Below are 283321 nucleotides of genomic sequence, written 5' to 3'. Positions count from 1 at the left end.
GGGATGGAGAGAGAACCGCAGGCTCCTTCCTGCTCCCCCATGTCCACAGCTGACAAGTCACAGCCGTCTTTCACCCCCGCCTGCCCAGGCCGCCCCTCGGTTTAGCTGCTGGACCGTAGCCGTCTTCCAGCACCAGACACTGGGCACCGTGCCCTTCTCCTCTTGGCTGGACTGTGTACAAACGGGGAATTCAGGGGCAGTCCGGGCTGTCTCTTTGTTCTGGGCGACCACTCCCCTAGGGTGGAGGCTTAGCCGTAGGACCCCAAGGTTCCAGAAACCAGTCCCTGCCAAGGCTGCCTCCTCCAGGCTGGCAGAGGCTCCACCCAGGTTCCCTGGCCGATCAGAATCTACCTGCAAGGAGACTTTGCGTGGCCCAAGAGTCATAACAGGACCCCTATGGGAGCAGGAGGGGTACAGAGGTGAGGGGCTAGGAGGCCTGAAGGTCCTCTAGGCAGTGGGGGGACCTCGTATCCCACAACCACACGTGGCTGCCCTCCCCTGGGGCAACTTGGGGGCTGGGAAGATGTCTACACGGGGGGCCCTCACTGGCTGAGAAAACTTACACAGGTCACTCTGCCTCTGTGTACCTCCATCTCTTCTGTAAACCAGACAGAGGGCCACGTGCCACACAGACACTTAATAACGCTTAGTAAGGGCTCGGCACTTTGCATGCATTGTCTTAGCTCTTCCCTGAAACAAGCCTAAGACCTAAGTATTCTTAGCATCCTCCCCATTTTACAGGTGAGAAAACTGAGGCGGCTGAGCGAGGTTGAGTAGCTTGCCCAGGGTCGCATGGCTGTTGAGTAGGTGGCCAAAGGGCATTTGGACTCAGCCACCCCGACTCCCAGCCCAGGGGCTCAGCCTCCTGGCCGCTGGCCTCCCTTCTCGGGGGAGGTGACATTTGCAAACGCGTGGAGGCCCTGCCAGATTCATCAGCTGCTGGTCAGGCCGTGCTTCCACACTTGCTCCATGATGCCCTGGAGTAAGTGCCAGCCCCAGACTCGCCCAGCAGCCTGGACTCCCCGGCTGTGCTGTCCTCCTCAGAAAGCAGTGCTGTTCCTCCAGGCCCTGGAACCATCTCCCTCTGTTCTCCCGCCTAATTCTGCTCCTCCTTCAAATCAGCTGCCCTCACCACACTCCCTAATGACATCGACATTGCTGGCCTTGCTGTGCCCTCCCATGGCCCCTTCCTTGGGAAGATGAGACGGTACTGCCTCCTGTCTGCCCACACAGGGGCTACAGATTCGAATCCAGACTCTGCCCTCCCAAGATGAGTGGTCATCAGCAGGTGGGTTAACCTTTCAGTTCCTCCCCTCAGAAATGGGCAAGGACTCAGTGCATTAGCACATGTGCAGACCTAGAGCTGCTGCCTGACTCGGAGCAGGCTCTCTATGCCTGATTCTGGCATCGTTTCCCCATCGGAGCACTCCTGACGGTAAGTTGTAATTGCTGGTTAGGGTTTGTGTCTTCTCTGCTCAATTCTAAGTTCCTTGAGAGCAGGGATGGCTCTGGCTTGTTCCTTGCCCTGTCCCCAGCTTGGAGCACCGTGCCTGGCCCATAATGGGCACTTAATACATATTTGTTGAATGAATGAATGAATATAATGGACCCCATTCTCAGTGCCAGAATGAAATCAGGGGATGCAGGAAAGAACTCAGGCAACGGTCCAGACCAGTGCCCTGTACTTGCGTGATTTGACAATCACTTGAGCATCTTCTTAGAAATCTAGATTCCCAGGCCCCAGCCCGGAGATTCTGGTTCCTTGAGTGTGAGGGGCTCTGGGAATCTGCCTTTAGCAAGCACCTCTGTTGATTTGGATACACAAGCAGCTTGGGAAATGCTGGCTTAGAGCGAAGTTTGGAGAGGAGACAGCAGAAGAGGGGAGGAGGTACGCCACTCACAGGTCACAAAGGCTTGGGGCCGGGGTGTCCTCCTGTCTGAGGGGAGACGCAGGGGAGAGGAGCCTGGAGGACTTCCTGAAGGAGGTGGAACCAGGGCCAGCCTTGAGGCCTGGGAATGAAGAGGTGAGGGGGCCGCTATTGCTCACTGGGGGCCCAGAGGGATGGAGCTCCAGCTCCCCCCTCACAAGGGCCATGTCTAGAAGACAGAGGAAGGAGGCTGCAGCCCGTGTGTGCCAAGCCCAGGGTCCCATGAATCGGGCCCCCCAGGGGAAGACCCAGTGTGATGTCCTCTGTTGGCCCTGCTGGGGAGGGACTGGGAGGGGGCAGCACTTTCCACAGGAAGCCCAGTCGGGAAAATGCCTCGGGGCTGTGACTAGCTCAGTGGGCCCTCCCCTGGCTGTGGACAGGCTGGGGTGGTGGGGTTGGTAATGGTCAACATTCCCCGTTTCTGTCATGTCCAGAGAAGTGGCCCGTCTGGGGTTATATGGTCGGCATCAGGACCAGAATTTGGGGAGGGCGTTTGGACCACGTCCTGGAGCAGGAGGAAGGCGAGGAGATCACTGCGTGGGGAAGGGTGGGAAGGCAGTGGGAGGGGCGTTTTATTGTCCAGTATTGGCCAAAATCTTGGGGCTCATGAAGTCCAGGCCCCAGAAAGCCACTATAAACAGAGGTCTTTGTTCAGGCCTGAGTCTGTGTGACTGTGTGTATCCGTGTGTGTGTGTGTGTGCGCGTGTGTGTGTGCATGTCCACAGGTGCACTGTAGGGGTCCCAAATGTATGTAGGGACGTTGTTGACTCTTCAGCACTCGGTCCTGAGTACCTAGCACAGGGCCTGGCACACAGTAGGTGCTCAACAAATGAATGGATGGGTTCCAGTGTGTCCCCACATATGTCACCCCTTCCATCCAGGGTCAGATGAAACACAGGTCTGCAGGACTCACCCACAGCCTCTGAGAGCTCCAGGCAGGACGAGACCTGCTTCCGTCCTTTGAGTTTAGGCTGTTTGGAGAGACAGGAAGGATTCGCATGCAGGAGACAGAGAGCCACCCTCCACAGGCAAGGGTTTCATGGAAATGAGCAGTAGTAGCCAAGCCCTGGAGGGGAGAGAAGGCAGGGGACAGAGCTATGCTCAGGCCTTGAGGCGTGAGACGCTCCTCTGGGAACTGGCTGGGGCTGAGAGTACAGAGCTGGGGAGAGGGGATCAGGAAGAAGGAGAGGTGATGAGGACCAGGTAATTGAAGATTTGGGGAGTGTCAGAGGAGAGGGATATGATCAGATTTGCATTGTGGAAGAATGCCCCTGGTTGCTGTGTGGAGAACGGGTGGGAGGGCCTTGAGTTGGGGCAGGGAGACCAGTTGTCTGAACAAGAGGTGCCTCGACCTGGACCAGGGTCGAGGTCTCCCCTGCAGCAGGGGAGATGAGGTGGGGTGACCAACCATCCCGCTCTGCCTGGGACTGATGAGTTCCCCGGGACGCGGGACTGTCAGTGCTGCAGCCTGGAAAGTCCTGGGCAAACGGGATGTGTTGGTCACCCAAGACGGGTCAGTCCGCAGAGCAAGGGGCCAATTGGGTTTAGAGGGCAGGGGTCAGAGAAGGCTCCCAGGTTCAGCGTCGGCAGTTGAGTTCGATGAAGCCCCATTTACCGGGTTTGGGGACCCTGGAGGAGGGACATGATGGGGACGGATAGGGGTCGTGATGGAAAAAGAGCCATAGCAGAAGGTTCAGTGGAGAACAGGTTAACCACCTGCCTGTGTTGAGGGTGTAAAGGGTCAGGTGGCTAGAGAGGAGCAGAGAGATTGTGTCAAAAGGATTTCTTTAGAGCAAGATCTGAGGGGGCTTAGATTTCCAGCCCTATGAAGGAGAGAGGTGGGCGTACCTGCCCTCCCTCGGGTTTGGTCAGAGACCTCCCAGTGGACCATGAGATGATGGTGACGTGTCTCCAGCGGGTTGGGCACAGAGTGGCCTGGACATAGTTGGCTCCCACCAGGAAAATCTAAAAGGCCAGAAAAGGGCTACTACCAGCTAGGGATGAGCAGAAGGAGACGTGTCTGAGGAGGCATGGGCTGGGACCCCCAGAGCTGGTCAGAGTACAGGACACACCTGTGTCTTCCGTGGTCCAAACATGAGCCTAGTGTGCCAAGGTGTTTCACAAGACTCAGAACATCACCGTCATCATCTTCATCATCATCGTCGCCATCATCAGGGTTACGTGGTCCGGTGAACTTGGGGAGCAATAAACAGAGGGAGTGGGTGTGGACCTGCAAAGCCAGAGGCGGATTGGGTGGCAGCCACGTGGAGGAGGCACATGGTCCCCGTGGGAAGTACAGCCCAATGTTCCCGGGTGGGGAGGGGGCCTGAGGACCTCCAGAATCTGTCCCACCCTCTGCAGGGCCCTGAGAGCAGAAGCCAGCTCACGACAGCACCAGTGGGGTCAAGCCTTTCCTTCCCTTGGCTTCTCCCCTGCCTTTCTAGGCCCTGACGGCCTCCAAAACTGCAAATAACAAGAGGAGGGAAGAGGGAAGGAGGAGGAAGGGCCCGCGCAGGGGGTAAGGAGGGTCAGCCCCCTTCCCCAGCTCGCTGCCCACGGAGGAAAGCAAGGGCAGACTATTAACTCTAAACGAAGTTCAAAGCTGTGGCTATACCTAGGACTTTTAACTGTCAACCTGATGCTTTTAATTGTCAACCTGACTCTGTGTTTGCAACTTAAAGTGACCTAAGAATTTTTGTCACCTAACAGAGGTCAGATAACTTGTGGGGCAGCCGGAATTTTCGTCCAGGAACGAGGGAAGAACTTCCTCCGGCGGATAAATCATAAAGAGACACCGGAAGACAAGAACAAAGTTGCTCTCCACTTACAGCCCGTGAGTCCAGCTCGCCTAAGGCGCTGGTTTCAGTCATCATGGGTGTGAATCTGTCTCCCCTCCTAGAACATGAGCTCCTTGAGGGCAGGCCCTTGTCAGATTCAGCTCCGTCCCTCTGGCACCTGGCCACCTGTAGTTGTTAATTTCCTCTGTTCCTTCCACCTGACCCTGGGTGTTCAGAAGGGTGGCATCAGGCACCTGTGAGAGGGTAGCCCAGGTCTCATGGGAGTGGACGGAGATTTGGCCCATCCCTGCTGGCATCTCCAAGTGTCAGTCACATAAGTCGGACAGTCCATCAACCCGTGAGGGGAATAAACCATCAGGCCATCAGACAGCTGGGCATCCATCAGGAGATGGCTGGCCGCCAGCCTTGCCAGTCAGACAGACCGTCCGAGGCTCACTCCGCACTCAATGTGATGTGGACGCCACCTTCCAGAGTCCCCTCCCAGGGCCCTGAGAATGTCTCCTCTCTCCCGGAGGCCCCCTGCCCAGGAGGCCTGGTCCCGGGTGCTCCTGGCAGAGTGCCCGTTCCTGATCGCCGACTTGGCAGCCTCCTAGCTGCTGGCTCCAGCTCTGTCTCTCCTCCTTCTTCTCCCTCCCAAGGTGGGAGCTTCAGGCTCTGCCAAAGCATTACTAAGAGTGGGGGTGACGTCACCCTCCCTGGTCCCCCTGGGCCCCTGGCCCGGCTTACCCTTCACCCTTGGCTGCCCCTGAGAATATGACACATCCTGGGTGGGGAAGGGGCGGTCCCCTGGGACAGACACTGAAGGTCCTCAGCCCCAGGCTCAGCACGCTCAGGCTGCCCTGTCTTCCCCCTGCCGGAGGCTGCTCTGTCTTGTGCAGCAGTCCTGGTCCCAGAGACCGAGCCAGACAGATTCAAACGCACACTCAGGCTCCTCCACTCACCAGCTGGGTGGCCCTGGACAAGGGCCTTTATCTCCTGGGGCCTCATCTCCAACAGGAGGGTAATCATCAGACCTGCTTCACAGGGTGGGTGTGAGGCTTAATGAGGTCGCGTCCATCAAGGCCCTGGCCCGGGAGGGGAATCTGGGTCCATCTTGATTGCCTGTGGAATGTGCATTCTTTTTTTTTTTTGTGAGGAAGATCAGCCCTGAGCTAACATCTGATGCCAATCCTCCTCTTTTTTCTGAGGAAGACTGGCCCTGAGCTAATGTCCGTTCCCATCTTCCTCCACTTTATATGGGACGCCGCCACAGCATGGCTCGACAAGCAGTGCGTGGGTGCGCGCCCGGGATCCCAACCGGCGAACCCCGGGCCCCGCAGCAGAGCGCGTGTACCCAACCGCTTGCGCCACCAGGCCAGCCCCTGGAATATGCATTCTTAAGAGACACACCTACACAGGCCACCACCACCAAAAATAAAATAACAGGAGTGAGGGTATGTGGTCCAGTAAATTTGGGAAACAATGCAAAAAAACCTCCCCACCTATCCCCATCTACCCAACCCCACCTCAGCTTCTCACATGAATGCCTCAAATTTTTCTTATAAAAATAACACATGATTACTATAAAAAGCCACAATGGAGACAAATTTAAAGCTGAAAATGAAGTTCCTCACCTCACTTAGAAATATGAACACATAACAAGATCCCAAACAAACTAAATAGATTTTGGAATTAATCAAATACAACTTCTAGAAATGAAAAATATAATCCTTGAAATTGCAGAATTCAGGGTATGAGCCAAACAGGAGATTACATAAAGCTGGATAGATAGAAGATAGAGTCAGTAAAATATAACATAGAGCTGCAAAAATTATCCTGAATGTAGCTCAAAGAGATAAAGAGTTAGAGAATATAAAGGAAGAGTGAAAAGACATAGAAGATAGAGGATGGAGACCTAACACGGGGGAGGAGGATGGAGACCTAACACGTTTAATTAGAATACTGGACAGAAAGGAGAGAAAGTAGAGGGAAGAGGCAATATTTGAAGAGATCGTAACTGAAAGTTTTCTAGAGTTGTTGAAAAACAGTAAACCTTACATCCAGAAAACCTAGTAATTCCTGAGCATTAAAAATGAAGAGAAATCCACGCCTCTACACAATGAAGTATACCAACAGAATTGAAAGAGAGCGGGGGAAGGGGTGGGGGAGGTGTCATGACAGCAGCCGCAGAGAGACAAAAATCACCTCTAATGGAACAGCATTTAAGCAGATGGCTGACTTCTCGACAGCAATAATCCAATCCAGGAGACAGGAGAATGATATTTCTATTATATTTAAAATTTATATCGCTGAAATAAAATAGTTGTTAACCTAGAATTCTCTATCTAATGAATCTACTTTTCAAGAACAAAAATGTAATGAAACTGAGAGGGTTTACCACCAACAGACTTTATGAATTTTTTATGAATGTCTTTTAGTGCCCCTAAAGTCAAGGGCAAGACAAGGATGCCTGCTCTCACCACTTCTATTTAACATTGTACTAGAGGCTCTAGCCAGAGCAATTAGGCAAGAAAAAGAAATTAAAAGCATCCAGATTGGAAAGGAAGAAGTAAAACTATCTTTTATTGCAGATAACATGTTCTTGTATATAGAAAATCCTAATGAGTCAACTAAAAAACTGTTAGAACTAATGAAAAATGTGGCAAGGTTTCAGGATACAAGATCAATGTACAAAAATTAATTGTATTTCTATATATTAGCAATGAATAATCCAAAAATGGATTTAAGAAAACAATTCCATTTACAGTAGCATCAAAAAGAATAAAATACTCAGGAATACATTTAACCAAAGAAGGGCAAAAGTTGTACTCTGAAAATTACAAAACACTGTTGAAATAAATTAAGAAAGACCTAAGTAAATAGAAAGATAGCTTCAATACATTAACTAGAAGACTTATATTGTTAAGATGGCAATACAATCCAAATTAATTTATAAATTTAATGCAACCTCTATCAAAATTCCAGCTGGCTGTTTTACAGAAATGGACTTGATCCTAAAATTCATATGGAAGTTTAAGGGACCAAGAATAGCTAAAACAAAATTGAAAAAGAACAAAGATGGCAGACTCACACTTACTGATTTTAAAACTACAAAGCTGTAGTAATCAAGACAGTGTGGTACTGGCATAAGGATACACACAGAGATCAATGGAACAGAATTGAGAATCCAGAAATAAACCAGCACATTTATGCAAATGGGTGCCAAGACAACTCAATGGAGGAAAGAAAAGTCTTTTCAACAAATGGTGCTGGGACAACTGGAAATCCACATGCAAAAGATTGAAGTTGGGGGGCCGGCCCGGTGACGCAAGCCATTAAGTGCGCAGGCTCCGCTGCGGCGACCCGGGGTTCGCCGGTTCAGATCCCAGGCGTGCACCAACGCATGGCTTGTCAAGCCATGCTGTGGCAGCGTCCCATATAAAGTAGAGGAAGATGGGCATGGATGTTAGCCCAGGGCCAGTCTTCCTCAGCAAAAAGAAAAAAGAGGAGGATTGGCAGATGTTAGCTCAGGGCTGATCTTCCTCACACACACAAAAAAATTGAAGTTGGAACCCCGTCCTTACATCACACATGAAAATTAACTTGAAATGGATCATAAACCTAATTGTAAGAGCTAAACTATAAAACTCTTAGAAGAAAACACAGATGTAAATCTTGGTGACCACAGGTTAGGCAGAACCTTCTTAGCTACAAAACCAAAAGCAGAAGCAACAAAACAAAAAAATAGATAAATTAGACTTTACCAAAATTTAAGACTTCTGTGCTTCAAAGGACACTATCAAGAAAATGAGAAGACAAATACAGAATGGGAGAATATATTTGCAAATCATATGTCTGATAAAGAACTAGTATCCAGAATATATAAAGAACTCTTACAACTCAATATTAAAAAGACAACACAATTGAAAAACAGGCAAAGAACTTGCATAGACATTTCTTCAAAGAATATTTTCAACTGGCCAATAAGTTAATGAAAACGTAAGTATATGCTCAACATAATTACCATCAAGGAAATGCAAATCAAAACTACAATGAGATACCACTTCATGCTCACTAGGATGGCTATAATAAAATTTTTTAAAAAAGAAAGAAAATATTAAGTATTGGCAAGGACATGGGGAAATTAGAACCCTCATATACTGCTGATGGGAATGTAAAATGGTATAGCCACTTTGGAAAACAGTTTGGCAGTTCCTCAAAATATTAAACATGGAGTTTCCGTATGACCCAGAAATTCTGCTCCTACGTATATACCCAAGAAAAATGGAAACATGCATCCATACAAAAAATTATAGACAAATGTTCATAGCAGCATTATTCATAAAAAGAAATGAAAACAACTCAAATGTCTTTTGGCTGATGAACGGATGAATAAAATGTGGTATATTCATACAATGGAACATTATTTGGCAATAAAAAAGAACGAAGTACTAATACGTGCCACAATACGAGGTACATTGAAAACATTATGCCAAGTGAAAGAAACCAGTCACAAAAAAACATATATCGTGTGATTCTATTTATGTGAAGTGTCCGGAATAGGCAAACCTATAGAGATAGAAAATAGATTGGTGGTTGCCTAGGGCTGGGGGATTTCAGGTGAGAGCAGGGGATGTGGAATGACTACTAATGATTACGGGGTTTCTTATGGGGATGATGAAAATGCTCGAAAGTTGATTTTGGTGATGGTTGCACAACTCTGTGACTACACCAAAAACCATTGAAGTGTACCACTTAAATGATGAATTATATGGTATGTGAATTATATCTCAGTAAAGTGGTTTTTAAAAATGTACTCTAGGTAGAAGGGAAAATATCTCAGAGTTGGAAGGTCTGAGATTCAAGAAAGAATGGTGAGCAAAGATGAGAGTAAGTGTGTAATTAAATGCAAAACACAGTGAGTATATAATACAATAGTAATAATGTCTAATTTGGGGGAGTCTAGTCTAACAAGGTAGACCTTACTTAGCCTTGTTATGCTAAGTAAGAAAGTGAAAGTATTAAGGGTAGCAACTAAAAGAATAGATAAAGAAAATAAAATTGCTTAACTAGTAGAGGGAGAAATGGAACTCAATACACATAGAAATCTGGACCTCGTCTTATTACTGGTCATTAAAGCAGATCACAGAGCAGCTGTAGTGATGGGCAGAGCCCCATAGAGAAGGCGGAGATCCCCTCAAAACAGACAGACCTTTGAGTGCTGGGTTTGGGGCACTGGTGGGTAACATGATTTTTTGTTCCTACTGTTTGTTTTTCTCCCATTAATACGTTTTTCAGTGAGGATCAAATCCATTTAATTCAAAGTGAGGCACAAAAAAACAACAGAAAATCTGTACGGATAGAAAGCACAAAATAAGATGGTGAGAATAACCCCAGATATATCAGCAAACACAATCAATATAAATGGACTAAATGTTTTGGTTAAAAAACAAAATTTTCAGACTAAATTAAAAATTAAATTCCAGCTCTTAGCTAGTTATTTTTTAATCTTTGAGTCTACGTTTGTTTGTTTCTTTCTTTTTTTAAATAGCAGCTTTATTGCGGTATAATTCACATGCCACACAATTCACCAATTTAACGTTTACAATTCAATGCTTTTTAGTATGTTCACAGAGTTGTGCAACCATCAATTTTAGAGTATTTCCATCACTCTAAAAAGACACCACATGCCTGTTAGCAGTCACTCCTAATTTCTCTCAAAATCCCTCAGCCTTAGGCAACCACTACTGTCTCCTTTCTGTCTGTAGATTTCCCTAGTCTGGACATTTCACTTAAACGGAATCACACAATAAGTGGTGCTTTGTGGCTGGCTCCTTTCACTCAGCATAATCTTTCTAAAGTTCATCCATGTCGTAGCATGACTCAGAACTTCATTCCTTTTTATTGCCAAATAATATTGTATGGGTATACGTTTTATTTATCCTTTCATCAGCCAAAGCACATTTGGGTTGTTTCTACTTTTTGGCTATTATGAATAATGCAGCTATGAACATTCTTGTACAAGTTTTCAGGTATACATATGTTTTATTATTACTTCTCATTTATTTATTTTTTTGGTGAGAAAGATTGGCCCTGCACTAACATATGTGCCAATCTCCTCTATTTTGTATGTGGGACACCACCACAGCATGGCTTGATGAACAGTATGTAGGTCCATGCCAGGGATCCGAACCCACAAACTCTGGGCCGCCAAAGTGGGGTGTGAGAACTTAACCACCAGGCCACTGGGCCAGCCCATATGTTTTATTTTTATATGTTTTGTGTGGGCATATGTTTTCTAGGACTGGAATTGTTGGGTCATATGATAACTCTATGTTTAGCCTTTTTTGTGTGTGTGAGGAAGGTTTGACCTGAGGCTCACATCTGTTGCCAATCTTCCTCTTTTTGCTGAGGAAGATTGGCCTCAGGCTAACATCCATGCCCATCTTCCTCTACTTTATATGGGATGCAGCCACAGCATGGCTTGATGAGTGGTATGTAGGTCTGGCACCAGGGATCTGAACCTGCAAACCCCAGGCCGCTGAAGCAGAGCGTGCCAAACTTTACTGCTGCACCACTGGGCTGGCCCCTCTATGGTTAGCCTTTTGAGGAACTGACAGAGCTTTCCAAAGTAGCTCATTTTACCTTCCCATTAGTGATATGTGAGGGCTCCAATTTCTCCACATCCTCTCCAACATTGGTTATTATCTGACCTTTTTATTACAGCCGTTAAATTAATAACACATCATGACCAAGTGGGGTTTTATTACAGAAACGTAAGTTTGGTTTAACGTTCAAAAATCAATCAATATAATTCACCATATTAACAGACTAAACAAGAAAAGCCATTTGATCATCTGAATGGAAGCAATGAAAGCATGTGTCCAATCCAACATCCATTCCTTATAGAAACTCCCAGCAATAGAAGAGACGGGAATTTCCTCAACGTGATAGAGGGTAAAATCTACAACTAACATCATACTTAATGATGGAAGACTGAATGTTGTTTTTTTCCCTAAGATCAGGAACAAGTCAAGAATGTCCACTGTCACCACTTCAATTCAAGATTATACTGGAGGTTCTAGCCAGTGCATTCAGGCAAGAAAAAGAAATAAAAGACATCGCAATTAGAAACGAAGAAGTAAAACGGTCTTTATTTTTCAGATGGCGTGATGACCTATGCAACAAACCATCTGGAATCTACAAAAACACTGCTATAACTAACTGACTTGAGAAAGGTGGCAGGATATAAGAGCAATATACAAAAATCAAGTGTATTTCTAGATACTAGTCACAATAGGAAATTGAAACAAATAATACCATTTACTATTATATCATAAGAAATACTTAGGGATAAATCTGAGGAAAGATGTGAAAGATCTGTACACTGAAAATACAAAACACCGCTGAGAGAAGTTAAAGACCTAAATAAATGGAGACATGTACTGTGTTCATGGATTGGAGGCTCAATGTTGTTGAGATGTCAGTTCTCCCCAGATCGATCTTCAGATTCAACTCTATCCCAATCAAAATCCTGGGAAGTGGTAGAAATTGACAAGCTGATTCTAAAATTCACTTGGACACACAAAGCATCTAGAATAGCTAAAACAATTTCGAAGAAGAATAACAAAGTTGGAGGATTTATACCATCTCACTTCAAGGCTTAGTATAGAGTACAGTAATCAAAACAGTGTGGTACTAACATCAAGTAGACACATAGATCAGTGGAACAAATAAAACCTCTGTAACTAGACCCATGTATACATAGTTAATTGATTTTGAACAAAGGTACAAAGACAATTCAGTGGAGAGAGGATTGTTGTCAAGAGTTTATCTCAGCTACTCCATAGTATTGCTACCTTGGCATACATTTTGTTTGGCCGAGCAGCCTGCAGGAATCTTAAATTGACACTAGCCCCTCATGCAAGCACATGCCCTGTATAACAGCCCGTAGAATCACAGCAAATGTAAGTTCCTGATATGACTTCCCCAGCAGTCCTTGTGATCAGCAGTCACCCCTACCTCCCAGGGTCTTCCCCATGTGAGCCCCTTAGGTAAGACCCCCATAGAGCTTACCAAAACTCTGCTCTTTTGATTTGAATTGACAATCTGACCTTAACCCAGGAGCACTCAACCCACGGACTCTAATAAAGGCATGTGCCCCACATCTGCACTCTACCTTGATCTCCCCCCTTGGCCCCTCTAGGCTGTGTGCTTCCTCCAGGACCTGTGAGTAATAAACTTCTTTATTTCAGTTTCCCTTGTGGTCCTTTGTTGAACCTTACCTCACTAACTACCACTTAACAAATGCTAATTTAACCAAGTTATAACAACAGTCTTGTCAATACATGGTGCTAGAACAACGGAATATCCACATTAAAAAATTAACTTTGATCCCTACCTCATGCCATATACAAAAACTAGCTCAAAATGGATAATAGACCTAAATATAAAATATAAAATTATAAAACTTCTGGAAGAAAACGTAAGAGAACATATCTGTGACCTCAGGCTATTAAAGAAAAAATTGGAAAACTTGACTTCATCAAAAGTAAGAACTTTTTCTCTTTAAAAGACATTGTTGGGCCGGCTCCGTGGCTTGGCGGTTAAGTGCATGCGCTGTGATGCTGGCGGCCCGGGTTCGGATCCCGGCGCTCCCCGAGGCACCACTTCTCCGTCCAACCCGAGGCCGAGTCCCATGTACAGCAACTAGAAGGATGTGAACCTATGACATACAACTATCTACTGGGGCTTTGCGGGGAAAAAAATGAATAAATAAAAAAATCTTTAAAAGACATTGTTAAGAGAATGATAAAACAAGTCACAAACAGGGAGAAAATATTTGCCAATCATGTATCTGATAAAAGACTGCTATCCAGAATACGTAAAGAACTCTTAAAACTCAACAAATAAAAATTAGAAATGGGCAAAAAAATTTGAACAGATACTTCACCAAGGAAGACAGGCAATACAAATTTCAAATAAGTACATGAAAAGATGTTCTAGATCATTAGCCAAATAGGCAAATGCAAATTAAAACCACAATGAGATACTAACAAACACCTATTAGAATGTTTAAAATGAGAAAGCCTGGCCATACCCAGTGTTGGTGAGGATGTGGAACAATTAGAACTCTCATACACTGCCAGTAGGAATGTGAAGCGGTATAGCCACTTTGGAAAACAGTTGGCAGTTTCTTAAAAAGTTGAACATACACCAACCATACGACCCAGCCATTCCACCTCCATTTATCCAGGAGAAGTAAAGCGTATGTTCATTCAAAGACTTGTACACCAATGTTCGTGGCGGCTTTATTATTTATTTGGGTTATTTCCAGTAGCCCAAACTGGAAACAAGCCAAATGTCCATTGAAAGGTGAAAGGATAGACAAATTGTGGTATATCCATACAACGGAATGTTACTCAGCAATAAAAAAGAATGAACTATTGATACACACAGCAACTTAAAGGAACCTCAAAATAATTATACTGAGTAAAAGAAGCCAGACAAAATAGACTATGCTCTGTATGATTCCATTTTATAATATTCTAGAAAATGCAAACAAATATATAGTGACAAAAAGCAGATCAGTAGTTACCAGGAGGGAAGGTCGGGGAGGGGGCAGGGAGGAACTACCAAAGGGCTTGGTCGATATAGGGGGTGGTCGATATAGTCACCATTATGAAAGCAGTGATGGTTTCACAAGTGTGTACATATGTCAAAGTCATCAGAATGTATGCTTGGATATGTAAAGTTAATTTATGTCAATTATACCTCAATTAACCTGCTAAAATAATCAGAAGATATTATGAACTTTCTCTAAATACATCTTAAAAATTATGTGACATGAATGAATTCTTAGGAAAATAAAACTTAAAAATTGGCACCCGAAGAAGTAGGATGCAAAATGGTGTCCTCTAAAGTTGTGCTACTGGAACCCCAATCTGAAGAGTCCTAGAACCACAAAAGAAATGGAATCCGGGGCCGGCCCTGTGGCTTAGCGGTTGAGTGCACGCACTCCGCTACTGGCAGCCCAGGTTCGGATCCCGGGCATGCACCGATGCACCGCTTGTCTGGCCATGCTGAGGCAGTGTCCCGCATACAGCAACTAGAAGGATGTGCAACTATGACATACAACTATCTACTGGGGCTTTGGGGAAAAAAAGGAGGAGGATTGGCAATAGATGTTAGCTCAGAGCCGGTCTTCCTCAGCAAAAAAGAGGAGGATTAGCATGGATGTTAGCTCAGGGCTGATCTTCCTCACAAAAAAAAAAAAGAAAGAAAGAAAGAAAGAAAGAAAGAAACGGAATCCGAAGTTTCAGATTTTCCACAATTGAAAACACTAGGCTCAGACAACTATACAGGCAAGTTCCACCAAACAGTCAAGTTTCAGATGATTCTGATCTTACACAAAATACTCCAGAGGTCAGAAAAAAGGAGATAATCCCCAGCTCATTTTTATGGGATGAGTAAAACTTGATACCCAAGTCGGGCACAACATTATGGAATAGGAAACTACTTCACACGTGAAGATAGAGACAACACTCTGAACAAAATGTTAGCAAACTGAATCTCCTAATGAATAAAAACGACAACACATCATAACACATTCCATTTATCCCAGGAATGCAAAGTTGGTTTGACTGCGGAAGATAGATTAATGTAATTCACCCCATTAGACAAGTCATAAGACAGATGCTATATACTAATCTTAACAAATGCAGACAAAGAGTGCCATAAATTTCAACGTCCCTTCATGAAAAAACTCTTAGAAAACTAGGAAGGGAAGAAATTTTTTTTAGCCTCATAAGTTATATCTACAGAAACCCAAATGCCAACATTATAATGCATGAGGGATGATTGAAAACATTTCGTTTCCAATCAGGCATAAGACACAGATGCTGCTAATCCACTCTAGTCAGTATCCTATTGGAGGTCCCAGGCAGCACGGTAAGACAGAGAACAAGATAAAGGAAAATTTTTAAAGATTAAAGGGTATAAATATTGGAAAGAAAGAAAAAAACTAGCAACAACTGGCAAATGATATGACTGTTTCAGAGACAACCCAAAAGAAGTCACGGATGTAGTATTAGAATTAACAAGAGAGTTTAGCAAGGTTGCTGGCTACAAAATCAACACAGAAAAAAACCCATGTTTCTATGTCCTAGTACTATCGGAAGATGTAAATAATAAAAGCGGTAGTGTTTATAAGAGCTGGCTGGTCTGTAAAATGTGGACGGCAGTGCCCTCCTCGCCGTGGTTGGGGGAGGATTAAGGAGATAAGACGAAGCGTTAGCAAGTGCAGTTAGTGAGTCAGCGAGGGTCAGTTCCTCTTGCCCCTCCCCGAGGCGCTGGGCTGGGCACCCTCTGGGGACCACATCGTGGCCTCAAGACCTGCAGGAAGATGGTCGTGACCATCACCCGAGTACCTATCCTATAAGGCAGAATATGACCAGCGCCACAGGAGACAAGGCACCACGGGACCAGAGGACGGAGAGAGATGCTTCCGCCTGGAAGCGCTTTATCGGGGCCTTGCAAGGGGGCGGCATCTAGATACTCAAAGAAGAGGCAGACGGAAGAGCCAGTGTGGACAAGGGCTGGAGGTGAGAAGGTGGGAGAGTCGGGGCTGGTGTTGGCTGCGGCAAAGGCTGGCTGGAGAGGAACCGCATGCACTGAAACGGGTGGGTCGCTAAGGACGGGACTTGTGGCGCACGGGCGCAAGGCAGGCTGACCTGGGCGCAGCCAACCCCCGTGGTCTCTCCCCTCCTCCCGTGCCCTTTCCTGCGCTGGCCTCTGAGCTCAGCAGGATCCTCCACTCCGTTCCCTGTGACGGCTGCCCAGTCCTGGCGGCTCCCCCAGAGCTGGCGGCCTTCCCGCCCCTGGGGTTTAGAGGAAAACCGATGTCCCTGTCCGCGGGAGGAAACCTCTGCAAGGTGTTTGCTGCAGGGACCCGGGGTGGCCGTGAAGGAGGATGGAAGGGGGCCCGGATGTTTGAACAGCTGGGGTGGATCAGGGGCTGCCACCCTATTCCTCTCTCCCCTCCCCTCCTTTCGGGCTCCGTGCCCCTTCCTACCTGGGGTCTGGCTGTGGTAGGGTCAGTTAATGGAGCTCTATGGTGGGAGGGCCTTCTCTCCCCTCAAACAGACAAGATTGTAGAAAGTGTGTTGTGTTTTCCCCGAAGTGGGTCTGTGGGTAGAGTGTTCCGGCACACAGGTAAAATTGGGCCATGGGGTCCACAGAGGCCTGAGTTGGAGACTCCACCCAGACCTAACCCACTGTTATATGCACGGCGACAGGAGCTAGGGCTAACTCAGATTAATACAAGGGACACCTTCTGACGAAGGCCCAGGAGACGTCAGGACTCCAGTCCCCAGTTCCTCGTGGAGACAGGCCAGGGATGGTGGAGACGGGGCCTGGAGCTTGTGGGGAGCCCCCAGTGAAGCTCGGCATGTTAGTTCCTTTCTGTGCCCCCCTCCAGTCCCCCAGCCCAGGACGAGGGAGGAGCAGCCCTGGAAATCCCCATGCTGGGCCTTGGCCTGAGAGCTGGGCTTTCCTGCCTCCCAGCGGATGACATCCCTGCCACTATTTTTCCAGGGCTTTCCACCTCGCCAACTGTGTGCACGCAGTCCCTGGGGCGTGGGGAGGGGGTGGCTGCCTGCGGGCTGGGGGCAGGCAGGCAGTGGACTCTGCTGACTTTGCCTTTCTCCTCCCCTTTCTCCTCCGCCTGCCGGGGATCAAAGTGGGAGGAGGCTCCACAGAAAGGAAACAGCCTCCTTTTCCAGCCAGCCTGGCTTCCTCTTTCTTTCACCTGCCAGGGGCTACAAGATCCAGGTGCAGAGAGCTGCCCGGAGGCTGGCAAACAGGAGAGACAGCAGCCTGGGATGGCTCCCCGTTCAGGCCAAGTTTCTGCGTCCCCAAGAAGAAACTTAAAAGCTGGGTGCTCTCAATTCTTTCTCTCTGTGGCTGCTTCCCGCCCCTCTCACCCTGTCCCCCTCGCTGCTTCTCTCCTCTCTCCCTGCCACTCAGCAGACGGGCCTGGGTGGCAATACTCTTGTGCCCACTCTGCGCAGGCCCTGGGCACCCCATGTTGGTTAAGCTGGGGGTTCCTGACTCCATCCTGCCCTCCCGGGGAAGGCGGCCACAGAAGCATGTCCCTCTGGTGAAGGAACTTGGGACGCAGAGCCAGGGAGAGACAGACTCCTGGCTGGGGCTCTGGATGAGGGGTTCCTAGGGCAGGGGCTCCTGATGAAGCCGGGGCCTCTCCTGGGGGCCTTCAAGGCCTGGGAGTCGGCCATGCTCCTCTCTCCTCTGGAAGCCCTCCGTGCTGACCCAGTGCCGCCCTCCTGGCCGGTGCCCCCGTGTCCAGACCTCGCCCCGTGATTGCCGAGCTGTGCCTCCGTGGTGCCGGGCACAGTCATTCATGCATCACCATAGAGAGACAGCGAGGCGTGGCGGAGGGAGCCACACCACTGGAGGTGGGCCTCAGCCTCGCCACTGCCCAGCTGTACAACTGAGGACGAGGGAGTTAGCCTCTGTGAACCTCAACTGTCTCATCTGCCAAATGGCCATGAAAACACTCAGCTCGTGAAATGAGAGCTAAGGGATGCAGTGAGCCCAGCACAGGACAGCAGGCACTGAGGAAGTGGCCCCACTGCCCTTGTCTCAGCTCTCATCCTGGGTGTCCCATCCCCCAGTGCCTGAGGACAGAGGATAGCACTGCAGTCACCAAAGGAGAGCGAGTGTGCTCCAGGGGAGGAGGGGCAGACCGCTGCTTGCTTAGCCCATCTTCCAGCCAACCAGGGACCCCCCCAGTGTGCTTGGCCGAGATGCCCACCCTGCTGGGCCAGCTGGGCTGAAGAGGGGAACTCAGATGTGGCAGGAGGTCCTCCCACCGGCTCCATGCCCAGCCTGGTGGCCCAGGTACAGCACAGGGGACAGAGGGACAGGGGACTAATGTTATTGCACACCTTCTACAGACCAGGCAAATGTCTTTCTCATGTCGTCCTCCCAATAAGCCTGTGATGTAACTATCCTCGCTTACAGATAAAAACTCTGGCTCAGGGAGCTAAGGGATGCCCCCCGGGTCTCGCAGACCACCTCACCAGGCTGGTGGCACAGCTGGGCTCTCAGCAGAGCTGGCACAGGAGGCCCCACGGGTACACAGGGGCTTCTTTTCCAAACAGCTCTGGCAGGCTCAGCTCCCACAAGCGGGACAAGCAGGGACAAGTGGCTCAGGCCTGGCGCCCCAGCTCCAACCTTTCTTCCATCCTAAAAGGGCCCGCCCACCACCTACACCCACCCCAAAGCCAGGGCAGGAGTGTGGGCTGTCTTGACAGCACTGGGTCCTGGGGGTCTCACGGCTTGAATTACAGCCCTGGCCCTATGCTTTCTAGCTGGGAGGTTTTGGGAAATTGTCTCATCTTCTCGAGCCTCATTTTTCTATCCGCAAAATGAGGATAACAATGGCACCCACCCCCGAGGGTGGTTTGGATTAAATGAGATGCTGTGTGTGGAGTCTCAGCCCCTCAAGCACGTGGAGCACGTATTAACATTCCCTCTGATTATTGGATTCCCAGGTTCTCCTCCTCCCTCCCCAGACGCCTCTGTGGCTTGGACAGGGCTGGTCTAGGACAAAGAAGGCAAGGGAAGGAGGTGTCAGGTGCGGTCTGATCAGACCTGGGCTCCCCATGTTCTCAGCCAGTGCCCCCCACCATCCTCCCCAGAGACTAGACACCTCCCAGCCTCTTTCCCGTGCTGAGACAGAGATCAGGTCAGAAAGGGCTGGAAGAAAGGTTGGAGCTCTTTGGAAATCACAGACAGGGATGATGTTCTCTGAGTTCTTACCTTTCTCACTGGTCGGTGTCCACGCTCTGGAAATATTTTTAATACCACCCCTGGTTATAAATCTGCTTCAGTTACATTTATTGCTTGCCCATTGTGCATGTTCTGGTGTTAGGCTGTGTGTGTTGGTGGGGGGGACCGAGGTGACTCAGATAGCAAGTCCCCAACCCACTTAAGGAGCTCAGAAGGGGAAGACAGCTATACAAGCTCCTCACTCAACACATCTTCATACAAGGCAGAGAATGTGATGTGCGTAAAGGGGGGAAGTAAATGAAGTCTTGTGGGAACGAGGGAAATGATTAACTCTTGCTGAAGTTGGCGGAAGTGGAGGCAATCTTGGAAGACCTCCTGAGGGTGGCATCCTTGGAGATGAGTATTGGCGAGTGGGTAGGATTTCTTCTGGTGAAGAAGACTGGGATATTCCAGGCTGAGAGAAGAATGAGGAGCAAACAAACCAGCCCTGAAGTGTGAGCTATATTCAGTGGGATGTAGGATTTGCAGAGGAGGGATTTACAGTGAAACCAAGAAAAGCATCACACGTTTGATCCCCAAAGTGAAGGTGATGGCAGGGCAGAGGTACACTCAGATTTCCCCCCCACGCCAGGGCCTCTGTGCCCAGTTCCTCAGTCATAAAATGGGGATAAATCACATCTTCCTCATAGGATTGCTAGGAGGAAAAAAGAAAGAGGGTATATAAGGCTCTGGGCTCACTGTAAGTGCTCATGAAAGCTAGGTCCTTCCAGTGTTTCTCTGCTGTCCACCTGCTTCCCAAGCATAGACTCAGTCTCTGCTGCAGACTCAGCAGAATTGAAGTTAGTTGTGGACTTGTCTCTCACTGTGGTGTAAGGTCCGGAAAGCAGGAGTGCCATTAGGTCCAGTCAACAAACATTTATTGAGATACCACAACGTGCAACATGCTGGCCCCCCAAAGGGATACAGTGGTTCATGGAGAGCTCTCAATAAGCGGAGACAGGGATAGAGATGGACGGATGGAAAAAGGTAGGGAGAGATGGATGGATGGAAGAAGGGAAGGAGGGGGATGGAGAGGGGTGGAGGGGGTGATGGGGAGAGGGCTGGTTGGTTGGATGAAGGATAAAGGAGTGGAGGCATGGGTGGAGGGGACAGGGAGGGATGGGTAGAGGAAGAGAGAGAGAGATGGATGGGTGAAGGGATGGAAGAGTGGAAAGTGGCTAGAGGAATGGAGAGATGGAGAGACTGAGGGAGGAACAGACAGGTGGGTGGGTGGATGGATGGATGGATGGGGGGCTAGGGAAAGAAGGCTGGTTGACTGGATGCATGGATAGAGGGATGGGTGCTAAGATGGGTGGGTGATAGGATGGAGGGAAGGATGAATGATTGGGTGGATGAAGGGATAAAGGGGTGGAAAGTTGGATGGGGGAATGAGGGAGGGATGGAGAACAGGATGGATGAAGAGATAGACAGGTAGAGAGGGAATGGAAGAATGAAGGGATAGAGAGATTGAGGAAGGGATAGAAGTTTTGTGTGTGTGTTTGTGAGGAAGATTGGCCCTGAGCTAACATCTTTTGCCAATCTTCCTCTTGTTTTGCTTGCGGAAGATGGTCCCTGAGCTAACAGCTGTGCCAATCTTACTCTCAGGGATAGAGGTAAAAAGAGAGAGAGAGATGAATGGAGGGAAGGGGGGAGAGAGGGATGCAGAAATGAAGAAACTGATGGATGGATGGGTGGGTGGGTGGATGGTGGGGTGGGGAAATGGATGGAGTGACAGAGGGGTGGTCATCCTCTAAGGAGCTCACCTTCACCAGTCACTGCAGATCCTGGCACAGAGTATAGGCTTGTTTGATTTCTGTTTGATTTCAGGGTATGTGTATTTGTTTAATTAAAATCAATGCATGTGGACATTCTTTAGGAAGTATGCGGGCCCTCTAAATGCTAAAACATCCCATTTCATCTCCTCCTTGGTCGGGAGTGGGAGGTCCTTTGAGGAAGACAAAGAGAAGAGAGGCAGGGCAGTCTGCTGAGGGAAGAAGGAGGAGGAGAGGCCGGCTCAGCTGTTCGGTGTAAACCTCCCACCCCGGGTGGCATATGGAGAACATGTGGGCCCCTCCCTCCCGGCACCGGAGAATCGTCATGCCAGGAATGCTGGCAGCCAAGGGCACAGAGCGTTCCCAGAGGGAATGCTGGCAGTCGGGCAGGAGGCAAGTGTTAGAAGTTACAGCCTGGAGCCTGGGTCTGGAGTGGGCCCCGAGGGACTGTGGGAAGCTGAGAAGAGGTGGGCTCCAGGCTCCCCGTCACCCCCGGCTCTAGACACAGTCACCCCTCCAGGCCTCCAGCAGGGACCAGGCCCCCACCCATCCAGGCCCTTGGAGCCCACCTAGCTCCGAGAATCAGCACTGTGGAAAGAGCCCTGGGGGTCCACTCTGCCGCTCTCTTACCACGGGACCTCGAGCGCGTCACTTCTTTCTGGGCCTCGTTTTCCAGTTTCCACGTTGTTCCAAACACCATCCCGCCCCCTGTAGCTGGTCAAGAAGGAGACATTTATCATCAAGTAAGAAAAACAAGCACTGTCTATGGGGCTTTCCAAAAAGCCCAGTGTTTTCCATGTAAAGAATTGTCCGTGATCTTGACATCATGCCCACCTTCCACTCACAGTTTGGGCATTAAAGAGTAACATTTCTTTTATGAAATAAGGGCTAGTAATGGCAATCTTGCCAGACAACCTCTATTTTTGTAATTTTTCACTGGATGCACGAAACCCCAAATTGTGAAACACAAGAGCAGAGGATTCCTACAGGGCCTTCCAGAGCTGGGTGGAATCCTCTGTCTTAGATGCGCCAAATCCCACCAGGGCTCTGATTTGGAACCTTGATGCATACAACTTCCCTCTGGAACCTTCCACCTGCGCCTGGAGGCAGCAGTGCCCTTGGGGTTCAGGAGCTGGCAGGGGATGCTTTCTGGGGCCACAACTGGACCTTGCCCTCAACAAGCCATCTCAGCCCCAATGTCTGATGCTGAGTCCCCCCTCCCCACACTCCCCACCCAGCTCAACCAGGAGCTCCTCGCTCCTCCGGTGATCCTGTGACCAGACTCCGGAGAGGCACTCCAGACAGGACCAACGTGGGCTTGATGATGGCTCCCTGTGAACACATCTGGAGAGAGTCAAATTCAAGTTCAGCAGGGGACAGCCCGGTTGGGCTGGGTGGGCCCAACCACAGAAGACATGATAGAAGGGTTGTGAGCCTCAGCCCATGTGCACTGGCCGGTCTGGACCCTGAGTGCTCGCCAGTCCTGCCGGACAGGGGGTGGGGAGCCCATTAGAGATGGTGGGAGCATGGGAATCAGAGACCCTCCCGGACCAGAGCAAGGCTCCCGGAAGCCACTCCTGGGACACAGCCTCCCCTGGGTTTTCTCCTCCTCCCTAGATACACCCACCCAGAGCCAGCTCTCCCAGTCTGGAAACCTGCAGAGGAAACATCACGGCCAGCCCCAGCAGGACCTGCCGGCTCAGCAGTTTCTCCCTGCCCCACGCCCCGGCTCTGCGGGCCTCTCCCTCCCAGCAGACTGCAGGCGGCTTGGGAGGCCTGGGAGCTGCAGACAGCCAGGGCCCAGTCAGCCCTGGTTTCCTGGATCTAAGAGTTTGTGCTCATTTATTATTTAGCAAATATGTCTTTACCGCTGACTGAGGGATGTGTGAAACACTGGAGAGGGTGGGGTGGGAGTATGTGTGTCTGTGTGTGTCTGTATGATTGTGTGTGCGAGCATGTGTGCGTGCACACACGTTTTGGGGGGGGGGGTGTTCTGAAATGAGCCTCCGCTTTCCTAAGCAGGCTCCCAGTTTCTGGAGGAGGAGGAAGTGGAAAGGCTTACGCTTAAATTTTCTTTCTTTTGCTTTTCCTTTTATTGAGATATAATTGACATATAACATTATATTAGTTTCAGGTGTACAACTAAATTTTTTTAAATTTAGTTTTTTATTTGAAGACACATGCCATTTCAAAACTGTAGATAATTTGAAAAGATATCAGTGAAAAGTCAGCCTCCCACCCTCTCCACCCCTCAGTTTCTCCCTCTGGGGTCACGGGATCCCCTTGAATCTGCATTCAGAGGAGAGGCCATCATATCTTGTCCCGGGGTGGGGGGGTCAGTGCTAAAGCGTCATATCCAGAGGGGGAAACAGAGCTGTAGACCCTGCAGGGCCTCAGGGCTCATCTGGACCAGACTCCCTCCCGTAGACCAGGAGAGAGAGATGGAGAGAGGGGAAGGGACCTTGATCTGACAAGGCAGGGGAGGCCGGGGGCCGGGGCCTGGAACTCAGGCTCCTACTCCCACCCAGCGTTCTTTCTGCTGAGTGCACCCTTCCCTGGCTGCGGACCAGGGGCCCGTGGGTCCCCTAAGAGGTCTTGGGACACGGTCAGTGCCAGGGTCCTGCCGGGACAGCAGCCACACACTCAGCAAGACCTCTGATCAGTGAAGGCCTCCTGGGGTCTGAGCCAAAGCAGGACCCCACGGCTGGAGCCCCCAGTTGGTTCCTGACGGTGGGGACTGAGGTATGACCCCACTCCAGCTGGCTTCTCACTGCTGGCAGGTGTAACCATTCTCAGTGGCCTCCGCATTGTCACTCACAAAGCTGAGATAGTCACAGAACTGCTCTCGTGGCCGGTGGCGAGGCTGGAGCGGGATAAGGCCCGCAGGTCCCTCAGCCCCCGGCCCGGCGCAGACGACCTCGCGGCCTTAGGATGAAGATAAACGTCACAGCTGTGGCGATGATCACCCCACCTCCGCCCTGGCCTCGTTCATCTCCACGGCACTTGTCAACATCTGACCTTCTGCATATTTTAGTCGCCTATCATCTCTATCCACAAGATGGTCCACGACGACAGGGATTTTTAATTGATTTTGTTCATTACAAAGCCCCATACCCAGAACAGTGCCTGGCACGGAGGAGATTCTCATGGAGATTTATCGAATGAATGAATGAATGAGTGAGCAAGTGAATGAAGCATTTCAGCTGTGAACTTGGATACCCCAAAGTGTCTCAGTGAAGAGCTGTGGACTGAGTGAGGGTGTGAGTGGGAGGGACAGAAATGAGCCTTGCCCTGAAGAAGGTCAGGGTCCCACGGTCGTCAGGAAGGTCTCCAGCTCCATCAAGGATGACAGAGACCCACCTGGGCAGAGAGGCGGGGGGAGGGGCTCCCAGTGTCCAACTAGGTTTCCAGACACTCAGGACATGGCTGCCCTCCAGGCCATTGCCTGGAGACGAGGACAGGCCCCAGAGTACCCCATCCCCAGGACCCTGGGTCCCCAAAGGTGGGACAGCCCTGGAACGGCTCTCTGTCCTGTGCCCCCTGTGCCCCCTCCTACTCCCATAGCCCCTGGGCTTCTGGCTGTGTGCTTGCCCCACCCTCATTACCACAGACCGCCCAGCTGTGGATCTTCCCCGTTGCCTGAAGGGGGGGACCAGGGCTGATGGGTCATCATTTGCCCAACCCCTAGCATAGAGTCGGGGTGTCATAGGGACCCAGGGGATGTTGGAGGTGTGAGTGAAGGAGCAAAGGAACAAGTGCTCCCCCTCTACTCCCCACTCCTCCACCCTCCATCCCCCAGCCCGAGATGGCAGCCTCGGCACCTGCTGCCCCGGGGCCTTGCCATCCACCTCCTGCATCTCGGCCACTTCCTCACACAGTGGGCAGCCTCCTGGAAGCTCACAAAGGCCCATCAGTGAGCACAGACCCTGCATCTTCTCCCCTCCCTTCCCCCTCCCCACGAGGACTGGTCCCAGCCCCTGTGCCTTCATCTCCCATTAAAATAAACATTCATTTTCCGGGATTTCCTCAGGACGCCTCTCCCTCCCAGGGCAGCAGCCCCAAACCTGGCTTGGAAATCCGCCTTCCCTGCCTCTGCGTTTCCTTTGAATTACCCTTTTCCTTTTACTTGCTGGGGGGTGGGGGAGAGGGGGGAAGTACAGCTGGGCCGGTCCAGCTGTTTCCCCAGCAGCCTGGAGCTGCTTTGGAAACGAGGTGACAGCCAGCTCCCCCCAGCTCCCCCCAGCTGGGCGAGGATTAAGTTAACAGGCTGCCAAATGCTCCGGGGCAGCCACCCCCGGCCCCCCCGGGTGGGCGGCCTGCTCCCTGTAGCTGGGGGGGGGGGGGGGGATGGAGAAGAGGGGAGTCTGCCCCAGTCCAGCGAGGATACTGACGCATGGCAGAGCAGGGTGCTCCAGCGTCCTTCCAGGTCTCCCCTCACCCCCCCGCCTTTGATCTCATTCCTGCGGCAGCTCCATCACCAGGGCTGCCCTGCTGTGTGGCCCTGACAGGACTTCCAACTTCTCCGCCCTCACATTTCACCTCCTGGAGGCGGGCCGACGTAACGAGGCTGAGAGGGTGTCGGGCTTCCACCATCGTCAGAGTCACCTTGGATCCTGAGGTCCAGCCGTCGGTCCTGCGTTCACCCACTGGGCCATTTAGCAGACATTTGATGGGCCCCAGTGTGGACCAGGCCAGGTGCTGGGCACACAGGGGTGAGCAAAGCACAGCGCCAGGCCTCAGGGAGGCGGCCAGGGAAGAGACAAGGACGAGTCCACGTGATCGGGACTCTTGATGGAGGGGACGCACAGGGCTCGGGGGCACAGAGAAGGGCGTCTGTTCCAGGTGTTGGGACCTCAGGGAATGCTGAAATTTAGGAGACAGGCAGGAGTAACTGTAGGAGAAAGGCCCCATCTAGACCTGAACCGCCCTGCTCTATGGCCAGGGTTGCTCATGTGTCTTCTCATTGGAGGCCCCGGCTGCCTGTTTCCATCTTGTCTGATGAACTACCATTAAAACCATCTGTCAGCTTCACTGGGGTCTTGAGCGGCCTGACCCCTTGTATTAGTCAGGGCTCTCTGGAGAAACAGAGCCGATAGGATATAGATATATATATGGGAAGAGATTTATTGTAAGGAATAGGTTCACACAATTAGGGAAGCCAAGAAGTTCCGTGATGTGTCGTCTGCGAGCTGGAGACACAGGAATTTCAGTGGTAACTCAGTCCAAGTCTGAAGGTCTGGGAACCAGGAGCCCCAAGGGCAGGAGAAGATGGATGTCCCAGCCGGAGCCATCAGGCAGGAAGGATGGAGCTAGTCCTTCCCCCACCTTTTTATTCTGTTCAGGCCCTCCATGGATGGGATGAGGCCCACCCACACTGGGGACAGGGGGCATCTGCTTTACTGAGTCCACCCATTCAGATGCTAATTCCATCAGAAGCAGCCTCACAGACACACCCAGAAACAATGTTTAGCCAAATATCTGGGCACTCCGTGATTCAGTCAATTTGACACATAAAATTAACCATCACACCCCTCTACTTATGTCCTTTCTGGTAACCACCTCCCATTTCTTCTGCATCCAACTTAGAATCCATGGTGGCCCAGCATTTCAACGACACTTACCAATCCTTGAATTTCCCTCTTCCATCTATCTTTTGCACCCCCCTGGAAAATTCCAACCCTAGATGAGTTAACTCTCAGCTTTCTCTGTCCTCAGGATGGGAGGAGAAATCACCCCCTGGGGTGGACTGATCCCGTTGGAAATGCAGGAGCCCCAATGGGCCCATAATACTCAAAACGCCCTAGTGTATCTCAGGACCACTCACCATTCCAAACCTCAAAATATCTATTCCAGTCCCTACTGCTGCGTGACAACACCCCAAGACTCATTGGCTTAAAACAACCATATTTATTTAACTCACAAATCTGCAGTTTGGGCGAGGCTCATCTCTGCTCCATTCAGCACCAGCTGGGACGCCTCAGCTGGAGATTGGAGGAGCAGCTTCCAAGGGACTCAGTCACGTGGCTGGTAAGTCCCTGCTGCTCTCAGCTGAGAACTCGGAAGAAGTTGTGTGTGCTCATTGGGGGTGGGGGGGGAGGGAGGGAATGAAAGACAAATGGAGGTAAAATGCTGACGAGAAGTGAGTCTGGGTAAAGGGTATATGAGTGTTCTTTGTACTATTTTTATTTTTGCAACTTTTTTTTGTACATTTGAAATTATTTCCAAATAAAAACTTAAGAAAATAGAAGTATATCACATAAATTCTCAACATTTGAAACTTTTGTAGTCATCATCATTATTGATTTCACAATGGTCGAAGACCAGACCATACTGTGTATGATTTCAATCTTGGGAAATTTGGTGAAACTTATTTTATGGCCCAGTCAGATTGCTTTGGCAAATTCCATGTGCCCTTGAAAATAATTGTCATTATTTGATGTGTTTTTCTGTATACATCAAGCATTGTTTGTTCATCATATTGTTATTCACACCATCTACATACTCAATGACTTTTTTGCCAGTCTGCTCTCTAAGTTGCTGAGAAAGGTGTGTTAAAATCTCCACTAAGGTTATTTGTCTATTTCTTTCTGTAATTTTCTAATTTTTTTCTTTATATATTACTAGGTGCATATAAAAAACAAACAGACATCAACAACAAAATTAATCCGAAGAAAGCAGCTTTCCCTAACCCCACGTTCCAGCCACTGTCCTCTCCTGCCTCCCTCACAGCCAATCGATCCTCTCAAAAGACTGGCCTATGTCAGTGGGGCTCAGTGTGGTCTGAGGACTGGCAGCATCAGCATCATCTGGGAGCTTGACGGAAAAGCAAGTTCTCGGCTCCGCCCAAGACCTGCTGAATGGAACCTCTGGGGGGGTGGGGCCCAAGAATTCCAATAGGAATTTTACCCCTCAGCGGTGTTTCACCCGTTGACCATTTCCTCCCCGATTTTACAGAACAATTCCTTGTTTTCAGTAAAAATAATATATTTGCTTATTATCAAAATTAATTATAGAATATGAAACTGAATAATGTAAAAAAAAAAATCACCCCAAATCCCACCACCCAGAAGCAACTGTTTCTAACGTTTGATTAATACAATTTCAGATGTCTCTTTATGCATACATACAGATAGAAGGATGGACGGACAGATAATAAAAAAAAGTAGAGAGGTGTATTGTAATAATATGGGATGACAAATATCCTATCTTAAACTAAAATGGATTGTACTTAATTTTACTTGAACTTAGCAGTATACAGTCACGTGCCACATAACAACACTTCAGTTAACGACCGACCGCGTGTACGATGGTGGTCGCATAAGATTAGTACCATATAGTCTAGATGTGTAGTAGGCTGTACCATCTACACTCTATGATGTGTAGATGTATAGAGTACACTCTATGATGTTATACCTTTTTCAAAGTTTGCACAATGGAATCGCCTAACGACACATTTCTTGGATCTCGACAGTCCCTGTCATTAAGCGACACGTGACTATAAAAACAAATTCAGTGGAGAAAAAGGAGCGACTTAAGTAACTTTGAAAAACAATATTTTGACTGGATGCTGTAAGGCTAAAGAGGAAATACTGTACACAGACACTGTATTCTCATCAATGTGTTTCTCAGGGGGTCTAGGTTAGCCATCCTAAAACTACTTTACATGTACAGTAGGGCTGAACAAGTACATACATATATTCTAGACTATTAGAGCTAGGTGTTTCTCTGTCAGAGAAATATGTTACAAATAAGTAAGGGGAAGGCTAGAATGAATGCTGTGATGCTGGATTAGAGTCAGGATGTCAGTATGAACTCACGTTTATTATAATATATACATAGAAATATAGTCTATTTCTATATAGTATATAGTATGTACTAAGTATATACATAGTAGATACAGAAATAAATATAGTTATTTGTGTTTACAAAGTTCCTAGCTCTGTCTGCTGAGAGGAACTGGGAGCAGTGACACCCCAGTTACAACAAGCACACCCAACACACAGATCTTGGTTTCTAAATACCATTGTCCAATAAAAGGAACCATGGCTCCCTGGAGAAATGGCTAATTGTAGGGCTGAAACAGAAAATATGAGATGAGCCTGGGGCATCTTATAGTGTCAAAAAGTAAGAAAGTGCTTATACATACGTGCACAAAAAAAGACAGAAGTATGTCAAAAGGACAGAGGATGCTCAACATCATAAGTCATTAGAGAATTGTAAATTAAAACAATAATGAGCTACCACTACACATCTATTAGAATGGCTAAAATCTAAAATACTGAAAACACCAAATGCTAGCAAGAATGTGGAGCAACGGGATCTCTTATTCATTGATCCTCACCAAAAAAAAAACCCCCCAAAACAAAAAACAAAATGTCCTAACCATTTTGGAAGACAGTTTGTTTCTTATAAAGCTAAACAAAGTCTACCCATACGATCCAGCAATCGTGCTTCCAGGCATTTACCCAATTTACTTGAAAACTATGTCCACACAAAAACCTGCACACAAATGTTTATAAAAGGTTTAGTCATAATTGCCAAAACAACCAAGATGTTCCCATAGGTGAATGGATGCATAAACCGTGGTACATCCATACAATGGAATCTTATTCAGCAATAAAAAAGACATGAGCTATCTAACCACAAAGAGACATGGAGGAACTTTAAATGTATATTGCTAAGTGAGAGAAGCCAATCTGAAAAAGCTACATACTATATGATTCCAACTACATGACGTTCTGGAAAAGGAAAAACTATGGTGACGATAAAAAGATCTGTGGTTGCCTAGAGTTGGGGGAGGGAGGGATGAAGAGGCTGAGCACAGAGGATTTTTAGGGCAGTGAAACTGCTCTGTATGATACTACAATGAGGGACACAGTCATTATACATTTGTCAAAGCCCATAGAATGTACACCACCAGGACTGAACCCTCATGGAAACGATGGACTGCAGTGAATGATAATGTGTCAATATTGACTCATCAGTGGTATCAAATGTACCCCACTAATGCAAGATATTGATAAGAGGAAACTATGTGGGGGGGTGGTGAAGGAGTATGTGGGAATTCTCTGTACTTTCTCCTCAATTTTTCTGTAAACCTAAAACTATTCTAAAGTATAAAGTCTATTAAGTTAAAAAAGACAGAGAGAGAGACAATGAAGCCAACCTAATAAAGTTCCCAATGGCCAAGGCTGGAATAATTTCAACAACAAAACAAATGATAGTGTTGGTTATAACCCAAAGAATAAAATAAATAGTCATGACTCCATACTGATATAAACAGTGATTGACCACATAAGTAAATGCAGTAGAAGGGACAAATCTTCCTTTAGAGAATTCCAACTAAATGTAGAAGAAATGAGGGCAATGGAAAATCACCATTAGAACACAAGAGTAATGATTACTGCAGGCAAGATCCACCGATGGATGTCCCCAAAGTATCTTTCCAAAAATATTTATTAATTACTGTGGTGGTTTAATATATGTCCACAAATTCCTTCATACTTCTCCCTCCAGGAGATGGAGATTAATTCCTCTCCCCTTGGGGACGGGCTGGACTTAATTACTCACTTTGACAAATAGAGTGTGGAAGGCGAGAAACAGTAGATTTCAGCAGAGAAACCTGGCAGACCCACCTTAACCAAATGATCGGGTTAACGTCACCAGTAAAAATCACATTCATGTCATATACCTCCTGATACGAAACGAGAAGGGCACTTTTCCTTTTTTGGTGTTCCTCCCCAAAATCTGTTGTCTCAGTCTAGTCATGAGAAAACATCAGACAAACTCAAATTGAGGGACATTCTACAAAACACTTGACCAGGACTCTTCAAAAAAGTGTCAAGATCGTGCAAGACTGCGAAACTGTCACAGTTTGGAGGAGACTAGGGAGATATGACAACTAAATGCAATGTGCTGTCCTGGATTGGATCCCGGAATAGAAAAGAGGGATTAGGGTGAAAACTGGTGAAATCTGAAAAAAGTCTAGGCTTTAGTTAATAGTATTGTACCAACGTCACTGCCTTAGTTGGGACCAGTGTGGCATGGTTATGTAGGATGCTAACCTTAGGGGAAGTTAGAGAAAGAGTATATGGGGAACACTTTGCAACTTTTCTGTAAATCTAAAAATTTTTCAAATAAAAAGCTCAAAAATAAACTAATAAATTGCAATAGAAGCAACTGCTAAATTTTAAATAAAAAGCTTTTTTTTACCACAAATGATATTAGTTCCTATCAGGCCCTTTAAAGTCAAGAAACATTATTACATAAAATATTAATTATGAGAATGGAATAATTATGTTTTTTTATAATGACATTTTCCCAGCTTTATCCCAAGTATCTATTGATTCTTGCTGTGAAAAATGAGGAAATTAACACATTCAGCATTCCTCCCTCCTCCTCTCCTCCGTCTCCCAATTCTTGTTGGTCCTGTTAACATCATTATTTTATTGTTGACGTTTACAACATTTACACCATGTTCTATACTCCAAATTCACAAAGATTTTTATTTCTATGTTTAAATGGATTCAGTAGTTATCACCAATATGTTTACCCAGGCTTCTCCATTCTGAGCTATTTATTTTGACAAATCCCTTTGTTGACTAGATTGTATTGCCCAATCGTTTGTTTCAAGAAGGATTAAGAGACAGTCATTCTCTAAGTTCATGGATGCCTGGGAATGTCTGTCTGTGACCTTTCTATTTGAAGGAAATGTACCTGGGTATAAACTCCTTAGGTCACAATTCTATCCTTCAGGACCTTGTAGATGTTGCCCACTGACCCTGGCACAGAATATGTCTGGAGAAAAGTCTGCAGACAGCCTGCTTTCCTGTATTCATGTGACTCGAGATTTTTACCTGGACGCCCATATAATTCTGTCTTGAGCCTTGAAGTTCAGTAACATCGTTAGGATATCATGCTCGAAACAGAACGTCCTGAATCAGTTTTGTATGTCCACATTCAAACCTTTATTTCAGGAAAGTTTTTCCCCATTATGTCTGAATATTTTTCATCTTTCTTCCATTTGACCTATTTTTCTTTTCAGAAACACTAACTGTGCAAAGGTCATATCTCTTTGGTCTGACCTCCAAAGGTCTTTTAGTCCTTCAGATAACTACTCCTTAAGGGCTCAGTTGTGTCTCTCCAAGAAGAGAGGTGGAAGTCCTAACCCCCAGTACCTGAGCATGTGACCTCATTGGAAAATAGGGGTCGTTGCAGATGTAATTAGTTAAGAAGAGGTCATACCGGATTAGAGCAGGTGCTTCATCCAATATGGTGTCCTCAGAAGAAGAGGAGTGACAGAGACACAGAGACACAGAGAGAAGAATGGCACGTGACGATGAGGGCAGAGATTGGAGTGTTGCACTGCAAGCCAAGGATGGCCGGCCACCACCAGAAGCTAGGAGAGAGCGTGGAGCAGATTCTCCCTTGAGCCCTCAGAAGAAGCCAAGACTGCCAACGCCTGGAACTCGGCCTTTTAGCCTCCAGAACCGTGAGAGAACCAATTTCTGTTGTTTTAACCCACCTAGTCTGTGGTACTTTGTTACAGCTGCCCTAAGCAACTAATATACTGTTTTCACATGTTTGTTCCTTTCCACTTATTTTTGTGTGTTTTTCTCCAGGTGTTCGCTACGTGCCCTTCTCAACTCTGTCTCTGTTTATTTATTTATTTATTTATTAAGATTTATTTATTTATTTTTTAAGATTTATTTATTTGTTTTCCCCCAAAGCCCCAGTAGATAGTTGTATGTCATAGCTGCACATCCTTCCAGCCTCTGCACGTGGGACGCGGCCCCAGCACGGCCAGAGAAGCGGTGCGTCGGTGCGCACCCGGGATCCGAACCCAGGCCGCCAGCAGTGGAGCGCGCACACTCAACCGCCAAGCCACGGGGCCGGCCCTGTCTCTGTTTATTTTGAGTTGTTTTTCTTCTTTCCAACGTGGCTTTTAATTTCTAAATGTCTTTATTTGCTGCTTCCACTTCTCTCCTGAGTGCCACCGACTCACCCTCTTTCTGTCTGCTGTCTTACAGTCTCTTCAAGGAACACTTGTTGTGTCTCAGCTCCTTAGGAGGTCAGACCGCCTGCAATCTCCGGGTCCGTGGCTGTTTTTCAATCATTCCTCTTATGATGTGAGCTCCTTTGCCTTTTGCTTATATTTCTTACCTCCATTTCCTCTCTTATTTTTTTCTCCAGTTCCCTGATGCTTCCCCCATGATGATTATTCATCCTGGAACAGGCTGGCCGTTTGTGGAAGGATGATGTTGAAAGGAGCAGGGTAGGGAATCTGGGGAGCGATTAGGGTTTGCGCTCTCAAACACACTCTTACTAAATCCTTCATTTCCATTCCCTGGAGCACATCACCCCCCACCCCCTCCCGGTTTCAGCCCTAAGTGTTCTGAGGCTCTCAGCAAAGACCTCAGGCTGCGGGCCTCCAGAGTTGCCGTCTGTGACTTCCGCCTGCCTCCCTCCTTCTCCACCTCAACCCAGCAGCTCCTTGTGCTAGGAGGTGCGGGTGCTGGGCAGGGAGAGAGGGTGGGCCAGCAAGCCCCCTCCCACCCCCACGCTGTCCTGTGACTTTGAACTGAGTCTGGACGGGGAGTGTCTGATGCCTGGTGACCTCAGCCCAGACCCTGTCACCCACTGGGCAGGCCTCTCAACCGTGCCATGGGGAGGGACACTCACTTCCTCCTCGGGGCTCTGTCTCCTCTCTTGTTAGAAGTCCTATTTTACAGCATTCAGCAGGTATACTTCCTGGTTTAATAAAAGACGGAGTTCCCCGGTGCCGGCCGCATGGTGTAGTGATTAAAGTCAGAAGCGCTAAGCTTTGGCGGCCCAGGTTCGTGGGTTCAGATCCCGGGCGTGGACCCAAACCACTCGTCCGCCATGCTGAGGTGGTGTCCCACATACAAAACAGAGGAAAATTGGCACAGATGTTAGCTCGGGGCCAATCTTCCTCAGCAAAAAGAAAAGAAAAGAAAAGAAAAAAGATAAGGGTTCTGCTCCTTCTTTTTCTTTTCCAAATTCATTGCTGTTTTCAGGGGGCTTTGGGTGCAAGGAGAAGCATAGGTTGGGCTTCAAGTTTCCATTTTTAATTTCTGCATTCTTGAAACTCCCCTCCCTTGGCTTCAAGGACCAAAATACATGCCTCATTTTCCTCTTTTCTTGTAGGTGACCCCTTCTTGGCATCCCTTGCCCCATCCTCCCGTATCCAGCCACGCAATGTAGGCAGAAAGGAGGCGCCTTGCTGAAGTCCACACAGTTGGTAAGGGAAGGAGCAGGGATTCCAGCCTCAGGCACTGTAGCTCCACCGCTAACAGACTCTCCAGTGTGAGTTGATTTCCACCGGGCATTGCCTCGCCTGCAGCTCCCAGGGAACCATTACATCATCCTCGCTCCCTTCTCAGGTCAGAGTCCCAGAAATAACAACCAGGGGCTCGCACAGTGGAGGGAGGACTTGTCCCACCTCCTTCCATCAGCCGCAGGGCCTGGGGAGAGGGTCTGTTGGCACCCAGGAATCCTGGCTATTGACTCACCTGGAACAATACAGGGTGTACGGTGAAAGGAACACCTGTTTCTGAATACAAACAAGCCCCCGGGAAACTGTCCCCAGCCACGTCCTGCTGAGAGGCCTCAGGGAGTCCTGGAGCTCCCATCTGGTGCCACTCACTCAGCCAAGGAATAGATAGCAGGACCTGGTGGCAGTGAGGATGGGGAGGAAGCTCAGAGCCTGGGACCTGCGTTTAAGCCCTGACTCTGCCATTGGTTGACCTGCGGGCACCTTGGGAACCACTGCCCTCTCACCTCTGTGTTTCCATTTGTCCAATGGATGGGGTGGCCTGGAAGATCCCTGAGTCCCTGCCGGTGCTGGTGTTCCAGGATTCTGGGCTCCGCTCCAAGCCCTCTGGGGACTCAGCCTGCTCCCCATTCCTCCTGTAATCCGGCTTGGGCAACTGGATGGGAATTATTCCCTTTGCTAGGGTGTGTCTGAGAACGCCCCTCAGGGCCTGAGGCTAGGGCCAGCTGGGCAGCACGGGGGCATTTGTTTCTGAGATCCTCACGTCACCGTGATGACTCATTCTTTCTCTCCAGTGGAGGAGGGACTCGGGGCTTCTCTTCCCCAAGGAGCAACTTTCTGGTTGGTGAACTGGAGGTTCTCAAGGCTCTGAGGGAAGCTCTCTGGCCAAGGACAGTTTTCTGTCCAGCATTTGGTCCTTCAGATACTCCAAAGGAGCATCTATTTATTCCAGGGACACAACCTTAAGTGGGCCTAGGGGCAACCAGTGGGAGGTTAAGTTACGGGACCTAGTTGAAACTTGGACTGTGGTCAAAGACTGAGGTGACAAGCAGACTTTGAGTCTTGTCTACAGCCAGTAAGACCTTTCGATCTTCCTTCCATTCTCTTGCTTGTCTTCTTCTATCCTTACTTATGAAAGGAGAGGATAGACCTTTCATCCATCCATCCATCCATCCTTCATCCATCCATCCATTCATCCATCCATCCATCCATCCATTCATCTAACGATCCATCCATCCATCCATCCGTCCATCCATCCATCCTTCCATCCATCCATCCATCCATTCATCCATCCATCCATCCATCCATCCATCTAACCATCCATCTAACCATCCATCCGTCCGTCCATCCATCCATCCTTCCATCCATCCATCCATCCATCCATCCATCCATCCATCCATCCATCCTTCCATCCATCCATCCATCCATCCATCCATCCATCCATCCATCCATCCTTCCATCCATCCATCCATCCATCCATCCATCCATCCATCCATCCTTCCATCCATCCATCCATCCATCCATCCATCCATCCATCCATCCTTCCATCCATCCATCCATCCATCCATCCATCCATCCATCCATCCATCCATCCATCCATCCATCCTTCCATCCATCCATCCATCCATCCATCCATCCATCCATCCTTCCATCCATCCATCCATCCATCCATCCATCCATCTAACCATCCATCTATCCACCCATCCATCCATTCTAAGTCTATCCATCCATCTTCTATACATCATCCATCATCCTCTGTCTTTTGATCTTTTCACTCATTAACCATCCATCCATTGTCTATTCATTCAGTTATCCCTCTCACCCTCTGTATACCCCTAGTTCAAAAAACCACAGGCTTAACAACAAGAAGAACAATACTACTGTGAACAATAATGATCACTATCTATTGAAACCTGACTCTTTGTCAGATGCTGTGTTAGTTGCTTTACTTGCATTATGTCATTTAATCTAACTCTATCCAATGGGTCCCAGGACGCACTTAAGGAAACTGAGATAAACAACCACCTGAGTGTTTCCCTGGGGATACAAATGTGAAGAAGGTACCATTTCTCTAACTTCCGGTGCTCACCATGGAGTGAAGGAGACTGATCTGTGAAAATACAGGGTATCCATAAAGTCTAGAAGCCTGGATAATATTTATCTATTTATTTTACAGATTGATATCCTTGGCAGTATTTCATATATTTACAAGTGCTCTGTACAGTAGAAAGGCAAAGTAGTAGATGCTCCAACAGGACTAAAAAGGAAGTCCTGCAGAGCCCTGCAACGGGGGAAGCGTGTGGGGAGAGGAGAGAGACATCAGGGAAAGCTTCCCGAAAGAGGCAATATTTGAGCTGAGTGTGATTTTGCTAGGCAGAGAACGGCTTAACAAGTAGAGGGCGCAGCAAGTACAACGGCACTGAGGCACGAACTGAGAAGACTTGATCAGAGAAGTGCAAATGGTTTTCAGTGTTTGGAACAGAGGTGTCATGGGAGAACCTGGGCCAGATGAGGCTTTCAAGAAAGGCCACCCTGAGCCTGTGGGGTCGTTAGAATGACATGGTCTCAGAAATAAATGCCCCAGTGCTGCCCAGCTGACATGCTCTATTTAGATGGGGAAAGATACCAGATTACGAAATAGTCTATTTGTTATTATCCCATTTTATGCTATAAAGTGTGCATATGTTTATTAAAAAAAAGACTGGAAGAATGTTCTAGAATGTTACAATAGAGCGTTCTGGGCAGTGCAATTTGGGATGGTGTTTATTTTCTTCTCTGTACTTTCTCTACAATGAGCATGGTTGAAGGAACTGGGGCTGGACACCCGGGAGTAAGACACCTGGGTTCTGATCTCCTTTTGGCCCCTGACTTGCCAGGAGACCGTGGGCAAGTCCTTCTGCCCTCTGGCTCTCTGCTTCCTCATCTGGAGAACCAGAATTGGCCCAGTGAGCTTCCAGGTCCCACCTGGACTGGCTGCTCCGGACTGGGGTTTCTCAGACTGGGGACTGGAACTGTGTGCTTGGAGCCCCTCGCATCCTATGAAAATTTTCAAAAATGTTTGCGTGCTTTAATTTTGACGATACAATCTAAGAAGTGACTTCATACACATAAAATACTAAGAATTATGTCTGGCACATGGTGAACCCTCCTTCCATGTGAGCTATTTTTATTTTTTTTTAAATGCTGTTGCCATTTATCAAGACAATGCCTCTCTTTTGCAGTGATAATTTACAATGGAAGGACATTCTCTAGACTAAGACCTTGGTTCTTGGGCCAATATTTCTCAGATCAGGGCCTGTGGACCTCCGAGGTCCCCGAGAAATGTTTTCTCCCATAAAAGGGGGCTACACACTAGTTAAGTTTGAATAAGGAACCTGGGTCTGGGGCCCCCGAAAAGCAGGGAATGTGGGCTCAGGATACGTCACGTCTCTGCGTTCACGGCTCCCCTTCAGCTGGAGTGACTTGCTTTTTCCTGGGGTTGGCAGAGACCTTGGAAACACACGTACCTTTCCCGGGAAAATGAGTCCTTGGGGAGGCCTCCGGGCCCACAGGCTCTCTCCAGCACCTGTGTTCTGTAACGTAGCCCTAATTGAAATCACATTAACATTATGATTCCATTACGGGGAACAAGAGGCGGGCTGCAGGAACGCGCCCCGTGGGGCCTCATCAGCTGGACTGGATCATTTATAAAGGGCCGTGCAGCGGCTTGGAGCTCAGTGTTAAGTAAGGCAGACGAGGGCCTATTCATTATTAACAAGGCTTTATGCCTTTGGCCAGGCAGGAGCACAAAGCTGGCCTCAAGGGGAGTCCGATGGACAAGAAGCCTTAAGGAACAACTGCAGACCCCCTCTGTCTTGCCCATCGAGGAGCCTGTGATGCCTTCACCCAGGTGGAGGTGACTCGTATCCCCATAGTCTTGCCCGTGGCAACCCCTCCTGCTGTTGGGAGAGGCTAAGTCACTTGTCTGAGGTCCCAGAACTGATGTGTGATAGAGTCAGAATTTGAACCCAGGCAAGCTGTGTCCGGAGCCCACACGCTCAGCCAACCTGCTGTGCCCAGTCCACCCTTGGCAGTTCACACCCATCCTGGGCTCAGTGTTGAAGCACTCAATGTTCCGGCTGCTCCAGATCTGTGAGGCTGTGATGTCAAGGAAAGAGCAGAGCCAACCAGCAAAGGAAATCAGAAGATGTGAGAGGTACAGCTTTTCCATTCATTTATTGTATTCACTGCTCTGACTCTCTAAGTCCCAAGGCTATGACAGACACTGTGCTCAGTCTCACAACCGAAAAGGTGAGCGAGACCCAGTCCTTGCTCCTCCAGAGGAGCTCGGAACTGCCGAGGGATCCCCCGCTCTGGGTGGGACCCATGTGCACTAAGACTGTGTATGCGTGGTCTCGTGAATCCTTAAGTACCACAGATGAAGCCTTAGTTATAATGTAACGTGGGAGAACTGTAACTAGAGACATTAATGAACCATAGGTATTCCACTATTATATGTAAGTAAATACAATTAAATACTAAATGAATTAAATATGATTGGAGGCGATATTACATGCTGGTTAAGAGTGCAGGCTCTGGAATCTGACAAGCCTCCTGGATTTGTTGCTTAACTGTTGTGTTGCCCCTAACCATGGTATTTCCCCCCTTGGTGTCCACTCCTGCCACTTCCTTCTGCCGTGCCTTGTCCTGGGAATGGAGGATGAGGCGGAAGGATGCACAATACTGACATCTTGTAGGATGGGGTGTTGCGTAGTCACCAAAGTCACGGCTTTGGAGTTGGGAAAGAAAATGTCAGTAGAGCGTCGTCGTTGAGAGTATGGCTCCGAAGTTTCTGGAAAGCTCTGAAGAGTGGACCTGGTTCCAAATCAAGGCTCTGTTCCATTGGCTGTGTGACCCTGGGCAAGTCCTACGTTAGGAATCTCAGTTTCTGCACCTATAAGATGGGGACAACAGTCGCACTTACCTTACAAAGCTATTACGAGGATTAGAGGAGGTGACAGATGTAAAGCTGTGAGCACGTGATCTGAGACACAGTGAGGATTCAAAAAACAACACTCAAGCTCTCATTTTAGAGGAATATCCAAGGCGTGCTGTGCGCATACTTAGATCTCCACCGGCTATGTGATCTGGGGCAGGTCTCCTGGTCCGTTTGAACTGGTAAATGCCTATAGGATTGAGAGGTGACAAGGGGTGTGGATATGTTTGGTGAACGGTAACACAACGCACAGAGGTGCAATTCTCCTTGTTGAGCACTGACTGTATACCAGCCCAGATTAGATATGGGATATGGGGGAAAGGAGACACAGTTTCCTGCTCTCCAGGGGGACTCAGTCAGCTGGAGGAGGCCTTGGGGCAACTCAGACTGCCCCATGCGTGTGGAATCAGCTAGCAAACACAGGCCTTGGGGGACAGAGTGAGCCTCGTCCTCCCACCCATGCATTTTTGGGGGGCGGTCGTTCACAGGGCATGAGCACAACCTCTCATATGTCTTGTTTTTTGGTGACGAAGATTCGCCCTGAGCTCATATCCGTTGCCAATCCTCCTCTTTTTGCTGAGGAAGATTGGCCCTGAGCTAACATCTGTGCCCGTTTTCCTCTATTTTGTATGTGGGACACCACCACAGCATGGCTTGATAAGCATGCATCCGTCTGCCCCCGGGATCTGAACCTGTGAACCCCGGGCCACTGAAGTGGAGAGAGCAAATTTAACCACTACACCACCAGGCGGGCCCCTCATATGTCTTGTTTTTTTACCCCACATTTTACATTTTACCTTTCTTTTTTTTTTTTTTTTGTGAGAACATTTAAGTTCTCCTCTCTTAGCAAATTTTAATTATACAATTTAATGTTATCAACTATAGTTGCCATGTTACACATTAGATCCTCAGACCTTACTCATCTTATCACTGAAACTTTGTGCCCTTTACCATTCTCTCCCCATTTCCCCCACCCTCCTACCCCTGGCAACCACTTTTCTACTCTCTGTTTCTATCAGTTTGATTTTTTTTTCTTAGATTCCACATATAAATGATACCATGTGGTATTTGTCTTTCTCTGTCTGGCTTATTTCACTTAGCGCAATGCTCTTCAGCTCCGTCCGTGTTGTCTCAAAATGACAGGGTTTCTTCCTTTTTAAAGGCTGAATAATATGCCAGTATGTATTTCTTTATTCAGTTGCCTACTGACGGACACTTGGGTTGTTTCCAAGTCTTGGCTACTGTGAATAATGCTGCAATGAACATGGGAGTGCAGAGATCTTTTCGAATTAGTGTCGTCATGTTCTTTGGATAAATACCCAGAGGTGAGATTGCTGGATCATATGGTGGTTCTATTTTTAATTTTTTGAGGAAGCTCCATACTGTTTTCCATAGTGGCTGCACCAGTTTGCACTCCCACCAAGAGTGCACAAGAGTTCCCTTTTCTGCACATTCACACCAACCTTTGTTGTCTCGTCTTTGTGATTATAGCCATGCTAACAGGTGTCAGGTGGTCACTCATTATGGTTTTGGGTGCATTTCCCTGGTGATTAGTGATGTGGATCACGTGTCCCCTCTCCACATTCAAGAAAGACAGTTTGGTTCCCTTCCCACCAGGGTGCTGGGGACGCAGATCCTGTCCAAGGAATAATTTCTTTTCTTTTTTTTTTTTGTGAGGAAGATCAGCCCTGTGCTAACATCTGCCAATCCTCCTTTTTTTTTTTTTTTTTTTTTTTTTTTGGCTGAGGAAGACTGGCCCTGGGCTAACATCCGTGCCCATCATCCTCCACTTTATATGGGACGCCTCCACAGCATGGCTTGCCAAGGGGTGCGTCGGTGAGCGCCCAGGATCCGAACCGGCAAACCCCGGGCTGCCGCAGTGGAGCGCGTACACTTAACCACTTGCTCCACCGGGCCGGCCCCGGGGAATAATTTTTTAAAACCATCACCCTTTATTATGAGCCAGGCCCTAAGTCTTTTACATTCAACCGTAACAGTTGTGCTGGTGGGAACCTTACAGACAAAGAGACTGAGAGTCAGAGAGCTGAAATGAGGTTCCACAGCCCGGGGGTGCAGCTTGTCTCATGCCGAGGCTCCAGCTCTTATTCATGGTGCTACCTGGCCAGCGCCCATTCCGACCCAGAGGACGCACTGCGTGACCATGAGGGGCATCTTCCATGTCATTTCTTACTCTGATAATGAGAGTGCAGGACTGGGATCAGGAGGGGTCCAGCCTACAACGGCCCCCTCCCGGCTCAGACCCCCCCCCATAGTAGTGGCTTGGGGTTACTTGTTCTTTCTTCCCAATCGTCTCATGAAATAATAATAACAACAGCAATACCCACAACAGCTACCATCTGTCTAGTGTGTACTATGGGTCTGGCATTGCACGTGCGTCCTCTCTCCTAACCCTCACGTGGACCACAGGAGGTGGACGCAGTCAACACGCACATTTCGCAGACGAGGAATCCGAAGCTTAGCGAGGAAAGTAGAGCTAGGATGGGACTCTGGGCAGTCTTCCCAGAATTTCAGTTCAATTTCCCTTTAACGCCCGTGGAGCAATTCCTCTGCAGGTACTGTGTGTGCTCAGCATGGCACGTACGTGGTCGCATTGAATCCTCAAAATGTCCCTGCGAAGTAGTTCTTTTGTCACCCTATTTCACAGATGAGCAACTGAGGTTCAGAGGGATTGAATGACTTGTCCCAAAATACATCAGTAAAGTGGCAGAGCTGGAGTGTGAACACACCTCTTTCTGAGGTCCAAATCCATAGTCTCCACCTCCCCTATCTGCAACGGGGGGCCCCCAGTGACCTTTCTCATGCTGGGCTGGACAGGAGCGCTCCGGGGACAGGGCAAAGGCAGCCCCCCAGGGAAGACAGAAGCAGAACCTCCTTTCAAAGCAACTCGAAGGAACCAGATGTCTCCACCGAATGGCCCCTGATTAAAAATAGAGCCTGCGAGCCTGGCTGCCCAGCAGCTGAGCTGAGATCAGAAACCATTTCCAGCAAACCTGGGTCTTTTAAGTTATTTATCTGTCTGCATTTTTCATCATTTGCCATTGATTTGCAAGGGCCCTTCCTGAGAGCCCCTCGGTGCCCGCCGGGCAGGGGAGCTGGCTCTTTGCCTCCCTTGCCCCTGGGGTTCTCTCGTTTCCCGTAAGGCAGCCCAGCACCAGCTGCCTGCTCGGCAGCCTCGGAACTGGATCCTCCATCACCAGAACTGCCCAGGCTGAGGGCCCTCTGTGCCCCTCTCCTCCCCACCCGCACCTCCCGCCAACATGCGGGCTCTGGAAGCTCTGGAGTAAGCGGACCTGAAGGCAAATGCTGCCCCTGCCCTCCTCTCTCACAACCCCCCACGCCCACGCTCTGCACCTCCCTGCCCCAGGAGGTAGACCTCTAAGGACTGCATCCCCCAGGCTCCCTTACTCTCTTGACTGTGGTCGGCTTTAGGTAATGGGAGACACTGGCAGGAGATCAGAGAGTGGGAGGAGAGCGGGTAAGGGTATTTCCACCCAGGTTTTGGCGGCATCCCTCTACAGTGGGTCGTCCCTCTCCCACACTCCGGGCCTTGCCGGGTTCTCTCCCCTGGCGCCTTCAGGCCCAGGGGAGTAATGGCCTCCTGCTGTTGCCTGTCCGTGGGTGCCTCTACCGTGAGTTCCCTTAGCCCTGTCCACACCTCTGTGAAGCCCCTTCATTAAGTCCTCCTCAAAATCCTAGCTGAGATGACTTCCATTTCTTTCTAAGACCCTGAAGGATCCACAGGAGCTCCTGGCTCCATGAAACGCAAATCATGGACGGAAATGAAGGCTCTCAGGGTAAGGCTGCCAGGGACCCCGGAGAGACTCTCATTTACTCCAGGGTATGACTTCAGGCACCTCCACCACAGACCTCATCGAAGACCTCAATTGGCATGCTTTGCCTGCAAGAGATAGAAAGACCAATGAAAACAGCTTGAAATGAGAAATTTCTCATCTCATCTAACAAGGTGTCAGAAATGAGTGGTTACAGAGTTGGCAAATTCAGCAGCTCAATGGAAGTAGGATTCTCAGTTGGTTTCTCAACTATCGTCTTGGCTTTCCCCTCATGGCCACAAAATGGCTGCCACAGTTCCAGACAGCACAGCAAGATCTAAACCAGGGAGGCAAGAGATCCCGTATTAGGTAGAACAGCTGCTGTAACAAGACTCAAAATTGCAATGGATTAAACAAGATAGAAATCTATTTTCCCGTCCTTTTATAGTTTAAGGCCAGTTCAGGGCTAACACGGTAGCCAGTGGTATTGAGGACCAGGCTTCTCTATCTTGTCCCCCTTATCTGCGAGGATGGAGGTGGCTCATCATCATGTAAGTCTTCTAGTCGTCCGAAGGAGAGTGAGAGAGAGGGGAAGACATGCTTCTCATCCTACAGGCGCAGCCACAGAAGTTGTACACATCACTTATACCATTGGTTAGAACTTGGCTACATGGCCACACCTAGCTGCAAGGGAGGCTGGGAAATGCAGTCTTCAGCTGGACAACCACGTGCCCAGCTAAAAACTCCTCCTACACGGAAAAAGACTGAAAACGGATACCTGGGGACAGTGAGCTATCTCCTCATGGGCCCTGTCTCAAGTCCACTTGGAATAATAAGAAAAAATTCCCCAGGCACCCCCACCACCAACCACCATCAGACTCTCCCTTACATCTCATTGGCCAAGGTTCATGCCGGGCCAGTTCCCTATCTGCAAGAAGGCCTGGGATGCAGGTTCTGCCGGGAAAAAAGAAGAGCCAGGATGGATGTTGAGAGGTCGTCTCAACTCAGATTGTCTACCAAATGACACAACTACGACCTGGAAGTTGCTTCATTCTTGGATTCTTTGCCTCTCCTCCTCCTCTATATTCTTCTCGTTCTCCTTCTCCTTCCCCTTCTCCTTCTTCTCTGGCCAGCAATAGATACTGGCCCTACCCAGCCAGGCCAACAGGAAGAAGGAATGAACCAGCAAACAGGGAGCAGCACTGGGATGTCGCTGGATCTTGGACTGGACACAGAAAATCAAACGCCACAGGACTCTCTTTGCTCTCTCTGCAAGCTGTGCTCATCCCCTCTCCTTGCAGACTGAGTCCTCCACAGGTGGGGGACACAGCCAGGGAGATCCGCGGAGCCACATCTCACATCCCATCACCAAGCAGGAACACTTCCTCCATTCCAGTTTGAAAACCTGTGGAAGCACTCTGATTGGCCCAGCTGGGATCCAATACCCACCCTCGGACCAATCAGCAGTGATCTAGGGGTGAGGTCATAAAAGAACAGGGCAACCCCTCCTCAAAGCATGAGATGGAGTTGGGAGAGGGCAGTACCTCCAGAAGGAAGCATCAGGGTGGAGCCGGGCAGATAAAACAATAGGGGAGCATTTCCATTCTTTACTAAGGCTGGAGAGTGGGAGTGGGGAGGTGGCTTTTGTAGGAAGGATGAGGAGGTGGGGATGACAGGATCCTAGAAAGCAGCTGAGGTCCCAGAGGAAGTGTCCCTGATTAAAGATTTTATTTATTTATTTTTTCCCCCCAAAGCCCCAGCAGACCGTTGTACGTCATAGTTGCACATCCCTCTAGCTGCTGCATGTGGGACGCGGCCCCAGCATGGCCGGAGAAGCGGTGCGTCGGTGCGCGCCCGGGATCCGAACCCAGGCCGCCAGCAGCAGAGCGCGCGCACTTAACCGCTAAGCCACGGGGCCGGCCCCGGAAGTGTCCCTGATTAAACTTTATGTGGATCATGGTTTTTTATTTATTTTTTATTTTTTTGGTGAGGAAGATTGGACCTGAGCTAACATCCTTTGCCAATCTTCCTCTTTTTGCTGAGGAAGATTAGCCCTGAGCTAACATCTGTGCCCATCTTCCTCTCTTTTGTATATGGGACGCCACCACAGCGTGGCTTGATGAGTGGTGCATCGGGCTGTGCCTGGGATCCAAGCCTGCTAACCCCAGGCTGCTGAAGTGGAGCATGTGAACTTAACCACTATGCCACTGGGCTGACCCCTGGATCACGGTTTCAATATATTTTCTGGCTCAGGTATATATATCATGTTGAGGATTACCTGTGCACTGGTTTTCCAACTGTGCTCTGGGGTGGCTGGAGATGTAAGGGTGGCCCCCCTGGAGCCAGAGCAACAGCACGATTTTTACCTGTTTTATCTATGTTTTGGTTTCTGCATCTGTCAAATGGCAACAATAATGGTAGCTATCCATAAGGTTATTTTTAGGATTGAATTTTATAATCCATGTGAAGGCCTGGCACATAGGAAGGGTTCAAACCTTGTTGGCTAGTGTTGTTATTATTTATTATTTACAGAAGATGTTATTTGAAATAAGGGTTCTGGGGCCAAAGGAATTTGAAATGTCCGGTCTATTAGAACAGAGGGTCCAGGGATCAAAAGACCTGTGACCTGGCAACCATGTGACAGGGCAAATCTCGGCCTCCTCCCGCGGACTGGATCTGCCCACCCGTGGCCCTGTGCCAACTGGAAAACAGGCCCCTCCCACGCCCACCCCTGGGAACAGTCCCTCGCAGGTCAGCCTGGATTTCAGCCCTGCCTGCCCACTGAGATGGGTGCCCTTGTGCGGTGCTCACCCTGCCCATCTTTCCCAGCCTCGGTCTCTTGTTTGGTGAGGTGGGGGTCACACGTCACCCCGCTTGTCCGTCAGGGTGGTTGTGACTGTCGACGTGGTGATGACTGTGCCAAGGACCTGCTGTGTCCTTGTGAGGAGGGGTGGAAATGTAGCCACGGGGAGGTGACCAGCTGGGATCACGGGTGATGGGAGGGCAGGGGCTGGGGAGGGGGCAAGTAGAAGTTCAGAGAAGATCAGCCAGGAGGAGCTCCTGCCCGGCCCAGGGAGAGGTGTGGAAGTGCACCCTCCACCAGGCCTCACCCCAGGGCCGACAGAGCCCCACTGATCAGCGGGGCCCCGAGACCCACCTGCCAGTGCCTTTTAGCCGAGGCCTTTGAGCTCCGTGCTGTCCAGGCCGCCAGACAAAGGGGGCACAGGGAAGGGAAGCAGGGATATAACACCCCCCCGTCCACCCCCTCTGAGACAGAGCCGTCCTCCCCTCCTCCCGAGCTGCAGTTTTAGAAGCCAGATGCTGCCATCTCGGGGTTTTCTGGCTTTCTCCGGGTAGATTCCTTTGACAGCCAAGTGCGAGATTTTCCGAATGTGCCTCATCACAAGAATGACCTGGGGCACGTGTCAAAAATACAGCTTCCAGAGCCCACTCCTCTCGCATTCAATGAGTCCAGGTGGGGCCCAGGAATCTGCATTTCACCAGTACCTCAAATGATGTGGGGGACACTGAGGTTGGAGAGTCACATAACCACTGAGATGAAGGGGGTGGGCTCTGGATCCCTTCCCATCTGGGCTAGATGCTGTGTGACTTTGGGCAAGTGACTTAACCTCTCTGGTTCCATTAGAGTCAAAGTGAGGACAACAGAGTCCCTCCCTCAGAGGGTCAATGGGAAGCCCGAGACCAAGCAGGGGAGGCTCATAGACCCTGCCTGATAAGCATCGGCGGATGGTAGTGGCTGTTATTCTTTTTGTTATTATTATTAACATCATAGCTAACCCCTGCCTGCACCAGGGTATCGTGTCCCTCAAGTGAAGGGGGTGGGGGCCCACAGGGCACCTGTCCCGGCGTCTGGTCCTACATTTTGCTCCCTCTCAGGGCCCCAGGATGAGCGCTCAGCCCTGTCCGCCCTTAGGGTCTGTTAATGCCATCAGCTCTCTGGCCGCACCCCTCCTGCCACACTCAACACCTCCCCTCCCCAGAGCGCCATCAGGCAGCCGTCTGCTTCTCCCATCAGGGCTGCCCCACATGTCGCCCCCTTAGGGGTGGGGGGAGTCAGCCCCCTTAAGGTGGTGAGCGGAGAGCTGCCGCAGGCCTAGGTGGGGGCTAGGGGGTGTAGGTGGGAGGGTGGGGGCTCAGGCTGGAAGATCACAGTTCAGGGTCTGCCCTCATGCTGGGCCAGCCGCTGAGCCCAGACTCTCACCTGGGCAGTGCAGGGGTCGGAACAAGGTTGCCTGAGTGGAGGAGAGCAAGGGCGGGGGATATGAAGGGCCCCCCACATGCCTCTCCCCTCCTTCCCTCTGCCAAGGGTCTGGGGTCCCAAGATCCAGAAAGCAGATGTCTTCCTCGGCCCCACCACACACGTCGGGTCTGCAAAGGAGTGCCGGGCTGTCCTGCACCGCTGACGGCATTTCTAGGGGGGAGGACGACTGCGAGGCGGCAGCTCTGTTTGTCTGGGGCGCGTCCAGCCTCGGCTGTAAAGTGGGGTCACAAAGCCCCCAGCAGACTCCTGGAAGGATGACTCACGCCGGGATGCGGCACATGGCAGGCTCTCCACTCCCCTCCTGTCTGCACCGCACAAGCCACGTGGATGGAGGACGAAACGGAGTCCCCCCCACACTGATGTCCGCGTCTCCCTGACCCTCCAGTCCCCGTCCCCACTCGGGGGAACGCTTACAGAGCTGCCATTTGATGGAGAGCCAACACTGCTACTCAACCTCATCAAATCATGAACTCTTTCCTGTTTAGCGCAGCGCCTCATCCAGTTCACTCAACACCCACTGGACACCCTTCGTCCGCGGGGCCCCGGGGTAGCACCCTGAAGAAGCTTCCCTCGCTGAACTCGACAACCTCCCAGGAGGCGAGTGCCTTTGTCTTTGCCATCATTAGAGGAGAGGCTGAAGGGCCTGCCCGCGGATCCCGCGGTGGACAGGGGAGCCCAGGACCAGGGCCGGCTGAGCCCGGAGCCCTGCCCCTCCTGCCTGCCCCCGATGGGATGTGGTCCCCGCCCCGCCCCGGCGCGCTCAGGGCTGCACAGAACCGCCCGACTTGGGTTTGCAAAAGCTGCACACAGTGCTCTGCGATCACATTTACCTCCCCATCGCCCTGAGATCGGGTCTGTGGGTCACGGCCGGTTGATGATCATCATCATTATTGTTTTGCTTCCGTTATGATTTTAACAATTCTGAACTGCTCCCACAGCCTGGCCCTCTTCCCCAGGGTGGGGACAGGTCCTTGGCTTCAGAATTTCCACGGTAAGGCAAAAGATCAGCGTGAGACGTGCTCTTTGCTTGCGCCCCTGCCCAGCCCTGCAGACGTCACAAGCCTTCCTCCGGGACAGCACAAAAGAGGGGAGTGGGAACTCTTATGAGTCCACAAACCGTTGTTCCTGCCGTGTTTCTAGGATGAAGATAAGGTAGAGGGGAGGGATGCTTGCCCATCTGAGCCCTCAGCCTCCCAAGCCTCCTACAGGACAGAGGTGAACGGCCCGGGCAGAGCCAGACCGCCTGGGCTCACATCCAAGCTTTGCCACTTCCCAGCTGTGTGACCTTGGGCAAACCACTTAGCCTCGCTGTGCCTTACTTTCCTCCTCTGTAAAATGGAGAAAACAGCAGTACTTCCTGCATGAAATTCTTGAGTTAATGCCCAGGAGGGAGTAAGGGCTTTATAAGCGTCAGTCAGCATCCACTGCGTGGTCCAGGGCCAACATGGCTAGTTAAGGCTGAACAGCCCTCTGGCCATCTCTGCCCCTGCACAGAGGCTCTGAGGTCCCACTGAGAAAAGCTGGTGCATGACCACGTGCTTTGCAGAAGTCCCCAAGGCCCCCGGAGGCTGCTCTGGCTTCAGCGACATCGCAACACCAAACACCGAATCAGACTCGACCAAAGCCCGGGGAACTGCGCCTGCCCACCTTCCTTCCTCAGGGCTCAGGGTTTGTTTCCAGACTTCCCGTCACCGGGCTGGTTCTCCCCGCCTCCACCATGCCGAGTCCACGGCAGAAACCCCTCCCAGTTCTCACCCCATGGGCTTCTCCACTTTCCCCTCCAGTCACAGCCCTCCTCCCTCTGAACTCTCTAGAAATACCAAACTTCTGCATCTTGCTGTTTCTCGCCTCTATACCTCTCCTTGTTTTTGGGATTCTCTTTCTACTTTTGACCCTTTGACCAGTGCCACCTCATCCTTCCAGACTTGCTCAGCTCGAGCATCACCTCCTCCTGCAAACCTTTCTTCAACTGCACTGCGAAGAGATACACTCAAGATAGCTCAGGAATCTGTTGGTTGCAAGTGACAGAAATGCAAATCAAATTGGATGAAGTAATAAAGTGAATCTCTGTGTTTATATAATGGAAATGTCAACATGTAGGGCTTCAGGCACAGTTGGATCCAGGGGTCATGATTATGCTCTTTGCACTCAGTGCTGGCCATCTCTCAGTTCTGCTTCCCTCCAGGTTGGGGATTCTCATCCAGAGGCCAGAGAGCCCCTGGCAGGTCCAGGCTGACACCCTATCCTCTTGGCAATCTCAGTGGAAACACAGCTTCCCTTTTCTGAGTTAAGTCCCAAAGTTACTTTTTTCCTGTATTGGACCATGAGTCACAGAATTGGATTAATCATAATCCTTCCTGCAGGACACCCTCTTGTCATAGGTTCATGAATGGTTCTCATTTGTTTGTTTATTTATATAAATAAATGATTAGGACCTGATCACCCAACAGAAGAATCAGAACATTCACCAAAATTGCATCTGTCTGTGGGCTTCTCGCCTGTCCCGACTGCCAGCCTCCCCCTATCGGAGGAAGTCACTATCCTGAAGCCTCGCTCAGGCCACGTGATCACCCCGAAACCAGTCACTGTGGCCTGGGGGACAGGATATGCTGACTGGCCAGTCTGGATCACCCACGCCTGGCATTAGGTACCAAGGGAAGAATGAGCCCTGCCCAATGCACGTGGAAGGAGTGGGAGTGATGTGTGGTTTCCCAAAGTCCACCTGAGGGGACGGGACGCCAGGCAGGAAAACAAGAGCTGTCAACCCCGCTAGGGCCCAGGCTCAGGGTCGCATGAGCCAGGTCCTTCCGCAGCGCCATGGGGCTCAGGCCTACCCGCCTGCCCCAAGGCCGGACTTGAGTTCCTGGAAGCGAGGAGAGCGGGTGAGAAAGGATGTCGTTGCTTTCTCCCACGGCCTCCAGCCGCTGGCCCCCACCTCGGCCGATGGAGCCGGGAGAGGGGGCCGCCCCTGGGGGACTGCAGAGGAGAGGGCCGCAGGCTGGGTGGAGGGGTCCTGGGTTCCAGTCCTGAGTCTCGCCCCTCCCCATCACGTGCTCAGGGCGTTGCCCACATCATCTCATTTAATCCCTGCGTGGATTTTATGCAGGAGGGTCCTTATTATCCTCTCTTGCAGCCGAGGCTCAGGGAAGACAAGAGACCTGCCCCAGGTCCCACAGCTCATGGGGTCAGGCAGAGCCCAGGTTTCTAGAGCGGGGGGAGGCCACTTGGAGTCGGCCCTACCGACACATTGACCATGTGCTGGGGAACTGGGAGCCTGAAGAGGTTGGGTCCCTGCCCAGGTCGCTGCCCAGGGCTCCCCCCTCGATGTCCCAGGTGGCCTGTCCTGAGCACTCAGGTACCCCGCCCTCCTCTCCCCATTTCTTAGCCTCTGCCCCTCCGTGTCCTCATTCCAGTGGGGACGCACAGGGCACCAAGGAGCTCGCTGTGCTGTGGACTCGGGTCTCACCCGCAAGGTGCTGCACGCGGTGGCTGGAACGTGGTGCATTTGGCAAATCCTCGGCAAACAAGGATTTTTTTTTTAAAGATTATCATCTAGGCCTGTGTTTCTCTGTCTGTAATGTGGGAAGAAGAGAGGCTCAAAGGAGCCCAGGGGTGTGTCCCTACTTGGGAGAACGTAAGATTGAAAGAGTCATGGAGACGGCTTAATACAAACCAGCCAAGTGTTAAGAACACAGGCCCTGGGGCTGGCCATGGTTCCCGAACCCATTCTGCCACGTGTCATTTTGGGCAAATTCCTCAACTTTTCTGTGCCTCAGTTTCCTCATCTATAAAATGGGGGTGCCGGGGAAGAGGGAAAATCCCCCTCTGCCCTCTTCCTCAAGGTTCTTCTGGCTGGCCAAATAATTAAAAAGACAGGTTAGCAGGAGAAAATAATACCAAGTTTAATAACATTGGTATTATTTCCCTGGTTGAGAAACCAGGGAAACTGAGTTTCTCAACACAATAGCAGAGATTTTCGTCTTAAATACTATCTTCAGCTAAAGACAAAGGAAGATTTTGGGGGTGGGGGGAGTCAGTTACGGGAGATTACCAGAAAAGCACAGTAAACAAGAGTAAGGTTATTATGCACATTTAAGGCCTCACCTTCCACATTGATAAGTTTCTAGAAATGAGGTCATGCCCGCTCTTCTCAATACAGAGAGGGAGATACCTTTACAAATGGAGATTTCCCTTATAAATGTCAATGTTTGTCTGGCAGCTCCTAGCAGGGCCACCTAGAGAATGTGGCGGGGAAGAGACAGAATTTTTGATAAGAAGGGCCCGTTGGTGCCTTTCCTATTGTAACATCTATTTTACATTATATTACAGCCATCAGATAGTAACGCCTTCCTGGAACAGGTCTCCCCACGCCAAACTCTCCAGGCAGTTATCAGGGGAGGTCAAACGTCCACCAGAGAAAACAATCAAGGTAAAGAGACATATTTCAGGGTGGCCAAATCTTGATCTCCCACAGGGGGAATGATAGCTGCTACCTCGCAGGGTTGTTGTGAGGATTAAGCAAGCGACCCTCTATGCCAAGGGCTTTGAACGACACCAGGATGTGGCAAAGGGCTTTATAAGTGTCAGCTGTCACTAAAACTGCTGGTTACTAGCTTTTGCTTTTTACAACCCATTATAGTTACAGTAAGAAAATAGAATGTAAGTGCTGTTAACCCAGCCAGTATAAAAATAAAATCACAGCCAACACACATCAGGAATGGGTCACAAATTTCCTTAGCTTTCATGGAGCGTCATCAGTATTATTGCCTAAAATGGACACATGGAAAACAGGAGTGTATTTTTTTTTTTTTTTTGCTGGAGAAGATTTGTCCTCGGCCAACATCTGTTGCCAATCTTCCTCTTTGTTTTTTGTTTTTTTTTTTATGTGAGCAGCTGCCACAGCATGGCCACTGACAGATGAGTGGTGTGGTTCCTCTCCCAGGAACTGAACCCGGGCTGCCAAAGTGGAGCATGCCAAACCTAACTACATTAAATTAAATTTTAAATTAATTTAAAATTTAGTTCAGGAAAACAAAAAGCAAACTTGGAGTGTTTGGGAAAATAGAGAAATTTACTTTTTACTATTTTTTAACCATATGCGTGTATTCCTTTCACGAGAAAAAAATGTTTAACAAAAACATTTAAGGCCAAGTAAATAGAGGCGTATTACAGACTGACTATGAGCTGCTCTGTGTGCACAGCCTTGGAAAGATGTCCTCAGGATGTTATTTAGCGTAAAAACAGATTGCTGAGTAATAGAGTCGATATGATGTGGGGTTTGTAAAGGAAAAATAAGATTTTAAGTGAGTAGATTGGGTGTTCAGCAAAAATGTGGAGAAGGGCGCATGCTGAATTATTGACGATGCCAGCCTGCCTCTGGGTAGGAAGAGGGAGAAGGTGAAATGGAGAATTCCAGGCTCCTGCACTGTTCCGAGTTCTTTTGACAGCAAGCGGGTATTATCTATAAAGAGAAAATGTGTAAATAAAGAAATGAACTTGAAGCAAATGTGATTTTTTTTTAAATTTTATTTATTTATTTTTTTCCCCCAAAGCCCCAGTAGATAGTTGTATGTCATAGCTGCGCATCCCTTTAGTTGCTGTATGTGGGACGCGGCCTCAGCATGGCTGGAGAAGCGGTGTGTCAGTGCGCACCCAGGATCCGAACCCGGGCCGCCAGCAGCGGAGCGCGCACTTAACAGCTAAGCCACGGGGCCGGCCCAAATGTGATGATTTTTATTCCCGGCAGGAAGGAGCGTGAAGCCCAGAAGCAGGCTCCCCCCCTGGCCCTCACCTCTGAGCAGACCCGGCGGGAACAGCCACTCGAAGCCTGGCTGCTGCAGAGGTCCCGGACGGCGAGACACTGGGCCCGATCCGGTGCTGTCTGCCTTCACATGCTCACATTATCCTGAGCAACCCAGCCAGGAGCTGGCCACTGGGACCAAGGAAGCCTTGTGCTCAGCTGGCCCCATGGAAGGTTCTGGAAATGAGAATAGACAGGCTCAGGCAGGTCCAAACAAGAGGTCGCCTGGGGGTGGTGATAGGAGGGACATCAGAAAGCCTCCTTCAACAATACGTCTCCAGCCGTGCATTTATTCACCCACCTGACAATAATGTCTGAATTCTTACAGTGTCATAATGCGCGGCCACACCAGGCCTCAACCCTCTCATACCTGACACCTTCTTTTTTTTTTTCACTGAGGAAGATCGGCCCTGAGCTAACATCTGTTGTTAATCTTCCTCTCTTTGCTTGAGGAAGATTGTCGCTGAGCTAACATCCATGCCCATCTTCCTCTACTTTATGTGTGGGTCACCGCCACAGCATGACTTGATGAGCAGTGGTAGGTCCACACCTCTCTCTGAGCCACCTCGCTTGGAAGAGGTGTTTCAGGCTGCTAGTGGGAGCGTGGGGTCTCTGTGGACCACTCCCCCACTTGCTGCAAGAGGACAGTGGGAGGGGGCTCCCTCCGTCCCTGCTGTGTGTGTCTGTGTGTGTGTGTCTGAGTGTGTGCATGTGTGTGCACGCGCGCGCGTGTGTGTGTGTGTGTGTGTGTGTGTGTTGGGGTGGGAGGAGGGAGGGAGCCTGGAGCCACGAGCCTGGGTCTTTCCCGGAAGCGGGAGGCAGGATACCAGAGGCAGGGCTCCCGAGCAGTTCCCGGGCCCAGGGGCGGGAGCCAGACCTGAGCCCAGCAGGTCCCAGACGCACCGGCTACGCAGCCCCCGCTCCTGCCCTGCCGGAGGTCCTGCAGGCCACCCCGTCCCCGCCCCACAGCGCTCCTCCAAGGATCCTCCGCCTTAATAATAGATGGTAAACGTCCTCGGTCGCGCCATGACTTCCATTGTCTCCCTTACTGCCCACATGGGCCGGGGAGATGGGCACCCCCACCATCCCTATTTCACAGATGGGGAAACTGAGGCTGAGGGAGGCTGTAACCCACCCGAGGACGCAGAGCGAGGCAGAAATCGCCCGCTCTTAGCCACACTGCAACACACATCGTCATCACGGTCCCACCCTGCCTGCGCGCGGGGGCCCACACGGCTGGACGCCCCACGCCAGGGCGCCCCCCGCGGGCAGAGGGAACGGATCAGACTAGTGGGGGCCCCCCAGCCCTGAGCAGCGCACGCTCCCTGGAGCCTCTGGGAGCCTTGCGCCACGATCCAGACACTCACAGAGGGGCCTGCCTTTTCTCCCTCTCTCCTGGGGCAGGAAACACGGCCAGGAGGGAGATAAGGAGAGAAAAAGGAGGGGAGGCTCCGTGGAGCAGGGGGGCCGCCTCCCCACACGCAGCAGAAGAATAGAAGGAAATGGCCGGAGAGGCGAGTGTCCGCCTGGAGGGGGGGAGGGCACGGAGGTTATCTTTGCCTATAAATAACCATCTCGGGGGTGGGAGGTGGGGTGGAGGGACACCACACGGGACACGTGGTCAGTAGTGTCGGCCTGGGATTCAGATCAAAGGGCCAAACGGGGTAATGGCCTGACCTAGGACCCTCCCCCTCGCCTCCTGCTCAGCTGCCCCGACCCTGGAGTTGACAAGTCGGTGATGCAGCCTCGGTTCATCCGTGCGTTCTTGGGTCCGTCCATCCATCCGCACACGCATCCATTCAGTCATCCCTCCGTTCAGCCATTCATTCACCCCACCCACTCATCTACCCCTCTACCCATCCCGCCTCCCTCCCGGCCTCTGAGCCTTCCCATTTGCTGTTCCTTCTGTCCACAACACTCTTCCTTCCCTCTTCACCTTGCTAACTCATCCTCTAGGTCCCAACCTAGACACAACATTCTCCAGGAAGCCTCCTCAGACCCCCAAGTCCATGGTCAGGAACGTGGCCCAGGGACTCCACAGCCCTGGTCTTCCCTCTCTATCACTTATCATGATTATAATGTCACAGGTCCATTTCCCCCACTCCCTGAGGGAGCTGATAATTCCACAGCCCATAGGATGACACTTGGCTCACAGTAGGTGCTCAATAAATTCATTTCGTGTCTTTATGTTCGTACCTGTCTTCTCTCTCTCCCCCCACCTTCCCTCCTCCCTTTCCAGACGTCCTGAGCACCGACCTGAGCCAGGGCTGATGTTCCTCCCTGCCCTTGAGGATGGCCGAGCCTGTGTGGGAGGACATGGGGGGGAGGGGATCGAGGGCCCGCCCACAGATCACAGACCCTGCAGAGAGAGAGACTGACTCCTCTCCTCGGGAGGGATTCGGGGGAGTGAGCTATCAGTTTGGGGGGAAGGGAGGAGGAGGTAATGAAGGTAGGCTTCAAGGAGGAGGTGGCCCTTGAGCCGGGACTCACTGTGTGGAGATGGCAGAGGGCGGAGGTGCAGGCTCAGCTGGCTCAGGAGACAGAGGCAGGAAAGCTCAGGGTGAGAGGTGGATGGGGGGGCCTCCCTGAAGCCGAGGGGGTCAGAGGGCAAGGGATGGAGCAGTATCGAGGTGTGGGGAGAGAGACGAGGGGAGAGAGAGATGAGGGAGAGACAAGACGTTTCAGAGAGAGACAGAGAGAGAGAACCAGACGTCCAAGACCCCGCGATGGGCCCAGGGTGTGTTGCGGGGGCCAGAGGCTGGCCCAGGTGCCTGGATGTGGCGTGTCCTGCCTCTGAGAGCGTGGACAGACAGCCGGCTCCTGATCTGCTAGAGAGAAGTGGTCACGGTCATAAGGTCTCCAGGGAGCCGATGACTCAGGCTGGAGCTGCTGTCCCATGTGCGGTGGGGGGACGGCCATGCAGAGAGCAACACAGGACAGTTCTGGCTCCGAGGATGGAATGCTGAGGCCAGAGCCAGGGCCCCCGGGCCCCTTACTGCCTGGATGCCTCTGACACGGAGGGCAGGCCCCCTGGGAGAGGCCTGGCTGAGGGCGGGGCTGTGCCCCCTTCCCACCCCTCTCACCCCTTCCTCTCTGGGACTGGGGAGGGAGGTCCCTTCTCTAAGAAGGGTGGGCTTCGGGACGTGGGGGTAGGAGGACAAATCCTGAGGTCACTCTGAGGGGAAGCTGGGTGCAAACCCGTTCAGGGCCAGGCTGGGACCTGCCGTGTCCCGGACATCCGGATGACCTTAAGGCCCTGCAGGGGCAAAGTGAACTGGGCAGGGACATTCCTGTTCTGGAGCAGGAGGTCCCAGGCTGGCCTTTCTAGACTTAGGTCTTAGCAACCCCTGGGGATCGTCCAGGCTCAAAGTCCAGGGCGCAGAGCCTTCTCATTCGCCCTCTGGGAGGACTTAATTATTAAAGTGAAAATAGCTACTATTTATTGAGAACTCACTCTGTGCCAGGCATGAGGCTGCACACCTTATATGAAACTTTGTGTTTGATCCCCCAAATAGCTGTCAGTGGTCGGCACAAGTGTTACCCCCTGTATTAGCTATCTATTGCTGGGTAACAAATTACCCCAAGTCTTAGCAGCTTAAGACAAGACACATTTACTGTCTCGCAGTTTCTGTGGGTCAGGAACCTGGGCACGACTTAGCTGGAGTCTCTGCTTCAGGGTCTCTCCTGGGCTGCAGGCAAGCGGTCTGCTGTGGTCATGGTCTCACCTGAAGGCTCGACTGTGAAAGGATCCACTTCCCAGCTCACTCAGTGGCTGGAGGCAGAGTTCGCTTCTTTGTGGGCTGTGGCGAGAGGCCGCCCTCGGTTCCTCACCACGTGGGCCTCTTCCAGGTGGCCCCTTGCTTCCTCAACGTCTGCAAGCCCAGGAGGCAGTAGAGAGTCTCCACGAAAGAGGGAACTCACAATCTTTTCTGACCTAATCGGGGAAGTGATTAGGTTGCCATATTCTATCAGTTAGGAGTAAGATGCTCCATGGAGAGAATCACATAGGTCATGAACCAGGAGGTGGGATCATGGGTGCCATCTTTGAGGCCATCTGCTACACCTCTGTTTTACAGATGCAGAAATGGAACCATGGATGGAACTTAAGCATCCAAAGTCACAGCTGATAAGTGACAGGGCCAAGTCCTGGATGTGGTCTGTTGGATCTCTGGTCCGTAGTGATGCCGAGCCCAGGCTCTGGTAACGGACTGGCTCTGCCATTGCTAGTGGTGACCTTGGGCAAGTTAGTTACCCCTCGGAGCCTCAGTTTCTTCTTCTGTAAAATGGGGATAACAACAATAAAAATGATACGAAACCTCATATAGCCCTTTCTCTAAGACTTTTCAGGAATTCACCCGCCTGATTCTTTCGGGCACTGTGCACTGTGAGCCCTCCCGTTCTGCCCACCGCAAATCACACCACGTCATCTCCTGACTCGGACTTGACAGTGGCTTCCCTTCCCACTCAAAGCGAAAGCCGAAGTCTTCTCCCCGGCCTCCAAGGCCTGCGGGATCCATCTCCTCGCTCACTCTCCTCCAGCCATGCTGGCTTCTGGCTGTTTCTCCAACACGCCGAGCCCGTTCTTCTCTAGGCCCCCGTGTGCAGAGTTCCCGCGGCCTGGAATCCCATCCCGTGGGTGCGGCTCCCTCCCTTGCTTCCTGCAGGTCCTTGCTCAAGTGTCACCTCTCAGAGAGGCCCCCCTGGGCCCCTGTGTTACATACCACTCCCCCCACCCCACTTCCCCGGCCCGCACTTCTCTCCTCATCACAGCGCCCGCCGTTACAGTCCACACATCCTGGTTCATTCGTTTATTGTCTGTTTCCCTCGCTAGACTGAACTCCACGGGGCCAAGGACTTTGTTGTGTTCATCACCGTGTCACCAGGACCCAGAACAGTGCCCAACCCGCCTAAAGGCACCCAATGTTTGTTGAAGGAATGAATGAATGAGCGAATGAATGAATGAGCGAATGAATGAAAGCATTTGGTCATTGAGGGGCGTGGCCGGGGAAGGCCCCTCTGACCCTTCTGTTCATCCTGGCTGCTTTGCCCCCTCCGCTCCTTGCCTTCTCCCTCTGAGAGACCAGTCGGGGGAGAGGAAGCCTCTGGAAACAGCTGAAAAGCAGCCTCCTGTTGTTGCTCAGAGCAGGGGTGCAGCCTGTCCCGAAAGGCAGACACCGCTCTGGTGCCTTCCACCTCTCACCCTGGCTGCCATCAGCTGCCACGCCTGATGTCCTTCCAGAGACGGGTCCGTCCCACCAGCCTCCCCCACTGCCAGGAACTGATCATTTCCTTGCTGCCAAGTGGCCCATTCAGCTGTCACCACTCCAGCCAAGACCAGAAGACCAGAGATAGCAGGGCACCACCGCCAGCTGGGCCCCCAGGCTTTACCCAGCATATCAGGCAGAGTCAGGGGCCTCGGGCACATTCTCTGCCCTCCAGAAGGTACCATCCCTGGATCCTTCCAGCAGTGACTCCTCGCTGGGTTAGGGGTTTTATTTGCAAAGTAATATCTCTTATAGGACCTTTTAATTCTGTTTAAACAATTCAGTCAGATAGAGTAGAGACTTCAATTTCTGTTGTAGAGATGGAGAATGCAATAATAAACAAAACACAAATGTGAACACAAATACCAATGTCTCCTGTTTATGGAGCTGTTACCAGGTGTTATGAGCGGAATCGTTGTCCCTCAAAATTCGCGTTGAAGCCCTAACCCCCAGCACCTCATAATGGAACTGTATTTAGAGATGGGGTCTTTAAAGAGGTCATTAAGGTAAAATAGGGTCATTAGGGCCATAATCCCATATGACTGGTATCCTTATAAGAAGAGGAGATTAGGACACAGACGCACACAGAGGGAAGACCATGTGAGGACACAGAGAGAAGACGGCCATCTACAAGCCAAGGGGAGAGGCCTCAGAAGAAACCCTGCTGACACCTTGATCTTGGACTTCTAGCCTCCGGAACTGTGAGAAAATAAATTTTTGTTATTTAAGTCACCCAATTTTTGGTGGCCCAAGCAAACTAAGACACCAGGCATGCAGCTAGGGCATATATGCCATTCTGGCCAATGGGATGCAAGGGAGTTCTGATGGGGTGCTTCCAGAAGGTTTTTCTCTCTCTTAAAAGGAGCAGCAGGAGGAAGGATCCCACTCTCTTCAGGCCTGTAGACATTGTTGTTTGAGCACGTTGTGCCTGGAGCTACTGCAGCCATTTTGCCACCGTGAGGTGAGCAAGGATGGATGAACAGAAAGATGGAGAAAACCTGGGTATTTGATGCCATCACTGAGCATAAATTACTCACCCTAATTCTGGACTTCTATTTATAAGAGAAATAAAGTTTCCCTACTATTTAGGCCATTTTGAGTTGGGCTGTTTGTTATTTGCATCCACACTGCTATAGCACTCCAGTGATGGAGGCAGGCCCTGCTCACATGAGGGGCTCAGGGAAGTGGAGCGACGCATCTCAGATCATACTGAGAGGGAGGGAGGTTGCTGGGACTCAGGCCCCATCTTTCTACTCCAAAGTTCAAGCTCTCTGGGCTGTGTCAGGCTGCCTTGGCCCTGACATTTTGGATGGGACAAAATTCCTGTAATCTGAAATGGCTCGGCCTCCCACGCTGCTACAGGAGGTAAGAAGGACTCAGAGAACAGACCAGGGCCAAGAAGTGGACATCGAATGGAAGCCACCACAGGCACAGAGAGAGCCAGGACTTGATCAAGCAGCCACGGATGGACGAGGCTGCCTCGGGAGGCTGCAAGCCTCAGTTTCCTCCACGGTCCAGGAGGAGTGACAGTGGGACCTATCTCTTTGGCTGTTTGTAAGGATGAAGCGAGAAAAATGCAAAAGGCTTAGGGCAGTACCTGGTGCATAGTGAGTAGCCATAGTCTCAGCTATTGCCGTACTGTTGACGTCAATCTGTCTCCTCCTCGTCCTCCAGGCCCCGTCTCGGGCCCAGCCCCCTCCCACCTGGACCGACAGCAGGAGAGGAAAATATCTCTCTGTGCTTCAATTTAGGAATTTGTCTCCGGGAGCAAAGCAGCTCTGCGATGCTGTATATTGAAATCCAAGAGCCGCACAGGCGTGATCGGAACTTAGGGGAAGCGTCCCTCTGGGGTCCCTGCACAGCCTGCTGGGACCACTGGCTTTCTCCTTCTCGCTCTGCCAGCCTGGCTGGACTGACTGTGGCTGGAGGAGGTGCTGTTCGAGCTGATGATCATCCTCACAGCTGCTATTTACCCAGCACCCACTGTGTACCTCATTCCATTCACCAACACAACCCTCCCGAGTGCCCGGTACCCTCTCCCAGAAGAGGAAACTGCTATTAGAGCGGTAAGGCCACTTTTCCACCCAAAGCGGCAGACGCTTCCTCAGCACCCAGCCCTCTCTAGATCCGGAGCCTGTGCTGTCTCTACTCTCCCACGCACACCGGAAAACAGTCGGTTTATCCCACCCAAACTGAACCAAGTCAAGGGGCCAAATCATGAACGGGTCACCACGTACCACGTTTAGTTGAGAGTCCACTCTGTGAAGCGCTGTGCGACACTGCGTTCGAGATCCCTCTTGGGGATTCACGATGTACCGTCGCACGGTAAAGCCTCTGAGAAGCCCTGCGGTAAAGAACTCCATTTAACTCAGAGTAATTACCAGTTTCCATCTGGTAGCTCTTGTCTAAGAATCCTGTTCATCCCCCTTGCACAGAAAGTACTTTTGGGAAAAGTCTAGAGTCTGGAGACCCTGGAAAAGTCCAGGGTCTTCAGAGCAAATTCACCCACACGAGGAGACTTCCTCCCCAGAGAGGCACAGAGCAAGCAGAGAACAAGAAAGGATGGACTCAGATTGTGAGCTTCAAAAGGGCGGGAAGTACTCAGGTACCTGGATGATAAATGCAGGAGATGAGAGACATAAAAAGATGATCTCCACTCACCTTCCAGACAGAAGGAATTATCCAGACTGTGGGAGGGGGGACAAGCAGAGAAAGCAGTGATGGAGGGTGTCAGGGAGCCCAGGAGGAGGCGACAGGATGTGGCTGTGAGGGTTCAGTGCAGGACCTGGGAACCACTCTGTGAATTTTCAGTACAAGCAAATTAAAACAGGGAATTAGGTGTTTGCAAGATTGTGGGGCGAGCTGGAGCCGGGACCGTCAGGGGCCGCCCTGGACGGCTGTTTGGAAGGCCATAACCATCGCTGTGCCTCAGGCTCCTGGAGGCTGCTGCTGCAGCCACAGCTGCCACCCACCCACGAGGCTGGGGCAGACACTGGGGCCACCATGGCTGCAAGGGAGTCTGGGAATATCATTTTCTAGCTTTTCAATTTCTCCCCAAAGAAGGAGGTTGACAGAGCCCACCTGAGACTCTGACGCATCAGCTAACAGTAGGTTAAACCTGCAGGGGTTGATGCTTTTCACAGATCGAAAGGTCTGGAGGGAGGGATGGCTGGTGTCTGGTTAATGTCACGACAGCGTCAGAGCAGCCAGCCTCTCGGAGTCTCTTGGCTTTCCCCTTATGGCAGCAAGATGGCTGTCACGCCGCCAACATTACATCATCAAAGGAGGCGAGGAAGATGGGCATTGGGCATGATTTGGGGGGGCCGACCAACTCCCCCAAGTGTGTGCCACGAGCCACTGACTAGCCAGAGAGAGATTAGAAGAATCTGGAATGCCTTCTCTCTTTACCTCGGCCCCCCTTTTCTTAAATCATCTAAGAGCCACCAAGTCCTGTCCATTTTAACTCCATAGTGTCCTCTCAGCTTGTCCCCTGCTTGTCATCCCTTCTGGGCACCCCCTAAATCGTCTCCCAGGCTCCTGTAATCCCCCTTCATCCAGCAGGGTTCACTGCCTCCCTCGGATGGGTCAGGCGCTGAGCTGCACTGGGACATTTCAGTGAATAAAACAAACGGGTCCTGCCCCCGGAGCTTATATTCCCCAGGGTGGGAGACGCAATGAGCAACAACCATAACACACAACTGGGTTATCTAGATGTGACGGTGAGCGTGTTACGTAAAAAGAAACAGAGCTCAGGATTAGGGAGATCAGAGGTGGGGGTGCACTTTTACATTTGGTGGTTGTTATGGGTTGAACTGTGTCCCCATGCCCCCAAATTTCATTTGTTGAAGTCTGTAGGTCCCCCCGTACCTTGGTATGTGACCTCGTTGTAATTTGTTTAGTTAAAATGAGGTCACCTGGGGTAGGGTGGGCCCCTCGTGGGTCCTTACGCCATGGGAAGGGGAAGCAGAGATCTACCAGCCGGGGAAGATCAAAGATGGCTAGCAAACCGCCAGAAGCTAGAGGAGCTTGGAGCAGATTCTCTGTCACAGCCTTCAGAGGGACTCAACCCTGCCGACACCTTGATTTCAGGCTTCCAGCCTCCAGAACCGTGAGATCATAAATGCCTGTTGTTTAAGCCCCGCAGGCTGTGTCACTCTGTTAGGGCAGCCCTAGGAAACTTACAGAGGATACGGCAGCCCTCATTGAGAAGATGACTTTGAAGGAAGATGTGAAGGAAGTGGGTGTGAAGACAGTGAGGCTACCTGGGGGAAAAGCATGCCAGGCAGAGGGAACAGCCAGTGCAAAGGCCCTGAGGAAGCACTTGCCTGAAGTGTTTGGAGAAAAGAAAGGAGGCCTGAGCACAGCAGGCGAGGGCTGCAGTGTTGGAGGAGAGATGGGCTGAGGGGTGGATTTTGCAGGGCCCTTAGGCCGTTGCACGGACTGTGGCTTTCACTCAGCGTGAGATGGAGCCATCGCAGAGTTTTGAGCTGAAGAGTGACATGGTCTGACTTACATTTAACAGGATGGCTCTGGCTGTTGTGCAAGAAGATGCTCGGGGGAGGGGGCAGAGGTAAGGGCAGGGGGAAACAGGGAGTTAGGGGCTATGGCGAGAGATGACAGAGGTCTTGGACGAGGCTGGGGGTGGTGGAGGTGGGAGAGGAGGTTGGATTCCAGGCACAGTTTGAAAGTGCAGCCAACAGGATTTCCTGACAGCTGAGATGTTGAGAGCGAGAGAAGAGATGAGTCAAGGATGACGTCAGGGTTTCCGGCCTGAGCCACTGGGAGGGGGGGCTGCCATCAGCTGGAGAGAGGAGGCCTGGTCTCTCCAGCTTCTTGCAGGTTTGGGGGGAGCGGGGGAAGATGGAGAGTCCAGTTCTGGACATGCGATGTTTACAGGTTCAAACTCCTGTTCATCCTCAAAACAGCTGTCAGATTGATGTTTCTTTAAAAAGCAAATAAACAAATGAATGAAGAAACAAACAGAACCCTATTCAAGGTTGAAGTCCCAACTCTCAGCATGGGTAGAAGGGTCTTTAATAAAACCTGCCTGAACACATCTTTCCAGCTCTTCTCCCCTGACCCCCTTCAAGCCCCCGTGCCTCCAGATTCCACTGAGCCTCTCGCAACTCGTTCATTCATTCACTCATTCATTCACTCACTCAGCATTTGTTTAGCATCTGAATTAGGCATCCAGTCTACAGCCCTCATGGAATTCTCTGTTACCCTCGCTATCACATTCTCCCACCCCAGGGCCTTTGCACAAGCTGTGTCATTTGCCTCAAATCCCAGTCACCTTCTTTCCTCTCCTACCCCTATTCACCTTCTAAGACCTAGCCATTACCCTCTGTTCTTGAGGAACCTTTTTGATGTCCTAGACTCAGAGAGGTTGGTGTTTCCAGCGTCTTCTGTCCCTATCATCTGTGGGGGCTTTTTAAAGGCAGGGACCTATCTTTAGTCAGCCCCCTATCTCCAAACGTTTGAATGAATGAATAATTGAAAGATTGAATGAATGAGTGTTATGAAGGATTCAGCAGCTTTGATCTTGGCCTGACCACACTTGGCTAACCGTGTCTGGTCACGAGTCCAGCCAGGATGAGCTAGCCGTGGGTCGAACTTCTCTTTTCAAATGAACTGCCAGCAACGTCCTTTCGAGAACTGTATGGCTTCCCAGAGAATTCTGGTGGGTTCCCCAGGCTGGCATCCCCTGGAGAGGAGGCGAGAGGCCTGTTGAGGAGGGACACGGGAGCCGGGGAGGTGTTTCTGGTCCCGGTTAGTCCAGGCCACCAGCGCCAGCCGTTCCTCGTGGCCTCTGAGGAGAGCCGAGGTTACCATGGCAACCAGGCACTGGAGCCGGGAGTGGAAGGGGGCCAGGCCTGCGGAGAGGCCTGCGGGCGAGGCTGGGCTCCAGGGCCACTCTGCGTGTGTGCCGGCCGGGGGATGGGGGAGCGGAGGGGGTGTCCCAGAGACCAGGGGGTGAGCCGCCTGTGGGAAAGGGAGATCTGTAAGCACAGATCCAGGGGCCCGCATTGATTAACTGTCCTTGTGCTTCGTACACTGCAGGATGCTGCCCACCTCGGCCCCCTTCTCGGAGAATCAGGAAAGAAAGATGGAGCGAGAGGCATGGAGACAGAGACTGACGTGGTAAAGGAGAGGCAGAGACGCGGGAGCCAAACCCTGAGAGACGGAGAGGGAGAGGGAGAGAGAGGCAGACATCCATCCAGGGAAAGCGCTGACGGACGACAGAAAGAATAACGCAGAGACCGAGAGACACACGGAGAGAGGGATGGAGAGACGGAGGGAAAGAGCTAATAAGAGATGCAGAATGAAAGAAGGAAGAGGAGGTGAGACAGGGCTAGAAGGAGAAACAGGTACAAGGAGCAAGGGAGGCAGGAGGAAAACAGGGCAGAGAATCGAAATCAACAAGAGGGCGACCCAAAAGAGACTGGCAGAAAAAAATGAGCAAGTGAGAAAAAACGAGAATGGCCAAACACGAGAGAAAGAGAAAGGAGTCAGAAATAGAGAGATCAGCAGGAAGGGGAGCGGGGAGACACAGGCTGAAAGATGATCGGAGTGGCAGGGGCGCTGGCTCCGCCACAGGGGGGGCTCCCAGCTCGGCCCCACTCACGACTCGAGTCCCCTGCGTGGGAAGGACGCAGAGAGAGCCCCGGTCTACTCCAGGAGGGGTTAGCAGCGTGTCCCACGAGAGTGTCACCAGGCCAGATGCGCTGGGCCCAGGCTGTTCAGTGGGGGCCACAGGGAACAGCGGTGGTGGCAGCAGGTTGGCTGCTGGAAGCGTTTCCTGGTGGCTGCTGCGCGCCCAGCGTCCTCCATATGTCCCAGGCATATGTTTAGCAACCCACCTCCAAACCAGGAGCTGTGTTTACCCCCAGGGTGGGTGACAGTCTATTGTCGGGAAAGGAAGCTGGCAGTGTCTTACATTTCAAGGTGGTGTTTGGGATTCCCAGGCAAGCTACAGCTCCCGCTTGGTGGAAAAATTAGGGGCTACTGTTCTGCCGCCAAGAGATTAATTCCTCCCAGACGATGGCACCAGCAAGGAGATTTTTCTCTTTCAAAGAGTTTAATATGCTTTTTTACCCTGAGGATAAATGAGAATTACAGAACCCAGTACCTCCTTTTGCCTTGGCTGCTGGGAAGCTCAGATCTAAATTGCAATCATAAATGTATTTATAACCAGTTTCTAAACCACGGATTCTTAACTTGAAGTCTGTGGATCCCAAAGGCTCTCTAAAGCCCCTGAAACTGTATGCAAAATTATTTAGTCTGTTCGGGCTGCCAAAACAAAGTGGCTGGGTGGCTCACACAGCACACATTTATTTGTCACAGTTCTGGAGGCTAGAAGTCCACGATCAAGGTGCTGGCAGATTCAGCGTCTGGTGAGGACCCTCTTTCTGGCTTGCAGGTGGCTGCGTTCTTGCTGTCTCCTCGCACGGTAGAGAGAGGAAGGTCTGGTGTCTCTTATTCTCATAAGGGCACTAATCCCATCATGGGGGTCCACCTTCACGCCCGCATCTAAACTTAATTGCCTCCCAAAGGCCCCTCCTCCACGTACCATCACACTGGGGGTTAGGGCTTCAACATATGAATTTGGGGGGACACATTCAGTCCGTAACAATTGTGTGTATGCATTTTTCTGGGGAAGGGGGTCTTCAGCTTTCTCAAGGTTCTCAAAAATGTTCATTACCTTTAAAAGTTTTAAAAAGGGAGCAGCCAGTATCAGTCTTACGCTGTCCCTCAGACCACTAACGCAGCCTTCGATGTGCAGCATTCTCTTCTGTGAGGTGGGGCTGTGACAGCGGAGTGGCTGGTAAGGGCTGTCCTGAGGATAAATGAGCAGAGCCCCCGGCTGACAGCAGGCCTCGACAATTGTTGGCTGTCACTGTTGTCCCACCAGGATGCCCTCTAGCATGGTGGCTGGTATACAGTAGGTGCTCAATAAACCGTGCCGGCCTGACTCACTTTCTATCTGGAGCTTCCCTGGGCCCCCCGGTGCCTCTAACGGACCTCTAAACACGGGCTCAACCAGAGGGAATTGAAAGGAAATGGCAGGTGTAAGATTTCAAGAGAATAAGTCACGTTTCTGTCTGAGCCCCTCTCACAAATGGACCCTCCCACCCACATAGGCCAAGCCAGCTCGCCCGGCCTGTGTCTTCTGTCCTTTACTGTTCCTGGGACTTGAGCCCAGGTGGGGAGGGGGCCCCGGTCTGCCACGCTCTACAGGAGCACCAGAGCCCGCGGTCACCAGAGGGGCAGAGGCAGTTGCACAAGCGATGGTGGCCCACCCTGCGCCCTTAGCCCTGCGCCCTTCGTAGTGGCTTCATTTATCAGCCTGAGGTCTCGTTACTGTGGGGGCTCGCAACACCCTGTGTCTCCTGTGCATCCTGCTTCTGTAGTGGATGATCTTTGACAGATGACCCGGGTCCTAATGGGTCTCCCTCTCCGTCATTCCCTTGTAGACGGTGGTCAGAGAAGCAGGTGTCTGAAGGGATGGGGTGCAGAGCTTCCATGCATTGTTTTGAAGTTTCGTTTCTAGTGAGCTGGGTAAAGGAGTGAAATTCATTCTTTCACTCATTCCATTAGCAGACGACCATAGCACCTCTGCTGGGAGTCGGGATTTGAGCCAGGCACCTCTCCTCTCTACTAGGAGTGGTCTTCAAACAGAGGTCCCAGAACATGGGCCTGTGTCTGTTCCACAGTAAACATTTAAAAAATGTTTGTCTGTTGAATGAACAAATGAATTCACTGTGCCACCTCCAGAACGCCTCATAAAGCCCAGACTCCTTAGCTTAGCATTTCATGAGCAGCCTGTCCCTGCTTCTCTGACTTTGCCTCCTCCCCTTCCCCATGCACATCCGTGATTTAATCATACGAACCCCTCACAATTCCCAGAGGGCCTCATGCTGTCTCACAGCCTCCTCCCTTTGACTTGGAACACCCTTCTTTGTTCAGCTGGTGAACTCCTATACATCCTTCAAGACCCCAAAGAAGCATCACTTATCATGGCCTCTCTGGTGGTATTTGATATCAATGTCCCGTTTGCTTCCTTGGCGTGCTTGGCTGCCCTTTCGTCGCTGCATGAGTCACCAGCATGGTGTGATTTTTTATGCGTCTGTCCCCTCTACCAGCCTGTGGGTCCCCAAGGGCAGTACGGCTCTTGGGCTAGGCCCCTGAATCCAAGTCCCAGCTCTGCCACTTACCAACACTGAGACTTTGGGAAATAGCTCAGATTCCTCATCTGAAAGTGGGGATGAGGATAGGACCTACCACTTAGCGTAGTGGCGGGGGTTAAGTGAGTTCATACCTACAGAGCCCCTAGAACAGCGCCTGGCCGCTCTGAGCACTGAGTAATGTGAGCTCCTATTGTGTTCGGGGTCGTGGTGGTGGTCAGGGGCTGGCGCCCAGCACTGCACTGTCTCACAGGAGGCCCTCAGTCAGGAGACAAGGACTCTAAAGGCACCATCTCTGCTCTCAGAGAGTCCAGTCCAAGGCAGTCATTCATTCATTCATTCCTTCTCCAGTCAGTGTCTTCTTTGTGCCAGCCTTTGTTCCAGGGGCCGGATACAGTGATGAACAATGACCCCCATCCACGAGCAGCTTGCCTTCTAACACAGTGAGTCCATGGTACGGAATCTTAGGAGATCCTAAGTGCTATGAAAAATAGGAGAGGATACGTGGTATTGGGACTGCAATTTTAAACGGGGTCAGGCTGATCCATGCTGCCAAGGTGACATTTAAGGGCAGCCTTGAGAGAGATGAGGCAGTGAGTTATGTAGCGTTCTGGGGGCAGAGCATTCCAGGCAGAGGGAGCAGCGAGTGCAAAGGCTCTGGGGTAGGAACATGTCAGGCATGCTGGTGTGGGAGGAACAGCCAAGAGCCAGTGTGGCTGGACCAGAAAGAGCAAGGTGGGAGATGGAAGGAGATGTTATAAGGCAGTGGGCAGGGACAGATCAGGCTGGGCCTGGGAGGTCGTTGTCGGCACCTTAGGTTTTCCTCCGAGAAGCACCAAGGAGAAATGCAGGCCTGCCCTTTGATCAATATTCCATGTGGTTCTTGAGGTCTGTGTCGGAGTGGGGTGCTCGTGGGGAACGCCTAGAAGACGTGAACACCCCGTGGATGACAGAGAGAAAGGGCCTGGATCACGGTCTCTGGCAAGCCAGAGGATGGCCACATGTGGAGAGCAGGGGTCTGACTGAGCTCTGAGCCCCGGCGCTCCCCGTGTCCCTGGACACCAGCACTGACATCATTGCCTTTTGCCTCCTGAGCCCAATAGTGGGAGTCGGGGTTCCCTCCCAGACCTGGGGTTGGCTGAGTCTTTTGTGCACGACTTGGCCTGTGGTTACCTAGAATACTTACTTTTGAGAGGAGAACACACTACTAAGAATTGCATAGGACAGTCCAGGCACCAGCAGGATCCTAGTCGGGGGACGACAGGCAGAGGGTCAGAGAAGATGGAGAAGAGAGAGGTATTTACAGAGACGTACAAGGTCCAAGCTGGAAGGGACTCATGTTCATCTGGTCCAGCCTGGACAATCAGAAAGAGCTGGGCTTTGTCCAGGCCACCAACATGTCACCGGCAAAGCTGGGACTAGAATCTTGATCTACCGGTGTCCAGTGTGGTCACCTCCCCATCACTGCCTCCTGGCGTTGGGGGCACTCAGGGCTCCACGGAGCCCTCTCAGGGCTTAACCCTTCCCTTGAGTTCTTGTTGGTTAGTTTTAGGGGGCGGGGGTCCCAGGCTATAGAAAGTGGATACGGGTTCTTTAGTGGGTTTTTATCTCTAAGAAAGAGCTGTTGCTCTCCTCCACTGGGCCCCTTGGGAGGGGTGAGGTGTCACCCACTATAGTGGGCCTCGGGGGTCTTTCCTGCCCTGGAACATGAGGAGGGACGGGAACCACTTCTACATTCACAGGGCAGCCTCACATCTAGTAAATCCCAAAGTAGACAGCCTCCCCACGACCTGTGAGCTCCATAAAAGCGGGGACCACACCTGTCGGATTCACCATTATACGCCCAGTGTTTACGCATAGCGGCTGGCGGTACTCTTAAATATTGGCTGGATGAGCAGAACCTCTGATGTGAGGCATCACATCCCAGGACACAGCCCCGTGTCTCTGATAACAGGGTGCTCAGAGGCACAGACAATCAGAAGAACAAGATCTTTTTGGGTGGAGAGGATATGCTATTTGATTTTTTTCCCTTCAGAGGGTTTAATCTCCGAATTCTGTCTTGCTAAAGCTAATATTTCTTGATTCTTTGATTCGTTCCTTCATTCACATTCTCGAATCCTTACCAGGTGCCAGGTGCTGAGAATTAAACTCTGGACAAGGTCGTCCCAAAGAGGCTGGTTCACGCACACTCAGCCGTGAGCCACTGTGACCTGCTGCGTTGCATCATCTGAGCAGACCCGAGGTCTCGTAACAGAGGTCAGCCTCTTAAAAATGGAGCCACTGAGCAAACCTTCTGGGGAGCTTCATGGAGTAAGCTGTTTATGCCGGGGAAGCATTTCTAAACACCGCACACGGGGCCTTTTATCCACCTTATAATTGGCTCCGGCTCCTCGGTAACTGGGGAGAAATCAGCCTTTAGGTTTATTAGAGGTTTACAAATTTGGAATAAAAAGCAAGGAATCAGGCAGGCAGTAGCAGAGGAGAGAAACCTGGGGGGAAGGGAAATTCAAAGGAGGGAAGTGGACAGCTGGACGGATGGCCTTGGCCCGGGTTCTGTGGCAGATCAGGGCTGAACTTGGCTGGGCTGTGATCTGTGGGGTTCCCCATCTGCAGAGAAAGTCGGGTGGGCAAACTCGCTCTGGATAAACTGTGGAATCCTCCCCTCTTCCTCTCTTCTGGGAGCCCTCGTTCCCTCTTCCTTCACAAGCTCTCACATCCTCTTCTGTCAGATGCTAGATGGAGGTCAGTGGGCATCGCTGGGACAAACCAGAAAAAGTCAGAGAGAAGCTGATCATTGTCCAATGCCAAGAACAAGACACAGTCCAGATTTTTTTCATGGAAGGGCCTTGAGGGTCATTTCCCATCCTGGCACACAAACTAGCTGTTCCCATTACATGAGTCAGTCAAAATGTGAACGTTAATTTGAGTAAGAGAATCAGCCTCACTCTGGAAAAATAGATGCCATTAAGCGGTGTGGATGTGCACCAACACACACACGGAGACACACACACACATACATACACAAGCACGGACACGTACGCACGCAAGTATAGACACACACACATAGGCATAAGCATGAACAGGTACCATCACACACACACGAGCACTGACATGTACCCTACTCACACACAGACACACAAGCACGGACATGTACACACACAAGCACAGACACACTCACACACTGGAGCAGAGGGCTGGCCCCTCATCGCGTTCCTTCCATCTCCAAGGCTTTCTGAGCTCCCTCACGGGAACTAGAATCCCAGTACGTGCACTAGGCGGTGATTTTCTTCCTGCAGGAGTCAGTGGTTCCCGTTAACAGACGAGGAAGCTGACATAACCGGAAAAGCTATTAGAGGCGGCAAGACAAAGTGGTGAAGAGCTCGTTCTCGGAGCCAGATTGCCTGAATTTGAATCCCAGCTCTGCCGCTTAGCTGTGCAACGTTTGTCGAATTACTTAGCCATGCTGTGCCTCAATTTTCCCATCTGTGAAATGGGACAATAATAGTAGTAAATATTCAGAAAGTGCTTAGAAGAGCACCTGGCACATAGCAAATAAGGCCTCCATCTCCAAGGAGTGGGAGAAGCCCCCCGAGTCCTGCCCTACTGTGCAGCTGTTCCAGGGGCAGCGGGCGCAGAGCACAGCTGTCAGGGAGAACTCGACGTAGGGTCCTTTCTTCTGAGCCTGGTTCCCTTGAAGTGTGTGTTTGGAACGTGGAGGCCAGGTGGGGTAGTGAAGACGGAGGGCGTACTCGTTTCCTAGGGCTGCCATCACAAAGTACCACGAACGAGGTGGCTTAAAAGGACAGAAAGTGATTGCCTTGCAGTTCTGGAGGCTGGAAGTCTGAATCTAGGTGTCAGCAGAGCCACGCTCTTTCTGAGACTCTGGGTAGAGGCTTTCTCTGCCTCTTGCCAGCACCCAAAGGTGGCCGGCAATCCTTGGCTTGCAGCTACCTCACTCCAGCCTCTGCCTCCATCATCACAGGGCACTCTCTGTGTGTGTCTTCACGTGGTCTTCCCTCTGGTCTGTCTCTGTGTCCAAACCTCCCCTTTTATAAGGACACCAGTCCCACCGGATTAGGGACCTAACCACCTCGTCTTAACTTGATCACCTACAGAGACACTGTTTCCAAATAAGGTCTCATTCACAGGTACTGGGGTCAGGGCTTCAATAACTTTTGGGGGACGTAATTCAAGCCATAACAGAGGGAGAGGGAAGGAAGGGGGCATTAGGGAGCAAGAGAAGGTTGGCGAGAGTGAGGGGGCAGGACCCAGCCTGTGCTAGGTGACAGGAGCAGGGCCTGTGCTGACAGGCAGGTGCAGATCTGTCCTCGAGCCCGGAGATGGCCTGGCAGGGATCCAGGTTCCTCAACCCTGCTCTCTGCTGCAGACTGGCACCCCAGAACACAGCATGGACATCCAAATCAGTGACCAGGAGGCAGACCAGCCTTCTTGGTCGGCACACCCCAGTGGCCTCAGAGCCCTGCATGACCCCTGTAGGGTCACCCAGCTTCCAAGCAGGCTGCCCTTCCCAGCTAGAGGGCCCCGTAGGCCAGTCACCTGTCTTTTATCTCAAAAGTCATGGCCATTGCTGTCAGATCTTCTGTGGTTTTTTCTAGCTCTGCCCTTGCTCTGCTCGGTGAGCCACGCCACCTCTCTGAACCCCACTTTGCACATCTGTAAAATGGGGAAGATACTAATAACCACAGGGTTACTGGGAAGAACAGAGAGAGAAAGTGCATGAAGGAGCGTGAGTCGGGATGCGCACCTGGGCTCCAGAACACGGCTGCCTGGGTTCAAATGCCAGCTCTGCCGCTCACCAGCTGTGATCAAGGCAGGTAACTTCATCTCTCTGAGCCTCGGCTTTCCCCTCTGTGAAATGGGGACAATAACAGGCACTTCCTCATGGGAGCTTTGGGAGGAATTAATAGACGTACGGTGTTTAGCAAAGAGCCCGGGATTTAGTAAGAGCTCAATAAAGTTCTTGGCCTGTGGCCTCTGTATCTTCACCTCCCTCTGAGCACACGGCAGGCTCTCAAAGCTTCGTGTAGCAATGGGACTTGGTCTGCAAGAAAGACAGGTACAACGGTCTGTAATACTGAGTGTGTGCCCTCTGTAAGCACTTTACACGTGTTATTCCAATTGACCTTCCCAAGCCCCCAGAGGTAGTTGCTATCTCCATTTTGCAGAGGAGGAAGCAAGCAGGCAGCTTAAGTGACTTGCCCCAGGTCATAGTGCACTGAGACTTCAGCCCAGGTCTAATCTGCCCCAGAGTCCAAGGGCTGCAACATTTTGACGCTGCATGGAAATCGATCTCAATCACCCTTACTTCCACGGCTGGATTATTAGTGACCCAATGAGGTGTCCACTGCTCAGGGGCAGAAGAGCCCTTGGCTGTGCACCCCCTCTAGGGCTTTCTGGTCATTGTTCCTCCTGGATGCTGCCCAAGGGCCTTGGTTGACCAATAATGTGTGTTCACCATCCCATTCCTTCTCTTTGGGAGTTGTTTGCATCAGAGTGCAGAAGGGGTGGACAGAAGAGGCTCTGGGGTTGGGGAGCAGAGGTGTGGGGGCTAATAGTTCAGAGGAGAGACAGTATCTGCCAGCAACTGAGGCTCAGACAGCAGCAAATGAGGCAGGAGGTTTGGTGAAAAGAACATTGATTTGGGATGCAGGGCCCAAGCTCTGCTGCACTCTGAAGTCAATTTGCTGGCAGATCTTGGATCAGTGGCCCCTGCCCACCCCAGGTGTAACCTCAGTGTTTTCCTCTATAAAACGGGACATCTGTTGCACAAGATGAATCTTCAGTGAAAAAAATTCACTGATTCTGTTGATTCTTTCCTTTCAATCGTCCAAATGAGGGCAGGGACCACATGCATTTTTGTTCTTACTCAGGGTTGGGTTTTCAGGTCTGGAGCCAGTTCCTGGCCCACAAATGCACCTTCACAAATGTTTGTTGCGTGACTGAACTGTACCCAGGGGACCCTAAGTTCCAAACTTGTAATTACAGTAGCTCTACATGGACGATAAAAGCGATTTTAAAAAAAGACTTAACATTTGTTACATGCTTTCTGGTTTGCAAAGCCCCTTTGCAGACGTAGTCTCCTTCAATGTTCATAACTGTCCTGTGGGTAGGGGTTATCATCTCCCTTTACAGAAGAGGAGGGAGGCTCAGAGAAATCAGGCCACTCAGCCAAGACCACACAGCCGGAAAGTTCAATGTCAGGATGGCCCAGGTCTCCTGACCTCCTCCTGCCCATCACTCTCTCCCTCTCTCACGAGCATATGGTCCTGATAGAAGTGAGAGAAAGATTTGAACCTCGGTTCTTTATTTGCTGGGGGACTTTGGGCAGGTCTCAAGCACAGAGAGGCAAAGTAACTTGCCCAAAGCCACACAGCTGGTGAACAAAGGAGCCAGGCTTTGAATCTGGATTTATCTAACCTCACATCTGAGCTTCTACCCAAGTAAGCACTCCATGAATGGTGGTTATTAGTACTGTGTTATTTGCTGTCAGTTAATAATGAAAATGAAAGTGGATGATGAAGGATCAGCAGTCTCTCACCTGGCAGGATCTATTCCCAGGGCACTGCTTTCTGGAAAGCCAGGCTACAAGCACCCAGAGGAAACTGACATGGGGCCCTCTCAGCACAGCCGTCCAGAATCCACCTCTTTTCCTGCCGAGGGTGGGGGGGTGAGGGAGCACCATCCCTGTCTTCCAGCTCCCGGCCGCAGCACTCCTGGCGGGGGAGGGGACCTTGGCAGGCGGGCCTTTGGGCCTTGTGCTGAAAACACCCAGAGAGGCTGGCCATGGCCTCTGGGTATCTTGTTGGCGGGAGAAAAAGAGAGAAAGGGGGGATCCGTGCAAGTGGTCCAAGCCCCAGAGAGTCAAGACCATATTCTCCACACCCCCAAAGGACACTCCTAGGATATGCAAATTTATTCTATGAAAATCATTGCATAGATAAACAAATTCAATCACACTCAGTTGTACATTTAATGAACTGTCATTTTTTGGGAAATGATTGCAAATTACATCTGAAAAGAGACAATTTGGAAGAAAATCAGGGAGGCAGTGATGAAATATTTAAAATGCAGACTGCCTTGAAGAGTAGGTTGTAAGGTCAAGATGCCTTCCGGGAAAAAGATCTGGCCCGTCTAGCATCATCCAGCCGTCCATGCACACATTAGGCTCACCTTGATTGAGCAGTTAACCAGCACAGGGGCTGTGCTGAGAGCTTTCCGGGGGAATCTCACAGCCACCCAGTGCCAGAGGTGTGGGTATGAGTCCCACATTAGAAATGCATCGCTGAGGCTCAGAGAGTTTCAGTGGCTGGCTCCAGGGGGCACCGTTAGGAAGTGGCCTCCCACATCCCCGAGGGCCAGCTCTGTGCCGGGTCCTGGAGACCCAGAAATGGACAAGGCAGGGCCCCAGTCCTTGAGAAGCTCACAGTCTACTCAGCTACAGATTTATAAATGTTAGGAGCAAGAGGTCATCCCTCCCAGTGATTTCAAATTCTTTTCAAGCGAAGGACACTTTCTCCTTGAAATCTTACATGAGACCATCACACAAAACAGATGAAAAGGGAGCCCGCTCTGGCTAAAGCTGGGAGGGAGATTTCCCTCCCTCTCCCACATCCCTAAGGGCCTGGGAACAGGAACTGCCAGCCTGCTGATCTTGCGAAAACGTCCCATTTTACAGATGGGAACACCGAGGCCCAGAGGGCCAAGGGAATCACTGCAATTGCCAGGACTGGAACTCGGGCCCGTGGACTCCTGGTCTGGGGCTCTTTGCTCTGCATCAGCGCCCCCGGGATGCCGGTATGTGGATGCTCACCCCAGGGGGCCTAAGTCTAGGACACAGCACTGGCCACACCTGGAAAATTCAAAGTTTTTTCCAAGTGCCAGAGAAAACGAAGTCTCAGAGCCCCTTGGAGGAGACGTGAGAATTTTCCAAAGAACAATTTCTACCAGACCCCAAACATCAGGGGAGTTGATGGGGCCCTGACCTGGGAGGCAGGAGGTCTCATTCGATGCCCAGCTCTCTGACCACGACTAGGATCTAGTCTGTGGTTCTTCCTCAGTTTCTCCATCTGTGGATTACAATGAATTCTCCACAAAGTTCATTCCAGAATTGGCAAATGGAATCTAGAACCTTCTGGGCCAGGCCACTTCTGGGTTTATGACAACCTAGACTCTAGTCAGTCAACAGTGGCCTTCACAGCACCTTCAGTCCCTCCTGAGGACTGCCGACCCTCATCCACGCCCCCCTCCCTCAACATCTCTCCCTTGCCCGGTCTCTCCTCTCCCCACCCCTCTCCTTCTCAGTTTCCTGACAAGCCACGATCTTGGTTCCTTTCTTGCTTTTATCAAAGAGTAGCAAAAGGGATCCTAGAAGCCATTTGCACAGCCCCTCATTGGACAGGTGGAGACACTGAGGTCGGGAAGGGACCAAGGTCGCCAACGTCACCCCACGAGAGGGAGGCCCACACTCGGCAACCGGGATCGCCTTCTCTTCTCAGGACTAAACTCTTAGGATTCCTAACTTTTGCCAAAAAGTACTTTTTGCCTAATACCCTTAGAATCGTGTTTCCCAGTTGTGGGACATCAGAGATCTCCAAGGAGATCTGAGGTCATTCACTCATGGGCCTTCGACACCTTGCCGGACCTCCCCGGGCTGGGGGTGGGGGGTCCCTCTCCAGTCCCCTACAACCCTTTGATCAGAACTCGGAGTCTCAGTTTGGTGCTAATGTATCTTTAACACCTTTCTGGCCCTTGTTATCCTCCTTTTGGAGAAAGAGTGGGGCCTCTGGCTCAGCCCCTTCCTCAGGCAGCAGGATCTTGTTAGAAATTTTTTATTGTGGTTAAATATACATTGTTAGAATTTAATAACTTTTATTTTCATTGTATTTATTACCTTCTATTTATAGTCCTGTGGTGCTGGTTTTCCATTTATGGTAATGATATAACATTTCTTGGTAAAAATCAGCACATTAACAAAAAAATAACAAAACAAGAGTTGATTTAAAGACAGCTATTAGCAAATGGCCCTATCTGGTACACAGACGGGGCCGGATTCTCAGTGGAGGCAGGAGAACGGCTGAGGTCTGGGAAACTCGGACTTGGAATCGAAGCTGTCCTCCTGGCTGGGTGGCTGAGTTGTCCAGCTGGCCTGCTCTGTCCTCAGCCCCCTGCAGGCTGTGCCCCCACTCCCTCCTGCCTGCTCCTACCAACCCTCCAGACCCTCAGAAACGCCCTCCATCCCTCCTGCTGTCTCCGGCCTCCACCTCCCGGGCCCCAGCACCCTCATCCTGGGCTCATGGTTTTTTCCTCTTTAAATTTATGTGGCGCCTTGCCTCCAAGGAGGCCCACACAGACAGCCTCTTCTAGCAGCATTCCACAAACGCGGAGCCTGTGGGGTTTCTCAGCGCCAAGGGTCAGCCTCTCCCCCAGTGCTGTTTTGGCAGCTGAGGGGGGGAATGCGGAGCCTGAAGCCCTCTAGAGTTTTCTTTTCCTTGTTTTACAGAAATTGCACTAAGGTTTTCTCCCATTGGGTTAAGCATTGCTCACTCTGGGTCCATTTAAAAACTGTGGATGCAGATTTTTTCCTCCCAGCCACACCTCTACCCTATTTGTCCCTTCTCAATTTACCCAGTGACTCAGTGAAGCGGCTGAAAGCACCAGACATCCTCGAAGTCCTTAGAGGGATGTATTGTTTTCCTGGAATGTGGGCAAGGAAAGGCAGCGACTTCCTGCCCCTGGAAACCCTGCCCCCTGGCCTGACATGACCAACATTCACATTCAAGCCTGGAGTAAGTTCAGCCCCTATCAGTCACTCACTCCTTAGTGCGAATCAGTTGACCAAGGGGCCTCCTGCAGAGCATGTGTGTCTGCAGGTCCAGGGCCTGCAGGCTCTGGGTGTGGAAGCTTCAGAACGGGGATTCAAAACAGAGTCACCCCAGGCAGAGGAGTGGGCAGCCTAGCCTCTCATCGGGGGCAGCCAGCACCTTCACTGGGGCTGTCCTCTTGGATCTGCTCCTTGCCCATTTTGTCTGGGGCAGCGGGGTGGGCAGCTGCTTTACAGAGGAGGGTCAGGGGTGAAGTGTCTCAGCGCAGTCACATGTCAGAGGCCAGGGAGAGGGGTGTGGCTGTGGCAGCAGGGCTAAGACTAAATGATGAGTCCTGAGACTGGAGACACAGGTCTGGCCCCTTGCAATCGAGTCATTTGCGTCTGGGCTGGGTCAGCGCCCCCCCCCCTGCCGCTGCAACCCCTCCGGTCGCCTCTATTATCTGCAATAATCCAAAGGAGCCCTGGGAGGGTGAATCGGCCTGGCTTTCAACAGGTACTCCCAGGGCCGAGGAGCGAGGTCCGGCTGGAGGATCCTCTCACCTCCAGCCCCGCAGTTGGTCATGGGGGCGGGGGTGGGAGGGCAGCGTCCAAGTTTCCCTGGAATAGATACTCCGGGTCTAGCCACTCTCCCCACTTCCCAACAGATCTTCTGAATTGAGAGAAGCGAGGGCCCGTGAGCGAGGGAGGAGGCGGGCAGGGGGCGAAGGAAGGGGAGGAGGGGCAGAGGGTGGCCCCCGGGGCCCCCAGAGCGGGGCCTGGATGCGGGGCCGGAGGCGGGCCGAGCCCGGGGGCAGCGAGGGGCAGCCCGCCGGAGGCGACGTGCCCTCCCGGCGGCGACTGGAGCGCGAGGGGGAGGCGGTTTGGGGAGGGCGGGAGCGCGGGGAGCGGGAGGGGCGGAGCGGCGGCGGGGAGGCGGGGAGGCGGGGCCGGCGGGCGCGCGGGCGGCTGCAGCTGCCGCCGGCGTCTCGGGGGCTCCAGGCTGCGGGGCGGACGCAGCGCCCAGCCGTCCACAGCCGAGCCGCCCGAGGCCGCCCGAGCCCGGGCCCCGAGCCCCGAGCCCCGAGCGAGCGCCGCCGCCGCCGCCTCGCGCCCGCCGGTACCCGGACACGCCGCCGCCGCCCCCGCCGGGAAGGCAGCCGGCGCCGAGCGAGTTGCGAGCGGAGCGCGCCCCTGCGCCCGGGAAAGTTTCCCCCGCGGCCGCCGGCGGGAGTTGGCGCGGGGTCCGGCCGCTGCCGCTGGAAGGTAAGGGGCTCCGCACCTCCGTGCGCCCCGCCGCTGCGCCCCGGGGACTTGGGGACCCCGCGCGCGCGCACCCCCGGGGGACTGTTGGGCACGGTGGGGAGTGGGGGTGGAATGGGGGGATCCCAGGACGGCCCTGGGGAAGCCCTGGAGCCAAGTTCTACTTAAACTAGCCTGGGGAGGGGGCAGGGGGGACGTGCTCGCCCCCGATCCATGCCCGGAATCCGCCGAGGGCCAGGGGCTTCCCGCGCACAGGTGCAGCGCCAGTCGGCGCTCTGGGTGGGTGAGGGGGGGCCGCCAGCGGAATGGCGGGGAGGGGGGCTGGCAGGTCAAATTGCAAGGTTCGGGGGCTCGGCGAGGGCTGCGCCGTAAGGGAGGGGGTGCGCGCCACGCCGCTCTGCAGGAGGGCAGGTAGGGACTAGGGATTAGGAGCGAGGATCCGGGCCAGGAGGATTGCTGGGCCCGGCAGGGACACTGAGCGCCGGCCGCCTTCGGGGTGCCTGGCAGCGGGACGGGGGCGCCAGGCTTTCCTCCGGGGTCCCCCTTACTCCGTACGCGGTGTGTGCGGTTTGAGGAAGCGGAGACGCTGTGCGGTGCTCGGTGGATCCGAAGCTCGGGCATGTCCAGATTTAGGGGGTGTAGGGGGAGTCCGCCTAGAGGGTTGGCCGGCACCGGTGGGTTCGGGCTGGTTTGGGGTCCCGGCTGGATTGAGATGAGTCGGCTCCCGCCAGGGGGCGCCCTTCCCTGGCCCTTTCGCCTATAGGAAGGCGAGTCCTGGTTCCTGCGAGACAAATGCACCGAAATCCAGGACCAGCAACCACAGAACCACCACCCCCACCCCACACAGGCGGGGGCCCGCCTGAGGAGCAGCCCCACTCCGGCCGGACTGGCGGAGACGGTCCAAGTGTGAGGCTGAGGTGCCCCAGTTGTAACTGCGCCGCGGGCTGGAAAGCTTGGCTGTCGGGAGGTGGTATTTCTTGAGGGGCTGGCAGGGGTGTATGGGTGCATAAAAAATTCACCCCCAGAAAAACAATAACGAGAGAAACTTTAACAGCTAACTGGTGTGGAGTAAGTGGATGGGAGACTGAACTTTTTGAGGCTTCTTTGGAGTCTGAGACCGCTGAATGCACCCTTTTTGTAGAAGTTGCACCTTTGTCCGGTGGATCTGGTCAGATCCCTGCCTGGTGTGGGCGGGATGAGGGTCTTGGGGTGTATCCCCTCTTATCCATCCTCTCTTTGGGCACAAATAAACTGGGAGGCACAGAGGGGGGGTGGGGGGGCCCTTAAAGACTTGAGCAGTTCAGGCTCAAATGGAAAATTTCTCAGCAGTCCACAAGAGCCCCTCCCCTGGGTCTGGGGTCCACAGGCCACATTCGTCTGGCCGTTTCACAATTATTGGTGGACACCTGCTGTGTGTCTTGTTGCCTGACCTCAGGGCATCTGTGTGTCTGTGCCGAGGCCTCGGGAAGCAAGATGGCTGCTGGCATCTATGAAGAGCATCATCTCTGTCACGTGCGGGGCTGCTTGACATTGAAGGGACACTGAAGGCACTGTTGCCTCATCTTTCTCTCTGATTCCCTCCCTCCTGCCCGCTGTGGGTACAGATGAGCAAATCAAAGAATGCCTGGTGGCCTCGCAGCGGCCAGCAGAAGTTTACTTCTTTTGGCTACAAACGTGTGCTCGTTGGGCAGCCGCCGCGTCCCTCCCGTGTCCCCAAAGTCGCTTGCAAAGGTGATGGAAACAAGGTGGTCCTTGAAGAGAATTGAACTTCCTCCTTTCACCAAATGTTTGGGTTGGATGCTATGAAAATGGTCCGGGACAAAGTTGCCGTAAAGGAAGATCAGCACGATTTTTATTTTGAATAGACGAGGAGGAGGAGGGAGGAGGCAGAGGAAAGGGTGGAGAAGCTTGTGTCTCTGGATATGTCTTCAAGACATTCCACGGGGCCAGAAAACAAAAGGAGTTTTTTGTTTTGTTTTTAGTGACTCTTGTTTTTCTGTGGAGGGAAGCCTGCCCGGAACAGCCCTGCCCTTGGTACCTGGGTGTGGGCACGGGGCCCGCAGAGGGCTGGCAGCTCCTGTGTGGTACCCCTCTCCGTGCCCCCCCCCCCACATTCAGCCTGCCCTGAAGGGAAGAGGGAGTTTAGACCCTGAGGCCTGCTGATGTCCGTGTTTGGACTTAGCATATCCTGTGTGGATTCAGACTGCTCCCCAGCAAACTCCGAGATCTCTGATTCTGCAAAATTTCAAGTGTTGGACACTCTGTCTCCTTGTCTCCCTGCTGTCCCCAAATCCATTCAAACGGCTGACCCTCGGGGTACCTTTACCCAGCTCAAGGCTGAAGTGGCGTCTCTCAACAAACGCTCCAGACCCCTCTCTAGAAGCAGACGTCCATCAGGACGTGGAGTTGGACACTGTGGGTTGATTCAGGAAGTACCCCCTCCTCCTTAAAAAAATTCCCTGTCAGCCTGGAAATAGCTCCCTGAGTTACCGAATGAGGTTTGCATGGTCTGGGGGGCGGGATGGAGGACAGGGTGCTGGGCAGGGACAGGTTTGGGAGGGGGTGTCGAGGCAAAGCATTACGATGGGGATGGTGGGAGGGGGTGGGGAAGTGAGGGAACAGCTGATTCGTAATCCCGCTTTTCTGGATCATCAGTGTGGCCTTGGGCGAGTCACTTCTCTTCTTGAATCTGCTTTCCCAGTCTGTAAAATGAGGGTGTCGGCCCAGGAGAGTCTGAGGGGCCTTGGAACTTAAAGTCCGGAGGGTCTAACCTGTTAGGGCAGTAGGCAGCCCTGTCTGCCTCCCGTCCAGTGGAGGGCACCTCTTCTGGCTGTCGAGCGCCACCATGCCCCTGCACAGCCAAGTGAACCAGACTCCTGTCCTCCATCAGACTGGTTTTGGGGTGGAGAGGACCATTTCCCGCAAGCTGGCACGTTGCCTTTCTCCGGATGCCTGTCCGGGCCTCACTCTTTCCACGTCCCTGCGAAGAGCAAATGTTGGTGGCTGGGCTGCCCCTCTTAGGGACCCCTCTTTCCAGAGGGCTGCTCTCCTGGTCTGTTTCATCAGCCATTGGGAAGGAAAATCAGGAACATTTGTTCGTGCTCCGCTGGGACACAGCAAAGGGAGGGGGCCTTGGAAACCCGCTCTTGGGTCCCCCGGAGCAGATGATCGGTTGATCAGTATTTCTGCAACTTGATGCCATTGAGCAAAGCTGCCAGCCTGGGCTCCTCTGCTGCACGGGCTGGCACCTTGGACCCGCATCAGCGCTCCAATCCGGGTGGGTGGGGGGCAGATAATGAAACCCTTCTTAAAAAGAGAAAGTGAGATGATGAGCCCCACTGTTTGCGGCTGGGAAAGCAGGGTTTTCATCTCAGCACGTGTTTCTTAAGATCCAGCCCTTGCACCTTGTCTGCGCCCAAGATGGCTGGTGTAATTAGCAGATGAAACAACTTGGAGATGAGCAAAAACATGTTCACTGGTCCTGTGCGTTGTGACTATCCTGAGAGGCAACAGGCTGGAGTGGGCACTGGACCAGGTGTTGGGAGACTTGGGTCCTGGCCCTGATTCTGTCACCAGTGGAGCTGTGTGACCTCAGTGAGTCCCCGCCCCTCTCTGAGCCTCTGTTCCCTATTTGTTTAGAGGCAGCATTGTGTGGTGGTTAGGCTGCCTGGGTTCCAGTGTTAGCTTTCTCCTACTTATTAGCTGTGTGACCTGAGGCCGTTCAACCTCTGGTGCCTCAGTTTCCTGATCTGGAAAATGGGACTAATAATTCCCCATCAGATGGTTGTGAATAGTCAATGAGATAAAACGTGAAACACTGAGCACCGTGCCTGGCGCGTGGTAAACGCTCCACAGGTATTCACTGTTGTCAGTGTCATTGTCATTATTACTGTTACTGTGAAATGGGCGGGATCAACTTGGATCCTTTCCAGCTGTGATATTCTGGGGCACTGTGTGTGTGTATCCACTTTGGTGATGGAAGGCAAGCATGAATAAAATAAATTGTCTTTTCCCTTCTTTCCCTGCCTCTTTGAGGATTCCTGAGTTACAATCTTGTGAGTGTTCTCATGATGGCCCATCCCCGTGGCAGGAAGCCCACTTTGACATCACTGAAAATATCCCGCTTTCTGGCACGTGAGGGAAGAGATTTCATCAGCTGGTGTTCACCCATCCTTTCTCTCCCCGCCTCGTCTCCCGCCCTCAGCCGTCGTACGGACACCATATGTGCAGATGATGAGGTTAAGCTGATAAACAACCAATAGAAGCTGATATTCACCCAAATAGAAGGCCGTCCTCCTAGAAGACACTTTCCACTCTGAAATAAATGATCTGGCTCCTCTGTGATGTTGCGTGGCGTCTGGCCTGCCCGATTCCCTCTGTTGTGCCCCGTGGTCCGTGGCGTCCGTGGCAGGGACGCGGGCCGGGCCAGGTCCGTGGTCTCGGCTTTGTCAGTGTCCTGGCTGGGGCAGCCCCCTCCTGCTGCGTCTCTGCCTCGTCTCCCTCCGGGGGGGCTGGTCCTCTGAGCCAGCCCGCGATGGTCCTCATGGTGGCAGACGTGGGGTGCTCACCGTCAGCCAGCAGCCAGACAAGCTTCATCTCGCCCCCCCCAAGCCTGGTTCACATATTGTCCCCGTCTTACAGATTACAAAGGGAGGCTCAGAAAAATCGAGAGAGTGAGTGGTGGGACTGGGGTTTGATCCTAGGTTGATCTGATCCCCATCCCGTGCTCTAATCCACTATTCGATATTTCCTCTTGTATCAAAACCCCCTGTGAACCCCAAAGTCCCAGGAAAGATACCCCTGAGATGAGATCAGCCCCTCCTCCCTGCTTCTGAGCATCCTCCCAGCTCAGAGTGCCTTCTGGGATTCCCTCTTCTCGTCCTGCATTGGTTACTCAGTTACCCTGGGGACGGTGAGGGGTAGGGGTTTTTTGGGACACGGCTGCTTATGGGAGGGGAATAATTAAGCAACAAAAGGTTGTCATTGAAAGAGGATGCGTGTTGGAGTCACGGATCTGAACTTGCACCCTGTTTCTGCCACTTGCTGGCTCTTTCCTTCTCTTTGAAAATCAGAATAATAGCAACAGTAATACTGGTAAGTTCTGTAGCGCTAGCAGCCACAGCAGGTGACCCCAGACTCTCAGTGGCTTAACACGGCAGGTTTGATTCTCGCTCACATTACTTGTCTACCGTGGATCTCTGCTCCACGCGGTTACCCAGGCAGATGGCGGTGCCCCATCTTTGTAACTGTACCTTCTGCGTTATGTGGCATCCACAGACGCTGCAGAAGGGGAAGAGAGAGAGAGAGAAGGCGCACTGACCCTCAGCTGCCTCAGCCAGGAGGTGACAAACCTTGCTCCAGCCCCAGGACATTGGTCAGAACTGTCACGTGTCTCCAAACCAGCCGGAAGGGAGGCTGGGCATGTAAGGAAGCACGTGGGTATTTGCTGAGCCCTAATTCCCTGCGTTTACATTTCCAGAATAGAGTTCTTTGAGGATTAATTGAGATGACGCATTTCAACTGCCAGCTAGACCTGGTACCGTGGAAGCTTCCCTCCCTAGTGATCCCTGATGCGCATTGCCCTTTGTGGATTACAGACTGTGCACATGGAAATGATGTCCACGCAGGTCACACAGTACCCGTAATACACTGAGGTGGGTTTCAGAGAGGCCGAGGGCCTCTGTGAATACACGGAGTGGACACACGGTGAACACACTGCGTGAGTACACAACAAGGCACCAAGCCAGGCCCTTGACCTGCAGCCCGGCGCTCCCATGGTCTCCTTTGGCTTTTCTGAAATTTACTGCTCTGAGGACTTCTTCGCGGATCCTCCAGAAGCTACTGCTGCTCCTGTCTCCTCGGCCTGCACCCTCATGGTGTGGAGCTTCTGTATTCGTCTTACGTGTGCCTGGGGTGGGGGCAGAAGGGGCCGGGAGGGGAGGCTGCAGGAACTATCTGGAGGCCGAGGTGAAGTGCAGGGGCATGAGGTGAGGGAGCCGTAGTTTTAGATATTCACAGTGGGAGCCATAGGAATTTGGGCCCCACACACACCGCTTTGGGAACTGCTGTGCGTTCAAGCTTCGGGGTGCCCCCCAAATGACACACAAAGTAATTGTGGGTCCCACCTACTCAGCCTGTTTCTCGGAGGACAGTAAGATGGTCAGACCCAGTTTCCAAGCCTGACTCCTCTTCTAGCACTCACGCATCCCTCTGGGCCTCAGTTTCCTCCTCTGCAAAATGGGAAGAACATGGGGACGCTATAAAGCCAGTCAAGTTCCTCGCACATAGTGGGTGTCAACGTGTTTGCACATCTCTCCTCTCCCACTTGAGTCGGAAGGTGGAGATGCCTGGCGAGAGACCGGCACGCCCGCCCATAACTCTCATCTTTTAGGTGGAGAGGCCGTGGGTCCCCACCCCGCGGCCCCAGGCTGAGCTCTCGTGGCGAGCTAACGTGGCTTCCATTTGAAATGGGAGAAGGATTTGGAGCCCTGGCCCTTGGACTTGGGCCCGTCTTTTCATGTCTAATTACCACTGTGGGCATGGGGCCGGGGGTGCTGCTGAGCGAGGCCCCTCCCGTGGGGCTCCTCTCCGGCTGGGACAGATGGCCGTGCTCTGGCTGGCCTAGTGCTCCAGACCCCCCGCCCTCCTCTCGCGGGGGCACCGCCTCGCCACCACCTGGTGCCTGACATTTCGGGCTCCCTCCAGCAGGGCAGGCCCGGCCTGCTCATCTGCTCTGCGCTTTTAGCCCCCCGGGGGAGGGAGGCGCTTCTCCCACCAAAACAAACACCCCCGGAATAATGGGGATTAACTGTCCCCCTGAACGGACCCCACAGAAATAGCTGGTGGGCTGGACACCGGAGGGGAGGGGCCTTTGGGAGAGGATGGCTCCCCAAGACAGGGTTCTGCCGTGGCCCGTTGCCCCCCTGGGCACAGTGGCCACTTGTTCCTGGGGGCACTGAAGAGAGTGACCTTCCACTGTGGCCGCCATCAGGATGTTGGGAGGCACACCGACTCCTGGCTTCTCTGAGAAGCTCTGGCTGGCAAGCAGGCCAGTTAGGTGAGTCGGGCACCGTGGGGGCCCTCAAACACACCTTACTCGCTCCTGGCCCAGACCTCAGCTTCTGCAGCCCCTCCCTCCCGGAACACCTGGGGCTGGGCGTGCACCAGCTCAAGAGCCCCTGAGGCGTGTGCTCGTTTCCCAGAGCTGCTGTCACAGAGAACCACCAAGTAGGGGCTTAAACAGCAGACATGTATTCTCTCGCAGTTCTGGAGGCTGAGTCCAAAATCAAGGTGTTGGCAGGGCCCTAGGGGAAGGTCCATCCTTGCTCCTTCCTAGCTTCTGGTGGCTGCTGGCAGGCCTTGGTGTCCTTGGCTTGTGGGCACATCAGTCTCTTCCTCTGTCGTCACATGGGGTTCTCCCTGTGTCGTCTGTCCTCTTATGAGGACCCAGTCATACTGGATTAGGGCCTAATGACTCATCTTAACTCGATTATGTCTGCAAAGACCCGATTTTCAAATAAGGTCCCGTTCATGGGTACTGGGGGTTAGGACTTCAACATAGCTTTTTGGGGCACACAATTCAACCCATAACAGGTGGGCACTATTATTGCCCCATTTACAACCCAAACAACCAACCTAAAGTGCTTTGGGTAATTTGCCCAAGTGCATACAACTGTACTAGTGAGTAATCGGTAAATTAATCTCTGTACACTTCAGTTTTCTTATCAGTAAAGTGGGGACTTATACCCACCTCATAGCCCAATTATGAGCATCAGAGGAGGCAAATGTCTGTGTCAAACACACTCTGTCCACAGCTAAGCGTCTGTCAGACGCGGTTATCCATCTTTGCTCCCTCCTGACGGGCCTGGAAGCGTGTGGGGTGTTCAGTCTGGGCTCAAGGAAGATGGATGTGTATGAATTGTAACCAATTGCAGAGAGAATGTTTTCTAGAAATAATGGTTTGAAATGACTGCGTGACAGGCACCATGTACTTTGTTTCGGCCTGTCTTCCTGGAGTTGCCAGCATCTCCGTCTCCTCCCGGGTTAAGCATATCAGGTTCAGGTGAATGTCTTGCTTGCTCTTTATCCTGCATTCACCTTTAGCGCTGGAGATCACTGTGACCTTTCCACATTGGGTGCCTGTCCCCAGGGGCAGCGTCTGGGCATCTCTGCACGAGGAGGGGACTTAGGAAGGCTTAGGAGACGCCTCTCGGCCCCAGAACACATCCCATGGGGGCCCAGGAGTGTCTGGGGCTCTGCTGTGGGGGCTGAGGGTTCAGATATGCAGCCTTGTCCCCATGCAATGGAAGCAGGGAGGCATCATGCCGTCAAGGGAAGGAGTGCGGCTTCTGAGCATGTGGCCCTGGGTTCAAACCCCGGTTCAGCCATGTACCATGACCTTCATTTGGCCTCTGACAAATTCACTTCTCTGTGCCACCATTTCACCTCGGAGGGTTTTACGAAGATAAAATAAGATTAAAATGCATAAATGTATCTCTTAGGATTGAATGTGGCTCTTCAAAAGTATTCAATGAGTGTTAGAGTTATTCTATTCTAATTCTAGATTCTAATTCTATTCTATTCTATCTAATTCTATTCTCTTCTGATTATCTTATTTATGATCTGTTTCCCTCAGTGGAATGGGGCAGAGACCTGTCTGTTTTGTTCTCGGAACCTACAAGGTGCAGTTTAGTGCCTGGGGTTGAGCAGATGCTCAGTAGGTACATGCTGAATGAGTGAGTGAGTGAATGAATGAATGAATTCTTAGTCATAGCTTCTTTGGGATCACATCCTTTCTTGTATGCACAGAGGCGTCTACCCAGAAGCCTCTCTTATGTGGGGCCGCTGGGGATATTATGGGAACAAACCCAGTGGGGAGCCCTGGGCGCCATGAAAAACTCAGGAAAGGCCCTGACATCTGGGGGCGGGGCCCCCCCTGGAGTGAAAAACAAGCTGAAGGTTGGAGGATGAGGAGAGGCGGGGGCAGGGGGCCTGGAGGGTGGTGTTCACCACAAGAAACAGGCTGTGTGGGGGCCCCGTGGGGGCAGCCACATTCGCAGTGCTGGGTGTCCCCACGACTTATGGGGGACAGAGAGACACTTATGCGGCCAGCAGAGACACTCCCCACACTTCTGAGACATGGAAGGGAGGCCTGTCTTCCAGTATTGTTACCTAACAAGTGTCCCCCGCCTGAGGCACCCGGATCTATGAAGATGCCAGCTGGATCAGAGGGTCCGCGTTCAATTTACAGACACATGAGCTCTCAGATCCCCGATCCTCCCTCCTGCCTTAAAAATAAAATTCGATTGACTAAAGTTCGACTTACACACTCTGTTAGGGAAAACATCTGTTGTGTAACGTGATCGTGTTGGCCGCCTCGCTTGAAACCCTTCAGTGGATTCTCAGTTGTGTTCAAAAGCCTTTCCTGCAGCCTTGGCCCCCGCCCCGACCCAAGCCTGCCTCCCTCTGCTCCAGCCCACCTGCCATCTTGCGTCCTTCTCTTGGTCCCCCATGCGGGGTCGCTCTGCATGCTCTTTCCCCTCCCCTGCAATGCTTTTCCCTCCCTCTTTAGCTACTGACTCCTCCTCGTCCTTTGGAGCCCAGCTGCTGTGTCACCTCCTCCGGGAAGCCCTCCTTGACTCCCGAGTGGGCCACATTCCCCACCTATTGCCCCCAGTTGCTGCACCATCCCCTCCTTAATGCGGTTTTTGTCACAGTTGGGAGAGGGTTGATGTGTCTGTGTGACTATTTAACATCCTTCTCCCCTAATCTAGTGTAAGCCCCAGAGGGCAGAGACCCGTGTCTCTCTGCCCATCCTCTGCCTCGCAGCAGCTGGCCCAGGCCCGGCACCGGGTGGTGCTCAGGAGGCGCCCCGTCCGTTTTCTCCTCTGCGGGCCGGTCTTTTTCGACTGTTTGGGCAATGAGCGCAGCTAATGTGTGCCAGTCTCTCGCGGTGTGCCTGGCACTCGCAGGTCAGACCTCACCCGGTGGAGAGGTTTACAGCCCCAGCTCCATCCCACCCGCTCCGCCGCCTCGGGCAACTTACCCAGCCTCTCTGTGCCTCTTCTCATCCATGAAATGGGACTAAAAATAATACCTGATTCATTGGGTTGTTGGGAGGATTAAATAATTAATTCATGTCAAGTTTATTTTCTCAGTTTGGGAGGCTGGAAGTTCATGACCGAGGAGTGGGCAGGTCTGGTTTCCCCTGAGGTCTCTCTCCTGGGCCTGCAGATGGCCGCCTTTGCGATGTGTCCTCCCGTGGTCTTTCCTCTGCACGTGCATCTCTCGTGTCTCCGGTGTCCAGTCTCCTCTTAGAAGGACACTAGTCAGATTGGCTTAGGGCCCACCCTAACAGCCTCATTTTAACCTAGTCACCTCTTTAAAGACCATATCTCCAAATACAGTCACATTCTGAAATACTGGGGTTAGGGCTTCAGCATATGAATTCTGGCGGAACACAGTTCAGTTCATAACACCTACTTCACTAGTATGATTATCCTCAGTTTATGGCTGAGGAAACTGGGGCACAGAGAGGGTAAGTCACTTGCCCAAGGTCACACAGCTGGTGAGCAGAGGTGTAGAAATGCCAAGCTAGTGGGTCTGAACCCCAGGCCTGCTCTCAAGTATTAGATGGTCTATTTCCTGGCTATGCTTCTCTGCGAGACACCAGGGTCGTCGCCTTTGAAGCCAGCTTCTGTCTTTACAGCCAGGGTGGGGAGGAAATAAGGATCCGGGGGTCTCAGAGGTCTCTCACCTGGCCCTTCGCTCTCTTCCAGCCCTTAATCCCTTGCTGCCAAACCTTTGAGGGAATGGGGACCTGTCGTCCTGCTCCCAGGCTGAGGGAGGCCGAGGCCACAATGGGGCAGGAGGGAGTGAGACGGTCCCAGGAAGTGAGGGGGATTATCCATTCCAGGGTTTTCTCCCTCTCCATAGTTCATTTATTTGATTTCTCAGGAGTTCTTTGAAAATAATCACGTTTTACTTGTGAAAGACCTAAGAAAAAAAAAATCAGAGTAAACATAGTAAGAGAATATGGAAATAGAACAAAAGCATATTCGATGGAAACGGACTCTCAGCCGTAACCCGTTCTCCTTGCCCAGCGACAGCCAGGGTCGCCAGCTCCTTGTGTCTCTTGAGTCGCCCTCTCGGTGAACGAGCACCTGTGCACACGGCGCCCTTCATTTCCATGTCTGTTACTTGTTCTGTACCTTCTGCTCTGCCTCCCGCGTGTTTTCGCTCGTCCTGTATCAGCATGTGCACTTCTGCTTGTTTTAGCTGGATGTCTCCAAAAGACCCTGAGCAAGGATTTGGGTGCAAATAGTTTCTATATGAGGTTGGTCCCAGAGAGGTGAGTGGGCAGGAGGGGAGGAGAGCCAATAAAAGGTGTGCTGATGAGCCAGCTGTGCTGTGCGTAAGTGGGGCTCTGTCCCACCGGGGACCCTCCTAGGGATTGTGGGGAGCATCCCTCAGAATCTTCCATCTCTCATTGGTTGAGGGTTGCTCCTGGGGACATCAGCTTCTGGAAACTTCCAGCCTGCCTTTAGGCCTGAAGGGGGTTCTTGAATATGGGCTACCAGAGTGAACGGAAGCGTCCCCTGAAGCTGTGGGGTGTCGAGGGTGGACTGCGGGATGTGGGAGAGGCGCAGCTCACGTGTCTGCTGCTTACCCATGCTTTGTGATGGGTGCCGAGTGCTCCATGGTGTGGACAGCCGTGATGCTTTGCGTGACTCCCACTTGATGAACTGAAAGGCTTTTCTCCCACACACCCCTTTCCCGACTCTACCAAGCAGATGATCTGTGGAGACCACGTATTGTGGAGGGGCCAGCTGGTCCGTGGCCATCTCTCTCCGGTAGTTGCCTGGCCCTCTCCAGCCTCTTCCTGCCTCCTACCCATCCCCGCTTGGTCCCCACCGATGTCATTGTGACCCATTCATCTCACAGGGTCCAGGAGCGTGGGCTCAGTGGCGTCTGTGAAAGAGGCCCGGGAGGGACTTACGAGAGGGAGGCCAGCAGGTCACGACAGAGGGTGAGTCCCTCCTCCCTCCAGGGTTGGACGAGAGTGTCCGTTGGCAGATCAAAGGGCTTTTTGTTGTTGTTTTATTTTCCTTTCCAGTGGCCTCTTGCTGGGGAAGCCGGCTGTGGAGCCAAGGCACACAGAACCACGTCGGGCTTTGGTGCTTTGAGGGGCTAGAACTGGGGCCACGGTGGGGAGCTTGCCCAGGGCCCTTCCCTCTTCTGAACCCAGAGACCAGATGGGGACACGAGGGCCCAAGCTCAGAGCCTGGTGGGCCCCAGGAGGCCTGGGAATGTGGTATTACCATGGAATTGGGGGAGCCGGTAGGGACGCCAAGAGAGCTAGACCACAGCCTAGACCCAACTCGTGAATGGCCATCCCCATTGTTCCCCAACTGAAGAGCTGGGAGAGCACTGGACTGGGAGTCCAGGGTCAGAGCCTAGAGCCTAGTCCTGCTTTGGCTTGAACTTGCGCCCATTTCCGCTGTGGACTTCTGCCATCTCATCCACACGCTGGGGAGCGGGGGCTGCCTGTTCTCCAGCTCTCCCTCCAACTCCAGAGTCTCCCCTTGGAGTCTGGAGCGAGCAGGGAATATGACTGGAAAGCCTTGAACCCCCTGGAGAAAAGCACTCAGGAAGCCTAGGCGTGGTTGTTGATGGAAGTGGGGGTGTTGTTTAAATAAATTAAAAGTGCGAGAGGAAAATCCATCAGCATTCTTTTCAATAGCTGGGATGATATGCATAACATTTCCTCCCTTTCATTTGATAATTTTTCCTCCTCCAAGTAGTTTAAAGAAAGAAAGTGTCTGATGATTTGCCGCACAATGAGCTCAAATAAAAATATTCCTTTTAAAAAGTGGTTGCTATGTAATTGAATTTAAATAATGGGCAATTTTTGTTTCTAAGTAGCCCAGCCGTTCACAAAGGTCTGTTCAAACCTGCTGAGAGGTATGGGTGTGTGTGTGTTTGTGTGCATGTGCAGAGAAAAGAGATCTCACTGAGAGAATCTTTTTGGCAAAACAATCATAATAACAATATATTTAAGTAAAGTTGTGTGCATGAGTTCGTGCATGTCCGCTGGTGAGAAATGCACGGGATTAAAATTAACCACTCTTCTAGAAGGAAGAGTTCCGAAGGCGGCTGTAGAATCCGAGTGGCATGTGAATGGGGGCTGGAAGGAAGTAAGAATTCCGGCTTCTGAATCCCACAGATCTGAGTTCCAATCCTGGCTCTGCCCCTCACCTGCTGCATGACCTTGGCAAGTTATTGATCCTAAGGGAGCCTCAGTTTCCTTATCTGGAGAAAAGGGGCAGCACAGGTGGGAGCAGGTGGCTAGCGGTGCTGGGCGTGGAGTGACCTGCCATGAGGGCCCTCTTCCCTTCCCTTTCTCTCCAGAAGCACAGCAGAGTTTTTCCGTGTACACACCAGACCCATATACGTGATCTCATTTGATGCCCAACAATCCCATCGGGGTGAGATTTTTAATCCCTATGTTATGGAAGGGAAACCTGAGGAGCCGAGATTGTAGAATTCCACAGATCACTTGATCGGTGGAGGGGGATATGAGGAACTGGGTTTGTCTGAACCATCGCAAGGCCTGGCCTTTTCCATCCTCAGGAGACTTCGCCTGTGAGGTCTGTTGGGTGCAGAAAGGGGCTCCTGGTGTTGCCTCGTGTGGGCGTTCATTCATTCATTCTTCCATTGTGTGTACTAGACTTTCACTGAAGATCTGAGATGGAGGGTGGTACATCCAGAGGGTGTCTAACCATCCCGCTCGACACTGCACAGCGTAGACTTTTCTGGGTCTTAAGCCCCTGAGCCATACCTACCGTGAGGGACTCTCCCGGGTCCCTGACTCAGGCTGGGCCCCCTTGCGCACTCCTCGCATCTCCCAAGCTTCTCCCTGGTCTCAGGCGCCCTCTGTCCCGCCCTCTGTCCCTCCCTCTGAGGACACGGAGTTTCTGCTCTCCTGGTCTCACCTGCAGGACCCCCAGCCCCTCGAGTGGGTGACACAGGCTTGGTTCTGCTACACGCAGAGAGCGAATGAGGAGACCACCTCTTGGCACCCAGCTCCCCCTCCTCTCCCGCCATACAAACTCTCCTTTTACCAGGGACCCTTTCTCAGGGGCCTGGCCAGGCCCTTGGCCCTCACACTCCCCATGCTGCCTGGTCCCCTGAGACTGGCTTGGCCCTGGCACACGGAGCTTCCTGAGAAAACACTGGTCTTCAGAGCGCTCCTGTGGGGAGAGCGGGTCACCTCCGTAGCTCACAGCTGTACTCTTGTCTCTCTTGTCGGTGAACAGGAGGCTGTGAACAGAAGCAGCACTTTTTCCCTGAATTCAAGAAGAATTCAGGAGCTGATGATGTGTGTCTGCGTGTGCTGGTCTGGGCTCCGCCCGGCCCTGTACCTGTGACGGAAGGGGCTCCCCAGGGCTGTCGGAAGTAAGTGCGATGTTGAAGGCAGCAGATGACGATATCTTTGGGGTGAGGAGGAACAGGATTAGGGCAAGTCCTGTCCCAGCCAGTGCAGTGGGTCATGGGAAGAGAGCCGTGTGGCGCAGTGGTTAGAGCGGGGCCTGGGGCCAGGCCCTCGTGGGTGGATTCTGGCCCGCCCCTTTCTGGTTTGTGTGGCCTCGGGCTGGTCACGTCTTAATACTTCCCTTGCTTCCTTGTTGAACTAGATAACAGCAGGGCAGGCTGGTGGAGGCTGCAGTAACTGGGCACCCGAGTGGGGAGGCCTCCGCGGGGCAGCCCTGCCTCGCCATGAGCAACGAGTCCCCAGAAGTGGGGGCAGGGGGCGAACTGGACCTCATGGGAAGACGTGTGCGGGAGCTAGGATTCCCCCTGGTTTGTGTTCCCCTTGGGTCCTCTCTCCCCCGTCACATCAGTCCTGCCACCTCTGGGAGTCACCAGAAGTCTCCCGAACACTGCAGCCGTTTCTGGAGTCCTGCCTCCCGTTCCCGGACGTGGACGGTGTGTGGGTGCCTTCCTCCACCAGCCCCCGAAGCCGCCATGCTCCACAGAAGGAGAAGACGGGAGGTGAAGAGAAGGATGCTCCCGAGGGAGGAAATGCCATTGTAACGCAATCCGAGGACCCAGTTTGGGGCACATTTTGCTGAAAATGGCCTCAAAAGGCAGATTTGCAGATGTTAGGGAACTTTTAGTATTTTTGAGCTTTTTTTTAGTTTCTAGCACCAGTGAGGGGAGAGCTAGAAGGAGCCATCTGGCCTGGGTGCTTGGTTTTCATTTACAGCGAAATGTGCTGTGAGTTTTTCTGCAAATGTTAATCAAGACAGACAGTGGGAAGACAACAGAGGCCTCCCAGGTGGCTGCTGGAAACACCTCCACGGTGGAGCCGCGCCCTGGGCTAGTGTGTATTATCTTTTCGGAAAAGGGCGATTTTCAGTGATGTCGGATCACCAATCTCAGCCGCATTAGGGAAAATCTCTTCCTTATAGCCCAGGATCAGCCTGGGAAGGAGGCCTCGCCTGCTCTTGGCTGCAGCCCTGCCTCTGAGCTGAGATCCCAGCCTGCAGCCAGCCTGGGTGCTGTCTCCACTGTTTACTGCTTAGTGGGGAAGAAGTGAAACAGATGTGATTGGTTTGAGATGAATGAGGTTACCATCATGTTTCTGGCTTTTCCAGTGGTTCCTAATTGATTGTGAGAGGCCCCCTGGAGTGGAGAGAAAGAGCCCTGGATTAGAAATGGGGAGGTAGTTCAAGTTCCAGCTTTGGCATAGCCTCGCTGTGTGACCTTGGGCAAGGCACTAGCCCTCTCTGGGCTTATTGCCATTTATAAAGCCCAGGGCAAAAACCAAAACCAAATAAACAAAAACACGCCCGGGGAGAGATAAATTATCTTCACAGCTAGCTTGGCAGGGTTGGCGTGGGAATCAGAATCAAATAGGGTGAAGAATGGGGCCAGGCTTGGGTGTGGTGCTTTCTCTGTTTCTTTGTAACCATCCTGAGCGTAAAAAGGCTGAGCCACTTAGAGAGGCAAGGGTTTCCGGGGCCAACAATACGATGCAGTTCCCTGGATGGCAAATGCTTTTCATCTCAAATGCCAACTCTGATCCATTGGTAGGGTCTGCTTGAGCCCAGCTGAGGGGTGGATGAGGCTGTGTTATTCACACTCTGCAGGAAGGCCTGCCAAGATCAACTATTGATATCTGCTGTGGTTGGAGGAGGGTGGGGTGCTAGCGCACAGGGTAGATTTGGGGAACCCTGGGGTGCTGGGTAGAGCCTGGGAATTGGGGAACCTGGGTGCTCTGCCGTCACTGGCTTTGTTGCTGTGTGACCTAAGGCGATGGTTCTCAATTGGGCTAGATTTCAAAATAATCGTGCCTGGGTGTTGGCATCCTCAGAGATTCTGGTTGGTGCTCTGGGTACCAGGTGCAGTGCTGGGCATGTGTGTTTTGAAGAGGCTGCTCGAGTGATTTCAATGTAATTTCATCCTGGTGGAGAAACACTCTCTAGAGGACAGCATGTGGACAGCCCCTTGAGGCCTCAATTCACTCTTCGGTATAGGGGGTGTTAGAATGTTCCCCATTATGTTACATGAATTCGTGAGGTGCCAGTATGCTCCTGAGGAAGACGGTCTGGCCGGTGGCTAAAATGAATGAAGCTCACAGGCCAAGATGCGAACCGTGGTCTGTAGGTCACATGCAAAAGCTGCTGATGTGTTTTGTTTAAGGTGCACGATGTTTAAAATGTGAAATGGACCCCACATTAAACTATTGGGGAATGTCACTAAAGCTGAATATATACGGACTGTATGACCCGACAATTCCACTTGCACGTATGTATCCAGCAGAAATGCACACGTATGCTCCCCAGAGTCACGTATAGGAATGTTCATAGCTTCATCATCCGTGACAGGCAAACTTGGAAACAACCGGAATGTCTGTACATAGTGGAATGGATGTAATCACACAGCGGGATACCACACAGCACAGAGAATGAATGAATGGACGCCCGCTGCTGACAGCTTGGCGGATCTCTGAATCCTAAGGTTGAGCAGAGACACGGGATGTGAGGGAGTATACGCAGTGTGATTCTCTTTATATCAAGTTCAAAGTCAGCAGCGTGAGGCTGTGGGGCTAGCAGTCACGATGGTGATGCCCTTTGGGCAGAAGGTGGGGAGGCCGGGCAGGGGCAGGAGCGGCTTCTGGGTGCTGGTGGGTTCATGATCTGCTTCTGGTTGGCAGTGCTGTGGGTGTGCTCAGTTTGTGAATATTCACTGAGCTGTGCGCCTCAGATCTTTGTACTTTTCTGTATATATGTTATATTTCAACTTTTAAAATTCTGTTAAAACATAAAGAGGATTCTAATGGATTGAGAAAGTGAGAGATGTAGCATAAAACTCTGGATTTCTGCTTTCCTTGACGAATGGGCTGCTCTGACAGTCTGGGCCCCTATGTGACAAGAGTGCGCTGGGGTGAGCAGCCCCCTGTGGGCGGGGTGTCTGCCTCTCCCGTTTTGCTCCAAAATTTTTGTTGAGATTTGCCATTGTGACCTGGAACAAAACGCTGCTGTTGGGGACTGCCAACCTCTGCCGGAGAGAAGGGCTCTGTGGATGTGCGATGGGTGACTAAGAAGGGGCAGAGGTCTCCTGGTTACGCTGGGCTTCAGTCCTGACTGTGCCTGACTTTACCGTCTCTGTGACTTTGGGTAAGTTATGTACTCTCTGTGAGCCTCAGTTTACCCATTTGTAAAGTGAGAAGAGTATCCCCACATCAAAGGATTATGTGGGGGTTAGGACAAGACTGTGATGAGAACGTGCACAGCACGCCTGTGGCCATGCATGCTTGGCAGAGCGACATTTGTCCACTCCCCACGGCCGGCCTGGTGCTGTCCCCTGGTGCCTGTTGGGAGGGGAGAGTCAGTGGTTACTGGGACGCAGCCGCCTGCACCCAGGAGATGGGAGACAGGCAACCCGTTCTCTGGGGCCCTGGCCGTGCCCTCGTCCCCGGCCCAGTCCTGTGCACCAGGGCCTGGCTTGCGTGGAACGGCAGGACCTCCCTCTGGCCAGTCAGGGCCTGGCGCCAGGCAAGGTGGTGACCGCAGCTCCCGGCAGCTGACACTGCCCGTCCTGGCGCCAGGCACTCCCGCACGGGCGGGCGTCTGCTTTGCCTTGTGGGGCAGCTGGTGCTCAGGAACGTGCCGTCTTCGCCCTGCTCCTCGGTGCCTTCCCTCTCCACCCTGCGTGCTGGGTGGAGAAGCTTCCACGAGAAGCTGGCTCGTTGGATCTCTGCTGCCCACCAGGCTTCCTTGTCCAGAAATCACTTGGGCAGGGATGTGTGGGAGCCCAGTGACGTCCCCCCTGCAACCTCAGTAACCTGATCTGGAAAGTGGGCCTTAATCATCCCTGGCTCCTCACTGCTGCTCAAGAATCCTAACTATGATGGTGAATATTCCTGATGCTATTGTTATTGGCTATGAGAAAGCATCAAGTGGGCCATTTGGGGTTGACTTTGGTCTAAAGGATGTGGTTGGAAATGCTGTCTTTGTCTCGGAACAATCTGTTTTGATTTATTCAACTGTGGGAATTTGAACATGGCCCACATGTGTTTCCTCCTCTTGTTCTCTCCCTCTCTCCAGCTCTCGGATTTCCTCTCATTCACTCGCTCCCACTCACATCCCTCCTGCTCACTCGTCCGTCCTCACCTTGGTCACCCTCATTTTCTCACACCCGAGTCAAGTGCAGGTGGGACTTCAAATGGCCCAAATGTTTTTCCTTCGACCTCAGAGGCTCATGCTCTCTCAACCACACACGCTCGCTACAGTCATTGTCACAATCACACTTCCCGCCCCCTCTCCGTCTCTGTCTCTCGCACCCCTGAGGGCCAGCAGAGCCATGAGGTCGGGAGACCTCGTTCTCACTCTGTCTCTTTTACCAACCCACTCTATGTCTGTGTGACAGGGACCAAATCACTCAACCTCTCTGAGCCTCGGTTTCCTCCCTTGCAACAGAGGCAAAGCTACCGGTTTATATTTAGAGATCACTTTCTTATGCAGTATCTCAGATGCTCCAAAGTAGGATTCTTTCTGCATCTTAAATTCCCTGACTCCGCAAATGAGTGGATTCGATCTCATTAGGCAGACTGGGTGCCAGCCTGAAATTACTTTTTAGCCTTTTCCTGGTACTGAAGAGACATCATTTTATTTTGAGCTAGAAATTAACACAAGGTCGGGAGGAAATAGAAAGTTTAAGAGATTACTTCACTCTTCACTTTAGAAAGACACATGTCACAGCATCTCAGTTGGTCTCATTCCTCTTCCTCCAGATGTCCCTGGCAGAGGTGACTAGGGAAATGGGAAGTGGTCAGTTTGCCACTGGCAATGGGGGAGGGGGTGGAAATCAGGACAAAGATCCTACATCTCCCGCCCCAAATCCGCCAGGAGGATCCACCTGACTTTGTGTCCCCCTCACTGCCCCAGGTTCTAGCTCTAAGAAAGCTAGAATTTGTTGAGAACATGCCACAAGGTGTACACGGTCCTGCGGAATCATTGCAACAGCCCTATGCCTTGTGTCAATATCATGCCCCTTTCAGCGATGCTGAAACTGGAGCACAGAGAGGCCGAGCATCACACAGCGTATCAGTGGCACAGCTGAGTCTGCAGCTGGGCCATCTCTGCCCTTCTGCTAAGCTTTGACCACTAAACCGTGCTTCCTGAGTGGCCCAGTGGTGCCAAGGAGAGGTGGGGAGACATGGGATTTTAAGATTGGAGCCTGAGTTTTAATCCCACTCTGCTACCAACTCATTATGAAGCTTGGGCGAGTCCCTCACCCTCTCTGGGCCCCAGTCACCCATTGAAAAATGGAGGAGAGGGACTAGTGGATCCCCAAGTGCCCCTTCCAGCATGGTATTCTGTGGTTGTCTGGGGCGTGTATTTCAGGCAGCAATTAAGAGTCAGGGTGCTGGGGTTAAGTTCTGGCTTGAGAGCTGTGTGGCCTTGGACAGGTTACCCAACTTCTCTGCAAACTGGAGAGAAGATCAACGCCTGTTGCACAAGGTGGCCGTGAGGACGAGAGCGGTAGAGTATGTGGGACCATGTAAGTGCTCCCTGCGCGCCAGCTCTTCCTGTGGTGTCGTGCTCTGTCTCGGCAGACCCTTTTGCTGGGAAGGTGGGCTTGCTGCCTAGCGTGGAGAGCCCCGTCCCAGAATGAGAGGCATTCCATCCCTAAGTTACGTTGTACATGCATCGCCATGATCCATTGGATAAAGACCATTTGGCCACCAGAATGCCTTGGGGTTTCTTAACCAAGGTACCATCGTGGGCTTTCCTAATGCGGATCATCTGGGATGATGTAGTCCAACGGCATTAACTTACTTGTAGCCATAAAACTTGTAGAAAGTTCAACATGGAGCCTCCAAATATGAAATAGCTCAGAATGGAGCAGTTGAAGCCGGCACAGGGGGCTGCTCCCCCCTCCCCAATTTCCCCCTCCACGTTGGTGTCTCCCGAGTAACCCCTGGGACACCCATTTTGAGAATCACAGGCCATGAGGTGATAGATCATGAAACTGAGACCCAGAAAGGGGCAGTGACTCACCCAGGACTCAGAAGCAGCCACGTCTGCTGGAATCATCTTCATTAGCAGTATCATTTTCCCTTGTTATTAGAGGGCCCTCCTGTGCTTCTATTGGCCCTTGATCATAATTAATCACCTGGAGACCCGTCTTTCAATATTGACACTTACTTAGTGGCTGACATTTCTGAATTCTCTCTCCTACCTTCCTCACAGCCGTCGGTAAAGGCTGGATGGATATTTATTGTTAAATCAGAGAAAATAGGGCCTTTTATTTGGATGCTTTTGAAACATAGTATTTATGCAAATAATCCTACCTGAGTCTGCAGGTGTTTGGAGACACAGGAAAATATATTTGACCAAAAAATGAATAAATAAACTGTGACCCGAATGAATTCACAGTTGCAGTGGTTTGTAGGGGCTCTCTAGAACCCTATGTAAATGAGGCATCTCTCCCTTTTTGCAGCCCTCTATGCCTGCTTTTGCAGCCCCCCCAACCCCAATTTGGTTTTCTGGATCACATGGTATTCCTCCCACAAAACCTAATTTCCGCACAGATTTAGCCAGTGGTGACCTGCCACATGAAGAGCATTAGTGGGAATCAATAGATGTGGGTCCCTGGTGCAGGCTTCACGCCTGTTGCATATAAAACACCCCAGCAGTGAAAGCAAGATGGATGCTGGCTGAACATCTGGGGCATCAGACCTCAGTGGGTCCCCCTCCCCATTTTGAAGGCGAAGTGACGTGGCCCAGAGAGGCTTGGTGACTTGCCTAAGGTCATGCAGTGATCTAACGGCAGAGCCCAGGTCCTCTAGTGTCCCTAGGCTGGGGCCCTTCCCAACACACCGAGCCGCCTCTTTGCTGAAGCCGGCTGCTCTTAGCTTTATGATCTAGGTACCGAACCCGTTCTGTAGCGCATGTGTGGGCAAAGAGAGAGATGGAGCGAGCTGTTAATTGCAGGCTGGCTGTTAGAGGACGTGAAGAGGTCTAGCTGGAGGCGATGCTATCGGAGCAGGTAGAGAGGTGTCCGAGATCTTTGCCGAGGACCCGCCGTGCTCCCATCCCAATGTGATGGGAGCTTCAAGAAGGGAGAAGAGCCGGTCCCTGCCCGCCAGTGTGGGAGAGACACATGTGAATTCAATTCAGGGCTGGCGAGGCCTGTGCTTGTCTTCCCAGCACGCTGTGTGCTCTGGGAGCGGGTGGGTGGGACATGGTCTTCTCCAAGCCTGACTTTGGCAGCCGGGCAGATGTGTTTATTTCTTCCATTTCCACTTGGGAGGCAGTGTCTGGGGCCAGGCTGCCTGGGGTTCAGCTCTGGGCCCTTTCTGCTTAGACCTGTGCTCTGCGGCTGGCTACTTGTGCTTGCATTTCCTCCTCTGTGGAAGAGGGATAGAAGGGTACCTTTCACTTGGGGTGGTGGTGACGCCTTAGTGAGAGAAGCCACCTGAAGTGCTTAGAGCCCTGCGCCCACACAGGGCGAGCAAGGAGTTTGCATTAGCTGTTAGTTTGGGGAATCTTAGATGGGGTGTGAATGTTTTCTCTGCTAAAAAATAATGTTTATCGCTTTTCTAATTCTAAAAGTCACATATACATATGGCAACTACCTAAAGATACCCATTGGTAATGTTTTGCTGTATTTCTTTCCAGTCTTTTCCCTATGCATGGATGTGTGTGTGTGTGTGTGTGTGTGTGTGTGTGTCTGTAATTGAGCATGTACTGTCAAAGTGTAATTTTTCAAAAAATTATAAATCATATAAAATCTCACATAAATCTAGAACGATCATGGGTCCAAAATCGATTTAACTCATTAATGAGGGAGCCAGCAGGATGGTAAACCTGGTTCTCAGGAGAATTAGAGAAATGGGTTATATAGGCATGGAAGAAAGAATGCTGGGATAAGATAGCTGGGTTGATACAAAACTGGTTAATGCCCTATAGGGCAATCAAATTATAACCTTTGGTGTTATCTTTCTACCAGACGGAAAAAAAATCTGCCAATTCACATGTAATTTCACATGAGTCAAACAAAGTCACGTTCTAGAATCCCCTAGATGATTAACTAATCCTTGGGTGGGTCTGCTACACAATGCTCCAATGTGATGTTGAAAAGACAGGCCTCCCCTTGCCTGATTTCCAAGTTTGGGATCATTTTTCGTAACAGTATCTATATATTCTCTCTGATCATCCGCTAGAAAACTCTATGCATCTCGCCTTCTACACTTAATATAGCATCACGTGCACTTTCAAAAGAGAGTTTTGAGAGGGGACCAGGAATCCCCCAAAGGGTGTGCCTGCTCACCAACCCCACTTGATGGAGGTGCCCCCTCCGCGTTGTAATCGTCCATTTCCCTGTCTCTCTCCCCATCTAGACTGAGTTCCTGGAGAGCAGGGATTTGTGGGACTGCACTGACTTCCTGGTCTTTCTCTCCTAAGCAGCTCACAGGCAGCACAGAGCGATTCACTCGGAGATGCTTCTGAGGGTGTGAATGTGGATGTTAAGAGGAATGGCCTTTGTCAGTTACAAGAGATGAACCGGGCCGTTAGGAACAAGCAGGCTCCTCTCCCGGACTCGGCTGTGTCCTTCTCCTGAGTCAAAGATGCCCCAGGTCCCCACGCAGTGTCACAGCCTTTTCACCTCCCCATCCCTGATCCTGCCATTTAATTGTGTTTGGAGGGCTGGACACACGCAGTCTAGAAAATCATTCTTGTCTCTTCTCTGTAGGACATGTAAGACTGAACTGTCTGAGTTCCTAACTTTCTTTCCTAATCGAGGTCGTAGAGGGGTAAAAAGTTCTTGGCCCCTCCAGCTGGGGAGGGCGCAGCGTGACTGGAAGGACTTATCTCCGCACTGTGAATTTTAAAGCTCTCTTCTTCCACGTGTTGGGAAAACCCATCAAAATGCTAATGGCTCTGCGGTCTTCCCTCCCGCGGACCAGGGTCTGCATTAGAATATATTTACATGGACTTGAGCAGGGAAGAATGGCAGAGTTGGGGTGCAGTTTTCCCAGATTCCATGGCAATCCTGTGGGTTATACAGTCAGAATTAATGCCTCACGTGGCGGGGGAAGGCTGTGGTTGGTGTGGGGTGGGCCCCTTCGCTCAACTCCGGTTGGGAGTTCTCAGCTTTCGGCTTCCTTGCTAAGCTGCAGGGTGGCCGGTTTGTAACATCTCTATTACTGTCGTGTGGCTTTTTAATACTGCCTCTATCAGAAGCAGCTATCCTTGGCCGGGCGTTCCCGTGCGTGAAAGACTGCACAGTGGATCCACACTGAGTCCGAGGTCTGGAATGTGTGGCGACATCATTCGTCCCAAAGCCAGCTTCAGCACGAGGACGGTCTCTGCTCTTCTTGAACCGTGTACTGGGAGCGCTGGCTGTTCTTGCAGCCTTTGAAACCCCAGGGATCTGCTCAAGCAACCCACCGGCCTGAGAACCATTCAGATGCATCCTTGGGAGGATGGCCGCTACGGGTTTGTCCTAATGCAGGCTGGACTCGGTGAAGCGGCTCTGGGGAATTGGGCTGCAGACAAAATTGTGGGTCCTGGTCCTCCCTCGGCCTGGTCCAGCTCTGTGACGGTAGACAAGCCTCTTGACCTCTCTGAGCCTCAGCACCTTCCTTTGCTAGTGAGGACCAGGACACTGGCCCCTTGGTAGATAGTTATGGGGCTCATGTCTTTTATTCGCTTGTTCACGCAGGTGACATGGTGGAGTCGGGGCTGGTAGGCCAGGCTCCACCTGAAGCGACAGGTGCCTTAAACCATGAGGGCTTCCAGGTCCTTCTGGGACCCACTGTCCAGGTCCCGGATGTGGGTGATTGCTGGGGACCTCCTCTTGTGAGAATGAGTGGGCCTTCCCTAGCAGACACCCGTTGATAGAATCCTTTATGCTTTCTTCTTCCCTCTCGCTGTGAACGAGGCAGCCGTGTTCATGCTGTGGCCCAGCTCTCTTTCCTCCCCTGTAGAAGGGGAGGAGTGATGATGCTCCCCGTGCAGCGTGAGTGGAAGAGGAGTGAAGGTCCAACCTAAAATGGGCTCCCATGGATGGCTGTCCCTCGTCCTTACCTCCTTCAGGAAACGAGCAAGTGCTTCCGGATAGCACAAGGGGGGAGCAAGTGCAGGGCAGTGCCTGCTGGCGACAGGGCATCTCCGGCTCCCAGAGGTTCCTGTTCTCCTTCCTGCCCAATGGAGCATCGTGGTGGCGTCTGTCTCACGCGGGCACTGCTGGCGAGGGCACGAGAGTCCCTGGCTGACAACGTGCCATCTGCAGAAAAGCCCTGTTGGGAGGTGCGGAGAGAGGGGAGACGATGACTCATGACAGTTGCATTGAGAATAAACAGCTTCCCGTGTTGACTTATAGGGTCATCCATGCCCTCTTCCCTGGCCCTTCCTCCCTCCCCAGGCCACCAAGCGCTAATGGGCTCAGACTGGGAGTCCCTTGCTCCCTGGGCAGACGCTCCGGGGACCTTTGCTGGCAGTTCCAGAGCCCACTGCCCTGTGCCCACTGACATGTAGGGGGCGGCCGTCCACTCCCCAGCAAAAATAAATTCCAGTCTTTCTGAGGATGTCCTGGCTGCTGCGCCAGTCCCACTGTGACCCTGGGGCACAGTTAGCAGGCCCATTCAGGGGCTCATGGGAGCCGAGGGTGATGGGGCTGAGTGACAGGGTGGCTGGTCCTGGGAAGAGCTCTTGCTCCCCCAGCGAAGCAAGTGCGGAGCAAGACTGGCAGACATGATAGGCGGGTGGCTTCATTAAGGGCTGCCCAGGGGGCTGTTGAGAGGCAGGACGCAGCAGGAATGCTCCTGGACACGCCTGGGCTCCTCTCCCCAACCCCCGCGCCAACCCCCCGTGTTGCTAATTTAAAACAAAGCAAAACAAAGTCCCAGCTTTGCTTTGGAGCCACAAACTGCAAGCTTTTATTTGTCAACAAGCGATGCGTTGGGCTGGCAGTGGCTCAGCCTGGATCCTGTGGCCTGCCATGGGTGTGGGGAGAGGGCGCCCGAGGCTGAGCCGGCCTCCAGGGTCTTGCTGAGGACACTGCCCCTTCGGGGGGCACAAGACCAAGAGTTCTGGTGGTCACAGGGCTCAGAAGGATGGCTGTTCCACCTAGGAGCCAGGAAGGGATGTAGGGGGGTGGCTAGACTGGAGAGAGAGAGAGATTGCTAGCAGGAGCTAGCCAGGAAGAGGCTCTTCATTGGGCTGATCATCTCCCTCCATCCTTTCCTTGCAGCATCTTCCAGGAAACCTTCTCACCTCTCCTCCTCTGAAATCCAAGTGACTTGGGATTTTAGGATATCCAGAGACTCTAAACCAGTAGTCTTCAACATTATCTGGAAACTTAATATATAAAATATTAGAAAGTCCAGCTGTTGTGAATTGTTAGCATATGTATATAGTGTAGACACTATCTGTTCTTTGTGTAGACCCCTGAGGGAGGGAGGGAAGGATCTGAGAAATCGTGGATCCACTACCATTTTTACAGAAAGCAGCAGCTGAGTCTGTTTTACGTAATTCCTGCTTCCTCTATTTATCGACGGCTTATTTAGCGCCAGGCACCGTGGGAATGACTTGTGATCTGTTAGCTCGGCTAATCCCCAGCTCAGGCCGGCGAGGTAGGGCTATGATTGTCCACACTTGGCAGGTGAGTTCAGTTTGCCTGTGGGGTCTGTGCATAGTGTGAGGACCTGAAGACAGGCCTGGAAGGATGGGCAGCCAGGGATCAGATGATAAAAGGCCCATGTGTAGGCAAAGGGAGGCCAGGGAACCCACTGAAGCAGGAGAGAGACATGGCACTCCGCATTTACGAGCTCAGTCTGACAGCAAAGGGGAGGGTAGGCTGGAGGGAACAGAGAGAGCAGGCTGGCGGACCAGCCAGGAGCCCATTTGCAGCAAGCGGACAGGCAACGATAAGGCTGAGCCCCGGCAGGGACAGGCAGGCGCGGTGGGGATGGAGGGTCAGGGGTGATGTGGGAGACATGGGAGGAGAATAGAACAGAGTATTTGATCTGGGTGTGGGTTATGCAGGGGTGCCCTGTTTGTGAAAATTCAGTAGGCTGTGGACTCATGGTGTGTGCGCTGTTGTGGATATGTTCTATTTTAATTTAAAAATAGAGCAGGAAGCATCAGAGTAGACATTAAATCTCTCATCTGGGCCTCGTCCAGGACACCGAAGTGGCTCTCAGAATTTTTCTTATAAATTGAGAGCAGATTTCCCTCATACAACGCAAATTTGCTTTGTTTGGAAGAAAGCAGAGAAGGAGGAAGACGTGAGTTTTGAGCTAGACCTTGCAAAGTGGGAGGATTTACTTAACAGTCATCACATTCATGACCACGGATGAAGCTCTGACTAGATTTCACGGAGTCTAAGGCATGCTTTATTTTTTTTATATTTTAATGTCTCTGAAGCCAGGATGTGTCATACAAAAAGTGACATCATAATTAATTCACTTAATGGCAGTGTTTTCTCTTTCTAGAAGTCCATAGAATAATGGTCCAATTGTAATCCATGGGGTCCTACATTCAAGAGATGGGATGCTGTGTGCCAGGCTCTCTGCTAAGTCCTTTGCAGACATTCCTCATGGAATCCTCGCAGCGTCTGATGACTTGGCTGTTGTTAGCCCTGTTTCCCAGCTGAGGAGTCCAGGCGCGAGGTCAGAAGGTCACTTGCTCAAGGTCACAGAGCTATATAGAGGTGGCCTCAGGATTTCCACCTGGGCCACTTCAAATCTAAGGGATCTCTGTGCAAAGCAGGAGCATGTCTGGGGCTGGGAGGGTGGTGGCCTTCCCTTCCACAGTGGGAGACGACCAGGTCAACAGCGACCACCATCGCCCAGCCCGCCATCTTTCTATGCTGCCTCTTGTCACCCAGCACCAGTCCCCCTCTTGGCCCTACACCCTGGGATTCTTTCTCCCTCCTAGAAGGGCTCTGGGTCTACCATCAGGAGTGACCTCCCTGCCCCCCGGAGAGGAAGGGCCGAATGAGCTCTCAGGGGAAAAGGGGAAGCAATTCTGAGCCCAGCTGGTTTGGCTCACACAATGCAGATTTTCCTAAATGGGATTTAGGATTAGTGCAGGATTTTGCCTCTCCTGGCACACTGGTAATAACCTAATCTCCTCTCAGGCTGCGGGGAGGCAGAATTCCTCCAAAGATAGGAGACAGCTTCGGGGTCCGGAGTGCAAATCTGCAAAGTAATTTTGTTCTTGACGGGTCCTGCCCACACCACCTGGCACACAGCCCGCAGCCTCTTTCCAGCCTGGCTGCAGCCTTTAATTTCGTTAATGTGTGACATTCACCCGGGCTGCGTGGCTGACAGGCACGCTTGACATCAGTACGTGTTCCTCGCGGTCCCCAGAGCTCATAAAAGCTCATTATCAGTTCTGAGCCTGTAAACGTAGTACTCGGCTCAGGTGGGCCCGAGTTCCTCAGAGAGGAGCCGTGCACATCTTTGTGAGCTGAGAAATAAACTCTTCCCTTCGTCCAGGGGACTCTGGCGACTGGGAGGTGACCGGAAAAACCCTGCGTTCAAAGTTGCATCCAAGAAAAGGGCCTCTTTCTGCCCTGCTGTTTGAGGGGAATTGATCCAGCGTTTGGGAATGTGGTTTGTCAGCATCTGTTCAGATGGGGAGTGTGCAGAGCCTCTGCCCAGCTCCCCCACTTGCAGGCACTGGCTTTGGAGTTGCAGGGACATTTCCACACAGAGATGTGGGCACCAAGGGGGTCATTGCAGCGAGAGTGTAATGGCCGGAAAGGGAAATACCCACATATCCGTGGTGCGAGAGGTAAATAAATTATGGTCCACACCTACCTCGGGATCCTGTGCAGCTGTGGAGAAGACTCCAGAAGACCCGTGTGTCCTCACACTCACAGGTAGATGTGACAGCAGTGAGAACTGGGGGTGTCAGACACCTGTGGTAGGATCCCATCTGTGTCAGAAGTCACTGTCTGTGTGTGGGCCCACAGGGGCTCATGCCCACACACACATGTGCACACATCTGTGATTATGTAGAATAAAGTCTGGGAGGTCATATTACACAGATTTTGCGATGGTTCTCTCTGTTAAACAGGATGGATGGGTAAGGAAGAATTGTCACTGTTTTTTTGTTTGCTGGCGAAGATTGGCCCTGAGCTAACATCTGTGCCCATCTTCCTCTGTTTTGTTTGTGGGACGCTGCCACAGCATGGCTTGATGAGTGGTACGTACGTCTGTGCCCAGGGTCTGAACCTGCGAACCCTGGGCCGCCAAAGTGGAGCGTGTGAACTTAACCACTCTGCCACCGGGCCTGCCCCAAGAACTTTCACTTTTGTAGTTAAAAATGAAAATTACATACATTCACACATGTCTGTATGTATATGTATGTACACAGCCACGTGTCGCTTAATGATGGGATGCTTCTAAGAAATGCATCGTTAGGCGATTTCGTCGTTGTGCGAACATCATGGAGTGTACTTACACAAACCTGGATGGTACAGCCTACACACACCCAGGCTACATGGGACTAATCTTACGAGACCCCTGTCATATATGCTGTCTGTCATTAACTGAAACGTCATTCATTATGTGGTGCGTGCCTGTGTATGTATGTGTGTCTGGATGTGTATGTCTGTGCGTGTATATACATCACAAATTCCTCTGATTGTAGCCTTAGTCTCGTCCATGATGCACGAGGTCCCCTGGCCTGACACTGCCGGGGTGGACGTCTGAGGCAGAGGTGGCCGAATAAAACAAGGTCACGTCCTCTGGCCATGCCCTGTTCCCCATCAGTGAGCAGAGGGTTCTGAGAACCTTGTCTACGCAGAGGGTGCGCCATGCTGGGATCTGCAGTGTAGACCTTGAACTCATCGCTCTCCTGCCTGCACCTCCCGCTGCGGAGATGGCAGTGGGCACCAGGCCTGACTTCCCTTGGACCTGAGCTCTGGTCCCGCTCTGCCCTGCTTCAGCCCTATGACCTTGGGCAAGGCATCTAACTCCTCTGCCTTCATGGTCGTTGTCCCTAAAGGGGAGATACCTTCTCATGGGATCAGAGAGCGTACCAGGCTTGTTGTCATTATCTCTTGAGACAACAGGACACTTGATCGGGGCTTCTCCTGGGCTGTCTGGTCGTTGGGGCAGAGGGTCTGGGATAGATGGAGATGGGGGACCATGGCTCGCCCCCTCCACTGTAAGTTCTCTTTTGTTTCTCAGCCGTGCATGTGAACAAGCCAGTCCCCTGGGCCCGGCCTAAGCCTCTCCTGGCAGGTATGTGGCCTGGACACGGTGAATTTGATCCTTGTCTCTTGACCTGAGGGCTCTTCGTCAAACTGACAGAGAGGAAGGAGGGAGAGGCTGGACTTGTGGCTCCTGCACTCTGGGGCTGAGATGTTTTTTCCCCCACCAAAGACCTCTCCTCTTATTCCTTATCTGTTCCTGGATGCCAGAGCTTGAAAGTGTTGGTCCGCCCCAAAGCCTGCATTCATTAAGCAATGATTAATTCTCTTTCGCATTTTCAAATTACTCAGAAAGCCTTTTTCCGCCTGAGGAAAATGGAGTTCCCACACCAAGTTGATAATATTCTAGCTCGAAGCAAAGAAATGTGATGTGATGTGGTGATTTGCAGGCTCGACGTCCTGGCATGGACGTGGTACAGGCTCCCGGGCTGATTTTGGAAGACTGAAAATACACGCCAATCCGGGGGCTCTGGGGACACCGTCCTGGGAGTGTCTGCAGGGCTGGGTGCTTGCTCTGTCTTTCTGGCCGTGGGTGCCCTGTCTGCTTCTGCACCTGCCGAGATGGGAGCAGGGAGCAGAAGCCTCAGGGAGTGGGTGCACGTGCGCGCTGAGGCGGCCCCCAGGAGCCGCAGGCCCCACTAGCGATTGCCTTTTTAAAATCGATTTCTCCCTCTCCTCCTTCTAGAGTTTACTGAAGCCACCATCAGAAAGAGACCTCAAGGAATCTTGACACCTTGAAAGGAGAAGACACCAGTTGAAAGAGGTATGATTTGGCAATGTGGTGGAGTGGTGTCCCAACTTCTTCAAACAAGAGGGTCTAATCTCTCCTCTCCTCTCCCTGCCCTCTAGACCCTCTGTTTCTGAGAGAGCTCTCAGCTCATGCTAGGGGTGCAGAGCAGGCGAAGGGCGGCTTTACTCTTGTCTGTTCAGGGATGGGGAGCGGAGGTGAGGCGTGAGGAGAGAGGCTGATGCTGCTGGGGGTCTCCCCGAGGCTGGCTGCTGCCCCGCTGAAGGGGCCGCGGGTCATGGGTGCTCCTCAGAGTCGGTCCAGGAAGTGAGAGTTGAAGGTTTGGAGGGAGCCAGCCCTCCAAGGGAAGGCAGGGTTCTTGGGGCTCATGGAGGGTCCTGCCTGTGTCCCCCCTCCCCACGCCTCCCCCTCTGCCTCCCCACACCCACCATGGCCTAGGGATTGTGGGAAGGAAGTACCTTCCTAGCGTGATTGCTCTCCCCACCCGCCATCTCAGGACTCTGTTGGGTAAGGTTTAACTCCACAGGACTAGGCTCCATCACCACATTCCACGATGGATTGGGAAAGGAAAAGCCTTGGTCTGCTTCTTGGACTCTGGGAGCCTCTTGGGCTGCCCACAATGCCAGGACCAGCGACGGGCTGGGTGGTCACCCAACCTCACGGAAGGTTCCTGAATGAGGAGCCAGGACGTCCGTCCTCCGGCCCAGTCTGTGCTCCCATTGTGCCTCAGGAGTCCTTATAAGCCAGGTCCCTTATTGGGCCTTGTTTTCTTATCTGTAAAATGGGGCAGCAGGGACTTGAATCTCTGTTGCAGCCCTCATGTCCTCAATTTCTGAGGTTCCAGGGGCGGAAGTAGAGGAAGTGACAGGTGTGGTGGGCAGCAGGGGGGTGGGGATGGAGCGGGGGGCTTGGGAAGGCTGTGGAGAGGAGCGGGGATTTGAAAGCTCCCGGGAGATTTGAGTGCCAGTCTTGGCAGGGACGACTCTGACCCTCCGTGGAAAGACCACAGGGTCTGAGGTGCAGAGGGACCTGGGTGGATCCCAGCCAATCAGAAGAGTCAGGTTAACCCACGCTGACTGAGCGTGATCTCTGAGCACGCGCCTGCGTCATCTCACTTGGTCCTCTCAGCGGCCTGTGATCCTGGCACTATTCTCACCTCCGTCTCAGAGAAGAGAAAACCTGGCCTCAGAGAGGGTAAGTCGCTTGCCCAAGGTCGCACAGCAGTGAGCAATGTGGTGGAGGTTTGAATCCTCTGCCTGAACAACCCTACAATTCTTGTGTATTTTGCTTACCAGCTCTGTGACTTGAAGTGTAAGGTTAAAAATAACCGTTTAGCCAAATCGCCTCTCTGAAATTCCATTTCCTAAAAAGACATCAAAATGACTTGTTTCCTTGCCCTAGAATTTTTTTTTTAAACTTTGGGCTCTTCTTAAAATCCCTTTGGGTCTTGGTTTCCTGATCTCTAAGATGGGAACATAACACCCATCCATGGGGTTGTTCTGGGGAGATGATGAGATGAGGGAGACTAAGAAAGCTCCCCATACTGTTCCTCCCTACACACCCCCTCCACCGGCCTCCCCCACCCCTAAGGCTACTGTGAGGGTGGATGGGTGTACACACTGTAAAGTGTGGTACCCAGCCACCTGCTTTCCCTGCCCCAGAGCTGCTGTGAGAGTGGATGGGTGTACACGCTGTAAAGTGCTTTGCCCAGCCACCTGCCTTCCCCACCTCTAGGGCTGCTGTGAGGGTGGATGAGTGTACACACTGTAAAGTGCGGTGCCCAGCCACCTGCCTCCCCCACCCCAGAGCTGCTGTGAGAGTGGATGGGTGAACACACTGTAAAGTGCTTTGCCCAGCCACCTGCCTTCCCCACCCCTAGGGCTGCTGTGAGGGTGGATGAGCGTACACACTGTAAAGTGCTGCGCCCAGCCACCTGATGGCATTTGCAATTTCGTCTGCCTCTGGTGCCCGTGGTTGGGAAGCACTCGGCCACGTTCCTCATGACTGATCTGATATTCCCCAGTCTCCAAGCTCATCCTCTCACTTTGGGAGTGTGCTCGCTGGCTGGCCCGGATTCTTTTACGCTGGAATCCAAGCAGGGCGGCCGGCTCCCAGCAGCAGATAAAGCAGGGCCAGGCCGAGGCCTGCGTGGACGGTGGCAGAGGAGCGGCGAGGCCCGGGGCCTGCGTGGGCTCTCCATCACCGGCCACGTCTGTGTCCTGCTGCTTTTCCCTGCTCTGCCAGCCACCAGGCCATAATCTTCATTATAAGCCTGTTGGCAGAGGCTGCCCGGGTCCCCACAGGAAGCTACAGCCTTATCGCAGAGCCTGGATCCACACGGTCTTCATAGTCAGGAGAAGGCACTGAAGCAAGTTGGAAAAGGCTGGACTTCGCCGGGGCCTCTCAGCCAGGGCTGTTTCTCCAGCGGGGCGGCCGCGGGCCTTGCTGTACAAGCGGAAGGCCTCTCTCCAAGGACAGAAGAAAGCAGCAAGGGTGCTGTTGTTTGGTTTATCTTCAGGAGTGTTGCCGAGGGAGCAGAGCGATTTTGCCCAGCCCCTCTTGTGAGCCAGGGAACAGATAAATGTTAGAGTCACAGGGAAACATAAAGATGAGCGTAAGGCACAGGCAGACAGCACATGCTGTTAGGGGAAGCGTCTGCTGGGGTTTGGGAGCCAGACTGGTGGAGGCCGCGTCCCAGCTCTGCCCTTCTGTAGCTGTTTGACCAGTGAGTGACTTGATCCCTGTCTCAGTTTTCTCATCTATAAAATGGGCACACAGCGGCCACCTCCCTGGGTGGTGGTGAGGGCGAGGACACCACCAGCCGGACGCTCCTGTTGGCTTTAAACGATGGCAGCCCCCTGGAATAACGTGGCCTGCCAAGGTGACCTCTGTGAAGAGGCTCGGGCTCTTGGGATGGGGGAGCTGGGTGTTTGTGACCCAACAGTGCGGTTGCCCTGGAGACGCATGCCTCTTTCTGTGCGTGGTCTAAAAAAGGGCTGAATGCAGGGCCTGGGTTGTGTCAGCGCTCTGTTCTGACACCCCGGGGCGTGGGGCCACGTCGGGTGTGAGCAGCTCTCCCTGAGCTCTATCCCATGGTTTATGCTGCACTCCTGATGGTCTTCAGTGCACCCTGTCTGAGGATCATCACTGATCCTGCCACACCCCAAGAGGCAGGGTTAATCAGCTCTGTGTAGGTGAGGACGGGGGCCTTCAGCGGAACTGTAAATTACTCCAGGCCTCAGCTCTAAAAAGCAGCAAGTTTGGGACCTGAATACAGGGCTCCTGCCCTAAGGACAGTGTGTTGGCCATGGCTCCCCGCAGTGCCCACAAAGTCACCCCGCATGGCACCCCTCCACACTGACAGAGGCACTCTGCCTCCGTCCACAGCCACAGGCCGCAGCACCCCGGTGGCTCCCCACAGCGCCCACAGGGCCACCCATGGTGTCCACGAGGCACCTCGCAGGACTCAGCCTCCCCCCGTGATGCTCATGGTGGTGCCCCTTGTGTCACAGAGCCCCCTGCATGCCCACAGTGACACCCCGTGGCACCCATGGTGGCGCTCTTCCCACGGTCTCCACCCGGCTTGGCACAGTTTGGAGCTCAGGCAGAAAGGGAAGTCCCCTCATGTCCTCTTCCCCCGGCCAGCCCTCTGCAGCAGGCCGAGTGCGCGAGCGGAGGCCGTTTCTAGGAGGCATCGGGATCATCCTGCTGCTGAGCTCTGACAGCGGGAAGCAGGGGTCAGGAGGGTGGTGCGGTTTGGCTGCCACAGCAGAGCCCATCCCTGGGGGCCAGCTGATCTATTTTTCCTTTTGTGGCTTGTGCTTCTGGTGTTATATCTAAGAATCCGTTGCCAAATCCAAGGTCATGAAGATTTACCCCTGTATTTTCTTCTAAGTGTTATGGTTTTAGCTATTCGAGTTGATTTTTGTATACGGTGTGAGGTAGGGGTCCCGCTTCATTCTTTGGCATGTGGTTTCCCAGTTGTCCCAGCTCTGCTTGTTGAGGAGACTGTTCTTCCCCGTTGGATAGTCCTGGCGCCCTTGTTGAAAATCCATTGGCCATAGGTAGATTGGTTTCTGGACTTTCAATTCGATTCCATTGGTCTGTATATTCTTCTGACAGCACCCTGCTGTTTTGACTACTGTAGCTTTATGTGTAACTTTTAGAGGAGCATTAGTAAATTTTAAACCTCCCCAGCTGATTCCAATGTGCAGCCAAGGTTGAGCATTACTGGTTTTTAGAGGAAGACGAGGCACAGATAGGGAGGCCAATGGGAGGCTGGCAAAATGATCCAGGGCGGTGTGGGTCGGAGAGGATGTGGCCCTGAAGCCAAGCCGCAGTCCTGGGAGTGAAGAGGCCTTGATGGAGTTGAGAGAGGTGAGTGAGGGAGATGTCTTGATACTTCTTGATTCCAGGAAGGCTTTGGAGATGCCAAAGGTGACAATGGAAGCCAGTGGTCTCGGTGAACTTGGTAACCTCCTACCCACCCGCAGTGTGATTTGGAGGAAGACCTGGGTCCCAGTTATAGCTCTGTTATGCTGTGTGACCTTGGGCAAGTCGCTTGACCTCTCTGGGCACCTTCATTGCCTCTATAGGGTGGATTGGTATTCTCTGCTGCTCACGCAAAGGGTTGAGCGAGGGTCAAACGAGTCAGCTTTGCAAAGGCTGGGAGGGACTTAAAGGCAACTGAATGCATGGCAGAACCTCCACCCCTAAGTCCCTGCCGGGTGGTTGTCAGTATCTATACCTAACCTAACCGCCAGGGACTCGGGGCTCATGGCCCCTGTGCTGCCTGGGGCTGCCTTGGGCTGGCTCAGACAGGTCAATGTGTCACCAGTGCTGAGTTGAAATCAATTTTCTTGTACCCTCTGTCTGCTTGCCCGAAATCTGCCTTGTGGGTCTCTATCACCCTTTTCCTCCAGGCCATTCTCCTGCATCCCCACCCCGCACCTTCTCAGCTGGGGGCTGAAGGGTTACAGTGACCCCCACCTCCCTCTGAGGACGCAGGTCTGGGTCCTCTCCTGACTTCTTGCTCATCCCCCTCTGGTGGACTCTGGCCTGAACTTGGCACTTTCACAGTTGAGCCCTCAGAGCCGAGGCCGAGCTCCGGCTGTGTTCTGACCCCAGCCAAGGTGGGTGGGACCGTCAGCTCTCCCAGTCCAGAGCTTTTACATCTATTCATGCAGCTGAGATGGCATTGGGGTCCAGGGGTTCCCGCTCCTCGTTGGATTCGAGCTCTCGTCTGCTCGTTGACCAGGTAGAAGAGGGATTCACTCTTGCTCCGTACGTCACATTTTCCATCTGGTATTTAGAAATCGTCGAGCAGTCTACCCCAGGAGGGAGAGCGTAGCTTTAGCCTTCGATCAGTTTCAGGGCTGGTTTTAACTAGTTATTAACCTGGCAGATGAGCTCAGTTTCCTCCCCTGTTGGATGAAGACAGTCATGGCGCCTTGTTGGTGTTGTGGTCAAGGTTACATGAGACGATGGATGTCAGGCATGTCTCCCACTGCCCGGGAAGGAGTCAACCTTCCAGAAAGTGCTGGAGGGACGTCATTACTATTATCATCCGAAGACCACCCTTCATTTTTCTGCAAGTCAACAGCTGGGGCGCAAGCCCTGAGTTTGAGCCCAGAAGGGGACAGCAGCCCCCGGCCTCGTCTCCCTTCCTGGCTTCCCCTCACTGCCTGTCTGGGACACGTATGTGAGGGCACAGGGTGACAGGCTCTCACCACCCCAGTTTTCTGCTCCCTCAGCCCCACGTCTGCCAGAACTTTCTGGCCTCAGACCAGCGCCGTGTCCACATGTGACTTGTGACAGCTCCCTGGGCCTTTTCTCCCTTCTTGGATATTTTCCATCTCAAACCCTTTCCCCCTTTTCTTTTTGAAGTTGTTTTAAATTTACACAAGAAGTTTCATTCTGGGGCCACACACCCGTCGTTCCTGACAGGAGGTAAGCCGGTGGAGCGTTCCCCTCGGACATGCTCCATCTCCCTGACACGGTTGGCAGTGAGAGCAAGGCCGGGCCCATTCACGCTGTGGGGCGGCCCCTCCTTGACATCATGGAGACATAGTAAGTCTTCATTCCCCTCGTCTAAAGAGTGAGCACAGCTCTACTTGTCTGTTTATGCAGCAAAAAAGAGCGGAACGTGCCCTTCAGAGGCTCTATTATTGTTTTTTAATAATGACGTATCTTCACGTTGGGAATGACAGCTGAAGAACTTTCCAACAGCCAGGTGTGGCAAAGAGGGAGGGAATAGAACCCCATTGTCAGATGCCCTGTCAGCATCAGAGAGGGGAAGTGACTTGCCCAAGGTCACACAGCTGCAGAATGGTAGAGACGGGCCTAGTCTGTGAGTCTCCTGACCTGGGCTGGTGGTTCTTCTGCCTCTCTTAGCTGCTGCTTTTATTAGTTAAAAATGTAAAATAATATACTTTAATTAGCCTACAAATAAAGGAAAAAGTCCAAATCAGCTGGCACTGCTGCTCTGTTAGCTGTTGCAGTTTATTATCCGCACAGAGCTGCTGGTGCGGGAAGAAATGAACGTCGCCGTTCCCTGTGCCTTGGGGTTCACTAGGGTGTCCCCCTGTCTGGGGCCTGGGCGGGGCCGGTAATGAGAGAAAGGCTCTGAGGGATCCAGGCAGGAGACTGGCCTCTGGACTCCACAGGGTTTTTTTTTTTCGATAGACATTTTCTAGAGCAGTTTTAGGTTCACAGCAACATTAAGGGGAAAGTGCAAAGGATTCTCATATTCTCCCTGCCCCTGCTCATGCCTCCCCCACTATAGACATCCTGCCCCAGAGTGGTACATATGTTACAATCAATGAACCTACATCGACACATCATTGTCATAAAGCCCATGGTTTCCACGAGGGTTCGCTCTTGGTGGTGTACATTCTATAGGTTGGGCAAATGTATGATGACATGTATCCATCATTATAGTATCATACAGAGTAGTTTCACTGCCCTGAAAATCCTCTGTGCTCCCCCCATTCATCTGGCCACCTCTGATCTTTTTCCTGTCTCCATAGTTTTGCCTTTTCCAGAATGTCATATAGTTGGAATCATACAGCATGTAGCCTTTTCAGATTGGCTTCTCTCACTTAGTAATGTGCATTTAAGTTTCCTCCATGTCTTTTTGACTTGATAGCTCATCTCTTTTATTTTTTTCCAATTTTTTTTATTGTGGTAAAATATACATAATGTAGAATATACTGTTTTAACTGTTTTTAAGTGTACAGCTCAGTGGTATTAAGCGCATTCACGTTGTCGTGCAACCATCACACCATCCATCTCCAGAGCTCTTCTCATCTTGCAAAACTGAAACTCTGTCCCCATTAAACAATAACTCCTTGTTCTCCTCTCCTCCAGCCCCTGGAAACTACCATTCTACTTTCTGTCTCTATGATTTTGACTACTCTAAGTACCTCATATGAGTGGAATCATACGGTATTTGTCCTTTTGTGACTGGCTTATTTCACTTAGCATAATGTCCTCAAGGTTCATCCTTGTTGTAGCATACATCAGACTTTCCTTCTTTTTTGTGGCTGAATAATCTTCCTTTGTGTATGTAAACTACATTTTGCGTATCCATTCATCTGTCAATGGACACTTGGATTGGTTCACATTTTAACTATTGTGAACAATGTTGCTAATCTCATTTCTTTTTAGTGCTGAATAATATTCCATTGTCTGGGTATAATATTGTTTACTTATCCATTCACCTGTTGAAGGACATCTTGGTTGCTTCCAAGTTTTGGCAATTATGAATAAAGCTGCTATAAACCTCTGCGTGCAAGTTTTTGTGTGGACATAAGTTTTCAACTCATTTGAGTAGATACTAAGAAGTGCAATTTCTGGATCATACGGTAACGTATGTTTAGTTGTGTGAGAATCTTCCAAAGTGGCTGAACCATTTTGCGTTCCCACCAGCAGTGAATGAGAGTCCTGTTGCTCCACATCCTCGCCAGCATTTGCTGTTGTCAATGTTGTGGATTTTGGCCATTCTAATAAGTGTGTAGTGGTATCTCATTGATGTTTTAATTTGCGGTCCCCTAATAACATGGGGTGTTGAACATCTTTGCGTGTGCTTATTTGCCATCTGTATATCTTTGGTGAGTTGTCTCTTCAGGTTTTTTGCCATATTTTAATCGGATTGTTCATTTACTTACTGTTGAGTTTTACAAGTTCTTTGCGTATTTTGGATAACAGTGTTTTATCTGTGTGTCTTTTGCAAATAATTTATCCCAGTCTGTGGCTTCTCATTCTCTTGACAGTGTCTTTCACAGAGCAGAATTTAATTTTAATGAAGTTGAGCTCATCAATTATTTCTTTTGTGGATTATGCTTTTGGCGTTGCATCTAAAAAGTCATCGCCATATCCAAAGTCATCTAGATTTTTCTCCCGTGTTATCTCTCAGAAGTTTTACAGTTTTGCATTTTACATTTAGGTCTGTGATCCATTGTGAGTTAATTTTTATGACTGTTGTAAGATCTGTGTCCAGGTTCATTTTTTTGCGTGTGGGTGTCCAGTTGTTCCAGCACCATTTGTTGAAAAGACTGTCTTTGCTCCATTTTATTGTCTTTGCTCCTTTGTCAAAGAACAGTTAACTATATTTATGGGGGTCTATTTCTGGGCTCTCTATTATATTCCATTGATCTGTCTGTTCTTTCACCAATACTGCACTGTCTTGATGACTGTAGCTTTATAGTGAGTCTTGTAGTTGGCTAGTGTCAGTCCTCCAAATTTGCTCTTCTCCTTCAATATTGTGTTGGCTGTTCTGGGTCTTTTGCTTCTCCATATAAACTTTAGAATCAGTGTGTCAATATCCACAAAATAACTTGTTGGGATTTTGATTGCAATTGCATTGAATCTGTAGATCAAGTTGGGAAGAACTGGCATCTTGATAATATTGACTCTTCCTATCCATAAATATGGACTATCTCTCTAATTATTTAGTTCTTCTTTGGTGGCTTTCATCAGAGTTTTGCAGGTTTCCTCATATAGATCTTGTACATATTTTGTTAAGTTTATACCTAAGTGTTTCATTTCTTTTGGTGCTAATGGAAATGGTATTGTGATTTTAATTTCAAATTCCACTTGTTCATTGCTGGTGTATGGGAAAGTGACTGCCTTTTGTATATTAACCTTGTGTCCTGCATCCTTCCTTTACTATAAACGCTTATTAGTTCCAAGAGGTTTTTTTTTGTCAATTCTTTCAGATTTTCTGTAGACAATCATGTCATCTGTGAACAAAGACAATTTTATTTCTTCCTTCCCAATCTGTAAAAATAAACACTTGTAAAAATAAAAAAAGCTTCCTTCCCAATCCGTGAAAACAAAAAACCTATGTGTTATTGCGTTAGCTAGGGCATCAGTACAATATTGAAAAGCACTGGTGGCAGGGGACCTACTTGCCTTGTTTCTGATCTTAATGGGGGAGGTTCTAGTCTCTCACCGTTAGGTATGCTGTTAACTGTAGGGTTTTTGTAGATGTTCTTTAGCAAGTTGGGCAAATTCCCCTCTATTCCTAGTTTGCTGAGAGTTTTTATCAGAAGTGGGTATTAGATTTTGTCAAATGCTTTTCCTGCATCTGTTGATAAGATCTTGTGATTTTTCTTCTTTATCCTGTTGATGTAATGGATTACATCATCCGATATGTAAATGTTGCATACACTTACATACCTGGGATAAATTCCACCTGACCATGCTGTATAATTCTTTTTCTTCATTGTTGAATTTGATTTGCTAACATTTTGTGGAGGATTTTGGAACTATGTTTATGACGGATGTTGGTCTGTGGGTTTTCTTTTCTTATAATTCCTTTGTCTGGTTTTGGTATGGGGGTAATGCTGGCCTCATGGAATGAGTTAGGAAGTATTCTCTCTGCTTCTATCCCCTGAAGGAGATTGTAGAGAATGGGTATAATTTCTTCCTTCAATGTTGGGTAGAATTCACCAGTGAACCCATCGGAACCTGGCGCCTTCTGTTTTGGAATGTTATTAATTCTGGATTTGACTTTAATAGATATGGTCCTACTCAGAGTGTCTATTTTCTCTTGTATGATTTTCGGCAGATTGTGTCCTTCAAGGAATGGGTCTACTTTATCTATGTTATCAAATTTTGGGGCATAGAATTATTCACAGTCTTCTTTTATTATCCTCTTAATGTTCGTGGGAACTATAGTGATGTCCCGTCTTCTATTTGACGTTAGTAATTTGCCTCTTCTCTCTTTTTCCTTAGTTAGTCTCGTTAGATGCTTTTTGATTTTATTGATATTTTCAAAGAACCAGCTTTTGGTTTTATTGATTTTCTCTATTGATTTCCTGTTCTCTGAAGCCCGTGTTTTGTTTTGTTTTTTTGAGGAAGACTGGCCCTGGGCTAACATCCGTGCCCATCTTCCTCTACTTTATATGAGATGCTGCCACAGCATGGCCTGACAAGCAGTGCGTCAGACCGCGCCTGGGATCCAAACCTGCGAACCCCGGGCCCTGGAAGCGGAGCACGTGAACATAACCACTACGCCACCAGGCCGGCCCCTGAAGCCCATGTTTTAATCACCACTCTATCACTATCTGAGGGATCATGGGGTAAATCCCCACCATTCTCTGAGTCTCAGTTTCCACATCTGCAGAATGGGTGTGTGATAACAATACCTAGCACAGAGTTGGTTTGAGGACACATGTCAGTTGTGAGTCCACATTCGTTGATTCAGTAAATATCTGTTGAGCCTCCACTGTGTCCCAGGTGCTGCTCTACGTGCTGGGAATATCGTAGTGAACGAACAGCAAAGTCCCTGCCCTCGTGGAGCTTGTCTCCTAGTTGGGGAGACAGAGACAAACAACTAAACGGAACGTCAGGCAGTTGTAGGTGCAGGAAGGGACAGGGGTGGCCAGGGTGGCTCTTTTGGATCGGGAGCACTTGGAAGGCCTTCCTGATCAGATGTCATTCGGGCAGAGACCCGAAGGCAGTGAGGAGCCAGCCTGGACTTCATCTGGGGGAGAGCCTTCCTGGCAGAGGGAACAGAGGAGTAGGGCAGTTAGGTGAGCGGGTGGCTGACAGGTGGAGTACCAGCGAGGAGGCCGGGGTGCCAGAGTGAGGGTGCTGTGGAAGGAGAGGCGGCCAGGGTGGACTTGGGATTTTGATTCTAAGTGGGATGGGAAGCCAGTGAGCAAGGACGAGACAGGATCAAAGTTACATTTGACCGAGATCACTCTGGCTGCTGAGTGGAGAACAGACCTCAGGGGACGGGGACCGGCGTGGAGACTGGTGCTGGAATCCAGGCAGAGATGAGGGGGGTTGGAATGGGGGTGGTGCTGCTGAGGACCCACAACGTTCAGGGTCTGTTTTGGAAGTAGAGCTGATGGACGTGCTGATGTGTTAGATGGGGTGGGAGAGAGAGAGGCATCAAGAACGACCGTGGAGTTTGTGCCTGAGATGGAGGGGCCTGGAGTGGGCTAGGCTTTGGTGGAGGGTGAGGGGACATACTGAGTTCTGCTTGGGGGGCATTTTAAGTTGAGACATTATTAGCCCTCCAGATGGAGGTGGCGAGAACATGGATGGAAATGCAAACCCGAAGTTCACAGGTCAGATCGGGGCTGGAGAGACAAATTTGGGAGGCACCAGCTTCTAGAGAGTATTTCAAACCGTAGGCCTTAATGAGGTCACCTAGGAAGTGAGTGTAGTTGGAAGGTGTTGGGGGACTTCAGGGTCTTGAGGGCCACCCATCCAGGACACCAGGGCAAACAGATCTGATTTCCCCGATGCCCTGGGAGCTGTTGAGTGGCATGGAACGAGGAAGAGAAGCCACTGCGAGAGCAAGCCCTGGGCCTAGTGCCTGCCTGGAAGGAGAGCCCCGTCCAGCTGTAGGTGCCCGACATCACATGTAACAGGTACAGCGGGGACTGCTGGGGTATTCGACACCCGGGGCGGGGGATGTTTAATACCTGCCTCTTCTATACAACAAAATTATTTTCAGTAATAACGATGAAATAACATCAGTTCTCATAATGAAAAGAAACACAGACAGTGAAACTTTCCTTTTTGTGAATTTCGTGTATATAACCATGCCAGTCCACAAACAAACATTACAGCACAGAAAAGGGAAAAAGTAATGGGTTCACACTTTTAAATTACCTTCATGGATATTTTGAAAAAAGAGAAAAAAATACAGAAAGAAATTTCCAGAAGAGTGAGCCCCACAAGGTTCAGAGAGTGACCTGTGCAGAGGTGGCAGCCTTGGCAATAATCCAGTTGCCGTTTCTTCATCGTTAAGATCGCTGTGCTGCCATTACTTGGTTCAAATCTACTGTTTCAGTGCAAGCATATCTAGTGGCACGGGGGCTGGAGAGGCGGACTCTGTGCCAAGAGGGCTCCAGGGACTCTGAATCCTTGTTCTCAAAATGAGCATGTGCAGCAGCTCAGCTTGTGTTGGGGTCTGGCTGTATAAGCGGGTGTTCCCTGAACTCACTTCCCTGTAAACACAATGTTTATTGAAGGTTAAGTAATAAAAACGTGCTCATTCGAAGCTTAAGTACATGTTATTAAAACGCACCAGTGACTCTAGCGATTGTTTAGAACTTAGAGCAACAAAAGATTTTGTTTTTTTTAAGGCAGAGTGTTTTGTCACTCACATTGTTTAGAATTGTCAGCTTTTAGTGGGTTTTATGTTTGTTTTTAAATTCCCCACAGACAATTCATCCCTATTGCCTAGGCCCTGTGCAGACTACTCCCCTGCCCTGCCCCTGGCATAACAACTGGGAGATGTTTCCAAGAGGGTGTTGCTGGGGGAGGGAGAGGGGGGTGGCACGTGCTCAGAGGACCCTCAGGAGGAGACCCTGTGGCTGCTCCTGCAGTGTGACCAGGCGGTTTCCAGGTGGGACGGTGCAGAAAGGCCTGCTAGGCGTCCAGTATACACTGAGGCAGACAGGACAGAGCCGGGCATCCTGGGGACCCCGCGTCAGTAAGTATGAGGCTCCAGTTCCTGAAAGCCCTCCAGGTCCTGAGTGCCATCTGTGTACAGTGTCTAGCCTTATGGAGAGTCGGGTACCAAGAGCTTCTTCCTCAGGGCGGCAGTTTGCCCTGGAGGATGTAAGGCAGCATCCCTCCTGAGGACCCGTCCTGCTCTGCCCAGTGGGGTCCCTCCCTCCCTCCCTCTCCTTCCCTTTCCCTTTCGGCAGTACGATCCGGGGAGGCAGCCATCCTAATGAAAAATCTCATAAATACCAGGAGATAAGGATCCAGGGCTTTTGGGTTCTATTTCTGCCAAGACTCCCCGGAGAGCCTTTTTGGTAGGGAACATCCCTTCGGAGCTGAGATTTTCTCTTAGACTTCAACGACAGGGCTTCTGGGAACACAACATCTGTTTAAACTGAACTTGAACAAGAGGCTGGCGTGTCCCACGGGAGAGGGGCAGGGCAGAGCAGGAGGGTGCAGCATCTGCTTTCTGTGCCTGGGGGATGCTCCCCAGGCCTGTTGCTGCATCCCACAGTGCATCGCCATGCTGGGCAGTGGCTCCCTGTAAATGCAGAGGACCAGGGAGCAGGGGGCCTCAGGCCAGAGGCTGGGCTTTGCTGCCTGCTGTCCAAATAGCATCCAGGCCGTGACTGCAGAGGCCTCCCCAACCCAGGAGAGGGAGCAAGGGGACCCGGGGCCACAGAGCGCATAGAGCTGGCTCCTCCAGCCTGGAAAGGTCCTGTGATTCTCAGAGGTCACTTTCCAGTTGGGGATGTCCCAACTCTTGGAGTTTGTACCGACAGATCCTCCTTTGCCCTCCCTCTCTCCTCCCTCCCTTTCTTCCTCCCTCCGTCATTCGCTGAGCATCCTCTGGGATACAGGGATTAAAAGTTCCTCCTCCCCAACTTCAGCGAGCTCGAAGTTGGATAGAACAACCTGATTATTCTCAAAAGAGAAGAAAAGTGGAGCCCTTTGTGTTCGTGTGTGTGCGTGCGCACACCAGCATTGTTAAGACAATAAAACACTACAGACAGCTTGGAAAATGGAGGGAAAAGAAACCACCAGTCCCCCTCTCAGGACAAGAGGCCAGTTCGCTTCCTGCTTTTGTTCACACTCAGACGCTCCCTCAACAGAGTTGCCTCCAGAAGTCCGTTCAGTGCGGCTTCCTGCTTTTCTTTGCTCCCCGTCTCCCGCTGCACAGCAGCTGTGTGGGATTCCTCCCTGGGCAGCCCTGGGCCAGCGGCCCCAGCTGTTGACATGCCGCTTGCTTCCAAGGTCCACTGTTAGATGCATGCGCCCGGGAAAGGGTGGCTAGGTCCAGCAAAGAAAGTTCCATGACGCCCAGTTAAATTAGAACTTCATCTAGACAACGAATAATTTTTTAGTTTAAGTATGCCCCATGCCATGTCAGTCCTATGTCATATTTGGCGCATAAGCTAAAAAATTATTTGTTATCTGAAATCCAAACTTAACTGAGCATCCTGTATTTCTTCCGGTAACTCTATGCCTGGAGTGTCTTTCTGCACGTGTGTAGTCAACGCTTTATTTCACGATACAGAAAACTATCCAGCTGATATATTTGCTTTCCCATTTCATGGGGGACACACACTCTCACTTAATCTCTCCCCTTCTCTGGACCATTCCTCCCTGAGAACTCTGATCTCCACTGCTCTGTGGCTTAGCACACTTGGAGGTCGAGGAATTCATCTCCTATGAGGCCCCTCTGAGCCTATCCCTTCCCCAGCCTTTTTCTGGAAGCTTCCAATGACTGCAGATGACTGGTTTGCTCCCTGTAGGAGGAAGGGGATGGTAGGAGGTGTGAATTAGCAGTCCCTCTTAGGCCCCCGGAGCCACTTCCTCCAGAGCCCACCAGCGTCTTAGGCAGGCTGGATACAATCGGTGTCTCTTGCCCTGTTGGAGGGAGCAAAGGTTTGAGGGTGTTGGTACGGGGCTGCAAACCCACAGAGGTTTATGACATCTTTCTCTCCATCAATGAACCTATTTTTCATTCTAAGGCAGCTTCAGGGTGATAAATACATAAATCTAAGTGGCAGGCAGTAAAAAGAAAGTGATTGACTAGAGACTGGGAAGATGATGTTGCCTTGTGGTTAAATGGATTTTCTGTTTAACTGAGGGTTAAGTAGAAACCTCATTTTGATTCAACCTCTGTTGTTGCAAATCTTTCTAAAATGTATTAGCCCGTTCCCTGGTTTCCCTAAGTGCACCATAATGACCGTAATTGAATCTCTCTGCTGCCGGAGCATCCTGTGGGGCGTCAGGGCGCGCTGTTGTGAATGCCATCCCTCTAGGTACAGCCCCAGAGCCTGCGGTGGCGGCTGTGTGCTTTGCGGTGGCGGCTGTGTGCTTTGCGGTGGCCCTGCATGTTCATTGCCTTCTCCTTCTGTCTTCCCAGCCGTCCTGGGCCGGGGCTCAGGACGGAACCATTTTGTGGATGTGGAAACTGAGGTCCGCCAGGTGAAGGACTTGCCCCAGTCACTCTCTGGCTGGTGGAGGACCTGGTGCTGAAGCAGTGGTGGTGGTAAGTTGGCCCAGATTCAAGTCCTGGCTCTCGCTTGCTGGCTGGAGAAGAGCGCTGAGCTCTAGGAGCCTCGGTTTCTTCGCCTGTGCATTGGGCATAATAACCTTTCCTGGCAGAGCTGCTGCTGAGATTAGGTGAGGCAATGATGTGGGTGGCTGCGCACCAGAGCCTTCATATGTTTAAAAGAAAAATGGCACACACACATCCCCTCCCCTGCAAAAAATCAAACGTACTCTGGTCCTGGGACCCTGCATCCAGCTTCTTGCCACTTTGCTGCCCTCCCTTCTCTGTGTGCTGGTGGTTTTGTGTACACACCCTGGGGCCAGAAGGTCTGGGTTTGAAACCTGACTCCACCTCCCACTCCCTGTGTGACTTTATTTCTGGGCCTCAGTTTTCCCATCTATAAAATGGGATGATAATAAGCAAACTGCCTTCTAGGGCTGCCGTGAGAATCAAAAGCAAGAGAGCTCGTCCTGGGGCCAGTGCTAGGCAAGGGTTGTGTCCCAAGCATGTTAATGGGATTGGGCTTTGGGCCAAAGCTTCCTGTTGGTGCCCCAGGAGTTGGCGTGGTCAGCCTAGGGAGGGAAAGAGACCCCCCTCTCTTGAGACTGCTTCCTGCCATGTCTGGCTGATGAGTACCCCTCCCGGGGTGCTCAGGGAGAGACGCCCAGAGGGACCCGTGGGTAACTTCAGAGGGGCCCTGGTCCTGATGGAAGGCTTCTACCCTGACAGGCCCCCACCACCAGGCCCCCTGCCTGAGGGACGCTGGCCCTGGAATAGCCTCTCTGTCTGGGACCTTCTGTGCTCCCTCTCGTATGCCCTGCATTTCTGGCGTTTCAAGGAGCCATTTGTTTTTCTCCTTATCGAGGGATCCTCTTGGAGCACAGAGGCCTGAGTGTGACCTTGGGACCCTCCATGGGAAGTCCAGGTGGGCGTGGGGAGGACACTTGGCCGAGCCAGGCCCTGGCCAATGAGCATCTGTTCTGGCCTCTGGGCTGCGGGGTCAACAGCCCCCTGGGGCTTTTAGGCAAATCCACATCAGCTCCCAAGTGACCAGCGCTAACTCCTGCCCAGCCACCTCCTTGCTCTCCAGGTGACCCACTCAGGACGCCCTGTGGGACTCTGGGGTTATGTGGGGGTGGTGGCAGCTACATAAATAGACACTCTGGTGTTTTAGGACAGAAACAGCAGCCTGCGTGCAGAGCCCCTGGGTCGGCTGGTTTATTTACGCATTTCTCTTTAATGGGAAGGCTGAGAGAAATTGCGTGGTTTGTGAATATTTACAGGCAAATTACTACAGGGAGGAAATGAATTCATTCTCTCTCCTCTCCCGCTGTTAACAGATCACGCTGCGGTTCCCCACCTCCCACATCCCTCCCCTCTCTTTCTTGTGACTCCTTGTAGTCTTGACACCAGCTCCAGAAGGGGCGGCTGGGTAGATGTGTTAATGTAACTCGCCGTGCATTTATTGAGCACCTGCTGTATTCCAGCCCTGGTTCAGGTGCTGGGGAAACCCGGGCGAGCACCATGTCTGCAATCACGGGTCTCCCAGTTGAGGGGGCTCATGACAAAGAACAGCAGTGCACTGTTGGAGGAACTGTTTGCTTAGACACCTGCAAGGCAGGGGGTGGGCATGATGGGCTCTGTCCGCAGGATCTGGGGAAGGCTGGGCAGAGGGGCTGCCACTTGTCTGGAAGGATCTGGAGGTGTGAGCGAGGGGACTTCCTGGGGGGCAGGGAGTCTTCTAGCGGGTTAGAGCATACCCACTGTGGAAGGAGCGGGAGGAGGTGGAGCCAGAAATGTGGGTTGGGCCAGATCATTTCTGTTTCGAGCTGGGGAAGGAAGGTCCCAAGAAGGACAGAGATGGCCCAGGGCCCAGGCTGACACGCCTCCTGTGGTAAGGGGCGGAGCTGGCAAACAGTGGCCGCTTATGGAGAGAGGGCATTTCGTCCCTCACCTCCCCATCCCGTGAGGCCAGGAGAAGCAAGTACAGGGCCATATGCTGTCCCCGCTCCCTCCCTTCGCGGCAGACATCACTGATCATCGTGGCGCTTTCATTGGACCCCAGAATCCTCGGTGAAGCAAGCTAGGCAGGCACCTCCAGTCACCAAACCAGCCCTCCAGAAGGAAGGTGAGGCCCGACAGAGGGCGGCTGGACCTCAGGGTGGCCTCAGCAGTGGATTTCTGATGAGAAAACTGCTTCTTCTCTCTGGGCCTCGGTTTACTCACCTGTAAAATGGGGAGAGGAATGGCCCACTCGATCTCAGAGGAACTTTCCAGAGCTAGCCAGCCAGCGTTCGTTAATCTACTCATTTATTCATTCTCTCCACAAAGCGTTACATGCATCTCCTATGGCTGGCGCTGGGGAGGGGTTGCCCAGGAATGTTCTGGTGAACCAGGCAGCCGAGACCTGGCCTCAGTCCTGGCCTGAGCTGACAGTCCTGTCGTCTGTGTTTCTCAGCATCCCAAGTGTCGAGGTCAGCTGTGGCCAAGGGCAGGGCTGGCCTTGAGTGCTCCAGACAGATGGCAGTCAGCGTGGCCACCTGTCCAGTGGCCAGAGGGCATGGGGGTCCCTTGGGACATCAGTCTTGGCTCCTGGGCCCACACACCAGGCATCCTTGCAGGGGTCAGTCAGATGGCATCAGGTCTGGTCTGCAGTAAGAGCCTCAGCCCAGGCTCCAGGTCCTGCCGAGCCAGGGGAGGAGCTGGTGCGGCCATGCCGGCCTTGCGTGTCTATCCTGGGAGCCTGCCCCAGGATCGACCCCTCGGCTCTTCTCGGCAGGGGAGGCCTCCATGGTGCTCATTGTCCTAGTTTTGCGTGTTCCTCCTCAACTCCCAACCCCCCAGGTTCCCTGTTGGCCGTGTCCTCAGTTTACCCCAGGTCATGGGAAGTAAGACCAGCCCTTTACCCTCAGGATTCTGCAGTGGGGCCAGGGAGAGAGTAGACATTTCAGAACTGTCTAGGGCCTCCTCAGGCCTGGTTGCCTTCAGATGCTAATAGAAGAACTGTGCCCTTTCTGTTGTCAGGGAGGGCTGCTCTCCCCCCTGCTATGGGTGGGAGCAGGGGGGCAGGCCGGCAGGGTCGGGTCCTGGGGAGAGTTCATGGGGCAGGAAGCTTCCTAGGCTGGGAGGCTTCAGGATCAGGGCTGTGGCTGGAATTTGTCACCCCTGGAGCAAATGGAGCATGCCACTGTGGCCTTTTCAGACCCAGACGGCCTTCAGCTGCTTCTCACGGGCACACACACACACACACTCACACGCTCTGCACTCTGTGCGTTCATGCTCCCCTTCCCACGCACACGCCGAGCGTTGTACCTGTGCACACCCACGCACATGCCTGCATGTACCAACTCACACTCCTGCGCACGCCCATCCATGCAAACACCTTCACACCCCCGCACCTACCTCTCCTTCACACCTACCCCTGCTCCCTCTTACCACCCACACGTCCTTCCTTGTGCAAACTCCTTCCTCCCTGCAGATTCCCTCAGTCCACACGTGCATCTTCCCTCCCTCTCCTGACAGTTTGCGTGCGCGCGCCCCCACACACGTACACACATACACGGTGCTACCAGACTTTTGGATGATCTTACTCATTTCTCAGCTCTAGGCCCGCAGAACTCTGGATTATCTGGGCCCCCTTTACCCAGATACTGAGCCTAGCAAGGGCTCCAGGGAGAGTGGGAAGGCTGCCAGGGAGTAAACCTGGGCCCCATGCACGTGCCCTCTGAAGCTGGATGCATTTCCTCACTCCTCCTGTTTCACCCATCCATCCATCCATCCAACCACCCACCTGTCCACTTATTCATCCACCCATCCGTCAGTCCATCCGTCCATCCATCCATCCATCCACTCATCCACCCACCCACCCACCCATCCACCCATCCATCTGTCCCTCCATCCCTCTATCCATCCAACCACCCACCCACCCATCCACCCATCTACTCATCCACCCATCCACCCACCCATCCACTTATTCATCCACCCATCCATCCGTCCATCCGTCCGTCCATCCATCCATCCATCCATCCAACCACCCACCCACCCATCCACCCATCTACTCATCCACCCACCCATCCACTTATCCATCCACCCATCCATCCACCCATCCACCCATTCGTCTGTCCACCCACCCACCCATCCACCCACCCATCCATCCATCCGTCTGTCCATCCATCCATCCATCCAACCACCCACCCACCCATCCACCCATCTACTCATCCACCCATCCACCCACCCATCCACTTATTCATCCACCCATCCACCCACCCGTCCACCCATCCACTTATTCATCCACCCATCCGTCCGTCCATCCATCCATCCAGCCATCCACCCACCCACCCACCCACCCACCCATCCACTTATTCATCCACCCATCCATCCGTCCATCCATCCATCCATACACCCACCCACCCACCCACCCATCCACCCATCCACCCATCCATCCATCCATCCATCCATCCATCCACCCATCCACCCATCCATCCATCCATCCATCCATCCATCCATCCATCCATCCACCCTTCTGTCCCTCCATCCATTCATCCATTCATCCATCCATCCATCCATCCGTCTATCCATCCATCCATGCACCCTTCTGTCCATCCATCCACCCATCCACCCGTTCATTCCTTCCAGTCCATATTGATAACAGTGAACCAGGCATTTGTTCATGGTTCTGAGGTTTGTTAAGGAGAAAATGACACGGAACCTTGATACTTGTTTTCGGAACCAGAAGCTCTGGAATCCAGGTTCTACCTCTTGCTGTCTTTGTGACCTTGGACATGTCATGTCATCCTCAAGCCTCAGTTTCCCCACGTGTAAAATGGGGATCATGGTGCCTCACTCTTGGAAAGACCCCTGGGCCCTGTGGATGGCAGTCATGAGCACTGACTTGGGGACTTCTGCGTCTGTCAACAAAACCCCTCTTAAAACAGGGGCGGGATGGGGTGAAATAAACTGCCTGCAACCTGCCAACTCCCTGGGGCAGGAGGGAGGACTGGGGACATTGGTGAAGAGTTTGAAGTACCAGTGGGTCTCTGAACCTGTCTGTGGAATGCCTTTTCAGCTGTGGCTGGTCAGTTCCTTTTTCTGTCCCTTTAAGAGAAAGCCATTGAGAAAGGACTAGCTTATCACATGCATTAAGGAAATATGATGCTCTAGAGGTTTCTGCAAAGGGTAAGAGAAGCAGCCAGAAACTGGTGGCTTAGTCATCGCGTGGCTGCACGGGAGGGTCCCCGGCCAGTCGTGCCGTCTGTAGAGAAGAGATAGTGCAGGCTGTGGAAGGCCTGGAAAACCTCGCTGCCTTCTGGACGCTGGGCCTTCCTGGAGGGCAGCCCACAGTCCCCCGATTCCACCAAGAGGCCCCTCCCCTCCTCACCTTGTGCCCCCCAGGGTGGGGGCGCCCCTTGATGCAGGTCCAGATGTTGGGGCTGCCAAGGGACTGGGGGGACCAAGAGGTGGCGGGGTGGCTGTTTTTTAATAGTATAACACCTTTAATTGGTCATTGGAAAATATGATGGCTAACTTCTAGAGAAGTCACACACACACACACACACACACACACACACACACGTGCACGCACACACGCAGGATGACTGTTAGCTTCTTGAGGATGGGACACTATCTTTTCCGCCTGCGTTACTCCAGAGGCTGTAATAGCACACAGTAGGGGTCCATAGATCTTTGTTGGATGATGAATGAATGGATCTTCCAGCAGCATGTATGTGCCTCTGTGTCTTCTCCCACGTCTGGGGATGTTTGGTAACCTTTTGGTAGAGCCTTTTAAAATACTTGAAGTACTTTCATATACATTCGTCCAGCACCTTTTTTCTTTTTCCCTCAAAGAACTACAGAGTTTATCGAGGTACAATTTATATACAGATCTAGAGTGTTCAGTCCATTTTGACCATGTGTAGCCGTGTAATCCACACTCCCAGCAAGATAGAGAACTTTTCCATCAGCCCAGAATGCTCCCACGTGCCCCTTCCCTGTCAACCCTCTTTCCTCCCTAGGGGCAACCACTGATCTGCTTTCTATCACTATAGATTAACTTTGCCTGTTCTGGAACGTTCTATAATGGAATCCTAAATTGCACTCTTGTATCTGGCTTCCTTCACTCAGCTTAATGTTTTTAAGATTCATCCATGTTGTTGCCGACATGGGTAGTTAGTTACTCTTTATTGCTGAGTGGTATTCCATCTTAAATTTATATAATAATTTGTGTATCCATTCACCCTTTGATGGACATTTGGTTGTTTCCAATTTTTGGCGACTATGTAATCAAGCTACTATGAACATCGGAGTACAAGCCTTTGTGTGGACACCTGCTTTCTTTTCTCTTGGGTAAATACCTAGGAGTAGAAAGATTGCATCATTGGCAGGTGTGGGTTTCACTTATAAGAAACTGTCAAGCTGTTTTCTGAAATGGTTGTACCATTTCACACTTCCCCCAGCCGGTGTCTGAGAGTTCATCTCCTCCACAGCCTGGTCAACAGTTGGTATGGTCATGTCTGCTTTTTAATTTTAGATACTCTCTAGTTGTGTAATGTTATCTCATTATGGTTTTAATTTGCACTTCCTTATTTGGCTAGTGAAGTTGAGCATCTTTTCATGAGCTTATTGTCATTCAAATATCTTCTCTTGTGAAATATCCATTCAAGTCTTTTGCCCGTTTTTTATTGAATTGTCTTTTTATTATTGAGTTAAAGGAATTCTTTAATTTCTGGAAGAAAACATAAGAGGATATCTTCACGACCTTGTGGTGGGAAAAGATTTCTTAGATGGAACATTAAAAATAGTAACCATAAAAGGAAAATTTGATGACTTGGACTGCATCAAAATTTAAAACTTCTGCTCATCAAAGACACTGTTAAGAAAATGAATAGGAAAACCACAACTGGAAGAAAATAATCACAACACGTGTATCCAGGATGTACCACCACCATTTCTGGGCACACGTCGATCCTATAAGGTCCTGCAGATCAGCCGGCGTGCTCTGTGCGGAGCGCCAATCTGTTCATGGCTTGCCTCTGTTGACCTTCCAGCACTCGCAGGGTCAGTCCCAGCATCCTCCATGTGGCCTCAAGGCTGTCCACCTCCCGCTCGCTGTCTGTGCCAGTGGTGTGTGTAGTGTCCTTCTCTCTGTCCCTCAGCTCCAGACTCTTTCCCCCGGGAGCCGCCTTCACCAAGGCTGTTCCTCTAGAACACACTTTTCCTGGCTGTTCACGCAGCTGCTTGCCTCCCCTTCAGAACTCATCTTCCGTGTTCTTTCATCAGGGAAACGTCCTCGGACCCCAGAGGCGTAGCCCGGCTCTATTGTGGGGGGTTGGGTGTGAGGGGGGGGTCAGGGCACAGCCATGTTGTTGGCTTGTGGGGAGACATTGAGGTGCAATTTAGAGCCCCATCCTTTGACTCGGGGGAAAAATGCAAACTATTTAACGACACGTGGGTGCCGGCACTGACCAGCTGGAGTGGACGCTGTCATAGCACTGGGTCCCAGAGGTCCCTGCTGGACCACACGTCCCCCCCTTTAGCTGCTGTGCGTGGGGAGGGGCTGGGGGGCAGTGGGAAGACTCTGGAGCCCAGAGCAGCAGCTGATTACTAACCAGTGCCAGCATGTGGCAGGGCTCGTTCTGGCGTGTGCAGCCGGGCTCTTGGCCCTGCTTTGACGGCCTTCTGTTCCCGGCTCATGGGCTTTCTGTTACTCCATTTTCTCTAAAGCCCTTTTATTCTTGTGTTTACGACATTCGTGTCAACCCATTACCTTTCCAACAAGACCACAGATTATGAGAATGCATTTAGGCGTTAATGCCCCCAGCTCTGCTCCTCAAGCCCATTGAATCCCTTGCCAGAAGCTCTCTGGGGACCCTGTGCTGTCACTTATCTGTATCTCAATATGATGAGGTTCTGTTACAATATTCTTTGTCCACTGTCTGTCTCCATCCCTGGATGGCAGGCTTGAGAAGGCAGCCACCACTTCTGCGTGTCTGCTGCTGTGTCCCCAGTGCCCAGGGCTGTTCCCCACGCAGGAATTGTTCAATGGACACTTGACCAGTTCATGAACGTTAATGAACAACTGCCCGGCAAGACAGACAACCCAAGTACCTTCTCCCATTTTCCTAATTGGGAAACCGAGGCTCCGGGCGGCTCAGCGGCTTGTTCAGGGTCTCAGAGCTGGTGAGAGGCAGAGTCGTGAGTAAAAGGCAAATCTTCTGATTTCTAGTGTTTCTGCCCCAGGACGGCTGTACTCCTTAATTCTAAGTTTAAACCCAGTAACGCGAGTGGCGAATGCTATAAAAATGTGGAGTGTGATATGAATAAAAGGTATCGTTAAAAATATCGATGGTGATTTTCATCATCCCTAACCACAGTCATGAGACAAAGCCTTATTCTAAATACGGGTGAGGCTGGTGCTAAAATCCAGATACTCCATAGGGGCCTGATATATTTCGTGTTATGAATGCTTCTGTTCGATGTTGATGAGATGCGAAAGGATATTTATAAAATAAATGAAGGGAATTAATTATACCAACACGTTGAACACATGAGTACCCTCCACCCAGACCCAGAAACCCCGAAGGCCCTGAGCGCTGCCTGAGCCCGCCTCCTCCCATCCCGGACTTGGCCTTTCTCTTCCTCTTCCCTTTGTTTTTTTGACATTTTGTTCACATCCATTACTTTAATATTTTTCTCTGCATTTATATATTCATTCAGCAAACACTTGTAGAGCTCTACTGCCGTGAGTAGCGTTACAACCCGCGGCTGCAGCCCTGCAGTTGTTGAAAGGGAAGAAAGAGGTGATTTTTTTTCCCTCTGACAATAAACTTCTCCTGGTGGTCGTGCGCCCCGTCTCCCCCAACCTGAAGCCAGCTTTTCCCCTCCAATGCCCTGCTGACATTCTGCAGCCCGCTGTGAGTTTTTTCCACCAAATATTTGTGGCTTTGGCAAGCTAGCTTATATCCTTAATATTCCGTTTCTCTGGAGGTTTCTCCCCCTCTCTGTTTCACTCTGTGCATCGGGTCATTGACTGGACCTGGCAAAGCAGAACTTTGCTCCTGGGGCCTCTCCTCTTGCCTCCTGCTCGTCGGTGGCGCCAGGGCAGCTGCGGCCCTGGGATGGCCGTGGTCTGAGGGCGGAGGGGGGACCGGGCGCCCGCGGCAGGCAGAGGACTTGCGGCAGCAGGTTAGGAACACTTGCTGTTTAATATCGGCATGACCTTGGGCAACTCCTCGCATTCCCTGCCTGCACGGTGGGTACAGTGGTGCCCAGTGACTGGGCCACTTTGAGGATTAGGCAGGCAAAGCCTGTGAAGTGTACTGTGGGGTGGGGCTGTGTCTAGTTAGCTGTTATTTTGATCAGGTGAGACGAGGGCACCACGGGATGCCACTCAGGCCTTCATGGTGTTTGACAGCCTGGGGTCTATAGCCCCTTGCACACCCGCCATGGTGCCGTGTGGAGTAGGCTGGGCACGTGTTATGTCCCCATCTGACAGATGAGCAGAGCGAGGCCCAGAGAGGCTGGGGTTTGCCTGCGGTCCCCTGCTGGTAAGTGGCAGAGCAGAGCTGGAGCCCCCTCTCTGTTCCATGGGCTGCTCACCCCAGCCCTCCTCGTGGTGAGGGGCTAGGTGAGCTCCGGGGGCTGGGGGGTGGGATAGGTGGCAGGGAAAGAGGCTCGTGCTTCTGTGCTTTGAGATCTAGCATTGGGTAGGTTAAGAGTGAAATTCGGTGACATCCTCAGAGTATCTTCCTGCTAGTTTTGTGACATCTGTCACCCCGAGGACAACAGCTAGGGCCCTCCTCCCCAGGCAACACTGGTGGGTGGAAAGGGATCTGGAATGCTGTCAGGGCTGTAGGTGCTTCCTCATTCCCTGCACATGATTGTCAACTTTTATTTTTACCCCTGGCCCCATTTCCCTCCATCACTGTTTAGGGCCATCTTAGGAATGCAAACCATTTTTACTATTAGCCAGAGTAGAGCCTAATTAGGAAGGTGTACGTGCTGGTTGTGCGGTGGTGACAAGAGGGGCAGTTACAACGACGACAGAATGGATTTTCCAGCTAAACAAATTATTTGGGGCAAAAATTTCAACTCTTAAAAAATAATGACAGAAGCAATCGTTTTCGAGTGCTTCTTGTGTGTTAGGCTAATTGTACCTGCACAGACTTGCTTAATTCTCACGTCGACCCTGTGACGTATGTACTTTCAGGATTCCCATTTTGCAGATAAGGAAACTGAGGCTCAGAGAGGAGAATTAACCCTCAGGCAGTTAGTGAGGAACACGGTCGGGATGCAAAGCCAGCCCTGTTGGGATTCCAGAACCTGGAATTAATCCCCTTCCCCACCTGCAATTCGGATCTTTCCACAGCCGTGGGTGGTGCAGGGCTGACAACATCCACGCAGTGGGGCCCCTTTGCCAGTTCTATGTGCTGTTGCTGCTGGAGGTTGATTTGCATCCTCTTAGAGAGCCCGGGAAGGCTAGGCGAGGGAGGCAGTGGGCTTGGAGGGTAAGAGCCAGACTGTCTGGCTTCCTTGTGCCTCAGTTTCCTCATCTGCAAAAAGGAAATAATAATCTGATCTCATAGGGCTGTTATGGGAGTTAGATATTGACCATTTAGCACCTGGCCAGGTGCAAAGCGAACGCTGAATAGATATTGGCAGATGTGAATATCATGTCTGTCCAGACAAAATCCGGGGTCAGGCTGACCCGTCCTCCAGCTGGGTTGGGATTCTTTTGAGCTCATCGGTCATTGTCCATTCTTTGCTGAAAATACTCTCTGGAGCTCTCAGAGGCCCACTGGTGTCACTGCTCACCTAACTCGCCGTTCCCAGGCTGTGTGTCTGCCTTGTCGCCCCTGATTATAGCACAGGGCAGGCAGTCACCCTGTGGACCAGCTGGAAGCCTGGCCCGGCCCAGGGTCCCTTCCACCCACTCTCTGGCAGAGCGGGTATCCTTAGCCCCATTTTGCAGATGAAGAAAAGGTTGCGAGTCCAGGTCTGGAAGTAGGAGCTGGCTGTGTAGACTGTTTTCTTGCCTCTTCTTGCGTGGGTCACGCGGGGGCCCAGAGACCCCTGTAAACAGCCGGCAGGTGGAGGGTCTCGCAGGGCTGGGTGCTCCCCGGATGGCCGTGATTATTAGCAGCGTCGGCTGCAGTCTCAGTAGCTCTTGCGGCAGAGCTGTTCCATGGAACTTTCTAGACTGAAGTGTTCTATATGTGCGCAGTCCAATCTGAGAGCCACCTGCCACACTGAACACTTGACGTGTGACTAGTGCAAGAGGGACTGGCGTTTTCACTTTATTTAATTTTTATTAACTTGAATTTAAATGGCCACGCGTGGCTGCTGGCGGCCGTGGTGGACCGTGCAGGTCGGAGGAGGGACTTCCTGCGAGGGGAGGCGTTTGACAAGAGCTGGTGGCGCCTCGCCGGCGGCTGTTTCCCTTGACCCCGGAGACGCCGGCCAGGGTTAAGCAGGTGATGTGTCAGAGCTGATTTTACGCTAATTCCCTCGCCACCGCTCCACGGCGAGGAGAGGGCCGAGGGAAAGGAAGAATCCTCGCGTCTGGCTGCCTTTGCTTTTCTCCAGAAGAGGCTACGCAGGGCGTGGGGGACACCACCGGGGGCAGCACGGTCGCGCTTGGCGGAGGGCCTTTCTCCCCACTTCTGTTAAAGCCACGCGTGGCATCCGGAGAGGGACAGGACAGCAGAGGAAGAGAGACATGTCGATTTCCCTTTGCAGCAACCTAACGATAACACCCTCGTCTCAGGCGCTGGATTTCATTCACCCAGGAGAAGAGGGTGCTGCCCAAAGTCATCAATGAATTCTTTTCACAGCTTACGCATGTTTACATGAGGCAGAGCTGGGATCAGCAGAGAAGCGGAGCTTCTCACTTCCCACCAGGAGTAAGTCATGGGCAGGGGAATAAACCAATGCCTGGATGTCAAATCTCGCAAGGCTCTCCCCATCTTTAGTCAACACTGGGATTAAATTGTCTGATTTGGAGGCTTTTGGAAGGAAAACAGCTCTATTGGCTTTTATGTCTGCTAAGGAAGAAGCTTTCCACGATTTGTCTGTTCCTTTGTGAACTGGCTGTGTGGCCTAAGACAAGTTACTTACCCTCTCTGAGCCCCAGTCTCTCTGACAAAGGTGGGCAGTGATACCTTGCAGGGGGCTTGTAGGAATTCGGTGAGACAGAAGCGGGGCTGGCCTTGGCTGGCAGCGAAGCTCTGTGGGCCCTTGAGAGTGGCTGTGATAGGGCAGGGGGAGGTGTGCCCTCGACGAGGCTTCAAGATGAGTGATGCTGATCCAGGAGCAAGCCAGGGGTGAATTGTGTGCCATAAACCCAGAATCATGGTATTTGTGGAATGAAAAGAAAAAAACACCCCAGATCAGTAGGAAATGAGTTTTTATTTTTGTAGTCTGTCAGCAGGACGCCACAAGCATTGGAAAAGGAAAAACAGTAATAGTCCACGTTCAAAATGTAGCCCTGCCGCCTCCTCCCAACCCTCGTCTGTGGGACTGTGCGGGGTGCACGGGGCTGAAGGACCTCTTCTGGAGCCCTCGCCCACGCCAGTGCGGCTTCTGAGTGCTTTGGGGTCTGGGGGATGCTGACTGGTGCACCGGGAGCAGGGTCTCTCGGGGTTTCCTGGGCTGTTGGAAGGACACCCATCATGAGGGTGTGCTCATCCTGTCCCTGAGTCCAGGACCTCAGACCTCATGGACTCATAGCCTGTGGTCCATCACCTGGGCAGCAGCTTCACTGCTGGGCTGTCAGCGCCCCGGAAGGCATCTGGCTACCGCGTGAATGTTTGCGTGTGTGTCTGTGTGTGTGTGTGTGTGCACACTTGCTCTGAGCTGTAGGAGGACAGAAGGGAGATGGGATGGCAGAAGTCTGTCTGATCTAGCAAAGCGAGCTACCTCAAAAGGGGACACCGTGAGGTTTGGAATCCGACATTCCCCCCGAGCCTCAGCGTCCTCATCTGTGAAGTGGGACTGCTGATAGCTAACTCCCAGGGGAGAGAGCAGGTCAGTGCAGGGCCAGAGCCACAACGGGTGCCAACAGCAGTATCCAGGACAGGATGACCTGGTGATGGTCCTAAAGCCACCTTCCTCCTGTGGGTCCCTGTAGCAAGTGGCATTTTTGTGTTTGAAGTGGGAGTTTTCCTTCCGCCTGGGCCCCCCATCCTCCTGGGACATCTAGTGCAGGCTTTCTCCAGAGACCCTCCTCCAGGCCCTCAGAAAATGGAGGCTACCCTGTCCCCACCCCATGGGACATGGCCGGGGGTGGCCTCCTCCCTTCCCCGTCTCCATTCGACAGGGGTGAGGGTCAAGGCCAATGCAGAAGTGCCCTGGGGCTTGGCGCTCTGCCGTTGGCCCACTCCAGCCGGGGTCTGGGGTGTGAGCAATGGGAGCAGTCTCCTTCGGCCCCCACTTCTCCCACTTTGGGGGGAAGGAGGGCGACATGCCTGAAATGCATCCATAATAATTTCCATTGAAACTTTTGAACTATTTGGCTGATCTGTTTGGTTAATAACGGACGTGTTGGGTCCCCTGAAGAGCTTGGGGTGCTCCCATCTGGACCCCCAGTGTGGGGAGGCTGGAAGCCTTGGTGGTAGTTAAGGAGCTGGCGGGGGAGTCGGTTTTCCTTCTGAATAATTACTGCTCGTGCTGCCACCAGCCCCACCTCCTCGTGGGCACCGAGAGGTGCTCAGAGGCAGCCCTGTCACCTCTTCTGCGGGCCCTCTCCTCCTCCTGGTCCCCACTGCGTCCCCAGCCACAGGGGAGCCAGTCACCAAGCTCTGGGCGTCTGCTCTGGAAAGAGGGGCCGGGCTCCGGGAGCAGCGGGCAGGATGTGGTGTCACTGGAGAGGGCCTGTGGTCAAGGCCGAAGGTCAGGCCCCATGCTGTGCCGCCCAGGGGGCCTCGGGCAGCCTCGGACACGTCATCTCGCCCCGTGAGCTCCAGTTTGTGATAGCACTCCCTTCAAAGGACTGTTTCTCCGCAGTCACTTAGGGGTTGGCGTCTCATGCATTTATTCAAAAACATTTAATGACCACTTACAGTGTACTGCAGACACCGTTCTGGGTACCGGGGTCCCAGGGGTGGACAGCGGTCCCTCCCTAGTGGACCTTACACCCTCGTGGGAGAGGCAGACAGCTATATAGTCAGTGTGAATGGATTTGTATGTCATATCATATTATGTATTTAATTGTATGCATATAATTAAATATATTTTATGTTGGCTCATGTATTATATGTAAATAAATAGGTATTTAAGGTAGTGAGCAAAATCAGTGGCGATGTTGGGGAAGCTGGTAGGTTAGGGGGACCTCTCTGAGGGTGACATTTAAGCAGAGACCTGAGGACGTGAGGGAACGAGCCCAGGAGAGAGAGCCGCAGGCGGAGGGGACCGAGGGCGTAGGGCCTTGGGGCGGTGACAGGCTAGCGGGCCCCAGGACTGGAGCGGGTGGCGGGGGCGAGGGGAAGGAGGTGGGGAGGCCGTCAGGGGCCCGTCGTGTGGGGACTGTGGGGTCTGTCCTGCGGCTGCTTGGCACAGAGCCAGTGCTACCTGAGTGTGCTGTCTTTCCCTCATTCAGTGTTCATCAGCACCTCCTCAGTGGCCGACCCTGAGCGGGGCGTGGGGATGCAGAGATGAAGACGCAGTGCCTGCCCCGGAGGGCCCACAGCCGGCTCTGGGGCCCCCAGTACATCCTCTCCGTGATGGGGCTTTGGTGGAGCCGTGTGGGATGGTGTAGAAACAGTGAGGTCCCTTTGCCCCTCTGAGCACCGTCAGTGGCGGCTGAGGACCGGGGAGGCCTCCCAGTTGAGGTGAGACTCAGCTAGCTCTTGAAGGGTGCCTGCACCTCCCCCCAGCGAAGCAGCCTGGGCCGGAGGCGCTGAGCAGAGGTGCTGAGCAGAGGGCACAGGCGAACAGCATGTGCAAAGGCCCAGAGGTTCGAGAGGGCGTGGCTGTGGGGAAGGGTGGTCTTTCAGTGTGGCTGCAAGTCTAGGGTGTGCAGGGGGATGGGGAAGTCATGAGAGCCGAGACTGGGCACGGGAGCAGCTCCAGCACGTCCTACTGTGTGACCTGAGGTCAGGCTGTCCCGGGAGAAGACCCTGAGAGGAGGATTCCTGAGCAAGTGATTTGTGAAGGTGAGGGGTGGGGAGGACGGGGAGGGAAGGGGGGCCGCCAAGCCAGGGAGATCCCAGGCAAAGTCCTGCATTAGGTGCTGGACCCCCCGGGGGAGCTCAGAGCCGGTCCTCAATTTAGGGAAGGGAACTGGACTTTCCATTGGCTCAGGGCCGCCCGGCAGCAAGGTGGGTGGCCCAGAGCACTTCTGACTCTCTGCTGGGGGCAGAGCGGCTCCAGGGGCCCAAGGGCCGTCTGCTGAAGAAGAGTCACGGGTGCAGGAGGCAGGACGCACGCAGGAATGTGTGAGGCATCTGCCAGGAGATGGGGAAACGAGGGAAGCTAAGGTGACCCCAGATCCCAGTTTGCCAGGGACCAAGGGGTTTCCTGGGGCTCTGAGTACTAAAACCAGGACAATCAGTTCCCCAGAGCACCAGCAGCCTCAGTTTTCTCTTCTGTAAAATGGGGCTGATAACTGCCAACTTTGTGGGGATGCTGTGAGATTCAGCATAAACAACCTGAGCAGAGCCCACTGCCCGGCCTAGGAGCCACTTGAAGAATGTTTGTTCTCTAAGCCCTCCCCATCACTTTCTGTGCGCCAGGTGACCCCAAGCCCTGGAAGGATGAGAGCCGGCAATTCCAAGCTAGGGGTCCTCCTAGTTCTTCGCCTCCCCCCACACTCCCCTCCCCTCCTCTTCCCTCCCCAACCACTTGACGACTGCCCGTGGACTGAGGCCCCGAAGAGGAGGAGGCTGTGTCTTTAAGTGTTCCGAGCAGCACTGAAATGTTATGACAGCGCATCTCACAAGGGATGCGGTTTCCACGGCAACCCCACACTAAGATAAGCAGGCCGCCTATATTTTTTTCTGAAAGGTTCAGGAACCGGGGAGAATTAGGCGATCTGTCAGCGGGTGGGACTTCAAAGCAAGAGCCACGTCCATTAATCCCAGAGCTCTGATTGCGTTATCCGGCTCGAAGGTGAGCCAGTAGAGGAGGGAGAAGCGGGGCCCTTCCCCCGGCGCCCCATCTTCTGGGCTTGAGCAGGGGCCGCCTCTGGACAGTGGCGAGAGGGGGAAAGAGTAAGAGCCACGGTCAAGTTGAGTTAGAGAAATTGCAGCCCTCTCGACTCTACCCGCTCCACACCCCTGAGCATTTCCTATTGCCCAGGAGTTAAAGCCCAAAGAGCCAGGGGCATCGTGTGTGTGTGTGTGTAGCTCAGGGTGGGGCTTAGTATTGACTCGGGCTCTGCACTCAAGAGACATAAGTTCAAATCTGGCTCTGCCAGGGGCTGAGGTATTGGACAAGCTACATAACGTGCTGGAGCCTCAGTTTCTTCGCCTGTAAAATGGGATAATAATGATAAACCTGTGTCTTGGAGTGGGCGTGAGGATTTAACGACAGGATGAATGTATGTAACAGTGCTCAGCACAGTGCCTGGCACACAGTAGATGCCTAATAAATGCTAGTTATTAACATGTATTATTATTAACTCAATCAATAGGGGAAAATGGTGCCACTTTGGTTTATGGGCAAACGTGGGTCATAACTGGCTTTGGGTGGAAGTTGACATTATCCAAGACCACGCTTAAGAGCTGCTGCTGTATCTGCCGTTGGGACCCTCCGCCCGCCCGGGTCTTCCCATCACCCTGAAAGTCAGACGTGAACTCCTCACCGGGGGCCGGCCCCTCCAACCTTGTCGTCACCGCCTCCCCCTCGCTCACTCTCCTCCAGCCATGCTGGCCTCCCTGGTTCCTTCAACACACTGGACCAGTCCTGGCCTCGCACCCGCTGCTCCTCTGCTGGGACCACTCTGTCCTCGCTGGCCCACTCCAGAGAGAAGCGTTGGACATCATCCAGTGGCTGCTGCTGACCGGCCCCCATTCCTGATGTTGGCATCAGATGAGGCTTAACAGGCCTGCCCTGGAGCCATTTCTGCCTGAGTTCAAGTCCAATGCCCTGTTGCCAACCCCAGTGAACGTGAGGCAGACGATTTCTCTAAACCTCAGCCTTCTCCTCTGCAAAATGGGCATGATGATCGCCCTGCCTCCACCCATTCATTCATTCCACCAAATAGTAGGGCGGTGGCTCAGCAGGAGGCCAGGTAGGAGGCTACTGCACCGGTCCGAGCAGGCGATGGTGGTGGCCGCCTGTGGCACACAGGTGTGAGGATCAGACATGCGCTGAACTTCCAGGAAGTTCACAGAGAGTAACTGCCACCCCCTTCCTCCTGCCACCTCTGTTGTCTCCGTCCCCGAGGCCCGAGACCCCAGTTCCTGCTGAAGGAGCAGCGAGAAAGGTGGAGTTTCTTTCACTGGAGCCCTGGAGGAATCGGTCTTTACTTCCTGGAATCCCATTTGTGTAGCTGTGGGAGGCACCTGTTTTCTCGGTGGAGACACACGGGCCTGCCTCCCCACCCTGAGCCCGCGCAGACTCGCTCCAAGGGCCTCCCGTGGCTCTGGGGAGATCTGGGACCCGCCGGAGCCCTGCTCTCAGGCCTGCTTTCTCGTAGCCCGCAGACGCGGCCTTCACCGGCACGTCCCGCCCTGGACCAGAAGGACGTGGCACGGCTGCGTGTGCGCCTAAGGGACCTTTGTTGTGCCCCGGCCCCTCTCGGGAGCCCCCACTTGCCCTTTGCATGTCACAGCTGTGTCCCCCTCGTCTGTCTCGGGGTCCAGGAGTCCCTGTGCCCGTGATATTTGGCTTCGGCAGAATAGCCAGCTGAGTTCTCCCAGGACAGCGAGGAGAAGGAGAATGGAGGCTCCTGGTTCTTCCCTAACCTGTTCTGACAACTGTCATTTCATTTTAATCGTTTAGCTCCTGCTCCAGAGTTCACTGGCAGATGACGGGAGGAGGCGTCGAATAAGAGATGCGTTTTCAGCTTTTATGGGTTTTTGCTGATTCACGGGAAAGGGATGTCAGGGTCCTCTGCCCACACCCCCACCCCATGGGTTCCTCCACCATCGCTGACGAGTCATGTTATTTTCACACCAAGGAGATGTAACACCAGAACCCAGCGCTCAGGGTCGTGTGGGCGGGCCAAGCCCCCGCCCCTGTTTCTGGTTGGGCCTCTCCTCCTTGATTTTATTGGCAGCCCTGTCTGGGGTGTGGCCTGCTCACAGTGCCCCCAGTGGAACCCGGGAGGTCAGGGTAGGGAGAATGTGATGGCCGGTCTCGCCCCTTGTGTGCACAAGCGAAATAATGACCAGAGAGGGACAGGGATAGCCTCAGTCACACAGCAAACCTCAGACCTGCTGACCCCAGGCCAGCAAGAGCCCACTCGCCCCTCCTCCGTCTGCCCCCTGCACTCCTGCCCGGGCTGGCAGGTGAAGGCAACAGCAGGGCCGTTTGTTAACGATGTGCATAGGCCTGGGCCCCAGGCCTGAGCCTGCAAGGGCTTTCTCAAGCAAAGTGTCGCTCTTGAGATACTGGCTTGGAGAGTGTGGTCAGGCCTGGGGCTTCATCTGCCATGGCTGGTGGGTCTCTTATGTCATCGGCCTTGAACGTGCTCAGAATAGGCCCCTGCCCCGGTAGCATCCCCATCTCATTTCAAGTGTCACCAGACCTGACCTTCTGCCTGGAGAGTCTTTCTTTGGGGATAGACTTTCCCCTCCTTTCTCTTTCTGACGCGGATATCCGTGGGAGGAGTTGGTCGTGAGCCCACGAGGAAGTCCGTGATGAGGACCCCTCATGCACTGTCGGCCCATCTGATTTCTCACAACCCCTAGGAGGACAGACAGAGCAGGGCACACTCTGCCCATTTTACAGATGAGAGCAGAGGCTCCGAGAAGTCCATTCCTCCAGGGACAGTGCCAGTGAGTTCACAAACCAGACTCGGGATGTCTGAGCCGTCCTGTGCCCTGAGGGGGGTGGGTGTTAGGAAATAGGAGAGGAGGGGCTGAGGGGTCAGGTGCGGGGGGAGAGGGAGGGAGAAGGGAAAGGCTCTGGTGGGGGCCACCACTGTTTCTCTCCCTGTTTTGGCAGCTTGGAAGGTCTGTCCATCCATCCATTCATTCATTCCTCACAGGCTCCGATGGTGGACTGGTTTGGAGTGAAGGACGTGTTAGAGAGCTACTGTTTTAGGGACGGGCGTGTGACCTTGGCAATAATTAGGGGATGATACCTACCTCACAGGGTTGCTGGGAAGGGTTTTAACGTCACCTCCCGTGTGTAAAAGTGCCCGGCACAGCACATGGCACAATACGTGGTCTCAGCTACAACTTGCCACGTGGGGCAGACTCCTGGGGGAGTCTGGAGGCCGGGTCCTCGTCATCGAGGCCTGAGGGTGACGATGGGTAGGAGTATCTTCCCAGGGGACCAATTCTAGGGACCGTCCTTGGTGATGCCACAACCCGGTGATGTCCCTGCCACTCTCCACTGAGCATTCTCCTTCGCTCATCCTTTCAGCACATTTTTCTGGAACACCTACTATGGTTGGGCATCGTGCTGTGTCTCAGACTAGAGCAGTGCATGAGACACAGCCCCTGACTTCATGGAACTTCCCTTCCAGTGCAAGGAGAGGGCAAAGAGATGAGGAAGAAAATTAAATACAAAACTTTCAAATGGAGGTGATGCTGTGAAGGAAACAGGAAGCAATGCAAATACCCTGGGGTGAGATCTGAAAGGAATCGAGCACCGCTGGAGGATAGTGAGTGGCAGGGTGAATTGTGTGCAAGCTGGTGGGCGAGGTAGGATCATAGGAGGCTTTAGAAGACAGAGCAAAGAGTTTGGTTTTGGTTTAGTGTGAGAGAAGCTGTTAGACCGTGTTTAGCAGGGGTGGGGTGACACGTCTGATTATATTTAGCTCCTTGGAGAAAAGACTCTGGTGGAGCAAGAGTGGAAGCTGGGAGATCAGTGAGGAGGCAACTGAAGTATCCAGGCAAGAGACGACGGGGACTGGGACCAGTGCAGTAGTAGTTAGGAATGGTGAGCAGTAGTAGGATTGGGGACATATCTTGGGGTAGATCTGGTAGGACTTGCTGATGGATGTGAGGACAGGAGGGATGGAGAGTGACTCATAGATTTTGGGCCTGAGCATCTGGGAGAAACAAAAATAGAGGAGGGGCGGACACACCTGTAATGTCTCCCTGATGAGACTAAAGGATTCTTAAGGACCGTGTCCGAGCCAGATTCATCATTTTATTGCCCGTGTGCCTAGTGCGGGGCCTGACAGGATGCGGTTGTCAGGAATGGTTTGTGGAGTGCAAATGTGAGTGAGCGAAGGGAAGGGACTCGTGGAGATATGGAAGTGTGAATAAATGAAAGGAGGGTTAATAATACTCCCATCCCTAAGGTGGACCAACATCCGGGCTTTCCCTAAGTGGGTGACACAGAACAATAACGCTTGGCCCTAAGCAATTGTGCAGCAGAATGGTTTGGGGACCGACGTGTACTTTGCCTCCCTTTCTGGAGATTCAAGTTGTGTGTTGGGTCAAATAACGGCTCTGATAAGTCCTGCACAAAAAGATCCTATTTAATTTGGGTTAAGCCAGCATTTCCCAGACTTCACTGATCGCAGAGCCTCTTTTGCTGGTGCGCTTACTAACATCTGAACACGCTTCAGGGAGGGCTCTTCAGGCCAGCTCCCCTCCTATCTGCCCGGTTCCTGGCTGTCCCAGAAGAGTGTCAAAGGGGCATAGTGCCCTCCCACACTTGGCTCTTGGGAAATCACTCTGTGATTGAGGATTATTCTGAAGATAGTGCCATCATGAGCATCATAATGACGGCTATCCCTTACTCAGTGCTCACCTTGGGCCAGGCGCTGGCCCAGGCCCTTTTCAAGCACCCTTCACTGAAAGCTCGCAGCAGCCCTGTGACCTGGGTACTGTCCTCGCCATCCTCCTTTTACGGACGAGAAAGCAAGGCTTGGAAGCACTGGGTCGCTTTCCCAAGGTCGCAGAGCTGGAAGGCAGCAGAACCAGGCTGCGGCCACTGGATGGTCCCAGAGCATCCTTTCCCCAGCCTGGCCACTACCCTCCCCTCCCCCGTCCATCCCAGACCCCGTCCGAGCCTCACTGGGGGCCCCCAATTTGATGTCTGCATCGCTCGCTTGAGTCTGGACTCCCCTGGGCGGCCCGCCCCCAGCCAGCCCGGAGCCGACGCTGAGCATCTTAGAAGCCCGTGGAATTGGAGAGTTTTAAACAGGAAACTGGTATAATTTTGGTCAGGAGCTCAGGCAAGAGGCAGAAGCTCTGCCAGGCACAGCCACATCCAAGAGAAATAGAGAGGGAGGGTTTAGGGTTTCAAGTTTGTGCATTTCAGGGATATTAAGACAAATAAAGGACTTGATTCAGCCCTGTCCAGGCTTGGCCGTCTTCTGCTTTTCTAGTCTCCCACGTCCCTCCTTACTGAACTGAGCGTGACTGGGGTCGACCAGGGGAGCCCAGCGCGGTGAGGCCCCGCCTCCCACCCCGGCCTCTGCGACTTGGCCTGTCGCGCCTGCCCCCCCCCCCCCCACTGCCTCCTTTCTCGGGTTGTGTCCCAGCCAGTGGCTCCCCTGCTCACCCTTCCCCTGCCTCCGTTTTTGTTCTTCTGGGAGCTCCCCAGAGATCAGGCCACTGTGGGGGCTGCCGGTGCGGAGAAGACACAATGGACCTCTTGTGAGGCTGTGGACCCCTCCTGCCCCTTCCTCAGGGGCCCTGTGGAACATTCCTCAGCCTTGCCCAAGACCTCCCTGAACCCTTGTCCTCTTGGAAAACCAGACTGAACCGGTCTGCTGGGGAGAGGGGTTTTCTGGGCCCCAGGAGCCTGTTCCCCACCCCCACCCCGCTGCCCTTGCACATCCCACACCCAGGTCCAAACAACACAACCACAACGCTCCGATTTAGCGGTTTATTAGGCCAGCCAGTTCATTCTTCCCTTAGCTTTCCCCAGCCCCTCTGCAATTGCATTAAGTCCACGAACATCCCCTCCAGGTGTGGGAGAACACTGATGGACACGCGGTGCTCCTGGGCGGGGCGGAGGCCCTGTGGTGGGGGAAGCAGGAGAGGCCACGGCCGGGGTGTCCTTAGGAGCGGCATTTATCGAGTGTTTAGCACGTGCTGGCTCTGATCCATGCCGTCGCAACAACCCATGAGGTGGCTACTAGTATCACTCGCTTCCTGCAGGAGAGGAAACTGAGGTGGGGGAACGATGCTCCTTGCCCACGGTTACAGGCGGCGAGTGGCAGAGTCAGGATTCGAGCCCAGGCAGCTGCTTTCGGGGCCGCTCCTAGCCGTCCACCGTGTTTATCAGACGCTCAGTGAGTGAGTGTGGGCCGGGCACCCTCTTCAGCACCAGAACAGCCTCTCCCCGGGCACTTGCTTTAAGGTTAATGAAGCGCTTTCCATCCGGGTCTTCAGGATGACTGTGGAGGTATTACAACGCCCATTTTGATGATGGAGAAACTGAGGTGCAGAGAGGTGAAAGGAATTGCCGGAGAGAGAGCTCTTGGATCCAGTGGATCTGGGAGGGGAACCTCTTCTGGCTCCACTGAATTTCATCCAAGCCCCGGGCTCAGCATTAGCATTCAATACACGTGCTGTGAATAAAAGCCCAGTGGACTGCAAGAGATGCAGGGTGGGGAGGGGGCCAGGTCCCCATGAGCCCCTTTGTCGAGCCCCTGTGTCCGTGAGAACCGGTCACCTGCCCAGGGCTTTTCCTGATTGAGATAAATCCCGTCCCAAATGGGCTTCTATTTGTGCCTCGTTGGGAAGCTTGGCTCCAAGTCCTTTGGTGACTGATCTCCCCAGGGAGGCTCTTCCTGGATTGACACCTGTCTGCAGAAGTTTCCGGTCTCCCCACCTGGGCTAGATATCCCCCAGATCCCCTGGGGCCCCCTCCCTGAGACGGGGGCTTCCCAGGATGGGTGGTGGTGGTGTGGGCAGGGACTTCTCGGGCAGTCTGTCACATCATAAATCGGGGCTCATTGCAGACCGTCCCCCACAGAGGCACAGTGTCTGCCCAGAAGCCTGTCTCCCGGCAAAAGGAAACTTGTGGAAGGCCACAATGGCTGTCTACCCTGAGGGACCCCACCTTGGCTGCAGGGGCTGCAGGGGCCTGACCCACAGCCCAAGGCCACGCAGCCAGTCGGCGGGGGGTGCCAGGACTAAACCTCAGATCTTCTGACCTCCAGTTTTTAAATTATGCTTGCTTATTTATTTTTAAATAGCATCAGAATAGGGGCAGGATTGTGGAGGCTGCATGATGGGTTCATGGGTTCATTGTGGTATCCTCTCTGTGTGTAGCTTGAAAATTTCCTCAATCCTCAGTTAAAACTCTAAGTGTTACCTTCTAGAAAGGCCTTCTCTGAATGAAAATATTAGATTGCCATTCTCCTCTACAGCCCCATCTCTGCCTGCTCCACAGATCTTAGGATCATTCACGGTTCTTCTATTTGTTTCCACCTGTGTCTCTGTGGACTGTGGGCTCCCGGTGTGTCCATGTCTGCTAGCACAGAGCTGGGCATACAGAAGGCACCCAGTAAATGCCTGTGCAATAAAACAGTATACATATGGCATCTGGAGAAACCACACAAGCTTTGGGGAGTTGTGGGGGACAGTGGGAGAAAAGGAAAATTATCTCCACGGTCGGGGCACCTCGGGGCGGTGGTTAAGAGTGCGAAGACAGAAGGAAGCCTGGTTTGAAGCCCAGCCCGTTTTCCCCGTGACCTTGGGGGGTCTGACCTGCTCAAAGCCGCTGCTCCTCCCCCTGCAGAATGATGATCAGAATGGTTCCAGTGTCGCAGCTCGGGAGCCACGCAGAGGCCCCTGCACGTACCGCGTGCTGCCTCTGTGCGGGCAGTTCATCCTTTCCCCAAGTCCCTGACTGCTCGCTGAGTGGCCGTGGGAGCGTCCGTTAACCTCCCCGGACCTTCTCGGCCGCCTTCACGGAGCTGGGCTGTTGGTGCCTTATTATCAAAGGAGGGAGCAGGGCCAGGCCACCTCTCGGGGCCCGGCTGCGGAGAGGCCCTGCTTTCCTCCCCACAGAAGGTTTTCATTTCTGGCTTGGCTCTGGCTGAAAAGGGCCCCCACGATGTTTCCTGAAGTGCAGGGCCCACCCCTGATGCCCACGAATAAAGAAGTTCAGCTGAAGGAGTGCTGGCCAGGGCGGGAAGGAGGCCCACGGAGTGCTGAGCAGGTGGGATGCTCTCGAAGACGCGTTCCAGGGGCCACCAGTGCCTGGGGCGGTGGCAAAGCCGTGGCCACGGGTCCAACACGTCCCGGCTGGAGGCTGGCTGGGTCTCTTCCTGTGCGTGACTTGGGGCCCAGCCCCTTCCATTGCCCGTCCCCACTGCAGTTCTGAGAGCTGGCTGCGCCTCTGCAGACCCCAGGCCCGTCCCCGACTCCGCTGTGGCCGTGCGGGAAGGAACCTTCATGGATGGAAGGGCTAGCCTGTGCCAGAGGGGTGAGGTCTGGAGGGTGATCCTGGGGCCCCTTAGACCCGCGATCTTTGTGAGCAGGGCCCGGGGCGTGGCGAGCTGCCCAGAGCCTAGTCTGGTGGAAGTGTCACGTGGCAGGGGTGCCTGCAGAGGGTGCTCAGTGCCCTGCGTGGGCGGCGTCTTCGTTATGAGGTCATCTCGATGCCCATCGAAGGTGAGCTCCCATCTTCACTCCTGTCTTACTCGTGAGGAAACTGAGGCACAGAAAGATGGAGTCACTTGCCCGGATTATACAACCAGTAAGAGGTAAAACCGGGATTTGAACCCAGGCCAGGTTCTGGACTTGAAAACCCTAATGATATTTCATTCTTAGCCCCAGTAAAGTGTTGGACAAAGATGGTCCCCTGCTCCGTCCCTTTTCTCCTTAATCCTCCCCTTTAGGTCTCGGAGCTGCCTGGTCAGGAGGGGTGGACAGGGCCGTGGAGGGGACCGCTGGGAGCACTGGCGTGGGGTAGACCCCGGGGCCTTTTATGGGGCAGGAACCCTCCAGGAGAGGGAACAGCAAACACAGAGGCTCCGAGGTGTGTTCAGGGACCAGAGAAGCAGGGCTGAACGTGGCTGGGGGATCGGGGAAAGAGCACTGGGAGACCAAGTGAGGAGGTGGGGTGGGGGCCGCCGGCCTCCGAGCGTTTGGATTTTATTCTAAGTGCAACGAGGAGCCTTCGGGGGGCGGGGCGGGGTGCTCCAGGTGCTAATTTGCATTTTAAATAAATCTCTCTGGCTGCTGCATGGAGAATGGATTACAGGGCGAGAAAGTAGGGCTGAGAGAGCAGAGGCGGGGAGACAGCAGTCAGGACTGTCCCCAGGAAGGACCTGCTGGGGGTGGGCATTGTGCACGGGCGTGCACACACAGACACACACACGTCCTGCTTCTGTCAGGGTGGACTCAGGAACCTGGGGGAGAGGTGGCTTGGGGTCTACAGGTGGGGCTTCCAGATGGGGGCCACCCCAGGGCATCTAACTGGGAGGTGGGGAACCTCAGTTTGTCCAGACTGGTCCCCAAAATAGTGAAGAGAAGAGGAAATAGTGAAAGAATATTACACTGAGGGCTTCACTAGGGAAGCCCTCTCCCAAGTCTGCTCAAACCTATTGATTTTACTTTATTTTTTCATTTTTATTTTTTAAATATTTATTTATTTATTTAGTGTGTGTGTGAGGAAGATCGGCCCTGAGCTAACATCCATGCCAATCCTCCTCTTTTTGCTGAGGAAGACTGGCCCTGAGCTGACATCCATGCCCATCTTCCTCTACTTTATATGGGATGCCGCCACAGCATGACCTGACAAGCGGTGTGTCGGTGCGCCCAGGATCTGAACCCGGGCCGCTGCAGCAGAGCACGCACACTTAACCGCTACGCCACGGGGCCAGCCCTTCAAACCTATTGATTTTATTATTATTGTTGTTCATATTATTTTAATGTTATTATTTAAACCTTAATAATAAATAAACATTATTTTAATGCTATTTTAAATAACATTTAAATCATGTTGTTATTTGAACGTTGAGCTGCTGTGATGAACTGGTATCCCAGCCCCTGAGGGTAGGGGACAGAGTGGGACAGTGTATGGGGAAGGAACAGCAGAGGTAATTTCACTTACCACCCATTAGTTGTGTACCCAGTGGTTTCCAGGCCCTACTAGGCATTGAAAGTTACTCGCTGGTCTATAAGACCAGGTTTCTATCTCCTAGGAGATCAGCGTTGTAAGAAAATAAAGGAAATAAATACAGACTGTAACAGCAAGTAGGGTATGAATAGTTCCAGAAGCAAAATCCACGAGGATAGTTAAGGCTTTTTGGAAGACAAAAGTAGAGAGGGGTCGGGGAAGCCTTTACTGAGTGGCCTTAAAAGACTGGGGCTGGGAGGAAGGCAGTCCAGGTGGTGGGCAGCATTTGCCAACGCTTGGATGTGGGAAAGTTTGGGTTGTGTATTTTCAGCAAAGTAATTCTGGGAGTGTGTAGGGGAAGAGTAAAACATTGAATTGGAAGGGTGGGTTGGAGCCAGGTTATTGAAGTCCTTGGATGCTGAATTTGGACTTAATTGTTCAGCCATGGGGAGCCTTTGAAGGTTTTGGGTCGGGCCGGTGGTCTGGGGATCTTGCTCTGATAGGGATGTAGAGGGTAGGCTGAAGAGAGGAGAGACTGGAACAACTTGTCTACTGCACAGGTCCAAGCAATAGAAGAGTCAGGCCTCAAGTGCAGCAGGGACGCTGGGGTGGAGATAAGGGGCCAAGTGCAGGAGGCAGTGGGAAGACTCTGTAGGACTTGGGAACGAATTGGAAGGGACAAAACCAGAAATGACGATGTCTCTGAGACTTTGGGCTAAGAGACATAGCTAGGAGATGGTTGGGGCTGCTAAGAAAAATGATGGGAATTCAGGGGATGGGGAAAGAGTTAGCTGGAGGGGCCAGAGAGATGATGATGGATAGAAGATGGTGATGGCTAACCCATCAGCTTTGGGCCAAGAAGTTATGACTCTTACTCATCACACTTCCTACAACAGAATCCCATTCCAGCAGCGCTCTCTCAGCGCGGAGATGGAAGTTTGACCAGCATTTATTAAGCCTTGAAAATGAGAATAGGACGTTGCCAGCCCGGAGCCTGTCTGTATGGTCTTTATCAGATAACATTGTTTTTCCTCTTTCCTCTGCTTCCTTGACTCTTTCTGCTTCTAAATGTTAAATTCATTTAGGGCCACAAGGCAGGGGCCACATCAGCTCTTCTCTACTCCTGTGGACCCAGAATACATCACAGTGCCGGCCACTAGAAGAGTTCAAGATGGAACTGGAAGGAGGATGGCGAGAACGAGGGAGGGAGGGAGGGACTCCTTATGCATCCAGTTCAGCACTGAGTCTAGCCTTTGGAAGCCCCATAACTAATATCTGTGGACCAGTGTGCGGTGGATGAGGGATTCCTCGCAGGCTGAGGTTTCAAAGCTCCCTTCTGGTAGCTGCCATGATTGCGGGGGTGTGTTGATCTTTAAGGTCTGGACCTAAATTTTTCCTTCAAGTCCAAAGGCGTTTATAAAGCCCAGCCTAAAACAAGTGGCCTGCATTTCTGAGGAGGCCGGGTGAGGCGGGGAGCAGGAAGAGGAAAAAGCAAGCCAACTCCCCACTGCCCCCATCTGAGGGCTTCTGGGATGGAGGTGGGAGCTGGTTGGGTGCTGGGGTCAGATGGGCAACGAGCCCAGCCCCCGGGGGTGCCTGGGAAGACTCAGGGCAAGAAATCAGTTTATGGAGAAATTACAGACCTTCTCCTGGTCGGCTCGTTTATAAACCGCAGCCGCCCTGGGGGGCATCGGGAGTGTCTGTCTGGTGTCTTGGTCCTGGGAGCAGGTCCCCGCGACCGAGGCTGGAGCAGCCCGGCATTGTCCACCTGGAAGAAACCACGCTGCTCATCGCTTTTCATAAAGGTTGGGTCTGATCAATCCCGGCTGGGGCTTCTTGGCAGCGCAAAATGCCAGCTCTAAGTGGGAGTGGATGTGCGCTTCTCTCTGGAACACCATTGGGAACACACAGAGGGATTTGGCTGGTGACCGGAGCCGTTTCTGGCCACTGTCACAGCTCTTTGTGATGCAGGAGTGAGAAAAGCTGCTTCCACGGAGGCAAGTACGGTCTCAGGGATTTTTCCCAATGTTCAAGTTACGTTAGGGAAGGATGGGGGTAGGATCTGGATGCCCACCGCGTGTTCTGGCTGCTGGCTTCCAGGGCGCTACTGTTCCTCTCCAGGCGGCTCAAGACCCAGCCTGCCAGCCTTGAGTTCTGGTCCCAGTTCTGAAATTAGGTAATCGTGGGACCTCAGCTCAGTCACTTGGTCTCTCTGGGCCTCCGTACTCGCCTTCTCTATTAGAGAAGGTTTCCTAGGGCTGCTGTAACCTATGAACACAACCCCAGTGCCTTAAAACAGAACAAACGTAATCTCGCACAGTTCTGGAGGCTGGAAGTCTGAGACCAAGGTCTGCAGAGCCATGCTCCCTCGAGGGCTCTAGGGAAGAATTCTGCCTGCCTCTTCCAGCTTCTGGTGGTTACTGGCAATGCTTGGCATTCCTTGGCTTGTAGCTGCTTCCCTCCATTTTCTGTCTCCATGTTCTCTGTCTTCACATGGCCGTCTTCCTTGCGTCTGTTTTTCTGTGTGTCTCTCCTCTTATAAGGCACAACCATTTGATTTGGGGCCCTCTCCCATCCAGTATGACCCCATCCTGACGAACTACATCTGCAAAGACCCTTTTCCCAAGTAAGGCCACATTCCGAGGTCCTGATGGGTCATTGTACTTTATGAAGTTCAACATATGTAGCTCATAAGCAATTATTAAGTGCCTGTTGGGAGCTGAGTGCTGGGGAAAGGGCCCCCAAAGATGAGTAAGACACTGGATTTGCCAGCTTCATTCATAACAAGCCCACGTCAGCTGAACTCCGGCCTCGCCTGTTGGGGGCTGGTGGGGATGGGGGGCGTTCCAAGAAGCCAGGGCTTTTTCCAGGAAATGTGGCTCCTTAGCTGCACCACCTGGGGTGTCTGCATGAGACAGCCCCACACTTGCTCGGATGTCTAAAGAAAATTGTCACCGCTATCCTTTTTATGTCACTTGTTCCACTATAACAATCTGTCTAACTTGTTTCGGGGCTGGAAGAATACTTTCTGATTCTGCAGACTCTCCGTCCACCAATTTTGGAACATTGGCCGAATAATCGAAGGAGTCTTTGGCAGATCTAAATCCAACGTGACTCTGGGAGGCCGGTTCCTGCAGCACTTAACAGAGCGGGGAGGAAATGCGTCAGCGAGAGGCGGGACGTGGGATGTCAGAGGATTTTAGGTGGAACTCACATGAAATGGAACACTTTTCATTTTAATGGTTATACAGTTATTTGAATGAATATTTGATAAAGTAAATTTAACACGTCAAACCCATGGTTTCCTGGATAGCATTGCTTAAGACAAAGTTAAGTGTAAAAAATGAGTAGGTTTTAAGTCATTTGGAAGAAAAAGATTCTGTAAAGAGTAGTACAGGGGGGATTTATAGATAAGGGAAGATGAATGAAGGTAGTATGCAGTGGGTGGGGGTATTGCAAATATCGTGGGGGTTATGGGAGTGACTCAAGTTTGGGGACACTGGTTGAGTGGATTAGAGAGTTTGGCATCCGTTCCTGGGTTTGAATCTCGGCTGTGCCGCTTACTGGCCTGGTAACTTCATGCAAGTCACTTAATGCCTTTGAGTGTCAGTTCCCCCATCTGTGAACTGGGGGTGACGGGAGCCCATGTGGCAAAGAGGAGACCATCGCTGTGGAGCGCGGAGCTCTGGGCACGGAGGGAAAGCTGATGGGCTGGATGTGGCTGTCAAATCAGAGGTGCCTCCAGTGGGATACAGGTTGGAAGATGGACCCAGACTCCACCTGCCAAGAGAGGGGGCTGTGTGGGGCTAGCCGGGGTCTGGGGCTCTGAGCTGGCAGGGTCCCCTAGAATGCTTGACCCTGGGGTGTGGTCCTGGGAGGCAGCCTCCTGCAGGTCCGAGGCTGGAATGGGGCCAGGAGGAGATACTGTTTCAGTATTCAGGAAGCTTTGGTTTGAATTTTTTTTTAAGCTCTAGCTATGTGCCAGATACTTCACTTGAAATTTTATTGCTCCTGCAACAACCCCACGAGAAAAGTGTTATGATTCCATTTGACAGATGAGGACACTGAGGCTCAGAGAGGGAAAGTACCTTAACCAGGTCATAGAGCTGGAAGAGTGGAGGGAGGGTTGGAAACCTCCACTGTCTTGCTCCGTCCAGCACCTGCTCCTCCCGCCCTCGGGGTGGGTGTTTCTGAGCCTGGATCCAGAGAAAGCTGTGGTGATGGACAGAGCTGGTGCAGGAGAAGAGACAGGAAATTGACCAGAAAATCCCACACCTCTTTATCCATGAGGCTCCCCCAGGTAAAGGCATCCCACGGGCTTATGCTCTTCATGTCACCTGTCTTTCTAGAAAGGAGACACTGGGGATCGTCACCTGATCTGTGGCTGTCACATCACCTGATCTCTTGTCACAGCGTAGGAGTGGGTAATATCGTCCCAGTGCATCCTCCAGGGACCACGAGGGGTGGGGAATGCAATCTCATGGGCTTAAAAAGCAATTTGAACATGAAATTACTCCCCAGGGCCTGGCGGCTACACAGAAAGGGGGATATAATTTGACATTTTTTGGAAATTGACATTCTCGCTTCCCGACGGATCCCAGTTTGTGGAGAGTCTTCGGGTTGCGTCTCTCTCACCGTGGTTGTGATAACTGCTGGTTGCCCTTATTCATACAAGACTCAAATTTCCACGAGGACTTTCACTTGAAAACAGGCCTGAGTTAGTTTGGCATTTGGATCTATTGTGGTTCACCAGATGTCTTTCTCAAACTTTATGCCTTAACTCCTTCCTAAGCTTACAGTCTACACTGGTGGAGACCATGGTAATAAAGTTAGTGCTAATCATATAGCAATTACCATGTGGCAGGCCTTGTTCTAAGCCTTTCACATGTCCTTAATTATTTAATCCTAAGCACAACCCTTTGAAGCAGGTACAATTTGCTTTATTTTACAAGTGAGGCACAGAGAGGTTAGGTGACTTGCCGAAGGTCACACAGCTCATCTGTGCTAGAAGCAGGATTAGAACCAGAGTCTGCCTTCTTAACACCATACCACACTGAGTTGCCTGTGACTTTGACACACACCCAGCATACCTTGAGCAGACGTCTGTCGCTGAGTTTCTAATACTTGAGAGTACTCATTTATTTTCTCATTTATCTCCACTGTGAGCTCTTTGAAGCTAGGGCGTGGGCTGACTCAGTTCTGCATCCCTAAGACCCAGCATGGCACTTGGCATGTGGAGAGTGTTCAATAGTGTTGTTTTTGTAACAAAAGGGTTTGAATTTGAAGTTCACTTTCAGGGAAATTCACATCAGTGAGGGTCAAGAAATCAGGAAGAAGCCATTTAGAAGCACAGAGCCACGGGCCTGTCAATGCAGCCGGTCGGTGAGACGTAGGGCAGAATGACCCATCTCCTGGCTTGATGCTGAACACAAGTGTGGAGCAGATGTGGGCTCATGAATCTGCAGGGGGTTGCCGCCGGTGTTTATGTTGAGATGCGCTGAGCACAGCATTAGCCAGCTCTCCTGAGCGATGGTAGCGCGTACGCTGCGGGCCAGGCGGTGTGCACTATGCTTCCAGCAGCCCGGGGTTGATATCAGCTCTACCTCTGATGTTCCTTAACTCTGTAAGGTTCCTCTTCTGTAAAATGGGTTTGTTATGTGGATTAAATGAGATACACAGTGAAAAGCACTCAGCGCAGTGACTCAGCCCCTAAGTCCTCAGTAAATGTTAGCTTACTGCAGCTTACGTTTTCAAAACCTCTTTCCCATCCAGCACCTGCTGGACCCGCAGACAGCTCGGCGAGGCCCCATTCTCCAGAAGAGGAAACCGAGGCTGAGAGAACACGGAAGTGATGCCTTAGGTCCCGGGGTTAGAGAGAGAGCGAGCAAGGGCAGACAGACCCAGGGCCCCTGGCTCGTCAGTCACCCTGCCGCCTTCACATCCTCGGGAAAGCTCAGATTTTCCTTAAATTATTTTTTCTTTTTTAAAAAATTTATCAAGGTGAAATTTACATAACATAAAATTAACCATTTAAAGTGAACAATTCGGGGGCAGGCCCGGTGGCGCAAGTGGTTAAGTGTGCGCGTTCCGCTGTGGCGGCCCGGGGTTCGCCGGTTCGGATCCTGGGTGCGCACTGACGCACCGCTTGGCAAGCCATGCTGTGGCAGCGTCCCATATAAAGTGGAGGAAGATGGGCGTGGATGTTAGCCCAGGGCCAGTCTTCCTCAGCAAAAAAAAAAAAAAAAAAAGAGGAGGATTGGCAGATGTTAGCACAGGGCTGATCTTCCTCACCAAAAAAAAAAAAAAAAATAAAGTGAACAATTCAGTGGTATTCAGTTCATTCACAATTTGTCCAACCACCTCTAGTTCTAAAACGTTTCCGTCATTCCACGGTAAGACGCCATCTCCAGAGAGCAGTTTCTCTCCATTCTCCTCTTCCCCCAGCGCATCAGTCTGCCTTCTTTCTCTGTGCATTTACCTATTTTGGATATTTCATTTAAATGGAATCATAGCTGATGTTTTAGAGGTTAATCCATGTTGTAGCATGATCAGTATTTCACTCCTTTCTGTGGCTGAATGGTATTCCATCGTATGGGTAGACCACGAGTTGTTTCTCCATTCCTCTGTTGATGGACATTTGGGTTGTTTCCACCTTTTGGTTATTGTGAATAGTGCAGCTATGAGCATGCGTGTACTTGTTTGAATACCTAATTTCAAATTTTCGGTCTATACCACTTTCCTTAAAGTTTAAAGGAACAGGCAGATGCGTGTGGCCCTGTCATTTCTTAGTATTAGTAAACCAGCAGGCATTTATAATTAAAGAATTTGGTTAATATCTGTCTCATCCCCCAGAATAACAGACTTCCTGTTCATCAAATGCAGTTTAAATACCTCCCCTTCCCTAGTCAGTAATTGGAGTTTTACACATACACACACACACACACACACGCACGCACACTCCTGAGCCTCCTCACCCTGTGTCCACCGCTTCTCCGCTGGGTGCTGTCCAACTGGGAGATTGTGTCTCTGTTGATGTTTATTGACATAATCTGATGTTTGGGATTTTTGACTGCCTCTGTAAGGCTCTTAGCCCCATTCGAAGGATGTGAGAAAAGAGAGGGGGAGAGGGAGGCCCAGGCCACAATTAGGCTCCAAAACAGAGTCAGAAGCACAAGCACAATTAGTCTTCTAGTGATAGGCTCCTTGATGGCACGTACCATTTTTTATGCTTTCTAAAAGACATTTTCTTTAGCCCCAAGTGTCAAGTTTGGGGTTCTGAAAATATTTGTTCAGTGAGTGAATCACACACTGTTTTGATGTGCTGACAAGCTCCTTAAGGAAGCCGGCTGCCGTGGATGAAGTAAGGAGGCCGCAGAAGGAGAGAAGGGCCAGCTCACCTCCTGGGATGACGGCTGTCCCGGTCAACCCCGTGAGCGGGCAGGGCCAGCAACACCGTGTGCTGCCATCCGCCTGTTTTTCCCTGCTGCACCTCATGGACACGCCGCCCTCAATAATTAATCAAAACGAGCCTCCCAGGTCTCCCCAGGTGGGCCTCCGGGCTGGAGGTCTTCTGTCCTCCATGGCCAGGCAGGCCTAACCAGGCAAAGAGCATGTCTTTTGCAGATTTGCAGGGCTAGGTTCAAATCCCCACTTGGCCACTTCCTGGCTGTGTGACCTTGGATAAATGACTTAACCTCTCTGAGCCTCAGTTCCCTTGTGAGAGTCCAGTAACCATGAAATGAACTTGAGCTTGCAATGTGCTTAGCCAGGTGCCCGGTGCATCTTAGGGACTCCGTTCTGTGACTGTTGTTACTATGCCCTTTCCTTCCTCGGGCTACAGACATTTCCAGTGTCTGATGTACCGTAGATGCTGGGGCTCAGCTAAACGACTCCTCTGCTCTCACGGAGGGCAGTCCAGTGGGGATGATAAGCATGCAAATAAACGGAATCACAGAGGGGGTGCCACGTGCTGCTGAAGACGGGGCGGGGGGGTCGCAGCAAAGTGATGGGGGGTGGGGGCCCATCTTCACAGCGAGTGACCCCCTGATCTGGTGCCTAGAGGATGGGGAGCCGTTTGCCTGGTGGAGAAGGTGGGGCTGGTGTTCCCAGCGAGGGTCCAGCCTGGGCAAACACGGGGTATTTCAGACCAGGTGAGTGGTGCGTGCTGAGGTTAGGCTGCTCTGAGTCTCTGGGGGGGGTGCGTGTGTGTGTGTGTGTGTGTGTCAGCTGACAGCTGATGATGCCGTATTCCATACAGCCTAAGGGGTTCTAAGTTAGGGGGAAGTTAGGGTCCGCCTTCGGTGGGGAGTGGCGCTCACTCTGGCTCTTGTGTCCTGCGGCGCCAGCCAGTCCCAGCTCAGAGAGGTAGGACAGGAGGCCCATGGGAAATGGGAGCTCAGCAGATGGCAGGACCGATTCTCCAGCTGCCTGCCCACCGACCCCACCCCCAAGGCTGTGGGGCGTCATTATCGTTAAGGCACGGGCCGGGCTCATGAAGCAGCTTCACTGGGCTGGAGGAGGGGCTGGTGGTTCTTAGCCAAAGTGGGTATCTGGGGGGTGGGGGGACGCCACGGGCAGCCCCCAGCCCAGTGATGCTGCTGCTCTTGGCACCAGCGGGACCCTCGGGTTCCTGGGAATGCGAGGACCTGTCAGTGTACGCGCGCGCGCGCACACACACACACACACACACACACACACACAGAGCTTGCAGAAGGGCACGAATGACTCATTTCGCTCTGTGACAGAGATGGATACTCTGCGTGTGTGAGTTAATGAGTTAATGGCAGAGCGCAGCCGTGTCCCTCTGCAGCACCAGGCCTGCCCGTTCAGAGCCCCCCAAACCCCGCACCTCGCAGGAGCCTGCCGTCCCTCTGTGCTCGGCTCCCTCACTCCCACAGAGTGGCCCTGAAGGTTTGCATCTCCAAGCCCCAGATTTTCCAGCCCTGCCAGTCCGCTCCTGGCCTCAGCAGCCTGGCCTTCCCTTTTTCTGCAGGACAGTGGCTCAGCCAAGCTGCCTCTAGAGAGATGAACCTATGCAGAGAAAGGCCAGCTGAACGCCCTGTGGGCAGGGGCCTGCGGCCACGACTTGGGGACAGACACAAAGGAAAGAGGGTGTGCTTGGAGCAGATGGGGGTCCTGTTCTCGGCTCGGCCACTTATGATTCCTCTGTGATCACGGGCAGCTCACAGAACCTCTCTGCGCCTTGGCTTCCACAGGGGAAAGTGGGGATCATGACACACGCAGCCTTGGTGCGGCGAGCTAATGTACTCCAGTGCCTGGCGCAGCCCCAGCGCTCAACACCCAGGAGTTATGAGCGCAGGGTGAGTAAATTGGAGACAGGCTTGCGTTTCTCACGTCCGGGACAGGCTGCCAAAGGGCACTTGCAACTTCCGCTCAGCAGGCGCTGCTGGGAGAAGGAACTCGAAGGACTGGCTTTGCGCCTCTCCTTGCTGTGTGACCTTGAACAAGACACTGGGTCTCTGAATGAGGCTAAAAATGGGGGTCGTAGAAAGTTCTGGGGCCCCAGACGCATGCATGCAAATACGCCTTAAGGGCTGTTATTTTGCCTTGTTTTGCAAGATGCACAAAACCTGGCTCTGAGAGGCCCAGGAAGGAGTGTGTGGCCAGAAGGCAGTGGCCACTGGCAGGCCACCGGGGAGGCCTGGTGGGTCCTCTGGATCCACCAGCCTGGCTCTGCACACCTGGATGCAAGTACACCCAGACCTGGAGAAAAGCCTGAGCAACACAGGGGCTGAAATGTGGAGAGAAGAGTCAAGGATGCAGAGACCCTGGGAACAGGCCCTTGGAGCTAAATCCTTCAGAGATCGTCAAACTTTATAAACCACTTTTTCAAAGGAAGCCCAAAATAGGAAACAGACAAAGCCAAGAAAGAGTCCTCGGGCGGTTTAACTCTTCACTGTACGGTGGAAAATGCCTCATTGTTTGTGGCGTGTCAGCGGAGCACCAGGCTGGAGGTCCCAGGCTTCGTTTCCTTTGCCAATAAAATAAAAAAAAAAAATGTCAGGACTGACATCCGTAACCGGTTGACAACCTCTTCCTGCTGCGGAATAAGGATGTTACTCAAGACAGCTTCCCTCTCCCATCACTATTATTTCATGGGAAAAGGAAGGTTTGCCCCCTCCTCGCCCCAAATAGGATGGACAGGGCTTTACAAGGAGGACCCTCGGCCTCGTGAAAACTCTTGCTGCCTGGTCTTGAGTTTGCTCATTGGCTTGTTTGAGGCCTGCAGCAGCGAAGCAGCAGGTGGAGCCCCTTCCAGAGGGTTCTTGGCCGCAGGGTTTGGAGCGTGTTGACTTGTCCCAATGCTGCATTTTACAGACGGGGAAACTGAGGCCCTGTAAACAAGATAGCTCATTCATTGAATGACACTCCACATGTGTCTGTTCCATGCGATGCACTGTGCCCAGGTTAGTACTGGGGCTTCAGAGAGAAATACCATCTAGGAGGACTGGATCCCACAGGGAGCCAGCAGTAGAATCATTCATTCATTCATTCATTCATCCACAGTTTATTGAGCCACTACAATAGATCAGCCAGTTGGGAATACAAGCTATGAACAGGGCCTACAAGGTACCACCTAGTGTGGTTTAAAGTCTGATGGGGCAGACAGATAAAAGGAAAATTAGAGCAAATAAGATGATTTTTGGCAGTGAAAGTGGTACAAAGATAATGACACAGGATGACGTGAGAGAGTGACAGTGGGGGTAGGCAGATGTCTCTCGGATGAGGTGACATTTGTGTGAAGACCTGGCCATGCAAAGAACGGGCAGAAGGACAGTCCAGACAGAGGAAATGGCAGAGCCGAGGTTTCGAGGTGGAAGTGGGCGTGGTGTGGGGGAGCAGCGACAGGAAGTTTCCGGAGTGGGGCCGGGGGTGGTGAGTAAGGAGTGGAGAGGAGGGAAGGGACGAGAGCAGGCGCAGAGGCTGCATCTCCTGACCCTCAGGAGAGAAAGCCGGGGCCAGGGTGCTCGGCAGGCATGCGGCTGGGGCTCCCTGAGGCCGCACTCTGGGGTTCTGCCCGAGGTTGGGCCAGTGTGGAAGTGAAAGCCCTCCTGGGCTCTGGCCTGTGATGTGGGGGCAGCACTTTTGGGGGGCTCCCCCCCCGCAGTTGGGACCTACCTCCACATGATTTGGGCACAGAGAGGGGTGAACTGGGGGCTGGGAGCGTCTCTCCCGTCATCTCAATGACCTTTTCAACCCATCTTGGGGCTGAAACCAAGGGACTAAAATAAAGGCATCCCCATTCCCAGAGGTGACTGAGAATGAAGAGGCCAGAGGCTTGATTCCCCAGGACCACCGCAGACCAGCCCCCTGCAGGGGCTGCTGGACTTGAGGGGGCTCCCACAGAGTTATGGTGTGGGCTGGAGGCCTGCCCAGCTGACGTAGCATCTCCTGTCATTGGGGTCTGTGTGCATGCATGCGTATGCATGTGCATGTGCGTTTGTGTGTGCGTGTGTGTGTGTAAAGGGGGGTCTGAGGGTTGATGGGGTTCATTCAACCAATATTTATGGGGTGCCCACATGAATGCTGGGGGTTGTCCTAGGCCCTGCGGATGCTGTGGTGACGCTGGTGGATCATACCTTAAATAAGCTCCGGTCGTGGAGAGCGTGCTGGAGATAAAGGAGAGGATGGAGCAGAATGATGGGCTGAGGGGTGGAGCCACTTCAGGCGGAGTGATGGAGGAGGCTTCCCTTCCAGGAGTGGGCAGTCGAGAGCCGAGCTGGAGAGCCCCCCAGCCAGGGGACGGCAGGAGGTGGCAGAGCCAGCTAGGGCACCGAGGTGGGAACAGGATCCGTGTTCCAGGGCCATAAAGGGGGCTGGGTGGCTGGAGCAGGGGAAGCTGAGGGGAGGGGGGCAGAGCAGGAGATGGATGGAGGGTCCCCCTGGGCTTTGCATGTCGGGGACTGAGGGGACAGACAGGGAAGACCAGTCCCTTCCTTTCCCCCAGTATGTCCAGAAAACCAAATCGGTGTCAGTGTGAAAAATGCTGGTGAGGTGGGGAAAGCACCAGAATCTAGAGACCTGCATTACTGTCATGCCTCCCTGTGTGACCTGGGGCAAGTCTGCTGCCCACTCTGGGCTCCTCTCTAAACCAAGACCGCTGGACTAGACCAGGGATGGTAAATAGGTTTTATCGCTAGTGCCGATTCAGAGCGGTGATAGCAGCTGCCCTGGGCTGAAGCGATTCTAGGGTCCCTTCTGGGGTGACCAGCAAAGAGTGCTCTAATCGATTAGCGATGTCTGCCATGGGTGAGAATTAGAAGGCGGTTGCATGCGTGCCACACATGTGCCGTTCCTGGATGACTTGGGACTGAAATTGGCAGGAGCCCACACTGGATGCATTTGTGCTTGTGCGTATCTTCAGCATCTGTGAGTTTCCCCTCTGGTTCCTCAGAATTGAGTGCTGTGTGCACCCCGGGCACAGACCAACATCAGAGAATCATAGTGGCTAATGTGTTAAGCTGCCTTAGAGTTTACATCAGGCCCTGGTGCTCAAAACCCATGCAGTCCTCACAGCAACCCTGGGGGCGGTCTTGAGTCTTTTCTCCTGCAGCAGGTTTTGAGGCCCAGAGAGCTTATTTCTGGCCAGGCACCCAGTGAGGGCCAGAGCCAGGGCTGGAACCCGGCTCGCTGCACACACCGGTGCCCCATTTGCTGGAACTGCTGCCTTCTCAGAGAAGGCCCCACGAGTGGGGGCTGCGCTCCAATGGAATCCCTTGGGGACTGAGTCAGTGAGGACTTGATGCTGACTGCCTGCGTCTCCTGTCCCCTCCTGCTCCCCCGGGTCTGCTTCTCGGGGGGATTCTGCCCCCAGATCAAAGGGAGTGTAGGTTTACCAGAAGGGTCCGGCTCCCAGGCTGCCCGCTGCACGAGTGTGGGCGGTGGGCTGCTGTCTGCTTCTCCCCTTCCCCCATTGCACCTCAGTCTGTCCCTGCCAAGGCAGCGTGAGAGGGCTGTAAATCAGTGCCCAGGGGAGGGCGACCTCTGGGGCAGGGGATCCTGTGGCCGGCTGGGCTCTGGTGCCAGAGCTGCGGGGAGTGGCCCAGACACGTCTGATGGGGCTTCTCTAAAGAAGGCCCCCTCAGGGAAGTATGAGGCCAGAGGGGCGGGTGTCGGGCCTGCGTGGCAACCCCTCGGGAGAACCTGGTGAACGTGGCCGCCTTATCCTGCTGGAGAGGATGCTGAGGGCATGCCAAAGGGGCCGTCCTGGGTTTCAGCCCTGGCTTAGCTCTCTGCCAGCATCCCGAGCTTGACTGGGTCACTTAACCTTTCTTTCTCATAGACAGTGGGAGTTGTATTAGTTGTCACCAAAATAATGCCCCATAACAAAGAACCCCAAAGCTGAGTGGCTTAAAGCCAGATGTATTCTCAGGTTCAAGGGCGGTGGGTTGGCTGCAGCTGGGCTGGGCTGGGCTGCACTCCAGGCTTGGGGCTCGCAGCTCCAGCCACAGATTGGGTCTGACTCTGCTCCACGCGTCTCTCGTCCTCCCCGACCGGCAGCTGTGGGGGTCTTTGGTCTGCTCTATGGGTGTTTCTTCTGGGGCCCAGGCTGAAGGGGCAGTGGCTACTGAGGCATGTTACGCTCTGGTCCTCCCAGCCATGCAGGGACATCCATGCCTCTGCTCTGACATCCCACTGGTCAGGCCCAAAGGCAAGGGGTGGGCGGTCACTGCCCCTGTAGGCCGTGGGAAGGGTGTGGATGAGTAATTCTATTACGGGGGAGGGAAAACTTGGAAGTCCAACTGAAGCTTCCACCGAGGTGCAGAAGGACTCACATACCAACCACGGCTCCTGCTCGGGAGCATCGCTGTGTGCCAGGTGTGACGAGAGGTGCCTCAGGGGCAGCACCTGTGAGGTGGCTGTCCCCACTCATCTACTGCACAGATGGGGAAATGAGGCCCAGGGGCCAAGGTCTCACCAGGCCACCTGACTCTGCATCCACACCCTGGGCCGCTGTGGTCCAGGCACTTCCCCATGTGGTTTTGCTTTGCATGCAGCCTGACAGCGGTCCCCAGAGGTACCTGCAGGTGTTCCTGCTTTGTAGATGGGATGCCTGAGGCCAGAAAGCAGAGTCCCCTGGCTGAGCTCACATATCCAGGAAGCCAGCGAGTCTGCGTGCAGACCTTTGATTCTTTCCATGCTGAGTGCTAATGTCCGTTCCTTTTAGCCTTAAGCATTTATTACACTAGGAGGGCAGGGAGCACTAGCCTGCAAGTCGGGATATCCAAATTTTGTGTCTGGCCAGGCATGTGATGCGGGCAAGTCTCCGGTGTTTAACTTGGCCGGCGCAAAACCGATGGTGAATGACAGGAAAGCCCGTTTCCCCCCGTGAGCCTGCCCGTGCCGCCCTGCCTGTGCGGGGGACGCTATTTCTATACATCCTCCAGGACGCAGCCCTGCTGGGCCCTGACCCCGACCTTCCTCTGCCACCGGCTCGGAGGCCAGGGAGAGCCTGGGGCCCAAGGGCCGAGGATTTCCTGGCTCAGGCCCACCAGCTGGCCAGAGAGCATCCAGCTCCCTGCCTGGCTTCTCTGTTCCCAGCTGATCAGGGCAGGTGGGGAGGTGGCACAGGCTTTGTCGAAGGGGGTGCTGGCCCAGGGTCCCACGTTTGTCTGAGACCCGCGTCCCTGCTTCTCTTGTCTGAGAACAAGAGGGGAAGCCGGTGCGCACTTCACTCCGGGCAGAGCTGGAGCCCCCTCTTCCCCTTCACCTCCCCCTCCCCCCTTGACCCTCTTGTATGTGCCAGACTCTACAGAGCAATAGTTATCATACTGATATGATATATATAACATAATATGCCCCAGAATGTTCTATAATGTCTCTAGACGGGCGCTGGCTGCTCAAGAGGCTGAGGCCTGAGTCCTGGCCCTGCTGCTAAAAGCACACGGCCTGACTTCCCTGAGCCTCAGTTTCCCCATTTGCCCAGTGGCCCAGATGGTCTCTGACACCACTCCTGACCCTGATATTCCACAGTTGGACTTGACAGGCCTCTCCTGAGCAAACACTGTGGGCCTTTGCCCATCTAAACAGGGAGAATCATCTCAGCCCCAGGTTTTACGGACCGTTTGGAACATTCGCTCATGTCTAAACCACCAGAGCTTCTGGTTTCTGGATGTGAATCTGGTTCTGAGGATGGAGTCAACTTGTTCTGAACGCCCTTCCTTCCATGTCGCCTTTAGACTGGCTCTTCTCTTGCGTGGTTTGAGCTGGTCTGGCCAGAGGCAGGGGTCTGGGCAAGATAACCCTGCTGGTTCCTTCAGGCTCCTGTTGTGTGCTTCTGTGCAGGAGTGTGCGCCCCTGACAAGCATCTTAGTGCTAATTAGAGAGCTGGGAGGAGCTGGGAATTATAAGGAGTGGGGTTGGGGCATCTTGACTTCTGCGGGGTGGAGGTGGGGGCTGCAGAGACTGCTGCATTTCATGCCAATCCCAGGGGCTCAGGGAACCCCTCTGTGCGTACGTGCGTGTGTGTGTGTGTGTGTGTGTGTGTGTGTCGAGTTCTTTAAAACTGCTAATTGTCAGGGTGGAAATATTTTCACACATTTTCTCTCCAGGAGAACGTGATTACCTAGCACACAGGCAGCCTCGCTGAAGTCAAACGGCCACAGTCAACATGGAAATCCTAATTAATAGACGTTCATGCTGCTTTTGGGTGAGGCAGCGGAAGTAATTATCGTGATTTAATTGACTTTTCTCCCCTCTGCTATGCACTCTGCTTTTTCCATTTTGAGCTGGAAAGGTTTTAGAAAAAAAGAAAAAAAGCCTTCTTTCTCTTGCCTTTTTTTTCCCTTTTATACAGACTGTTTCTCACACCAGAGCTCTATTTGTCAAATCCTGTGACAGTAAATATTGTGACAGCACAAATCTCTATATTACAGAAAAGTCCGGAGCCTGAGCCGGTGGCTGACTAATTACGAGCATATTGGTTTGTAAAGGTGCCGTCAGACCCTGCAAAGGTGTCTGGCACGGAGAAGGGGAATCGATTTGCTCAGAGGTTCTGGTTTTGGCAAGCTCCTTATGGGGGATCGAGGGCCACGTGCACTAGGTCCATGAGGGGAGGTGGCTGTCAAGGTGCATTCAGGGTTACAGGAAATCCAAAAATGGGGCACCTCTGAGCTCCCGGAGCCAGAGAACCATCTATGGAATTCTCTGTCTCTGGTCAGGCTCCTCAGGGTGGCTCATTGCTCTCCCTGCCTTGACTAACACGGTCTGCTCATTTAACGTGACCGTGAGCATCTGGTGAGTGGACCCGAGTCCTCACGGGTTTCAGTTCAGCTCCCCACAGCCAACTGGCCAGTGGCCTCTGAGCCTCCCTGTGCAAACCTGAGTGCCTTCCAGCCCAGGCCACGCCTTACACTCCCAAGGTCAAGGAGTGGGCTGCCCTGGCCACAGGTGACCTCCCTAGTCCAATCAGCTGTGGCAAGTGGGCGTGGTTATGTGGTCTGCTGTCCGCTCCTCAGGAGCTGTGGGCAGAGCCGTGTGCGAATAGATGGGACTGTGGGAGGTGCCCATATAGCTCGAGAGAGCTTGACTGCTGGGGTTCAAATCCTGGTTTGGCCACTTACTTGCTGTGCATCCTTGGGCAAATTACTTAAATTCTCTGCATCTTCGTATCCTCATCTATAAAATGATAGCACCTACTTCATAGGGTTGTTATGACAGATAAAGAACTTCAATTTTGTGATGCATCAGATAAGGACTCAATAAAATGTTAGCTCATTAGTAGGGTCAGGTGGACAAGCGAGGCAGCTCCCAGTGTCTGATAAGCAAGAGAATATTCTAGAGTCACAGACATGGAGGACTGCAGTGAGCCCGAGGAATCGTCCAGTTTAGCCCTCTCATTATACACGAGGGGAAACCGAGGCACAGAGAGGCGTGTCACCTTGATTAAGGTCGAGTAATTTCGACTAATATGATATTGGACTATTTGGCATGGAGTGAAAATTAAGACCAAGACATCTCCTTAGGTCTCCTTGGGGATGAAGAAGAGGGCTTGACTTTTCATTAGAACAGTACAGATAATAAAATCAGGTAGAAGAGAAGGTGAACCAGGGATGGTTCTCTTTCTTTTCTTTGTCCTCATATGGGAATTCTGGGTTAGGCTCATGTTAAGGTTTTAACCTTGTGGAGGACATGGTCTTCATTGATCATCTTTTTCAGGTGATTCTTGTGCTGGGTCAGTGGACAGGATGTCACCAATCAGCTATGTTATTTGAGATACTTACCTTTTCTGAGCCTCAGTTTCCTCATCTGAAAAATGGAGATATACTACCCTATCTGGATTGAAAGCTTCTCAAGGGCAGGGATGGTTTCTTCTTTATCTCCTCTTCTAGAACATTGTCTAGCACACAGTAGGTGTCCACAGAAATTTCTTGAAGTAGGCTGAATGATCCCTCAACACAGTAGTGAGGGTGAGAAGAGTCAGCTGTGTAGACAGGCTGTGTGGACAGCTGTGTTCCTAAAAGGTGAGGCCATTTGATGCAGGAACTGAGGTTCCAAGGAATCAGGATACTCCAAACCGTGCGTGTAATAAACGAACTTCTCTCTGAGCTCTTGGGGTGGACAGGGCCTTCCCCAGCACTCTCAGGAATGGTTGTGGATGAGACGGTTGGAAATAATGGAGACCCCAAGGCTAGTGTGTTGGTTAAGGCAGCGCTGGGTGCTGTAAGTGGTCAGCCCTGGATCTCAGCAGCTTAACACAATGCACATTTATTTCTCACTCAGCAACAGCTCAGTGAAAGTGGAGGACAGCTGTCCGTACAGTCCTTGGGGTCCCTAGTTCCTTCCGTCTTCAACAGGTGGCTTCTAAGTTCACCATGGAAGGAGGAAGGAGAGGGAGAGAGGGCTCCTGCTTCCTCATCTCATTGGCCTGGAAGGGCTCACCTCACCCGTCTCCCATTGGTGAGAATGAGTCACATGACCACAGAGGTGCAAAGGAGGCTGGGAAATGTAGTTCCTGTCTGAGGGGACACAGTCTAACTCTGGGAAAATGTCAGACCTCAAATAAAGACCAGGGCCCCGCTCCTGGGGGCAAAAGAGAGAAATCATTGATCTGGGCCGCAGTTTCCCCGAATGTATGATATTAAGTCCCGTGGACCCAGTTGAGGGGATTAAGGGAGCCAGGGGTTGGCACAAGCAGGTGGAGCTGAGTTGGAGCTCCTCTTCCACTCGCTGGCTGTGACATTGGGCAGGCTTCTCACTTGCTGAGTCGTCGTGAAATCCTCCCTGAGTAGCTACAAGGATTAGGAGGACGCTCCGGGCATCCAGTTGGCCTCAGTAAATGGGAGCTGCTGCTGTGAGTCTCCACGTCATCTCCGCCTTCATTACATCATCAGAGATGGAAGCTCTCGACTTAGGAATGAACAGAATCGATATTGCTGGGAGCAATTTTTGTCTTCAGCATTTTACATCACTCGGCCACAATCAGAGGAGCTCATCTGAGTCAGGCAGATGGAGCAGGGAGGAAGAGGAGGAGGAGAAAGAGGTCAGCCACTCGGAGGTGGGTCTTTCCGTGTCACTCACGGAAGACCAGGACCCCGGGGCTTGTTTCTGGCCGGTCCCTGAGAACAGCTGCTGTAAATCTGCTAAAACACGAGGCTTGGTCCTGACCCCCACCCGTCCCCCCACCTCCTGCTTCCCAGGGTCTTCCCTCAGCCTCGCCATCACGGCTGGGGGGTGGAGTTAAGGCTCCAAGTCTCCGTGAGTTGAACTGAGTTCTGAGCAATCCCCAGGTTCCTGTGCCTCTGCATTCTTTCCTCCACGGTTTTGTCCCCTCTGTAGGGAGGACGGACGGTGCCCCTCACTCCTCGCCCCTCCTGATAGCCTTTATTTAGCAGTCTAAGTGATTGGTCCTGGTTGCTTACTTGGTGTCGTCATTTGTTATCTACTCCCCACTTTGCCTAATCAGGTGGCTTCTTTGGGGGCCTCTGACCACCGGCCAGCTGGGGATGGGGGCAGGGACAGGGGCTGTGGTGGCCTCAGTGTCTCTGAGGAAACTAAGCATGAGGGGGAGGGTCCCTGGGAAAGATCCAAAAGGAATGCTTCCCCAGGAGGGGAATGGGCCCTTCTGCTCTGCCCTGTACCTCTGGGGCAGTCGGGGCCCCCTGACCTCCAAACAAAGCCAGCCTTGGCCTGGGGCTGTGGGAAGCCAGGCCAGACAATGGGAGGAAGGAGAAAGCACGGAGATAAAGCCCAGGGCCCAAGGGTCTGTGCCTGGGATTCCGGAGGCCCCCAGCGAGAGGAGCCTTCACTGTAAACAAGGGCTGGGCTTCCTGCTGCTTTTATCATGATGTTATTGTTTGAGATAATTATTCCATTTCAGGAGAAGCCTGAGCAAAGACTGAGTGTCCGTGCTTCCCCAGGGACACTGCTATCATTCATTCATTCATTCATTCATTCCTACCATAGACATTTATCAGCACCAGCTGGGTGCCAAAGGCTTTGCTCTGTGCTAGGAATATAAAAATCAGCGTCCACCCGCCCCTGTCCTCCATAAACCCTTCTCTGGTCCTGGACACAAACACCAAGCAGACCCTTACAGGTCAGTGTGGCCAGACAAGCAACAGGAGGGTGCCCAAGGGATAGGAGTGGTGCTGAGGATGTAGCGATCGACCACCCCTTGGGCGGGGCTCCGGTCAGGGCCTGCGCTGGGAGGCCAGGATGTTCTGATCCCAGTGCCCTTGCTGCCTCCTGAATGTCAAAGGTGGCCGAAGAGTTCCCTTTTTTTTCATCTCTATCTGATTCCCAACCAAAGGGCTCCTGAAGGCAGTCAGGTGGCGGGCCGATGTTTATCCAGCACCTTCCATGTGCCAGAAACCGTTGTGGGAGCTTTTACAGGTACCCTGTGATCCTTTAATTCTTGGGACACCCTCTGAGGTAGGGCTGTTATCCCCATTTCACAGAGGAGGGGACTGAGGCCCAGCCTGGGAGGTGAGCGGCCCAGTTCCCATCACCAGGAAGTGGGCGGCTGCGTGGGAGCCTGGGCTGCGTGACTCCAGCACCCTCGAGCTTCTCACTGGGTCCCCCCTCCTTTTGGAATCCTTCCCCACTCAGGGTGCCCGACTGCCGGCTTCTCAGGCCCCAGTGGAGGGTGACCCTCCAAGACAAGGTCCGTCTTGCCTGAGTCGATGTGCCCATGAGGAACCCCACCCTGTGGGGGCCTCCTGGTGGACTTGAGCTGGAAACAGGAGTCAGGGGCTGCTGTCTCGTTACAGGCTTCCGGAATGTCTCTGGATCAGCCCTTGAGCCTGGTAGAAACTCATCAGGTGGGTTGTCTGTTGTCATGTCACCCGGGGCCCGTATTCTTTTACAAGGCCATCGCGTGGGTTTTCAGGCTTCCCCGGTTTTTACAACAGAGACCCAGCTAGGCTTATTTTTCCATCAGTCTGTTTAGAGCTGTGTGCTTGCTCGGGGCGTGTCTTAGAGCACCCGCGAGACAAGGCGGCCTTGGGGACCAGGGCAGGTGCCCTCACTCTGCGCCCCCTTGGCTGTCAGTTTGGGCCAGAAGCTTCTCCTCTCTCAGCCTCTGTTTCCCATCATTAAAGTGGAACAGCGATAAAATCTACCTTAACAAGCTAGAGGAAAGACGATACGAGATAGGGGATGTAAACCCTTGTTACCACAAAGCGGGCTAGAGTAGAAAGAAGGGCTTTCCTGGAACAGGGAGGGCTAAAAAAAAGTTTGCATCCACCGGTACAGGCGTTTTCAGATTGTTCGTGTCTGCCGCCTGCGGTGATCACCAACGTTAGCACCTTAGCTTGCTGTGTGCTCAGGACTTTGCGTGCCTCCTCTCTTCTCACTCGGTTTAGAGATGAGGAAACTGATGCCCAGAGTGGTTAAGTACCTTGCCCAAGGTCACACAGCTAGTAGGTGGCAGAGCCAGGATTTGAAATCAGAAACGTCTGGCTCCAAAGTCAGAGCTCTTCATGCTGTGGGCCTGCCTCTGAATGTGACCTGTGGCTGGACACACAGGTGCTTGTATTCTGAGTAGAGTGTGAGTCAGCTGTAGTGGGGGAGGTGCTCTGGGAGTCCGGGGGTGGGGGGGGAAGGGCGTGGTTTTACTCTCTGCATAATGTCATTTGTCCCGTGTGCCTTTTTTCGCTCCCTCTGCCCTTCAGGCTCTTGCACCCAGCTGGCCAGAGCCTTCCCTGCTTGGGAGGGTCTTTTCTTCCACGCCTGAAGATGCCTGGACTCTTGGTCCTTCCATTTGTGGCCTGCCCCAGAGCCTTTAGTTTGCAAGGGCCTTGCCTCAGTGACCGGGCCCTCTGGGCTGGGCTGGAGTCGTGGGGGTGACCAGCCAGCTCTGAGACTGTGGTCCTCCCCCCAGGTCTCTGCTCCCCTTTAACCTCTCCAGGGGGCCTGATGGTTTCCCCAGCTGGCTGCCATAATCTGACCTCCGGCCTCATCCTGGGACCTCCAGGCTCTGGGGTTGCTCTTCTAGGTCCCTGATGTAACGTAACACAAGACAGGGATGCCAGTGTGGGAAGCCCATAGATGGACCAAGACCAACTGGCCTCGGGCACCATGGCCACATGACCTTAGAGCTCAGGAGGGGCCTCGCCCCTGGAGGGCTCACGTCTTAAATGGCTTTGATGATGAACTCAGGTTGCGGGGTGGGGTGGGGAGAGAAAGGAGCAGCGACCTGGCATCTGAGATCTGGCTCTGGGCTCTGCTCCGAGACTGAAGCCCTGTGACTCTGCACCTCAGTCTCCTCATCTGTGAAATGGAAAGACGGGTGGGAGAGTTGAATTAGACGATGAACGTCTCGTGTGCCTCCCGTCTCCCCTGCTCTGAATCTCCAGAAGTCACGGGATGGGACTCCTCGAGGAGAAGTAAGGAGGGAAAGTAGGGAGGCAGAATCGAGGCCTGGTGCTCTGGGAATGTGGGATCAAACAGCGGGAAACACGCGAGGAGTGAGGGTTAGTGATGAAGTAACCCACCCTGCCGTCTGTCCAGCCCTGCCCGTATCGCCCGGCCAGCGTGCCAGCATCTGGAGAGAAGGGCTTCCTGATCCTTTGCGCTGCTTCCGTCCCCCTCCTGGGCCCTCCACGCAGCTTGTCTCCCGCTCCATCCACCTGTCCCAGTTTCTGCGCCTCCCTCCTCATGATGGCTTGTCCTGAGTCCTGGACTCCGCGCGTCTGTGCTGACCCCGTGTGGGGTTCAGCTTTGCCATCTTTCTTCATTGTCACAGCCTCAGCCTGAACTCAGGCTAAAATTATCCACCTTTCAAAACATGGTCTCCCCGACCACATGTGACTTAGAATACCGCTCAAGAGACCCATTCCCACGTTTCCCAGCACTACGGAAGATCTCTCCAGCCGGGAAGCTCATGGGTGTGCTCAAGAGAACGTGTGCGGGGGGACTGGGGACGGGCGCACAGGGAAAGGGCAGTGTGGGCTCTCGTGGAAGAAGATGGAGAGGTGGGACCCCGTGACCACCCCGCCATGGCTGGCTGGAGGGTCTTGGGCAATTCTCCTGATTTCCCCGGGACTCAGTTTCCTGATCTGTAGAGGGATGGGGAGGTAGATCCTCAAGGCCTTTCCAGGGCTGACGTCACCATGGATGAATCCACAAAGCCGTATGCTCTGAGGCGGGGTCCCAGAAAATCTGGCTGAATTGAATTGACAAACGTGAGCCCACTTCCATAGGAGGAAGGTTCCGGAATTTCTAGCTAGACTTCTTTCCTAGACTCCGTTCCCGAATCCCCAGTGTCTGGATTTCCCACAGGCTCCCTACTGACTTTGCAGCTTCCTTCCCCCATCCCATTCTCCCCTCTGCAGCCCGACCTCAGTGAATGGAGCCTCCGCCCACCCGTTGTCCAAGACCGCAACAAGGGAACCTTCCTTCACTCTCCCTCCTTCATCCCCCCACATCCAGCACATCACAGGTCCTGTCCGCTCTGCCTCCTAAATAACTCTTGAATCCACCCCTTCTCCCCATCACCACCCTCACTGAAGCCACCACGATCTCCCACCTGGACGACTGGTCTCCCTTGAACTGGTCTCCCCGCCTCCGCTCTGGCCCCTCCCACTAATCCAGTCTCTCCACTAGAGCCCAGACATTTTTTAAATGTATGTTTATTTTTAAATTTATAGACTTTATTTTTTTTAGAGCAGTTTTAGGTTTACAAAAAATTTGATCAGAAAGTGCAGAGTTCCCAAACACTCCCTGCAACACACATACACAGTTTCCTGTATTGTTTACATCTTGTGTTATTGTGGAACGTTTTTTACAATTGATGAGCCAATATTGATACAGTGTTATTAACTAGAGTCCATAGTTTACATTAGGGCTCACTCTTGGTGGTGTGCGTTTTGTGAGTTGTAACGAATGTATAAAGACACTGTCCGTCATGACTGTATCCTAAAGAATAGTTTCACTGCCCTGAAAATCCGCTGTGCTCTGCCTGTTCATTCCCCCCTCTCACCTCCTAACCCCTGGCAACCACTGATCTTTTTGCTGTCTCTATAGTTTTGCCTTTTCTGGAATGTACTAAGTTAGAATCATACAGTAGGTAGCCTTTTCAGACCAGTTTCTTTGACTAAGCGATGTGCATTTAGGGTTCTTGCTTGTGTCTTCGTGGCTTGATAACTATCTCTTTTTATTGCTAAATAATATTCCATCGAATAGATGTACCACAATTTGTTTATCCTATTTGTGTCCCATTGAAGGACATCTTGGTCGCTTCCAGTTTTTTCGTGATGATGATCATGCGTAAAGCTGCTGTAAACATTCCTGTGCAGGTTTTTTGTGGCACAGGTTTTCAGTTCATTTGGGTAAATACCAAGCGGTGTGGTTGCTGGATCATATAGTAAGTCTATTTTTAGTTTTGTAAGAAACTGCCAAACTGTCTTCCAAAGTGGCTGAACCACTTTGCACTCCCACCTGCAATGAATGAGAATTCCTGTTGCTCCACATCCTCGCCAGCATTTGGTGGTGTCAGTTTTTTGGATTTTAGTAGGTTTGGATTTTTGGACTATAATAGGTTTGGAGCAGTATCTTATTGTTGTTTTACAGCCCAGATGTTTTCAAAAAGGCAATTTGGATCAACAAAGCCTCTCGCAGCCTTCTGTGCTCCCGCTGCCCTTAGAATAAAATCCTCACTCCTTTTGACGGTCTGCCCCTGTCCTCCTCACCAGGTCATATCACCCCCTTCCCCTCACCCACCCCGCCATCCACCCCAGCCTCACTTCAGTTCCTAGGACAGTGCGAGCCCTTTCTTGCCTTGGGGCCACGCACAGGCTGTTCCCTCTGTTTAGAACGCTGGTCCAGCCCCCTGCACTTGGCAGGTCCCTCTCATCCTTCAGTGTTCAGCTCAGATACCCCTCCTGGGGGAGCCTTTCCTCTTCTCCCTCATTCCACTTTACTTATTGCCTTCGTGCACATATTTCAAACGGAAATTACAGATTGATTTGCTGGGTTATTTATTTAGTCATAGTCGATGAGTGCCGTGGGGGCAAGGACCACATCCATTTGCTCACCATCGCATCCCAGTGTCCTGCACATACTTGGCATAAAGGTGTTACTCAATATTTATTTGCTGATTGGAGAATGAATGGCTGGGCCAGGTTAGCCAGACAGGAAAGGGAAGGGGAAATATTTATTGAGCATCAGTTAGGCACCAGCCGTACTCTGGTCACATTCATGTTCATTATCTTCTTTGACTTTAGGAGGGAAGGTCATCTGTACGTTATAGGTGAGGAAACTGAGGCCAAGGGGGCTCAGACCAGGGATCACTCATATTCCGACGTGTGCCAGGCAGCTGACCCAGAGAAGTGAGCAGGTTGAGTGACAAACCAACAAACCAACCAACCAGCAGCCCAGGCACAATGATAATGGGCATTTAAACCACAACTGTATTGTCTGGGAGACACCAGGGAGCAGTGGGGACTGTGGTAGACTTCAACACGTACTCCATCTAAAGAGAGAAGCTGCTTTGCAGCTCCAGTATTTTCAGATCTTGTGAAATTTAAAAAAAGAAGTTGAAAACTCAGATTTTTAGGGATATTTCCAAATTGTTAAATATTGCCAACTAATTCGTAATTTAAAGGAAAAAATTTTAAATGCTGCTGTGCTGCTGTGTTAGGCCAACGGACCTATGGTCCACCAGACATTGGTTTGGACTCTGGCTTAGAGTGCGGGAGGCAGAAAAGCAGGAGCGATCCTCTGGGAACCCCGATGTCCCGCCCTGTCAGACCTGTTGACAGGCCGTCTCCTGCCTCGGGAACCGATGAAAAGATGCTCTGTGCTCAGAGCTCTGACTCAGACAAAAGCTGTGGCCCCAGGGAAAGATGTCAGGACTTCATGGCACACTGCGGCTGACGAGGGTTGTCACGTTTCTTTGTCCTTGCTTTCAAGTCCCTCCCCCAGGCCCTGGGGACCCCCGAACTTGGCTTTGGAACAAGCAGGCCCCCAGATCCAGACCTGGAATCACTGTGCTTATGTACACAGTCTGTCGACCGCTCCCTGGTCCTGCTGGAGAAGTCCAGAGAGTCAGAGTGTCTGGGTCATTCATTAACTCACCCATTCATTCGTTCACAAACGTATGTCGAAGTCTGCTCTGCACAGAGCCATATTCTCCATGCTGAGGAAACCGAGCACAGTCTGTCCCCACGGAGCTTGCCTTCAGGGAGCGACTGGTGGGGTGGGGAGCTGCCCAAGACAGTCTGGTCCAGGAAGGCTTCTTGGAGGAGGTGACATTTGAGCAGAGACTTGAATGAAGTGAGGGAGCGAGCTGAGTGAAGACCTGGGGTAAGAGGTTCTAAGCAGAGAGAGAGCCAGTGCTGACACATGCAGACTCCACGAGGAGGAGCAGCTTGGAGCATTCAGGGAACAGTAAAGAAGTCGTTCAGCAAGGAGGGCGTGGAGGAGGCGGAAAGGGACGACCGCCCCCCTTGTTGAGTCTGGTAGATGCCAGCCCCCTGTCCCAGCCCTGGACTCGTGTCGTGTGTCATCTCACCCGATTCCCCACTCTATGACCCAGGCATCCTTAGACTCACTTCTCCACAGTAAGTAACTTGCCCAAGTCGGCATCCGTCCCAAGAGGCCAGTGTGGGATTCGAGCCCAGGCCGTCTGCCTCTGAGTCTCCTCCTCCTCATCCACGCATTTCCTGCCTCTTGCCAATATCTAGCTAGTTCCTAGCACAGCCCACGCTGTGAATGAATGAATGAATGATTGAACGGTTCTTGTAAGTTTTCCTCCCGGTGGAGAGGAAACTCCATTTTTACCCTCCGCTCCCCTCTCCTCCTTTTCCCCTCATTCCCTTCTGCTCCTCTGTCCCTCCTCAGCCCAGCTTCCATTTCCAGTTCTCTGCCCAAGACCCTCAGATTCTGCATCTCGAGTCTGACCCTCCCCCAACCCCGGAAAAGCCATCCCACCTCCCAGCTGCTTCCCTCCGTGTTGACGGCTGGAACGTAGGCCTGGAACGTGCCATCATATTCCCCCCAAACCCCCGCTGTCCCCGGGGACTCTGTTCTCTGTGGCAGCCTCATTCTCCCAGGGACCCAGGGAGGGCCCCCCCACAGCCCAAGGTTGTGGTCTGCCGTGGCCAGGCCTCTCCCAGCCGCCCCTCTCGCCAGCCCTACTGCCTTGGGGCCTGGCCCTGCAGCCGGTCTCCACATTTGGCTGACAGCCTGCCCACCGGCTTCAGAGACACTCACTTATTCAAAGAAACCTTGGTGGCTTCCCACTGCCAGTCTTCACTGCCGTTTCAAGGCCTTTACAGAGGTCAGGCCCGAATATTCTGGATATCCTTGGGTCTTTATTTTCCAACGTGCCCCTTTGACATTCACCAGATGAGGCTGTTCGCCGACAACACTCTGTGCCTTTGCCCACACGGTCCCCTTCCCCAGGAATGCCCTTCCTCCCTTCTTTGCCTGCCCAAAGCTTCAACGTTTGGGAGACACCTCCTCCAGGAGGCCTGCCTCCACTGCTCCAACAGAGGCACTCTCTCCCCACTTGGAGCTCCACTGCCAGCCCCTTAGTGTTCACCTCTGTGCCTGGCAGTCCATGACTCAGGGGACAGGGCAGGGGCCTGGTTGGACACGCGGACCTGGGTTCAAATCCTGGCTTTCCTTCCTGTTGGCTTGGTGACCTTGGGCAAGTAGCTTAACCTCTCTGAGCCCCATTCCTTCATCTGTAAAGTGGAATAATAAGACTACTTGCTGGATTCGTTTAATGTTTAGAGACTAAGTAAATCTCCTAGCTCCATGCTGGCATGCAGCAAATGGTGGCTTTAGATAATTACTCCTCATTTGACTCTAGCTGCCTGGATCCCAAGGGCATTACCTTCCACCTCCTCCAGGAAGCCCTCCCGGACCTCCCAGGCTTAGTCCCTCCTTCCTGTTATCTAATAGCACTTCATTAATGACCACTTTTTACCCCTTACAAGGGTTATTTGAATGATTTTATCTTCTCTGCTAGATTAGGCTTATGAGGATGAATGACATAATCTTACCTCAAGGAGCTCACCTGCGGTGACTAAGTTCACTGTGGATCCTTGTAAACCCAGAGGGCGGCCAGCAGGGGGACGAACCGGGAGCAGGCAGGCCACCTGCGTGCAGACACCGGGGCTCATCCACACCTCACTTCTGCTGCCTTGATTTTTCCTTCTCAAAAGTCACCCTCCGGGTCTCTGGGATCTGGAGAGGAATAAAGACGCCCCCCCCTCCCCCCGCCCAATCCTATCACCTGCAATTAAGTGCTCACTCCCATCTAGAAGAGGGGGCTGTGTTGCCCATACCCCACCTAGATGGAGCCTGCTGGGCAGGTAGATAACACACAGAAGAGGCTGAGAGATCGTTAATTACTGTTGCTCCCCTCTGCCGGCCACGTGCCCCGGGGGGTCAGCCTTTGTTTCCAAGGCTTAAACCCAGGCAGGAGCCGAGAGACTGGCCAGGAGCAAAGAGGGGGCTTTTTATGATTCTTTTTTCTCTCCTTCACAGAGACACAGGGGAAGATGGGGGAGATGGGAGAGCAGGGGGCTTTGAGCACGGAACATCGAGTCATTAGCTCCTTTCCAGCCTGCACCCGGGGCTGTGGCACAAGGATCTGCTGGCTCCTGCCGCCCCTGGAGCCTCCCCCTCCACCGAGAAAACAGATCCTTTCCTGAGCTGGGGCTGCGTGTCGGCTCCGAGGGAGAGAGCCACGGGTTCCTTCTCAGGGAAGGAAGCAGCAGCCCCAGGGGGAGTCCAGCAGGCTGGGATTCAGGTTGCACTGTGTGTGCCTGACTTGGCAAATCATGAATATTTTTTTTGCTTTGATGAAACCTACAGCGCCACAGGTTTTCCCCGTCGTCCCTCACCAAATGCATCTCCCCAGCACCCCTCCTCCATTTTCTCATGTCTCCAAGGAGCTGGGGAGTCCTACAGAGAGGAAGTGAGGCAGGCAGGATTGGTGCCAGGCTGACGTGGGCTCAAATCCTGCTCAGCTATTACTTGCTCTCTAACTTGGGCATATCACTAAACTTCACTGGCCTCGGTTTCCTCATCTGAAAAATGGGAATAATTACAGCATTCACCTCGAAGGGTTACTGTTGAGTGGGAAAACATTTAGCATAATCTGGATGCCCCAGAAGTGGACCCCGAGGCAAGCATCTGTGCATAAGGGATTTATTAAGGATGAGTTCCCAGAAGAAACCAGTCAGAGGGTTGGGAGCAGAACAAGGAAGGGGAGGAAGCCAGGAAAGGGAGTGACTCCAGGCACCATCCTGCCAAGGCTGACCCGCAGGGGACTCTGGGGGGTGAGCCGCGTCTCGACTTGAGCCAAGCTGGGCTTCCATCCTCCCACACCCTCAGACATTGGCTAAGGGCCCTCTGGGCACGGGGGAGGGACGTGAGCTCCCAGGCACTCCTGGCTCCCTGCCCACGGGGGCAGTGTCTACAGTGAATTGACTTTAGGTACGTAGGAGGTTGAATCAGGTGAAAAGGCCTTCAGAGGTTTCCCAGAACAGAAGGAATTCTGCCTCGAGACGGCAGCATCAGCCAGCCGGCCTGCCCTACGGATGTCAGCCTTGCCAGCCCCAAGAATGGCATGAGCTAAGTCCTTAAAAGAAATCTCGTGATATATACACATACACATTTATCACAGATATGTGATATCAGATATATATATGTCTCCTGTTGGTTCTGTTTCTCCGGAGAACCCTGACTGATACAGGTGGCTTCCAGTGTTTTCGCTGTTAGGCACAGTGCCACTATGTGCATTGTGGGGGACATTCAGATCTGTTTCTGCTCATTCTCCCTCGGTGGGGGCTGCCCTGCGGGGCAGAGCATCAGTGCCTTGGACCCTGGCTCTCCCGGCTCCCCGTCCTGCCCTCTCTCCACGGAGGCTGCCTCCCTCACCTCCTGCATGGAGAACCCACTTCCCAGACGGTCTCGGGGATGAGGCCGGACGAACGCGCCTGTGTCCGCCTATTTTTGTCTCGTTAAGTTTCTCCCTCAGGCCCTTGCTTCCCTTTTCCTGGGGTCTCTGGTCCGTCTCTTGCCCTGCCATGGGGCCTCCTGCGTGTCCTTGTGTGTCTGTCTCCCCCGCACGTCTTCCCCTCTCATCCAGCCTGCCTCTGTCTCTCTCTACCTCCCTCTCTCCCCATGCTTTGGAGTGTCTCTGCCCCAGGGGTCTCTCTCTGCCAGCTGCCCCAGCACCTGCCTTCCCTCTGCCCCACTAATCTTGTCTCATTGCTTCCTGGAGCCAAGATTGGGACCACCAGAACTGAGCATGCACTGGGGGGTTAGGGGGGAGACAGTGATGGGGGGCCAGATGGTTGGGGGCCATTTAGGGCTCAGGGGCACTTTGGCCAGTGGGGAGCACTGGGAGGGCGGGGGGAGCCAGTGATGGTCCCTCTAGGGAGGCTGAGGTGAGTGTGATTTGTTGATACCCTGGGGCTCTCCAGGCGGGACGGCTCTCCTGGGGCCCAGAGCTGGGTCCCGTGCTCCCGAGCACACTCCCATTCTGTGTGCACGCTCCTAGATGCCACACTCGAGGTGGGTGGCCGTCCTTGGCTCCTCGCAGAGCTGTGCCTGGAGTCCCCCGCCGGGACCTCCCCAGAGCGCACGGCTCCCTCCGGAGTGAGCGTCGTCCAGGGTCAACCTGGGCTTTGAGCTACAGGAGACAAAGGTGCTGCTTTGGCCAAGTTCCCCACAGGGAAAATCACCACCACGGCTGGCCCACCCTGAAGCAGGTTATAGGGTTACCATCTCTAAAATCGGCCTCATGACGATGCCGAGCTCACTGCCCAGGGCTGAAGGAGCCGGCTGGGAGAGGGCGTCTGTAGAGACTCGTCAGTGCTGTCACCTGGGGGTGGGGGAGGCCGCCTTGAGTGTCCTCCCCGTTTCACCCAGAGAGGCCTCTGTCTCCCTCTTTAGGGGGAGTTGATGTAATAATAGCTCGATGCCATAAGACGTCAAAAGACGAAGCCACCTTTGCACAGTGCTTTAGAAGGAATCAAGTCCTTTTCACACGTGATCTCGCTTCACGATCCTAACCGCTGAGGGGCGAGGGAATTACGCCTCTCATTTTGCAGAGGAGAAAACTCAAGTTCAGAGGCTGGAGGTAACGTGCGCACCGGGGGCACCTGCTCTGAGCCGGGATGGAGTGGGGTTCCCATCCAGGGCAGGCTGGCTCCAGAAGGTGCTCTGTCCGCTCCTTGGCCGCCTCCGGGAGGGGCAGGCGCGGACTCAGGGCAAAGCTAACCTCAGGCTCTGTTGCCATTTCAACATCAGGGCAGCTGCACGCTGCGTGACAGTGTGCGAAGCGTACGCATTAATTGTCCTACTGGGTTGTGACACAGCCTGCGGTTCAGGCAGGAGATCTCAGCCCCACTGGACAGACGAGAAGAGCGCAGCCTGGAGAGATGGGATCCCCTGCAGAAGCAGTTGTCCCCAAGCTCAGGGCTCCTGGGGGTAGGTGACCGCGGGCACGTCTCTTCCCTGCTCTGAGCCTTAGCTTCCCAAAGAATCCCGTCTCCGAGGGCTGTGGTGAGAATGACATGACACAAGGATGCAGAGAGCCCGGGTCATCACAACCTGGTGGGTGCTCAGTCCCTGAGCATTTTCTTCCCTTTCGGAAACTCTTACACGAGCCTCTGAGGGCGGCAAGAGCTCTGGAGTGCTGCCTGAGGGGATGCAAAAGTGCACGAGTGCTTATTGAGTGCCTACTGTGTACATACCAGAAGGCGTAATGGTGGCAGACATGGGGCTGCCCACACAGAACTGATGCTCCTGTGCAGGAGACAGGCAGAAAATAAGGAAGCCACGAATTCATCAAATGGCTGCATGTTGTGGTAAGTGGTATGAAGGTGGAAAAAGAAAAAACAAGGGGACTGCTTTATCTGGTCAGAGAAGGCCTCTGAGGAGGGGACCTCTGAGCAGGAACTGTAAAGCAGGCGAAGGCTGGCCATGCAGAACTGGGGAGAGGAGGGTTCCAGATTAGAGGGCAATGTGTGCAAAGGCCCTGGGGCAGGAGTGGGTTCGAGTGTTCAAGGAGGGAGGGAAGAGCATTATGGCTGAGGCCTAATGAGAGATGACGGAGTGGTTCAAGCCAAGGCTGGGGAGGTTGGCAGGGACCTAACCATGGTCACAGACATGGTCACGGGTTTGCACTTGATTCTAAGTGTAATCTGAAGCCATGGGTAAGGTTTTAAGCATGAAGGGACATGATGAGATTTAGATTTTAAGAAGTAAGGAATCTGTAAGTTCATAACAGTTATAATTGGAGAGGTGTCTAATATGATCTAGCCCACCCCCTTACAGTCACGTGTCGCTTAACAACGGGGACACGTTCTGAGAAATGCGTCATTAGGCGATTTCGTCATTGTGTGAACATCACAGAGTGCACTTACTCAAACCTGGACAGTCTAGCCTACCTCACACCTAGGCTGTATGGTGCTCATCTTACGGGGCCACCGTCATGCACGCGGTCCATCGTTGACCGAATCGTCGTGAAGTGATGCATGACGGTACTGTGCAGTGCAGAAGCTGAGGTCCCACAGGTGGGCAGCAGGTGGCCCATGTCACACAGCACATCAGGGCAGAAGCAGCCCTTGAACCCAGGACCTTAGACTCTCGCTTCAGTGCTCCTTCCTTTGAGATCCCGGCAGAAGCCTGGGGCCAGGCACCCCCTCTGTCTCCTTCAAGGATGGGCCCTGGCCCCACAGCCAGAGGGACCACGCCAGTATCCCTGCCTTCCCAGCCCAAACCTGCGGCCGTCCCTTCCCCATGACGACTTCTGCCCTGTGGCCCCCGTCTTAGATCCCTTCATGCCGAACAAACAGCTGTGGGCTGAGTTTGATTCTTAACCGCACCGTCGCCACTGCGAGTGCAGCTCTGCTGAGTGCGCTCGACTCCACGCAGGGACACATCTGCTAGCAATTCTGGGACTGCACCGAGCATTTTTGCTCCGTGAGGCACAGAGCATTTCCCGAGGATGACTCTCCTGGAGAGGAGGCCAGGCAGCGTGCCCCTCTTTCTGCAGATGGGGTGATGAGGCCCGGAGTGGCTGACTGACTTACACAAGTCAGCGAGGGAGAGCGAGCGAGAGAGGGGCCTCTGTGGGCAAGCCAGACGACCACGAGAGGGAGGGGGAGGAGTCAAATGAGCACAAGGTCTCTGAATTCCGGCGTCCCACACTCACTCTCCAGCCTCTGCGAATCGTAAAATGATGGGGCTGGCAGGCCTCCGAGATGCTTTGATGCAATCCTTCCTCTACTCTGGCAATCTAACCAAAGTCCTGTTTAGGTATAACATATATTACTGTAAAGCGCGTACATCTCCGGTGTACAGCTCAGTGATGTTTCTATATACCGAGTGACCACCATCCAGATCAAAATACAGAGCATTCCCGCATTCCCATCCTGTCAGCCCAGAAGGCTCTCTTGTGCTGCATCCCGGCCATACTCCCCTTTCCCCAGCCCCTGACCCCCTAGATAACTACTGTTCTGGCTTCTGTCACCATCAAGCTGCTGTTCTTGTTCCCGAACTTCTTAGAAATGGAATCGTACAGCATGAACTCCTCCAGGTCTGGCTTCTTTAGCTCAACATCATGATTTTATGATCCATCTGTGTTTCCACATATAGCAGCAATTTGTTCTTTTTTCATTGCTGTATAATATTCCATTGCATGAAAATATATATATATATATGACAACCATTTATCCATTCTTCTGCTGATGGACATTGAGTTGTTTCCCATTGGGGATACTTTTGAATAAAGCTGAAGCAAACATTGTGGTCCACGTCTTCTTGTGGGCACATGCAGGCGTGTCTCTTGGGTATGTAGCTGGGAGTGGAAATGCTGAATCGTCCTCGAGTAGACAAGGATCAGCTTTAATAGACAGTGCCAAATAGAATGGCCGTGCCATTTGACAGTCATGCCAGCAGTGTATGAAAGTGCTAGTACCACCTCCTCACCAACACTTGGTATCATCCATCTGTTCAGTTTAGTCACCTGCTGCCTCTGTGGATTTTATTTGCATGTCCCTGGTGAGTAATGACGCTGAGCACCTTTTCATGTGCTTATCAGCTATTGGGATGTCTTCTTTGGAGAAGTATCCCTTCAAGCCTTTCGCCCAATTTTAAACTGGGTTGTTTTCTTTTTTTCTTATTGATTTGTAGGAGCTCTTTATATATTCTGGCTATGAGTCCATTGTTGTCCATAGATGTTGCAAGTACTTCTCCCAGACTATTGTTTGCTTTTTTACTCTCTTAACCGTGTCTGAGACTAGTTTGAGAGGAAAGAGCATGAATGTTTGCTGAGAGCTTTCTCGTGTCTGACTGCCTGACCTTGCTGAATGCTCGTCACCTCTCAGTGAGGTGGGCATCACCACCCTGCACCTCTCCATGCCCCCACAATAAGGGCCCCAAGATCTCAGTGTTGGCAAGTGGCTGGGCTGGATTTCTCTGGTCCCGAAGCTCCCTCTGTCTGCTTTGGGTGTTAGTCAGAGAGGAGGTCCCCCACCCCCATCCTTAGTTTGTCTCACCATCAACAGCCAAGCAGAGAGGCAAGTTCAGGGAAGGCCACGTCTCTGCCTCCCCTGGAGTGGGCGCTTCCTAATTTGGCTGCCTCGTTTTGTTTGAAGTGCATTTCTTGGCATCTTCACTAGTTCACATCCCATTGCAGATTCATGGCAGCTTCCAAAAGCATACTGAAAAGGTTGGCCCTCTCTGGTGTTTGGATTCTTCTTAATGCCAATACCTTCAATGCATCTAATTCCTTTAGTTCAGAAAGTGCTTTGTGAGGATTGTCTTATTACAGATTCTCTAGTTAAGCCAGCGAGGTAACCACGGCGACAATGACGAGATCGTGTTCAGGAGACTGTTACCGGGACCGACCCAGGACTGGGCAGGGGCCGTAGTTGAAGGAGTCTGTGCTGGGCATTCACAGTCTAGGGAGTGAGACGTGTGTCTTAGATCAGGGTCCGATGCAGAGGTGCGGTTATAGAGACTCACTCATGATGCAGTGAGTTTTTACTGCAATGCAGGTACCATTGTCAGTGGACACAGCAGAGAACAAACCAGACACGGTCCCTGCCCTCATGGAGCTTGCAGAGATGAGGAAAACGCAATGGGAGCAGAGCACAATGGTGGCCACCTGGCCCTGGAGACATGAGAGGCTTCACATAGGAGGCAACATGTGAATTGGGTCTTGAAGGATGAATAGGAGTTTATCAGGTGAGGAAGAGAGGGATGGCATTCCAAACCAAGAGAACTGCACGGACGAAAGCCTGGATCTGTGACTTACCCAAGGTCACCTGGCCAGGAAATAGGTGAGGTCCTGCCTGCACCCAGGTCTGCTGCTTCTCAGCCCCACGTTCTTTCTGCCCGCCATGCTGTCTCCCTCGACACTCCCCAGGGCGCACAGTCCACACAGAAGTGAGTGGGTGAGCGCAGCCTGTGGCATTTCCACCCAGCCGGCCGGGCCGTCACCAGTGCCAGACCCAGGGGCAGTTTGCCAAGACAGCAGCACTGCTCTGGGTGTGCCTCATCTAAAAACCGGGCTTGCTGTGAGGAGTCCAGCCTTGGCGTGGGGATCCTGTGACGCTCACAGACTCCTGCCTGCCTTCTTGGGCCTCAGCGTTTATCATTATGATTATTTCCATTGATGGAGACTTGGCTTGGCACACCGTACTCCTTAAATCTATGCAATGGCCCTGTGGGTTGTAGGTCCTCTTATTAGCCCCATTTTACAGATGAGGAAACTGAGGCTCAGGGGGGTTAGATGACTCGTGCAGCATTTCAGAGCCAGGAGGGGGCAGAACCCAAATCACTCCCAGCTCTGTGTGACTCCAGCGTCCCAGCTCAAAGCTGGTCGGTTGTCCTGTTCACACCTCTGTCCCCACCCCAACATACATCTCAGGTGTTTAATGAATGTCAGTGTCCCTTCCAGCTGGCTGTTGGGTAGGTCTGTGATTTGAGGGGGAGAGCACACGGCAGGGGCCCATTTCCTGTGAGGCTGGAGCCTTGATTTCTCCTGACCTGCAGGAGCTGGCAGTGGAGGTGCCTTGACTCAATCGGGCTTTGGCGGGTCCACAGAGCCCCACACATTTAACAGACACAGCTGGCCTGGGCGTGTGCGTGCTGGGCCAGCCTGGCCGAGAGGAAACGGCATTGCATTCAATATAAACTCTGGACCAAAACAGGCTTCCTCCCCAGCGGAAAAACAGGTCAGAGAGTGCCCCCTTGTCGGGGGACTTTGTCTGTCTCTCCCCCCGATCCCACAGGCATCTGAGGAGTTCCGCTCAGAGCAGGGCCTGCGCCAGGGCAGCAGAGGGGAGTTGGCAGGTCCCAGCCCTTCAGGAGTGAACCCAGCCCGTTAACCACCATTTATTGAGCGCTTGCTGCATGCCAAGCCCAGAGATGAGAACTCCGTGGGCATTAACATCATTTAACCCTCACGAGGCCCCTGGAGTGTGAGTGTTCCCCGAGGCTGGTGGGAGGCGAAGGAAAGCCCTGTGCAGGGCTCACCCTGGCAGGGGGCAGAGGGAAGGCTCGTGTGAGAGGACACAGGGCTGCAGGGTGGCAGGGCAGAGGGAACGCCGAGGAGATCGGGGAAGGCTTCAGGGGCCCGGGTGGTTTTAACCAAAGCCCTTGAAGAATGGGTAGGATTTTGACCACAGAAATGGGGAGAGAGGGCCTTCCTGGCTGCGGCAACAGCAGAGATGAAGGCCCACGGATCAGGCAACAGAGGATGGAGGCCGGGGCCCCCTGCAGTCAGCAGGACCCAGGTGTGAACCTGGGCTCCGTCATGTAGCAGCTCTGACCTTCAGCGAATTACACGCCTCCCCCGCCACCACGTTTTTTAAAAAATTGAGGTGAAATTCACATGACATAAAATTAACCATTTTAAAGTAACAATTCAGTGGCATTTAGTACATTTACAGTGTTGTGCAACCACCACTTTTATCTAGTTCCAGAACATTCTCATCACCCCCAAAGAAAACCCAGGACACATGAAGACCCCCTCCCCACAGCCTCTGGCAACTACTAGTTTGCTTTCTGTCTGACTGGGTTTACCTATTCTAGAGATTTCATATAAACGGAATCACACAGTATGTGGCCTTTGCGTCTGGCTGCTTCCGCTTAGCACAGTGTCTTGGAGAGTCATCCGCATTACAGCGTGTATCAGTGCTTCGCTCCTTTTTCTGGCTGAATAATATTCCATTGTATGGATGTATTTCATTCATCCGTGTATGCATTCAAATGTTGACGGACATTTGGGCTGTTTCCGCCTTCTGGCCTCTGTGCATAGCGCTGCTGTGAGCCTGCGTGTACAGGCGTCTGTTTGTCCCTGTCTGCAGTTCTTTGGGTGCATACCTAGGAGTGGAATTGCTGGGTCACACGATAATGCTGTGTTGAACTTGTCGAGGACCCATCACCTCTTGGAACCTCAGTGTGTACATCTGCAGAATGGGGATGATAATGATAGCTCTCCCCTGCGGGGTAGACAGGAAAGGGTGTGAGGATTAAACAAAGTACAATGCCCAGGGTAGCGGGGGTTCAGGGTACATTGAGGGGGGCGTGTTAAAAAAGGCCAACGGTTGTGGGAAGGAAGGATGAGGGGTGGGCTGGGCTGGGCTCTGCCCCTGAGCTGCCGGCTCTTTGAAGCGTTCTGCCTTTTCCCACCAGGATGGGGAGGAGTGAGCAGGTGGCTGGCGCCCTGGGAACCAGGTCCCCTTCCTGCTTTTGGATCCAGGGAGGCTGGCTCCACTGGCCCCACTGGCAGCCCTCGCTCAGGGGTCCGTCTGTGGGAGTCACGCCTCGGGGGAGCCCCCAGCCACGGCCGGTGTAGTCTTCCCCTCTCTCTCTCCTCCTTTTGGAGCCTGCCGGGGAGCTGCTCAGGCTTGGCGAGCAGCAGGGGTTCAGAAACCACATTAATAGGTAAAAATTCCCACTCTCTGCCTGTTACCTGCCTGGCTGAGCCTCCAGGTCTGAGACATCACAGGAATTGGGGCGGGGAGGAGCCAGCGTCAAGGAGGATCATCGAGGGAGAGCCCCAGCTGCGGGAGGTGGGAAGAGGCCAGAATGGCGCCAGGGAAGCCGTCCCCGGCCCCTCCTCCTCCAGAGCTGCCTCCCTCGTCTGTGGTCTCTGAGCCACACGGCCCAGGATTCGCATGGGGTGGCAGAGGGGGACAGCCAGCCTTGCCCAGGAGGCGACCCTAACCACTGGGCTTTCCCACCCCCATCTCCGCGGCTGTGTTCAGGTCCCCTTTTTTGGTGGCAGGCAGGTGCGGGGGCCCCCGCGGTCAGGCAGAGCTGATTCCAATGCAAGGGCGGCCAGTAGGAGCGCCAGGTGACCTTGGGCAGATTCTCTCTCCGAGCCTGCGCTGCTGCATCTGTAGGGTGGGAGCTCACAAGCCCTCCTGGCTGGGGTGTGGCTGGTGTTCAGTGAGACCCGGAGGGAAGGCAGTTGCACAGCACGGGGCGTGTCCGAAGCTCTAGCTGGGGGTGGGGGCCGGGGGGGCGGGGGGCAATGGTCATGGTGGAAGGGATCATGTCGCGGTTAGCCGGTGCCTGGGGTCTGCTTCCCGCCGGGCATTGAGTCCCGAGACGGCGGGACCGTGTCTGCCTCCTTTACGAGCCCCCGTCAGCCGGACCCCCTGCCCCCGGGAGCTCTGGAGCGTGGGCGGCCTCGCGGAGTTCGTGCCCAGCGTTGTCTGCCGGGGACCACGGGCCGTGCCTGCGGGTGGGGATGCGGGGTGTCCTCCTGGCATCTCTGGGTGACGTGGCTGCAAACAGCCGGGCGCCGGCAGGCCCGCAGGGAGGGCGCAGGCCGAGACTTCCGCAGCCCGCGCTGCCGCCGGGGGACAGGGGGCACTGTCCAGAAAGGGGTCAGCGGGCAGCCCCCGCACAGCCCGTAATCCCTTACTTGGGACCCAGGTGTGCAGCCCCTTCCTGCCACTTACTGGAATCACCCACCTCCCGGCGCCTCTGCTTGGCGACCCCTCCCACACAGGGTCCACGTGCGGATGCACCAGGTGACCGTGCGCAGCGGCTCCATCGCGCGGTCGGCCTCAGCACCTGTGGGGTGGGAGGAGTCAGGCTTCCCGCCGTCACCGTCTGTGTGGAGACCTTCCCAGGACGGGGTCTCTCCTTCCCTCCTATGGGGGGAGATGGACTACGTGACCCCTAATCACCTTGTCCCCAGGGCGGGGAGAGGGGAGAAGGCCATCGTTCTCCGGGCCCTTCCTCCAGGAGTGAGAAATGTCGCCGGAGACTTCAGTGTCGGGGTCAGCCAAGGCCTGGGGGTTCCCCAGAGCTGTTTGTCCCCAAATGATCAGCTTATTCCCATTGTTATTTAGCAAGTGGTACATGGATACTTTTGGCTTGTGAAAAAGGACACATTTCAGGTCAGGTTAGAAGCTGATGCCAGGCTCCTTCCCCACTGCTTCAAGGGGGGGCCGCTATTGGTCCAGAGGGTGATGTCCACTCCGGGGCGTGTCTGCGTGTGGCTGGGCTGTGCTCAGGAAAGCCCCCTTCAGGGCTGGGCTCTGGGAGTCTGGGAGGGACTCTCACCATCCCAGTGAGGGGCGGGGTGAAGGAGCCACTTCCCAGGCTCCCTGCGGACCGGGTGGTGCAGAGGGGTGAGGGAGATCCCCAGGGTGTGGGTGGAGCCGTGGTTGTAACACTGATGATGGCTCCACTCCCTGAGGCTCGCTCGGCCCCAGACGGTGTGCTGGGCCGTCCCCTTGTGTCTTCTCTCTTCACTCTGTGAACGAGAGGTGTCATTGTTCCCATTTTACAGATGAGGAAACTGAGGCTCAGAGAGGTTCACCAAGGCGTCCAAGGTCACATAAAGAGTGGTGGGCCCGGCATTGGAATTCAGCCTCACCCCCGATAAGGCAAATGCAGGACACCCCAGTCCTTGTCCCAGTCAGTGCCCAGCTGGCTCTCTCCCAGGTGCAGGTCATTTCATCCCTGGGCCTCAGGCTCTTCAGATTCCTCCCCGCCTCGTCTGTACCCATCTGTGGGGCCTTAGCCCCCTTACTTTCACTCGAGGGTGGAGATCATTGTGTGCCTCTGTCTCATTGTAAAGAGGAGAAAGTGGAAGCCCAGAGAGGGCACGTGACCTGCCTAGGGCACCCTGCAAAGCTGTCCCAGAGATGTGACAGATCAAAGGTTTCCTGCCTCTGGGTCAGCATTCTTAACCTTTCGACCTTGTTGCTTTCATCCAACACTAGACTTTGCTGTGTGTGCATGTGTGTATGGAGGGTGTGAGTGTGTGCGTGTGTGTGAGTGACGAGCCAGAACGTGGCGGGGGGAGGGGGCCCGGGAGGCCCACGGGGAGAGGAAGGAAGCTTCCCTCCTCCGTCCTTTCCTCGCCTCCAGCCTGAGTGCGGCCAGCAGAGCAGTGGCCGCTGCCTGGCCGCCTCTGAGTGAACTGCGTGCATCCTGGCAGTGCGTGCCCCTCCCTCCATGCACCCGGAGTGGTCACGCTTCCTGTTTCCCACCTGGGCTAGTCCTGCATCCCTGCCACCCAGGGGTTGGTAGCACTTTCCCCATGGCCGTGCCCTGTGGCTGAGCAGGGAGCTTTATGTAAATCACAGCAAGAGAAATGGATCCAGTGCTCCCTGGAAACCTGTCCATCAGCTTCTGGGGGGCGGTGGGGGGGGGCACTGCAGAGCCCCAAAGACCCAGGCTTGAACTTCAGACTGAGAGGGAAAACCCAGGAGCTCGGGGCCCCCAGCACCCCCTCCATGAATTTCCTTTGGCTCCCTCTTAGCCTCCTTCCGTCTTGGCACCCGTGGCCCGCCCCCTCCCCGCTCTCCTCTCAGCCTCTGCCTGAGCACAGCCTTTGCCCGTGCCCCACACCTGTCCCGAAGGTCGAGGCCCCGTAACCAGCGCAGGGGCTGCGCCCTCTGCTTGGAATGCCTTTCCTCCGCTTCTCCACCGCCTGGGAACCCAGCCTGCCCATCCAGGCGCCACCTCCCCCATCGTCCGCAGCGCTGTCGTCCACTCGGCTAGTGCCTCGGTGTGACAGGCAATTCAAGGCAATGGGGATACAGCCATGAGTGGTTTAGAACATGCCCCAGCCTCTGTCCTCTCCTGGCTGTTTGTGAGCTGCTCTCCCACTCGGCCTGACTGCAGAAACAGTGCCCGAGTCCCTCTGCCCTTCCCTGGCAGCGACATATACAGTAGGCACTCAATGAGTGTCTGCTGAATGAATGAATGAATGCATGACAAACAAATATCACTTTACTGCCTTCTGCTGTAATGTTTCTGCAGGGTCTTCTCTGCCCGCTGGTTTTGTACCATATGCCATAGTCTGCTTTAGGCGTCGAGTTTCTGTGTTGCCAGGGTTTATCACTCTTATTAATAATAATAACAAAATATCTAAGATTGGCCTGGCCCTTCCCACGTGCCAGGCGCTGATCAAAGTGTGCATCACATCCTCACAACACTATCGGTAGGAGCTGTGATTAGCCCCATTTTACAACTAAGAACTGAGTCTCAGAGAAGTTAAGTCATTTGCCCAAAGTCACACAGCTAGTCAGAGGTAGAGACAGGACTGTAACACCAGCAGTCTGACGCCAGAGCCCAACACCTTATGTTTATTGAGGGAATGAATGGTTCACGCTATTTGAGATTTTGGTAGCTGAAAGAGTTGATTCACACTCAGGAGTTGCTCCATCGGCCCTACTTGTGCGAATGTGTACACACCATGCACACATGGACACGTATGCACACGCCCCTTGGCTCTCTCTCCGTGTGCCATCCATGCTGGGGTCTGTCTCATGTCCCTTACGCTGGCCTCTCAAACAGACCACACTCTGGTCCCTGCGTCCGAGGGTCCTCGTATTGTTTCTTTGCTCAGCCGGACGTGTGGTTACTGTGCCCTAAAAGATCGACCGTTCTAGATGCAGCTGGGTTTAGGGAGGATGTTTGTCAGGGGAAATGGGAGGGAAACAAAGTGGTCTGGAAATGAACAGTGAATATACCCTACTTTCCAGGATGAACCCCAAGTCCGTGGATGCATGCAGGCTCATAAAATGCTCTGGGACACCCCAGCTTGGTGGACATGGGTACCTCTAAAAGCTAGCAAGACATTCATTCATTCATTCATTCATTCCCCATCAAAAACTTAGGTGCTCATGCTATGCTAAGAAATGAATGTGGAACCTGGGGCATTAGTGATTTTCTAGGGCCTAAAACACCAGCGGGGGAGGTGGACCTTGCTGTTAGGCAGTGGGGAGCTACAGAAGGTTGTTGAGCAGGAGAGTGGCATGGCCCAAGCTCCGTCCTGAAGGTCTGTCTCCCTGCCCAGTGGAGGATGGAAGGGGGAGTGAGGGGCAGCGGGGAGACCACATAGAGGCTGTGGCTGTGGGCCAGGTGAGAGGGGTTGAAGGCTTGGATTAGGGAAGTGGGGCCCCAGGAGGTGGCAGGCAGAGGGGAGGGGCGAAGGTAAGGAGATGTGTCCAGGTAGATGGGACTGAGGTGTTGCGGGAGGGGAGGGAGAGAGCGGAACCCAAACACCGGAACATTTGGGAGATTCTGTGATGGGGAGGACTCCTGGGGGGCCATTTCTGGGTGAATAATAACAATGATAGTTATAATCGGTATTACGGAAGGCTTACTCTGTGCCAGGCACTCTATCACATTAAGTACTCGCAAGAAACCCCTGAGGTAATTACTCTTATCATCTCCATCTTACATGTGGGGAAACTGAGGCACGGTTAACTTAACATGGATCACACAGCCAGTAACTGGCAGAGCCAGGCTTCAACCCCAGGCAGCAGCCCACATAGCTGCCCCACGGAGCCCTTGCCCCTCACTGCTGCCTCTCCATCCATCTGTGGGCCTGCAGGGGCCGTCTTTATTTCCAGAAAGGACATGCGTTTCCAGGCTGGATGCTGAGAGGAGAGGACCAGGGCGGTTTAGGGTTCACATTACAACCGACGTGAGGGCAGGGGCAGCTCCGTGGGGAGGAGGCTCGCGGCCTGCCTGGGCTCCCGTGCTGTGTGGTGGGGACATCAGCCTGGAGGACGGATGAGAGGGCAGAGGAAGGGGAAAGGGGAGAAAAGGAAGGAAGGAAAACTGCTGCCCGTTATACCTGTCCTTTGGCAAGGCTGGGTTGTTAGCAAACCCTCAGCAATAAAATGTTGCGTTTCCGTGTAATTGCAAAGTAATTATGCGGTGTGGGCTATGTGTTAATCGTGCTGATTAATAACACTCGGGTAGTAATTAAACATCTGCTTCATAATCGCGTGGGCTGAAGCTTAACATACACAAACCCACACACACACACACGCATGCACACACGCACGCGTGCACGCCTGTGCCACATGCGCAGATCCTTGGTCCTGGTGGTGCTCATGCACTTGTGTGTGTGTGTGTATGTGTGTGTGTGTGAGACAGAGCCTGGCTGAGTTGAGACCCCTCCCTTCCCCACCATACAATGAGGCCTTTGTGCCCCCCGCCTCCATGGGGGCCCAGGGGAAACTGACCTGGGCCTAGGGCTGTGCCAGCTCGCAGCCCCTCAGAGTGGAACCCGAGGCCTGCAGTGTGTCTCCTTCCCGGCTGAGCTGGCAGCCAGGTGGGGTTGGCACAGGGGCTCCAGGGCTCCGTCCATCGCGATCTGTTAGAGCATCTTCCAACTCACTTTGCTATTTAGACCATTTGGCTTTGAGGGTTTTTTCCTGGGCTGCTTACTTTTCCCCAGAAGCTGGGAGAAAGTTCTTATTGTAGGCACCGCCTGTGCTGAGGTCCGTGTAACACCCTAGCGCACCCATTAGGCCTGGATTTAATGATCAGACCCCGGAGGCTGCGGGGCCCAGAGCAGGACGCTGACCTGGGTGCCGGGAGCCCTGCATCCAGCTTGGATCCTACCCCTTTTGCTGTGTGATCTTGGGCAAGTAGCTCTCCTTCTCTGTCCCTCCGGTTCCAGGTCTATAAAACAAAGAAAACCAAGCTCGGAGGCCTCCAAGGGCCTCTCCAGTTCTGCTGTGCTCGGATTCTAATTCGCTTTGTACTAATTAGGAATCGGAGACAATTTACATTCAATACATATGATCCTTCGTGAGTAAACAAACGGAAATAATTCCTTCCTTTATGACTTCTCAAAGACTGGCTCGTGAGCCCTGGGACCCCGAGCTGAAATCAATAGCTTTTATTTTTCAGGCAGAGAGATTGCGGAGTCCTTGAGCTGCTGGGGACTGCAATTCATCCTCGGATTTTAAAATTTTATGTTTATGTTTACCGACTGCCATTAGGTAATATGGATCTGTCCTGAAGGTTGATTTTTTTGATTAACTTAACTCATTTTACTTATTGGTTCCCATTTATGGCTTGGGTTTCATAAGCACTTGGTGCAAAAGTCATAAAGCAACCTTTTTCCTTAGCAATATTTTAAAATCAAGACTCTTCTCTGAGTCCTCCCGGGTTTATTTGCTCGTAACTCGAATATCTGCTGTGATTCGAGGCCCGGCGTTGCCAATTGCAGCCACTGCTTGACCACGAGCTTCCGTGTCCTCGTCCGAAACGGGGGAGGGCTCCACTAATGAATAAAAGCGGTAAATGCGTGAATTTTAGAAAGAGGACACCCAGCACTTAGTGCATTCAAGGTGCTTCTCTTACGTTATCTGCTTGAATCCCACATGTCTATGAAGTGGCTTTGTTTTTTCTCACTCTATAGGGGAGGAAACTGAGGCCCAGAGAGGTTAAATGATGTCCTGAGGCCACAGAGTTGGTGACAGTGACAGAGCCAGGATGAAACCCAACATGTCTAAAGCCAGTCGTCGTCTTTCCTCCCACATCCGTGTCACCTCCCCAGAGCCTGCCAGTTTAGTGTCCCCACCCTCCCCACCCGTCCACCATCCTTCATCCTGGCTTCCCACCACCACTGCTGGGAAGGCAGCCTTCCTTATGGTCCTGAGTGCCCACCTCACACCTGGGTACCTGCATGCCTTTGCTCACCCCTGGTCCCTCCGCCCACAGTGCCCTCCTCTCGTCTCCATACATTCAAATGTGCCCCCTCCTCTGGGAAGCCTTCCCTGGAGCCCAAGGAGGAAAGGGCTCCTCCGTCCTCTGGACTCAGAGCAACGTGAAGAGCCCTCCTAGCCACCTTGAGCTATGGACACGAGGGCTTCGCCTTCTCTTGCCCATAACAGCAAGCTCCTTTGAGGGTGGAGTCTGTGCCTCGCTCATCCTTGGCACCCTGGACTCCCAGGTACACAGCAGGTGTTCAGTTAATGCTCATGAAATGATTGAGTGCTCATGTGGCTGGTGGTCTCAGAAAACAGAACTCCTGTGTCTTCTCTGTGGCATTCGGGGCCAGCCCAGCGCAAACTTAGGGACAGACTTTGACCAAGTTTCATCAACTTGCGACACCTCCGCCTCCCTCCCTGCCCGCGTGCTTCTTTCTGTCTTTCTGAAATTGGCACATTCCTTCTCGGTCAGGGACTCTAACATAAAACCATTTTCCTCTCTCCTTCCATCAAAACTGACCTGTCCTGAGCTCCATTTATTCAGCTCACTGCTGCGTGAATGGCCTTCTGGTTTCTGGCAAAAGAAATCCAGCTGTGATGTTAATAACGAATCGTGCAAAGAAAGCTAGACGCCCAGTGGCTGGGCGCCACTCCGTATCTGAGCTTGAGGATCCTCAGTTTCACAGCTGGGGAAACTGAGGCCCAGGAGAGGGCAGAGGGGGACTTACCTAAAGGCATTGGCTGGATTCTCAGTCAAGGCTCCCTGGGGAACTCTCTACTACTTCCTGGGTTATCTTGGCCACTGGGATTAGAGCCCACAACCCTGTCGGTGGGCACAGCACTGTATAGTTTGCATGCACTTTCCTGTAGGTGGTCATCTCTGCAGCTCTGCGAGGTTTCACTGAGGCTCAGAGGGGCAGGTTGCATGCCCTGGTCACACAGCCAGCAGCGAGTGGTAGGGCAGGGGCTGGTATTTAGGTCTGGCCAGCCCTCAGCGGGGCTCTCTCCACCTCCCCAGCTGGTGCAGTTGCTCGCTGGCTTCCCTGCCCGCGGGCAGCAGCCCCGAGTGTATGCCGGGCTCTATCTGCAGGATCTGTTCCCCCGGCGGGGACAGGCAGCTGGAGGGACCACAGAGGAGGCTGAGCCAAGGAAGACGCCAGGCTGAGGGCAGGACGGCCACTCTCCTGGGCAGCCGTGGGGTCAGCCTCTGGGAGCACGGGATCCAGGGACAGAAATGCAGGCTGGGCCCAGCTCACAGCCCGCAGAGCAAGGCCTCCTGGGCTGCTGTGGGATAGCCAGGGCCCTCTGACTGCCCACTCCCCAGCGCTGCCCGCCACTCAGCCACGTCCTCCCAGTCTGGCATTTCTGGGCCTGGACCCAGGACAGGAGCTTCACTGGACAGTGACACGCACACATTTACAACCTACACACGTCCACACACTGAACTCCCCACAACCCCCACATAGACCCAGTATCGCTCACCCTCGCGTGCCCCCGTGAGCTCCTCTGCGTGCGTTGACACACACAGTCCTGAATTTCTCCAGTTCACGTTCTATTGTAAACAGTCTGGACAGCGGCACCCCACGGCGACCCGGAGCTTCTGCTCTTAAATCAGCTGTGGGTTCAAACCCAGTCTGTGCTGTTGAGCAGCCGCGCATCCGCCGAGTTCCTTAACCTCTCTGAGCCCCCGTTTCTCATCAGTGAGATGGGAGGATAGCGCTGTTGGGATTAAATGGGGCAATTCGTGGAAAGCACTGACCACAGGACTTTTCCATCTCATTTCCCACTCCTCCCTGGTGGGCAGCCTTGGCTCGAGGCCCCCCACTTGGGTACCTCCGTGCTTTTGCTCACCCTGGCCCCCTGCCCGCAGCACGCTGCTCTCCCCCCCCACACACATCTGCCCCCTCCTCCATGGGGGTCCCCTGCTGCAGCCTCCTCCTGGGAGTGAAGACTGCCCCCTGCCAGGGGTCTGTTAATGAGGTGGGTGGTCTCCTTCTCTTGCCAGGTTTGAGGGAGCCTGGGCTGGGGTGGACATGAAAGGCGGAGACTGGGGGACCCCCAGAGGAGCTTCTTCCTCAAGTGTGTGGGGAGAGGCCCAGAGAGGCTGAGACACACACGTCATCGCGATGGAGGCGGGGACCACAGGCGGCCACCGTGAGCCCACGAGAAAGACACAGCTGCATGGCAGGCGGCTAAGGCCGTCGCCGTTGTCACCTCTTTCCTGCAGCCGTTTGTTTATTTCTTTGTTATACCCTTTTGGGAAAAGCTGAGAAGGCCACCCCTCCTGGGGAATTCGCCACCCGCCCCGCCCCCCCCAACCAGTTCCCACGAGCTGGCTGCCTTCTGGCGTGGCATTAACACCCACCAGCTTGCAGAGTGCTCATGACATTTGTATTTGCTGGCTGGTGCAGTGTGGGCTGGGGTGAGGGATCTCATAGGCAGGGGGCGGTTTGAGCCCCGAGGGAGAGGCCGGTGTGCTGGGCTGGGCACCCACCCTGGTTTACGAGAGGCAGAGAAGGTGGAGAAAGTTGGGGGCAGAGGGAATGACTGACTGGCAGAATTGGGAGTTTTTTGTCTAAAGACTTGCCGAGGACACAAACAGCTCTCAATCCAGTGCTCCACCCACCCCTGCAGGCTCTTAGAATACCCTCCTCTGCCTCGCCTCCCTAACATTTATTGAGCGACTGCTATGTGCCAAGTGCTCCGCTGTGGGCTTCACAGACTTATGAAAGTCATTTTAACTCCCTGTGGTCCTTGAAGAGAGATGCTGTTATTATCCCTGTTTTACAGACGAGGAGACTGACGCTCTGAGAGGACCCCTGACTCACCCAGGGTCCACTTCTGCAAAGAGTTTGTCCCAGCATGTGGCTGAGATCCACCTGCATCTAAGCCCATGCCTCTGACCACTGTGGGCACTGCCTTTCACACCTTGTCTGGGCTAGAACACAGCCAGGAAACAATTCTCTGCTCTGGCCAGGGACCAACATTCATCTGACAGGCAGGCTCCAGGGGCTGCAAGTCTGACAACTACAAAAGAGGCTGCATCCCAGAGGGAGCACTGGCCATGAGTCAGGAGAGACCCAGGGGTTAGGCCTCATTCTGCCACCAACTTGCCGTGGGACTTTGGACAAGTCACTGTTCCTCTCCGGCTGTCAGTCTCCTGGTGGGTAAGGTAAAGCCATTGGTCTGGCTGGCTGGAGCACCCCAGGAATGCATTTCACACGAGGAAGGATCTTTCCTCCAATGCACTTGAACCTTCACGGAGTTTCCACCCACTCACTCAGACATATAAAATTATGTTTTACCTCGAAGCGAACCACGAAACATTTGTCGAGCCTCCCCGCTCTGTAGACACAGAGGGTGTGACGCTTATGTATTTTTATTCGAGACGTAGATACACAGACATACGTGCATCTTTGTGTCTTAGAATTGTTTCCGGCAGGTTCAGCTGGGACCTCAATGGTGGATCGCAATCCTGATGCCTAACCCAGGCTCCGCAGTCCTAGCCTCGTCACGCTGCCTCCTCAGGACCCGGAGAGCATTTCAAACAAAAAGAAGGACCTTGGACGGTGTGAGCAGATGGGATCTCCCCCTACTAGGGAGTCACGGCTGGTTCTGCTTGTCTCTGACAGGTGGGCATCTCCTGGACGGCCCCGAGCTCACAGTGGGCACTGTCATCAAAGCAACTTGAACCCTTTGAAGTTGACTTCTAGAACGTGGGCACGGTCCTTTTCCAGACTTTCCTGCCGGCCACCCAGGTAAGGGAGTTCAGGCTTGCTCAGCACAGGGTCTTATGTTGCTGTTGTTGTTGCTCTAGTAACCATCTGCAGGGTACCCTATCATTCTTTATCTCAGGGTCCTGGCATATTCCCTTTATTAGCAGGAGAGCCCAGTGGTTAAGGTCTAAAGTCCAACAGACCTGGGTTCAAATCCTGGAACCACTGATTACTAGCTGTGTGATCTTGGGCAGCTTCCTCAACCTTTCTGTGCCTCGGCTTCCTCGTCGGTCAAATGAGGAAGCAACAGGGGCCGGCCCAGTGGCGCAAGCGGCTAAGTGCGCGCGCTCCGCTGTGGCGGCACGGGGTTCGCCGGTTCGGATCCCAGGCGCACACCGATGCACTGCTTGGCAAGCCATGCTGTGGCGGCGTCCCATATAAAGTGGAGGAAGATGGGCACGGATGTTAGCCCAGGGCCAGTCTTCCTCAGCAAAAAAAAAAAAAAAAAAGAGGAGGATTGGCAGATGTTAGCACAGGGCTAACAAAAAAAAAAATGAGGGAGCAACAGCCCGCACCTCTTGAGTTTGTGGTAAAGATAAAATGAGGTGACATATGAAGAGGCTTAAAACAGGATGGGCGCAGGGGAAGCTCAGAACCCGATCAATGTTAGCTGTACTAATAGTATTCCTGAATTCATGACAATCCGTAATTCGTTCATTCTCGCACTGATGGCCTGTCTCCTGCACTGGAACGCAGACTCCGTGAGGGCAGCGGTTTGTCTGTCTCATTCTTAGCTGAATCCCCAGGTCCCAGCACGGTAAATTGGCCATTGTTTATTGAATGAATGACTGTGTGAAGACGCTTTGTCTATATGATGCAGAATCCTCAGGCCGATCCTTGAGGGTCTCACATTGGTTGGGATATGGGTTGGCTTGGTTGTGTGATAAAAATCCGAAAGAGCAATTCCTTAAACAAGAGGGAGGTTGGTTTTCCTCTAAGTAAACTCTGAGCCGAGGGGATCCTTCTACACAAAGACACTCGGCGCTCGAGTTGCTTCTGTCCTGTGGCTCCGCCATCGCTGGGCTGCGGGATCCGTGATGACCCATGACAGCCTCTCCATTCTGGTCGGCAAGAAGGGGGAGTCAGAACAGGAGAGGGTGCCCCTTCCTCTAAGGGGTGCACACGTCACCTGCAGTCACATCCCACTGGCCAGAATGTAGCCATGTGGACACCTAGCTGCCAGCAGTCTGGGAACTAGAGTCCTCACTCTGGGGAGCCATCTGCCGATTACCATTCTATTTTGAAGGAAGAAGGGGAACGTGGATATTAGGGGACCCTCTGCCTTCCCAGATAAGATGATTCCCCCCCTTTTTTTGTGTGAGGAAGATCTGGCTTGAGTTATCACCCCTTGCCAACTTTTCTCTTTTTGTTGAGGAAGATTAGCACTGAGCTAACATCCGTCTTCCTCTATTTTATGTGTGGGACGCCGCCACAGCATGGCTTGATGAGCGCTGCGTAGGTCCATGCCCGGGATCAGAACCCGCGAACCCCAGGCTGCTGAAGTGGAGCGTGTGAACTTAACCACTACGCCACTGGGCCGACCCCTTCTCCCCGCTTTTTTTATCCTCCTTCCCTTTTTCCTCCCCCAGGCAACCACTGATCTTTTTCCCGTCTCCATAGTTTTGCCTTTTCCAGAATGTCACATAGTTGGAATCATACAGTCTGTGGCCTTTTCAGACTGGCTTCTCTCACTTAGCAATGTGCATTTCAAGTTCCTCCATATCTTTTCGTGGCTTGACAGCTTGTTCCTCTTTATTGCTGAATAATACCCCATTGGCTGTACCACAGTGTCACTTGTTGAAGGACATCTTCCCTGCTTCCAGTCTCTGGTGATATGAAAAACGCTGCTATAAACGTTCACATGCAGGTTTTTGCGTGGACATAAGTTTTTAATCAATTGGGTTCATACCTAGGAGCATGATGGCTGAGCATGATGTAAGAGCATATGTAGCTTCTTAAGAAACTGCCAAGCTGTCTTCCAACGTGGCTGTACCATTTTGCATCCCCACCCGCGATGAATGAGAGTTCCTGTTACTCCACATCCTCGCAGCATTTGGTGCTGTTGGTTTTGTGGATTTTAGTCCTTCCGTTAGGTGTGTAGTGGTATGATCCCCATTTTTAAGTTGAGGATTATGAAACTTAGAGAGGGCAGCTTACCCATGGTGGTGCAGCGGGTAAGAGATCCGGGAACTGCACGGCCTGCCTGACATCCGAGCCCACTACGCTCCCGCTGGACCCGATAGCCTCTGCCCACGGCAGGTCTTGCTGAGGCTGTGGACTAGACCCTTGGGTGGCTCTTCCTGCCCCTGGCTCAGAAGTGGCTGAATTCCAGGGCCCTCGTTCATTGTTTAGTGTCTGTCTCCCCCATCAGAACCGAAGGTCAATGAGGCAGCACAGTGAGGGGTGGGGCAGAGTGAGTGGATCTGAGCCAGGCTTGGAGGGGCTCACTAGGTCAGGCGAAACAGAATCCTAGTACAGGCCAGAGAGCTGGGAGGGCTGGGGCAGGCGAGCCCAGCCAGGCTGCCTGGCCTGTGCCCAGTCCTGGAGTCTGAGGGCCCCCAGGCTCAATGGGGGGAGGCTGGAGCTGCTGCCCAGCTCAGCAAGAAACAATGACAGGCCAGGAATGAAGGGTGGCTGCAGGGGAGACCAGGGGTGATGAGAGGTCAGGCAAAGGCTAAACTGAGGTCAGATGCTGCATTGGTTGGGAGCCAACACTCAGCTGAAACCTGATAAACAAGATAGGCAATGTATTAGCTTTTTATTGGTTTCCAGTATATTGGCAATTTGCCAAGGCAGGGCTGAATCCAGGGCTCAAAGGATGCCCATGTCTGTGCCCTCTGCCTCCTCCTTGTGGATGTCAATCCTGGGAGGCACCTCCACGGGGTGGGGGCCAGTGACCAGCAGCTCCTGAGTGATGTCCTGCTCACTTCAAATCCAGTGGAAGGAGAGCTGCTTTTTCCCAGGAGTTCCAACGAAAGTCCCAGAGTTGAAGCTTATTGGCTGGTCTGGGGTCACATGACCATCTCTGACCAATCACAGAAACCAGGAGGAGGGAATATGCTGATTGGCCAGACTAGGTCAGTGGTAGGGAATGCGGGGTGGAAGGTGTGTGTGACGTGGGGGAGTGGGTCGGCCTGAAGGTGTGAGAGGGCTGGCGCCCCAAAGAGAACACCCAGGTGCTGTTTTCAGAAGGAGGAAGGAATGCTAGGCAGACAAAACAACAGGGGCTCCCTGTTGGTGCCGGGGCGGGGGTGGGGGGCATGGAGCCGGGAGAGCTGAATTGTCCCGAACGGGGCCTTCCTGGCATTTACAGCACCAGGCCTCTCCCTGAGAGGGGGGCCCCGGTTTCAGTGGATCTGGTATCTGAAATCCTGGCTCATGTGTGTGCGCGCATGATGTATCTGCAAGTGGTGCTTCGTTTCCCGAAAGGATTGCCCCAAAAGCCCTTCCCATATTGAGTCCCTCTGCTTCCTAGCTGCCAGCCCACTATTTCAACCACCCCACAGCTGGCTGGCTTGAGTTCCCCCACAATTGCTGGGATGGCCTTTTCCTTCCTTCCCCCACTCTTGGTCTCTCATTGCTTGGGGAAATTTTCTTGAGCCACTTTGGGGTTTATTTGCCCTAAGTGGCCTCTCAGAAGACCCCAGCCTATGGCGACCCCCTTCCCAGAAGAACAGCCACAGCCCTGCCCTCAACCACCGCCGTTCTGAGGCCTGTCAGAGGGAGGGGAGGAGGGGACAGTCCCGATGGAGCAGGAGCCCGCCTCCGGGGCGCCCCGGGGCCTGCGCGGGGTTCCCGTGCACAGAGAGCGGCCCGCCTCGCAGCCCCAGCCGTCCACCGTGGCAGCTCTGTTATGCATTCAGGGTGTGGTGGTGTATGATTTCATTTGCAAAAAGATTGCTCTGCAGAAAAGAGATGGAAAACCACAGTGTACCGTGCTGCCTCGCAGGCAGCTGCGGCCGCGCGCCTTTTCACATCTGGCCTTCGGTTGATTTCGGTCAGCCGCAAACCTCCTGGCCCTTCACCAGTCCCCCTCTCTCTCGATCAGTCTCTCCTGCCTGTGGATTCTGCAGCTCTGACTCACCATGCAGACCAGCTCCGTGGTCAGCACCACCCCACCTTATATGGTGTGCTCGGAGCTCCTGGGTCAGTGAGCGTTCATGCATGGCTTCAGCCAGTGGCTCCTGAGTTCTTCCCAAGGGCCAGGCCCTGTTTCGTTTGCTGCGGATTGAGACTGAGCAAAGCTGAAAGGTCCCTGCCCTCGGGGGTCCCTGCCCTCTCCTCTGGGACATACACTGAGGGCAGGACCCTTCCTCTGGGCGTCTTATCCCAATCCCTTGTCCACTGTCTCATTCAATGCCGAACCATAGTCGGACTGGGTGGGTGTTTGTTGACTGATTATTTCCCACGCTGATTTTTAAAGCCCTCGCTTATGACTGATGCTGCAGTGACACTAGAATGACTTGGTCCTCAACGTCTAGGATGTCGAGTTTCAGATGCAGCTTGTGATAGGTCCCAGAGAGGGAGGGAAGGCCACGGTTAGAGATCTGTGTGCAGACCTGGTCGGGGATGTGCACAAGTAAACAGAAAGAACTTGCCAGCCTCCACTGCCGGTCATTCCTCACTCATTTAGAGTGATCAGCGCGGAGAGCCCTTTCAAGGGACTCCCGGCCTGTTATATGGGAGACAGACATGAAAGTGAATCCGTGTCATCCAAGGTAGAGAATGAGAGGGTTCAGAGCAGAAATATAAAGGAAGGTTTGGGGGTGACGAGACCAGATTGAGAGGTCGCTGTGGGTGGTGACAGTGGTGGGAAATCAGAGAATGCAGTGCGTGTCAGCTGGGCTTCAGAAACTGGGTAGGGCATGGAACAGGCGAGGATGCTGGGAAGGGCGTCCCAGGAGGAAGAAACAGTGAGAGCAAAGGCCTGGAGGTGGGACCCTGGGGCCTGGAAGACTGTGCCAGGCAGGAGGTGAGACGAACGTGGTCAGCTTCTTCCCTGCAGGCCTCCAGGCTTGGCTGCATGGGCCTCTGGCCATCTTCAAGGCTGCCTTACACCACAGCCTGGGTTTGGAGTTGAGTGGCTGTTCTGTTTTCCTTTTTTGCCCTCCATCCCCAGGAAAGGGAGTTTTGGAGGGGCCCTTTAGAAGAGATGGTGCCATCCAGGGACCGAGAGTAATTAATCCATCCGTCTCTGGAGCTCAGAAAGCAGTTCACTTACAGCACCGCAGGCAGCAGGCCTCGTGGCCGACTCTGGGTTGGAAGCCGGAAGACGGGTTCTTGTCCCAGCCCTTCTACTGAGGTCCTCAGCCGCCCTGTTCAGCAGTTTGTTGTTTGGAAAATAAGGGGTGAGGTCCCGCCTGGCTTTAAACTTTTTATGCCAAATCAGACCTGGGTGCAGATCCCAGCTCTGCTAGTGGTCCAGCCTCGGCCCTCTGAGCCTCAGTTGTCTTCTCTATAGATTGGGGGTAATAATACTAGATCTCTCCCAGGACTGATGTGAAGATCGAATGAGATAAATGCTAACGGTGTGTCTGCCAGAGGGTCAGCGCTCAGTGTTAGCACTGATGCTACTGCTGCTGTTATTATTGATATTTTCAACTTTCTGACTCTGGGTGGGGATCCTCAGTAGTGTCTTTGGTGTCTAGGTGCCTGGAGGGCAGCCTGAGTCTGTGTTCCAAAAATTTGGTTATGGGGCCAAGTCACACCCTGCCCATCTCCAAATGGGCATACAGCTGCCTTCCCCAAAACCACATTCATTCATTCATTAAATATTTATTGAGCACTTGCTGTGTCCCTGGGCCTCTGGGAGGCACGTGGGATCCTGTTTGTTGAATGGGACACCCAGGCTCCCTGCCCTCAGCAGCTCAGGCCACACTCGGGGGCAGCCTCTGCCCTGCAGCTGGCACTATGGACACCATTGGCCAAAGGACCTCATGCCAAGCGCGAATGCGCTCCAGTCTGCAGGCTGGAGGCCTGGGGAGAAATCCACCCCCTGCCTTCACGGCTCCTGGAGTTCTGCGTAGGCCCTCCTTTTCCATCTTGGGGCTCAGGCCCGGGTGACATGCCAGAGAATCCACCACAATTAACTGGTCTGGCACTGTACCTGGACGGAAGAGATGGATTGGATTGCATTATGCAGACGAAAGTATTTTGCAGAGGAAGAAGGGCCTGCCACTGGGCATGGGTCACAGGGCTGAGTTCCATTCCCACACCCTTTAATGCTTGTTTGCATCCCGGATTGCAAGGGGTTTTGTATATTTCTGGAGGACACAAAGTCTGCAAATTGGAAGATGCTGAGGGGTCCAGTCTGCCCTGTGCTCACCTGTCCTTTCCTGGTGGCTGATGGCATCTCACCATCTCTGCTCACCAGCGTCCAGCACAGAGCCAGGCGCACGGGGGCCTCCGTCCGTGGTTGGTGAATGGATGGACAGACAGATGGCTTCAGTGGAGACATTGTAATTCACACTTTCCTAGCCTTGGCCCAAATTTCCAAGGGGGTTGGAGACACCAGTCTATGAGTTTGTATTCCTGGGATAATTTGAATTTGGCTCCTGTGGCACATCACTGTTTTCATCGGGACTCTATACAGATGGCTTTTGAGTCTGTCAATCTCTCAGTTGTAGCTGTAGGAGGCAGAGTGCTATGTCCCCTGATCTAAGGACGAGAACTTGCTGTCAGACACACGAGAGTTCAGACCCCAGCTCCGAGGCCGGTCACCTCGGGCATGTACTTAGTCTCTCGAATTCTGTTTTCTCTAGAAAATGATAGCACTAATAGCATCCACTCAGAGGGCTGTGATGAGCGTGAGCTTAAATAGCGGGTGTTAAAACAAAATGGAGAGCAGAGCTCCAGGCATGTAGTAAATAGTCCAGAAAGGAAGATGCTGGTGTATTTAAGGAGCCCTTCAGCTATTTGTTGCATAAACTTCTCTCTTCCAAATGGATTTTTGCAAATGACTTTGCATTTTTAAGACAAAAATTATTTTTAATAGTTGTTATTACAGAAGTAATATGTGTTCCTTAAAAATTCAAAGCATCCAGAGGGATTTCAAGTAAAAAGCCAATGTCTCCTCCCCCACCTGCCAGCTCCTTCCTTCCCTTTCCCCAGCACCATTCTCTTTGAATGTGGAGCTTGCCAAGTCTGGAATTTTTTTTTTTCCTCCTTAAGGGCAGGGGGCAGGTAGGCAGTCAGGAGGGGACAGTGACCAGGTGGCTGCTGCATTGAATTGCCATCAGGCCAAAAGAGTTGAGGCTGGTGCGCCAGGGGTCCCATTGGCGCCAGGGGCAGCCTGTGTCTGGAGGACGCAAAGCCTGGTGTCCCCTCTCTGGTCTGCTCTGAGGGTCTCTAGGGTCTGTGTCCTGGACTCCTGGAGGGTGGCCTGAAGTGTGCGTGCCACATTCGGGCGAAGCATGGAGCGACAGGGTCACAGACGCCGTGTCTGGCCGTGTGCCCAAGCCCCCTCTTCAGTCATGGTGTCCGGGGCTCAGTCCCGCCCACGCTTCCACGTTCCTGGCAGGACAGTGGCTCGTTCCTGCCCACCTTCTGGCAGTGCACTTCTGTGCCCTCTGCTGCCACACTCCTCCCCTCACCAGGAGAGGCCGGGGCCCAGCACGGGGCCCAGGGTGTCGGCCGTGCCCGATGGACTCACAGTGGCTTTGAATTTTACCCCCAACCCCAGGGTGCAAGTGTGCCGTCTGCCTTTGTCTCTCTAGATCTGACTTCACCTGCCGCTGAGCCCCACTGCCCACTTGGAGGACATTCAATCCCACTTGGAAGGGAGGATTTTTGCCCCCTGGGATCATGTAGGAGTCTTGGTGGCCTTTATGGGGCCCAGAACATTTGGGGGAGGCTGCTGGATGTCAAGGGGGGACCCCACAGATAGGCTCCTTTGCTAAGACTTGGGGTCCAGTGAGGGAATGTGGGCAACGGCCGTTTCTGTGCCCACCTGGGCACAGTGTGGCCTTCCACTGCAACTCCAAGCCGTGAGTTTGGGTGTTCAGACTCCCAGCCTCTCTCGGCACCTGGGGGGCCCCATGGAGGTCCTCTCCCCTCTTGGGAGGGCTGTTCCAGAAGCTGGCACTTGGACCTGTTTCTCTTGGATCCCACAAAACCCTCTTCTCCTTGCTGGTCTGAGACGCCCCCCCCACTTCCTCCCTCACAGGCGCACACCCCTCCGCCTCCGTGGGCTCCAGCCTAATGCCCCTCAAGAGCTTGCCAGAACCCAGATGATGGGCTATCTTCCGAGGCCCAGCAGCCTCTGTGCCTGGCCTGGGAAGCCTGCAGCCCCCGAGCCGGGGCACCCGACGACTTGGCCACCATCCTGGGAAAGGGGAGAGAGAATGCCCCCAGCAGAGCGAGCAAGTCGGGAGAGATTGTCTCCGTAAATTCTCCTGCCCGCCACGTGGGCTACAACAGAGGAGCAGTACCTTTCCTTCATTTGTTTCTCAAGCAGCAACTGTAAACCAGATTCTTTGGGAGTCTGGAGGTGAAAAACCATACAGGATCCACCTCAAAGAGCTTAGGGTTTAACTGGTGGTTCTCAGATGTGGTCCTCAGGCCGGCAGCATCAGCATCGCCTGGGAGCGATGGAAATGCAGTTTTTTGGGCCCCCACCCCAGATCTATTGATTCAGAGATCTGGGGTGAGGTACTGCAAGGTCAAGTTCGAGAACCACCGAGGGCAGAAGGCAGGCGACAGGGGTCTGACACACTGTGATGTGGCCGCACATAGATAGGGGACGGAGCCCGTGCTGGGGAAGGGGAAGGGGAAGGGGCTGGGGGAGGCTTGGATTATGAATGACTTAAAGGTGGACAAAGAAATCTGTGTGTGACTTGGGGGAGGGGAGTGGATTCTGGCAGAGGGATCGGCACATTCAAAGTCCCTGGGGCATGACAGAGCAGGAGCGTGCAGAGCTGCAAGTGGTGCTGCGGGGGTGGAGTTGGGGGAGGACGTGGGGGAGGGAGGGCATAATCAACAGGCCTCTTGTACTCTGAGCTTGGGCTTTTCCCCAGGAGTGCTGGGGAGCCATGGAAGGTTCATCAGAGGAGAGGGGAGGATCTGGGCCCTGGGAAGATGGGGAGGATGGATGGTTGAGCCAAAGGGCCCCTGGACCACAGCAGGTGACAGGCTGTCTTCTGGAGGGATGGGAAGAGGGAGGCAGGTGGAGCTGGGATGCCCTGGGTCATGGAGGAGCCCTGCCCTGTTGCTAGAACATTCTGTCTGGGGAGCCAAGCCAACTGAGTGCTGAGTCCAGCTAGCCATCTTTTGTTCCTCTCTGTCTTAGTACATCGGGAGCGTTAGGTAACTGTCCAGCACTGTAATTAGTCTCTGCGTCCGTGCCGTCCATCCCAGGGTCTTCCTTGACTGTCTCTGGGGTGGAGGAGACTAGAACACCGTCTGGGCGTCTGGGTGTCTGGGTTCTAGACCTGGAGTGGAGGCCCTAGGAGATGCAAGAGCAAACCTAGACCCCCCCCCCCCCCCCGCCCAGAGGCGGAGGCTGGGTGGAGGTGGGAGGGGTCCGAGGTGGGTGATGGTGTGGGTCAGGAGGGCCCCTGGTCTCCCCACCTCAGTGCTGGCTTGGGAGCCTGGTGACGAGGAGGGGGCAGGGGAAGCCCCCAGCCCCTAACCCCCTCCTCCGAGGCCCAGCCTCCTTCAGAGGCCCCAGCCTCCCTCACTGCCTTCCCAGGGCCGACGGCACATGAAAGGGAGCCGGGGCCTCTCCCAGGCCCAAGGCTCTTGTTTGGGAAGGGGCCTCCAATGAGTCATCCCGTGGTGAGTCCGGCCTGAGAGGAGGGAATTTGCACACTGCAGCCAGGACCCGAGTCCTGGGGGAGGCCAGGACCGGGAGAGGGAGGGTGGGGGCTGGGGCAGGTATGGAACGGGCCACTGGCTGGGGGGCCAGACAGGGCCCCGTTCGACCGGCCGGGCAGCAGCTTTGGGTTGGCAGCTCCTGCTTCCTCTGCAGCCACTCCTGGGGCCAGCGTGGGCCCCAGCGCAGTCGCGTGGGCCCCGCGAGGCCCACCCCGGCCCGACCCACGTGCATTCAAGGACCACGTCAGCCCAACCAGCAATCATGCTGATTTGTGGTGAGCGCTCAGAGGAGCTGCGGTTCCAGCTGAGGAGCCGGCCAGGCCCTGCCCACGAGGCCCCCCCCCCCCCCTGCCCTCAGCATGGCTCAGTCCTTTCTTTCTGCTTTACTGTGAGTACACATTTAACCCTTAAGGGAAATGATCAGCAAGGATTTGTGGCCTCACAAACTAACTGGACCGGGAGGGGTTTCAAGGTCATCTCTTTTCACTCCTTGAAAGGTGTTCGTTGAGCCTCTGCTTACATACCTCTAGTGATGGGGAGCTCACTACTAACCAAGAGAGCAATGCTCAGATTGCTAGGAAACTTGTTCTCCTGCTCTGCATAGGCCCTGGGTTCGAATCTTACCCCTGCCACTTCCTGTGTGGCCTCAGGCAAGCGACCTCCCAGAGCTCTGGTTTCCTTTCCTGTGAAATGGGTTGATGAACACCCGCCTCTCGCTTATGGAGAGGTTTAAACCAGACATCTTTACAAGCACGAGCAAGTCAAGTCTCTCCATAGTGCACAGACCCGCTGCCCAGACCAGTCTTCTCTGCAGATCTCCGGTGGCATCACCACGGTCACCGTCCAGCCCTCCCTGGCACACGATGGGCCCTCCCCTCCGCCCTCAGGTGAACCCGCCATTGCCTTAGGGACAAGGCCAGGCCAAGCCTCTGGCTTGTATCCTAACTCAGAGACCCCGAACCACCAGATGCCCTGAGCTGCCACCCAGCCGGGTCCCCACCGGCCCCTGGGAGCCTCCCCGCCACCCCAGGCTCCTCACCCCTCTGCAGAGTCCCACCTCCTCACACACCCTGGGGTTCACTCGGGGTTTTAATGAGGTCAGCGGTGGGTCTGCTCCATTTCCTTATGGAGCAAGAAACGCCGAGATGGTGCCGATGTGAAGCCTCGGGTGGAGAGGGGGTCAGGAAACTGGCGGTGGCCTCAGACCTCGGCTGCTACTGCCCCGCTCCCCCAGGGCATGGCTTCACCCTCAGCCGTGCCTCTGTCCCCGCTGGACGCCTTTGTTGTTGTTGTTACTGCTGTTTTATTTTTATTTTTTAATAACTTTATAGAGGTAGATTTTACGCATAATAAAATTCGCTCATTTTAAGGGTACGAGTCATTGATTTGTAGTAAACTTACAAAGTTGTGCAACCATCACTATAGTCTAATTTTAGAATATTTCCATCACCCCTAAAAGAACCTGCTACCCATTTGCGATCGGTTTCCATTCCCACCCCCAGCCCCAGGCGTCCATCTGTCTATTCTCTGCCTTGATAGACTTTGCCTTTTCTGGACATTTTGTGTAAATGGATCATACCACCACGTGTGGACTCCTATTTTGTATAGCCTGGTGGAGCTGGGGGGAGACTGTGTCCACTCAGTGATATGCCCATCTTCCCACCGCCAGCCAAGGCCAAGTCATAAGTGTTTTTTTTTTTTAGAGTTGGAAGAACTCGTAGTGACACTGAATGCAATCTTTACTTCGTGCAAGAAAGAAATCTCCTGTACCCAGTCCCACAGTAAGACCCTCTGACTTCTGCTTGAATACACCCAGTGTCGGGCAGCTCACTACCCCCCAGACACTGAAGGAAACGTGCGTGTCCTGATCACATGCTAAGTGCCAGGTTTGCTGATGTCATTTGATCTTTGGGTCCATCCTCTGAGGTGGAATCATTTTACACCTGAGGAAATTGCAGCTCAGAGAGGTTGAGGCACTCACCCAAAGTCACACAGTTAGCAAGAGGGGGAAGCCAGGATTTAAACCCCGCCTCTCTCTGATTTCAGAGAGCTGGGGGTGCTCATCTTTGATTCAGGGTGAACTCTGTCTGCCTGTAACTTCCACCTGTTGGCTCTAGTTCTGCCGACAAGACCCACACAGACCACCGACCTGGACATGGGAGGTGGGAGGGGAGGGAGTTAAGGAGGACTTCTTGGAGGAGGTGATGCCTGAGTTGGGACTTGAAAGATGAGCAGGAATTAACAGGCAGAGCTGGTCGGGAAGAGTTGCCAGGGACTCTTAACTACTGGCCCTTTTAATATTTCACAGCTGCTTGAGGCTGGGGGCACTGTTGAGAATATTCACTCTTGCTGTTCAGCCTTCCCCAAACATCACCAGCAAGTAGTGGTCCAACAGCGGTGCTTGAATACCTCCAGGTACAGGGAGCTCACCACCTTACCTGGAAACCCCGTTCCACTGTGGAGTTGCTCTGACGCTAAGCTGGGCTGAAGATGGCCTCCCTATAGCCCCAACCAGCTTGTGACCCTGCAGGATATGGCCAGTCCTTCTTCTAGCCACCACCAGACTGCAGGATGCTGAGCACTGCGGGCAGAGTCCTGGAGGCAGCCTGACCATCTCGGCCAAAATGTGCCCAGTTCCCCCACCCATTCTCCTTGGTGTAGATTGTACGTGCTGCTCCGACCTCGCCACCTGCCTCCAGGATGCCCAGCGCCTGCCCTTGAACTTGGAGCCAGGATCGGGGAGTGGCGAGTGTGGACTCTGTGGCAATGGCCTGGTCCACTCCCAGCTCTGCCGCTCACCACGTGTGAGCTTGGACGAGTCCCTTAACCTCGCTCGGCCTCGCCGTTCATGTGTCAAATGGGAACAAGAATAATACCACACCGTACTAGTCAGCTAGGGCTGCCGTAACAAACTGGCAGAGGCTGGGGGCTTAATCGCAGACGTTTGTTGTCTCACAGTTCTGGAGTCATGAAGGACAAGTCAAGGGGCCAGAACATTCGATGTCTGGGGAGGCTTCTCTTCCTGGCTTGCAGACAGCCACCTTTTCGCTGTGTCCTCGTGTGGCCTCCTCTCTGTGTGCGCCAGGAGAGAGAGCTCTGGTGTCTCTCCTCTTCTTATAGGGACACCAGTCCTGTTGGTTAGGACCCCACCCTTATGACCTCGTGTAACCTTAATTACCTCCCTAAGGCTCTATTTCCAAATACAGTGATATTGGGGGTCAGGGCTTCAACATGTGAATTGGAGGGACACAGTTTCAGTGCACGGTGTGCACCCATCTCAGGGGGCTGCTGTGAAGTGAGCTGAGTTAATGCGTGTGAAGTGTTGAGAGCGGCCCTGGCCCGTGGTGAGTGCTCTGTGAATGTGGCCTGGCACCGCAGCAGTCAGCATTGCATCCAGGGGCAGGGAGCATCCGCCTTCTAGCCTCGCTGCCAGTCGAGACCTTGTGAAAGGTCTTGTTGAGTACACACATTTAATAATAGCAGATATTTATATTCAGGCATAAAAAAGAAGGAAATCCTACCATTTGCGACAACATGGATGGACCTTGAAGGTGTTATGCTAAGTGAAACGAGGCAGAGAAAGACAAATACCGTGTGATCTCACTTACAGGTGGAATTGAGAAGAGCTGAACTCACGCCAATAGAGAGCCGAGTGCTGGTGGCCAGGGGCTGGGGGTGTGGAGAATGGGGAGATGTTGGTCAAAGGCTCAAACTGCCGGCTGTAAGAGGAATAAGTCCTGGGGATCTAGTGTGCAGCATGGGAACTGTAGTTAACAATACTGTATTATATACTTAAAAGTTGCTCAGAGAGTAGAGCTTAAATGTTCTCACCACAAAAAAGTGAAGAATAATAGCAGGAGATTTTGTATCATGCTTACTATACGCCAGGCTCTGTCTTTTTTTTTTTTTTTTTTTTAAAGATTTTATTTATTTTATTTTTTTCCCCCCAAAGCCCCAGTGGATAGTTGTATGTCGTAGCTGCACATCCTTCTAGTTGCTGTATGCGGGACTCGGCCTCAGGATGAACGGAGAAGTGGTGCCTCGATGCGCACCCGGGATCCGAACCCGGGCCACCAGCATCGCAGCACGCGCACTTAACCACCAAGCCACAGGGCCGGCCCTGCCAGGCTCTGTCTTAAGTGCTGTCATAACTTATTTAAGCCTCACGTCTCACGTTATGTTGTTGTTAGTGCCATGGAGGCGATCCCAACGCCTAGCGCCCCTGTGCACAGCAGAGCGGAGCCCTGCCAGGTTCTTGTGCCATCCTCTCGTCTTCCAGCGCTCTATCAGACGATGCTCTCGCTATTCACAGGGTTTTCACGGCCAGTTTTTTGGAAGTGGGTGGCCAGGTCTTTCTTCCCAGTCTGTCTTAGTCTGGAAGCTCCGCTGAAACCTGTCCACCGTGGGTGACCCTGCTGGTGTTTGAAATCCCGGTGGCCTAGCTTTCAGCATCCCAGCAACACACAGCCACCACAGTGTGACAACTGACAGACGGGTGGTGTGGTTCCCTGACCTGGGAAGGAACCCAGGCTGCAGTGGTGAGAGCGCCAAATCTTAACTACTAGACCACCAGGGCTCACACCAGCCATATGAGATAGATATTCTTCATATCCCAATTGTGCAGATGGGGACACTGAGGCACAGAGAGGTGAAGTGACTTGCCCAAGGTCACACAACCACCAAGTGCCTAGTAAGTTAATAGCATACAGTTATTTATTCAAGTAATATTCGTTAAGGGCCATCTGCCCGTCTGGACACTCAGCCCCTGCCCTCTAGGAGTTCACAGTCTGGTGGAGGAGACAGACCCATGGCCAGGTAATAGGAGTACTGTGTGCTGAGTCCTCTAATGGGGCAAACCCAGGAGTTGTCATGGAGCTCATGTCATCTGTGCTGTGACACCTAGCAAGGCCCTGGAGACACCAGGGAGGGCTTCCTGGAGGAAGAAGCATTTAAGCTGAGGTCAGGAAGAAGGTGGGAGAACAGCTTGAATGAGGAGCTGGGAGTAGGCGAGTGTGTGGTTGTGGGTTGTTGTAGGGTTCATAAGCTGATAGTTTTCCTTCTAAGATATTCCAGTGGTCCCGTGACAGCACAGGGGATCTGGACACCCCCAGCAGTACTTCCGCAGCTCCTGAGTTCTCCAGACGTCTTGGACCCTGGGGACTCTGTGACAACCCCAGGGATTGCATGGCAGCCCCAGGGTCCCCTGGCCGTGTTGTTTATGGCTGCACAAAGAGGAGCGTGCAGGCTCAGAGTTGACAAACCCCTTGACTGGGAAAAGGAAAGCATAGAAGGGGACTGAACCAGAGGTGCGTTTGCAAGGAGGACCGTCTAAGGAGATGTGGCTGGAGGCTCCCTCCCTCCGGAGCCTGGGGGAGCCGAGGAGTCTGGACTCCTTGAGTTCATTTCCTTCTGGAAAGCTGAAAATTAGACACCCCGGGGAGGGCTGCGGGGAGCGCTGTCCTGACTTGCAGGCGTGAGACTTGAAGAGGACTGAGGATGCACCTGTTGCCTGGATACGGAGGCGCCATCCCTCCGAACCCTGAGAGCAGGTGCATCGCGCAGGGCGGGAGGTTGCTCCTCCACGGGGGGGCTGGCACGTCTCCGCTTCCAGACCAGACATCAGCACTGGCCCCTCCAGGGGCTCCCATGAGCCGGGCCTTCCCAGCCCCCTGCCCGCAGCCAGCTGGTGACTTCTCTGGGCCTGCAGAGTGGGGGTGGCGCTACTGCCCGTTTCGTGAGGTGCTGAGCGGCGTCAGGGAGAGCCCCGTATGAGAGGATGCGAACACGTTCCCGCTGCACCACGGGGGCTGTGTGCCCGGGGCAGACCCTTCATACCGCTCAGCCTCGGTTTCCTCATCTGTAAAAAGGGGATGAGCCTAGTGCAGTGTAGGACACATGACAGTTTCTCGACAAATTTAGTTCCACCCCCAGCTCCCTGACCCCCCACCAGAGATGGCAGCAAAATGGGAAGAGGGTGGTTCTCAAGGGGAGGGGTCCATCTGTCCCCATAGAAGGTTCTGTGCCTTTGCCTCTGAGCGAGACCTCCCTTCTCTCCTGGCAGGAGCCAACGTGACAGCTACCTGTGTCAGGCACTGTGCTGAGGGTTTGACACTCGCGATCTCATTCAGTCCTCCCACATCGCCATGAGGTTGAACTGCGGCGACCCCATTTTACAGACAAGCAAACCGGGGCACAGAGAAGGCAGCCAAGTTGTCCCAGGTCACACACCTGAACAGATCGGGCATTCCTACCCAGGGCTGTCTTGACTGCAAAGCCTGGACCCCAATCGCCTCTCTTCCCAGGTGTCTTTCTAGAAACACCCAGGGGAGAAAGAGGAAAACGGTGAGAGGGGAATCAGCTGGAGAACCAGTTGGACACCTGGCGCCGGGGTGGGGCACATCATTTGTCCTTCGGGTCTGCGTCTGGCCTGGCTGGCGCTTCCCAGTCGGCAGTGGGTGGGGAGGATGCAAGGAGAGGGGAGACGGGCTGGGTTCGAGACAGGGGCTGGGTTCGACCCAGGCCAGCCCGTTGGACCGTCTCAGGATCCCCAGCCCTCAACAGCACGGAACCTGCTGGGCCTGGACCCCTCCGCTCTAGTGGCCCTGTTTTAGAGAAATTAAGCTAGAAGGTGGGAGTCAGTGCCTCTGGTCTGAACAAGAACCAGTTCTGCCCACACTTCAAAGGAAGAAGCACGAGAGAAACAGACATGGTAACCAGGAGGGAAGGAGGGGTCCGGCAGCCCACTGACCCGTTTTCTTTTCCAGCCAAGTGGGGCTCAGCATGAAACAGGAGAGCAGGACTCTGTCCACCACCCCCACTGTAGCAGGGGGGCAGCAGGCCCCGTGCAGAAGGGGAACCCCAGGAAACCTGTGCCCCAGCCTGCATTCTCCCCTGTGGGGCCCCCAGCCCAGCGTGGGCCTGGAAAGCCAAACAGCCCAGCCCAGAGCCAGCCTCTTTGATGCCCCTGCCAAATACCAGACCACTTATCAGGCTTTTCCAGAGCGCCGGTGTCCCCAGGCAGAGCTCCGAGCCTGCAATTAAGAAAAAGCAGCCAAGGGCTTAACTTTCTCTGGGCTGTGGGCTTTTCGGTGGGAAAGATAAGCTTGGTCTGGATTAAGCTGGAGGGTAAAATAATATTTACTCTCCAACACTACTCTCTGGCTAGGAGCGAGTCGGGGCCTGGGGGCTGCCGGGGTGGGGCTGCCGGGGTAGGGGCTGCCAGGGGCTCTGCCACCTCCAGTCAGGTCCCCAGCAGTCTCACCTCCCCACCGACCCTCAGCCGGGCTGGTTCCACAGCCCGATTCACCCCAGTGCTTGCTCTCATCGTGAAATGAAAACAAGAAGAAGCTATAATGTTCGGTGCATTATTATCTGCAGAGCGCTTGGCCTGTGCAATTCTCTCATCTGATCCGTGTAACTACCTACCTTGGGAGTTGGGCTTATTACCCCAAATAGATCCAGACTCAAGCCCCAGCTGAGTCACCTCTCTCTTGACGTTGGGGAAGTGGCTTCATTCTCTGTGAGCCTTGATTTTTCACCTGTGAAATGGGCGTGATAATGGCAGCCTCAGTGCCATCGTGAAGATGCCCCGTGGTGTATATAAAACATCTCGCCAGTGCCCGGCTCCTAGTGTTGCTTACTACACGGTAGGCTGTTTTGCGAAATATTACTATTTCTGGTAAAGTAAGGCTCAGCTGTGTGAAGCAACAGCTATCGGTGGGAAAGCTGAGATTCAGACCCAGGGTGACACGGCCCTGTGTGGCCAGGCCCCCAACCGACCAACCAGCGAGGGCCCAGGGTGGGAGCCTGGTGGGCAGGGAGGCCCTGCCTGGCCTCGCAGGGGTGGCCGTTCAGACACAGCCTGAACTCCAGGGAGGGAGGGAAGGCCCCACTGCTTCCCGTCCTCGCTCCCTTTGTGGGACAACAACCAGGCCTTTCTCTGATCCGCGCCCCTGGAGGCCGGGAGGAGAGCACCCTAGCTCATTCCCAGGAGAACAAAGACGGAGGTCAGGGCTGTCTCCGACAGGGCAGGGGCTGGCTCCAGGGAAGGAAGGGGTGTTGAGAGTCAAGTAGGGTGTGCCCCAACCTCCCCCTACCCCGGATGCTGTAAAAGGAGCCCCTCTGGGTTCCAGTGCAGCCTTCTCCACTCATGACCTAGCTGTGAGGCCTGAGGAAGCCCCTGCCCCTCTCTGGGCCTTGTCTTCTCATCTACAGAATGAGGGCATTGGAACTAAACAGAAGGGACTGGAGAAATCAAGGAGGGCTTCATGGCTGAGGAGGCATCAAGCTGGGCCTTGAAGGTTAAGAAGAAGTTCTCCAGGCAGACGATGGGAGAAAATGTATTTCACGCCCAGCACCTCTAAAGACCCAGCAGCTTCAGAGGGCAGGGTTTAAATGGCCCTTTCACAATGATTGTTTTAATTACGTGAATAATACATGTCCCTTGTAAGAAAAAAATAGAAATCACCTGAGTATAAAGAATAAAAGAAAAATCACCAATAGCCAGTTAATAGCTGGTACCATGTCAGTCCTTTTTAAGATGATGAGGAAAATGGCCTCTAGGCTCCCTGATATACGGAGGATCTCAGATTCTGGGCAGACGGGAAGGAACAAAGAGCTGTCTTCTGGAAGTGGAGCCAGGCCCCTAGACAGATGGGGCAGGGGGCTGGGAAGAGGACACCAGGGGGACAGACGCAGGGGAGCGGGACAGTGCTGGCGCCTGCTCCGCCCCCCCCCCCCCCACCGCCCGCCAGGGCCCAGGAGGGGGGTGGGGAGGGTCTTTGTGCACATGAATGAGGCCTTGTGGGAAGTCCCCGCGCCTGTCAGCTGGCGAAAGTGGCCGTCCCACCGTCCCCGTAATGGCTTAGCTGTGGTTTCTGAAGACGTCTGGCTGCGGGTAGGGCAGGCTGGGGAGGGGCTAACGACGCTGAAGTCCCTGCTGTGATCTGGCCGGTTCTTTGGCGCCTGCTTTGAAATATCATTCATCTTGATGGACAGGAGCTGAGGGGGGGCGGGGCGGGGCAGGGGGGACGGCCCAGGACAGTGGCCGGAGCTGGCCGCAGAGAGTCACCATTGCACAGAGTGGTCTGTCCACTCCTCGACCTCCAGGCTCAAGGCCCATCTGGGGGTCTCTTCCCGAGGTAGGTCCACATCCTCCTTGGCCTCCTGCCTCAGTTTCCCCCAACACCAGCAAGTGTTCCCCAGAGGCCTCACCCAGGCCCTGCTCTCCCAAATGAGGCAGTGAAAGCAGCCCATGAGGGACCCCCAGCACCCCACCTCCGTTAGACCCTCGTCCCCGGGCAGTCTGGACATCTGGGGGCCCTGAGGGAATCCTGGTGCCTGGGGGGGAGGTCAGAGTGACCATCATCACCTTGGGCATGAAAACAGGGCGGGGTGTTCCATTTCCTCCCCGGCCCCTGTGAAGTCTGTTAGCAGTAATTACGAAGTTGTGGGGAATTCCCAGTCCTCCTAATTAGTGTTAATAGGGGCTGGGTGAGCTAGTCTTGGGAAAATAGATGTCTTTGTTTGTGTTCTCAAAATGAGACCACTGCCTGCCGCCTTTAGGGCTGATACGGCTGTGTTCTCTTCTCCCCCCCGCCCTGGTCCTGTACCCCTGCACCGTGAACATGCACACAGTTGCACACGCCCACTGCGCATCATATGTGCACATACACACACACACATATACATATAAACACACACACACACTACAGCATGATAGACCTCTAGTCTATGGATGCTGGATTAAGACATCATTTTGAAAAGCAACACCAAAAACTGAAGGGCGTTTCAGCCACACCCCCGGCCCTTCTTGGCAATACCATTTAAAAGGCCCCTCTCCACCACGCCGCGCGCCCACCCCAGAGACCCCGGCCTGCCTAGATTAGGCGGTATTAACAAACCATTACGTGTTCCAGTTAGCGTGGCAGGTGAAGCTGCCTGGCTGCGCAGGGTAATAACACGCCCCTCTTCCCGCTGACAGGCCGAGGCGCGTCTCCCCGGGAGGGAAGGCGCCCGGCCCGCTGCTGTCTGTCTCTGTTGAGATCACGAGACCTGGCGTCTCTGCCTGGGCCGTGGGAGGCTCCCCACCGCCTGGGTCTGGAGCCGTCCTGGAGGAGGTTTCCTGTGGACCATGCAGGAGGGAGAGAATGAAACTAACGTTGTGCAGGATTGGCTGTGGAGCCCGTGCTGGGATCTTGTACCGAGGACGATGCTTTTTCAGCTGAGTTGTGGGTCCCCACAGGGCCTGGGGCACTCCGCCCAGCCAGGGGGTACACGGTGTCAGGATTAGTCCTGTGCATCCTAATAGAACATCAGTGCTCCTCGAAGATTTGGAGACAATACCTTATTTTTATATTAAAACAACTGTGGATATATTTTGAAGTAACATGCAAATATACATATATAGCATGAATATATTAGGTAAAACAGGACATTTGCAGGCAGTTTTGCTCTCCCATTTTCTTGTCTGGGCTGGGTCCCCAGATTTCCAGATGCGGAGGTAACAGGATTCCTTCCATAGCCACTGCGGGAACTGAGGAGGGAGAGTTTGTGAGCCATAGCATAATGCTGTGTGATGTTGGGCAAGCCACTGCACCTCTCTGATCCTGCGATCCCAGAGCAGCACGATGGAAATGGTCATAACACCTCCCCAGGGCCAGCTGACAGGTATCAACTGAGTGGTTGCACATGGCCCTGTGCTTAGAAGGGCCCCATACTTGGTTTAATGCTCTGCTGTTGCCATCTTGAAATTCTTAATGACTGAAATCCCTCATATTTCCTGCGCCCCGTAAATCATGGAGCTGGTCCTGCGTCTTCCAATAGAGTTTTAGCAAGGGTTAAATCAGAAATGTGTGAAAGAGGCCCACACAGGGTTCCTTCCTCCCTCCCTCCCTTCCCCAGACATCCGTTGAGCACTCCCTCTGTGCACATACTGTACTGGAGGCTGGGATTCAGCAATGAACCCGACAGACAAAGCTGCTGCCCTCCTGCCTTCCAGGGAAGGGCAGAGAAGATAAATAACAGGAAGAAAACATCACTGGAGATGTGTCAAAAACGAGAGGGACTGTTTTAGGCTGGCAGGGAGCAGGGGAGGGGGCGGTCAGGGAAGGTGCCCTGAGGAATTCGATCAGAGATCTGAATGAAGTGAGGGAATATGCCGTGTGGAATATCTGAGGGAAACAGAGTCCCAGGCAGAAGGACCAGCAGGTGCAAAGGCCCTGAGGTAGGAATGGGTTTACCGTGTGGAAGAGACCCAGGTGGCTTGAGCTACCCGGAGTGGGGTGAGGGAGGAGCAGAGTGTCAAGAGATGACCTCAGTGAGGTGGGAGGCGCTTTGTAAACTGTTGTGAGGATGTGGCCAGGAAAAGTAAATGACAAGGGGGTAGAAGACTCCTTCAGCCATAGCTGGATGTTTGTGGGCCCCCATGGTTAGAGCCTGGAGGCCAGAATGGCAGGGGAGAAGGAAGAGGGTGTCCCATTGTCCTCTGGAAACTCGGGGGCAAGTTGTCTCTGGGTAAGGGACGAGAGGCAGCCTCAGGGCGGGGCCCTCTGCTGTTGGTGAGGATGGCTCTTCTAGCTCCCTGCCTCCTCCTCCGACTAGACAAGAAGTGTCCTGGCCTGAGTGGTCAAGCTGGGAAGGGGATGGGTGGTCGAGGGAGGGCTGCCTACCTTTCTGGAGCCCCCGCGTGGCTGGCCCATCGTCCAATCCCGGGCCCCTGTGGCTCCATCTTGGACAAGCTGTGCAATCCAAAGGCGGACCCCCAGGCATCCTACAGCGCCTGCAGCAGGACAGCCCCCGGGGCGGCCATTGCAGTGCAGCCTCGCAAGCATTGTCTCTTCTTCCAAATGAACTCTGAGACGGGTGGCGTGAATGCCGGGGAGTGGGACCGCCGGGCAGCCTCAGGCGCCGGGTCCCGTCTGCCGGCTGGGCGCTGGCCGGGGCTGTGCTCTGCTGGTGGATTACCCCTGCCAGCCGCCCAGCACCGGGAGCCACAGCTTCTCTCCTTCCAAGCTGGGTGACCCTGGGGAAGGGGCGTCGCCTCCCTGGGCCCCCACCTCCTCCTCTGTGCACGGGGATACTACTAGTGATGAGGCGAGGATTAAATGGGAGCCCAGGGGGAGCATGCAGAGCGTCCCCCACACGTGGGAAGGATTCTCTCCCGGTGACTCTTGCGAGTGGGGGCCTGGGTGTCACCTCTGAGCCACGGGACCTGGCCACAGACCACCTGAGAGCGAGCTGCAGAGAGAGTGACACAGAATCTTAGACCCAGCCAGCCCGTAATGCCGAAGACCTCAGAACATGCTGTGTGAGCGGGCGCGTGCTCAGGGCCGTCCTCTGCACCATGACGGGGATGGACTCAAGGGCCTGGGGGCCCCTCAAGCCTGGACATTCTCCAAGACGGAAAGTGATGGATTCCTCTGGGAGAGCCTACCCACCAGGACGGCATCACTCCACTCAGTGCGGGCAGCAGACTTCCGGCCCCTGTCTTCACCTTGTGGCCCTAGAGGGCTGCCTGGGAATGGGATGGGCCTGTGGGCTGGAGGCTCTGGCTGTCAGTCCTTCTGCCACAGGATGGGGCTCCTACTGTCACAGATGGGAGAGGGGCAGCGTCAGTCAGCTGTTACAAGCCCAGACTCTGGAGCCGGACTGCCTGGGTTCAGATCCCAGCCCTGCTCCTTTCTGGCTGTGTGACCTAGGGCAAGTGACTTAACCTCTCTGAGCCTCAGTTTTCACAGCTGGTTGTGGGAGTCAGTGAGAACCATGTCCAGCATGTGAAGCTCTGTAGAAGTGCAACAAGTTCTTGTTCTTGGTGGGCTGGCTCCAGAGCTGAAGGGGTGGGGTGCTCCTTCACAGGCCCTGGCTTCTCAGACCCAGCCACCCTCCAAACCTCTGCCGCTTCCCCTGAAGGCCAGTGTCCCCTGGGAGCCGCTGGGCAGCTGTGACCTCGTGACAAGGACCGGGCATCCTGGGAAAAAAGGATTTCCTTGAGCATCACTGATGAAGTTGGGCAAAGGATCCTTGAGTCCGTATTTCGGAGGGAAGCATGGCCTTAAAATGGTGTGAAAACCGAAAAGGAGCAGAGAGAAGGCAAGGGCCTGGGGCTTCAGAATTCACACGGGTCGGCTCTAACCCCGGCTCCCACTGCTCTCCAGTCCTTCAGGGTCTAATCCTGGTTTGCTCATCATGAACCAAGGACGGTCATCCCTCGGAAGGCGGTCGGAAGGCTTCAGTGAACGTGCATGGAAGTACATGTCGGCGCCCCGGAGCCCGGCAGTGCGAGTGGGCCCTCCCTGAGCCCCCGTGAATGGCAGGCGCTGTTCTGAGTGTCCCCGTGTTTCATTCATCCCGATTGGTGGGAGCCACTGCCTGCCCCAGGGCACACAGCCGGGAGGTGGGGAGGTGGTTTATCTGTCACCTGTTGCCTCCGGTCACTCAGGTAGCGGGATCCAGGGTCTCTCTCGGGTTTATCTCTTACTGGACCATTTACCTTGGAAAGTCCAATATGACGCCTCCACAGCAGATCTGAGTCCCATAGACTCTCTTCTCCAATACCGTTTGCTATTCAGAATCACAGCCAGGAAGAGGCTATTGGTGGAGTGACGGCGTCGGGCAAAATTCAGAATCCTCTTCCCAGCACTCACGTTAGCTACACGCAGCCCTGCTGCTTGGGTCCGCCTGGACGTGACCTGGCTCTGCACACGTGGTCAGGGCCCTGGTGGCTCTGGGGTCACCTTGCAGGGGCTCAGATGTGAGCGTCTTGCTCAAGGTCACGTGAGTTCCTAGGGACTGGATCACACTGGAGCCCAGGACAGCCTCCTTCTAAAGCCTGCTCCATACGTCCCCTCCCCACCCCCACGTGGACCCCGGGAGACCCGGATCCTGCCCCATGAACTGCTGAGTCTTCCTCTTCCTTAATTACCAGGCAGCCAGAGGGAAATGAAACACCTGCAGGTTTTTCCTTTTCCCAGCAAGCAGGCTCCCCCAGGACCCCTGCTCCCAGCAGGACCCTGGCAGGCCTGAGGTCACCTTGGGCAAGCCAGCTTTGTCTCTTGGTTCACACATGCAGAGCCTCTAAATTAAACGTGGCCACCACCCACCGGGGGTCAGAGTCCCAGGGCAGGGCTCGGGGATTTATGTCCAGGCCCCCAGGGGGGTAGTGTAAGAGAGGTGTTCCAGCTAACGTAAGCGGGTAGCCTTCCACCTCTCCAGGAAATGGTCAGAGTGTGTGTCTGTGTGTGTGTGCAGAGAGAGTGGGGCTTGGCCCAGCCGTGGAGTGAGCTGGCTGGCCGTGAGGTCTGAACCCAGAGCCGCGGACCCAGGGGCAGTACACGTTATCTTTACATCCTCAGGAACTGCAGAAAAGGTACCAATTTGCCTGATTTGAGCCTGGCCTGAAACCCCCTCCCGTAGCCCTCGGCGCCCCCGCCGGCCACACAGGGGACACAGAGGTGACTGGCACCATTGCTGTCTGCTCTGTGGGCGTCTCGAGTGTGCGTGAGTGGGTCGTGGCCTCCTTGCCCGCTGAGCTCAGACACACCCCATGTACCCCGAGATCGGTGTCCATACAGGGCGAGACCCACCTTCCCTCCGCCCCGAGTCTGTGTTTCGTCGGAGTCTCCTTCAACCCTGACCCCTTCGTTTCGCTGACATTTCTCAGCTCTGGAGGCTACAGACTGGGCTGTATTTACAGGTTTAAAAGATGACGTCTGCTCATCAGATATTCAGACCACCATTTCCATTCCTGAATGGACGATGCCTGAATCCTTTCCACCCAGAAATGGAGCCAATGACACCCAGGCGTTTGCTTGGCATTGGCGCTGGGAGCCAGGAAACCCTCACTCAGGGCCTGGGTGGGCGAGCGAAAGGTGCAGCTTCCAGATGAATGATGATGATAGCTCCCGCTTCCCGGGAGCTCTTCCATGTCCCAGGCAGTGTGGTCTCAGGGACGCTCACACCACCTGTGGGATTACAGGGTACACTGAGGCTCAGAGGCCACGGCCGCACGGGTAGCAAGTGGGGGAGATGATTCCACCCGGTCCCTCCAATGCCTTTGGCCACTCTGCATGCCGCCTCCCCAGAGAGGCCAGGGAGGGAGAGTAACTTGCTCGACATCACGTGGTTGGTTAGTGGCAGATCAAGGACTAGAACCCGAGCCCCTCAACTTCTGCTGCAAAACGTTTTTAGTGGGTTTCCTAATTCTAGAGAGCTCCATGCCCCTCTAGACATCTTAGACACCCTCTGAGCCCAGATGCTGGAACTAGGGTGCAGATGCCAGCCTAATAGCTGTGTGACTCTGGGCAAGTTACTTCACTTCTCTGTGCCTCAGTTTCCTCATCTGTAAAATGGGCATAATCATTGTACCCACTTCATAGATGGTTGCGAATATTAAATGAGTTGCTAGATGTGAAGTGTTCGGAATGTGCCCGGCATACAGGAAGCACTCTGTAAGTGTTGACTGTTACCATTGCTGTCATCGCCACCATCCTCCCTCCCCAGGGATGCAGAGGCCAGACCGGCTCCGATCCACCCACACCGCCCACCAGCCTTCCAGCCCCTTCTAACTGCTATTGGGCTTCAGCAGAGCAGGAAAGAGACCTTCCAGGCCCAGCAGGCTAATTGAAGGGCACGTCCTTGGCTTGTAATGCTTTGCACGGGTCATTTGTCATCCATTGTAGCCTTAGAGAGGGGGCAAGACCTGCAGCAGGCAGGCTGCCCAGACACATCTCCACATCCAGACTTGGCAGTGGCCATGGCCAAAGGGTCAGCCTTCCCTGGTCCTCCAGCAACCCTGTGCAGCAGAGCCCTGCTCCCGAGAGCTCTTGGCAAGGGACGCAGTCCAGGGGGGCCTCTTCCTGGGTTCAGACAGGCAGCAGGGTCCGGCCCTGGCCTCAGTGGGGGGCCAGCTCCAGCTGCTCAGGGTCCCTCAGCCCCTTCTGTTGGAAAGCCCCCCCGTGCTGCTCCGGCCCTTGCATCCCCCACCAGGCCTCGCCAGCTCCCAGGAGGCACAGCCAGAGCCCTGCCCACTGTGGTTTAATTACCCTCTCGCCCAGCGTTTGCTCTTTGCCGAGGGCACTGCCCATCACCCATGAGGGCCTCCTTTGCCCCCCTTGACAACCTGAGAGGTGGTACCATCTCTATCCCTGTGTTCACAGTGAAGCCACTGAGGCTCAGAGAGGCGCTGGGACTTGGCAGCAGCTGCACAGCCTGAAGGCGGGCCTGGAACCAGCTTACGGACGCTCGCTCTCTTCTCTCTCCCGTTCTCCGTCCCCCGTACGACACATTCTCTTTGAATCCTCTACTTGAGCGCAGGGTGAGTCCCGAAATATTCTTTCGGGTCAGGGATCTGCAAACTACAACAGGCGGGCCAAACTGCCTGGTCTTTTTTTGTAAATGAAGTTGTAGTGGCCATACCCACTCCCATTCGTTCACGTGCCATCCGTGGCTGCTTTCCCGGACAGGCGGCGTTGAGGAATTGTAACAAGAACGATATGGCTGTGAAGCCTGAAAGATTTACCATCTGGCCCTTGATGGGAAAAGCTGCCAACTCTGCTCCCGATGAGTGCTTGGGAAATCCTCTCGTGTCTCCTTCAAGTCAATGTCCCTTGCCTCAGTTCCCCCCATCCTGCCCTGCCCTGGACCAGCCCAGGGGCCCATAGGATGAGCAGGATGGGGACTTCCATCATCCCATTCTACAGACGGAGAAACCAAGACTTGGGGAAGTCTATTTATTATTATTAATATTTGTTTTGCCAAAAGGAAGTAGAAATCCTGTTCTGGAGCTAAGACCAAACACGTGCTCATCCCCAAGGCTTCCTGGCGGGACTGCCCGTCTCCTCCCTGGCCTGGAGATGCTGATGTTGGTGGCAGTGGTGCCCAGGCTCTGTGGAGGGACGAAGCGTCTCCTAGTTCCTCTTTATCTGAGCCTGGGGCCCGTCTCCACCCCAGGCCAGCCCTTTCCCTGCCCCCACCCCACCCATATCCTTCTTTAGGGCTCCTAGGAGCAGGGGGGGGATTTTTATGGGGAGAAAAGACTCCAGGGCTCTCTGACTCCTGCCTGGCCATGTACTCAGGTCCAGCCCCAGAGCTTCCCTTTGATTCATTTCCTCGAAGGCTTTTCTCCAGCCAGGCGGGATGCTCTGTCATGGTCCCTCTCGGTTCTTTGCCCTCCTTAACTTGAGCTCCAAATCCCTGTAGTTGTTCCTCTTACGGGAAGGGGCTGTGGCCTCTCTAATTCAGTCCAGGTGACTAGAGTCAGTCTCAGTTGCCCTGGGAAGATCCACTGTCTCTAATATTTATTACCAAGCAAAAGTAAATGGGGCAGCGACCCCCGCAGACACGAGGCTGGGGCGGGGGCTTGGTTTCTGCTCCAGTGACGGTTCCTGGGCCCTGGGGGGTTCTGGGAGCCCACCATGGGGATGGAGGAGGCTCTGAGAAGGAGGCGGAGGCCATGGACTCAGGACGCTTCCGCCGCGGGGGCCTCTGGGGGGACGCTTCTGGATGACCCGGCTCTGAGGGGCCTGCCCTCCACGCCACACCCGGGCATCCCTCAGGCAGGAGGGAGGCGAGCGGGGCTGTAAAGTTCCCTCACTGGACACAGCGAGGCTGAGATCCCAGGATGCTCCCTGCAGAGAGGAGCAGACAAGTGAAATTGATGGGACATTGACAGCAACCTGTGTCCTTGAAAGAGCTGTGAAATCAGCAGCAAAACTGAAGGCACAACACCTGGGTGGAAGCCCAGCTCCAACCGTAGCTGTGTCCTCTCAGGCAAGCTCCTTAACTTCTCTGGGCCCCACTCCCCGTAAACTATGACCATCTCTGCCCTGCTCACCTTGGGATGGTGGTGAGGATCAAGCCAGAGCATAAAAATAGAAGGGCTTTGGGAGCTGTAAAGAGGAGTGTTGGTGGTAAGAGTTGTGTCATGATTCATGTAAAGTGGGAGGGACTTTGGTTAGATGCCAGGAAGAATTTCCCTAGTTAAGGAGGAGACATCAGAATGATGGGTTTGTCCTCCTTCCTGAAAATCTTTAGGAATGAGATCTGATTGGTTTGCCTGTTTAAAATAGTCTTGATGTTGGCAGAGGCCAAAGGGGTTTGGATGCCTTTTCCATCTTTTTCATGACACTGTAGTTAGTTAATTCAATCAGGCAGGAAAGTGACCCGCAGCCATAGCTCTGAGTGTGGGTGTGCGCACGCACGTGTGCCTCTGTGTACGTGTGTGGCTGTATTTGTCCATGTGTCTGTGTTGCTGTCTGTGTGGTTCTTGTGCGCAAGCAAGTCGCTGAAGCCAAACCTCGAGCTGACTCATCTTTATTTCTAAGTTGTTGGGAGAATTTCCTCTTGCCGTCCTGTCCAACTTGGGAGGACGTGGACACAGCACCGGGATGAAAAACAATTGTAAATTTGATTTGATTTATTTATTCTTATTTGTTGTTGTCATACAACTTTCTAAATTCAGGCAAAGAAGAGCCAGATGATGAGCACAGCTCTGGGGTCCCCGGCTGAGCCCTGAGTCCAGACCCCTCGCTTACGTGTGATCTAGGTGTGCTGCCTCCCCTCTCGGGGCCTCGGTTTCCACCTCTGTAACGCGGGGGTAACAGCGCCTGCCTCACAGGATCTCGTGAGGGTTAAGTGAGTTAGAAATGTCAAGCCCTTCGCACAGTGTCTGGCCGGTGGAGAGCACTTCATACTTGCCAGTTGTTACGGTTGTTGGCTGTCCTCAGTGTTTCCAGCCCTGGCTCCTGAGGGATGGAGTAGAGAGAGCGCTGGCTTTGCAGCCACACTGCCTTGGGTTCAAGTCTGCCACTCAGCAGCTGTGTAGCCTGGGGCAAGTCAATTCATCTCTCTGATCCCAGTTTTCTCAGTTGTATGTTTTTAAATTATTGTATTGAGGGCATATTGGTTTAAAACATTGTATAATTTCAGGTGTACATTATTATATATCAGTTTCTGTATAGACTGCATCATGCTCACCACCAGTAGTCTCTCGTTTTTATCCGTCACCATGTCACCATAGATATGTGCCCCTTCACCCCTTTTGTCCACCCCCCACTCCCTTCCCCTCGTAACCACTGATCTGTTCTCTTTGTCTATGTGTTGGTTTATGTTCCACATGTGAGTGAATCATACGGTGTTTGTCTTTCTCTTTCTGGCTTATTTCACTTAACATAATACCCTCCAGGTCCATCCATGTTGTTGCAAATGGGACGATTTTGTCTTTTTTATGGCTGAGTAGTATTCCATGGTATATATATACCACATCTTCTTTATCCAATCATCAGTCGAGGGACACTTGGGTTGCTTCCACTTCTTGGCTATAGTGAATAATGCTGCAATGAACACAGGGGTGCATAAGTCTCTCTGTGTTGTTGATTTCAAGTTCTTTGGATAAATACCCAGTAGTGGGATAGCTGGATCATAGGGTGTTTCTATTTTTAATTTTTTGAGGAATCTCCATACTGTTTTCGGTAGAGGCTGCACCAATTTGCATTCCCACCAGCAGGGTATGAGGGTTCCCTTTTCTCCACAACCTCTCCAACATTTTTTATTTCTCATCTTGTTAATTATAGCCATTCTGATGGGTGTGAGGTGATATCTCATTGTAGTGTTGGTTTGCCTTTCCCTAATAATTAGTGACGTTGAACATCTTTTCGTGTGCCTGTTGGCCATCTGTGTATCTTCTTTGGACGACGTCTGTTCGTATCCTCTGCCCATTTTTTGATCGGGTTGTCTGTAAATTGGGCATAATAGCAGGCTGCCTCTTTGGATTCCCGTGAGGGTCAAAGGAAATCCTGTGAGAGCTGCCGAGGGGGCACGTAAGAAAAGTTCCCTTTGTCCACCTGCAACGGAGACATTCCCTCGGACCACACCCCCATGAACACCCCCAACAGCGCGATTCTGTGTTTTACCCACTTCCTGGGTTCCAGTCTCGATCTGCTGTATCCTGTCCCATCTGATCGTGCAGGACAAGCCCAGCTGCAGAAGCCAGGAGCCCTGGGTACCCTTCTCTGCATGGGGGTGGGGGCTGCTCCAGGAGGAGTTGCTAGGGCTTCCCACTCGACCTGTGCCCTTTCCTCCCAGTTCCCAGGCCCCCTCAATACCCATGAAGCCATTAAATATTTAAATCCGGGCTGTGTGCGAGCCAGGTTGCCCCAGCAACAGCCCTGCATATTTTGGGATGGATTACCACGTCTTTCAAAGGGTCTCTTGCAGCTCCAGGCCCCAAAGGGGGATGAGATGGGGGAAGAGAGAGCTGGCGGGAGGGAGGGCTGGGGGTCTCACTCCCCACGGAGGCTTAGAGATGCCGTTTCCATGAGAAACAGCGAGGACGCGAGGGTCAGAGGGAGGGCAGGCGTCTGCCGGTTTTCAGAGTCTGGACTCGAACCCAGGACCCATGCCTCCTGCCAGTTCCTCTCGCCATTTCCTTCTGCCTTGCGGGCGTGTTGGCGAACAGCCAGTAGGAGCCCTAGGCCTTCACAGCAGTGCCTTCTGGAGTCTGAACCCCAGTTCTGTCCCTGACCAGCTGGGCCACCGTGGGAGCTCACGCACCTGCTCTGAGCCGCCGTGCATCCTTGGGGATAGTTCACCGTTTCACATGACGCTGGGACAGTGCTCAGCAGGGCTTCTGGCACCCGGGGAGCAGGAGCAATTATTACATTGATAATGTCCAGTCCAGCCCCCCATGTGCCCTGGAGGGACTCAGAGGACGTGGAGACACAGCGCCGGCCACCAAAGGCTTACACCTAGTGGGGAAGGTCCAGCAGCAACGATCCATTCAGAGGACATGTCCAGTGTCCCCGTCCCTGCTCCCTCCAGTCCTGGCGCCAGTGTCCGGCAGCTCACCTTCCCCTGGCTATGCCTGGGAGTCTGCGTTGTGAGGCCGCCCCCAGCGCGGGGCCGGGAGCACCCAGGCACCCAGGGAGCACCCAGGCACCCAGTCTGGACTATGCCGTCCGGTCCTGGCTGTGCTGTGTGCCCTCGGGCAAGCCCCTTCCCCTCTGGACACCAGTCTCCTCCGCTATAGGATGAGGGTGACCCCTGAGTTACTTTCCGGAGCGGCCTCCCTCTCCAGCTAGGAGGGATGCACCAGAAAACCATAAGGGTATCCTGTCCCCCCTACCCACTTCGTCCTGTGGGTGCCCCCATAGGACGTGAGCCTGAGAGGATGAGGTGAGGCCCCCAGTCCTGTAAGTTCCTCCTGGTCTCCCTGTGGACTCTGCTCCTTGAAGGTGATTCAGGGCTGGGTGGGTGGCCTTGAGCCCCAGAGCCCCCAGTCTTGGCCAGGGGACACTTCAGTGAATCTCAAAGCACCTCCTTTTCTGTATTGCAAACCTCTGGGGAGGCAGAAAAGATTGCTGCCTCACACCCCAGCCCCGGGCTCTCTCCAAAGGCAGGCAGGTTTCCAGAGAATGAAAATCTCCACTCCAGACACTCTGGACACGTGCTGGCTGGTCCCAGCAGGAGACCAGTGGCATGGAATCATCGTCCAGCTCTGGCTACCCTGGAAGGGAGGGGCGAATGGGAGGCGGGAAGAGGCCACAAGCCAGTACTGGATGCTGGGTCACGTCAGAGGACCTGGGCTCCCGCTGCTGGGATGGCGGAGCAGGGGCATCTGATTGGCAGATGGCCATTGGCTAGTTACATGGGTACCCCTCTAGATTTGGGGGGCATGATTTTCAGCCTGCCTGGAGCCCCGGCCTCCCACATATACCTCAGGGGGCTTCTCACCTTGAGTCTCTGAACCTGACAGTGTAGACCCCCCTGGGCTGTACTAAAAGGAAGGACTGGCAGGCCCCTCCTTGATTCTGCAGAATCCAAATCCCAGGGCTGGAGCCTGGAGATTCAGGGCTTAACAAGCCTCCCAGGGGATCTGCAGACACTGTTTGGCTCCCTGGTACCCCCCGTCTCCCAAGCTGGCTGGCCTGCCCTGGGCAGGAAGATGGCCACATTCAGCTACGGTCACTTTAGGCTTCTGACCCTCCTCCCTCCTGCTCCCACAGCCCCATTTGCTCCTGCTGTGACCTCTCTGCCCTCTGTCAAGGTGGGGGCTGGGGAGAAAGGGTGACCTTTGTCTGGGGAGGGATGGAAATTGTTGAGTGGCAAACTGGATTGATGGGCCACAGACGGGGCGGGGCGTTCCCTGCAGGGATGAACTTAACGTCTGAGGCAGGAGTTCCCGTGGAGTGCCAGGGTCCACGGGTCATGCGGAACTCGAGGGATCCGTGAACTTGGGGGGAAAATTACATCTTCACTTTCACTAATGTTTAACTGAAATTGAGCATTTCCTTCAGCTCTGATCAGGGCCACAGGCCACAAACTATGAGCAATACCTGTCCTTTTGTCACCCATAGACATAAGCAGACATTGTCATGGCACCAAAAAATGGTTACAGCTTCTTGAAATTGTGATAGTTATCAGATCCATCGCTAGATCTTGGATTTAATGTGTTAATAAAGAAGCACTTGGATTACTCTATTACAATGTGGTTTTTAAAAAATGTTTTGATAATTGTATTTCAATATAATTGGTTTCCTTTGTAGTCCTATGTATTTTATCTTATGCATTTAAAAGGAGTCCATAGGCTTTTCTAGATTGCCAAAGGGGTGGGGAAGGTGAGAGACCCCTGCTAAGGGGCTAAGAGCTCGGCTTTGGAGTCAGGCCAGTGGCCCCTGCAGCCTGGCTGAGTGACCTGAGGCAGGTTGCTCACCGTCTCTGAGCCTGGTTCAGTCACAGGTCAGTGGGGAGCAGACCTCCCTCTTAGGATTCTTGTGAGGACCTGTATGCCCTTAGTTCAAGGCCACGTGTACAGTAGCCGCTAACTAAACGCAGGCTCTGGTTAGCATGAAGTTTAACAAAACCCTCTGGGAGGCGCCCTGGAGAACAAGGAGACAGACTTGCCAGGTCAGGCCAGGTGAGACCGCAGGCCTGTGAGCCGACGTCGGGGAGGGGCTTCTGGGAGGCTGGGGGCACAGTGACCCTTGCCAGCGAGAGGAGCTTCAGAGGCCGTCTGCTGGCTGATCCCCAGGCCCAGGTCAGAGGGCTGTGGGCGTCCCACAAAGGCTGAATGGGAGAACGAATGATGAAATGCCTTCTGCTGTGAATCACGAGGAGAACGGGAGGCTTGTTCTCCGGCCATCCAGGCAGGCCGTGGGGTGGATGTTCTCTGAATCCCGTGGAAGCAGCCAGGCTGCCCGCCTGCTTCTGCCTGCAGCCCCTTCCCCAGGGCCTTGGGGGCGGCGGCAGGGCCGTCTGCTCCCCTGCTGGGAGGCTGGCCTTCTTCCCATGCCTCGGTGCCCACCATCTCCCAGAGCCCGAGGGTCCCGCCACAACCCAGGAGGACTTCCCGGGTGTCCCTCACGGCACCCGCCCTCCCTGGGTCCTGGGAGCCCCGGTGCGGGCGGGGAACGTCTGCTCGTTTCCCCCTCACCCCTGCCTCTCCCCACATCACCTGGCTGGTTCAGGGCAGCTTTACTGGAAGGCTCAGGGGTTCCTGAAGGACAGGGCAGGATTGGCCTCGGGGTGGGGGGTGTCCCTGCGTCCCTTCCGGCCCTTGATTTTGGTCGCTGGGCCTGTTTCAGCTACACTCCACTGTTGGGCACCACACTGGACTTGGACTCCAGTGTCCTGAGGCCAAATCCTGTTCCTGATACACAGAGTAACCTCCACTCTCCTCGCTCCCCACCAAGTTCAAAGTGCCCGGTGGCCTTGTCTTCAGTGTCTGGATGGGACCCTGGCAGGATGGGCCTTCTCAGTGCAAAGGCCAGAGCATGGCCCCATTGCCCTGGGTCTGGGACGAGTGCCTCTGTGGCCTGGGTCCATGGGGGACATGGGAAGCGTGGACTGTGGCTGGGTCACTCCGGGGATCAGCAGGCCCAGAGTCCCCCTGGCCACACCTCTGGAGGACAGCCAGGCCAAAGGGCAAGGAACCCTGCTGTGTCCCACCAATTCCTCCGACCTGCTATGTGAGTCTGGACCAGGGATTTCCTCTCTCTGAGCCTCAGTTTCCTTATCTGTAAAGCAGGAGTGCCCATCCCCTGGGGGGTTGGGAGGATTTATTGAGGTGAGGTGTGGAAAACGCTTTCAGAAGCCAGAATGAATGACGGTCTTAGGAGGCTGCCTTGAGTGGTGGCAAGAGCAGGAGCTCCTCGTTCTGGCCCTGCTGTGTGACCTTGGGCAAGACTCTGCCCCTCTCTGGGCCTCAGCACCCTGCAATGTGAAAGGAGGGAGTTGGAGCCTGCCCTCGCTAAGGTGCTCCTTCTTTGAAGATTCTCCGAGGGAAACGGGCTGTGGGAGAGTTCTGGGGCGGAGAGGAAGGGAGGGCCGGGGAGGCTGTCATTTAGGATCCGATTGCATCCACAGCAGGCTCTGCCCGGTGTTGTTAACCCTCACGGCGCCGCCCCCGGGAGCCTAATTAGATTTTATCCCCCGCCCAGCTGTGTCCATGTCCCCGCGTCCGTGCCATGGCCAGGCTCGCCAAGATTTCGGGCCAATTGCTTGTGTACGAGACCGTCTGTCTTGCGATGAGGCCCAGCAGGCACAGCCAGGGAGCAAATAAGTCTTCCCCGCTCAGCTTTGGACCTGATGCAAGAATCCTTGTTACTCTGACAAGCCTGGGCCCCCGTCCTGATGGCGGAAAACGTGGGTGCTAGAGTCAGGCAAACCTGGCTGTCGGTTCTGGCTCCATCCCTTCTGCCCCCGGGGCCTTTCCAGCCCCTTGGAGCCTTAGTTTCCTCATCTCGAAGAGGGAACGAGGATACCACCTACTGTGCTCTTTGGAGGGTCAAATGTAGGATCATTACAGGTCGATGCCAGGACGCATGCCTCACATTATCCTTGGGGCTCCCTCAACGCTGGTTCCTGCCCTGTCCTCCCTGCACACAGGCCCCCAGATTCTCCGCTCCCCCTCCGGCCCCACCTTGGCAGTCAACACTTCTTTTCGCTGTCCTGCCCGGCATGCCCAGAGCACTTGGTTGATATGGCTGTTAACCCTCCTCCCCTGACTACTGGGTTATTGATTCTCACTAGGCTTGAGTGAGTCCCTGAGGGACGGAAGCCTCTGGTCTCCGCGCCTTGGACCAGGCGCAGGGCTGCAGCAGCAGGCGCCTGGCGCGCAGAGGAAGGAAGGAACCGCGTGTGCAGCCGTAGAGTGCTTCTACCAACAGCATCTTCCATCCTTGCAATGGTCCTGGGAGTTAGATCGGAGAATCCCCATCTCACAGATGAGGACACGGAGGCTCAGGAGCTGAAGAGGCTGGCCCAGGTCTCACAGCTCCTAGGGCAGAGGCCCGGCTGGTTGGAACCCAGGTTGCAGGAGGTGAGGCTGCTCTGCCATGGACCACAGCGCCCTCGCCTGGCCGGGGCGCGTACAAGACGTTTCTCAGCTCTGCACCGCCCCGACCGCCTTTGCCTCCTCCGACGGGCTGGGGGCAGGGAAAGTAGTGGGAGTGATTGATGAACTGAGCACTTCATCTTCATCAGAGAACCCCTCCTGGGCCGCTGTGTGCAGATGGGAGCGAGCCGCCATCTGGGGTGGTGGGAGGGGCAGGATTAATAAAGCTGTCTGGCCCAGGCGGGGACCTGCAGGGGAGACCCCTGAGGCACTGCTTGACCTCGCCCCGTCTCTGCCTGCTCTGGGCCTCAGGGCTCCCATCTGTCAAGGGATGGCGGGATCGGCTCAGCCTCCTGAGGCCTCCAGCTGGCACAGGGGAGGATGCTAGCCGGCTCCCTGACTCTGCCTGGTTGATTCAGGGCAGAGCAGCACTGGACTGGGGACTTTGGAGACTGAGGCATAGCACGCCCTCATTCTGGTGTCCTCTCTCTGGGGCCACGTCCAGGGACTGGTGTCTTGTCAGGAGCTTGGAGTCCAGCCGACTTGGGCCCGAATCATGGCCATGTCTTAGTAACCAAGTGAATGAACTCAGGACGGTTAATTACATCCTCTGAGCTTCAGTTTCCTCATCTGTAAAATGGGGTAATAATGGTACCCACCTCCTAGGTGAGGATTAAATAAGAGAATGGAGGAGAAACGCCCAGCAGTCTGGTACATGGTAAATGCTCAATACTATTAGTTATTATTAGGTTCAGTTGTCACAAAATTGTGGCAATTAATTTGAATTTGGGGCCATTTATGGGAAAGAGGTTTATATGCATCCTGCCAAGCCCTGTGTCCATGGTTCTCCCCCACGCCCACCTCCATTGATAGCTGGTGAGTGTGATTTGGGCAGCCACTGATTTCCGATATATAGTGATGCTGGTAATAATGGCTCCCTGTGGAAACAGTGCTTTGTGGGTTTCGGAGTGTTTCCATATCATTTCATTTCATTTCATGTGTTTCACATCATGAATTCTTACAACCACCTTTGGCTTCGAAATTGAGAATCACAGTTTGTAGTGAAGAGCCCAGCATCTCAGGGGGCAGTGACTTTCTGAAGGTCTCAAGGGAGCCGGCCAAGTTAGGTGCCGTCCCAGGCCGTGCAGAAGCAGTGGTGATGGGGGGAGGGTGACAGGCTCCCAGGCTGTCCTTTTCCAGCTTCCCCATGTCAGAAACAATCAGTCACCAGCCACTGGCTGGGGGATTGAGGAGGACAAGGAGAGAAGGGTGATGGGGACTCAAAAGTTGGGGGAGGCCATGGCAGCCCAGGAGCCGGCATCCACTGGGTGGGAGCATCCTGGTGAAGAGGAAGTGGGCAGACGCCGACATTCACATGGAGTTGGTACCTCCCCCTTGTCACTGGGCCCACCTTTTGTGTCACCTGGGCCTTTCATCCCAGCCTCAGTGTCCAGAGGAAGATGGGCTGAGTCACACTCGGGACACCTGCCAGCCTGAGATGCTGGGCAGGGAATGGCCATGTTGGGGGACCGGGGCTGGGATGGGGAGGGGAGGAACAGAGGGAGGAGAAAACTGTGACCCCCTCCCTGCTTCCCTGAGCCCCGGGACTGGGCTTGGGTGCAGCCCCTGAGCTAGCCCTCAGGGCTCCCCTTCCGAAGGCTGCAGAGACCTGAGCCCCAGGAAGGAGCCTGAGTTGGCTTCATCTTGCCCAGTGACCCATCCCTGGACCTAAAGCTCCTTGGGCCTTGCCTAGACCCAGGAGGCTTCTCCCCTGAGTGTCCGCCCTGCTGGCAGGGTCCTGCCTGTAGGGGGCAGAGTACAGAGAACCCCCCCGCCCCGAGGGCCACCACTGTTCAGTCCAGATGGGGCTGGCCTTCTGCCCTCTCCCTCTCCCGGCCCCCAACACAGCTTTCCTGACTCCTTGCTTGGAGTTGTAGAAAGAGCTTGGAATCTCAGGAGGATGCTCGGCTTTGCCGCTTACATCCCTAAGCCTCAGTTCTCTTCTGTAAAATGGGGCAGTAGTCCCCCTAGCAGGGCTGGGGTGAGGATTCAGTAATCACACAAGTGGACAAGGCACTTTCTATCAAAGCTAGTTCTGATTCCGACTCCTGGGTTTAGATTCTAGCTCCATCGCTAACTAGCTGTGGGATATTGGACAAGACACTCCCCTCCCCAGGTCTCGGTTTCCCCCTTGGACAACGGGGATGATGCTACGATATCTGCTTCCTGGAGTGGTTCTGAGCATTTAACGAGCTCATGCACATACGTGTATAGCCCACAGCTCCACAACAGATACAGGCGCAGGCAGTTGAAGAGGCTGCCACCTGTGTAAGTTTAGGCCAAACAGGGGTACCAGCTCCCGGGCCACAGCGAGCTCTCAGCAGGGAGCCCCTTCTCCTGCCTTTCCATCTGCCCATCCCCATCGCTACTCCCTCAAGACTTACTCACCAGCACCATCTTCCCTGGGAAGCCCCCAGTGGAGTGACAGCAGTGGACAGTTAGTCCTCCTTCCTGTGGGTCCCCAGCCCTATTGGCATCCATTTCCCTGTCTCCTCCAATCTTCTACCACCACCACCACCCAACTTTGAATGCATGCTTATTTGCATCTCCATTGCCTAACACAGCATCCCTGGTGCACAGTAGGAGCTCAATATGTGTCTACTGAGCTGATGGATGGATGGATGCATGAATGAATGCATGCATGCATGCATGAATAGGTGTATGGATGGATGGGTGGATGGATGGGTGGATGGATGGGTGGGTGGATGGATGGATGAGTGGATGGATGGGTGGGTGGATGGGTGGGTGGATGGGTGGGTGGATGGATGGATGAGTGGATGGATGGGTGGGTGGATGGGTGGGTGGATGGGTGGATGGATGGATGGATGAGTGGATGGATGGATGGGTGGATGGATGGGTGGGTGGATGGATGGATGGATGAGTGGATGGGTGGGTGGATGGATGGATGAGTGGATGGATGGATGGGTGGGTGGGTGAGTGGATGGGTGGATGGGTGGATGGATGGGTGGGTGGGTGGGTGAGTGGGTGGATGGGTGGATGGATGGGTGGGTGGGTGGGTGAGTGGGTGGATGGATGGATGGATGAGTGGATGGGTGGGTGGATGAGTGGGTGGGTGGATGGATGGATGGATGGATGGATGAAAAAGAAACTTTCACCCATCGCCCCTCCACTGACATGCATGGGAAAGAATCTGAACTGGCCCTGAGACCCAGAAGTCGCCCCCTTCCTCCCCATAGGAATACCCACTCGAGCACCGTGTTTGAGCAGGACCCGGCTGTGGAATTCCCCACAGGTGTGAGAGAACAGGAGTCTCCATCTGAGCGCATTTGACTGCTGAAACCAAAGCCTCATTTCCACTGCAGGGAGCTGGCTCTAAAGGAGCCTTCTGGCAAATCCTTACGCAGAGCTAAGGAATCCTTTTCAGCATCAGATTTCTCTCTCCTGAGAGTCAGAGTTGGGGGTTGATGAACAGGGCCCTGCTGGCACTTTCTCTGCTGAGGCATCCCTGCAGATGCCCAGGTGGCGTCCAGGTGTGTGGGCCGCCACGCCCACCATCTCCTCCCAGTTCATCAGCCACATGCAGCTTGTCAGCGTGGATGAAGCCCATGTCAGAAACTGCGAGACTCTTGAAGACGTGGTCTACGCAGCCCCAGGGAGGGCACCCAGGAGCTGCCATCTGGGCAGAAGGCGGGCACCCCGTGCAGGCCTCCCCAGCTGCCGCAGGTGCTGAGAGCTTTTCATTAGTGCTAATGGGCCCTGAGTGTGTGCGTCCGGAGGGCGGGTTTGCATAAACAGCTTCTTGAATGTGGGCTCCTTAGTGACTTCCTAGAGCAATTGAATATTTTCTCTTCTGGGCCAATAAAGAAACAGGAGCCCCTCTGACCAGGAGACTCCGTCCTGCTGACGTGTAAAGACCTGCCCAGGTGACAGGCCAGCCGTTGCCTCCCCCGCCCCCTCTGTACCTACACCCCATCCCGACACCGCCGCGGCCCCTCACTTCTTAGTGTGTCTGTCTCTCTTCTGTATCACTTCTTGCTCTGTCTCTCTCTTTCCCTTTCTCCTTCAGGCTTTCTCCCTCTCTCCCTCTCTCTCTGACTTGTCTTGTCTGTTTCTCTGAGTTGCTGACTCTCCACTGTTGTCTGTCTCTATTTCCTCTTTTCCCACTAGTCTTTCATTCATTCATTCAGATGTATTAATTGAGGACCCACTATGTGCCAGGCACTGCTCTGGACCCTAGGGACACGGCAGTGAACAAAACAGGTCCATGCCTTCATGCAGCACACATTCTAACAAGGGAAGGTGTGTGCCACCAAAATAAATAAGTCAAACATTGGGTAGGTAGTGTGTCCCTGGGCACTGGCCTGGGCTTCCAGAAACAGGGCTCCAGGCTCAGATCCATCAGGAGCTGGTTTTGTAACTTGGCCAAGCCCCCTTCCCTTCTCAGCCTCAATTGTGTCATTTCTAAAGTGAGGGTGTTGGGCCAGACCAGTGCTGCCCTACCGTTTCAGGACCAAGAACTTGGTTTACTGAAATGCTGGTGACATAAGTCATACAAGGGCCGGGTTCTAAATCAGCGCTTACACAAATAAGAATAGTGTCAAATACAAGTTTCCCTTAAATCCCTTTAAAGCTCTTAAACACCTGGTTTTGGTACAAAAAAGTCAGTTGCATCTGGGGGTCATGTTGTATGATAAAATGCCCATCTGTAAGCCAGAACCCTCCCTTGGCCGGCGCTGTGACAGACACAGGAGCCCTGAGACCACAAGACCCATGGCAGCAAGTCCGTGACTCTCGCTGTGCTCCGCCTGGGGCAGACGCCCATGTGGAATGGCAGCACCGGACCTGCTGTCCCGCAGGCTCTCCTGATGTGTGCGGGGAATTCGTACTGAGTCCAAATTCCCTGTGGAATTGGGAATTCCAATTCCTGTGAGGCTGACTCCAGATTTCAACCCTCTGGGCCCCAAGGTTTAAAGGATTTTATCTACCAAATAGCGCTGGCTTTACCAAGTCATCTATTAAGTATAGGTTAGCTTCTCCTTAGTTTTTGTCCTGCAAAATCATGCATACCTGGTTGGCCAGAGCTTCTGAACAACCGGGGAAACAGGGTCCCCACCCTGGAGTGGTTTAATTGCTCCAAAACCCAAGACATTTGCCCCTTGAGCCGGCCGGTGGAGAGGGGATAATTTCTGAGATGCTGCTTGAAATCTTGAAAAGAGCTTTAATGCTCGTCTCAGGGAACCCGGTTTGAGAACCACCGAACACACCTGTTCTCGCGGCTCAGACATCTCCGCGTCACAGTGCCCCCATCTGCCGACTGGGGGAGCTGCGGCTGATGTAGCTGGGCCCTGGGAGGGCAGGTGAGGGGAGCCGCCGCGTGGAGAGAAGGGACAGGGCCACCGAGCGCCAGGCACAGCGTGATAAGCTTTGCATACGTCATCATTTAATCCTCGGGCCGTGCAACTTCCCGAGGAGGTCGGCGCTCCCCCCCGCCATTTTGCAGACATGAAGGCAAAGGCCAGAGAGGTTACGTGATCTGTCCGCGGTCACCAGGGTGGAGGGGGGTGGAGCCAGGACCCGACCGACCCTGCAGCCCCCGCTGATGTTCCCGCGGGTCCCGGTGGGCTCCACGGGATGGGGAAACCTCAGCCGGCCCGTCACCCCTGCCCCGGGAGGGCTGTCATCTCCCTGCAGTAGAGAGGCCCCAGGCCCCTTCATAAGTGTCTCTGCACAGCTCTTGAGGAACGAGTAAGCCCTGGCACCTCACGGTCTCGAGTGTCTCCTCCGCCCACCCTCCAGAGACCCTCCACGTTGCCCCTCTCCTTAGAGGTACCCGTGTGAGCCTGCGCTTAGCTTCCAAAAGGCTCGGCGGGTGGGCGGAGCTAACAGCGGAGATTGGAGGCTCCGTGTGTCTGTCACTCTTGTCTGGCCAATAGGCTGTGGAGGTGTGTCCCCACGGGTGGAGCAGGCGGACATCTGTCTTTTGACTTCCTCCTGGCAGTGGATGATGGCCCCGGGGGCTGTTTCCCCTGGACAGTGGGAAATAAAGTGGCATAGGAGGTGTGAAGACGGGCCTGAATTATAGAAAAGGATGGATGAATGGGGCAAGGGTATTAGGATTTATTGAAAATGGTGGTTAAGAGTTGTGGCTCCAGGTGACGACAGACTTGGGTTCAAATCCTGGCTCAGGCACTTCCTTGCTGTGTGACCTTGGACAAGTGATTCCACCTCTCTGAGCCTTAATTCCCTCTCCTGAAAAATAGAGCTGACATTACCTGTATCCTGGAGCTTTACGAGGATTAAATGAGATTGTGCATGATCCTTGGCATGTAGTGAGAACTCAAGGTCTGCCAGCTGTTACCAGCTGTTACTATTATGAGCTGCCATGTGCCAAGCCTGGCACTTAGTATTTTCCATGCGTTATGAGGAAGGCATTCTTTTTATACTAATTTTAAAGACAAGGAAACTCAGATGCACGCAGTTTAGGAACTTGCCCCAGGCCACCAGCCAAGCCTGGCAGAGCTGGGATTTGACCCTCTGTCGGGCACCAAAGCCCTCTTTCCGATCGCCCACGCTGCCCGGAGCTGGAACTCGGGCCTCCACATCTCCATCCGCCCTCTGGCTCACATGGTCTGTTTTTCAACCTGCCTCACCTTTGAGGTTGCTGGAAGCTCTTCCCAGGAGACACGTCTCCTTTTATTGCGTTTGTCTGGGAGCCCAGCCCTCCACAGCCGCCCGTTAGATGTCATCTCTAATGAATGTGGTGTGTAATAAATACAGGTAGCCCGTTTATGAGCTGCCGTCTTTATTGCTCAACAGCCAGGGCCGGCTGAAGCGGATCCCGCCCCGGAGAGCAGCTGTCCCTGTGTGGGCAGAGGAGAGGAAGCCCGGCTTCCTACAGAGTTTTCAGCATCCCACTGGGGCGGCCTCTTCTGCCCTCTAAAGGCCTGTCCAAGTCAGAGCCTGACAGGTCATCAAATTCCTGCATCATTTTTTAGGGAAGACACTGAGGCCAGAGAGAGGAAGTGATGTGCAGAGCAGAAGACCGGGCTCTGGACTCCCAGTCCAGTGCTCCTTCTGCTCTACTCTCTGCCTGAACAGCTGCCCTGAGCCAGGTGGAGCACAGGATCTGGGGCGGGGTGTATGTGGGGCAGGTCGCTTCACCTCCCTGGGCCTCAGTGTCCTCCTCTGTAGAATGGACGCAGTGCCTCCTGCCGCGTGGGGTTGTGGGGAGATTGCAGGCAGTCACTTCACGGAGCTGGCGTGTGGCTGCAGGGAGTCAGGGCTCCATAAATATTCTTTCGCATCCTCGTCCCCCTCTCCGGAGAGCACAGGGTCTCGGCAGATGTGTGCAGCTGAGGCAGCCAAGTGCCAAAGAAGGGGGCTCAGCCGGCGGCACCTGGGGTGCAGCTCGTTGTCCTGGGTCCTGATCTCATGGGGAACGACAGCCACTGAGTCACCTATGACCACAGAGTTGGGTGTGGTCATAGTAAGAGCTGTCCCGCTCCCAGCCAGGTGCAGAGGGGGCCCTTACATAGGACGTAATCCTCACGACACGCCACAATGTAGGTCGTAAATGCCCATTTTCACAGATGAAGAAACTGAGGCTCCAAGAGCTTAAGTCACTTGCCAAAGACAGAGGGAGAGAGGAGGAGCCAGGGCTGGAGCCCCGGTGTGTCTGACGTCAGAGCCCGTGCTTGGAACTGCTGTGCTTAGAGGCAGGGTAGACGATGCTTTCTAGGTCAGGGATGGAGGAGGGACATGCTGGGGGCTTGGCCTGGAGATGGCATCCTGGGGACCTGTTCTGGAGGAGGAGAGCCTGGGCCTGGGGGGACACAAGAGACAAGGATGAGCCACAGCCAAGGACGATGGTCAAGCTGTTTGAGGGCTGGTGGGCGCTGGCGTGGGCCGGTCAGAAGAGGGGCTGGCTAGCAGCAGGCCGTACCCCTAGGTCCCCACTGAGTCTCAGCCCTCCCGCCGCCCGCCAGGAGGACGGGCCTGGAACAAGGGAAGGAGTGGGTCCTCCTGGTCCGGCCCTCCCCTCCCCAGGGCTGTCATGAAGAAAGTGGAAATAGTGAATCTTGTATATTGAATACAAAGGTGGCTCATGGACCTGAGTTCTGACTTGTGGCAGCAGATGCTGTCTGCTCCCCCGGGGATGGGGAAGCTGCAACTCATCGGTTTCAAGCCCCAGTGCCTGGCATACAGTAGACGCACAATAAATGCAGGCTGAATAGAATTGTATTCAGTGACTCACTACTGTGGGCATACTTTTAGGTGGGGACAGGGAAGGCTCCTGGGAAAGGGGGATGCTGTAGGTCTCATGCTGGAGGTAGGCAGGGCACAGGGAGGGTCTGGGCCCTGCGCCTCTCTTCCTCTGCATCGCCTCCTCGCTGGGCATCCTGCGGCTGGAGGGCGTGTGGGGTGGTGGGAAGTTTGTCTAGCCAGGGCTCTGATTCTGCTCCGCAACCTTGGCACATCCCTCAAGGCTCTGAGCCTTAGTTTCTCATCTCACAAGTGGAAGGCTCCCCTCTGCCATCAAGGAACATCGTGAAGTAGCACCATTGAGCTCTTGCCGTGTGCTGTACGCGGTGCTAAGCATGTTACTGCATTATTTCAGTTAATCCTCACAACAGTGCTTGGGAGGAAGCTTCTGGTTTTAATCTCTATTTTCAAGTTGGAGAGAGCAAGACTCAGAGAGGTAGAGTAATTTGCCTTAGGCCACAGAGCAAATGAAGGGTAGAGACGGGGCTCGAACCCAGGCAAGCTGGCTCCCAAGTTCTCACTCCTAACTCTGGCCCCACGGGGCAAAGTGTCTTCCCTGGGAGAGGAAATTATTCCCTCACCCACTGCAAGGGCAGGCTGGGGACCCCCATGGGGGACGGGAGGGGCACGGGGTAGGAGTTCTTTCTGGGTGGGGTCCCCCAGCGGGAGGACTGAGGGGCTTGGCTGTTTTGCAGGCGGAGCACCATGGAAGGCGACTGTCTGAGCTGCATGAAGTATCTGATGTTTGTTTTCAATTTCTTCATTTTCGTAAGTATTCCTGGAACACGGCTGGGTCTCTGAGGGCCTCTGCTGGGCGGGCAGAACTGACTGCTGCTTGGGAGCAGTCACACGGGGCTGAGTCCCAGGGTGGGAACAGGGGCCTGGGCCGGAAGCCGGTCCACCTGCCCAGCCAGGATTTGGTGGAGGGGAGGCCCCCAGTGGTGCCCACTCTGCTCCAAAGAGCCCACCCTCGTAGGAGAGACCCTGGGATGGTGCAGCTCCTCTGACAAAGGACGAGTCCTCAGTCCTGGCCACTGTCTTGGGATCTGAGCCCTGGTGGGGAGTGGGGGAGAAGGGGGGATGGGGTGATCAGAGGGAGCCCCACCCAGCCCTGACCCCCAGAGCGATGACAGACATCAGAGCTGGAGGGGCCGAGCTGATGTAGCCACCTGGTGTAACTAGAAACCTCTGGACTGGAAAACCTAGGTTCAAAGCCCAGCTTTGCCTCTTATCAGCTACGTGATCTGAAACACATTTCACCCCTCTGAACCTCGGTATCTTCATCCCTTAATTAGCTACCTCAACAGATTTTTTGAAAATTAAGCAAGATTAGTTTAGGAAGTGCCTGGGATGTGTTGGCACTCAACAGTGTAGCTCCCTCCCCATCCAACCTACGGATTCTATCCATGAAGGGACAGGCCCGGGTGCTCAGGGGACCAGCCCAGCGCCCTGCAGCACAGCCCACCTGCTGGCGGCCCTCGAGGGCTCTGCTCAGGCCCGTGGCCTCCTGGCGTCTTGAGCCCCCGCAGGCTTTCCTGACCCCGCCTCAACCTTTGACCTTAGTGCAGCCAAGACCTGGATGAGTACGTGTCCACTAATGTCCTCCAGGGCAGGGTCACTCTGAAAAAGAGGGCCCTTTCTGGTCAAGACTGACTGTCTGTCTGTCTCTGTCTCTGTCTCTCCGTCTACTTTTTATACATGGAAGCAACTCTCCTGGGTTTCTGCCCTGGCCCCGTAATCCTGAAGAGCAGGGAGCCCTACAGACTCCCACCTCTCTGAACCTCAGTATCTTCATTACATACCTCAACAGGTTTTTTTGAAAATTAAACAAGATTAGTTTAGGAAGTGCCTGGAATATGTCTACCCAACTTCCACGCCGGGTGACCCTGCACAAGCCCCAGCGTCCCCACGGGAAATGGGGCCGGGTCACCCTGGCCAGTTCAGTCCGTGTCGAGCCCTCTTTGAGGCAGACCTCAGCACACAAGAGTTGAACCCCGAAACCTCCAACAGATGGTTTCAAACAAGGAGATTTCAAACACTTTACAGCCTTCAAAACCTGATGATGCCAAACCGGTTCTGCACATACCCACTTCCATGCCAGTCTGTGCCCAAGACAGATGGAAAAGATATTTATTGAAACCTGCTAAGCACAATCATGTCCATTCTGTGCTTTCTTCCTTGGGCCCACCTGGGTAGGTGGGAATTTGTATCCTCTTTTTATCATAAGGAAGCTAAAGCTCAGAGAAGTTAAGCCACTTACCTGAGGTCACACAGCTAGTGAGTGGCACAGTCCTTTCTCCAAAGATGAGTAAAGGGTGGAGATGAAGACATAAACAAGAAGGCTTTTGAGTCATGGATTTAAGAATGGGGAGCCCAGCCTGGCTGAGAGCTCCTGTTGGGACAAAGAGGATGCTTTTGTCTGTGTTTCCCCAGCCCCAGCATGGTGCAGGCACAGCGTAGGTGTCCCAGCATGTTGGTGGAGTTTGGTGAGTGTCCTTAGGGCTGGAATCAGGGAGGCCCAGGATTCAGCCCTGACTCTGCCGCGAACTTGCTGTGTGACCTTCTGCAAGTCGTTGGCCCTCTCTGGACCTCAGTGTGGAATCAGGGGGTCGGACTAGGTGACTTCGTTATCCCGCAGCTCTGAGATTGAAGGAGAATATAAAAGTGGCAAAAGAACCCTCCATGACGTGGGTCTCAGCAGCCCGAGGTGGGGCGGGGGCTAGAGATGGGGTCTAGACGGTGCGTACCCCACTAAGGTCCGGTAACCAGGAAAATTCAAAGTGATGAAAAGCACTACTGGGAAGTAGGCAGATGGATCCCGCCCCGTCCCCTGGGCACCCAGCGCCTCTGTCCGGGGCCTCGCTCCGGGGAATGGCAGTGATATCTAACCTCCCTGTCTGCCCTCCTCTTCTCCTTCCTCCTCCACTGGCCCTGGGAGCAGCTGGGTGGGGCCTGCCTGCTGGGCATTGGCATCTGGGTCCTGGTGGACCCCACCGGCTTCCGGGAGATCGTGGCCGCCAACCCCCTGCTCATCACGGGCGCCTACATCCTCCTGGCCATGGGGGGCCTGCTTGTCCTGCTGGGTTTCCTGGGCTGCTGTGGGGCCGTCCGCGAGAGCAAGTGTCTGCTGCTGCTTGTGAGTACCCCACCCGCGGGGCCCCGGGCGGGAGTGGGGGCCCTGGGTCTGCACCGCAGGGCGCTCGCACAGAGGTCTGGGCCAGGTAGGCGGTCCTCCGGGAGCCTGCCGGGTGGGCGAGCGGCCCCCAGGTGGAGCGTGACCTTGGCCTCCAGGTCTGAACAGCCAGGCTTCTCCAAGGCGGGGTCAGCTGAGAACGTGGACCATGATGCTTGTCTCCTTGCTCGCTTTTAGGAACTCGAGTATATGACTCCTCGGTAAAAGAGCTAAGATAGCTGTCGGGTAAATCCTTCACCTTTTGCCTTTCCACTTCTGAAATAGAAATGATATGATCTCTGAAGGTCCTTTATTCCTTATGCTGTTATGGGCCACATGGTTCACTAGTTGACGAAGATGCATCGGGGGCCGAGAGTGACTGTCCCCTCGCTCGAGGACAGTCGCAGGGAGGCATCGAGCCCACAAGGATGAGCTGGGCAGCAGGGGGGCCTGGGTTTGGGTGTGCACCCTGCTCTGCCCCTAACTAAGGATGCTGTGATTCCGGTCTAGTTTCTTAACCTCTCTGAGCCTTAGTGTCTGCTTGTTAAACGAGCGGCCGACAGCTGTAAGTTGGAGCCAACAAGGCAGGCAGTGGAAGTTCTGTTTCTCTGGGCTTCTGTATTCCCGTGGGCTGTGGTTCTTTGGGCCTCAGCTTTCTTTCCTGGCCTGATGGATGGATCCTCTCTCTGCTGCTGGGTCCTGTGAGACCCCAGCGCCGGGAGAACTTCTGGGTTGAGCCCAGTCATGCTGTGGGGTGAGTTAAAAACAGCCCTGCCTAGGGGCCGGCCTGGTGGCGCAAGCGGTTAAGTGCGCGCGCTCCGCTGCGGCGGCCCCGGGTTCGCCAGCCCGGATCCCGGGCGCGCACCGACGCACCGCTTGTCAAGCCATGCTGTGGCGGCGTCCCATATAAAGCAGAGGAAGATGGGCATGGATGTTAGCCCAGGGCCAGTCTTTCTCAGCAAAAAAAAAAAAAGAGGAGGAGTGGCAGATGTTATCTCAGGGCCGATCTTCCTCACAAAAAAAAAAAAAAACCAGCCCTGCCTAGAGAAGTGAGCTGTGGACGGGTCAGCTTGCAGACGCTCCTGTGGGGGAGTGGGTGGGTGGTCGGGAGTTAAGCATAGGGAGACATGGGCTGCTCAGCTCCTTGCAAGGCGTCTGTCCACTCCTGCCCACCAGCCAGCCCCCAGTGGCTGTGGGAGGCAGAGATCTGCCACAGTGGTGCCTCCTCCCCAGATGAGAACAGACTGTTCGGCCCTCATTCGTGTCACAGTGAGAGGCCCCACGTCCCAGAGAGAAAGCGAATGCGGCTGGGACCTGTGTGACACGGCAGCCTTGGGTCCCTCAGCCTTCAGCAGCAAACGCTGGAACTTTGCATCTGGAGAGAAACGAAGGAACCTTGGGCGCCCCCTGGTGGAGAGCGCCCTACAGCGTCAGATGGGGCCAGAACGTCTGGGCTGGGGCACTTGAAAGGAGTGGGATCTGGGTCCCAGGAGGTGCCAAACCTCCTTCTCCCCTTCCCCTTGGCCCCCGGGGCTCATCCGTTGCTAATGGGCTCATCTCTGAAGCCAAGTCGGGATGCCAGGCTGGGGCCTCGAAAGCCCTCTCCTGCTAAGTGCCTCCCTCAGAGCCTGCCAGCTGGATGAGGACATCGAGGACGTCACTCTCCCCAGTGCTTAGGGGAGAAGACTGAGGCCCACGGACGGGACGAGGTTAGCCCCAAGTCCCCCAGAGAGACAAGTCCTGGCTGCAGCTGGGTCCAGCCCACCGGACCTAGAGGAGCCCCTTCCACTCCTCTCTTGTGCCTCTTCCTCCCTTGTCTCTCCAGTCTCATTGTCTCTCTGCTGCCCCCTTCCTTTTCTCGCTCTTTCTCTGCCTCCGTCTCTCTGATCTCTTGGTTTCTATTCCTGCTGCCTTTCCTGATCCGTCTCCTGAGCGCTCCTGCCTCTGCCCTGTCTCCCTGCCTCTCTCTCTCCTTCCCCTGCATCCCCTCCCCTGCCCTCTCTCTCTGAGGCCCAGCATGTACAAGCCTGAGGTCATGGTACATGTCAAAGACAGGGGACCCTGGCACCCAGGTCTCCCGTCTCTCAGATCAGGGCTGGTCCGGGGGCTCCTGACCTGGAATGGCCTCACCTGGTCCAAAATTCACTTAAAATTATGTGCAAAATATTTTTCAGGGTCTGTGTGTGTGCCTGTACATATGTGTTGTGTGTGTGTGAGTTTGTGTGCATGTTTCTGGGGACAGACACCACGGCTTCTGGAAGGTTTTCAAAAAGATTCATGACCTGAAAAATAGGAAGAACCACTTCTCCCTTCCAACCTGGACCTGGCCATGTGGTGGTTCCAGCTCCCTGCCGAGTCTCAACCTGGTAGACGCTGGGTCCTTCCAGAAGCCTAAGACCACCTCCAGGAGGGAGGGAAGACTTGTCTTAGGAGGAGCCCAGAGGGAGCGACTTCAGCCGTGTTGGGAACCGTGGCTCGAAGGCCTGCAGAGAAAAGAGGCCTGGAGATGGGGGTCAGCTTAGCGTCTCCTCCCCACTGCTCTGAGGCTAAAACCCACAGGGCCCCGGCGACCCTTAGCCCAGGGACAACGAGCCTAATGACCGCATCACCTAATGATCAATTTTTCTAAAGATACGTTTTCCAAGCACTCCTGTTGATCAATTGTGCACCATTTTCACATACAATAGGACAATTTCAGCCTGTTACTGACATTTTGTGGTGTCCCTTTTTCCTAGTTGCTTACCTATGACGAGTTCAAGGAAGGTTTTTAGCCAATTTATTTAAAGGTTCAGATATTTCTTATATTTTATAACAAAGGCATGCTAAATTGGAAAAGAGCAAAAAAGAGATGAGCATATTTAAAAGAGAGAAATTAGCTGAATCGCACATCAAGTATGTAAATTTGGTAAATATTTATCAGAAATGAGAACTGAAAGCAGGCGTGCCCGTAGGCAGATGGGTTAGAAAAGTCTGGAAGTGCTCACCAGTAGGCAAAATAGCAGTTTCCACCCTTTTGTTCATTTTCTCATCCGAAGCAAAGTGTTGTCAATTTGATGTTTAGAAATTACGTCCTTAAGCAAATGGGATGAAGTCAGATGAACTCAAGGGGAACAAACCCTGGGAAAGACCCTGGTTAGGGGAAGCCCCAAGAGGCTTCAGGACCAGCCCTGTGGCCGGTCCAGGAGATCCCCCCGCATAACCAGGGGGAACCACGTTGAGCAGGAGGAAATTGTTTCGTGCTGGAGAAGGCGAGTTGCCAGAGGTTGAATAGTTACGATGTTGGGACCACAGCCCAGCACTTTCCTTCAGGGCACTCACGCTCTCAAGTCACCCCTGGGTCTCCGTGCTTGGGGGAACCCTGCTCCAGGCGGGAGCAAGGGCACGGAGGTCTGCAGACTCCCTTCCTCTGGGCAGGCCCGCTTTCCCCAGTCTATGAGTCACCAGCTTCCTTCTTTAGCTTCATCTCATGGACCTCATGCATTTCGTCTCATGAATTTCGCTTCATGAACCATGAATCTCAGCTCAGTGTAAACTCCATGAGGATGGGGACCCCACCTGCCTTGTGCGTGTTTGTTTGCCAGTACCTAGCACACTGCTGGTGCAGAGTAAGTGCTCACTGAACAGCCTTGGACCAGAGAGGAGACAGTGTCAGAGAGGAGACAGTGTCAGAGGTGTGGCATTGGAGTCAGAAAAGCCTGTTTCTCATCCCTGCTCTGCCATTTCCTGGCTGTGTGACCTGAGGCTGGTTACCTAACCTCTCAGAACCTCAGATTGTCATGTGCAAAATGGAGATAACAATACCTCCTTCCCAGCCATAGCGTTGTGATCCTGGTTTAGTGAGAAAATAGGCATCTTGCTTAGCTCTGTTCTTGGTGTATGTCAGCACTTCATAAATGAGAAACTAAAAGCATGGGTGTTGACCCACGAGAGACCCTACAGGCCATCTGAAAGTCTTAAGGCTTGGAGGCTCTTCCGGGTTCCAGGATAACTTGGCGTTAAGAGGCCATGTTCTGAAATCGGAGTTCCCGTGGTCATCCCAGGTGTACCACCTACCCACTGGGCCAGCTTGATCCAAGTGCTACCCTCTCAGGGTCCCAATGTCCCTGTCAGTAAAGTGGGGCGTTGATGGTCAGAGCAGCTGCTCCGCCAGGCTGCCGTGTCAGATCCGCAGTGCCTAGGTAGCGAGTGCTCCGTAGGTGGTGGGCAGCGCTAGTTTTCCAGAGATCGCCCGTCCTGGCACTTGTCTGCAGGGGGGCCGTGCCCTTGGTTCTGGACCACCGCCTGAGCAGCCCTCACGTCGTGGCAGCCTCGTGCCAGCGCGTCACCAGCATCCTGTCACGGAAGCCGTGCTAGGTCACCCCGGATGGTGCATACACTCCCAGAGTGTCGAGCACGCGGGGTGGCCGGGGCGGGAGCCCGGTCGCATCCGTAGTTTATTACCGTCTAGGCGGCGGTCGGTAGCCAGCGCCAGCTCAGCTGCATCGCCGAGGGTGGAGACCGTTGCTGAGGCCGCTCTTTGCCGGCAACTCCCCCAAGAGGGCAGAGGGCAGGGAGGGCCCCCGTGGAGGCCTGTGAAACAGCCGGATGGCCATCTGTCACCAGCCAAAGGGAAAAAGGGAAGTGCCAGGAGCCCTGCCGGGGCCTCCATCACTGCTGGGGGACGAGAGGCCACAAGGATGGAGAACACACTGCCCAGCCCAGGGGCCGTGCAGCTCCTGGGGGTGGGGCCCGTGGGGGTGGCAGAATGGACTGCGGGAGTCATGGCTGGGCTGCCTGCCGGGGGCCCAGGAGGCCCTCTGTCACGGTCCTCTCTGGGTGGGGGACTCTGCCCAGCCCCCGACCTCAGCCCAAGGTCACCCACACAGCTGACCCCGGTGATGCTGCCGCTGACCTGTCGGAACCAGACCCCTGGGCTCAGAAGAGCCGCTGGCAGGCCGGTCCTGACCCGCACTCCTCAGCAGGGCGAGGAGCAGGTGCATGGAGCTCCGCAAAGAGCTGGATCAAGGGGAAAGGATTTTCGAGCCGCGCACCTTTGGAGTGGTCATTCCCTTCTCCCGCCTGGCTCCTGCATTGTGGAAATGGGGGCCTAACCAGACAGGAGACCGTGGGCCAGGCCTCGGGTTCTAATGGCCAGCAAGCCTCTGCGAGGCCGGAGCCCGGGTGGGAGGCAGCTTGAAGCTGGCGAGACCCCCGTGCCCAAGACGACAATTGGGGCGGAGAATGAAGGGACCCACGCCCTGTGCTGGCGGATCTGTTGAAGCAAGGGGTTCTCCTTGGTTTGGACATTTAAAAGAGACAAAACAAAGCTGTTTGACAGGTCTGGGAGGTGTTTCTCATCCGCACCCTGGATGGACCATTCAGAACCCATCCCCAGGCCCTTGGGCCGTCACCCACGCGGTTTGGAGAAACATCGGGATCTCTGTGGGGCAGCCGCTGTTGAAGCTGAGAGTCGGGGAGGGAACGTGGCTTCCTGAGATGAGGATAAAGTGACGGAAACCTTCTGACCAGAAGAGACACGATCCAGGAGAGAGACACCGAGGGCGTCGTCCACACCCACGAGAGTGTCCGAGAGGAAACCAGCGCCGTGTCCCCAGAGCCAGGCTCTCGAGGCTCAGGGAACGAGCCTCAACTGCCCATGAACCAGCTTTCGAGTTCCTTCTGCTCTTGTAAGAGCCTCAGCGACGAGCTTTGCTCAGCCTGTTGGACGGCATATAGTACACGTTCCCATCCAGTATTTCTTATTACCTTCGGTGACCCTGGTAGTGGGGGTTATCATCCCCATTTTACTGTCGAGGAAACTGAGGCTCAGAGGGGTTTGAGTGATTGTCCCAGTCACACAAAGGGGGGCAAGGCGGGCTGAGGTGTCTGATGCTAAGCCCGGGACCCTGGGCCTCCTCCCAGCCCAGGCACATCCAGTGCAGCCTGGCGGTTCTGAGGACTGTGACCCAAGGGAGCAGGTTTCAGGAACAGCTGGCCGAGGGCGCTGGGAGGGTGTGTGAGAACCTGTCTCCGTGTGCCCTGCGCATTTAGCCCTCTGCTGGTGGTCTCCAGGTGGGGTGACAACTCCAGGGTTGTCCGAGACTAGATGCCAAGGGCACCAGCAATGCTGGGTCAGGAAGGCAAAGCCATTTCCTCTTTCTTCTGCCAACAGCCATCACGCAAAACAGTGCCCATGGCGACCAGGGCCTGAGGTGTAGCAGAGAGCAAGGTCATTGCAGCGAGTCGGTCACTCATGGGTTCATTCATTCATCTGAGAGCCGGACAGACACCCGTGCAGCCTGGGCACTGGAAACGCAGCTGGCTGAGTTACAGCCTCTGTGCCTAAGTCAATGACCCAGTGGGGTGCAGCAGCGGCCGTGCGGGCACCTCTGTGGGGCTGCGATGTGGGGAGCCAGGTGGGGGGCTGAGGCTACCCTGATCTGGAAAGTGAGGAACTGGTGCGGGGGGAAGGGTGGGAGCTTCCTGGCAGACGGAGCCTAGTGTGTGAGGAACATCAGAAAAGGGGAACATCAAGAAATGCAGTGAGCAGAGCAGGACTGGGAGAGGTGGCCCTGGGGCTGGCGGGGTGGGGAAAGCCAGCCAGGGATCCCCGAGGAACTCCGGATTCCCACAGCTTGTACAGTCCACCTGGAGGGGGCCCAAACAGATTTCAACATCCATCTCCCTCCAGGGCTGCCAGGTCAGGTTGTTCAGATCGTGCACTGCACAAGGGGCCTCGTCTAAGGGATGCCATTGGCACAGAAGGCATATTTGGTTTTCTGTTTCCATATTTGTGTTACAACCATGTTGACTCCAAAGATGGATTGTTGGTGTGTTTATTATGAAAAACGTCTGGCCTGTGGCAGCGAAGTTTCACAAAGTCAGTCCGTTGTGTCAGCTGTGTGACGGATGGAAGGGTGGATCAGTGAGCGGCGCCCCGTCCCCTTCCCGCCCCCCGGGCTCACGAGCCTGCCCTTCTGTTACAGTTCTTTCTCTTCATTCTGATCATCTTCTTGGCGGAGCTGTCGGCGGCCGTCCTGGCCTTCATCTTCCGGGAGAATGTAGGTACCCGCCCACGCGCCTCGGCCCCTGCCACCCGCGAGGTGTCGGTGGCCGTTCCCGGCCAGCCCCTCCACTCTCCAAGGGGTCTCCCCGAGTCAGCAGCCTCGCCCCCCACACTTCCAGCCCAGATCGTGACCCACCCCCAGCGGGGCCCCACAGCCCAGAGAGACCCAGGCCGCCTCTGCCTGCAGGGGCTTTTCCAGAAGGTCAGAGTCAGGGGGCCATTAAGGGGCTTTGCTCTTCCAAAGCATCTAGTGCAACCCCACACCTGATTCTGGAATCTTCCGCTCCACACCTTGCCCAGCGACGGCCCAGCAATAGTCATTTGACAGTCTGGGGGTGGTCGGAGAGGCTGTCCCCAGAGCTCTGGAGTGTGTGACGTCTGGAGAACAGGGCGGGGCACTCGGGTGAGACGCTGGCAGCATCCAGTTTGGGCCACTTGCCCCACAGGCCGTCTTATTGCAGGAGCTCCAGCCCCCCAGCTCCCTCTCCTGGGTCTGCAGAGCCAGACCCCACAGCCAGGGGACCTGGAATAAACGGGGTGGGGCGAGGGCAGCAGCCTGCAGGCAGGTCTCCCTCTGCCAGGCCGCACCCAGGGCCGCCCTTTCACCGCAGTGGGAAGGAGGGTGGTTAGACCTCGGGAGAGGGTCCCGAGAGTGAGGACCCACTACCGAGGACGTCTCTGAAAACTGGACGTGCAGGCTCCCTGCTCCACGCCGGGGCCTCTTCAGGGCCTGGACCCCGGGCATCTGCTGGGCTCTGTCTGAGGGGCAGCTCAGGGTGGGGGGGTGGGGAGGGGCAAGCCCCCCCCCCATAAACCCTCCCTCTGGGAAGAGCTTCAGGGCCAGCGAGCTTCCCGTGGTGCTCTGGCCTCAGGTTTGCAGAGGGGGGTGGTGTGGACTTCCTCTCTGGGCCCCTGACCTGCCCATGCGGGGAGGCCCCGGGCCTTGGGGCGGGGGGTAAGGGGCCCACCCGAGCTGGGGGCTTAGGAGAGCCCCAGGTCCCAGGGCCCCGAGGCCCCCCCCCCGCCCCCCCGAGGGAGATGGCAGAGAGGCCTGGGAGGGGTGCCCAGGCTGCCAGGCCCCAGCCGCCCTCTGCCCTCCGTCTCCCCCAGCTCACCCGCGAGTTCTTCACCAAGGAGCTCACCAAGCACTACCAGGGCAGCAACGACACGGACGTCTTCTCTGCCACCTGGAACTCGGTCATGATCGCCGTGAGTCACCCGGGAGGCCGGGAGCTCGCGGAGCCGGGACGCCCACTGCCGCACAGGCCCGGCCCCACGGCCGCTCTGCCCGTGCACCTGGCCCAGACTGGCCTCGGAATCGGTGTCCACACAGCGTTCCGGGCGGCCTTTGCCCGTCGGGGTGACACCCGTTAGCTGTCCCTGTCTTGAGGCCTGAAGCACTTGTAATTGTCACCTATCAGAGTAATCACAGCAGCTGTTTATGAGTGCTGAGTGTCCCGTGAGGCGGGACTTGTTACCACCACCCCATTTTCCAGATGAGGACACTGAGGCTCAGAGAAACCCAGTGACCTCCCCAGAGTCACACAGCCCACACCTGGGCCTTGACTCTGCCCCACCCCACTGCCTCAGTGGCCTTAGAAAGGCCGGCTGTCCGTCCTCTGCTCCCGGGTCCTGCTCCCGCCCACTGGACCCTTCCTCTTTGCTCTCCTAGTTTGGTTGCTGTGGGGTCAACGGGCCTGAAGACTTCAAGTTTGCGTCCGTTTTTCGCCTCCTGACTTTGGACAGTGACGAGGTACCGGAGGCCTGCTGCCGGAGGGAACCCCAGACGCGGGCCGGGGTCCTGCTGAGCAGGGAGGAGTGCCTCCTGGGAAGGGACCCGTTCCTCAACAAGCAGGTAGCGGGCCCTGCTCCCCCGGGCGGGGGACTCGGGTGGCCAGAGCTGGGTGGGTGGCGGTGGGGGCCCGGAGGGTCTGAAGGCATTCTGGAATCTCGTGGAAGTGTCAGCCGTGATGTGGGACACCCGATAGGGGGTGAGGAAGCGGGGAAAGGGTGAGGGTGGCAGATGGTCCAGCGATGGCCCAGGCCAGAGGAGTGGGCATTTTGGCTGGGGTTAACGGGTGAGTAGGAGTTTTCCAGTGTTCCAGGCGGAGCACTCCCTGAGCTGCCGATAATGCAGGTCGGGAGCCAGGACTGCAGTTACACAGTGGGCGCCTCCTCAGCCTGCGCCCTATTTTGGGGAAGCTCGGATCTGCCATATGGGCCACCTCCTGACCCAAGGGAGCAAGGCTTCCCTGACCTGACCCTCCAAGCTCAGGGAAGCTGCTAGACTCCCTTGCTTCTCTTGCAATCTGAGGACTTCATCTCGGTCTCGGAAGAAACTCTCTCCATCCTGCGTGTGCCACCTCTGAGGGGCACGGGGTCCCTGCCTGGCCCCCTCTGTGAGACGGACACCCCCTTGTACTTGATCCCCCTCCCGCGGACCAGTCCCCACCCCCCGGGCGTGTGTGAGACCGGGGGTTGGGGGAGGATGAGGATGAACTGAGTCCATACCCCACGGCCCTCGCTGGATTAGGCCTTTAATGCGGATCTTGTGGGAATGTTCCAGAAGCAGGGGACCCAGCAGGGGACAGGAGACAAGGCTCCGATTCCTGGGGCGCTCACGGTCTAGTCAGAGGGAGCAGATGCTAAACCAGCAGCAGACAAATAGAGTCATCATTTCACGCGATGATGATTACGTGAAGAAAATCAAACCAGATGTTGGACTAGAAGGGACTGGGGTGGGGGCGCTCAAGGCAGGCCTCTCAGAGTCCCCGGGGAGGGGACAGTTGACCTGAGGCCACCTGATGAGGCTCTTTCCAGCCCCTGCTTTGCCCCGCAAACCCGGCATCTCCATCCGCGGCACCTGCCACATCCTGTCAAAGGATTCGTGAGGCCCCAGAGCCACGTTCCTCTGCCCCTTGAGGTCCTGCCCCCCTGCGCTGGGGGAAAGAGACATCAATAAAGAAGCGAGGGCCTGGGATCCGGCCCCTGCGGGCTTGGGGGGGCCACCCCAGGGGTTGGGGCTCTGCCATGAGCAGAGGCCTTGGGATGCGGGGGGATGTCAGGCCTGGGCTGTCAGCCGCTGTGTCACCCTGGTCAAGCCACCCTCTCTGGACCCCAGATTCCTCATCCCGATGCAGAGGCTGCTGGCTGTCCTCCTGGGAAAGAGGGGGTTTGTAAGACCCCTGACCCCCGGGTGGAGGCTGCCCCTCCCAGCCCCTTGCAGTGAGGCCATGTGACCGAGTTCTGGCAGAAGGAAGGGGAGCAGAGGTGACTTACACGACCGAGTCACGTCTTTAACGGAAATCGCTGTGCCGGCCCCTCCTCTTTCTTCCCTGGCTGGAGTGCAGCTTGGTGGCAGCAGGCTCGGGCCTTGAAGGGGGGTGGCCCCCGGGACGTCAGACCGTCAGGAGAGAAAGAGCCGGGCCACTGACGGCTCCACGGAGCAGAGCGGCCTCCATAGCCCGGGATTTGATGTGAAAAACCAACTCTGACTTGTGGGAGGAGCTGCTGTCAGGAAGGCCTGGTGCCCGTGGCAATCCTGTACCCTGAGGCCACCTGGGAACTGCTCATGGAGGGTCTTCACGGACCCTGTTCCCTTAAAGCTTCAGACTGGCCCGTTTCCCAGTTCCCCATTCATCCTCCGGGGTGATGGCTCCTTCCGCCTTCCGCTTTGCAGTCGGAGCTCATCAGAGGGGCCCCTCTGTGGCCACGTCAGTTCTCTGTGATGCCTCTGCCTCTGTTCCTTGTGAGGACTGCCCGACATCTCTTTTCTGAGACACTCACACCCCTCCTGAGCATTCTCCCCTTTTCAAAGCCTCTGCTGAGGGACTGTCTCTACTTGGTTCTCCAAATCCCACTTCCCTAAAGCCCAGGATGCATTGCTGACTTTGCCTCACATCCCCATCACAGTCTTGAGTCAGGGAGCAGCATGTTTGATTGTAAGGAACTGAAATCCCAACCAAAGCAGCTTGAGCAAATGCCAGAATACAGTGGCTTCCCATGTTGTATCGGTGGCTTATCCTGTCAGTCAAGGCCTTGTCTCTGTGATCCTTGTGGCCTTTCCTTGTGCTTACCACTTCATGGTGGCAAAATGGCTGCCATGGCTCCAGACATCCCACCCATGTTCAAGACAGGGAGAAGGGGAAAGGGTAGCACCAGCCTCTTTCCCAGAAACTCCCTGCAGACTCCTGCTTACGTCTCGCTGGCTAGGACTTGGTCACATGGCCACCAGGAGCCAAGGCAGAGGGCACTTGTCTCTGGGTGTTGAGTTAGTCCACCAGCGCTGTTTACCACTGAGCTCCAGTGAAGAGAAATGAGGAAATCCTGAAAGAAGGTGGCCCGTGATGAATACTCGGGCTCCTCCACTGAGTTGAACCCACCATGGCAGCTTCTCCAGCTCATTCCTCAGCCGTCCCTGGGGCATGACGGTCACCCAGGCCAGTCAATAATGTGTTCTCCTGCTGGAAACAAATCAGGGGGTCTCCCAGTAGATGGTGACTTTGCTAGACCTTGACCCCAGGCCAGTATGGTGACCACCACTAGGAAACCATCCGTATCCCCATTTGTCTGGGTGATCTTAGGTCTTCTCTCCCCACATCATTCTGTTTCTCTGCTCGCTGCCCAGTGCTCCCCACTTGCTTCCCGGTAGGTTGCAAGTGTGGGTGCTACTGTGACTTTCCTTGAAACAAAGTGCTACACCCTCATCCTCCTGGCCAGAGAGTGAGTCCAGCATGTGCAAAGGCCCTGGAGTACGAGGGAGCATGGTGTGTTCCAGGAACCAAGAGAAGGCTCACAGAGCTGGAGCACAGTGGACAGGGCCAGACCAGCTCAGGGGTAGGGCATCAGTAGGGCCAGCCCACCCAGGGCCAGCGGGCCCAGGGCAAGGATGTTGGAAGAGCAATGGGAACCCATGGGGCTGGGGGGATGTGGCCATGTTGACACTCTGGCTGCTCAGTGGCCAGGGAGTAGAGGGGCCTGAGTGGACAGGAGGGACTTTTACGCTGGTCCCAGTGGGCAGTGACGATGGGGTAGACCAGGTGGTGGCAGTGGACATGCAGAGAAATTATTCAGGATCTGGGAAATTATTCGGGAGGCAAAACCCACGGGCCCTGGTGGTAGCTCGGCTTTGGAGAAGGGAGGATGAGCAGGTGTTGCGGTGAGTCCCTAGGGTCTGGTTCGGAGGCAGATCTGGAACCTGGTTTGGGCGTTTGAGTGTGCCTTTGGGACACCCGGTGGGCAGCTGGGCAAATGGTCTGGAGGGGGGAGGCCCACGCTGGGCACATGCATGTGGGTCTCGGAGGTGGTGCCGCTGGCCTAGCCACCCGTGTCAGATTAGTTGGGGGGCGACTGATGGGGAGCAGGGCGGGGGTGCTCCCTCCCTGCAGAGGGGTGCGGGTAAGGGGTGGGCAACATCGCGAGGGGAGGAAGAGGGGATGTCCAGCGTGTGGGCGGGCTTGGGGCCCTGAGCCAGGGACCCACCCGGATGCGCGAGAACCCGGCCTTCCTGATGCCCGGCTCCCCCTCGGAGCAGAGGACCGCGTGGCGCTGGGACCCCCGTGTAAACCCCGCGTCCGTCCTCCTCGGGTGTGGCCTTGAGCACGCGTCCGGCTGTCCTCCCCTCCTTTCCCCATTCGTGGAATTCCAGGGAAGCCCTCCCCCAGGGGGCTGTAACAGGATGAAATGGGACCACGTCCGCCCCCAGCAACGTTCTCGCCAGAGTGACGCTCACTCAGCGTTGGTGGCGTCGTCCGTCCATGCCCCCGCCCTCCCCGCTCCCTCTGAGGTCTCAGTACCCGCGGCCTCCGTGGCCAACCTCGTCTGCTTGTTCAGTCCAGGGACCCCAAGGGTCTTTGGTGCCAGAGCTGGACAGAGGGGAGATGAGCGGTTAAGGCCCCAGGGGCCCGCCCGCGCCGATGAGGGGCCGGGATGTCTTCCTGTGCTGGACAAGACCCCAGGGAGGCATGTCCAAGTCAGCCTGGTGCTCAGAGAGGGGCTTGCTGCTCTGTCCCTGTGGTACAGCGTGGGTGTCTGTGTATGTGTGTGTGTGTGTGTTTAGACAGAAAGACTGTCTAGCGATGACACCTGGGGACACGGGGGTAAACCCACACCCCCACCTCTGCGCTCAGACACTTCCCACCACCAGGCTGTGCTCAGAGGACACAGAGAGAGAGGGAGGATGCTCCTCACAGGGATGGGGGTCTGGTCCAGGCCAGCACTGCTCACAGTGCTTTATCCGAGGCTTCTCACGGGATCCGCACACCAGTCCTGTGAGGTGGTCCGTCTGCCTACCCACTTGACAGATGAGCAACTGAGGCACAGAAAAGTAGGTGAATGCCTCGAGGTCGCCCAGGAAGCAGGTGGCAGGGCTGGACCCTGAGCGCAGGCATCCAGGCTCTGGGGCCAGTGTGTGTGACCACCTCCCCCCGGGTTACTGCTGCCGCCTGTCTGGACGGCCCGGCAAAGTGCATTACAAACCCTGGTGTGTATGGGAGGTAGGGGGTGAGGCTGGAGTACTGGCTGCTTGTGGCGGGCCCCGGGGGGCAGGTGGCGCCCAGAGGGGATCCCTCCCAGGCTGCTCCCCGCCTCCCTTTCCTTCCCTCCAGAGCAGGTCGGATTGTTGTTGTTGCTGTTCTACACGTGGGGGTGCTGATGCTTTAAAAGGAGCTGAATTCAGGGCCGGCCCGGAGGCGTAGTGGTTAAGTGCACGCTCTGCTTCAGCGGCCCGGGGTTCGCAGGTTCGGATCCCGGGTGTGGAGCTACGCACCACTCATCAAGCCATGCTGTGGCAGGCGTCCCACGTATAAAGTAGAGGAAGATGGGTATGGATGTTAGCTCAGGGCCAGTCTTCCTCACAAAAAAAAAGAGCTGAACAGAGCAAGGGAGTTGTTGGTTTGGGGTCTGCGGGCAGATCCAGGATGGCCCCTGGGCCTGGCTGGGCGCGTGGGGCTTCCCTGCCAGCTCTGAGGGGACCTCCAGCCACACTGGTTCTTGACCAGCTGGCCCGTGGAGGTGCCCTTAGGGCTGCGTCCCAGTCACACGGCCTTGGCTGGGCTCCCAGTGGCACAGCTGAGACGAGGCCCCCGTGTTCAGCTAAAACCTTCTTTCCCTGTTGTTCTCACCTGCCCTGGGGTGTCTCCAAGCCTGGCCACAGCACAGGCATAGAAATTACTGGGGCACCTGCTCACGATGCAGGCTCCTGGGCGCCAACCAGACTCCGGATCCCGGGTCTCGGGGGTGGGGCCTGGCATCTGTGTTGTCAGCCACCGCCCAGACGATGCTAGCACACGGTCACCCCCAGAGCACTGGGGACCCAGGTCGTCGAGCTGGTGGGGTCTGTTTATCTGGGTCTGTCTTGTTCGCTCTGGGGGGCCCAAGGGAGGGCCTGTGGGGGCCTTCCCTGCCCATCCATCCCCTGGTCACTCTCCAGCACCCAGTGCAGCCTTGTAAGGAGTCATTTCCACTTCCAGCCAGCGAGGCAGGGCTTCTGGGTGATTGACAACGGGTGTGAGCCTAAGAATCACTGAAGAATCACCCAGTAACCTTAGCAGAGCCCAGAGACAGCCCTGGTCACCCCCCAGGACCGGGCATGGCCCCCCACCCCTCCCGGGGCCTTGTGTCCTTGTAGGTCCTCTGGCTGGGTGCAAAGAAGACGCAACTTCTTGTAAAAGAGGGAAGACTCTCCCTCTTAAAAATGTATTTCATTCAGGGCCGGCCCAGTGGTTAAGTGCGCGCGCTCCGATTCAGCGGCCCCGGGGTTCGAGAGTTCAGATCCCGGGCACGCACCGATGCACTGGTCATCAGGCCACGCTGTGGCGGCATCCCATATACAGAATAGAGGAAGATGGACACGGATATTAGCTCAGGGCCAGTCTTCCTCACCAAAAGAAAAAAAAAATAATATGTCTATATTTCATTCGAAGCACCAAGCATGCCTCAGTCTGGTCAGCGTGGGGGAGGGGAGGAGTGTGGACACAAAGATGCGCAAGGCGTGAGGCGCTCAGGGCTGGCGGTCACCGACTGGCAGTTCCTGGCTTTGCCCGCTCTCTCCCTCTATTTCCATCTCTGTCTCAGTTTGGTATCCCCAGGACTGCTTGAAAAAGCAGCAACAGCATGGGAATTCAGTCCATTTAGAGGGGGCCCTGCAGGCTGGGCTGGTCCTGGAGGGCTGCCCGGAGGAGGTGAGGTGTGCGCTGGGTTTTGAAGGATGGGCTGTTTCCTGAGGGCAGAGGCTGAAAACCAGAAGTCCTTCAGCCAGCAGGCAGGTGGTGAGAATGAGCAGAGAGGGTGGGTGTGGGAGAACAGGGAATGATGGGGCTGTGCACCCCCAGGGAGCTATCATCCCGTCTGACAGGTCCTGCCACATAGAAACAATGGCTCCCCTTGCTGGATCTTCTGGTTTTTTGAGAGCAACAGGGAGTCCAGATGTTTCTGGAAATTTCCCAATATTCCTGTCACTGTGGCAGCTGCACAGAAAGGGTCTGTGGCTGATCTGGTGCCCAGGCTGCAGTCTTCAGCCTGCCCTGGGGCTGGAGGCCAGAAGCATCTTCGGTGTGATGCTCACGTTCCTGAGGCTCCTGCCGCCCCCTCCTCCCCCCACCGACTGTCCCCACGGGGGTTGGACAGGGTGGGCCTGCTGGTGCCTGAGCTTGGGGCCACCTGCCAGTCCGCAGGCGTCACAGCCCCGTCCTGACGCTGGGCCCTGACCCCAGGCTGTCCCTCCTGGCTGCGGCTTCATCTCCGACCTTCCCCCAGGGCTGTTACACGGTGATCCTCAACGCCTTCGAAACCTACGTCTACCTGGCAGGAGCCCTCGCCATAGGCGTGCTGGCCATCGAGGTGAGTGAAGCCCCCCCGCAGCTCCCCAGAAGCAGGGCACACACGGGGTCTGGGGCAGATCCCCTGTGCCTGCACCCCCCAGCCTACCTCCGTCTCCAGGTCCTTAAGCGGGCCCCAGAAGGGTCGCCCACCCGTAGTGGGAACTACGGGGTGGTCAGCCTGGCTGTGTCTCTGCTGCTGGAGAGTCACCACGGCCCTCTGAGCGCATCTGAGCAAGACTGGGGGTTGGGGACAGGCAGGCCCTGAGGGTCACTCCCTCATCCCCAACGTCTCCATTCCTCTCCCATCAACCCCCCAGACCCCACCCCAACCCAGCCCCAGGTCCAGAGTGAGCTCTTGACTGAAGGATCAGCACAGCTGACTTGAGGCAGGGGCTGCAGCTGGCCCTTTCTCTGGGGGATGTTCGGGGCCTGCGAGCCTTGTTAACCTCACAAGGGCGATCTGAGCCCCCTTGACCCCCAGGCCCCAGGGCCCCTCAAAGGGAAGGCGGCTGCAGACGCAGACGCCCGCAGCCACCACTAGGTGGCGCTGCAGCCAGAGGGCGCAGCCGCCCCGCCCTCCCCGGGTCCACACCCGCCGCTCGGGGGGTTGGACCCGCAGCGTCGCCCACGCCCGCGCGTCTCCGGGAAGGGCCCCGGGCCTCAGCCCGTCCTCGGCCTGCGGGGAAAGGAAGTCCGGCCGCCCGATCGTCAGCCTGCCCCGCCCACCGTGCGGGGCTGCCTTCCGGGCGCCCGACGCCTGCCTGGCGCCGTAAAGGTCGCCTCTCTCAGCCTCGCACTGTCCTGCGGCCCCCCTAGGGGAGTTTGTGGAGACTGCTGGGGATCGGGGAGAGGGAGGGGTCACTGATTCATCTATTCATTCATTCATTCATTCAGCAAGCATAGACTGCTGTGTGCCAGCACTGTTCTAGGTGACCGAGTCCGCTCCTGGGAGGGGACGAGGAACCAAAAACACATCTGTGCATGGACTCGGGGAGATCGCAGGCCTGTGTCCCCGCAGGACTCTGGGCTTTTAGAGCCAGCTCCCAGCCCTGCCTGTCCTCAGACACAGGGCGTCTGAGCTGCACTTTCCTGGTCTGCAAAATGGTGCCGATAACCCTGCTCCTGGGCCGGTGTGGGGGTTACAGAGGATGGGGGCCACGTGCCTGGCGCCTAGTAGGGCTCATTAAGCAGTGTCTGTGTTCCTGATCTGCTGCCCTCACGCCCAGCCCACAAGCCCAGCTGTGGCCCCCCCGGGAGGCAGAGCCCCGCTCTGAGACGGGGACCTTTACTGTATCCCTGCCCCAGCCTCGCCTCCCCCACCCTACTGTCCCTCTGGAGGTTTGGCCATGAGCCTGTGGCCTGGGGACCATTCCTTGTGCCACTTGCAAGAAGAGATCTGGCCGCGGGGGATGGGCCAGTCTGGCCAGGGGGCGTCCCTGAGTCAGGGTCCCTTAGACAGGCGTTCAGTGATTGTTTCTAACTCCGGGAAGGGCTGCATCTTCCTTGTCTGTTAGTAACGATCCTGGTGGCTCCTCACTAAGCGTCTACGTATGAGGCGTCACTCTGTCCTAGATGACCGCCCTCTCCTTCAATCCCACCAGCGTCCTGTGAGCCAGAAGGGGACAGCAGGCGTTATGAGCTGGGCTCTGGGTCAGAGCGCCTAGACGCAAACCCTGCTCCCCCGCTGGAAGCTGTGTGACCTCAGGCGGGTCACATGACCTCTCTGTGCCTCACTCCCTGTCTGTGAAGGGGTTTCTGAGTTAGCGCTTAGAACTGCCTGGCACACGGTGAGCTCTCCATACGTACTCAGGCCCCGAGAAGGGAAGTGTTCTGGCCCGGTGTTGCCGCTGGCAATAGAGGCTCTGGACTTGCACCCGTGTCCAAACCCCCTTCTTACCATGACTACACTGCGTGAAGGGCACCAGCCACTGCCGAGAGGGGCTGCTCCCCCCCCCCCCCGCCCCGGGCGATGTCAGGACCCTCACAGCGGGAGTGTGCTGAGCGGTGGGCGGCCGCGGGGTGGGCCCCGCCTGACCAGCACCCCCCCTCTCCCTGCAGCTCTTCGCCATGATCTTCGCCATGTGCCTCTTCAGGGGCATCCAGTAGCGGGCGTGGCCTGAGGACGCCCCGCCCAGCGCTGCCCAGCACCCACGCCCCCCCTCTCCCGCGCCCTGCCCTCCTGGCCCCCAGGGAGGAGGTGCGGCCGTCCTGAGCAGCCAGGAGAGGGGCAGGGAAAATAGCTATTTTTTTAACAAAACGAAATGAAGACAAAAATACGGACTGCTGTCCCCCACCTGGACTCGTGGGGATGCCACGGGCTCTCCGCGGGGGGCCCAGCGCCTGAGCCCGGGATGCAGGCTGCTCTAGAGACCAAAGGAACACCGGGCCCCGGGCCTTCCTCGGCCCAGCCGGACCCCCGCGACCCCGGGCCGGGCCCTCTCCTCGTCGCTTCCGGACCTGGTGCCAAGGGAGTGGTGATTTAGGCAACAAGGAGGCAAAAGCAAATCTCAGAGAGAGGGCGCCAAAGTCCAGCGGCCCTAGGAGATCCCGTCACCACGTCCTTGAGGATTGGAACCCACGTGCAATCTCTGCTCCTCCGAGGATGGAGCTGTCCCTGCCTCGGGCTGGGGCCAAGAGTGGCCTTCAGACACTGGACCCAAGGATGGCCCAGCTGGAGAGGTCCTTGCCTGTCCCGTCCATTGGGCCAAATAATCTGGAAGGCCCAGAGAGGGGCAGCTCCTCATCCATAGTCACACAGCACATGCATGACGGTTCTGAACGAGGACCGGGTGACAGGCTGCCTGTCATTCCTTCCAGGGCTCTGTTGGTCCCAGCAGATCAGCTGCTCAGACCCCTCCCTGACCGCAGCATCCAGGTTTCCCCAGAAGAGAGAGGGCAGGCTGGCCAGGAACTGCTCTTCCAAGCTCCACAGCTAAGAAAATTCTGGATTCTGTCCCCCCTGCCCTCCTCCCGCCTCCCCACACTGCCAAGCCCCCAGGGACACACACATGGACACACGCCACAGTTCCTTTTCCACACTGCCCACCGCTCCCCACAAGCCCCTCCCCTTCCCTGTTCACCATCGATGCCCTGGCTCCCAGGCTGGAAGGAACCCCCAAGACCATCTGGTTCTCCTCCTGAGGCTTGGATGTCTTCCGTAAGATCCCTGCCAAGACTTCTCTACCCTCTTCTTGCACACCTCCAGGGACGGGGAGCTCACTACCTCCCAAGACAGCCTCCTTGCCTTTGGACTGCTCTGACTTTAGCATCACCTCAATACACAGAAGAGGTCTGTTTTTCTGTGGCTCTGTCCATGGCATCCCTCTTGCTCTCTCTCCTTCCCAAAGTGTGAAGGCCACACATTGTCTCCCCTGAGTCCCCTTGTCTCCAGGCTAAAGAACTCCAGGGCATTGCAGCCATTTCTGCTGTGACCTGGTTTCCTGTCCCTTCATGTCCACAGCACATTGCTGAGTGTTCCCTCCAGGCCCAGGCAGGGAGAGGTTTCCCCACAGACTCATTCACACCCACACAGCACCCACAAGTCAGCTCCTCATTGCTGGCCTCAGATTCTAGACCGGTGTTGGCAGCTGACGGCAAGATGCCTTGACCCCAATCAGTCAGGAGTGGCCACCGGAGGCTGTGCAGAGGCTCCTAGGTTGGGTCTGGCCTCAGTGGGAGGGCAGTGTGATCTTGATTGATTAGTGATGTCTGCCACGGGCATGGGAGTGGGAGGGGCAGCATGGTGCTACTCCCCTCTCGTTTCTCCACTGTTCCTCTTCAGGGTCTGGGAAGAGCCCACGGTGTCTCACAGGCCATGTGCCAGCGTCCAGCCTCCCCCTCCTGCTCTCCAGCCACTGGGAGACAGAGCTGCTGCCCAGAGCCCAGGGCTCCCCTACTTTGCCAACTGCCCCCTGTGACATGTGGCCAGAGCTCTGTGCCTGCTGGAAAAACTCCTTTGACCCTCCTCGCATCCTTCCCTTTCCCCCTCCCACTGTCCCCATCTGTCCTGGTCCTCCCCCCAGGTCTCTGAGCTGGGTCTTTCCAGATTGCCCCTGTAGCCGCCTGTCCTGGCAACTCGATGACTGGACGTCCCTGGCACCCAGGGGACCCTGCAGCGGGTCCCCCAGCGCAGGCTGAGAAGGGCTTGCTCTCTAGACACACCCACAGGCTCAGCTCCAGCTTCCAGCCAAGGCACACAGCTGGTCTGAGGTTGACAGAAACCATCAGAACAAGCTGGGGGGTCAAGGGCAAACTGGGCAGTTGTGTGGGTCCAGTCCCGGGAGGTCCCTGCTGCCCAGGAGAACCTGGGGCCTTCCCAGTGAGGAGGAGCCTGGCTTCCGGCACCCCCAGCTCCCAGTCTCTCCCACCCCCACCCCTCCTGGCCCCCTGAGGAGGAAGCTCACGGGGGAACATCTGGCTGAGGTGGTTGGTTCACGGGTGGATGTGAGACTCCCCTCCCAAAGGCCCTTCCAGAAAGGTGCCAGGGAGCCCTGAATAGGCCCCACTGACCACACATGGGGCTAGGGCGGGAAAGCAGGCAGTCCTCGCCCCCGGTAGCACTAGCCCAGGTGGGCAGCTATCCACACTCCTCGGGGCGTGGAAGACGACAGCTCCGCCCCAGTGAGAGGATCCTCTCAGGCTCCCAGACGTGGCTGGGCTGGTCCAGACACAGCCCATAGCAGGTGCTGCTGCCAGCTGCTGGGGAGCTGGGGGACAGGGTAGAGAGGCCTCTGTGCCAAGACTTCCTCGCCGCCACTAACAGGCCAGGTTACCTCTGCTGGCCACACACCCCACCCCATTCTGGAAGCCACCTTCCTGCTCCCAAGCTGCTGCCTCTTGGAGAAGGGACTACATCTTAGGGGCCAGGGCCCTCCTCGCCTCCCACGCCCCTCTCTCCTACCCATACCTAAGGGGCCCAGACAGGATCCCCCAAACCAGCCGAGGCCCCAGCACCCCGCTCTCCCCAGAAGCCCCCTCTTCCCTTCCCCCTGTGGGTCTATGTCGAAAGTCTATTTTGAAACCTCCACATTCCTCACGGTAGATAGCAGAGCTAACTTATCATGTGTATTTCCTGTGAGCCCCCCCTTTTATATTATATATCAAAAGGAGTTTTGTAATATAAACAGGATGCCCACACTGATGGTTTTGCACTGGTTTTTGTGACCATTTCTTACAAAAAGAAAAAGGAATGAAGAATAAATAGTGACCGTGAAGAAAGGTGGTCTTGATTTGGGGGTGGGGGTGAGAGGGCTGGGGGGGGCAGGTGCCTGGCAAGAGGGTACTGGGTCCCGTGGCAGCGGGTTTTCTGGGTCTTCCCAAACCTTTAGGATGGGGAGCTGGGCCTTCCTCCCTAGATTTGTGGGCTCCTTTGTCCCTCTCCCCTTTGTAATTGCCTCCTTCCCAACCACACCTCCCCCTTGTCCTAACGTGCCCCGCACCCCGGGCCATATGTCTGTCCGCCAGACGCCCTCCCCCCGGGCCTCGCTCCGATGTTCAGCCCAGCAGCACGGGACTTCACAAGCACCGCTCTGTGCCACAGCCTGGGCATGCCCACGCCAGCGGGCCCTCACTGCCACCCCATGCGGCAAGGCCAGGCCACCCCCACCCCCAGGCTGAGAGAAAGGGGGCTTAGCGGGCTCAGCCGAGATGCCCCACCCAGAGACTGACCCCAATGCCCGCACTGCCACTTCCCTGCCTGCCTCCCCCTGGGGAATCTACCCGCCGTGCCCAGAGATCATTAGGACAAACTGTCCATCACCCACGGGAGGCTCAGCCAGGCCTTAAAAGGCATGGTCAGATGGAGGACGTGGCCTTGGCCTGCAGGCACTGCCCCCTGGCCACCACGCCACCTCCCAAAGGTGGCAGTGGCCCCCGGCCCGCCCAGGGCTTGGTGGCCGGGGAGCGAGAGCCGGGTTCCTGGAGATGCACGAGCTTCAGTGGCAAGAGACGGACGCCAGCAAAGAGCGGGCCCGTCCCCCGTGCCCAGGGTCCCTCCCGCTGGGGCTCTCCTCAGCTGTGACGGCAGTGGTGCTGCCTTTCTCTGCCGGGCTCTGGGCGTATGGCTACAGGGACAGCGGGGCACAGGGGAGGGCAGTGTGGGGCCCCTAAGGACCACCCATGTCCCCCCAAACACACTCTACTCCAAGACGGGAAGGGAGTCGGGGCCCGGGCTGCTTCTCTGCACGCCTGTCCCCAGTCCTGGGGGCTGCCCTTCCTGGTGGGCACACTCGTGTCCTGGGGAACAGGAGGGAAGGAGAACACTGGGAGCACTCAGCTGCCGGGAAGGGGCAGGGCGGGGCCTTCAGCTCTGAGGGCGCCGGCTCTCCCCCTTCTCCAGGGCATGGGGTGGGGGCTGAGAGGGGGGCCTGCTGAAATATTTCTGTTTATTTCCCCCGCTGAGTTTGAAGGGCCCCCAGCCCTAGTCAGCCAGGCCTAGGGGCCAGCCCAGGCCGGAGGTCCCGAGGGTGGCACCCTGGGGAGGGGGCGACGGGGGGCGGGGGGGAGGGGCTGAGCCAGGTGGCCCTCAGACCCTGCAGGACATGTCAAGGGACAAGGAAATGCCACTGCTTTTCTTTCTTCCTCAACCCAAACCCCCTCCCTCACAGGTGGCCTCCATCTGGGGTCATCTCTGTGTCCACCTGTCAGGGCCGGCCTGGGGGTGAGGCCACTGACCCAGGCCACTGGGGGGAGGGGGCTCCTAGGGGCCTCCAGAGCAGCCTAGAGCAAGGCCCCAGGAGCGCCCGTGGTGGCCAGGCCTGGGGCTGGGGACAGGGCTCTGGCTGACTGCGGCCCACCTCGCGGAAGGGCTGTAAGGGGAGTGTCAGGTCCACACAGCCAGCTGGGCTGGGGAAGGGCCGGGTGTGTGCTCAGGGGATGGAGGGGCCCCCACACGTGGGGAGGGCCCATGTGCAGGAGCAGGGGCACAGGGTCAAGTTCTCGGGGCTTCCAGGATAGACAGAGCCCAGTTCAGCTGCTCGGGCACCAGACTGGCCGGGGGTGGCGGGGAGGACAGGGAGGCGGCCACAGCCTCTCTCGAAGGAAAGGAGGGCCTCCTGGCAGACGCGGCCAGAGCCCCGCCTCAGCCCCACGCCCCCGTGACTCAAGCTCTCCGTCGGCGTCTGTCCAGGGGGTCCAGAGGCCAAGAGGCCCAAGAAAAGGAGGCGGCACTGTGTGGGGCGAGGGACGGGGTGCGGAGGCCCCGTCCCCCCCAAACCTGAAAGCCAGGCGATCGCAGCGTCCACAGTGCCCGGGAGGAGAGGAGGGCGGCCACCCCCGCCTGCCTGGGGCAGGGCTGGGGCAAGCAGGGTCCTTCCGGGCGTCCAAGAACAAAAGGGAAACTGAGGCCCCAGGGCCTCCCTGCGCAGAGGGGCCCCGGCCCGGCGGGAGGCTAGACTTTCTTGGGTTTCCGGCCAACTTGGTAATAGTAGTAAATGCTGATGGCGACGAAAAGGAGGCGGCTCGCCAGGAGCAGCAGGGTCCCCGTGGACACGAGGCCCGTCTCGGCCAGCGTGGCAGTGACCACTGTGGAAGAAAGGCCGGGAGGAGTCAGAGGTCAGAGGAGGGGTGTGCCTCCCCCTGGTGATGCCACGCTGACCCCGCCCTGAGCCAGGGGTCCGCCAGCTGGGACAAGCAGGACCTGCCCCCTCACCCGACGCCACAGACAAGTCTGATGTCCCCACGGGGCAGGTACTGGGGGAGCATGTGGGCAAACCGGGGTGTGCTGTCACCCCCATGCTGGGAACAGAGTGAGCAATGGGCACGGAAGGCTGCAGGTGCACGGGCGTGTGGGAGGCTGTGGATATGTAGGTGTGTATTCAGGAAGCCACAGGAACGAGTCAGGTGTGGAGCACAGGTGTGCGGGCACACAGGTAAACACAGCCCCACGAGTCCCTCCCCTCAGACAGGCCTTCATCACTTCTGGAAACCCAGGTGGACAGAGCCAGAAGGGGGGGGCGCAGCTGCCCTGCCCGCACCCCCGCCCCTCCCTCACTGCCCGCCTCAGGACTCACCCAAGAACTGTACCCCGAAGTAGCAGGCTTCGGTGAGCAGAGTCCACCGGATGATGACCTTCTCCGCCGTGTAGAGCGCGTTCCACATGATCAGGGAGATGCCTGGGGCGGGGACAGAGAGCGGATGGGGGCGGGGCAGCCTGACCCCCACCCCCTTGGGGACAGGGGCAGGGGCAGGGGCCTGGTCTTCCTCCCCGTGGCCTTATAAGGCGAGGTAGCCGGGATCTCGACTTCCACATCTCCTGCTCCCACTCACATTCCTCAAATTAAAACTCATCTGTCCATCCCCGTCCAGTTCCTTCCAGATCCGACTCGGCTGCGTCAGCCAATAAGCTCCTTCCCGTCTATGTAACCTCCAGCTCACCAGAGGATGCCGGGCAAGTCCGTCCCCTCCCTGGGGCTGTCTTTTCAGTTGTGAAAGGGGAGAACTGAGCCCGTATCAGATACTGCGACCATTCTGCATTGATGGAGTCTACTGAGTTAGTGGGTTACCTGGTCCCCCCATCACATTTTCTTTCCCACTGTGCTCCTGGAGACAGAGAACCTGAGCCCAGTCAGGGATCACTAAGGAAGTCCCCGGGGGAGGCGGTGGGCCATATTTTTTAGTAGAAGAACCACCAGCTTAGCCTCAACCTCTTACCGTGTCTGCCAGCTCTGAACACCAGATACGCTCCCGTTCTATTTCAACAAACCAACCCCACAACCCGTAACTCCAGCTCTCCACCGCGTGGGTGAAGGGTTTGAAGCCGCCCCCATCTCCACCGCCCCTGCCCCAGAGGTACTGGAGCCGGCCTTTGAGGTTGAGTAGAAGTGCAGTGGGCACAAGGCTCAGCAAACTGCACGTGCAAAGGCACGGAGGCCTTCTGAAACCAGGGATGGGGCATCCTGAGGTGTGGCTGGAGTGCAGGGCCCCCCGGGGGATGGGGTAAGGTAGGTTTGGAAAGGCAGGCTGGATCCACCCCACAGAGGACCCTGAAGGCCAGGTGGAGCTGGGACTAAAGTCTGCAGGCAACAGGGAGCCATAGAGTGTTTTAGAGGAAGGGAGGGACACTATCTGTGCTGGGTTTGAAAGCTGTAACTCAGCTTCCTAACAGGCACCGTGTGACTCAGATGAGAGGAAACAAATGGGAGGCCCAAGGATGTGACGGTATTTGCAGACGCTGTGTTGATTTTGCCTCCTCCTCTAGGCTGTGAGGCCCCTGGAAGGCAGGGCCTGGTCTCATTCACCTCTGTACCCCAGTGCGCAGGCGGGCACTACACACAGCGGGCACTCAACTGCTTGTCCCAGGAGACGGCAAAGACAGAGCCCCAGTTCCCCCAGTGGCCACAAGATGGCAGCACACACCCAGCAGAGAGACTCATCAGCTGAACGGGGGCTGGGAAGGGGAGCCCCAGCACAGAGGAAGGCTCCCCAGGTTCCCCTCAGCCCAGGTTGGTCCCCCAGCTGCCCATCCCTCCCCCACAGTGCGCCCAGTGATACCCACTGAGGAGGGCGCCACCATAGAGGCGGATGGGGGTCTTGCTGGTCACCTGGGCTCCATCGAAGACGGCGTCATAGAGCTGGTGGGGGAAGGCGAGAGCCTGCGGACAGCGGGCGAGAGGCTCAGGGTGAGGGGGTCCCTGTTGAAACTCCCCCTGGACATCTCCTCCTTCCCCGGGGAGCAGGGCCGGGACCTTGACCCCCCACCCCTCCATGCCAGGACAGAAGGGGCTGGGGTGCCCAGGGGCCAGGAGTCCGGGCCATGGGCGAGGGACCTGGGATGCCCCAGGCAGGTGGGGCACAGGTGGGGGAGTGTCGGGAGCCAGGAAGGTGGAGGCAGCCAGACAGCCTGGACAGGGGGCCTCAGCATGACGGCCACGGGGGAGAGGGAGCCGGGGCCCAGGGCAGGGGGGGAGCCCCCGCGAGGCCCAGACGTGCGGCGGGGGAGTGAGACCCAGGGCCAGGTCCCCAGGGAGGCGGGGGCTCACCATGATGGCAATGCCGGAGAAGAGCACGGCGGAAACAAGCTGCCACAGCCTGGGGCGTGGAGAGGAAGGTCACAGCCAGGCCCCCGCGGCCACCCAGGCCCCAGGGGACCCTCCCCTCCCCAGCCGAGGAGCCCAGGGGTGGCTGGTTTGGGGGGAGGGAATGAGATGGGATGGAATCGAGGTCAACACGACACAGGGCAAGGCTGCCAAGATGGGGTCTCAGGCAGCCCCTCCCCATGACCCTGCCCCCCCAGACTCACACGTAAATGCTCACCTCAGCCCCAGAGGTTCCCGAACAGTAAACTTGATTTCATTGCCCAAGACCTGGCTGATCTGTGGACACAGGGGCGTCAGAGGCAACAATGAGAAGGCGGCTGACAGCACGCCCAGCCCACTCGCCCCCTCCCAGAGCCCCTCGCACACCCAGGGACCCCCGGGACCTCTGCTTAGCCAAGGGGCCACCCAGGCAGGGAGGGTCACCCCCTCTCTGCCTCCCTGACACCACGGCTTAAAGGAAGCTGAAAATACAGTGGCTGAGAAGGACAGCTCAGAGGTCTGCAGACGGGGGCTTGAAGGCCACTTCCTGGTGTGGCCTGAGGGAAGTCCTAAACCTCTTCGAGCCTCAGTTTCCTCATCTGTAAAATGGGTTAATAACTATATCGACACCTCCCAGGGCCAGCAAGAAGATTAAATAATGCTTACAGAGCAGTTGTGCAATACTGCGCACATAAAACACACTCATTCTAATGATGGGTTTTCCTTTTTATTATTCCCCTGACGTCTCTATTAAGTTTCCAGAAAAATGTGCTACGTTCAGGGGCTTGTGCAGCTATAGGGTCCTCGGCTACTCTTCTCCCCACGACGGGCCAGCCCCGCCTCCCCACACTGGTGCTCAGCGGTGGACCCCAGGCGTGGCCGGCTCCAGGCGCCCTCTGCGGCCCACCTTGGAGCGGTGGATCTCCCCGTCGTCGTCCTCCCCGCCCACGCCCAGGATCTTGCGGGTCTTCAGGCGGCTCACAAGGTCCGTCTGGCTGTGCTTCTTCATGAGAGGGGGAGGCTGCTTGGCTGCCATCTTGTCGGGGAACCCAGCGTCCGTGGAACGGCTGAGGGGAGACACAGGCCTCTGGTGCTGCGCAGTTTCCAGGCCTCTCCCCTCTTCCGGCCTCAGCTTCCTCATCTGTAAAATGGGCTGGGGCGGATGCTCCCAAGGCCCGTCTAGCTCTGCCAGCCCGTCTGGCCTAAGTGGACATGGCACACCCCAGGTGACTGGGCTGGATGGAGCCTCACAGCTGGCCCTGGAGGGGAGTTTGGGCCCAGACGAGGCACTGGGCTGGATGGGGCCCACACCCAGAAGTTCCTGGGAGAGGTGGGGGTAAAGAGGGGCTCGGGCTCCGTCAGGCAAACAAGGTCCAGAAGAGGGGAGGATCTGCCCAACCTGGGGCGGGGGTCCTGAGCCCGTGCGGGGTCCAGGACCCCCAGTGACCTTTCCCCATCCCTGCTGCCCAGCACGCACTCCCCCCCCCTCGCTCACATCTCCCAGAGGACCTCCTTCAAAGCCACCAGGGCTGAAACAATGGGAGGGGGTGGCCGTGGGACCCGCTGAGCCAGAGGAGAGCAGCCAGCAGTGTTGGCAGGGGTCCTGTGGCTGCAGTCCAGGCCTCGTCCCCGCCCTGCCACTGGCACCACCCTCAGCCTCGCCCCCTCCATGTCTGCCCCCCGTCCCCCACAGCCCCCAACCCCACCTGGAGCCAGGTCTCGAACACCTACTGTGTGCAGGCACTGAGCTGGGCGACGGAGACGCAGAGAGGAGCACGTGCCCGTCCTCACCTTGGGTCAGCACAAAACCTACACAGGGGAGACAGGACTGTCAGCCGCAGTGAGGTAAAGGCTTCCAGAAGCTTCCCCGGGGGGTGGCACTGGGCTCCTCTAATCACAGCCTCCCTGCAGGATGGGGACCATTGACACCCATTCCACAGATGAGGAAACCGAGCTCAATGCAGTTCCACCGAGACGGGTGAACAGCACTAGTACCCCCACCCCGCCGTGTGCCCCCCAGCGCCAGGGGCCTCCCGTATTCCAGCATCTCATTGCCACCCATGGCCCCCCTCTGGCAGAGCAGGAAAACCACCGCCGTTCACAGACAAGGCTCAGAAGTCACCTGTCCCTCAGCCAGGGGACCTGAGCTGGGCTTGCCGGACCTCCCTGACCAGTCCTCGGACCCCAGTCTTAGCGTTGTGTGGCCCCAGGCTGGCCCTGTGGCCAGGGCTGCCAGAGGCAGAAATGTCCCCAGGTCACCTGTGGTCCTCCAGCCTCCCAGCGTCTTAAAACAAAATAAAGCAGCCAGCAAATAAACATTAGAACAGAGAGTCCCATTGTGGGGTATTTGGACGATGTGGATAAATAAACTTGGAAAAACTAGGCAGGTAGCTACCAGCTTGAGTTTGGAAATACCAGCCAGAGTGGGTAGCGGGGTCTTCAGTGAGAGCGATGCCCCCCAGCCTGGTCCTCGTCGGTAAACGGGGGCAGTGACGCCTCCCCTCCACACCCCCGCCCGGGGACACGGGAGGTGGCTGGTGGTGACCAGGAAGGCAGTCCCAGGGCCCGATGCCAGTGGGCGGGGAGGCAGCCGGCCCCACGGGGAGCCGGGGTTTAACCGCACTGCTCCATGGGGCCCTGGACACTGTCACAATATCTCAGCCACTTGTCACCACCTCCTTGTGAATCCAGATAGCAGCTATAACCAGCCTGGCGGCCCTCCCGCTGCCAGGTGGGCCTGAGCAGGGCTGCCCACACCCGGGCACACCACAGCTCGGCCCCATCCGCCCCTCCGCGATGGCACCGCCCACCGGGCAGCCGGGCCCCCACCCTTCCTCTTCCCGCCTCCCCTCTGGCCTTGTCTCATTTACGCACAGCACGGCCATAGCTACCTTTTTTTGTTGTACAGTTATGTGAATTTCAGCACACACACAGAGTCATGTAACCACCAAATCAGGACACAGGGCAGTGGCATCGCCCCAAAAACTCCCTCGTGCTGTCCCAGCCACACCCTCCCCTCACCCCTGATCCCTGGCAATCCCTGATCTGCTGTCTGTCACTAGTTTTGTTTCTGTTTTTTCAAATATGTTAGATAAATGGAATCATATAGTGAATAACCTTTCGAGACTGGCTTCTCTCATTCAGCGTAATGCCTTTGAGATTCCCCCAAGCTGTCGTGCGCATCAACAGTCCACTCCTCTTCACGGCATAGTATGCTTCCGTGGAGAGACGGACCGTTCATCCAGTCACTCACAGAAGGACACCTGGGTCGTTTCTAGATTGTGACGATTATGAGTAGAGCTGCTATAAACACCTGTGTACAGGTTTTTGTGTGACCATAAGTTTTCATTTCTCGAAGGTAAATCCCCAGGAGTGGAATTATACCGAGTTGTACGGTAAATCTACTTTTAACTCTGGGAGAAAGTGCTCAACTGTTCCACAGAGTGGCAAACCACTGACATCGCCCACGATGCATGGGCGGTCCAGTTCCTCGGCGTCCTCGCCAGCTCCAGGTATGGGGAGGCCTTATGCGAGCCCTTCAGGTAGGACCCCCTGGCCGTTTAACCTTCTCGCCCAGGCCGGCTGTGCTACCTAACTGAGTCCTTACCGGCCCTGTGACTCAGGCAAGTCACTCACTGCTCTGAGCCTCGGTTTTCCCCATCTGTGAAATGGAGCTACGATTCCCACCTCCTAGAGATCTAGGGGCCAAAAGAGAAGCTTGGTCACAGCACGGGGTGCAGCAACTGCACACTGAAATGCAGGAATCGCATTTCATGAGGATGCGCTGTGAGCCAGGTACAGGGGGTGGGACAGGGCCCCTGCCCCTAAGTGGCTCACAGCCTGGGTGGGGACAGGGGCGCTGATCTGTCAGCCATCAATCAGAGCAAGTTGCTTCTCCTCCAAGCCCCAGTGCTCTCATCTGTGAAATGGAAACAGTAGCCCTTGTTTTCCCCTAGGGCTGGGTAAGGAGAAACAAAATAACGGACAGGAAGTGCTTTATAAAGTGCCAGTGAACTACTTCAGCTGGACAGCTGAGGCCACGCTCTGAGTTCAAATCCCGCGCCTACCGCTTCTTAGCTGTGTGACCGTGGGCAGGTCACTCAACCTCTCTGTGCCTCAGTCTCCCGATCTGTAGTTGGGAAAATTAAGGGTCCTGCCTCATAGGGATGCTGTGAGAATATCCATCTCCATGAAGGGCGTGGGGCAGGGCTGGGACCGTGCAAAGTGCTGGATTGAGATGGCATTTAGACACAGCCCCTCGCACCCTCCCCAAATCACCCATGTGGCAGTGGCTCTGGGGTGGAGGCCAGGGCGGATCAGGAGGGGGCCTAACTAGCACTTCCTGAGGTCTCCACCCCACCGGACAAAGCCCCCAGACCCCAGTCTCACGGCATAAGGCCGACACTCGGGCCACGGCCCACCGGCCTGGGCTCTCAGGCATCCCAGCTCAGTCAGCAGCGTTCCCCTGCCCGACAGCCCTCCCCACCGCACACACAGTGCTCCCCTCCGCACCACAGGCCCGAGCCCGAAAAGCGAAGGCCGCGGGCGTGGCAGTGCCAGCCTGCTGGGGCTGGGGACAGAAGGGGATGACGGCGCCCTGGCTCCACTGGACACCCCACATCACTCTTAGGTGGGACAGCTTTATCCACAGGCACTGCCGTCGGTACCTGAGCTGGTGGGACCCACTGTGGACCCCCCAGAGTCCAGCCCACCAGCGAGCTCACCATCAACAAAGGGCCCTGTGGCAGCCCAGGGAGAGTGAGACCTTGAACTTGACCTCCAGGGAACAGGGTGCCCTGCACCTGCCTCTGCGAAGTGAGCTGCTCTGAGCACCAAGCTCCGTCCCTTCTGCACCCAGGACTGGGCCCTGCCTGGGGGGTGGGCGGGCAGCTGCAACACTCCTACACACCCGCCAGCCCCGAAACAGGACCCCCCATCTGCCCTTGAACTCTCCTCCCCTTCAGGGCCACTCCAGGCGTTTCTTTGAGGCCTGGCCCCACTAAGTGAGGACAGAGGGAGCCTCCCTCCACTCCACTCCCTGCCCCCTGGCTGAACACAGGCTTTGGGGCAGCCAGACATGGGCTTGAATCCTGGGTCTGCCCTCTTCCCAGCTGCAGAGCCTTGGGCAAGTCACGGCCGCTCTCCCAGCCTGTGTCCGCCCCTGCGACACGGTGGTAATGAGAAGACCCCCTCTGCAGCAGAGCTGGAGGATAGAGAGGGCGCGCGGGCGGTGTCTGCGGCCAGGTGCCCAGCCCGGGACAGGCCTGGCGCACGCTCCCTCTGCTCCCCTCTTTTCACTCAGCCGTGCACAATGGAAAAAGCCTGCCTATGGGGCTGCCACGCTGCCTTTCCCAGACCGGCTGCCTTCCGAAGGGCCCCCAGGGCATCCCCGGTGCCAGGCTGCCCGAGGCCAGAGGCCCGAGGAAGGCGTGGGCAAGAGGCTGCCCCTCCACCGCCACGCTCACCTGGGAGGACCTGCCAAGCAGGGAGAAGGGACAATGGCTTGTAGCCCCCCAGCCCTCGAGTTCCCGACCCTCGGCATTCTGCCCCTGGCTGCCTCTCTGACCTCAATTCCCAAGAAAGCGGGCAAATCACTGTGCGTTTAACAGATGAACCACTGCCCACCAGGAAGGCCCTCCGCTCCCCCCACCTCGATGCCCCTTATTCTTCGTGGTCTTTGCACAGCCCCCCCTCCAGGGCGCCTTCCCCAGGGAACTGTGCCCTCCCTCCTCTGGACTCACAAGGGTCTCAGCAGGGACAACCACTGGCCACTTCCAGGCCAGACTCCTGGTCTCTTCATGGGCGCCTAGGCTCCCTGAGACCAACGATCTGAAGGCAGGGCTGTACTGTGCCCATCAGAGAGTCTGCCCGCTGGGCCTGGGCACCTTTGTCAGCACAGGCGAATGAGCGACAGTCGGGCCGAGGAAGCAGGCCGCCCCAACCCCACCCAGAACACTCCGGCTCACACACAGTTCCACGTGGCAGGGCCCGAGGGAGGCTCTGTGCAGACATACGCTGGACCGGGCAGGGAGCTGAGGATCTGCCCCAGGCCACATGTGCGCTGGTGGCAGAGGAGTTCAGGGAAGGGGCTTTGCAGTCAGACTGAGCCGGGTTGGAATCTGGGCACCCCTACCGGCCAGGTGGCCCCGGGCAAGTGGGTCATGGGGAGCTGGAGACCCCAGATCTCCAGCTCTCGGCAGAGGGCCTGGCCTAGGGGGTGCCCAGGAGACGGTGGGGGTTGGGGCTGGGTGAGACATGGCCCCCACCGCCTCAGAAAGCGGCAGCCATCACTGGAAGACAAGCGCCACGGGGCAGGGGGTCTGGTTTTGTTCACGGGGCCTGGGACGGTTCCGGCACATGAGGAGCTCAACAAAATAAATATTCGTGAGAAATCAGAGAGCAGGGGGAAGGGTCGAGAGGCCCCCTGGTGGCCAAGGTCCCACTCCCTGCAGCCCCCTCCTCTTCCTCATGTTGGGGAACATCTGAGGCCAGGAAGGAACATGCCCAGAGAGCTCCCAGTGGCAGGCAGACAGAGGGGCCAGGACTGGGCAGAGGCCCAGCAAAGCCGCCAGAGACGGAAGGAAGCCAGGAGAGGAGGGGAGCGGCTCACCAGGGGTACAAGTGTCACGGGAGGATGACAGAGTTGGGGGGGTGTACTTAATGATTGGGCAGACTTGGGGTCAAACCCCCATGCTTTATCTTGATTGTTCTGTGACCTCAGGAAAGTTACTTAACCTCTCTGAGCCTCCATCGCTTCCTCTGTGAAACCCCCCTCCTCCCTCTTCCTAGCTCACAGGGCGGTGATGAGCATACTCAGGAAAGGCAGTCGGGGGCCTGGCACCTGCTCTGTGCCCCATCAAGGACAATAATGAATAACATTAGGGGCGGCTGCAGGGCCAGCCCTGGGAGCAGATCAGACGGGGCCGGGACACCGTCCCCATGCTGGTCCTGGGGGACTCCTCCAAACCCCCCTGTAGCATTCCCAGGAAGCCTGGTTTCCATAGAGACGGATGGACTGCAGAGCTGTCCCCACCACGGAGACTGCCCATGAGGGCCGGCTGGGAACCTGACTGCAAGCAGGGGGCGGGTAGGGGCCTGGGGCCCAGAACACCCCCCAGCTGCCGAGTGTCCACTTCCTTCTCAAACAAGACCCTCTGTGGAGGGGGAGCACACCTGTCCCCCTCCTCTGGTAAGGAGAGCATCCTCCCCAAGGCTGGAGGTGGGGACAAGTCCTTCCAGACCAGAAACTCCTGGAATGCCCGCCACGACTCTACGAGAATGGCTGTATTATCCCCCCATTTTACAGATAAGGAAACTGAGGCCTGAGGGACTTATTCAAGTGTCTCTTGGGGGAAGCAGCAGAGCTGAAATTCAAAGCAAATTCCTATGCTTTAACCGGATATCCTGAGAGAGGCTGGTGTGTCTGGGGGTGTTCTTTGCTCAGCCTGATCCCCAAAAAGAACGAAGCTCCGAGCCATCTTCCCCATCCAGTCTCCTCTTGAAAGTCCCCGGTGGGTGGCCAGCCTCCCTTGGGTTAAGGCCCTGTGGCTCCAGCAGGACCTGGGAAGGGCAGCAGGGAGACCCATTGTTCTGTTATCGCATTGGTGCAGAATAGCTGGAAATGGGGCCTGGGGCAGGGCAGCACCAGGGCAGGGGGCAGTGAGAGACTCGCCAGGGGCCGGGAGAAGCGGAGGCAGGGAGAGAGTCCAGCAAGCAGGCCCCTGCGCCATCCACCCGTAGTCCCTTCCTGGGGCACCCATCACCCCCCTGGGCAAGACGGGGTCTACAGACTCCCAGGCAGAGCCCACCGCCAGGGCCCAAGCAGAGCAAGTCTCGCATCTCAGGGGCCACAACAGGGAGGGTGGGGGTAAAGGGACCTGTGTTAGAATCCCAGCTCTGCATTGCCAGCCCTGTGCCTTTGGGCAGATTTACCTCCGGGAGCCCCCATTCCTTCACTGCGAGTGGGGGTGATAACGTCTGACTTACTAGGTTGTCGGGAGGGCTGGAGCCAGACTGGGAAGTCACAGGACACAGAGGAACCTCCAAGGACCAGCTGCGATACTGACCTCAGGGCGGCCTCTGGGGTGCAGGTTGTGGGGGGTCTCAGGGCCCACAGGTAAGTGGGGAGCCCAGGCGAGGCTGCCACGGGCACGGCTTCCTGGCAGCGTGTCCCTCGACAGCATAACTATTCTGAAGGCCGGGCCTGCCATCCTCGGTCTTGTCTCTCGAGAGCACAGTGAGCCAGACGAGGGCAGGGCTGTGCCATCCGTCTCTCTTGTGTCCCAGCGTCACTGCCGGCTCAGAAGGACGAGGATGACAGAGGGTAGAACTGGCAGGGGAGAGGGAGGGGGACAATGCGAATCCTGCTGGGATGACACACCCAGTCCCCACGACAAAGAAAGGGATTCCACGCCCCACTTCCAGGAACCTCCAGGAACGTGGCAGCTGGCAGCAAAGGATGTACATTGAACTAGAAGGCTGGCAGGTGAGCCCTGAGTCACTGCGCTGGGAGACAGGACAGCTGAGGCCACCAGCAGACTCTGCCTTCCTGGGTAAGCCGGGCCCGACCTCAGGACTCAGTTTCCCCACCTAAAAAAATGGCAGTGTGGTTTCTAGGGCCCCTCCTGGCTGTAAAATTCGTGATTTGGCTTCCAAACCCTGCTGCTAGCCACAGTGCAGCAAGCAAGGCCCCAGCCCAAGACGCCCCGCCACCAAGTGCCACCACCCCTCACTGCTCCAGCGACCAACGTATTTCTTCTGTCTCTCTACTTGTTCTTTCCTTTGAAGGTGCCTAATTTCCAGAAAAGCAAAGGGAAGCCCAGACTTCATCACAAACATCTCCAAAGCTTCAGGGACAAAAAATAAACGCTCCCTGCTGTGTTGGAGGATGAGAGGGGCAGGGCAGAGGGCAAGGAGGGGACATCCCTGGGGACCTCACCCAGGGGTCTGAGCTGCTGCTGTGTGCAAGGCGGGTGCAGCCCTCTGAGGGCCTGCCATCCGTCACCACTCAGAAGTCACTGAGAGGGTCTTCCTGTCCCTACTGTCACTCACAAAGGGCAGAGCACGTGGAGAATTCCTGTCCTTTTCAACCCAGGGTGGGCCAGCCTCCCCCAGACCCAGTGGCCATATCACAGCCCTCAAAGGCGGCTGGTGCTTCCGGATCCCATGGGGCCAGAGGTCTCGTGAGAAGGCGACAGACACATCCCTCCCCATTCCCACCCCTCCCGCCTCCCTAGCTGCCCAGGAACTTGGAGGAGGAGGAGGGAGGGTGGGAGGCGAGTCTCCTTGAAGGATACTCCACCATTTTGAGCCAACTTTTTCAGAAGCAAGTGGTGATTTGCCTTCTGGGGGTGTTGGGGGAGGCAGGCAGAAGAGTCCCTGTACTTTTCCCAGGACGCTGATGGGCCAGAGCCACAGTCCAGGACCGACCATCTCCCCCAGGGTTCGGGGCTCTGGCTTAGCGGTTAAAGGAGTAGGTCACCACTCCAGAGGCCCGGGCTTAAATCCTGGCTCTACCATTAGCTGCGTGGCCTTGGGCCAGAGACACCACCTCTCTGGGCCTCAGCTTCCTCATCTGTTAAATGGGTGTGATAATGACACCTCCCTCCCACTGATGAAAAGATACACAAAGAACACCTAGAATAGTACTCGTTTCGCAGTGAATGCACAATAATATTGTCACTGTGGTCATTTTCAGACTGGAAGACTCAACTTCTTTGCTTCAGTTTCCCCCTTGCCCATATCAGCTTCAAAACAGGTCCCCTGCCAGGGCCCACATGTGGATACAGAATGAGGTGCTTACAAGGGGGTGGCCGCAGGGAGGAAACAGGAAGAGAGAGAAAAGGGTCCCTCTGGGTCAGGAGGAAGATGCTGCCCCGAGTGCACTGACTCCAGGCAGGCCAGGAGAACCTGGGGAGGGGGCTGGCAACAGGCTACAGAGACATGGAAACCCTTGGGGTACCAAGCCTGGGTGGCTCCCCTCCATGTCCCCGCACTTGGCCAGACCTGGCCCTGGGAGGGGCACGTTGAGGGAGAAGGGAAAGTATTATGGGCCAGGACTCAGAACATCAGGCACCCCGCCCCACAGCTGCCACTCCTGGACCCCATGTCCTGGGGAGACTAATAGGCTGTTTCTGAGCATCACCTCCCTCATCTGTGAAATGGGGACCCTTCATCCCTTCTCAGCCAGCCTTGCCTCCTATCTCTTCCGCACCCCCACTCCACCCTGGCTGCACTGGCTCCTTGCTGTTCCTCAAATACAGCAGGCACATTCCGGCCTCAGGGCCTTTGCACAGGCTGCTCTCTCTGCAGGATCTTTACTTCCCAAGCTACCCCCACAGCTCACCTCTTCAAAGCCTTAGCTCAAAAGTCACCTCTTCTGGGAGGCCTCCCTGACCACTCTATTTAAAACGGCAATCCCACCCCTGACCTCAACACTCAACTTCCCCCCCCTCATTTTCCAATATGCTATATAATTTGCTTATTTATTTTATTAGTTACTTGCCCCTCCCCCTTTAAGCCTCAGCTCCAGGAGGGCAAGATCTTTATTTTGTCCCCAGCTGTCTCCCAGGGCCTGGAACTATGCCTGGCACTCTGTTCACTCAATCGTTTTTACCACAAAGCTCACAAACACTTCGTCCAATAAGTGAAAGTAAAGAACAGTCCAGAACCATGTGAATATCAGGGGTCATTGTTAACTCCACTCCCCCTCCTACTCTGCACCTTAGGAGGGGCAGACCCTTTCTCCAGCAGAGGGGGTGGGGCTATCCTAAGATCTTGGGGGAGGGGAGACAGCTGAGTGTGGGGTGGAGAGGCCGCGGGGGCCCTGGGGGCAGCGCCCCGCGGAGAACAGGCCTGAGCTGTGGGTCCGGCGGTGATGACAGCCCCGCGCGGGTGGAGGGCTCTGGGCCTCAGCCCTCCACTCCAAATTTGGAAGGACTGATTAAGCTGCCAGCGCGTGGGCGGAGAACGAGAAGCCAGGGCAGCTGGTTCCCAGGATACCGGGGCCAGAGGGGACCTTGGGGCCCAGACGACCCATTTTACAGATGGGATAACACAGGCCTGGGGGATACGCAGTGTCTTATTTCCTAACAACCCAGCAAGAAAAATCTTCCCTCCCCCTGGGCTGAGAGTGGGGCTGCGGCTGAGAGAATGGACAGTGGCCCTCCTGGCCCTCCAGTAATCCCCCCCACCCCGCCTCGTGTCCCTGACCTCTGCCGGCTGCAGAAAAAGAGGGTCGTGACCCCTCTTCACGGGCCGCCAGGGCTGGAGGTACAAGAGGCCGCACGGTTGGGGTGTCAACCCGGCCTTCTCCCCGCAGGGCGGCCCCACCAGGAAAAGTTTGTGTGGAGATCAACCAGGAACCGCGGGGCGGCGGGGCGAGGCGGCCTCGGCCGACCGCGCTGGGCTTCGGAGGAACCTGGGGATTTTCGGGCCCCGCCCCCACCGCCCCCGCGGAGAAACCCGCTGCTCCAGGGCGGCGGGCGGGGCCCGGGACTGGGTGGGGCGGAGG

At 54.3% G+C, this 283321-nt stretch overlaps 2 protein-coding genes across 11 annotated transcripts in view; one reads left to right on the top strand and one right to left on the bottom strand.

The window, feature by feature from the left end:
* The first annotated feature begins 78157 nt into the window (after positions 1 to 78157).
* TSPAN18 (tetraspanin 18) lies at positions 78158 to 265100 on the top strand. Of its 9 annotated transcripts, XM_087423085.1 has the most exons (10): positions 78726 to 79007; positions 109435 to 109512; positions 199194 to 199319; positions 225305 to 225462; positions 243456 to 243528; positions 245702 to 245896; positions 252898 to 252972; positions 254088 to 254186; positions 254650 to 254832; positions 255115 to 256036. In XM_087423085.1, the coding sequence occupies exons 5-10, from the start codon at positions 243466 to 243468 to the stop codon at positions 255262 to 255264; spliced, it is 765 nt and encodes a 254-aa protein (XP_087279211.1). In that variant the 5' UTR covers positions 78726 to 79007; positions 109435 to 109512; positions 199194 to 199319; positions 225305 to 225462; positions 243456 to 243465; the 3' UTR covers positions 255265 to 256036. The 9 variants fall into 9 exon arrangements, with proteins under 9 accessions (XP_087279213.1, XP_087279211.1, XP_087279214.1 ...); XM_087423087.1 differs by lacking the exons at positions 78726 to 79007; positions 225305 to 225462 and adding an exon at positions 78158 to 78258; XM_087423084.1 differs by lacking the exon at positions 225305 to 225462 and having other exon boundaries at positions 78728 to 79007.
* A 1833-nt stretch (positions 265101 to 266933) lies between these two features.
* TP53I11 (tumor protein p53 inducible protein 11) overlaps positions 266934 to 283321 on the bottom strand; it is a 17652-nt gene continuing 1264 nt past the window's right edge. Inside the window, exons 2-8 of one of the 2 annotated variants that reach the window (XM_087423091.1) lie at positions 273516 to 273618; positions 272717 to 272876; positions 272048 to 272106; positions 271774 to 271822; positions 271290 to 271386; positions 269806 to 269907; positions 266934 to 269317 (exon numbers count right to left, since the gene is read on the bottom strand). In XM_087423091.1, the coding sequence (XP_087279217.1) occupies positions 269184 to 269317; positions 269806 to 269907; positions 271290 to 271386; positions 271774 to 271822; positions 272048 to 272106; positions 272717 to 272845 (570 nt within the window). In that variant the 5' untranslated portion in view covers positions 272846 to 272876; positions 273516 to 273618 and the 3' untranslated portion in view covers positions 266934 to 269183. The remainder of the gene's footprint in view (positions 269318 to 269805; positions 269908 to 271289; positions 271387 to 271773; positions 271823 to 272047; positions 272107 to 272716; positions 272877 to 273515; positions 273619 to 283321) is intronic. The other variant, XM_004436892.3, reaches the window with a different exon arrangement.

The sequence above is a fragment of the Ceratotherium simum genome, chromosome 34, assembly GCF_057802395.1.
Source record: "Ceratotherium simum simum isolate JZ-2026a chromosome 34, ASM5780239v1, whole genome shotgun sequence".
In the NCBI taxonomy this organism is placed as follows: domain Eukaryota; kingdom Metazoa; phylum Chordata; class Mammalia; order Perissodactyla; family Rhinocerotidae; genus Ceratotherium; species Ceratotherium simum.
This window is presented reverse-complemented; position numbering and strand designations above follow the sequence as displayed.

Coding starts and splice junctions, on each gene's coding strand:
- TSPAN18 (XM_087423082.1), top strand. CDS start 170,934: ATGTTTATCCAGCACCTTCCATGTGCCAGAAACCGTTGTGGGAGCTTT. Junction 245,897..252,897: donor GCAAGTGTCTGCTGCTGCTT/GTGAGTACCCCA, acceptor CTTCTGTTACAG/TTCTTTCTCTTCATTCTGAT. Junction 254,187..254,649: donor GGAACTCGGTCATGATCGCC/GTGAGTCACCCG, acceptor TTGCTCTCCTAG/TTTGGTTGCTGTGGGGTCAA.